Source organism: Lissotriton helveticus, chromosome 4_1 (genome assembly GCF_964261635.1).
Source record: "Lissotriton helveticus chromosome 4_1, aLisHel1.1, whole genome shotgun sequence".
In the NCBI taxonomy this organism is placed as follows: Eukaryota; Metazoa; Chordata; class Amphibia; order Caudata; family Salamandridae; genus Lissotriton; species Lissotriton helveticus.
In genome coordinates, this window is record NC_136063.1 from 1,641,352,307 (window position 1) to 1,641,640,664 (window position 288,358).

Sequence of the window (288,358 nt, forward strand, 5' to 3'; positions counted from 1 at the left end):
AGCTAAACATGCTGCTCAGACAGGAACACTAACCACCGAAGCCACCATTAGAACTATCTGTCCAGTTATCGATCCCACCAAAGATGTAGTGGACATCCAAAACCAAGCCACAGAGACCGAAAAGAGAAAATGGGAAGAGGAGGGAGGTTCACATACAGATCAAGGTTGGGTAACAAAGGACAAGTCCAAATGGTTTCTCCCTGACCTAATGGTTCCCATAATGATAGAAACTGCCCATGGTCCCACACATCTAGGAGAAGAGGGAATGTTAGACAGTCTGAATTTGATATGGCACAACAAGCATCTGCGTGCAGCAGCCAAACAAAAAGTACGAACCTGTATGATTTGCTGTCAGTTCAATCCAGGGAAAAGTGTCTCAGTTGAACAAGGAGGGTTCCATCCTCCTGATCACCCCTTCGAAGTCCTACAAATGGACTACATACAGATGGAGAGATGTCGGGGATATAAGTATGTCCTCGTAGTAGTCTGTACCTTAACCCGATGGACCGAAGCATACCCCGTCCCAGACTATGGTGCCCAGATGACCGCCAAGCAATTGGTAAGGGAATTTTTCCCTCGATATGGGTTGCCAAGAGTCATATACTCTGACAACGGACAACCATTCTCCTCTAAACTAATGGAGGCTGTCTCCCTACTGTTAGGATACACCTGGAAGTTTCACTGTGTCAGGCATCCCCAAGCAGCAAGCCTAGGTGAACGACATAACCAGACATTAAAAACAAAGTTGGCAAAGATATGTGCTGACAAGCAAATAGACTGGGTGACAGCCCTTCCGGTTGCCCTCTTCTATATGAGAATGGTGGCACATTCCCGGACGGGTCTATCCCCCTACGAGGTCACCTTTGGGAGACCTCCGAATATCTCGGGTGTCCCATCTCCTAAAAAGCTAATTGACATTGATGCAAATGTACTGACAGATTACTTGGCTTCTTTGATGTCTGCACTACGTTCTTGTCGTTCACAGGTGGCTGCAGCCTTTCCAGACAAGACCACGCCCGACGAGCACTCCCTTCAACCTGGTCAATGGGTGCTCATCAGGAATTTTGATCGAACCAGCCCTCTGGAAAGAAGGTGGACGTCCCCCAAGCTGGTGCTGCTGACGACGAGGACCGCCGTCAAGATCGAGGGACGGAAAGGGTGGTTACACGTGTCGCGCTGTAAACCCTTCTACGGACCAACTCCTTCGGACACTGTTGCTGATCCCGAGACCAGAGACACTAAAACATCAGACTTTAAAGACACTGAAACGACAGACTTTGTTTTACCCCTTCCAGAACTTTTACCCCAAGAAGAGTACAAATCGCGGCTGCGATCCTATCCCAAACAGACTTGAGAAATTTCATCTGACTCCGGCCTGCCAGTGGCTATTTAAGCCCAAGACAGACGCTTGGTGAAGCGGTTGCTGGGAAGAGTCCGGTCACTGGTGCATTTTTTTCTCAAAGACTAAGCAGCTGAAATCATGAAGATAAAGGCTCATTGTGCGAACTTGTTCCAGAACAATATCTCCTTTTTCCTTTCTATCCTGATCCTCATTTTCTGCATCATGGCTTGTCTAGGTTGGTTCCTTCATCTAGCTTTCCCACCATCTTCCCCCACACCTTTGAACAACACTGCTATGCATTCATACATAGATCTTCCTCCACACCTCAAGAGCAGGAGAAACGAATTCTTCAATAACACATTCATCTCCACACTCCATCAACATCAACTGGTAATTATCAAGACCAATTGTTGGGTCTGTGGCCTAATGCCACATTCCGTACACGGAGGAATGCCTTTTATTCCTCTCCCTTTCGGCTATGCTGGATCCACCTATGCACTCTCTATGATATTTTCCGCTTCTGTTAGAAACATTCCCGAGACCCAGATCCAGAACATTAGTACCTGGAACGAGATAAAAACAAAAAACGCACGAGCCGTAGGAAGAATGATAACGCTTACAACTACATGGGGACGAGCAGACAATAGTGAAAACACCAGTTATTCCCTCTTTAATGACACCATCGCCTTTAGGGAAACATTCTCAGTTCAGAAGAGACAAGCAGACCAGGGAGGATGGGCCGTGTCCCATAAGGGCCTATTTTGCGTAAGAGGAAAGGGCAAGGGCCAGAAAATGGGAGATAGTGAATGTAACAAGACGTACACCCTACCTGATCCAAATTTCCCAACGATGACCACTGCCCCCAACACATACTTTATCTATGGACCTCACGCACGCACTTGGCTACCTCAAGGCTGGTCCAGAAAATGCTACATTGCATTTCTCCTTCCCCCTACCTACACCGCCCCAGCAGATTACCATCTCAGTGACCCTCTGACCGTAATTAATAGACGGCGAAGGGGGGCCATAGATGCTGAAGATACAGCGGACCAAGAGGCCGGCGACTTCTTTAAAGGAGTCATCCCATTCTGGGGGCCTATGATCAACAGCCGCCACATAAGACAACTGACTCGTGTAATCCAGGGAGCCATAAACGTAACAGCTGGTGCATTAAGTAACATCACTGCTGAGATGGCTGCCGACAGACTCATGACGTTACAGAACCGTATGGTTTTAGATATCAAACTGGCTAACCGTGGTGGTGTATGTGAACTGATCGGGTCCAGCTGCTGTATATTTATTACAGATAACGCACCCTCGGTGTATTCCGCTATTTCCCGCCTTCATATACTTTCCAGAAAACTAGATGCAGACACAGGTGCCTGGTCCCTGACGGGTTGGCTCTGGGGCCTCCGGTCCTCATGGGGATGGAAGGCGCTTACAGTTGTAGGTCTCGCTCTAGCCATTCTCTTCACCTGCTGCCTCTGTATTCAGTGCGGTCCAGCACTCTGTAGTTCCTGTGCCACTACCTGTATTCCAAAAACCCAGTCCAGAAAGAAAGAGAAGGAAAGAATAATGTTACAGGAACAAGTAAACGGCCTAATGAGTATAGAGGTGGATTAGAAAAGGCAAAGAATTTTAGAAGGGTATATTATGGGACAAGGAGGGAATTTGGAAAATGATTATTTGTCGTAAAGTTATGTCCCATCATACACCCTCTTCAGTCACGTCCCCGAGCCCATCACGCGCACAATAGCACGAACCGATCACGCGCTGATCATGCGCCTCACGAAGTTGCACACGTACTCTCCTTCCCCGAAAAGTTAAAGATACACCCTTATGCTTAGGGCGATTCCGAGAACTAGCTTCCTCACTCAGAACCGTACATTTCTGTGGTCAAGCCGATGCCGAGAACAAGACCCCCCCATCTGTACCCATTTCCCTATAATCAGACCGATTCAGAGAAATAGCCCCGTCTGTTAAACCACAACAACCAATTCCGAGAAGAAGAGCCTCCGAATGCTGAAACACGGCAAACAGACATCCTGTCACGACCACCTCTCCTTTATCTAAGGAACCAGCCTAGTGTTATTTCTCCACACCTTTGCCTCTCTTGTGCTTCCTCATTCTAAATCATGACTCAGCCTTATCTCCTCTGCCATGTTTTCACTTTTCATGACGCTGCCTCCTTTTATGGTCATGACTTCTGTTTAATTTCAACATATGATCCGGGCATGCATTGAAGGGAAGCTCCTTCCTCTTTTCCTGTTATAAATACTGTGTATTCTAATGATAAAGTTAGAGATTCTTCCGATCCTCCTTAGGTGACGCAGCTCTCCCTTAACTCGAGTTACTGAATAAAGACCCTGAATTCTACCACCACGGACTCTGCTCTTCATACTTGAATTTATTATTTAAAGTCTACAAATTCCGATCAAGGTAAATTACTAAAATATTTACCACAACGGATAGAGGCAATGATGTCCGAAACCTTATTTGCGATCTTAGTGTGTTAATCGTGCGGGATATATTGTCATCTATCATATTCTCCATTTCTCTGTAAATCTAAATTCCTAAGTATTTAAAAGTATCTGTTGCTAGTTAAAATATCCATGGGCCAAAGTGCAATGGGACATGCAACTCGTGATCAGTGAATGAATATGCATACAACTTGTTGCATTAATAGAAAGCCCAGAAAGGAACTGGAACCTCTGGAATATATCCAAGAGAGGTGTGTGATCACCTCTGAGGTCTCCTAGGTATAATATTATGTCATCTGCATAAGCCGAAACAATGTGGCTTTCATGTCCTGTATGTATCCCTTGTTGTAGTGCCAGTGTATGAAGTTTGACCAGTAGCAGCTCTAAAGCTAGGATAAATATTAAGGGTGAGAGTGGACAACCTTGTCTCGTACCTCGTGCCACTGCATGTTGTGGGGAAATATGAGTCCCTGTACGAGCACGCGCAGTCGGAGTGGTATATAATAACGCTATTCATTTTGTATAATAATCTGGAAGGCCATACTTCGGCAGAGTACAAAACATATAGTTCCAGTGTAGAGAGTCAAACGCCTGCCTCAGATCTAGTGTATTTGTCTGTCTTAATTTTGCAACCTTTGCCTTGCTGGGATTTTCCTCCTTTGTCTGTCTTGTGTTGGGTTTTGCGAGGAGTGCGGAGTTAATGTTACTTCTGCCCATTTCATCGCATCTTCTGGGTTATCAAATAACAATGATTTTTGGCTATAGATGACCTCAAGCCTCGCCGGAAATAACATAGCGTGTTTTAAATTGTGGGTTTGGAGTGTCTTTTTAACCTCTCAGAACATGCTCCTTGCCTTCTGAACAGCCATCGTGAAATCTGGATAGATGGAGATGCGTTTATTCTCAAACTGTATAGGCGCATTTTCTCTGGCTGCACGTAGAATTATATCTCTGTCTTTGTAATTTAAAATCCTAGCTATAATCGGTCTGGGTGGTGCTTCCGGGCGTGGAGGTATGGGGGGCACTCTGTGAGCTCTTTCGACATTGTACATTGGCGATAATCCCTCTTTTGCTACATGATCATGCAGCCAATTTTCCACGGATTGTGTAAGGTTTGTCCTTTTGCTGCGTCTAACCCTAGTATTCTTACATTGTTGCGGCGGGATCTACCTTCCGCGCCATCCAACTTTTCTTGCAAGTCTTTCAACTGGCGATTTACTTTATCCAATTGAGAGGTAGTGGCCGTCTGTTGTGGTACCAGATCATCTAACTGTATTTTATGATTTTTAACTTTATCCGCTAGTTTGTCATGGTCGGCTTTCAGCAACGTGAAACTAGTGGACAATGTACCTATTTGTGATTCAATAGCAACCCGCGATTCTCTTATTTCTTTCAATATTAAATCCAGTTTGTCTCCTCCGGTTGCCGTGGGCGGTATCATGTCTTTTTCTGAATTTTGCAGTGTGTCTGTATGCATCGTAGTGTTCCCATCTCCTGTGGCTGGTGGGTCAAGTTGTTTGGTCTTCATTCTGCCCATTATAACTAATTAATAAAGGAGTAGTGGCAAGGGGAAATTGGGTTTGGCCACCTACGAAGATCTATAATAATGATCAAACTCTGCTCCAAATGTGTGTTTCTTTAACAAAAAATTGCCATATGTCTTAGAAATCAAGGTGGGGCATTTGTACAATATAAGCAATGGACTTTATCATGTAGTTTGGAACAGTCTATCTACACCCGAATACATTTTATAACACAGCACAAAGGGCACCTCTTTCCAAAAATACTGGTTTCACTCCTCTTCAAAGCAATAATGCATCGCTTAGTGCCACTGCCTCGCGTATCTTTTTTACTCTGCCAGTATAGCTCTTCTCTGTCAAAAGCGCCTAGAGACCTGACGGTGATTTGGCGCTATATAAGCTGTAGTTAACAATAACAATAACAATAATTAGTATTGTACATATGGTGTGTCCTATAACCAAGGCTAAACCCCTTATGCTTCTATGAGGAATTAAGTGGTGCAGTTTCTATGTATCCCGTTCGGTAGAACTGGTGAGTGCTGCACAGATATATCTGATTGCATCAGTTTAGAATCAACGCAGGGAGCGTCCGTGGCTGTCTGCGCATAAAGAAACCTGGATGCCAGTGTTTAGTTTTCTCCCCTCTCCCCCAGTGCAGCTTGCCTCTAGTATTGAGCCGTGCTCTTCGGTAATCGCCAGGATTACACAGGCGGGGTCACTGATCTAGGGGGCTTCGTCTTGTGCTCCTCCCTGCCCTTAGTGTGTGCCATACAGTGTCTGAAATAGCTTTTGATAATTAAGTGCATTCTTCAATTCCGTGAGAGGAGCACGTACCTGCAGCACAGCCGCACGCTCCCTCCTGGGGTCCTGACGCTGTGGTCTCGCCGCGCCGCATACTTCCATCGCGCGGCAGGCGGCTAGAGACTACAGCTCCCAGGGAGCCTTGCGACCACCTTCCTCACTTCCTGCTGCCTGACGCTCTACGCCCGGAGGCGCTACTTAAACTGGACGCTCCCTCCGCGTCGCGGGACGCGCACGGGCGACGCCGGGCTGAGCCCGGGCAGAGGGCGGGCCGTCTGTGGCCGTCAGTGGTCTGCAGTGGCCGGGCGGGCCACGTCCCTAAGTTGTACCTTTTTAAGGTGAGCACTGTACTTGGATAAGAAAATGGGCGACCATACGCCTGCTGTTAATAACAATGATGTTTCCACCCAGGGTGTTGATACCTCCGTCTCTCTCATCACATCTTTTGAGACATTGATAGATACAGCCTTCAATGAGATTGTGGAGACTGAGAGGAGGTTTTCTATGGGTCCATTCTCCACTAATTTTAATTCGAGTGTAACAATAAACAGTACAAGTAGTACTTATGTGAATACGCATATAACCCCTGCAGTTATTGTTGTTAAGCCGTCACATCTTCCTGTCGATGTGCCCACTGTCCTAGATGACGAAGATACCATCACTTATATAGCACAGGACTCTGCCTCTTCTTCACCGGCAGTTGTCGCCTTAAAACCGGCACATATATCTACACCTACTGTAGCCCCGCTAAATGAAAATGTTCCAACTATCACAATAGCTTCATCTGATGAGGTTCATACCTTGGACAGTTTAGAACTTAGTAGCAATAAACCGGGAGGTGAAAAACGCAAAAGAGGCACCACTAAGCAAAGTGCCAATAAAAGGAAACAACCGTCAACCCATAAGAATCAGCCCACACCCCAAAGTTTGTGGAATAAACAGAAATCCACAGGGACGCAAATTGTTCCTATGGAGGATGAAGATCAAGCAGATATGGGCAGTACTATCGTCGCATCTACTATTCACTCGAGTGAGAGTTCTAACACTGTCTGGACCCAAACAACACTAATGGGAGATAACTACAATCTTTCAAGACAGAATGTGAACCTTATAGAAACTATAGTGGATACTATTTTTAATCGGATAGAAAAGCAAATGATCAGTCAGTTTAATAATGTTTTTAAAAGACTTGATAGACTTGACAATTTGGTCAAAAACGGAGAAACAAAAAAGAAGGGGTCTGTTGTTTTGGACCAAATTAGGGCCGATCGTCTTATAAAAGAACTGGAATCTGTAAATAACACTCTGTCTGCAAAGAAACAGGAAACTTCTATTCTCCTGGGCGGGGTTCTGAGTAACCCCGGAACTTTACCGCTGCCTACTGTGTTACCTACAGTTCCACTAAGACCCATTGATGGAGGGCCACATTCAACAAAATCAGATTTGACTACTATGCCTACCCCTACACCTGCTCCCAGAAAAACTACAACCTCCCTCATTACCAACTATACCAACACTGCTCCGAATTGTAAGAATGGTTCTACCCAACCGGTGACAGCGTTGAGATCGACTGTTGTAAGTAATACTGAGGGTATTGGTAAACAAGGGTCAAACAAATCGATTAAGCATCAAGGGCCGGCATTACACCTGCCTCCAGATGCTTGTCCCTTTGTTTTGGTTCTTGCAGGTGTACCACAGCTGAGGGAGAGCCAGGGGGAATCTTGGGTGCAATTAAGAAACAAATGCATAGATTGGCTGACTAAACATAAAGGCGTTGGTTATGATATCTCTAGAGAGATTTTATCGGCACGTAGGGTGTCGTGGATTGGTCCCTTAACTAAAGATAAAGAAGGCGACTGCATAGTTCTTAATTTTCAGAACCCAGGGACTGTGAGAAACCTTCTTCATAGAAACAGTAATTGCTCTGCCATTTCTACTGTTGTAACCATGCTACCTCTGAGTTATTTCTACAGACAAATGGCAAGACACCCACGTCCTCCTCCTGTGCAATTTTTACCACAACCACTACCTCAACCAATGCACTTTCACCCTTCATCTATGTACTTTCAGCCACCGTCTATGCAATTTCAACCGGCCCCATTTCCTCTTAATATGTTCAATAGATTTGCACCTTTGTCGGACTTAGACTTGCAAGATTGACCATCTCTGCCTAACTCTGTTGTACCATCTCTGTCGCCAACTTCTGAATCTCAGGTTGTTCCCCAATATTTGCCTCAACCTTTGCCTCGACCGGTTACGAGTCAAAAAATTTTGATTTCAAAACGAAAGATCCTGGATTCCGAATTATCAGTTGTAAGTTGGAATATAGCAGGTCTAAAATCGAAATTAAAAATTCCAGAATGGCTAAATTGGGTTGACAATAATTGCGATATATTGATGCTGCAAGAAACTTGGTGTATAATGTCACCATCAATGGAGGGCTTCTGTTGTTACAATTTAAAAGCCACCCCCTCTCACATGGGTAGGCCTAGTGGGGGTCTATCCATTTGGTCCAAAATAAAACCTGGGGTCCAAACTAAATTGATCCCTACTTTAGGTAACTGTTTTATGGCTATTAAGTATTTTAATAGAATGAAATTGTGCATTATTAACTTTTATAATAATGATTTTGTAACTCATCCTAATGATAATTTTATTTCCTTGTTCGCATTCATTGATGACATTATGGAAGGGCATAAGTATGGGCCTTTTGATGGTATTTGCATCGGAGGGGATTTTAATGCCCATATATATCGCAGCAGCCCACCATGCAAAAACGGTGAAGAGTTGAAAAACCTTTTAGCCTCCCGTGACTTATTAAATGCAATGGAAATCGTGGGTTCAAGTATTGATAGCATAACAACCCCTACCTTTGTGGGTCATGGTTGTGCATCCACAATAGATTACATATTTACATGCCCATCATTAAGTGACATCATTTTAAAAGCAGAAGTCATCTGTTCCGCTTATAGCGACCACTATCCAATTAGAATATATTTACATAATCCGCAGACCATGAAGGTTGCAGCAAAATTAGAGAGTGGGCCAAAAAATCTGTCTTTATCTACCGATAGACTAAGACTAGTGTGGAAAGGGGTAGACAATAAAGATATTCTAGCTAGAGTAATTAGAAAACATCCTGTGGTAGTAGAGATTTGCTTGTCACACTCGAGCCCCTGTGATGTTGTGGTTGAGGCCTTTGGCAATTTATGTGGAGCCATTAAAAAAGAATCTTCTAAACCAGCTAGGCAGAATATAGTTCAAGGTCCACGCTGGTTTGACTCTTCCTGCTCCAAGGCCAATAGGGACCTGAGGGCTGCCCTAAAAACCAACCCTAGGGATGTCCCATTGGTAAGAGATTTAAGATCAAAATATAAAATTGCCCTACACACCAGATCTGAGGCTCTGGTGATTAACCATTGGGAATCTCTTACACGCACTGCCACGCTAAAGGATACAGCTGGCTTCTGGAGAGAAGTGAAGTCCCTAAGATCTTTTGGCTCTAGCTTCAACCCAATTAACTGCAACATAACCGGTGAGGCCTGGGTTGAGCACTTTTCTCAAATTTATGCTATATCAGCTACCTCTCTAGTTATTGCCCCCCTACCCAATAGTGCTGAACCTTTGACCTTTTCATTAACGGAGGTCGAGGAAGCTATAATTGATAGTGCAAGTAACAAAGCACCTGGCCCCGATGGTCTCTCTATCGACCAGATTAAATCAGAAATTAATTTCTGGGCCCCTCTTCTATGCAACCTATTTAATAACCTGTGTGAAAACTCAATTCCTGAATCCTGGTCGAACAGTGTTATCGTACCAATCTTTAAAAAAGGTGACAGGTCGGATCCTGCCTGCTACCGTCCGATCTCACTGATCGATAACACGTTAAAGGTCCTTGGTAGGGTAATCTTTAAACGGATAAGGAACTGGGCTGAGGACAACAATGTTCTTCATTGTAGTCAACTGGGATTTAGAAGCCACGTAGGCACAGTTGAACAGTGTCTAAATTTAAACCTGATTATGGCTAAATACATTATCGTTAAAAAATCCCCTCTTTATTTAGGTTTCATGGACCTGAGTTCCGCATTTGACTTTGTTAATCGTTCTAGGTTGTGGTCTCTTTTGCTTGATTATGGTTTGGATGACTCTCTGGTGTATTTTTTATCTGAGTTACATAGGGACTTAAAAGCAAGAGTACGGATAAATAATGACGGCGATCTGTCCAATGATGTTTTTATCAGCAGAGGAGTCAGACAGGGCTGCGTACTCGCCCCCCTGCTTTTTATTTTATATATCAATGGGTTGAGCAGCACTTTGAGTAAAATTATTAAGGACGTTCCAATCATAAATGGCGTCCCCATTACTACCCTACTTTATGCGGATGACGCAGTACTAATGGGGCGAACCCCGAATGCTTTACGCATTTTAATTTCGGGGTTTGTTGCGTTTATGTCCGATCTTGGTTTAAATACCAATTTTAAAAAATCCTTTATCATGAACTGCGGACCAAAAAAGTACAATATTACATCAATTAAATCTGGTAACAATATTTTAAAATGCACTAGCACTTTTCCCTATTTAGGGTTACTCTTCTCTAACTCAGGTTCTTGGCAGCCGCATGCCGCTTATGCGAGAAATAAAATTGGCAAGTCAATTAATTCAATCTTATCCCTCCGACAACCGAAACTGGCAGATGTGGTAACACCCCTACTTAACATATACCGCACTCAATGTCGACCAACTGGGACATATGGAGCAGAAGTGTGGGGATACTGCAAAAGCACGGGTCTTCAGTCTGAGGAAAATAGATTCTGTAGGAGGGTGCTGGGGGGAGTACCCTGCGCCTCTACACTTATTTGTCATAACGAACTGAGACTGTCTTATATTGTTGACTTCATTAGGTCTAGGCCTGCTCTCTTTTGGATCAAGGTATGGTTAAATCCAGCAGCGTCCTTAACGCGCAGTATAATATCTGACTGTTTGTTAAGTGATAGTTTTCACCACATACCTTGGTTTAATGCAGTCAAGGATAGCCTGCAGAGCGTGGGTCAGGGTTGCTTGTTCAGTTCCCCGAATTCTATTGTACCCGCCCATAAGCACAGTATTAAACGGGCTTTACTTGACTTATATAAAGAGGATCGCTTGAGATCTGAGTCTATTAAACCTGGTGTTATTAGATATCAGCTCATTATTGACCTAAGTTGTGATAATTTGATTAATCTGAATAATTTTTATAGATACTTGTCAATACCCATAGGAAAGTGGAATCGGAGCCTTTTGTTCAGGTTTCGGGATGGAAGCATAGTAAATTTGCTTAGCTTCCCCCTAGGCTACAATAAAAAATTGGAAGAATTGGACTGTCCCTGTTCTCAGGGCGGGAAACAAAGTCTATTGCACTATTTCTTCTTTTGTGGCTTCTATAAACTGTATACCTGTCAATATTTAAGGCCGACCCTTTGTAAATATAACCTCAGAGATTTTAATTTTGCTTTAAAATTTCTCCAAATGCTGCATACCGATGAAATTATATATACTGTAAGCTGCTTTATAAAAAGATGTGTGAAATCGAGGTCATGCATGGAGTTTGGATAATTGCTAACAGCACTATGGCATTGTTGCACTTTTTGCATTTAATTATTTTATCCTAATTGCCCATTGATTTAGTTGTATATCTATTTTGTTATAAATAATTATTTTGGGAGTACATAACCTGAATCTTATGTCTAAGTTGCTAATAGAATAATGTTTCTCCCTTTACTATCTTTTTTGTACTGTATACTATGCTCTCTGCACTTTATGATATATGCTGCTTAAATGCTATCTTGATAAATTAGCTTATTTATATATGTTTTAAACTGTCTTAATGCATTTTTACCTGTATGTACTTTTATGGATGTATTGATAATCCGAATAAAGATCATTTGACTTGACTTGTGTGTTTCTTTAACAAAAAATGGCCATATGTCTTAGAAATCAAGGTGGGGCATTTGTACAATATAAGCAATGGACTTTATCATGTAGTTTGGAACAGTCTATCTACACCCAATACATTTTATAACACAGCACAAAGGGCACCTCTTTCCAAAAATACTGGTTTCACTCCTCTTCAAAGCAATAATGCATCGCTTAGTGCCACTGCCTCGCGTATCTTTTTTACTCTGCCAGTATAGCTCTTCTCTGTCAAAAGCGCCTAGAGACCTGACGGTGATTTGGCGCTATATAAGCTGTAGTTAACAATAACAATAACAATAATTAGTATTGTACATATGGTGTGTCCTATAACCAAGGCTAAACCCCTTATGCTTCTATGAGGAATTAAGTGGTGCAGTTTCTATGTATCCCGTTCGGTAGAACTGGTGAGTGCTGCACAGATATATCTGGTTGCATCAGTTTAGAATCAACGCAGGGAGCGTCCGTGGCTGTCTGCGCATAAAGAAACCTAGATGCCAGTGTTTAGTTTTCTCCCCTCTCCCCCAGTGCAGCTTGCCTCTAGTATTGAGCCGTGCTCTTCGGTAATCGCCAGGATTACACAGGCGGGGTCACTGATCTAGGGGGCTTCGTCTTGTGCTCCTCCCTGCCCTTAGTGTGTGCCATACAGTGTCTGAAATAGATTTTGATAATTAAGTGCCCAGCATATTATGCCTTTGCACTATATCAGGCTGCTAGCTGGGATCCTGGTGCCTGCCTCGGTAGGAGGCCAAGGGATCCTCATAGCCCAGTCTCCTGAGCTGCTTGCGCCGTTCGCAGCTTGCACAGCAGCCTAAGACGCCACACCTCGCACTTGCCTGACTTCTAAGCATGGGCGTAAAATCCGCTCCGCTCGCGGATTTTTCGGATTTTCGGCAAATCCGCAATCCGCGAACGCTCGCGAATTTGTCGAAAATCCGTGAATCCGCTCGCGGCGGATTTTTTGCTTGGTTGCGGCGCGCGGCGTGGTGCACGGCGTTCACTTTCCGTCATATTAGCGTTTGCCGAGTTGTTTTTCTTTGCGAGTGACGCGCCATTTTAGATCTTGCTGCGTGTTCCCGCGGGAGTTTGTCGCCCGCGAATACGTACTCGCGGCTTGCCACCTTGCACAGCACACCTCGCGAGAGTTCGCAATTGCGAACACGTAGTTGCGGCGGAAAGGAACAATCTCGCACTTGCGAAATAGAGATTTTGCAATTTCGCACAAGAAAATCACCAGCAAACAGGATAAACCTTCAGAAAATTATGATTTTTATCAGAATCACTCCTCAGGTTGACATTTGCATGGCCTTTTTTTTTTGCAAGGAGTCCATTTTGGGGGGGGGGAGGAAGGAAGTGCCCCACAGTCTCCAACTTCCTGTTCCTGTCCAGCAAGCTCCTCCCAGTGCTTTGTCCATCTCCTGGTCACTTTCATTTGGATCTGGAGCTGGAAGGATTACTTTTTGTGGGTGCTGCTGGATATTTGGATTTGAGGCCTTTTTGACTGTCTTTGGATCACTTTTGGATTAGAAATCAACTTTCACAAGTAAGTTTGTTTGGGGCATTACAGTTGCTGCAAGTAAAAATTTGGAACTTTTTCAGAACATTAAATAAATTATATTGTGGGTAGCCACAGTATCCAGTAGGACCAGGGTTGGTTAGGGGTGCATGATACAACTGTTTTGTTGAATTTAAACACCATTTAGGCCATGGATGGGCTGGGATTGTGCTGATTTTTGTCTTTTTTTTGGGACTGCTGGTGGGGCCCTTTGCCCAGGGGTGGTGAGTGTTGCATGGGCCTAGTCTTTCTGTGGGGTGTCTTCTTAAATGTAAACATAATTGAGGCCATGGATGGGCTGGGATTGTGCTTATTTTATTGTTTTTTGTCTTTTTTGGGGGGCTGCTGGTGTGGCCTTTTGCCCAGGGGTGGTGGTGCATGGACTGAGTGTGCCTGTGGTGTGGTCTCACTCTCTTTAATGTAAACATCATGGATGGCATTGGATTGTGGTGATTTCTGGCTGTTTTTCTGTTTTTTGGGGGTGTACTGTTGATGTGGACTGGTCATGTGGGTGGTGGTGGTGGCCATCTTGAGTGCTGGCTGGTACAGGCAACATGTGCCTGGGGTGTAAGGGGCCATTTTGAGGAGAGGCAGTGTCTGAGGCCTGCACTTATTTTGCCTACTTTTCATCCATTATGCCCAGGGGTAGTGAGTGTTGCATGGGCCTAGTGTTTCTGAGGGGTGTCTTCTTGAATTTAAACACCATTGAGGCCATGGATGGGCTGGGATTGTGCTGATTTTATTGTTTTTTGTCGTTTTTTTGGGCCTGCTGGTGGGGCCCTTTGCCCAGGGGTGGTGAGTGTTGCATGGGCCTAGTCTTTCTGTGGGGTGTCTTCTTGAATTTAAACATAATTGAGGCCATGGATGGGCTGGGATTGGGCTTATTTTATTGTTTTTTGTCGTTTTTGGGGGGCTGCTGGTGTGGCCTTTTGCCCAGGGGTGGTGGGTGGTGCATGGACTGAGTGTGCCTGTGGTGTGGTCTCACTCTCTTTAATGTAAACATCATGGATGGCGTTGGATTGTGGTGATTTCTGGCTGTTTTTCTGTTTTTTGGGGGTGTACTGTTGATGTGGACTGGCCATGTGGGTGGTGGTGGTGGCCATCTTGAGTGCTGGCTGGTACAGGCAACATGTGCCTGGGGTGTAAGGGGCCATTTTGAGGAGAGGCAGTGTCTGAGGCCTGCACTTATTTTGCCTACTTTTCATCCATTATGCCCAGGGGTAGTGAGTGTTGCATGGGCCTAGTGTTTCTGAGGGGTGTCTTCTTGAATTTAAACACCATTGAGGCCATGGATGGGCTGGGATTGTGCTGATTTTATTGTTTTTTGTCGTTTTTTTGGGCCTGCTGGTGGGGCCCTTTGCCCAGGGGTGGTGAGTGTTGCATGGGCCTAGTCTTTCTGTGGGGTGTCTTCTTGAATTTAAACATAATTGAGGCCATGGATGGGCTGGGATTGGGCTTATTTTATTGTTTTTTGTCGTTTTTGGGGGGCTGCTGGTGTGGCCTTTTGCCCAGGGGTGGTGGATGGTGCATGGACTGAGTGTGCCTGTGGTGTGGTCTCACTCTCTTTAATGTAAACATCATGGATGGCGTTGGATTGTGGTGATTTCTGGCTGTTTTTCTGTTTTTTGGGGGTGTACTGTTGATGTGGACTGGCCATGTGGGTGGTGGTGGTGGCCATCTTGAGTGCTGGCTGGTACAGGCAACATGTGCCTGGGGTGTAAGGGGCCATTTTGAGGAGAGGCAGTGTCTGAGGCCTGCACTTATTTTGCCTACTTTTCATCCATTATGCCCAGGGGTAGTGAGTGTTGCATGGGCCTAGTGTTTCTGAGGGGTGTCTTCTTGAATTTAAACACCATTGAGGCCATGGATGGGCTGGGATTGTGCTGATTTTATTGTTTTTTGTCGTTTTTTTGGGCCTGCTGGTGGGGCCCTTTGCCCAGGGGTGGTGAGTGTTGCATGGGCCTAGTCTTTCTGTGGGGTGTCTTCTTGAATTTAAACATAATTGAGGCCATGGATGGGCTGGGATTGGGCTTTTTTTATTGTTTTTTGTCGTTTTGGGGGGGCTGCTGGTGTGGCCTTTTGCCCAGGGGTGGTGGGTGGTGCATGGACTGAGTGTGCCTGTGGTGTGGTCTCACTCTCTTTAATGTAAACATCATGGATGGCGTTGGATTGTGGTGATTTCTGGCTGTTTTTCTGTTTTTTGGGGGTGTACTGTTGATGTGGACTGGCCATGTGGGTGGTGGTGGTGGCCATCTTGAGTGCTGGCTGGTACAGGCAACATGTGCCTGGGGTGTAAGGGGCCATTTTGAGGAGAGGCAGTGTCTGAGGCCTGCACTTATTTTGCCTACTTTTCATCCATTATGCCCAGGGGTAGTGAGTGTTGCATGGGCCTAGTGTTTCTGAGGGGTGTCTTCTTGAATTTAAACACCATTGAGGCCATGGATGGGCTGGGATTGTGCTGATTTTATTGTTTTTTGTCGTTTTTTTGGGCCTGCTGGTGGGGCCCTTTGCCCAGGGGTGGTGAGTGTTGCATGGGCCTAGTCTTTCTGTGGGGTGTCTTCTTGAATTTAAACATAATTGAGGCCATGGATGGGCTGGGATTGGGCTTATTTTATTGTTTTTTGTCGTTTTTGGGGGGCTGCTGGTGTGGCCTTTTGCCCAGGGGTGGTGGGTGGTGCATGGACTGAGTGTGCCTGTGGTGTGGTCTCACTCTCTTTAATGTAAACATCATGGATGGCGTTGGATTGTGGTGATTTCTGGCTGTTTTTCTGTTTTTTGGGGGTGTACTGTTGATGTGGACTGGCCATGTGGGTGGTGGTGGTGGCCGCCATCTTGAGTGCTGGCTGGTACAGGCAACATGTGCCTGGGGTGTAAGGGGCCATTTTGAGGAGAGGCAGTGTCTGAGGCCTGCACTTATTTTGCCTACTTTTCATCCATTATGCCCAGGGGTAGTGAGTGTTGCATACTTGCATGTCCGTAGTCTTTCTGTGGGGTGTCTTCAATGTAAACATCAAGGATGGCATGGGATTGTGCTCATTTTTCTGTGTTTTGTCGAATTTTTGGGGTGTATAACTGAACTGATGTTCCTCTGTCTTCCATTGCTTTTAGGTGCACAAGAAGACTCAAGAGAACCACCAGTGCCAGGAAGAAGTCCTGCAGCGGTGTGTGCAGCATAACGTCACGCGACGTCACGTCTGGACACAGAACCCTCTGCAACTCGTGCAACTGCTGCCTGCTGACCTGCTCTGAAGAGGATGGCCCCAAAAAAAGTAACCCGTAGCTCCTCTAGCAAGAAAGGTGCCAGTAAGGAGCAGAAGAAGCAAGTTACCAAGGAGACTGGTGTGCCGCCCGCCCCTTTTTTTGGGAGTAAAAAAAAAAGTATGCCTGCAGCAGCAGCAGCGGGATCTGCTGGGGACCAAGCTGGCAGCAGCACCCCCGCTCCATTGGGCTCAGTGCCACCACCACCACCACGCCAACTTAAGTCCAAGCCCTTGAGTGCTGCAGAGGCAGCCAGTATAGTTGTTCAATCACCATCGACCAGTGATGTTGGCTCATCGCAAGAAAGCAGCAGCAATGTCCCTCAATCAACACAGGTTGTTGTAGCTCATCTGACGAGTGTTGAACAACCACAGCCGCAACAACAATCACATGTGCAAGTACAAGCCCAAGTACATGTGGAAGGAGAGGCAGCGCAAGGAGATGCGCAAGCAGAGGTGCATGGAGGGTCACAAGTGCCCACAATAGTTGTTCCTCCCGAAGTAGGGGCACATCAGGAAATCGACAATCAAGGCGAGGTATCATTTGAGGAAGCCACTCCTCCTGCTGATCCTTCATTGTCTTCCACAACCCTAGCAAGGAAGAGATCAAGGGTGGTGTCTACATCCTCTTCAAGCACACCTCCTTCTGATGATACGGATCAAACTTGGGAACCAGCACCACAGCCGTCTGAGAGTGAGGCACACCATGATCCAACAAAGGTACTTAAGCGTAAAAGGAAGCTCGTCCAAAGTCTCAGACTTATGGAGTGTGATGAGGCTCAACAAGAAGTGGCGGATACTGCTGCTGATGAAGACTCTGCCAACGACGACCCAGTCATCATAAAGGTCACTGCAGCCCCAGCGGGCATGCAGCAAACAGACATTTTGACCCTAGCCCGAAGAGCTGCTGCGCGTGATGATGATGATGATGATGTTGTCGATGAGGAGGCAGTGGAAACACCACAATCATTGGAGTTAAGTAGTACACCAACTCGTCCCGCTTCCATATTTCTTTCTGGCAAGAAGAGACCTGCGTCAACCTCGACCTTAATTAGTGGCGGTGAAAGTGGAAAACGTACAAAAGTTGGGCAATCCAGATCCTCCACTTCATCTGGCATTAGCTTCATGACCACCACCACCAGTATCGCCGCCTCCTCCAGGTCCCACAGACACTTCAAGTCCCCAGTTTGGGACTTCTTTACTGTTTGTCCCAAAAATCCAAAGTTTGCCATTTGTACCCTTTGTAAGCTTGCAGTTAGTCGTGGTAAGTCAGGTACCAACTATGGTACCGGCGGCCAGAGTGGTCATCTTGAGAGAAAGCACGCTGTCCAATGGTTTGCGCACCTAGCTGCGATCAAGAAAGGCCAAAATCAAGGAAACGTTGATGTTTCATCTGATGTTGACGAGCAGGAAGAAGACGTGTCAAACACTTCCCTTACACCCAGTACCCCTGTCAGCAGCACACCCAATGTGAGGCACACTAAGAGTGTTGGAGCGAGTGAGACACCAACGCACAAAAGTTCACCAGCGAGCAAAATTGGGTCAACAAAGTCATTATCAGCCCGTAAATGCTTGGTCCAGGCCAACATTAGAACAATGCTTACTTCAGACGTGCCATATGAACGCAACCACCCACTGACGCGTCTGTATAACACTAAGCTGGCTAAAATGCTAGCTGTGGACCTTCTACCTTTTTCTTTTGTAGAAGCGGTAGGTTTTCTTGAATTAGTTGCAACGCTCTGCCCTAAATGGAAGGTTCCGAGCCGGTTCTATTTTGCCCGAGTTGCGGTTCCAGCACTACATGAAGATGTGCTGCAGGCGATTGGGGCAGCTTTGCAGAAGAGTGCTGTTCACACAATACATCTGACAACAGACATGTGGACCAGTGGCCCAGGCGATGATTACATGTGCATCACTGCACACTGGGTCTCTTTTTCAGGTGTTATAGCAAAGCTAAACGCAGGTGTTGACCCGGACCAAGTTTTCAAAGCTGCTCGGAAACATGCAACACTAGCCATGTTTGGCTTGGAGAAAAGTCACACAGCAGAAAACCTTTTGGAAGAGTTTAACAAAAAGGTCTTGACAATGCTATCCCCCCTAAAACGCAAGATTGGTTATGTTTCCACGGATAATGGCGCCAATGTAGTTAAGGCCATGTCGAAGGGTGACCATGTTAGAGTGCCGTGTTTGGCGCACTGTATCAACCTGGTAGTTCAAAAATTCTTGAGTGATAAAGAGAGTCCAGCGTTCGAGGTAATGGCCACCTGCCGCAAAATGTGCAACCATTTCAGCCATTCTTTTAAGGCCCGGAAGCATCTGCGGAGACTGCTACTTGAACGTGGAATGCCAGTGAAAGCACTCATCCAGGAGGTGGCAACACGTTGGAACTCAACCTTCTACATGCTTGAGCGTCTGTATGAGCAGTATACGGTTCTCGATTACTATTTCTTGACAGAGGCTACATCTCAGAAGGAGGACCTGCGGATGAGTAAGGTGCAATGGGCCATAGTTAAAAGCCTGACAGACATGCTTCGTCCTTTTGAGTTCTTCACGCGTGCAGTCAGCCAGGAGGACTGTAATTTGGGAAAAGCTATCCCATTGTTGTGCATACTGGAGCACCAACTGATGGCGGTTTCTTCTGAGTTTCAAAAAGATGAAAAAAAAAAACCCATTTCATTTTGTCTGAGAAATTATTACATCGCCTACGTGGTGATGAACGTCTTAAAAACATCAACTCAGATCAGCATTACATTTGTGCTACTATTCTGGATCCACGCTACAAAAAGGCGCTGGCAGACAACGCATTCTTTCCTTTCGCTGATGCAGATGTTCAAAAGTACAAACATTGGTTAGCCTGGTCAGCCAAGAGGTTTGAAAAAGAACGGCAGGTTATTGAAGGAGAAGCCAGTACATCAGCATCAGCATCAGCAGGCCATCCGCAGTCACAAGAATCCACTTCTGCACCTGTGGCTGGGGCACAAGTGACCTCTCAGCCGTTAAAGACACCGGCAACTGGATCATCTGCACCACACACAATGACAACACTAACAGTGGCTGGGGAGGAGGATTGGCTAAGTTTGATGGGGTATGGTTCTCGAAAAAATGTCACACCCAGCACAGCAAAAAGTAAAAAAAGGGGAGGAACAGTTGATGACCTTGAGTCGATGGTGCAGGACTATCTGAATGACTCAACAGTGGTCTTTCTTAATGAGGAGCCATTGCAGTATTGGCATGGCAAAAAACAATTGTGGCCACAGCTCTACAACCTGGCTATAAACTATTCGTCTTGCCCACTCGCAAGTGTGTCTTCTGAACGTGTTTTCAGTGCTGCTGGTGGCATTGTAACTCCCAAACGGAGCCGCCTCTCGCCCAAAAATGTGGAGCGGCTGACAATGATCAAGATGAATCAGCACCTCATACCACCAGATTACAAAGTACGAGAAAGCACGCCGCATGAAGACGAGGAGGACAGCAACGTAGATGAGGGGATTTTTTCTCTGTTCGGTGCCACTGACCTCATCCAGCCTGAATTCGCAGAGTATGATGACGAAATCTTGTTCTTATTCCCTGACACCGAGCCCTGAAAATGAGACAATCAATCAAGAACTTTCTTTTTCGTCCTTATTCACTTTTATTCCTGTGTGCTTTGTGTCTCTCTTTCTTTGTTTTGCACAGTTAATTTAATTCAAACTTTAATCACCTAATCCCAAAAACAAGACCATCATCAGAACTGTCTTCACTTGTTTGCTTATTGATTTGAAGGTGCCGCAGTCTACATTCCTCAGGTTCACAAGTTCTGAAGAACATGCTCCTCTATCCTCCTCCTCCAGACTGCGATTTCCCTCCAAGCAGAGTGCTGGATTACGCACAATGAAGAAAGACTCAGCACTTGTGGGGGTGTTGTACTTCTTTGCGGGTGAGTTGACGGTTTTGGGCCCATTGCTGTGAAGCTCTAATAATGGACAAAAGTGTTTTGGACCAAATATGAGGTGGAAATTTCTTGCCGTTTTTGCTGACTTGCTTGCCTTTGAGGTGCTCTTTGGCGGGGTTCCGGGGGTTTGTGTGTAATTTTTGGTGTCTGTCGAAGCACTGCTGCGACAGTCTAATCTTGATTGCATTTGCTTTTCAGGAAATCCGTGGTGGAAAACAGGAGTTATGATGATTGATGATGATGACGACCTAGCTGCACAGCGCCGCGTTTGGACCGAAGGCCGAGAGACATTGTAAGTATGAGATTTAGCTTTTCCGCTGTTTGGGGGTGTTGTGTCGGGGGTTTTTTTGCGGGTGGGTTGGCGGGTCTTGCCTGGGGCATTCCTGGGAAGGTCTAATACCGGATACAAGTGTTTTGGACAAAATCCATAAGGAACAGCCTTTTTTTTGCCATTTCTTCAGACATCTTGCTCAATGTAGCGTTTTGGGGGGCTTCCTGCTGTTCGTGGGTGGGTTGCGGCCGGGGTCTCTGTCGAAGCACTGCTGCGACAGTCTAATCTTGATTGCATTTGCTTTTCAGGAAATCCGTGGTGGAAAACAGGAGTTATGATGATTGATGATGACCTAGCTGCACAGCGCGTTACTTTGGACCGAAGGCCGAGAGATATTGTAAGTATGAGATTTTAGCTTTTTCGCTGTTTGGGGGTGTTGCCGCATGTTTTTTTGCGGGTGGGTTGGCGGGTCTTGGCTGGGGCATTCCTGGGAAGGTCTAATGCCGGATAGAAGTGTTTTGGACAAAATCCTTAAGGAAAAGCCTTTTTTTTGCCATTTCTTCAGACATCTTGCTCAATGTAGCGTTTTGGGGGGCTTCCTGCTGTTCGTGGGTGGGTTGCGGCCGGGGTCTCTGTCGAAGCACTGCTGCGACAGTCTAATCTTGATTGCATTTGCTTTTCAGGAAATCCGTGGTGGAAAACAGGAGTTATGATGATTGATGATGACCTAGCTGCACAGCGCGTTACTTTGGACCGAAGGCCGAGAGATATTGTAAGTATGAGATTTAGCTTTTTCGCTGTTTGGGGGTGTTGCCGCGTGTTTTTTTGCGGGTGGGTTGGCGGGTCTTGGCTGGGGCATTCCTGGGAAGGTCTAATACCGGCTAGAAGTTTGTTGGACAAAATCCATAAGGAAACACCAGTTTTGGCACTTTTTGTAAGTTAGGGTTCGTTAGGGTTAGCCCTAGCAGCAGGATTGCATGTGTTTAGGGGGGTTCTATTGCAACGCGGTTCTGTTGTTGTAGAGCACTGTTGGAGCGATGCTGGCTATGGATACTTTTGCTTGCAGGCAAGTGGTTTGAATACAATCCACGGTCTGTATTTGGGTCTACTGTTACTTTCAAAGTACGTTTTGTAACCATTTTTCTGCTAGGCATCGTTTTTGGAGATATGATTGGGTTCTTCTACATTTTTGCGACTGGCTTTAGTAAGGGTCTTGGTGGGAGCATTGCTGGGAAGGTCAAATTTTGTTCTAAAACACAGTAGTACACCCACCTTGAGGGGAAAGATCCGCTATAATATTTTGGCCATACTTATTGATCCTTAAAAAGGTGACTCAGACAGAGCACGCAATTTCAAAAATATTGTACTGTCTATTAGGGAAATCAAAGTGTCACTTTTTGAACCACACAGCGTACATACCTTTTATTTATTTATCAGTGGTATTGTAATAGCACTTCCTGTTTTCCGTTCAATAATTACAGGCCGGGTTTCAGTCAACATCCGCCAGGCAGGCAGTGGACAGGGTGTCTCTTCTGTCAGTGGTCACCACCACATTGATGGACGAAGCGTCAGCTGGAATGGAGGAGTGCCGCCAATAAGAGGAATTGTTTGCTGCATGCAACTTACTTACCAATTTCAACAGGACAACTCCAACAACATACGCAATACAGATACAGTATCCATTGTTGTCTTTTATTCTATGAGTGTGACTGCATGTGCTTACCTTTAGTTTGTAACCAAAGATTGTCTGTAAACTCTGTATCTTCAATTATTGTTTGTCCATGCTCTGCTTTTTTTTTCTTCTCTCAACAAAACCTACCCAAAAAGAAACCCCCATTCCCATCCATTTTACAAACCCTAACCCTCTTCCCCCGGGCTGTGTTGTTTTGCTTGATGTCTGACTAAAATGACATCAATAATTCCACACACTTGCTGGGGAGGATAAGGTGATAGCAGCAACAGGCTGGTGAAGGAATACGAGGATATCTTCTAGACTTACTCAGCTTCAGTACTATATCTTCTAGTAGTAGTAGCCAATGTCAAATAAATTCAACGCAAGTACTAGTTATACTTGCAATACTTTACCATTTGTTAGGCTACATTATGGCACTGTTCTAGTGTACTGTCACCTGCTATTTTCTCGATCGTACCGTAACCGTTGTAATGCTACAGTAAGGAGTACAAACAAGGTTTCGTTTTCTTTTTTTCCATAGGCATGCAACTGCCACTGTGTCACACCACTAGTACCACCGCAATGAGGAAATGTCACCCGCCCAGGAATGACAACGTTAATCCCCATTTCACCTGGAGCCAGCCCTGGGCCTAGCCCTAATTTCTAACACAAATTACAGGTAAGATAAGCGTTTGGTGGGAGGTAGTATAATGGAGTATTATTTCGGAGTAGACAAGAGATTGACGGTTGTACTACTAAAGTCCTACGACTGTTCAGGAAAACAAAGTTACTGTTACACCCCCGCCCCCCACCCACCAGACTGAAAAGCAGTAAAAAACAGGTATGGTCAGATAAAGTTGAAAAATATATTTATTTATCCCTAACAAAATAATCTCCCTCACCCACCCTAACCCCAACGATTGTCTCTGAAACGTCCCAAAACGATCCCAACTCCCAAATCCCACCCCCCAAAAGTCTATAAAAAAAGGGCAAGGGACACTCCACTACTGGAGGGTGCTGGTGCTGGTGCATGATGCGGCATGGGCATCATACTCCTTGCGGAGGGTGGCAAGCTCGGAGCGGAGGCCCTTAACCAAGGTCTTATACCTCAGGACCTCCTGCTCCAGGTTGGACATGCGGACTCGTAGGCGGCGTTGGCGTTCCTTGCAGCTCCTGTGGGGGGCAGCTGGTATTTCGGTTGCTTGGCGGTGGCGGTCGGCTTTCTTAGCCCGGCTCGGTCCCGCTGGCTTAGTCACGGAGGAGGATGCAGTGGTCACAGTCGAAGATGTTGCCCCGCTCGACTGCGTGTCCTCCTCCTCCTCCAGGGCCACCAGCCGCCGATACTCGGCGACTGTGGCCTCCAGCCTCCGTTGCCGGGCCAATCTAGCCTGCTCCCTCCTTGTTGTTGATTTGGAAGGAGCAACTATATGAAGAAAGAAAGACATAGTCTGTAACCAATGCTCCTTATTAATAACACAAAGTGATTGAGCCGAAAGTTGGGTCACAGAGTACAAGTAGCAAATTGAAAGCACAGTACATAACTATTGAGGACAGTATCTATGTAACCTCCCACTTCTGCATCCTTGCTCTAACAGTAGTGGTAGTTTAATGAACTAATCCTACGACCACTATGGACTTCCATTACAGTCGACTATGACAGTACACCAGTCTTATTCTTCTTCTTCTCTCTTGTTTAGGGAAATGGGTACGTTATCTTATGCAAGCCGGCAGAATGACATGGACACAGCACAGTGAAGTTGCACCCGAGAAAAAAAGTTGCACACCATGATGATGGAGACAGACTTGCGTTACTGTACCGGTCCAGTACATGCAGGTGGTGAAGCTATTACTTTTCTATTACGGGTGGCACTGAGAATACTCTGTTACAAGGGCTACTGCTTAATTAATTTACCTTTCACCCTACAGTGCAAATGAGTACTAGAAAAGGAAACTGAAGAAGCTAACTAATTTGATTATCTATCACTTCACATGGGACGTATTTAATGACAGATGAGATGACTTTAGGTGCTTTGCTTAATATTGAGTGAACAGTGATACACCCACACATGAATGACGTACTACAAGTAAACTAAAGTTATTAAGAGAGGTACGGAGTGTCCACCGTAATAACCAGATATATGCTGTGAATGCAAACGCAATACAAAGTACTGCTACTATTCATGGTAGTATTGGACACATTTACAATTTCTTTTCCTTGCCTTCCCTGCACTGGGACGGACGTGCGGGTGCGGTGGTACATGCTCTTCAAGGTAACACTTACTTCACCTGGCGACCATCTACTCTCTCTAGATACACATGTGCTATGTAAGAGTCAGAGAATACCATGCTCCAGGCATCCATTCAGTCAAAGTATACGCACACATACAGTTTCTGTTTCACCCACCCAGGCTGCTGTCCTTCCACCCATCCTTGCTTCATCATTGACCCAGCCATGCACCATACCATATTCTTTCCTTCCCAGCCACCTCTGGGTCCAAGCAAACACATATCGTTCTTCTTTGCCAGCCATCATACAAGTTCGCGTCCCACTTACTTACACCCTTCTTTCGCTTTTCGTTCATCCCATCCATCACGTTCGTCTAAGAACTTATTGGGATTCTTCTCACCAAAAACTTCACAGCTAAGTCGAAGTACATTTCGAGGAGGCTACTACCTGGTTGATTTGTAATTGTAATACACCCGTGCAGAAAGCACACTATGCAGTCTTCAATCTCAATAAGTAAGGAATATATAGCTTACCTGTTTCCGCCACCACCGTTTGATCCCCCACAGGAACGGCCACCAGCTCTTCTAACGCCGCCTCCTCCCCAGAGGCCTCCGAGTCCAAGTCCAACACAGCCACCTCCGCGCTGGCCCCGTCACCAGATGTTACACCTACAAAGTACATTTAAGAAAGTTAGAATACACCACTCACTACTATATAATATTTGGTCTAGGAGAAATGTTAAAAAAACAGAATACAATGTAATAATTTGTGACTGTCTACTCCATAGTAAAAATGTCCCATTTTCCAGGGAAGGCTGTTGTCTTGCTGCACTTTTATGCACAACTGATGAATGCTTGCTTTTGATTTTTAACACGCACCACTTTTTCTCCTAACAGACAGAAGCTTGACTCCTGAGTCCTAAGAACACGACCAGGATCAAGTTCAAACTAGGTGAGAGTTCGGCTCGACCACAAGAAATGTGTCCAATTAATCGTCAGCACTAACCACTTTTCCGTTTACAGTTAAATAGTTTTATGACAAAGTAGATTTTAATAAATGTGTTTACTTTTAATAAAGCTTTTACACTTAAATAGACTCTGTGGTTTTTGTTCCTCTAGACTAGAGTGGATGAGCTAAAGGTTTTGGAATTTTTGCAAGCATGAGTGCCTCTGACACTTCTTGACTGTGCTGTGACTCCGTACTACTCTCTTGTCCTGCGTACGATAATCTAGAGATCATTGGGGATCTATAATCGGTGACTTCGGGAGCTGAATGACTCTGCCACACTATCTAGTCAGTAAGGAGACAGTGCATAGAGGTATTGCTGAATATAATGGGAGTCCAATGGAATTGCCAAATGTCCAATCTTAGTTAGCTACACAGACAGACTAATAAGAATAGTCTAGTAATACCACAGGGAGTCATATTCGAGGCAGGATAAGAATTTATATCCAGTCTACAAGAAGATCAAAGACGATTTAGAAAAAATCGAATGAGGAACGCTAGGAAAAAATAGGTACTGTTTATTAAAATGTAAACTTACTGGGGCCAGCAAAGGAGCCCTCGCCTGCCCGATCCTGGCCTGCATCCTCAGCACCCTCCTCCTGTGTCCTCTTGCCCTTGGGGGGAGCTGATGTACAACATGAAAGAAAGAAAAACCATAAAACATGGATGAGATTTTTCAACCAAATCAAACATTTCAAAAGAACAATAACAACATATTTTGGAAAAATAGCAAATAGATAGACAACTATTCCACGGGATCTATCTCATGTGGTATACTACGTTATTCGTATTGCCTGATTTGCGGAACGTTGACTTAGAAAGTTCCTATGTAACTCAATAAACAGACTACTAAAGAGGTTTGCCTAGGCCTGGCACTGCAGGCAGTAGTGCGCAACACGTGACAGACAAAGTCCATCCTGCTTGCAGATCAGTGAATACTCAAACTATCAATCCACCCGCCACCACCGCCACTATTTCTTCTGATAGCCATGTGACTGTCTAAAGGAAGGACTGGACTTCAGTCTGTTGGGGCTGATTTATAAGTCCCTTGCGGAAGTTGCGGCTGATTTTCCTCCATTGTTGCGTGCCTTTTCTGACGCAGCGGCAGAACAAAAGACTCGCCATGGTGTTGGTGCGGCGTATATATTAAAAAAAAAAACACATATGGGCATATGGGCGATGCATCACGTTGTAAAGCCCTGCGCCATCAGGGGGCGTTCCGGCGCAAGGGAGGGCGTACCTGCGCAGGAACGAATCCTAAAAGTGGCTGAGGGAAATCTACAAGATGTCAATCAGTCATTTTTAGGACAATGATGCATGACTCAAACCCTGCGCGCTTGAAGCCGACGTACGGCTTGATGCAGCATTGGGGAGATAGGGTACCCCAGAGCATTGCTGGAGCTGCGCCATCGTTGGCACGCAACTCCAGCAATGCGCTGCCTTTACGGCACAGATGCGTAAGGCTTCTGTGACGTTTTGGGCCAATGGGTGGTGGTGGCATGGCACACAATTACTGCCGCATCCCTGCTACTTTGCAGGGATGCGCTGGTAATTGAAAATATGACCCTTACTGTCTAGCATTACGCAGTTCTTTTCTTTACAGTACACTCATACATAATTTCTCAGGCCAATGAAATGCTTCTGAACACAACATACAAAACAAAGAAGCATAGTAGCAAGCAAGGCTACTGAGAAGGAGAGCAGTGCACCTGAAAATGAAATGCATAGAAGATTTTGAAATATAATTTACCTCAATGTAATCGGCAGCATTATTGCTCTTGGTAAAGAACAAAGATTTGCAAATAACAGAGCAGGATAAAACAGAGTAGTAAATGTACTACTACTACTACTCACCAAGCCCGGGGACCTCTACGCCGAGCGCGTCCAGCAAGTCCCGCTCCCGGTCCATGACATCGGTCCAGCGGTGGGTGGCCTGGTTATATGTGCGCCGGACCCCAGAGATCTTGTACATGGCCCGGCACACCTTCTCCCACCGCTGGCGGCGCTCCCGGATGCCATAGCCGGTCGCGATCTTGCCGCCTCCCAGGATCGTCTTGGGGAGGCGGCGCTGGACATGGAAGATCAGTGCCGCCACTTCCTCCGCGCTGAAGATCTCCCTCGGGACCACTTGCTCCCCCCTTAAACGCCCGCACGGGAGCCGGGCACGGGGTGCGGGACCCTTCCCCTTCTCAGGGTGCTTCCCGGCTCCCTTTACCATGGTCTGGGCAGAAATAAACTTAAATGATAAAGAAGAAATAGAATAGTGAAGAAGAAAAGAAAAGAGTTTAAAAAAGTAGTTTAAAAGTAAATAAAAGCTGCAGAAAACACAAAAATATAGAGCTAGAAAAATAGAGGGTTAGATAATAAGTAAAATTAGATCAAAAAAACTTCAAACAAGCAAAGGATGGCAGAGATTGAGAGAGGATACAGAAAGCATGCCCAGAACCATAGCAATGAATGAGAAACAAGATGGCCGCGCCCGTTCACGACCGCGTGGGTAAGTTCGCGCGAGATTTTCCTTGCGAGTACGCGCGAAATTGTACTAGCGAGCAGCACACTTTGCGAGATTACACATAGCGGGCGGAAACGGAATTACGTCACGCCAACAAGATGGCCGCGCCCGTGTACGACCGATAGGGTAACTTGGCAAACGAATAGCTAGAAGCGCCTCGCGAACACGCGCAAGATCACGCGAACATACACGTCGCAACAAAAACAATTTTGTATTCGCACGTATTCGCGGCTTCCGAAATCGATCTCGCACGGATTCGCGCCCCAAATAACGCGCGAAATTGCAAAAAAAACGATTTTAGCTAAAATGAAAGCAATGAGCAGGTGCAAAAGTTCAAACTTAACATTAGTAACATTCAAGGTAGTGCTTCCTGATGGGCCCCTCCAGAGTTTGCAACAATTCTATGACCCTGCTATGACCCAAACAGCAGGCTCATAGAATAGCACCATAAAGGTCCTGTAAAAAAAAAAATTCACTGCAACAAAAAGCAAATTACAGATAAGGAAGGAAGCAGGTGCCAGCCAGACTGGAACTTTCAAAATTACTGACACATTAATGAAACACAAATTAATTGATGGCAGTTGAAGAAGGGCAGGTGTGCTAGCTTTTTTCAACCACCATAATCTACAGTAATAAATAAACCTAATAGGTGCCTGTGAGGATGTACTAGAGGGTGGCATGGGTGTCCCAGAGGGTGGCAGTGGTGAAACAGAGGGTGCTGTGAACCTGTGATGATAAACCAGACGTAGAAACAACATAGTCGCGGCCGTTGCAAGCCGAAAAGTAAGTTCGCAATTGCGAACTTGTCCCAAAATCGGCGCGAACACGCGCCAACACAAAAAACGGAAAAATCCGCAAATCCGCTAGAGTTCGCGGATCTTCGCGGATTGCGAATCCGTAAATACGCAAGTTCGCGGATTGCCAATCCGCAAAATCCGCCCATGCTTACTGACTTCCACGATGTTGATGTGCCCACATAAGCCTTCACCAGCCTCACCTCCAGTGTACACCAGTACTGGCTTTTCGTCCGTCACATTATCACTTGGTGCACTCTCTATTCGAGGGGCTGTATGCTTGCCGAACAGTTTGTTTCACACGGCAACTCCGCACTCTGCAATATTTTTACAGTACGCCATCACTTTACAAGCCTCCGGAACAGGGGTCCTGCCCATTGAAGTCTTGTAATTCTCTGTGGATACGTCTGCAGCCTGTACAAAGTTCGTATCTGCATGTGTGTTTGTTGTACTGTTCCCAGTTTCCAGCTTTCGCAAGCCTGCTTCCTCGGGTTCAGTTATGGGCTCCACCTATGGTTCTGTGCCCACAGGTTCCGTGTCATTCATTTCCCATTCACCTCTCCGGCTTCACAGTTTTCCTAAAGTTCCTGACGTGTTGCTGGTGTTCCGCACCTCCGTTGCTGTATGGGCTAGTTTTTGTCCCCGCCACCCCATGTTTTCAGTGTGTCTTGCGGGACCCCGGGCAGAGCTCCGTCTTTACTCGTCCGCCATGCTCGGTGGTCGACCACGCCCCCAACTAGGTTTGGATTTTATTCATAGTATGAGGGGCTTATTTATGAAAACTGTCGCATCGCTGCAACAAAACAGCTATGCAACAGTTTTCACTGTGCCCTCCTTGCGATATGGTGGATGTACCGGATTTATTGTATGGTGCTCCATGTCACAAGAAAAGACAGATACGTCAGGAATCCTGACGTATCTGTCGGCGCAAAAGTCGCGCATTGCTGGAGTTGTGTGACAAACATGACGCAACTCCAGAAATGAGCGTTGGAGGCCTATCTTTCATGCACTGCTCCACCCTTATGACTGCCATGAGGCAGGCGTAAGATTTTGACAGAAAGACGTCATAGAAGTGATGCACTGAAAGCATATAGATTTCAATGCGCTGCTAGTACGAGGTTTGATACGGGGAACACCCACCCTGCATACAATATACCTAACGCAGGTATAATGTCGTGCAGGGTTTTACAAGGTGACGCATCTGCCTAGATGCCTCACCTTGTAAATATGGCGCAACGTGATGCATTTTTTACGCTGCCGATGCATCACAAAAAGTGATGCAACTGCAGCGTGAAAGTGTCGCAAGGGGCTCATAAATAAGCCCCTATATGTGATAACTCTCCTCCAGAGGAATGACAGCCAATAACATCTGGAAATAATATCACCAAATAGCACAATTCAAGGCACAGTTTTGCAAATTATATTGGTAAAAATCTGCAGTTTTTACAGGCATTTCTGAAGGGGAACTGTTAAAAGTTTCAAGTACTTCACTGTTTGCCTAGTACACATGAGCAACAATTATCGATAGCATCAAATAATACATGTCCTTCAGGACAATATTGTTTGTTTGAAAAAAGCTCTTCTCAACATTTACGTTTGTGTCACAGTGAAAATACATCTTTGACACAGTGTGCACACCTGAATCAAGCATTGACAAGGCTAATAATTCCAAGATGTGAAATCTTTTTGATTCACCACTATTTTTGAGTTTTTGTTGAAACATTACAAATGTATTCAAATATGGCCACAGTGATGTACACACATCCACGTTGACTTATTTTTTAACACAGTTAAAATAATGCTAACCATTTTCTATATGCCTGTCACACATGCAGGGCACATGAACACCGATACGTGGTCATCTTGAAATGAGTGAAAGAACATTAAGATGAATGCTCACCCATAGCTCAGCAGTTGCCAACAAGTAAAAAATAAATAAAAAATGAAGAGGGAGGGGCGCAGTAGAAGGAGGTGCTAAAAGGGGATGTAAGGGAGAACAATAATGGGCAGTGAAAGGGTAGTAATACTAGAAAAAAATAACAAAATGTTGAGGTGCGGGCGAAGCAATGGACATTCTTGGAGGGAAGGGAGGCAACATAGAGAGTGAGGGGGAAAGGAAAGGTGAAGTGGGAAGCAATACGTGGGAAGATTGCAAGAAAATACATGCACTCCCATGGAGTGCCTAAAGTAAAAGAAAAAGTAGTTTCCTGAATTTTAGAAACATCAGTATTGGAAGGATACAAGTCAATTAGTCAGAACACTGTGAGACCGAAACGGTCCTTGATGGGACAAGTACAAGAATACAGAGGAAAGTCATAAGATCAAAAGGAGATACTTAAATAGACTACAACACCATCTAATCATGAAGAAGTGGCTATCCCAAAGCTCATTTTATATTTATTGGAAACAATAGATCAAGAAAAGATACTAGCCGAGACCTAAAAAGAAACTACATCAGATTTATTAGTACAACAAAAACAAGAGATCAGCAAGCTTAAAAGTATTGCACTTCCCCTTGTCCCAAATGTAGTAAGTCTTTTAATAAAATCTTTAGAATGTGCACCCACTACAAGCAAATTATTGCCTCATTAACAGCAAACAAACAAATAGTGGTGCATCAAATAGCCAATGTTCTTGTAAAAAAGTCCAGTTCAAGACTTGACATATTCCAAATTTTCTTCATGTTGCATGTGTAAAAAAGGAGAGAAACTCTGGACGGGTGTGAGTTGTTGTGAAGGTCTCGATTATTAACTGAGAAAGAACATGGCATGGCGCCCATAAAGTTAGTAAAACTACTGGCTTGCAAGGTAAAATACAGTTTAAATTAGACAACCTAGCATAACTCCTTTTATCTAAGGCACAAATTATTGGGATTTTCTGTAGAGAAATGTACGTTAGCTATTTAAGCAGCAGTTTTGGAACCAATCAATACAATTCCTAAACCAACCTTCTAAAGGGAGGAACCATTTAATAAACGAACAAAACCAAAATAACATAATTTGGATTTCCTAGTACCCAGAGTAAAACTAGTCCAGTACATCAGGTATCTCAATAGCCAAAAACCATGGGAAACCACTCAAAAAGGTGAATTCCCAACAGTGGGTGAGCTAGTTTGGATATTGGTGAAACAAACCCCCTAATGATAAGAAGAAGTGATGTTAGAGACAGAGATTAAAAGCAAGGAACATGTTCTTCAGAGAGCTTACTCCAACTATCACAAAATGGTGGCTGGAAAGCCGTATGCATAATAGATGTTGGTGAGAGTTCCATATTGAGGTTCAGTCTGAGGCTACTTGGGGTAGTGTCTCTAGAAGTGAACACTATATACACTGTACAGCGAAGCTCAGTTGCATGACAAAACTACGAATGCAATATGATGGAAAAAATACTTCTATAAGAGTGACTATTCTATCTTAGTCAAGTATCTACCTACCTTCTGCAAGATTTTGAACATTGTTAAGTCCTCCATTTCAGTTTACCCAACTTAATTTTGGGCTAACATTGAGCTTAATGTTACTATTTCTATGTACTTATATATTGCTTGTGTTCCAGCTAATCAAATCAGATGATTTACTGACATAAATTTAGTAGACCTAACGTCCCCATAGTAAAAACCCAAGAAATTTGTTTGTCTTGAAACCTAAAATGCCTTTCCTTGAAACCTAGGTCACTGCTCCCCCTGCAACTGCCACGCTATATACCATGGCACGAGCTGTCACCTTCACCCATTTCTGGTTCACCTGCAGCAGTACTCCCACACATAGCCTTCAAGCACTGGCAACACCACCTACCTCGCACCCTAACAATGCTAAACATGCCAAATCCGCACCACAACAGCCCCTCACATGCATGCATCTCAATACATGATCTGTCAGCAAACACGCCACCGAGATCTGGGATCTCCTCAGCAACAATGTGCCAGGCCTACTTTTCTTCACCAAAACCAGTCTCAACTCTAAGTCAGCACCTAACATCGTCGTGGCTATCCCAGTGAGCTACAAGATCGCAAGAGAGAACTACTTCCACAAGCCAAGACAAAGACTCACCATCATCCACAAGGACACCATCAAATGCTTTTCTTCCACAGATAACAGCACCCCCTTCATGGAACACATGCACTTCAAATTTCAAATCTGCTACAGCTTTACTTTTAAAAGGAATCCTATGGACCACTTGAACTGTGTATCAACTTCAGCAGCCTCAACAAGGACTTCATCGACCTCTTCACCATCAATTCCAGGGACTTTGTACTACTCAGAAATCTCAATTTCCACTTAGAGGACTGAACGGACCCTTGCGCCGCACCCCTCTCTGAAAGCCTGGACAACAGCAGACTCACCCAGCTCACCAATGACCCTACACAAACACACACACTGGATCCAATCTTTGCCACCAGCGAAAGGATCACATAAAACTCCACTTTACCACTCACCTGGACAGACCATTCCATAAACCAGTTCAAAATCACCACAATGCAAGTCAAGGCACCCACCCACCAGGATCCGCTACCAATCTGCAGCTGTGTAAAAATCTCAAAAGCATACTATACTTGCTCAATGCTATCAACATGGAACAACCCAATATCACCACCAATCTCAATGAGGACATCGCAAACTTCAACAAATGGACAAGAACTGCACAGACTCCCTCGCACCCATTTAAACCACCAGACAAAGAAGAGCCAAAAAACCACCCAGCTGGTACACAGACATCAGAGAATCTAAATGCCACTGCAAACTGCTAGAAAGGAAACAGACAACCAAATATAATACCAACACCAGGATCATATACAAGGCTGTGCTCATACACTACCACCAACCACTCAGCAATACCAAAAAAGAGCACCAGCTGAACACATTGAGGCAAGCACCAACAGCTGCATCTTTTCAGTAGTGAGAGAATTCACCACCCCTGAGGCCATAGTTAGCAGCATCATTCCCACACAGGAACTCTGCGACAATTTATCTAACTTCTTCCACAGCAAAATAGCAAACATATATAGTAACTTCCATCCCCAACTGGACACCAGAGACCTGCAAAGTCCAACTCAATTGCAAAATTGACCTCAGCTGACTCTGTCCATGTTGAAGCATAGACATGTAATTGTGTATGAAATCAAATGTTGAAGAAACAAACTTATTCAATGAATAAATACGAGTTGAAAATGTGGTCATGCCATTAGCAACCAAAGCCAAAACTTTTTCCAAATTGTCTTCATCAATTTGCCTCAAACGTTCAGCTTCCTCTTGTTGTGAAATTTTCCAAATTTTGTTGTAACTGGCATATGTAAAACTTTTAGAATGAGGAGATCTGGGACACAACCAAAACTCTTGTAAATCCCTATCATGTGAAAGGAGGGATAAGTGGTGTTTAACTGCTGAAAATGTTGAATGTTCTAACCATTGCTAGCATAATTTGCCCACACTGTATGTAATGACAACCCCAAATGTAATGACTGAATATACCGGGGGTCTGGCCTGTTTGCTTTAACCCTGTTGAAACATTTAGAAAACGAGCAATACAGATTTTGTTATGAAATGGCCATAATAATCACTCAACTGAACTAGAAAGTGAAGAATTGTACGACCTATTCTGCACTATTAAATTAAGCTGTTCTTCTGATAAATTAACACATTGTTCTTGGTCAGGAAAGAATGCAACAGAGGGAATGCTTGGCATTTTAAAAGGTTTAACACTGCAAAGTTCAAGACAAATATTCTATTGTACTGTTTTGTTTAAAAACATTCAATTGTCAAGGGCTCTGACTTGCCTTAAATAAAGATTCAGTGCCCTGATCCGGCCAATTGCGTCTTCCCAAAACAGATTTGAGCTCAGTGTTATCTTTCCAATACTCATAGACCGGTAGAGAAAGGTGTGAAATAAATTAATCAGAATAAATCAATTTGTTTTGTGTGGGCATGTTTTTCCTCGGTGGGGAAGGAGTAAGGGGATACTATGAAACTGGGTCAGTAAGAACATCACTGGAAAAATAAGGGAACTTTTTCAAATAAGCATTGAAACTCCCTACATGTTGTGTCAAACTGTGTCTCTCTGCATATAGTTAAAAACAGCACATAGAGTACTAGCTCTGTGTAAATAGTGAAGTGCATAATGATGGTTCAAAACATTTCACCTTAATTTGTATACACTGTGTATGATTCTAATTCAGATAGCATATTATGTAATAGTCATAACATCCCATTAATCAGAAATGGAACCTGGGGTATTGATACACCCATAGCAATTTTAAACACATACAAAATTTGCAATCTCTTTGTAGGACCAAAAATGTCAAAGGGAACATAACTCATACAGTGTCATTATGGACAGGGAAAAAAGTAATTTTCACAAAGGACCAGTCTCTTCAGACCTCATATGATGAAGAATGGGGAGTAAGAACCTCAACTACCAGTTATGGAGAACTATGATATGGGAGATAATGTATATTCAGAAGTAGAAGGAAACCAGTAAAAAATTCAATCCAAAGAAGGAGAAAAAAGAGGTAAAGAAAGACCCAGTAATAGGAACTAGGAGGAATCAGATATGTCTGTTTCAGCCAAATGTATAGTCTATGCACACCACATGAGGCATGTGAAGAGTCTGATGGAAAATCATCAATGTTGACAAAATAACCAGAGGCAATCTGAAAAAAAACCAGGACCTCAGCATGTGAAGTAGACACGTCAGACGCCTCCATAGACCGTTGATAATAAACAACTTCAGTGCAAGGAGTAGCAGTAGACAATGTCAAACTCATGTCAGAAACACACCCTGACCATCATCAATTGGAAGAATTGAAAGTTCTGCATCAGGAGACTACAGTCAAGGAGTTGCAAAATTAGGACTACTTACTGCTTGTAGAAGGACCTCTTGCAGGGTAGGGGGAGGTGACAAGGAACTACCCGGAATCCCTCATGCCTACTTTGGGGGACTGGCCATATGGTGCAGCTTGATCAAATTAATTGAAACTTGTCATTTCTGTTTAAAACCAGCAAGCAGTGGTAAAATCTAAATTCGAGTAAGTTGTATGGCAATGAAAGGAACAGGTGCGTGATATGACTTGCCAAACTCTTTTTCATCTGCAATGTTCTCTAGGACTAGATCCCCCAACTTTAGGAATCTAACCAGGAACAGCTGGTTGCATCTACACTTTGTCAATGGCAGACCATTTCGAACTTAAATTCAAGTGCCCATCTTGGAAGTCCTGTAATTCCTGTAAGACAGTAAAATGATCGTTGATGACCAAGGACACATCATCTGTCACTACGCCAGAGTTATCAAGGTCCATAACAAACATAGAAACCTGGAAAAGGACTTCATGTGGAGTGATGGATCTCATAGCGACATGAACCTAATACCCTAGTTGTTAAGGATTGCCTTATGTCACGGTTTATCCGTTCTACCACTGAATTTCCCTTAGGATGACAGGGGGCGAAGTAATGCACAGCAAAACCCAGGGTGCTTATAGTGTCCCGGTATGCCTTTATTTGCAAAGGCTGGGTCCTGGACCGACTGGAATGCTGTCACTCCATATGTGTCAATGAAGACCTGAAAATTTATAATAACTGTTAGAGCATCAGCTGATTTCTGTGGCCACACCCATAGAAATCATGAACAAGAATCAACATTCACTAAGATATATTTGAAAGCACCATCTAAATAGAGTGGTCTGAGGTCGTCCAGATTAAAACAATGTAGTGGCTTATCTGAAATCAAAAGTGGAGTAACCAGGCACTCTAAAAATGAATTATTATTATTATTACTATTAGTATACGGTGGGCGAGCAATAGTGGATCCATTCATTTGTTGACAAATGTCAAAACAAAGTACAAACTGTTTGGTCTGTTTATAAAGACAGTCCCACCAGTATTGTTTCTGTAATAATGGAACTGTAGCTGACACACCTGCATAGGCAAACACTGCCAATACATTCCCTGCAACGTGTATATCAACAAATTGATGGCTCAATGTATGAATCACCTGAGCCATCGCAAAGCATCTTTTAGTGCCTCCACCTTTCCCCAAAGAAGTTTATGCTTTATAGAATTTCCTTTAAAATCTCAAAATTAATAAATAAGGAAAATTATCATTAAAGGTCTGGATGCAGTAATAGGAATCTCAAACAATAAGTGTGGGGAATTCTGAATCCATAATCTGCAAATCAAGATCCAAAGCTTTAAGTTCAGCCTTCTAAGCAGTACAGTCATCTAAAGTTTCTGTATATGTTTCATGACACCTTTTACTGTAGGACATGCAGCTGAGTACTTTTACTTAGTACGAACTGCGGGCTGGGCTGAACCATCAGTATATATTATAAATAAAGCTCCCTGTTTTCAGTTTTTACTGATTTGAACAGATGAATACAGACAGAAAACATTTATTTTCTTGTCTGTATTTATTTTTAAATGTAGATAAAAACAAAAATTGAGTTGCTTTTTGACTAATTCTAAATACTACCTGCCATGAATACCAGGCCAATAGCTGTGCAAATTGATAGGTAAGAGGATTAAAAAAGAAAGGAATTTCAGTAAAAAGACTTAAACACCAGTAGATATGCAAAAGGTTGATACTGAATTGTACATATTTTCATAATAGGGCACTGATTTATCTTCTGCGGGTGTTCACATAATTAAAACATGGCAGGGATTCAAGCATGAGTGCATATTAATTGGTTGAATAAGTGTCTAAATATACTAACTTCAGCTTAATTTTTCCACACAACTTAGAATAAATATGGATAAACACAGATAAAATTAACAAAAAAGTAAATATGCATAAATGCAGGCGGAAATGTCAAACAATGTTATACTATAAAACCAGGAGCCCTAATTATAAAAGCATGAAATAGAACTAACATAATCAATATCAGTAATTGTTAAGGAAGTGCTCACTGGATCTATCCAGGATGCAAGGTTTTCACTTTTGGGACTCTGGCCTTCGTAATGCCCTCTAATGCTGAAACAGGCGACACCACAATTATACGTCTCACTTGTGCCAATGGACGTTCCTTCAAGACAACTATTTGAACTGCAGTCAACATTTGGTATGTCGATTCATAACGCATTCCCGCATTGGAGTATAAATGCGATCTATGCAGTCAATACTGTTTCTCCTTCATTAAATAAAACATAAGTGTTACTTGTAGAATCCGAATTATGTGGATCACTAAATTAGTGGAGTTAACACAAGTATGTAAGTGTTTAGATTCAAGCATCTCTGCCTGCAAATTCTGGAGAATATTAGTGTGTTCAGAAGTCCAATGTATATTGGAAAAATCTTGACAAATTACATACAATGGTCTAACGTTTTATGCATCATCTGGTATGCATGTCGTGCCAAAATTTAGAAATCCTAAAAGTGATTGAAGCTTTTTTAAGGTATTCAGTTCTTATAATAAAGCACACATCTCTATGAAATGTCGTGCCAACCTTTGCCTTCATGTGATAATTTATATCTCAGGGACAGGGCAATGAGAAAGGCAATTTTATATTTTGGAATGTTCAATTTATAGGCATGAACAGTGAATACTAAAATAATACAATCCACTCTGGCCAATTGTGTGTTTAAATCATTGTCAGTGATGTTAATGTCATCAATATAAGACAATGCTTCTGAATCAATTTCCTGTAAAACTGACACCACTCAGGCTGCAACAGACAAATGCTGTTCCTTTAGCTTTGAGGGAGCCTACATAACCTTCTGGGGCTCCTATTGCTGAGAACATGGGCAAATGTTGCCTTTCAGGTGCTATATTTTGACAGAGAAAAACATTGGAAATGTCCAATTCAGTTTTGTATTTTCTATGAACAATATTATTTATTAAGCCATGTGTGTCTGTTCAAACAACTATACGATAAAATGATCTAGTATAACTGCAGGAAATAATGAATTATTTGTAAGGGGGACACAAGGCTTAATCACACCTTAATATTCTAATTCTAACTTTGCATTTAGCTTCATGTTTAATAGAAAAGTGTGCCTGAACCGCAGGCTGGACCTTATAGATATTACATTATAAGGTCAATCAATCAATCAATAAATCATATAATTTGTAAAGCACACTACTCACCCGTGTGGGTCTCAAGGCGCTGGGGTGGGGAATGCTGGCACTGCTCGAAAAGCCAGGTTTTGAGGAGTTTTCTGATGGTCAGCAGGTCTTGGGTCTGCTGTAGCTGGATGGTGAGGGTGTTCCAGGTCTTGGCGGCGAGGTGGGAGAATGATCTGCCACCGGAGGTTGCTCTTCGGAAGCAGGGGGCTGTGGCGAGGGCGAGGTCGGCGGAGCGGCGCTGGCGGGTGGGGGTGTAGAAGCTGAGTCATCTGTTGAGGTACGTTGGGCCAGTGATGTGGAGTGCCTTGTGTGCATGGGTGAGGAGCTTGAAGGTTATTCTCTTGTTGACTGGGAGCCAGTGCCGGTCTCTCAGGTGGAGTGTGATGTGGCTGTGGCAAGGGATGTCGAGGATCAGGAATGCAGAGGCATTCTGGATGCGTTGGAGCCGTCTCAGGAGTTTGGCCGAGGCTCCTGCTTAGAGGGCGTTTCCATAGTCCAACCTACTGCTGATGAGGGCCTTGGTGACCGTTTTTCTCGCTTCAGTTGGGATCCACTTGTAGATCAGCCAGGTCTCCGTCAGGAAGGCGACGTCTGGAGACGTTGAGTCGAGTAGGTCCCAGAGTTCAACCGCGTGTTTGAGGGTGGAGCGGGTTTTGAGAAGGATGCATCTGAGGAGATTGGGTTCTTTCCTGATCGGCAGCATGGAGGAGCGGATGCTTGTGAAGCTGTGCGCGGCCTCCATATGAAGGGGTGTGAGAGGGAGGAGTAGCTGGGAGGCGGGAGCGGGCGGCAAATGGGATTGCAGGAGGGCGGGGCCGCAGGGGCTCAGCAGCGGGGAAAACAGGTGGGGGGCGCGGGAGAACTGGGCACAGGAAGGAATAACAAGTTTAGGCAAGAAACCAAGTACAGGCACAGAGGAATAAAAACAAGTCTGGGCAAGAAAACAAGTACAGGCACAGAGGAATAAAAACAAGTCTGGGCAAGAAAGCAAGTCCAGGCACAGAGGAATAAAAACAAGTCTGGGCAAGAAAACAATTTAGGCACAGGGGAAAAATACAAAATTAGGCAAAACCAATGCAGACAGAGCCATGCAGCAGCTTCGGGAGCGACCTGCCTGCGAGCAGGGTCAGAGGTCATTATCTTTAAACGCTTTGTTGCAATATAACACTGGGGCCTGTATAAGAGCCCAAGCTGCAGCATATACTCCTTTAACTTCTTCAGGAATAAGAATGGGAAAGGAAGGTATATTTATATACTCCCCTTGTGCAACATTTCTAACAGACTCTGGTGTCCAATCAGGCTCTTCAAAGAGAATGTCATATTCAGTGGTCAGAGTCTGTTAGAATATTACTTTTTGGTTGTTGTTGTAATTTTCTTTATTGGCATTTAAAAAAACAACAGACAATACAAACAACTTAGCCAGTTGCTCATAGTACTATCACTATCCATGCACTTGCGAAATACAGTAATCTATATTGGAAAAGTCAAATACCCACAACATCCTGTAAAAAATAATAGACAACGTACAACAGTAAGGCGTGAGACATTTAAATTGCAGATTAGTCCACAACGCACCTGGTACCAACAGTTGGAGCAGGGCCTATGTGTGTTTACTAATATTGATATTTATTATGTGGTCAGTACAACCCCTAGTTTAGTATCTTACCTGTAGTGATTCTTGTAAATGCATCTCTATATATCATCGGGTGCCCACTCAAAAAATGGACCCCATATGTCCTTTGGCCTGGATGCCGACGGCATCAGCTCCCAAAAGGTAGTTAGTTGTGTGTGGCTGAAGGTTACATCTTGGCTCCAAGCCTTCATGGTGTGCGCTCCCCGTCTTCCCCAGGCATGGCTACCTGGTGCTTAGCAAATAGTAATAGCATAGTGTGTAGTTTACGGGTCCCAACTGGTTTGTCTCTAACATATCCCAGTAGCCCAAGCAAAGGGTTTGGGTCATCCGCCATGGCTATTATATTATGTATTGCAGTGGAGATTTTAGACCAGAATGAGGACAACCAGGGACAACTTCATGCCATGTGCAAAAATGTAGCTGGGTCAAAGCCACATCTCCAGCAGCCATTATCTGCCTTGATCCCCATGCAGTGTAACTGGAATCCGGGCCTGTAGAGGCTTATAAAATGAATCAAGCACAGCTTGTAATTAGCGGACAGAGCTGTGAGGTGGTTGCAATAAAAGACCCACTGGTCCTCTGTTATCGGATTTTGGAATTCGGCATTCCAAGACTGAAAGGCCTTGGGCATTAACAGGCAGGCAGAATTCTGCATATTATTATAAATGTGTGAAGAGTCTGCGAGGGGAGTCTGTCTTTAACACGTTTTCAAAGGCAAGCAGTGTAGGAGGAGGGTTGGGGAATGTGTCATGCAGAGCCCTGCATGTAGCTCTGACTTTATAGTATGGAAATAAGTCAGAAAAGGGCACTGTGCTCTCCTCTGTGGGTTCCAGGGGGACCTGAACACCTCCCTGGGGTATAGGTCAGCAAAGGTACATAAGCCCATCCTTTGTGCCAGCGCTCTGCTGGTGCGCTCCCACATGGAGGGTAACATAGGATTATGTGCCAGGGGAATAGACGGGGCATACAGAATTTTGAGATGAGCTCTTTCCCAGAGTCTATCCCATGCCCACCTCAGGGTTTCGACCATGTTGATGCCATTTTGCAGCTGTCTGTATGATATAGAGCCACCTGGAGAGGGACTGGCACCGCGACTTCCATCTCCACATTTGTGTGTGGTTGAAAAAGAGTGGGATGTGCCCAAAAAGGCAGGAACTGAGTCTGTGCACAAAAGGCATACAATTGGATGTCTGGGGCTCCCAGGCCCCTCTGGGACAATGGTAGAGTTAAAAGTTCTCACAAGATCCATGCCTGTCGACTTGCCCAAATCATAGAAATGAGTGAAGAGCAAATGGAATTAAAAAAGCCTTGTGTAAGAGGAATCAGAATTTTTATCAATAAATACAACAGTTTCGGTAGAACCACCATTTTAGCTACTGCAATTCTCCTAGGGAGAAATAGTGGACTTGGCCCACGTTATTGAAATGGCAGATAGGCCCCCGAATTTGATTAGTTCATGGAGGATATGGCCCATGTTTGGCAACGGGTCGCTAATATATAGGGTGACATCGTCGGCATACAGCGTAATCTGTTAGAATATTACTTTAGTAGTATGTGGTATGTCACCCACAATTCGAATGTCCAAATCAAAAATTCTATCTGGAGGACTCGGACGCTGATCTGGAATTTCAACCTGTACGTACTAATCAGTCGGTCTTGCCACCGGAAACTCTAGAAAAGTGTGATGAACTATTGTGACCTCGGCTGCGCTGTTCAGAAGAGTTGCCACCTAAGTCTTGGTCTGAAGAAAAGCTCTGACCATTCAGGGCATTTTTAGTAGAAAACCTGCCACTTTATTCTTTTTAAACTGTGCTTTTTGTTGTGGAAGTTTATCTTCTTTTTTTATAAGGACATCAGGGGAGCACTGTCAGTCGGTCTTCGGTTTCACATACACCTCCTGTCTGTGATCGCCTCAACCCCCTCTCTCTGACCTCTTGTCTGTAGTGTCCTGCAAGGAATGAGAACGATCTGTATCAGAATACTGATGCCTATCTGGCTGTTTAACTCCTTCCATTCTTATGATGAGCCCAGCTCATCATGAGGCACAGTGGAGCTGCGCTCATGACGAGTTGGGCTTGTCATAACGGTCAGGGCACTCCCACACGCAATTGATTGCCCGCCTGTGCGGGAGAATCAATCAGTGGCGAAGTCGTGACAAGCCCAGCTCATCATGAGCACAGCTCCACTGTGCCTCATGATGAGCTGGGCTCGTCACAAGCACTGCGGTGACGAAACCCCCACCCCCCGCGCCATGGGGGTATTACCTCCACGGCGAAGGGGTTAATGTTATCACTGTTACGTAAATTATAACTGTTTCCGGAAGACACCATTTGCTGAGATCTATTCCTGTCTTTGTTTTTTATCCCAGTATTTGTTAGAAGACTCTCTGCTTGTTGTTGTCAGATTCTGTCTCGCCTATAAGCTGTGGCTTATTAGGCCTGGTTCTTAAACTACCATGATCTGTAGAAGTATAGGTTTCAAAGTTTATTTTGGATAGCTTGTGTTCCTGATCCACAGTGGGACCCAAAGCAAGCAATTTGTGTATCGCCAGCGAAGACACCTCCCCTTAAATATTACTTAAAGTAGTTGGGGGCACTGTGGCAAAGTTACCAATGAGTTTCATCCCCAAATCTAGGGCACGGGCTGCTCCATATTAAGTTTGAATTTTTCTAAGCCCTTCAGGGAAAACAGCAATTGAAGGAGTACCGTTAGTAATATTGTACAGGGAAGCAAATGCAGCCCCCATGTTTTGCACTCCTCAATTGAGTGAACCATACCAAGTGGGAGACACATAGTGAGAATTCTAAATTTATCTTTGGGTCCATATGAGGGAAACACTGCTTCAATCTGGTGTGCTTTTTGTGCTTTCCACAATGCAATCATATATATTTTGGCTGGGATTTTACCCATAATAGCATTAATTGCGAATGGACTAATTGAAGGCACATCTAAAAGCATCTGTCCAGCTTGAGGATCCCTTGCTTGGGCAACAATTGATGTTCGCATAATATACTGCATCAGACATCGATACAGTCTAGTGAAATGATTTAAGAGATCAAGGGGCAGATTTATGAGGCCCTTGCGCCACGTTTACGCCGCTGTTGTGTCACGCAAGGCGGCGTAAACGTGGCGCATCCCTACGAACGATTTACAACGTGACGCATCTAGGCAGATGCGTCACGTTGTAAAGGCCTGCGCCGCTTGTGGGCGTTCCGGCGCAGGGTGGGCGTTCCGGGGCAGGTGCGCCTCGCAAAAGTGGCTGAGTGAAATCTATAAGATTTCACTCAGTCACTTTCAGGCCAATGCTGCGTCAAAAGCCTGCGCCTGCTTGAAGCAGGCGTAGGTCCTGACGCAGCATTGTTAAGATGGGGCACCCCCGAGCCTTGCTGGAGCTGCGTCGCGCTTGCGAAGCAACTCCAGCAATGCGCCACCTTAACGGCACAGTTGCGTCACGCATCTGTGCCGTTTTTGCCCCATGGTGCGCCGCATTGTAAATGCGGCGCACCATGGGTGGCGGAGCTGTGGCGCACATTAACTGGCGCATCCCTGGGGATGCGCCAGTTAACATAAATCTGCCCCCAAGTGTCTCTTTCTGTGAAAATGCAATTGTATCTGGAAAAGGCTTATAGCCTGCTAAGATTGGCCAGGTTGCTCCTTAATTACTGAGAGGGCACAGTCATACATTTTGAAGTGTATGTGGTGAGGTACCTTGGAACCAATTGTGATGTTCCTTGAAAGTAAAGGGTATTTCTAAATACTTAAAATATGTATATGCTGCTTGTACAGCAGCTTCATCATATGTGTGAAATGTTTGTGAATTTGCATCAACTGCCGGAAAAGTTGCCCAAGAATAAAACATATTGCATTTATACACTTCGTGAGGCTCAACCACAAAGCTAACATCTCCTCCTTCATTGGCGAGCCAATATCTAGTTAAATGTGTTTGCAATTAATAGGAATAACCATGGCTTGTACTACCATATTGATTAATGGAATTCAAAGAAAGGAAAGACTATGGGGAGCATCTTTTTAAAAGATGAAGCTTGATCAACCTACAGAAATAAATAGGTACTTTCTGTTAAACTGAGGAGGATAAACCCTTATCACTATGGAAGTCTCTGTATAAAGGCAATAAAGGAGCTTTGGCACACAAGAAAAACTACTCATAGGTACCAAACCTAGAAAGTTGGTGACACTATGTTATACAGTTCCTATGAATGTAGTAGCACTGTGTATTAGGTCAACACATCTTCACAATACAGAGACAAACAGGCACATGCATCATTGTAAGATTTTGCGATTCTTTATTTGCGAAATATAGCGAATCGCAAATAAAGAATCGCAAAACGCTATGCATCATTTTTTCGCATTTTTTTTGCGAATCGGTAAAAATCGAAATTTTTACCGAATCGCAAGAAAAATTCGAATTTTGAAGTGCGAATTAGCAATTTGCGATTTCGCAAATTGCGAATTCGCATTTTTATGCATTTCAATGAGGACACACCCAGGAAGCCAGGAGACTGATTACACACACCTGCAGCCTAGTTCAAACTGCAGGAGTGGCTTATGGCAGTTGGAGCTCTGCATGCAGCAAGAGGTGGAGTGTTTTTGGTGTGCTATTGCAGGAGAAATGGCTACTGAAAGTGCTGTAGAAGACCTGCATGCCAGAAAAAGGAAAATATAGTTTAGTGACCAGGAGCTGGAGATTTTAATAGAAGAGGTCACTTTGAGGCATGATCAGCTTTTTGGCAAAGATTCCCTTAAGGTCCCTGAAGGAGTGAAGAGAAGACTGTGGCTGGCTATACAATCAAAAGTCAATACTGTGGGGGTTGCCCACAGAGACATCACCAATCTCCCAAAACGCTGGTATGATTTACGCAGTCGTGCCAAAGAAAAAGTTGCTACCAGGATTAAAAGTGCAAAAAAAACTGGTGGTGGCACCCCAAAGGACAAACCAAATACCCCCCTGGAGGACATGGTTGAGGAGACCCTGGTCACTGAAGCAGTCATTGGAGTGATTGACATAGACTTAGACACCTCTGAGCATGCTGGCACATCGCAAGGTAAGTGTGTAATATTCATCATTTGTTCTAGGACATTTGTGTTAGAGTGTGTTGGAACTGGCCCTTCTTGCAGGGTCATCCCCAAACTTTTTGCTTCTTCCTCCATTATTTTTCCTGACCCGTGGATGTTGGCAGTAGGACTCTGCGCACTTTACCACTGCTGATCAGTGCTAAAGTGCATATGCTCTCTGTGTAAATTGTTATCATGATTGGATATACCTGATTGGCATATTTGTATCACCATGAAGTCCCTAGTAAAGTGCAGTGGGTGTGCCAGGGCTGGTGATGACAAATCCTACTAGTGGGCCTGCAGCACATATTGTGCCACCCACAGGAGTAGCTCTAAAATGGTGTCTCAGGCCTGCCACTGCAGTGCCTATGGGCAGTTTAGAACTGCCATGTCCTCCTGGTCAGTGTCCCCTCTGACCAGGCCTAACCCTTCCCTTTTCGTGCACATCAGCCACCCCTATGGAAGGCCCAAGGTACCCCCCTGGGCAGGGTGCAGTATATGTGAAAGGTAGAGCATGTACTGGTGCAGGTAACATGTTCTGGTAGTGAATTACAGCCATTTTCGTTTTTCACTATTGTAAGGCTATCTTGCTCCATAGATTAACATGGGGGATGCTGGCTACAGTGGTTAACAGCATTTTTTCCCATAGGAACAAGATAGGACATAAGTATCTAGTATCCCTGAACTCAGAATTTAATAACACATCTTTTAGGAAAGGTTGTTTTTAAATCCTGTGTTTGACCGGCCCCATTTCCTCTTAATATGTTCAATAGATTTGCACCTTTGTCGGACTTAGATTTGCAGGATTGACCATCTCTGCCTAATTCTGTTGTACCATCTATGTCGCCAATTTCTGAATCCCAGGTTGTTCCCCAATACTTGCCTCAACCTTTGACTCGACCGGTTACGAGTCAAAAAATTTTGATTCCAAAACGAAAGATCCTGGATTCCGAATTATTGGTTGTAAGTTGGAATATAGCAGGTCTAAAATCGAAATTAAAAATTCCAGAATGGCTAATTTGGGTTGACAATAATTGTGATATACTGATGTTGCAAGAAACTTTGTGTATAATGTCACCATCGATGGAGGGCTTCTGTTGTTACAATTTAAAAGCCACCCCCTCCCATATGGGTAGGCCCAGTGGGGGCTTATCCATCTGGTCCAAAATAAAACCTGGGGTCCAAACTACATTGATCCCTACTTTAGGTAACTGTTTTATGGCCATTAAGTATTTTAATAGAATGAAATTGTGCATTATTAACTTTTATAATAATGATTTCGTAACTCATCCTAACGATAATTTTATTTCTTTGTTTGCATTTATTGATGACATTATGGAAGGGCATAAGTATGGGCCTTTTGACGGTATCTGCATCGGAGGGGATTTCAATGCCCATATATATCGCAGCAGCCCACCATGTAAAAACGGTGAAGAGTTGAAAAATCTTTTAGCCTCCCGTGATTTATTAAATGCAATGGAAATCGTGGGTTCAAGTGTTAGCATAACAACCCCAACCTTTGTGGGTCATGGTTGTGCATCCACAATAGATTACATATTTATATGCCCATTATTAAGTGACATCATTTTAAAAGCAGAAGTCATCTGTTCCGCTTATAGCGACCACTATCCAATTAGAATATATTTACATAATCCTCAGACCAGGAAGGTTGCAGCAAAAGTAGAGAGTGGGCCAAAAAATCTGTCTCTATCGACCGACAGATTAAGACTAGTGTGGAAAGGGGTAGACAATAAAGACATTTTAGCTAGAGTAATTAGAAAACATCTTGTGGTAGTAGAGACTTGCTTATCATACTCGAGCCCCTGTGTTGTTGTGGTTGAGGCCTTTGGCAATTTATGCAGAGCCATTAAAAAAGAATCTTCTAAACCAGCTAGGCAGAATATAGCTCAAGGTCCACGCTGGTTTGACTCTGCCTGCTCCAAGGCCAATAGGGAATTGAGGGCTGCCCTAAAAACTAACCCTAGGGATGTGCCATTGGTACGAGATTTAAGATCAAAATATAAAATTGCCCTACACACCAGATCTGAGGCTCTGGTAATTAACCATTGGGAATCTCTCACACGCACTGCCATGCTAAAGGATACAGCTGGCTTCTGGAGAGAAGTGAAGTCCCTAAGATCCTTTGGCTCTAGTCTCAACCCAATTAACTGCAACATAACCGGTGAGGCTTGGGTTGAGCACTTTTCTCAAATTTATGCCATATCAGCCACCTCTCTAGTTATTGCCCCCCCATCCAATAGCGCTGAACCTTTGACCTTTTCATTAATGGAGGTCGAGGAAGCTATAATTGATAGTGCAAGTAACAAAGCACCTGGCCCCGATGGTCTCTCTATCGATCAGATTAAATCAGAAATTAATTTCTGGGCCCCTCTCCTATGCAACCTATTTAATAACCTGTGCGAAAACTCAATTCCTGAATCCTGGTCGAACAGTGTTATCGTACCAATCTTCAAAAAAGGTGACAGGTCGGATCCTGCCTGCTACCGTCCGATCTCACTGATCGACAACACGTTAAAGGTCCTCGGTAGGGTAATCTTTAAACGGATAAGGAACTGGGCTGAGGACAACAATGTTCTTCATTGTAGTCAACTGGGATTTAGAAGCCACGTAGGCACAGTTGAACAGTGTCTAAATTTAAACCTGATTATGGCTAAATACATTATTGTTAAAAAATCCCCCCTTTATTTAGGTTTCATGGATCTGAGTTCCGCATTCGATTTTGTTAATCGTTCTAGGTTGTGGTCTCTTTTGCTTGATTATGGTTTGGATGACTCTCTGGTGTATTTTTTGTCTGAGTTACATAGGGACTTAAAAGCAAGAGTACGGATAAATAATGATGGCGATCTGTCCAATGATGTTCTTATTAGCAGAGGAGTTAGACAGGGCTGCGTACTCGCCCCCCTGCTTTTTATTTTATATATCAATGGGTTGAGCAGCAGTTTAAATAAAATTACTAAGGACGTTCCAATTATAAATGGCGTCCCCATTACTACTCTACTTTATGCGGATGACGCAGTACTAATGGGGCGAACCCCGAATGCTCTACGCATCTTAATTTCGGGGTTTGTTGCGTTTATGTCTGATCTTGGTTTAAATACCAATTTTAAAAAATCCTTTATCATGAACTGCGGACCTAAAAAGTACAATATTACATCAATTAAATCCGGTAACAATATTTTAAAATGCACTAGCACTTTTCCCTATTTAGGGTTACTCTTTTCCAACTCTGGCTCTTGGCAGCCGCATGCCGCTTATGCGAGAAATAAAATTGGCAAGTCAATTAAATCAATCTTATCCCTCCGACAACCAAAACTGGCAGATGTGGTAACACCCCTACTTAATATATACCGCACTCAATGTCGACCAACTGGGACATATGGAGCTGAAGTGGGGGGATACTGCAAAAGCACGGGTCTTCAGTCTGAGGAAAATAGATTCTGTAGGAGGGTGCTGGGAGGAGTCCCTTGCGCCTCTACACTTATTTGTCATAACGAACTGAGATTGTCCTATATTGATGACTTCATTAGGTCTAGGCCTGCTCTCTTTTGGATCAAGGTATGGTTAAATCCAGCAGCGTCCTTAACGCGCAGTATAATATCTGACTGTTTGTTAAGTGATAGTTTTCACCACATACCTTGGTTTAATGCAGTCAAGGATAGTCTGCAGAGCGTGGGTCAGGGTTCTTTGTTTAGTTCCCCGAACTCTATTGTCCCCGCCCATAAGCACAGTATTAAACGGGCTTTACTTGACTTATACAAAGAGGATCGCTTGAGGTCTGAGTCTATTAAACCTGGTGTCATTAGATATCAGCTCATTATTGACCTAAGTTGTGATAATTTGATTAATTTGGAAAATTTTTATAGATACTTGTCAATACCCATAGGAAAGTGGAATAGGAGCCTTTTGTTCAGGTTTCGGGATGGAAGCATAGTAAATTTGCTCAGCTTCCCCCTTGGCTACAACAAAAAACTGGAAGAATTGGACTGTCCCTGTTCTCAGGGCGGGAAACAAAGTCTATTGCACTATTTCTTCTTCTGTGGCTTCTATAAATTGTATACCTGTCAATACTTAAGGCCGACCCTTAAATATAACCTCAGAGATTTTAATCTTGCTTTAAAATTTCTCCAAATGCTACATACTGATGAAGTTATATACACTGTAAACTGCTTTATAAAAAGATGTGTGAAATCGAGGTCATGCATGGAGTTTGGATAATTGCTAATAGCATTATGGTATTGTTGCACTTCTTGCACTTAATTATTTATTTTAATTGCCCGTTGATTTAGTTGTATATGTATTCTGTTGTAAAGGATCATTTTTGGGAGTACATAACTTGAATTTTATGTGTATGTTGCTAGTAGAATAATGTTCCTCCCTTTACTATCTTCTTTGCACTGTATACTATGCTTACCGCACTTTATGATATATGCTGCTTAAATGCTATCTTGATAAATCTGTTTATTTATATATGTTTTAAACTGTTCTTAATGCATTTTTATGTACTTTTATGGATGTATTGATAATCCGAATAAAGATCATTTGACTTTGACTTTGACAGCAATTTTAGAAAGTTGCTGTTCTCTTGTCTGACCCTTCTGTGTGCCTTGGTCTGTTTGTGTATTGACTGTCTGGTTTGAGAGTGACAGGGGCTGGGGAATTCCCCAGGAGGCTGGCTGAGTCAGCCCAAGGCTGAATGACTGCATTTGCAACTGGAGTGGTGGGAGGAGTTAGCACCTGGGCTGAATAGGGCTATGCCTGCCTTCCCCAATGCTGGCTCCACCCCCTGCTGGGCAGCTGAGGACCCTGCCCCTCACTCTGAAAGGAAAGAAGCAGCCAGAAAAACAAAGTGCTCAATAAACACCCAGAACTGGTTCAGACCGGGCTCAGGGCCCCCATGCACAGGGAGAACAAAGACTTTAGGGGTATAAGTACAGGACCCCTGACATCAGAAAATTAGATCATCCTGGAATCAAGAAGGAACCTCTGCCAAGGAGAAAGCTGAAACTGAAGAAGGAAGACTGTCCTGCTGTTGCTCTGCTAGACTGACCTGCTGTTGCTTTGCTGCCAAGGAGAGGGGAAGGACTTTGCTTGTGAGCTGTGTCCCCTGTCTTGAAGGAATCTCCAAGGGCCTGAGTAGAGCTGGCTCCCTGTTTTGAAGTCCCAGGAACAAAAGGACTTCACCCCCAGCTTCCCTGAACTCTGCTGAGAGAGTTCTGTCCTTCCTAGAGTCCTTGATCCAGTTGTGGGGCCTCTGGAAGTTGTACCTGTGCTGGGAAGCTTGAGACTAAAGCTTGAGAGACTTTTGAAACTGAAAAGTGTTGCATCGCTCGCTTGCGGAGCGCATCCCCGACAGTGCGAGAAGTTTCCCGCCGCTACGAAAGTCGAGATCATCGCAGCGCCTGACGCCGCTGCCAGAGCCGTCGCATCCTTCGTTTGCGGGACGCACCAGACTGGTGCGGGAGAATCGAACATCGCTGCGAGTATCGTCGCAGAGCCTGTCGTCGCTGGGTGAGATCGCCGCACCGCTTGCTTGCGGACTGCATCACGTCGCTGCGAGCATCGTCGCAGAACCATCGCATCGAGGAGCTGCGAGAGAGAGGATCACCACTGGACCACGCATCGTCGCCCCGGAGATCGTCGCAGCCCCCTTCGAGATCGTCGCATCGTGCCTTTGCGAGAACAGACTTCCTACGGAACCTACGCACCGGAATCCATACAAGTGGCTTTCCTCCCCATACAGACCGGATTCGTCGCAACACGCCCGCTGCTGCAGCGGGGCTGTCGCAAACGCCTCCCCAAGGTCTCAGGAGCAACGCATCGCTTGTTTTCCACCGCACCAGCTTCTGCTTTTGGAACTTTGTTGCAACTAAAAGGTACTGTGAGTAAACGTGACGCAACTGTGAACTTTTCACGCATCTGTAGAGAATTCTATCGCAACGTAAAGAATTTTAACGCAACCTTAAGAACTCTTTTGAAACCATATTCTTGAACTGTGTATGTTGGATTTTTGTCGTTTTGGTCTTGTGTAGTTCAGATTAAAAATACCTTTATTTTTCTAAACTGTCGTGGAGTCAGTTTGTGGTGTTTTCACTGTGTTACTGTGAGTGTTGGTACAAATACTTTACGCATTGCCTCTGGTTAGCCTAGACTGCTCGTGCCAAGCTACCTAGAGGGTGAGCAGGGGTTATCTCAGAGGGTTATCTCCTTGCCCTGACTAGAAGCAAGGGTCCCTATTTGGACAGTGGTACCTACCTCTGCCAACTAGAGACCCCCAGTTCTAACAGAGTGTAGCTGCCGTTTTAATCTTCAAAGAAGGATTTAAACATTCCCCAGCATGTAACCTTAAGTACATATGAAGCGGGTGGTCAAATACTCATTATATGGCAAGGAAGCAATGCATTATGGGAGATGTAGTTTTTTCAACATATGAATAGGTACATCCTGCGAAAAATGTTTTTCAAAAGCAAAATCAAACAACACAATTGTCAGTGTACGATTGGAAGCATAATGGAGGTTTATTTGAAAAGAAATGTAAATTTTCATAATAGACCAAAATTTGCTAAAATTGGAAAGTAAACATTACTTACATTGTTTTATTCATAGAAAAAGAAAATGTGGGTGAAACATTGATCTGGACAACACTATCAATAAGGATTTGGAGAACACAACAGCACAAAATGATATGCCTTCATCATCCACTGTTCTAATAAAAAAAACAAGGAAAAGAGTGCAGCAACTGCAAGACTCAGACACTGAAGAAGAGCCCAATGCACATGCACATAAGCAGCAAACTGTTGAAATAACTGCAAATGAAAAGACACAGAGAAGTCGTCGTTCTAGACTGCAACAATTTTATAGAAGAAGGGCACGTTCTGCAAACCAGAGGTCATCCTCACAAGATGAGTGCCATGCCAGTGTAGTAGAAATGAAGCTCCTCAAAGTCCAAAGGCTGAAAGGGAAAGATGTATGGGTAATGAAGGACAAACTCAATTGTATCAGTAAAGACATCAGTAACATGAGTAACAGTCTAACTAAATTGACAAATGTGATTGAAAGTGCACATATGGCGTCAACTAATAAACTGGACCGCATGGCAACAGCCATGGAAACCATGTGTGAAGCTATACAGGCACAGAACATTGCCAATTGCAATAGGCACTTGAGATTAATGTCGACCGTGCACACTTACACCAGAGCAATACATCGTTTGTGCAATAGCAATGCTAAAATAATGAAACATACAGTGTGCATGCAGAAGGAATTAAGTAATTGTTGTACTAAGCTTTTTGAAGGGATGATGTCCCTCAAAAAAACTGAGGATGTCATGCAACCACACAGAAGTGTGATTCAGTCAGTACAAGGGGGCAATAGTGATGACAGTGCTAAACCCAGTTGTAATTCAAAACCTACTCCATTAGTTGAACGCCTGCAGCTCTAGACATCTTGAACAAAAAACAAACACATCTACCGTTGTGAGCAATGTAATAAGCAAAGCTTTAGGTGTGAGAGGAAGAAAATAAAGTTTTTGGAAATGAATGGACAGCCGTTAGAAGGATTGACAAAATGAAAATGCTGCACAGAGACTGCGGAAAGTCAAAGCAACATATTTCCATCATTTAAACTCATGCATTAATGTGTCCTGTGTTTCTCATTAATTCAATGTATGTTAAAAAATAAAAATAAATGAGATTTGCTCTAAATTGACATGCTTCTTACCTCTTTTAAAAATATTGTTCAGTGATTTCTGCCCTCCTTCTCCTTCCTTCAGTTGCATCTGGTCCATGAAGTCTTGCATGTGGTTGTTGTGGCTGGTTGTCAAGGTTTGGTAGCATATCCTCAGAATGCAGTTCTAAGCCTCTCCTGGTGGCTATGTTGTGCAGAATGGCACATGTTGCAACTATTTTACAGCACACCTCAGGACGATATTGCAATGCTCAACCAGTTTTGTGCAGTATGCGAAACCTAGACTTCATGACATCAAAGGTCCTCTCTATCACATTGCGGGTGGATATATGGGCATGGTTGTAGTGCTGTTCTTTGCGGGTTGCTGGAGTAAGATATGGTGTGAGTATATATGATCTCACAGCATATGCACTATCACCTATGGGGTGGGAAAATGGTAGACATGCAGTTAACATATCATGCCACTGCATGGTACAAAATGAAAAGTTTTGCAAAAATAACAATATTTACCAAGCAAATATCCATCTCCAAATTCTCCTGACAGCAGTCGAGCATGGATGGCACTATGTTTGAAAATGTAGGAGTCATGGGCACTCCCAGGGTAACTTGCTACTAAATCTGTGATGAGTGATTTAGAGTTACAAATTGCTTGGATGTTTAAAGAATGATAACTCTTTCTGTTGCGAAAAATATACTCATTCACAGATGGGGGACAAATGGGAATATGTGTGCCATCTACACAGCCTATGACATGCGGAAAATTAGCCATGTTATAGAAGTCTAACTTTGTTTCCAGCAATTCCTGCTGTGTTTTTGGAAAAAAAAATGTGATGCAGTATCCTTTGCAGCATTGCATTTAGGAAATCATTAAAAAATCTAGATAGTGCACTCTGTGAAACCCCCCCAGCAACAGCTATGACTCCCTGGAAGGACCCTGAGGCTAGAAGGTGTAGAGAACATAACACCTGCACATGGGTGGGTATGGCTAGGGTCCTACGTGTTTGTCTATGCAAAATCGGGTCTAATTCAGCAATGAGATCTAAAATGGAGTCAGCCTGTGTCTGACCAAAGAAAGTGATGCGCAATCTGAATATTCTTTCACTAAGCATCCTCCTCCTCCTTCCTGCTGCTCTCAACCTCCACCTACGTGCCAGGACAATGACTGCTGCCACCCTCAAAGAGTTCAAGCTCAACCGTGGAACCCCTTAAGTACCCTCCAAATTGGTTTCACATGTTTTAGAAAAAAATAAAAAATTTACCACCTGCTCTCAGTACTTCTAAATTTAAGAATTCTTAAATGCGATTTCTTAGAGAATCGCAATTTGAGATTTTTGATGCATGCACTGTTTTTGATAAAATATAGCGATTCCTTAAATTTGCGAATTTTTAAGAAATCGCTAATCCAATTGCGAAATCTAAAATTGCGAAAAATGTATTTTTACATGATGCATCTCAAAAAAGGCAAATGCATTCGCAAACGGCTGAATTTTGCGATTCGCACCGTTTGCGAATGCAATTCTGTTTGATGCATGTGCCCAAAAGTCTACTCATGTCACAGTAAATGTTGGTTTGGCTAACACACAGTACCACATCTACACTTCTAGATTTATAGATGTTGTCAGTAACCTTGAACATGACCACTCTGAGTACCAAGAAATTCATGGAAACAGATCAAAACTTTTTGTTTGTCACTTTCACATGCCCAAAGTATTAGCAGTAAAAGACACGATAATGAATTTTCAAATATTTACTGAAAAGCTCTAATCCTTGTAAATAAAATGTGAACTGCAATTGTTATACAGATCAAACACATGATTGTTATAAACATTATTATATTGATGAAAAACACAAGCAATTCAACTATGTTAATTGTTCCTAATGTTACTCCTATGTATCAATTATCCTTCTACTTTAACAGGAGCATATTGGAAGGTCCAGTTGGAACGATCTAACCCCATACCTTAGTATTATGTAGCAGGAAGGCAGGCTCAATGTATCAATGAATGCACAATGGCTGAATGTGCAAGCCTGCACACAGCTCTGACTGCTTAGTTATCTAACTCCCTAGGCAGAATGTCGGGGTCTGCAGGGCTGAATCTCATGAACAGCTTTCTACAGCATTCATGATAACTCCAGTGTGAAGAGCCTCTCACCAACTTAACCCCTTCCGTGCTCCCGTCGGCCGTTGGCTGTCAAGAGCACTACCTGGCTGGTGCTGCGAACGGCCAACGGCTGACGCTGCCCCGCCCACTCCTTAGAATGCCCGCACTGCGCCTGAATAACGGCAGCGTTAAACGGGTTAAAACACCGACTTAAACACTGGTAAATAATAAAACACCAGTTTTATCACTTTCTGCTAGAGACACAGAATAACAATCATATTTAGTCTGAAGGGATAAAGTTGTCTCCTTCAAACAAAAAAATTAAAAAGGAAATCACGGACAGACTTTGATACAATGGCTACAACAAGAAATGCATGCATGGCACATTCTTGCGTTAATAGAAAAGGTGTGCATACCACCATCTCGAAAAGATGCTAAGCTAAAAACTAAAACAAAAAATGGAGACCACATATAATCCTTACAACATTATCACCAACTTGCCCACCACCAACAAAGAAGGACACTTGACAGAATGGAATATATTTGACAGAGAAGAAACAGCAACAGTCATCCGGACAGTCCACTCCAGGGACCAAACAGACCCATGCCCGACCACATATACAACATGGGAGGATTGCCAATCAGCAATACCCTCACCCACATCATCAACACCTCCATCAGATGTGACATTTTTCCAGAAGACTGAAAACATGCACCAGTCAACATCCTCCTCATGAAATCAGTGGCTGACCATAATGATCTGAACAGCCTCTGCCCCATATCTCTACTCCCCTCCCCAGCCAAAGTGATGGAGACATGGGGATAATATGAGTTTTGACCCAAGGTTGGAGGTTTGCAGGGTAATATGGGTGGGAGGCATTGTGGAATTGGCATGGGTCACAGATTCCTGGGCTCCAATGGGTGTCAAGTTTTCAGGGGTTTCTGGGTCTGGTGGGCTTTCCTGGTTACTGGTTGACCACGAGCCTGACAACCGTGACAATTTAGTGCAGCAAGTGAGATGAAATAAGGATTTACCCCCACTCATCTGGCCCATATGTACAAACTATGACTATAAGAATCAACATTTGGTGTAGGGGATGGATTAGTTCCGAAGGAAGTAGAAAGACTATTGGGACTTTACATGTGAGGTAAGGTGTGTCCAATGTTGGGATGGCCAGACCCCCCCAAAATGTACCCTGGCATCCAGTGACCAATTGAAGGCAAATTCCCAGTCTCCCCTGGGAAGCAGGGGCAGAAAGACTGTGTTTCCACTTTTGGGATAGGTATAAACTGAATGCCTTGTTGGGACACCAAACTCCTTTTTTGACCCACTGTAACATCTCTGATGTCTAGTGGGCTTTCCATTCACCCAGGAGAGATATTTAGGAAAAACCTCCTATCCACCTTCGGCCATGGTCAGCTAAACCTACCCTCTTTTAAAAAAAAGTATATCCCTGGTGTCTAGTGAATGTTCTACCCCTTAGGAGGCACACTGGGGGAATCACCCCCAATTCTCCTTCTTATTAGGACAGAAATACTATATTGCCTCCTTTAGGGTAAAGTCATGGCCCATCAATTCCCCCTTGTTTTTAATTTCCTGGTCTCTAGTGGGTTTTCTACCCCCCAGGTACCCTTTCAGGGGTGGGGGAGAGGAAAGACTGTATTGCCTCACCACATTGGGTGATGGCATGGCTATATGCCAGGGTTGGCCACAACTCCCTTTTAACAACAAATACTAGTGTCTAGTGGTCTTTCTATCCATCAAAAAGGCAGATTTGAGACACTCCCAACACTCTGCCTCTAAGGGGGCAGAAAGATCATATTACCCCCTTTGAGATGGGGGTAAAGACGTATGCCATGGTGCGCTGCCCCCACACTTTTATTTTATGTATATCACTAGGATTTACTGGTCCTTCTCCCTTCTTCTCCCTAGCCGGTGGTCAAAGAGACATTATTTCCTTAGGATTGAGAGGGGAGGAGCACAGAACTTTGCTAAACAGGCTGATCCACCTGGTAAAATCCCCTGTGGCTAGTCAGGGTGGATCCCAACATCCTCAAGCAGGGATCCACTAGGAAGAGATATAGCTGGAAAAGGACATTCTTCCATTCATTTCCAGTGTTTTGTCTCCCACATGCCCCCACCAGTACCAATCCGAAAGTATTACCAGCAGGCACTAGTGGACCTACTGGTTTCACTTTCCCATCTGTGACGTTTGTGACCTGCAATTCATGAGAGCATCAGTGATTAATGGGCCAATATTTGGCTGCCCAATGAACTGAGATTCCCTAGGGAAGAAATTAAAGATTGTGTTAGTCTGGATAGTGCCGTAACGATTGCGTGGATTCGATTTGTGAGAGATAAATTCCAAGATATAGGATTGGGGCACTTTTATTACAATCCAAAAAGTATTCCCACAAACGCAGATGCCCTAACTAAAGAGATTATATTCGTGCATGTTTTCATACTTTATATTTCATGTGGAGCCTACGAACGATTGGCCAACAAGGAACCAATAAGAATTAGGCAAGCCCCGGTACAAAAGAAAAGGAGTTGAAAGTGATTCCCCGTAATGGCATTAATAAAGACAAAGTGTTGTCGAAACGCATCTGCTGATCGAATAAATGGTATCTGTGACCCACTGAATGCTCCTAGTTCTTTTAGGACATTGGTGAGAAATACAATTCCGTGCAGGAGGCACATTTCGTCACCGTTCAGCACTTAAAATGTGGCTATGATGGACATAAATTGTATATTGCTGGAACCGCCATTGCCGTAATGGAGAGCCATGTCAGGTGACATTGAGTCAACATAAGAAAATGGGGAATGCACTTACAAAATATGCGCTTTCCTGGCAAGTGTATATCTTGATATGGCATGCACGGCAGAACGAGGGTAAGGACATTTGTGTTTGGAATCGCTTGAGGCAATGGAATGCATAAGATCATTCAGTATGCACCAACGGAAATGCATTGTAGCCCTGTGATCAAATGTGGCTGAAAACATCTACTTAAAGACTCACTATTGACACAATGATGGTCTCAGGGGTTTGGAGCATACACGTGGAGCCTGTAAATGATTGCCCAGCAAGGAACGAATAAGAATGAAACAAGCCCCGGTACTGTTGTGTTCGATTTTAGATTCCGTATGCATTTCCGGATACATGCCCTTATATAGGTATATTTCACATTGCATAGAAATCCAGTCCTTATTTAGGCATAGCCCATGCTGCCCAAATACAGGCATGGCTACTTCCATCTATTCATCTACGTCACAGCGATTTCTTGGAAAACCAGACTCTTAAGCCGTTAGGGACTTCCCCTTGCTTGAATATTGATTTTTCCAAGAACTCATTATTATGCGTGAACATCTATTCCTTAGGGGTTCATTCATGACGTTCATATGCCCGACTTTACGTCAAAGCTGGCATTCCTAAACACCTTCAAGGTATAAATATACCCTCACTTGCTATGGCAAGTGTGGTTCGGTGCAGTTCAATTACCTACTTGCACGCGCAGCTCGCTACACAGCAAGTACCGAAAGAAGCCAACTCTCCAGCTGACGCACTGACCAGAAGCAGTCATCATCCTGCCAAGAATCCAGTTCCCGTCTTTCTGACTCCCCTTGTGGGATGTTGGGAAATCGAGTCAGTGAAAGGGATACCAGCCTCTCACATTCTAGGGTATGGAGCTGATTGGAACCTAGAGAAACCTTTGGCAATTCTTGGCAAAATCTAAACCTATGCTAAAGACAGCACCTACTTCTTTCCTCGTAATAGACCTAGGTTAGGTACACTGGGGTAGGCGTATTTTAGAAGCACCAGTTGAGTATTTAAGCTTGTGTTATTTATGTATGTATTTTAAAATGCAATAGCAACAGACAATGTTATTACAGTATTATTTCATATTACTGTTTACACTGTACGCATTATACTTTGCATTCTGTCTAACGATTTTAGCAGTTCACCTCTCTTGCATGAGAAAGAAGACTGTTCAATAAACCCCTTTTTATTGAAATGCCCGTCTCTTTATTTCTGTGCAAACTCTGTAGAAAGAAAGCATGCACAATTGACTGGGTGAAATAGTTATCTATTATTTCCACGACGCTGAAGATATGATTCGATTCTAGGGAAACAAAGTTGTCATGTTATTGCATTTGTCAGAAACAAAACCCTTCTTGTTTACTCAAGAAAGTTTCTAGTGACCTCTGAGTTAGCTGGCACACACAATTAAGTTTAGTATACTCAATAGAGACATACTGATCTCAGTCCTATCTCAAATCTATAGTGTATATTATTCCAATGCGCAGAGCCTATTGGCAATATGGGAACTACACTACAGTACAAAAGAACACAGCTTGAAAGTGATTCCACATAATGGCATTGATAAAGACAAGGTGTTCTTGAAAGACGTCTGCGAATTGAATAAATGAAATCATTGACCCGCTGAGTGCTCCTAGTTAATTGGGGACATTGGTGAGAAATACAATTATGTACAGGCGCTTGCACATACAGGAGATACCCCATCGTCAGAGTTCAGTAATTAAATGTGGCTACTTTGGTCGAATATATATATATATATATATATATATATATATATATATATTCACTGAAAAAACCATAGGTTTCAGGTCATATATAGTTAGGTATTAGCATTTAAAAAACCATTGAAATTCACTCAAAAAACTATAAGTTTTAGTGGTGTTATAGTTAGCTAGACATTTTACTCATACAAAACCATTGAAATTGCTCCTATATAGTTAGTTGGACTAACTATATTTCGCGCACCCGCAATCCACTGCTGATGATGTCACATATTACATCATTCATGACATGGTCAGTGACATCACTGATGACATCACTGATGACATCATCCAGTGACTGTGTGTTTCTGTAAAGTTTAAATATGTTTTACATATTGAAGAATGAGTAGATGTATAAGTGTCTGGATGAAGGATTTAGTAGGTACGTGACTGACTGTATGAGTAAGTGAGTGATTAAATGTGTCTTACTGAATGCATGGGTTAGTGACTAAACTGTCTGAATGTGTGCATCAGTATGTCTGCTGTTGTGTAAGATGCTGTATGTGTTGATCAGTAGCTATATGAGTGGCTATATGGGTCATTGATTGGTTGCCCAAGTATTTGTATATGAGACTGTGTCTGTGTGTGGGTGACTGGGAGGTGTGGAAACAGCTGTATGGGCGGTTTACTGTGTGCATTGGTGTGTTGGTGAGTGAATGTGTATCTCAGTGCTACATGTCCAAGTAAGTACACATGTAAAACACAGTGCATGTGAGAGTTGGTATATATAAATTCCTATACATGAGAGCCAGTGATTATGCAAGTGGCTGTATGGATCAATGTGTACTTGTATCAGTGATTCTTTAAGAGAGTAAGTATGTGTTAGTATATGTTTGAATAAGTAAGGTGTTGTGTGTATAACTGTATAGATGAGGAAATGGGAGTGTGATTGATTCTTTGCATGACTGACTAGGTATGTGAGAAACTCCATGGATGAGTGAAAGTGTGTGAGTGTCTCTATAGGTGTATAAGTTCATATGATAGTATTGTATTGATGAGTGACTGTATGTATGAGTGAATGTATGGGTGAATGAGTGGATGTGTGTGTAGACCTAGGTTATATTAAGGTTATATTAGAGTGTGAGGAGGTGCATCGTATTATCGCATGAATGATATCATCAGTGATATGATCAGTGATGTCAAATGAGATGTCATCAGTGATGTCATCAGTGATGTCATTTGAGATGTCATCAGTGATGTCATCAGTGATGTCACTGACCATGTCATGAATGATGTAATATGTGACATCATCAGCAGTGGATTGCGGGTGCGCGAAATATAGTTAGTCCAACTAACTATATAGGAGCAATTTCAATGGTTTTGTATGAGTAAAATGTCCAGCTAACTATAACACCACTAAAACTTATAGTTTTTGGAGTGAATTTCAATGGTTTTTTAAATGCTAATACCTAACTATATATGACCTGAAACCTATGGTTTTTTCAGTGAATTTCCAAGGTTTTTTAAATGCTAATACCTAACTATATAAGGCCTGAAACCTATGTTTTTTTCAGTGAATTTCAAAGGTTTTTTAAATGCTAATTCCTAACTATATATGGCCTGAAACCTATGGTTTTTTCAGTGAATTTCAAAGGTTTTTTAAATGCTAATTCTATTAGCGGATAACGTTTAAATATATTAATATCCTAGTGGGACCACCTGAGCACCCTAAGGGGCCAGGGTGTTTCTACCCTGCCCCCTTTTTGTTTTCTGCTTTTTTGTGCCTCAGTCTATTAAGACCCAAGATGGATGCCAACACTTCCTGGTTAGAAGTGTTGACAGCCAATGAGCATGCAGCTTTCTCGGGAAGGCATGCTGATTGGCTGTCACTGTCTGTCAACACTAGCACAAGATAGATGCCAACACCTCCTGGTTAGAAGTGTTGACAGCCAATGACCATGCAGCTTTCTCGGGAAGGCATGCTGATTGGCTGCCACTGTCTGTCAACACTCAAAACCAGGAAGTGTTGGCAGCCATCTTGTGCCTTGTTAGAACCAAGGCACAAGAAAGCAGTGAAACAAAGGTTTGAAACTCGCAAAGGGGCCAGAGTAGAATCACCCCGACCCCCTAGGCCTGCTCAGGGGGTCCCACAAAGACCCCAAAGGCAAAAAAAACAACAAATTTATTTTTTATTTTTTTTGCCTTGGGGGTCCTTGTGGGACCCCCTGAGCAGGTCTAGGGGGTCGGGGTGCTTCTACCCTGCCCCTTTTTTGAGTTCTACACGTTTGTTTTTCTGCTTTCCTGTGCCTCAGTCTACCGAGGCACAAGATGGCTGCCAACAGTTTCTGTTTTGGAGTGTTGACAGACATTGGCAGCCAATCAGAATGCAGCTCGCGCTCTAGAGGTAAGTGTACCGGTAAGCTCACCGGTAAGCTGCTATAGATATATACATTTTTTTGAACCTAAATTACTCAAAATCCACTGGAGCACATATCTTGAGACATAGCAAAGGCACATCGGGCTACCAGTCCCTACAATTTTGCCAAGTTTGGTGAAAATCCATTCAGCCGTTCGAGCTAAAACTGCGACAGACCGCCCCATGGAAATTAACATGGGGAAAACACGTTTTGGGACCCCCCTTTTATCTCGGCCCCCGCTTGATGAATCCCCTTCAAACTTTCAGGGAAGGACCGGATCGCCCCGAGGCAAAGTTGCTGAAAAATTCAGGCAGATTCCTCAACCGGCGCCAAAGTTATTCCCAATAGAATGTTGCGATTTCCCTATGGAAATCAATCCTAACTATATATACCTACTGGTTATAGTTAGGAATTAGCATTTAAAAAACCTATGAAATTCACTGAAAAAACCATAGGTTTCACACCAGTTATAGTTAGCTAGAAATTTTACTCGCATAAAATCATTGAAATTCCCTCCTTATAGTTAGTTGGACTCACTATAACTTGCGCGTGCAATGCACTGCTGATGACGTCACATATTACATCACTCCTGACATGGTCAGTGACATCACTCATGACACCACTGATGACACCATCCAGTGAATGTGTGTATTTTTAAAACATAATTATGTTTTATATATGTATATGTAAAAGTTGATGGAAGAATACATGTTTAAATAAGTGTCTAAAGGGATGTTTTTTTTTAAAAAAATTGATTGGTTCACTGGCTTATTAAGTGTTTCTTAGTGTATACATATATTAGTGAGTAATGTTTAAATATTTAAATATAAGGATTAGTGTTTCACTTTGTGTATAAGTGGCTGCATGGGTTGGTGAGTAGCTACATGTGTATGTATATGGGTTATTAGATGTTTTTTTTTAATATCAATATGAGTGTCTATATGTTTGGTGGGGTTATTACTTAGAACATAGATGTATGAGTGACTGACTCTCTGTTTGTATGTGTTTTGAAGACAGCATATGTGCAGGACTGTATGAGTGGATGAGTGTGTATATGTGTGTGTTTACTGACTCAATGACTGTCTCACTAGTGTCTTTATCAGTAACTACATATGTTTTAATGTAGTATATGTGAATATTGATGTATATAAGTGAGTATATGTGAGAGTAAGGGATTGTAAGAGTTCCTGTTTAAATAAGTATGTGTTTCTATAAGTGATTGTTTAAGAGAGTAAGTATGTATAAGGTTCCTTAGAAGTAAGGTGGTAGTGTGTGTATAGCTGTATATGCAAATAAATGGATGTTCAATAGTTTATTTGCATGTGTGAGTATGTGTGAGAGTATCTTTTGGATGACTGTCGGTGTGTAACAGGATGTATAGGTGAATCACTACATATGATGAGTGAGTATACGTATGAGTGATTATATAGAACTGCTGGTGAATGAGTGGATGTGTATATAGATGGTGGAATTATTGAATTCGTTGTTGTAACTGGTATGGGTATCTCCATTTTTTTGAAAATTTTAGTTTCTATTTTTGAATATGTGTTTTAAGGGTTACATTACAGTGAAAGGAGGTGTGTCACTGTATCACAAGGATGGTGTCATCAGTGATGTCATGAGTGATGTCACTGACCATGTCATGAGTGATGTAATATGTGACGTCATCAGCAGTGCATTGCACGCGCAAGTTATAGTGAGTCCAACTAACTATAACGTGGGAATTTCAATGGTTTTATGCGAGTAAAATTTCCAGCTAACTATAACTGGTGTGAAACCTATGGTTTTTTCAGTGAATTTCATAGGTTTTTTAAATGCTAATTCCTAACTATAACTAGTGTGAAACCTATGGTTTTTTCAGTGAATTTCATAGGTTTTTTAATAGCAAATACCTATAGGTATGAAATGTAATATTTTTATAACGAATTTTATATTGTATAATTATGTATTTTTAAAAAAAAGTATTATTTTTTTTTTGCCCTGGAGCGCTCCCGGGGCGCGTACCGGTGAACGCACGGGTAAGCGCAATGTTACGGCGCGCCTCGGGGCGCGTACAGGTGAGCGTCCCGTTAGCGCTATTCTCGTGAACGAAAACAACATCGTGACGTTTTGCGTAACCGCGTGATGCGTCATATGACGCACTGCGTAAGCGCACCCGGAAGCACGCAAGCGTATACGATCGCACAACGTCCTGACGCGCCTACGCTACATGCCCTGAGGCGCGCCCCGGGGCGCGACTACGAGCGCGCCCCGGGGCGTGCCCCGGGGCGCGTGGCGTAAGCGCGTCAGGTCATGTGATCTGAAAATAACACTTTTCATTGGTGCGGATCAGTTTTGGTTTCCAAATGATGAAAGCCTGGATCATGTGACTTGAAAATAACACTTTTCATTGGTCCAGAACAGTTTTGTTTTCCAAATGATGAAAGCTCCCACCTTTTTTCTTATTCTGACTTTGTCCTTTGACTGAGGAAGACCTGTTTGGAGTTCTGTCTCTAATCTTTTCTACTTTAAAATGGCTACAGTAGCAGCAGCAGCTGGAGCATCTGCCCCACCACCACCACCATCAAAAAGACCACCAGAAGATTACATTGGTGGTCAAGAGGAAGAGGAGGAGGATGATGAAGAGGAGGAACAGACAAGGCATTTCCTGCCTGAAGATAAACAGCCCTACAAACCAAAAGAGCACTTTATATGGGAGTTCTTCAAAATCCCAAGGGGTTTTAAAAAAGTCAACGCTGCGAAGGTGACTTGTCTGATTTGTGGTGCTGAGCTGTCTAGGGGGAACCCTAACAAAAAATATTCCTTCGGGAATCATACCATGATTCGCCACATGATGCGTTTGCATCCAAACAACTACTCTAATGCAGAGTTAAGGGACCTCTGCAGTAAGCTACCCCCATCAACATCGAGACCCTCAACATCCAAACAACCCACTCCATCGGGTCCGGGGGCAAGAGACACAATGTCTACCATTCAACCCAAGTTTGCCGATTTTAAAATTGTGTGCAACTATTGTGGAAAGACACTTTGCTATGGTGAGTAAAGTATACAACTTATCATCGTTGCTGGGGATAACCATAAGTGCCCAAAAAAAACCTAATTTTTCCTGTTTTTCTTTTGCTCCAGTTGAGCCATTTACAATTCCCTGTTTTTTGTTTCTCCTCATAAAAAATACAAAAAAATATAAAACTGTTCAGAAAAGCCAAAAAAAGTAAAAAATGTTAAAAAAACAATAAAAAAATATAAAACAACAAAAAGAATAAAAAAGCAGTTCTTTTTAGAACTACCTTTAATTTATAAAAATAAACCTATATTTTTAAAGAATCTCTGTCAATCTTTTTTCTGCAGGGTACGCGTACCGGTACGTGCACTGGGGGGGGGGGGGGGGGGGGACCGAGGCTCGCACCCAAAAAAATAAATAAACAAAGAGTGAGCATGAGGGAAGAACACAGAAAGAGTAATGTTAAGAGAGAAAGAGCTAGAGGGAGCAACACAGAGGCATGATTTATTATATGGTAAAAAACAGAGAAGGTGTAATAGGGTGTAAGTGAAAAAAGGAAAATGAATAAGGGAGCAAAACAAGGGAAGAGAGAGGAAGAAAACTAAAGTACAGGTACTGGTAGAATGTGACTGGGTGTTAAAAGTAAAAGGAAGGACAGTAAAGAATGGGGAATGACAGGTAGTGACGAAACCAGAATAAATGAACAAGGGTGAGGGAGGGTGAGAAAAGAGCAGTGAGCGTAAGTAAAGAGAGGTGAAAGAGGGTGGATAAAAGTGAATAAGGGTAAGACATGGGGAGTGACAGAGATAAAAGAGAGAGAGTAAAGGAAGGAGTGACTGAAAGGGACTGAGTGAAGCATCAAAGAAAGGTAAGTGAGGGAATGTCGGTGAGTTATAGGGAGTCAGTGGGTGTAGGTGGGGGTGTGGGTGTGTAAGGTGTGTGTGTGGGTGTGGATGTGTGGGATGTTTGGGTGTGGGTGGAGGTGTGGGTGTGTGAGATATGTATGGGGGGTGTATGGGTATGGGGGGTAGGTGTGTGGAGTGTGTGTGTGTGTGTATGGGATGTGTGGGGGTGTGTGTGTGAGGAGTGTGTGTGTGGCTGTGTGTGTGTGTGAGGTGTGTGTGTGGTGTGTATGTCAGAGGTGTGTGTGTGTGTTGGGGGGAGGTGTGTGTGTAGGAGTGAAGTAAATAATTAAGGGAAAGAGAATGAGTGAGGGAGCAAAGGAAGGGAACAGAGGTTAAGGGAAGTAAAGAATGGGGACTGAAAGAAGTTGAATGTGGGAGGGGAAATAGGAAAAGGGTAGTAAACATGGAGAATATGAATAAGTGAGGGAAGCAGAGTGAGGTAGGTTGACAAAATAGTACTGAGGTTAAAGCAAATGGTCATGACAAACTACATTTTTTTGTCACACTTACCATATAATAAATGTAACTTTAATTACATGTTTTTACTACATTTTATATCTGTAAAGAGAGAAGAAAAAATAAGTTATAATTAGTAAAATATGTATTTTAAAATAAAAGATACAAATGAAGAGGTTAAAAATCATAACAGTGTATTTAGAAATAAAGTAAGGTAGAAGGACAAAAAGAGGGAAAAAGAAATAGAAGGAGAGCAAATTACTAAGAGTAAGGTATATAGATTCACTGACAGACAGGAAGAGAAGAAGAGAAAAATGAACTGAAGGTAAGAAAGATACTAAAAGAATGTGAGTCAGCAAAACTAAATCAGGAAACAGGAGTAAGTAAAAAGATAATGACTGAGAGGGAAAGGAGTCTAATTAAGGATGCTTTTAGAAGAATGAGGAATGGAAGATAACTGAGAGTAAGTGAAGGAGAGTCATACAGTAAAGGGATGAAGGGAGAGAGGATAATATAGAAGGATTGAGGGAAAAGGAGTGATGAAGTTAGTAGACAGAGAGACTAAGGGAAGGACTGAGCGAAGTGGAGTACAATGAGTAAGGAAAGAAAAATGAGTAATGGAGCAAAAGAAGGAAAGAGAGGAGAAGAGGACTAAAGCAGTGGTACTGAGAGAAAGTGATTCGGTGATGAAAGTAAAGAGAAGGACACTGAAAGATAGGAAATGAGGGGTAGTAATGGAACCGGACTAAAAGAAATGGGTTGAAGAACGATGAGAGAGGAGCAGTGAAGTTGTTGTAAGAGAAATGATAGAAGGTAGATAAACACAAGTGAACATAACACAAGGAGAGTGAGGGACTGAGGACATTGAGGTAGTGAACGGAAAATAGAGAGAAGAGGTCAAAAGAAAGGAGCAAACAAAGATAAGCGAGGGAGAGTGGGTGATTTATAGTGACAGAGTGCAACAATACTGCTGAGTGAGTAAAGATGAATTACTAAAAGAGCAAAGGAGGAAAAGACGGAAAAGGGAAGTAAAGCAGAGAGACTGAAAGCTGAATAGTTATGCAAGGGAGAGAGGGGATGCAGACAGTTGAAATGAGAATAAGGAGTTGTGAAAGAAGTGGAGTAAAAGAACGGGGGTGAAAGAGAGTGAGAGAAAGACATTATAAGTGAGTAAAAACAGCTGAAAGAGGGTGGAAAAAGGAAAGTGAGTGTGAGCCAATGGGAATACAATTTAAATTACAGAATACAAACTATAGAATAACTTGTACAACATGTTACATAGTTTATTTTTGCTGTTCTCAGAATATATTGAATTTCACTTAAAACAGTGAGTTCAAACTACTCATCATATGACAGCGGGAAAAAAAACACAATCTAAAAGATTGTGTTTTAAAAAAACCCTTAGAAACTTATAAAGCACAAATGTACACTAATCCTTCATTCACTTACTTTTCCTTTAGGCCAAATAGTATATCATGAAGGTCCTTTTCGTTGGAAAGTACTCTGCTGTTCATTAAAAAATCCATTTCATCGACTTTCTAGAAGAAAAGCTCCAAGAACATCTGAAATATTTTCATTATTTTCATATACTCCTTTTTTTCAGTCATGACTCTTTGCTCATTCCTTTACTTTTCCTTAAGGCCAAATAGTGTCAGATGTATGAGTATATTTTCAAATTAATTAAAAGAAACTGTGAATTTACCGTTTTTCCGATGTTCTGAAAGAAAGGCTTATACAACATATTCACAATATTTAAGTATTCGTAATTTCATCTCTGACTCACTCATGTTCATCATTTTGTATGATACTGATATCACTTACTATGAGATCCACTTACAGTAACTATATGACAAGTCAATTTTTTATATTATCTTGATCACTTTTACTCAGAATATAATTTTAAACAGCAAACTAACCTTTATTAACTGCTCCCATCTTCATAGGCCAGTTACCTTTACTTAAATTTTGGTTCTAAAAACACCAGGTATGAATTTTTTAAGTCAAAAGGCAAACGTTGTTTGAAAGTCAAATGAGTGTCATTACAGTGGGTCCAACCTTTACAACTTTTTAAATAGCATGTGTAATGCCCTGATGTTGTTGAAGGACCATCATGATAAATAATAGCTACAGTTGCAAAGGTTCTTCCTGAAATTGATAACTGAGAAGCCACAACATTTGTAATAGAAGTTGACAATTTACTTCCATCAGGTCTACATCATTGGAACATTAAAATCACATATTTACCATAAGTTTTTAAAAATAATGTGGACAGCATTGCAGACTTACATTGGGTACACACCATATTGTGATAAGCTGCTTTAACTAGATTATTAAAAGACACTGATTTGCAGTGTGGTAAAGTCAAATATATAAATCTTTCAGTGTCTATTGTAGTACTACTTGATAAACTACAGTTGTCGCAGTCATGCTGCCATTGATAAGAAAGGCTAAATCTACACCTTCATCTTCCAATACATCAAACATATACATTAAAAATTCCTGACAATCCTGCTGAATATTCTGTGAAAATTGATTTTGACCAGAACATATGTCTAGAAGATTTCGAATTTCTGAAACACTTTCTATGTTTGCTCTATCACTGCTACATTTCCCAAACACAGAATTCAATAAACAGCAGAATGTCTGATCCCGATTTTCAACAATCTGTTCTTGTAAATTTTGAAGAAAAAAAACAGCATTAACCACTACATTAGCATAGCAGTTGACACCAGAACTGTTTTCAAACTGAAATCCAACAGCATCTTCAACAGAATCCTTTTTCCTTCTGCTTACAATTACAGTTTCATCTACTTTTTGTCTTTTTGCTACTACCTCACTGCAATTATTCTCATTTCTTCTTTTTCGGCCTACCACACGTTTTTCAAACAGAGGATATTGAGGCAAATGTGGAGCATACTCTCTTCTTAACCTATTGTATTCTTTAACACAATCTAGATCTGCACAAATTTTTGTTTCATCACACTCAATCAAGTACAATCCTGATAAAGTTCTGACTCGTGATAATGCCACATATGCCATACCCTCTTTAAACACAGAACTTCCAATGTTCACCAAAGCACTATCTACACTTAAACCTTGAGATTTATGGATTGTCACCGCATATGCCAAACAAACAGGAAACTGTTTTGTACGAACATATAAGTCTTTCACAAGCAAAAATCTAGCTGAACAACGACAAATTTGTTCTATTTCGTCAATGCCATAAAATGTAATTTTTAAAATTTCAATTCCATCTCTATTTTTGTAATTCACAAAACCAACAACATGACCCATTGCTCCATTTACCAGACCTCTTTCAACATTTAAATTCCTTCTCAAAATCATACGACAATTTAAACACACATTCAGAGTCTTTTCAAAACCAGCAGTTTTAGATATAGTCTTCTCCAATGAATCCAATTTTGATTTCAAATTTTCAGACAAAATAATTGTTGCTCCCATATGCTCTATTTTATCTATAGCTTCCAGTTTCACTATCTCTTCATTTTCTAACTTTAACATTTTGTTGTTGAACATGGAACATTCTTTCAGAGTTGGCATCAAACATATCCAGATTTCTTCTCGTTAATTTTCTTAAAAATATTCTCTGGAAGAATGTTTTCATTTGCGTACAAATTTGAAATTAATCGTCCATGTAAAGCTTCTTTCCCATGCTGACTTTCTTTTCCGATTCTTACATCTTGTAGAATATTTTTATAATCTTCATCCTTTGCCTGCCGCATATTTTGAAGCAGTTCTGCATATTTGAAGTTTAACCATATATTAACGTTTCCAAAGCTTCCTAGGCACTTCCTGGTATCTTCATGCGTGAGCATTTTGAACACAGGTTGTCCTTTCACTGGAGTCAACTGCAGTAGATCTCCAAAAACAATAATGTGTTTTCCTCCAAATAAGACATCATAGTCTGTTATAAGAATTTCTTGCATTCTCAAATGCACAAAAGCAAGCATTATATTTGAGACCATGCTTACTTCATCAATGATAAGAAGTTTCATTTTCTTCAGGACTCTCAAAACTTCGGAACACGCATCTCCAGATAGCTTGTTGTATTGCAATTTGTTATCATGCTCCACTGGCAGCATCAGTAAACGATGTAAAGTAATCCCTTTAATATTATGTGCTGCCAGCCCAGTTGGAGCAGTAACAACACAAGATAGCAGTGATTCAGTCCTTTTCGGCAGATAAGTTGCAATTGCTTTAATCAGAAAACTTTTTCCAGTTCCCGCTTCTCCACTCACGTACAGTTGGACAGGCTTAAATGATGTACATGAGCGCTCTTTTTTCTCATGAGTGAATCCATGTTCAATCTGTTCTGTGACTTCATCATATATCTGCTTCTGTTCAAGGTTTAGTTGTTTCACCAAATCTTCTAAGTTAACTACATCATCTCGAGCTTGTTCCATAGCTCTTTCCACCTCATCCATGGCAGTGGCAGCTTCATTTTGGATGATTGGTCCTCCTAGTGGATCCTGACTCAATGAAGTAGAACTCTGACTGTCTTGAGAACTGTCTCTCGCAATCTCTGCAACAATTGTGGCTTCTTGCTCTATTTCTTCGTTCAACATTTGCAGATAATTTGGAAAAACAGGACATTCTATGGTATCCTTGGTTGCATTAAAAGAATCTTCGCAACAGAGAAAATCTTCAAGTAATTCCTCTTCTGTACGCCATGGTTTAAAGAGTTGCAAAAGAGCCAAATAGTAAAATTCCCTTTTGTCTGGATTTTCGCAACTCAATTTTCGATGATTAATCAAATGACCTTTTCTCTATTTCACTAGACATCCTTCACATCCAATGACAGCATATATTCCATTATTGATATCTTCTCTGATGTTCCTCTTATAAATATAGCTTTGCAGAACTTCATAGAGATAAGCGTTCTCAAGGTGAGGACTTCTATTTGGATAGTATGTATCCAACATGTTTGTCTTCAAAATATCTGTACTTTCTCGTTCTTTCTCCGCCAAATACTCTATTTCTTGAACAGATTTCAAAACTCGGTTTCGTGTTGCAGCAAGACCTAGACTCACCCAAATGATGGTTCTAGATTTGGCATAGAGACTTGCTGATGACAATCGATCAGAACATTCATATGCTCCAATTTCTCGATGCGACAACATCTTCAGACTGTAACTGTATAATTTCTTGCTTAGACTCTTTTCATGTGAAATGTCCTCCCACATTTCCTTCAGTTCTGTCTTTTCTTTTTTTGTGATATAAGACGTCACATATCGAGCCACAGCAATAGAGTTGTCAGCAACTAATTGAATATCCATGTTAGCATTCCACATGGACAAAATCACTGGGTTGTAGTCGTTGATGTACTTGGACTCTTCGTTTCTTTTTAAATTGTATGTATTTTTTGGTGATTTCCTCATCAAAGTATGTCGCAGAGAAGACATCAAATTATTTACTCTTCCTTTAGAAATCACTGGTCGTGGAAAGCCGAAACGACATTTTGTGTAGAACTTGTCCTTGTTTCTGAATTTTGGACGACAGTACTTTCCACAACGATGGGATTGAAAGCGTAAAACGTGTTCCCTTAAACTGTTTTCTTCGGTAGTTTTCGGAACAGCACATGTTGAATACTCTTCAATGAACCTCATCACTGTCTCATCCGAATCTGTTCCGAATTTGGGTGCCTCTTTAATCCACAACAACATATGAATGTGAGGAGCAACTCTCGCTTGCTACTCCTTTCTCCAGAAGAAATCCAAAACCTCTCCAAGGGGAGGATTTTTTTTGTTGGTAATGAAAGACATCATAGCTTCAAATCTATGATTGAAATATCTGCATACATTCACTGGATCCAAAGAACACAGTTCTCCAGGTGTTTTGAATTCTATATTTTGTATATTTGCATTTGCCTCTCGTAGAAATTGAAGTAAGTTGTCCCATGCATACTCGGCACAGCTAAGAGTGAGGAACCATGTAGGAGTTCCTAAGTTTCTTAGCATACATTTCAATTCCCCATGACGACGGTACCAATACTCATTTGTACCACGCTGACATGCCATGAGATTGATTAGATAAGATTCTGAAATATTATCTTGCAGATTCACTTTCTCCATAAAGTCCCTCGCCGAAACATTTTGCAGATGTGCTCCACTTTGCAGTATATGGTTTACTGCATAAGAAAGCCCAGACAAGTCACTTTCATACAGTAGATGAAACAAATAGGGAATGCATTGACGAAACCTTGGATCTTCAGCATATAATCTTACAGTTCGATATTCAGATGCAGGAATTTGAAGTGATCGATCGTCATATCGTCCACCTCGACCTGTTGGAAATAGCTGTGGAAAACAACGAGCTTCCAAACTTTCTTCCCATACACTAATGGGACTTCCTTTTGCTGCTTTCATTTGAAACAATTGAATTGCATTCCCCATTACTTCTTTGGAATGCAAAGGATGAACAGTATAATGTTCATATATTTCTTCACTTCTAGACACATCAACTTTTTTCAATTTGCCCAGCTGAACAATCACTGTCTTCTTCTGCAGCTATTTCCTCTGCTCCAACACATACATGTTTGTAATACTCATTGTTTTTGACTAAATACAACGTTGCCTTTTTGACTTTCCTAACATCCACTAAATCTTGCCAGATTTTCTTACTCTTTGTCGGAACCCCATTAACTAGAATAACTAAAGGTTCCTCTTCTACTTTTTCTATACCAATTGTATCAATATTTTTCTTGAAATCTAGAGGCAAATAAACAACTGTTCCTTTTAATCCTCTCTGCAAATCTGAAGGAGGCAATTTCCCTATCTTAGGCTCCATGCGAACAATAGCCTGAAAAGGATGGACACATTGAATCAAAATAGATTCATATGTATTTAAATCCATCAATTCAGGGGGAATGTCTACCAACTCCAGATTATTATGAACAGCTCTAGCAGGCATTCTGTTTTGATTTAATTTATCATAACAATATTTACAAATATGCTGATCAGAACTCAAATCAAAACAATTCTCCAGCCACAAATAAGTTGCAAAATCCTTCCACTCATAATTATTTATCTTTTCACTTTTTACGTATAAATCAACTAATCTAGTTTGATGCTTATAATGAGTTCGTCGACAACACACACAAGTAAAATTCATTGATTTCACTTTCCTGGTCAAACGTTTCTGTACTTGAAATCTGTACATTGTCTTCCACATTACCTTGAATTTCTGTGTCAATTTCTACACTGTCCTCTTTTTCACCAAAATAACAAATCTCAATTTCTTCACAAATCTTCTTCACATCTAATTCAGTTCCATGCAAAAGAGCACTGTTTAATTGTTTAAGCTTAAGTGCTGGACTTTTTGCATAATACAACATTCTCACTAATTTCCTCATTTTGTTATGATGCACTGCTAACATCCTAAAATGATGAAAAACACTCTGACAGACTTTTCTAGAGAGACAAACCAGTGAATGCCCTTGCAAACCTGTGTTTTCTCTCACTCTGCAAGGATCTAACTCTTGCAACATCTTCATTTTCTGTTTTAGACTTTTCTTACTATATGTACGTAAGAAATTACAAAACAAATCAATTGATTCCTGTCGCACACTACAAATACTACTACACTTCCAAGTGTACACTGGACCCCTAGTACGTCTCCCTAAAACTTCATCAGTTAACACCTCTACTGGTTCTCTAGGCACAAGTTTCTCTTTTTCAATCGGACAACCGTCTTTCACATCATATGCTCGACCACTGGTGTCAACTGCATGCACTAAATCATTCTCCTGGAAGTAACTTTCCTCATTAAAAAATGGCTCACAACTTGAACTGTGCATCCATTCTCCTGAAAAAACTTTACAAAAATTAGTCCGATTAATTACTCTTTTCCATCTACTGTTTGATTTGAAAACATCAATTGTCTTGTTAAGTGTTCTAATTCTATTGATTATTAAAATAAATAATGTTTTCTTAACTTCAAAAGCCTGATCAACAATCTTCTCTGCACTTTTCTTTTTCTTATAAAAAGCAGCTCTCTGTTTACCTTTCCTAATGTTTTTTAACAAATTTAAAACCACCCTATTGCGAAACATTCGTTTACGAATGTCTCTAAACTGATTCTGTCTTCTATTCCTATACATATTATTCTCTCCTGCTGCAGTAATAACATTTTTTAAGGGCCTCTCCTTCCTTTTCAAATTTCCTCTCTCCTTCTCTTTAGCCACATTTTCACCAACATTTTTTTTTTTATCTACATATGTTCCGTAAGAAAGACTTAGTTGTCTTACCAGGAGCTTTTTTCCTGTTTTTTGAAGTATTTGTTGTAGAGGAGTGCTGTAATTCCGTTGCTGTTTTTGTTTTTTGCCGCTTATCATCTTTCCTTCTTCTCTGCCTTGAGGGCATATTTCCTTACTCTTGAAATCTTGATTTCAATCTGTGATAAAGAAAAAAAGTAGCACATTATAGACCACTATTACCAAACAACAAAGCAATGACAAAAAGCAAACGGTCTATTCAGGGTTACAGATCAGGTAAGGATTGTCCAGGGGTGTAGAAAAGGTGAGGCCTGTATTGAAGAGTGTAGTGGAAGAGAGGTCTGTCCACGGGTACAAAGAAGGTGAGACCTGTGTCTAAGAGTGCAGTGGGGGATAGGCTTCATGAAGTCTAGTCCACTGCACTCTTACACACAGGCTTCACCACCTATGCTTCCCAGGAAAGGCCTCTCTCCCACTACAGTCTTGAACAAAGGCCTCACCTCCTCTGTACCTCTGGACATGCCTCACCTCATCTGCACAATCTACTTCCTAATCTAAGGTAACACAGGTGACATCATTGTGAAAGGGTCAAATGTATTTCTTTAAGCATGCAGACACTATTTATTCCTTCTCAAAAATGTAAAAGCCATTCATTTCCCCCAAAATCGTTTTTCACATCATATTTAAGAAACACAGCACAGGTCCTATGTACAAGCATTTCATATCACTACTGAAACTTCACAATTTTACAAAATACAATTCCTCTATGCAAAGAAACTCAATGTGCTTCCTACACTGAATTAACACAGGTAGCATCATTGTGAAAGGGTCAAATTTATTTCTTTAAGCATGCAAACACTATTTATTCCTTCTCAAAAATGTAAAAGCCATTCATTTTCCCCAAAATCGTTTTTGACATCACATTTAAGAAACACAGCACAGGTCCTATGTACAAGCATTCCATGTCACTACTGAAACTTCACAATTTTACAAAATACAATTCCTCAATGCAAAGAAACTCAATGTGCTTCCTACACTGAGTTAACACAGGTAACATCATTGTGAAAGGGTCAAATTTATTTCTTTAGGCATGCAGACACTATTTATTCCTTCTCAAAAATGTAAAAGCTTTAATTTTCCCCAAAATCATTTTTGACATCACATTTAAGAAACACAGCACAGGTCCTATGTACAAGCATTCCATGTCACTATTGAAACCTCACTATTTTACAAAATACAATTCCTCTATGCAAGGAAACTCAATGTGCTTCCTACACTGAGTAAACACAGGTAACATCATTGTGAAAGACTCAAATTTATTTCTTTAAGCATGCAGACATTATTTATTCCTTCTAAAAAATGTTAAAAGCCATTCATTTTCCCCAAAATCGTTTTTGACATCACATTTAGGAAACACAGCACAGGTCCTATGTACAAGCATTCAATTTCACTACTGAAATTCAACCATTATCAAAAAAAATGACACAAACCAACAGCAAAGAAACTCAATGTGCTTCCTACTCTGAGTTAACACAGGTAACATCATTGTGAAAGGGTCAACATTTTTTCTTTAAGCATGCAGACACTATTTATTCCTTCTCAAAAATGTAAAAGCCATTAATTTTCCCCAAAATCGTTTTTGACATCACATTTAAGAAACACAGCACAGGTCCTATGTACAAGCATTCCATGTCACTACTGAAAATTCACAATTTTACAAAATACAATTCCTCTATGCAAAGAAACTCAATGTGCTTCCTACACTGAGTTAACACAAGTAACATCATTGTGAAAGGGTCAAATGTATTTCTTTAAGCATGCAGACATTATTTATTCCTTCTAAAAAATGTAAAAGCCATTAATTTTCCCCAAAATCGTTTTTGACATCACATTTAAGAAACACAGCACAGGTCCTATGTACAAGCATTCCATGTCACTACTGAAACTTCACAATTTTACAAAATACAATTCCTCTATGCAAAGAACCTCAATGTGCTTCCTACACTGAGTTAACACAAGTAACATCATTGTGAAAGGGTCAAATGTATTTCTTTAAGCATGCAGACATTATTTATTCCTTCTAAAAATGTAAAAGCCATTCATTTCCCCCAAAATCGTTTTTGACATCACATTTAGGAAACACAGCACAGGTCCTATGTACAAGCATTCAATTTCACTACTGAAATTCAACCATTATCAAAAAAAATGACACAAACCAACAGCAAAGAAACTCAATGTGCTTCCTACTCTGAGTTAACACAGGTAACATCATTGTGAAAGGGTCAACATTTTTTCTTTAAGCATGCAGACACTATTTATTCCTTCTCAAAAATGTAAAAGCCATTAATTTTCCCCAAAATCGTTTTTGACATCACATTTAAGAAACACAGCACAGGTCCTATGTACAAGCATTCCATGTCACTACTGAAACTTCACAATTTTACAAAATACAATTCCTCTATGCAAAGAAACTCAATGTGCTTCCTACACTGAGTTAACACAAGTAACATCATTTTGAAAGGGTCAAATGTATTTCTTTAAGCATGCAGACATTATTTATTCCTTCTAAAAAATGTAAAAGCCATTAATTTTCCCCAAAATCGTTTTTGACATCACATTTAAGAAACACAGCACAGGTCCTATGTACAAGCATTCCATGTCACTACTGAAACTTCACAATTTTACAAAATACAATTCCTCTATGCAAAGAACCTCAATGTGCTTCCTACACTGAGTTAACACAAGTAACATCATTGTGAAAGGGTCAAATGTATTTCTTTAAGCATGCAGACATTATTTATTCCTTCTAAAAAATGTAAAAGCCATTCATTTTCCCCAAAATCGTTTTTGACATCACATTTAAGAAACACAGCACAGGTCCTATGTACAGGCATTCCATGTTACTACTGAAACTTCACAATTTTACAAAATACAATTCCTCTATGCAGTAAAAACTTTTTACCAAGCATTATCAAAAAGCATGACACAAAGCAACATTAAAAAACCACAATTTGCTTCCAAATCTTCTCCATAGAGTATACAAGTATTAAATGAATCATTACTCACCTTTACAAATGCTTTAGGAGATTGAGAACAGTGTCAGACACACACACCAATATTTCTTTAGCAGAGCAAAAGGTATGTACTCCAGGCACTGCAACCATGAATGGCACAGAGAACCTCTTATTCTACACACATATTCCTCATGGTAACCAATCAAAATTCTTCCCTCTCTATTTTCAAATCAACACCCTTCCCCCCCTCAGCCCTTTCCTACCTGTTACCATAGCAACTCCCTCCTCACTGAGCTCTCAGGTTTAACAGTTTATTCTACAATGTTGCAATTGAACTTAGCAAGGATATTTGACCTCTCAATACCCCAGCTTATCCAGTGCAATGTTTCTTTAAATGACTTTCTCTTAACCATTCAAATTGCTTCTTTCACAAAACAGAACCATGCACCCTAACTTTCAGTTTTCAACTATCTGAATCCACCAATCATTGCTTGTGATTCAAGAGCAGTGAAACTCCACAGTTTTTTTTTTGCAAACTCCTACTGTTCCAACTGCCATTTCATTCCCACACTTCATCGGACTGCACCAGAACCTCCTCTTACCATGTATTCTGTCGGGAATATTGGACATAGCTACATCCACTGGGCTCAAAGGTATGCAGCTACCAGAAATTTTCACAACCTTGATTTACCAAATGTGAACATTAAATGGATTGGCCAGAGAGGATTGAAATGTCATCAATTGATACCATTGATGAAAACCTTTTTGCATCTGCCACACCCTCACCTCATAATTCTGCACCGTGGTGGAAATGACTTAGGCACTTTGACTGGGGTAGGTCTGGAAATGCTTTTAAAGGACACCTTTGAACAATTGATGGCACTTTTTCCTCAAACTGCCTTGGTATTTTCCAATATATGCCAAAGACAGAAATGGAAGTGGTCCAACCAATTTTGTCCACAATTTGAGAAAGCACGGAAACATGTGAATAAATCTGTTTCTGCTTACATGAGAGACTATGGAATGGGTTCAATATACAACAATAACTTGCGTTACAACATGCAAGATATATACAGAGGAGATGGTGTGCACTTCTCAGATGAGGGGAATAGAATATTCCTCCTGAATATAAGACTGTGCATTGGAACCTACTTGTAGGTACCTAAATCAGCCACAGAACCCAAAAGCTCTTTTCAGGGCTACCCTACCTCTGATCACTCAAAATGATTATTTTTCTCTAACTTTTTTCACTGTTTTTCACCAAAGTACGCTCCCCGGTACGCTCCCCGGTACGCGTACCGGGCGCTCCCCCCGCGAAAATTAAAAAAATATATTTTTTTGGGGCCTACATGGGCCTCCTAAGCCCCCCTCAAAAAACCTAGGGGGTCAAGGAGTGTCTACCGAGCCCCCTTTACCCATTCCCAACGTTGTTTGTCCTCCATCTTGTGTCTCAAATCTACCGAAACACAAGATGGAGGACTCCCGTAGCGCTGCCGGTGCGCGTACCGGGGCGCGCACTGGTAAGCGCTCCCAAATTTTTTTTAAAGTTAATTTTCATAAAAACCTCTGTAGAGATGTTCACCAAATATAGAATAGGCCATACTACATACCAGTCCCTACCATTTTCCCAAATTTGGTGGAATTCCATTGAGCCATTTGGCCTGTAACCCTGTCTAAATATCCTGAGGTAAAGTACATGACAAAAACACATCTGAAGTGTTAGAATTCACAACCAATTAAAATGTTACTTTCAATTTCTAGTATTATTTCCTGACATTTGATTGGTTATGTACATGAATATAAGAGGGAAACACAGCCATTTTGACTACAACTACCTGAGGTACATCTTAAAAGGATTTTCACATTTTTTCTTCTTCACCTCTCTCAAAAGTAAGTTGTTAATTTGTAAGGAGCACTTTAAATTAATTAGTGAAAACGTTTTCCGATAGTTATTGTCCCTCTGTTATAGTTATAGCTTGAGATATGCTTCTCTATTATATTTATGGATTAAGTTAAGCTTCTCTAGTATAATTATGATTTTACTTACGCTTCATCACATGCACTTTTTAATAGTTCTACTTCCTGCCTGATACCATACACTGCCCAAAGATAACTTCACTGTTAAAAACTCAGAAGTACCTGTCTGAACTTAAACCTAACAGTGCCCTATCTCTACTGATATATTTATTTTTTATGCAATTTAAAGCAAGAAAATGGAAGGAGAACAAAAGAAATGTAATATTTCATTCGAAATTGTTCTCCAGAACAACCCAGAGGAAGAGATTGATGATTTAGACTTTTTGGATCAGTCTCTTGATCAAAAGTTCCTTAAATGTGTGGAAGAAATTGAATCATGGAATCCAAATGAGGACATTCCTGACGATGTAATGTTGGAAGTGTTATTAAATTTTGAAAAATCAGACCAATACATTTTTATTTAATAGTTAAAAATTGTTCCAGACATTATTCTTTTTTATATGTAATTCATTAAATAGTACCAAAATGAATTTAATATAAAGTGAGACTTATAGTATACTGTTCAACTTTTTTGTGTTACATAGTAATTTTGCTCATTGTTACTTCCTTTCTCCCACTATATTATCTCCAATGTGTATTTGACATCTCTTTTTCATCTCCTGCCTCCATGTTGTTTCTGCTTTCCTGAGAGACTATGGTATAGATTACATATACCACAATACCTTCTGTAACAACATGCAAGATATCTACAGAGGAGACGGTGTACATTGAATTTAAGACTCTATATTGGTACCTACATGCTGGTACTTAAATCACCCACACAACACAACAACTCTATTCAGAGCTACCCTACCTCTAAGCACTTTAAATTATTATTTTACTGTTTCACTGAGTTTTCCCCATGTGTGGGGGGGAGGTGTGTGTGGGGAATGTGTGGGCTGTGCCTGTGAGGTGTTTGTGTGTGTGTGTGGGGGGGTGAGGTGTGTGTGTGGGTGTGGGTGTGTGGTGTGTGTGGGTGTGGGTGGGGGTGTGGGTGTGTAAGGTGTGTGTGTGGGTGTGTGGGGTGTTTGGGTTTGTGTGGAGGTGTGGGTGTGTGAGGTGTGTGTGGGTGTGTATGTGGGGTGTGTGCGTGTGGATGTGTGTGGGATGTACTTGTAGGTACCTAAATCAGCCACAGAACCCAAAAGCTCTTTTCTCAGCTACCCTACGTCTGATCACTCAAAATGATTATTTTACACTAACTTTTTTCACTATTTTTCACCAAAGTACGCTCCCCGGTACGCTCCCCGGTGCGCGTACCGGGCGCTCCCCCCGCAAAAATTGAATTTTTTTTTTTTTTGCTTCGCGGGGACCTTTTATGGCCCCCACATCAAACCTAGGCGGTCAGCAGGGGTCTACCCTGCCCCCTTATGGTCATTTCCCCCTTTGTTTTTGCCACCTCTTGTGTCTCTATCCTATCGAGACACAAGATGGCAGCCGTTCCGGACTGTTTGGAATGTTGACAGACACCCGAGAGCCAATCAGCTTTCCGCGCGCGAACTCGCGGTACGTGCCTGGTGCGCTCCCCGGTGCGCATACCGGGGCGCGCTTATAGATATATATATTTTTTTGAAACTAAATTACTCTAAATCCACTGGAGCACAAATCTTGAGACATACCAATGGCACATCGGGCTACCAGTCCCTACAATTTTGCCAAGTTTGGTGAAAATCCATTCAGCCGTTAGAGCTAAAAGTGAGTCCAACCGCCCTATGGAAATTAACATGGGGAAAACACGTTTTGGGACCCCCCTTTATCTCGGCCCCCGCTTGACGAATCCCCCCAACCTTTCAGGGAAGGAGCGGAGCGCCGCGAGGCAAATTTGAGGAAAATTTCAGGCAGATTCCTCAACCGGCGCCAAAGTTATTCCCAATAGAATGTTGCGATTTCCCTATGGAAAACAATCCTAACTATAACTACATACTGGCGACCGCCAGTAGGTAATATATATGTATATATATATATATTCACTGAAAAAACCAAAGGTTTCACACCAGTTATAGTTAGGTGCAAATTTTACTCGCATAAAACCATTGAAATTCCCACGTTATAGTTAGTTGGACTCACTATAACTTGCGCGTGCAATGCACTGCTGATGACGTCACATATTACATCACTCATGACATGGTCAGTGACATCACTCATGACATCACTGATGACATATCAAATGACATCACTGATGACAACATCCTTGTGACAAAGTGGCAGACCTCCTATCAGCATAAAATAACCTTTGACACACACATTCAAAAATAGAAACTAACATTTTCTTAAAAAAGGAGAAACCAATACCAATTACAACAACTTATTAGGTAATTCAAACATCTACATACACATCCACTCATTCACCAACAGTTCAATATAGTCACTCATGCATGTACTTACTCATCATATGTACTCATACACCTATACATCCTGTTACACACTAATACTCATCCATATAGTTACTCACACACAAATTCACACATGCAAATAAACTATCAAAAAACCATGTACTTGATTATACTGCTATATACACACCACTACACATACTTCTACAGAAACGGAAACATATTTACTCTCTTAAACAATCAATTATAAAAACACATACTCACTAACCCACCCATACACACAATCATCCACCCAGACAGTCTTGCACACATGCTGTCTTCAAAATACATACAAATAGTGAGTCACTCATTCATGCATCTGTGCTCTAAGTAATATCCCCCACCGAACCATACAGACACTGATACTGATACTCAAAAAAACAACTAATAACCCATATACACACTCATGTAGCTACTCACCAACCCATGCAGCCACTTATACACAAAGTGAGACACAGATACAGATATTTAAATATTTAAACATTACTCGCTAATATATGCATTCACTAAGATACATTTATTATGTCAGTTAACCAATCAATTTTACACAAAAAAACATCCATTTAGACATTTATTTACCCATTTATTCTTCCATCAACCTTTAGATATACATATATAAAAAATATTTATTTTTCAGAAAGATACATATTCACTGGATGATGTCATCAGTGATGTCATTTGAGATGTCATGAGTGATGTCATGAGTGATGTCACTGACCATGTCATGAGTGATGTAATATGTGACGTCATCAGCAGTGCATTGCACACGCAAGTTATAGTGAGTCCAACTAACTATAACGTGGGAATTTCAATGGTTTTATGCGAGTAAAATTTCCACCTAACTATAACTGGTGTGAAACCTATGGTTTTTTCAGTGAATTTAATAGGTTTTTTAAATGCTAATTCCTAACTATAACTGGTGTGAAACCTATGGTTTTTCCAGTAAATATATATATATATATATATATATATATATATATATATATATATATATATATATATATATATATATATATTACCTACTGGCGGTCGCCAATAGGTATATATAGTTAGGATTTTTTCTCTATGGGATTTTTGAAAATTCTATGTCAAATAACTTTGGCGTTTGTGGACGGAATTGGCTGAAATTTTCAGGAAAATGGCACATTTTGTTTCTGAGCAGCCCCTGAAAATTGGGGGGGGGTTCGTCCACGGGGGGTCGAGAAAAAAGGGGGGTCCCAAAACGTGTTTTTAACATTGAGTTTTCCATAGGGCGGTTGGCCTCACTTTTAGCCCGAACGGCTGAATGGATTTGCACGAAACTTGGCAAAATTGTAGGGACTGGTAGCCCGATGTGCCTTTGCTAGGTCTCAATATATGTGCTCCAGTGGATTTTGAGAAATTAACATTCAAAAAAAGATATATATCTGTAACAGCGCTCCGGGCAGCGCTCCACTTCGCGTACTTTTCGCGTTACGGAGCTTTGTGAAGCGAAGCTGATTGGTTCTCCGGCGTCTGTAAACATTCCAAACAGTCCGTAGCGGCCGCCATCTTGTCTCTCGGTAGGATCGAGAGACAAGAGGAGGCCAAAGCGAAGGGGCAAATGACCATAAGGGGGCATAGTAGATCCTCCCTGACCCCATAGGTTTGATGTGGAGGCTTTAAAAGGGCTCCGCGGGGCAAAAAAAAAAAAAAAAAATCGTTTTTTTGGTGGGGTGCGCCCGGTTAGCGTAACGGGAAGCGGACTGGGGAGCGTACTACAAGGAAAGAAGAATGATTGACTTTTAACTTATTGTATGTTTATAGACTTTTTTTTAACTTTTTTTTCTGCTGAGTGACGTCTCGGCCTATCTCCAAGGGATGCAGTCCCTACCATCTCGGCGTTTAAGCCCAGGGGGACCGGTAGTGTGGGAGAGATAACGGGGCATATTATCAAGGGGGTTTATCTCCGCTTTTTTGGCTTTAAAAGCCAAGAAAGCGGAGATAAAATTATCTCCGTATTACCTAGCTGTCGCTAACACCAGTTAGCGACCGCTAGTAGGAGATAGCGACCATCTTGGGCCCCACTTTGCATGTCAGTGATATTTATCACTAATGACATGCAAAGTGGGCATGCCAAGATGTTAGCGACTGGAAACAGTCGCTAACATCGCTATCTCCTATTACCAACTTTTGGAGATATTCGCGCTAAGCGCGAATATCTCCAAAAAGTAACACCTGCCCTGAGCAGTTCTTAGCCATGTTATCCAATGGGAGGTGGATAACATGGCTAAGAGCATTAGCTCGGTAATGCATGAATATCGCTGACTTTTCAGCGATATTAATGCATTGCGGCCGTTTTTTATCGCATTTGCGATAAACCTTGATAATAGCAAGGTTTATCTGCGATAATTTCTGACGATGCTTAGCGGTAAAAAATTCGTTGCTAAGCATCGTTAGGGATAAATATCGCTTAACTTTGGTAATATGCCCCAACGTCTGTTAACGTTCGATTCGAAGGAAATCAGGAAGTGTTGAAAAACATTGTCTGCGCCATCTTGCCTTTTTTCAAATGCCACACTTTTGTCGTGCACGGCAGCCATTTTAGATGCCTTGACCAGACCCACTCTCTGCACGCTGTCGATCCTTAGCATGGCTCCCCACCCTCGCAAGCATCTCCCCCAGGCACTGGTCACCCCCGCTCTCTGTCTTATGCATGGGCAATAAACCTCCCCCCATCTGCGCTGCTCTTCCCTGAGAATCACACCCTGTGCCCGCCCGACACCTCCCTTTCGCCCTATTCACTACCGCACCCTCTGACACTCCTCTTCCTCTGTGTCCGATTGTCCAGGCCGGTCCCAGGCTATCAGCTAGCCTTGCAGATGTAGTTTATGGCCCCAGCTGTAAAGAATCACCCCTCTTCAAAGGAGTTATAGTAGATCAAGGCCCACACCCGATGAGATTCGTCACACCACACGCGTTCCTACTATCTGAAAACCATCCTGTATTGTGATTGGGGAGGGGACCGAGCCTGAAGCGGAAGATTCCAGGGATGACTCTTTGTACATCAAAGTTTTTACAATTATGTGTCACATTAAAAATATATAGCACTCCAACAAAGTAGTAGGATTATAAAACTTTAATAACTTATAAATATATACAACAAAACAAAAACAGTAAAAACATTTAAACATTTTTAGGGAAAAAGAAGGAACAATGGTCAGTAGCGGTCGGTTGTGCGAATAGTCCCAAGGCAGCACAACGTCCAGATTTCTGGACGGCACCCAGGTGATGTTGCCTGGGTGCCGCACTGATTTGGGTATCCGGCGTGGGGCGTCCCGGGGGGTGGGTCGTCAGTAGCGGTCTGTTGTGCGAATAGTTCCAAGGCAGCAGAACGCGCTGAAATGTGGATGGCACCAAGGTGATGTCCAGTAAGTTGCCGCCCTCCGAATAACGGCGTGGGGCGCCCCGGGGGGGGGGAGGCGGCGTGAACGGGCCTCCCCAGGTGGAGCCTCGTCTGCTGTAGTGGGGCGCCCCTTTACCGTTTCAGTTGCCATTCCGTCCGCTTTTGGTCCACTGTGTCAAAATCCGCAATTCAGCTGAGTTGCGCCCACTCTTGCGGTGCAGCGATAGGCGGCTGTCACAGGACTCTCAAAATGGCGGCAGGCTCTTTCCTTTTTGGGCCTGGTCCACTGAAATGGCCCTGGGACACCTTGGAAATCGGACGCTTGTCTGCTAGGTCTTGGACCCCATTCTCGAAAGCGTCCCCTCCGCCTTGAGGAATCTACAAAAGTCTTGGGGGCCCCCGACTCCTGCAGGCTTCCGGTGGGGAGCGGCTGCCATGATTGCTCGCGGAATGACCACGACGGAGCCACGAGATGGTGGTGCTTTCATGCTGACGCCAGCTTCAGTCTGAAACATCCAGAAACAAGGTGGGGCTTTCATCGTTTGGGAAAAAAAAAGTTTTCATCCAATGAAAAGTGTTATTTTTAGGTCATATGATCAAGCCTTCCATCATTAGGAAACCAAAAGTAAAATGAACCAATGAAAAGTTTTATAAACAAGTCACATGACCTGTTATGCGGCATAGGGTATAAAAAGCGTAGAAAATCCCTTGGCACGTGAGGCGGCGTCAGTAGCGGACCGATGTGCGAATAGGCCGAAGGCAGCACAACGCGCCAAGATCCGGATGGCACCGAGGTGGTGTCCAGCAAGTTGCCGCACTGGTGTGGCCATCCTACAATGCTGAAAGTCGGCGTGGGGCGCCCCGTTGGCCTGTGAGATGGCGGCAGTAGCGGACCGATGTGCGAATGGGGCCAAAGGCAGCGCAACAATATTTTCTGAATAGAAGACACCACAAGGCGCTGAGGTGCCAAGATCCGGATGGCACCGAGGTGGTGTCTAGCAAGTTGCCGCACTGGTGTGGCCATCCTACAATGCTGAAAGTCGGCGTGGGGCACCCCGTTGGCCTGTGAGATGGCGGCAGTAGCGGACCAATGTGCGAATGGGGCCAAAGGCAGCGCAACAATATTTTCTGAATAAAAGACACCACAAGGCGCTGAGATGGCAAGATCCGGATGGCACCGAGGTGGTGTCTAGCAAGTTGCCGCACTGGTGTGGCCATCCTACAATGCTGAAAGTAGGCGTGGGGCGCCCCGTTGGCCTGTGAGGTGGCGTCAGTAGCGGACCGATGTGCGAATAGGGCCAAAGGCAGCACAACAATGTTTTCTGAATAGAAGACACCACAAGGCGCTGAGATTCGGTTGGCACCGAGGTGGTGTCTAGCAAGTTGCCGCATTGGTGTGGCCATCCTACAATCCTGCTCCGAATAACGGCGTGGGGTGCCCGAAGGGGGGGGGGGAGGCGGCGTGAACGGGCCTTCCTAGGTGGAGGCTCGTCTGCTGTAGTGGGGCGCCCCTTTACCGTTTTAGTTGCCATTCAGCTGAGTTTCGGCCGCTCTTGATGCTACAGCGACAGGCGGCTGCAACAGGACTCTCAAAATGGCGGCCTGTTCTTTGGATTTGGGCCTGGTCCACTAAAATGGCCCTGGGACACCTTAGAACTCGGACGCTCGAATTTTTTTTCCTTTCCTCTACATGCAAAAAAAGGTAAATGCCCGGTACGTTACACGCTTCATCTGCCACGATGTACTCTCCAGAGGAACAGAAAAAAAATATAGTCATGGTAACTATACCATGCATCGTCATATGGAGAGGTGTCACCGATTAATTATAGTGCTGCATAAAAGAGAGATTTGGAGGAGAACCCCCGACCTGCCAGTACATTCATCAAAGAAGTGGCACTGACAGCATCAGAGGCAAGGGAAACGGTCCCAAATATTTAGAAGAACTTTGGAAAGATTAAAATGACATGTTTAGATTGTGGCAAATTAATTTCATGTGGACAGATGAGTGTTACTCTAATAAATACAGTATATGAACATCATCATAGTCGATGGTTGGTAGAGACATTTTGACTATATCCTGGACCTGCCTGTCCTCGCCCAAAATGGCGCCGGAATAAATGGGACTCGTAACTCCTTGTTGTGTACTGGTTGCACAACCTTGATATCACGAGATACGTATGCAGTTTTGAAGCACATGGCGGGCGGGGACGAGAATAGATTGAATATTTCGATATCCCTATTGATATTAAGTTCTGATGTGTTATTGATTACTGTACTATTGAAAGTTCAAATTAACGTCACCCATGGTACTTGCCCGCAAATGTATATCTAGATAATTTTATTGTAACTGGCCCTGTCGTATTTTAATTATAAAATGTACGTCCACCGATTCCGCAACTGTTAGACACCTTAGTTCTTGCAACCTAATGGCCCGCCCGTTACGTTCCTCTACAGTGTAAATGTCTACTCATCATATACGATTACAGTTTGCTCCGTGGCCGGCCCACGTGGTTATAGGCCCGTATTTGTATAATGACATTTTCACAATAAAGGTTTTTAAAAGAAAACATGGTAGTAGTATATACATTGGTAAAGTTTTTAATAATAGTCACTGTTTTAGAATCAGTAAAAGGCAAGTGAAATAAAGCAGACCAATTACATGAAGGGTAAAAGGTATAATACGCAGGAACGCAGTAAAGATAAATGGTCAAGGGCTGTTGTGTTTTCTACTCCTGCAACATAAAGTGATCAATAAGAATCTCCTATTCAGGCGTATCGGCGACTAAGACAGCAGGCCGACCCTCTTTTGCTCAACGGCTCCGTCATGGGACGAAGAAACGCCCTTTTTCTCGAAAAAGGAATATATTTTACTTGCAGGACAGTTGTAAATTTTCCGGGAAAGTACATTAGCCTGGAACATTATAACATATATTTAAGAAAAAATAATGTTCGAAAGTAATAAAAAGCGTAATTTTTAGGTCATATGACCAAGCCTTTCATCATTAGAATAAGAAAAGTAAAATGAACCAATGAAAAGTTTTATTAACAAGTCACATGACCTGTTATGCTTACGTTACGCGCTGCGCGTCGCGCCCCTGATCACTTCCGGATGCGCTAACGCGGCGCGTCATATGACGCAATACGCGACAACGCAGGTCCAGAATATAGTCAAAATGTCTCTACCAACCAGCGGTCGGAACACAACCCCTTTCAGCAGGCTAAATAGTTCTGTTAAATGACAACAGAAGGGACAGGCAACAAGAACCATCAGTCAAAGAGGGGAGGGCTAGTTCTTCTCTACCGGGTCACGTTGGGGCGCTACCGGAACTGATCGAATTGGTAGTCTACAGTGTTTCTGGATGTTTCAGACTGAAGCTGGCGTTAGCATGAGAGCACCACCATTTCGTAGCTCCGTCGTGGCCATTCCACGAGCAATAATGCTAGCCGCTCCCCACCAGAAGCCTGCGGGAGTCGGGGGCCCCCAAGACTTTTGTAGAATCTTCAAGGCTGAGGGGACGCTTTCGAGAATGGAGCCCAATCTGTAGCAGACAAGCGTCCGAGTTCCAAGGTGTCGCAGGGCAATTTTAGTGGACCACGCCCAAATCTGAAGAGCCGGCCGCCATTTTGAGAGTACTGTGGCAGCCGCCTATCGCTGCACCGCAAGAGCGGGAGCAACTCAACTACATGGTGAGCGAGACGCTGTAGTCGAAAGAGCGGGCGGTAAACAGCTGAATAGCGGAAGAGGCACAGTGTAGCAAAAGCGGGCGGAATGGCAACTGAAATGGTAAAGGGGCGCCCCACTACAGCGTGTCTTTAGGTGAAACGGATTGTGGGACAAGGTCAAGAATGGAAGAGTTACCAAAAGGCAAAAAGTTCCGCTTGATCCCGGGAGCCGGCCACCTATGTCGGGGGCGATCTCAGGCTACACCAGGAGAACACGACTTGGGGAGGGAGCCGGAGCCAAGCGCCCCCTCCGAGTCCGCGCCATCACACCGTCCCTCGGGGGCCTCCGTCAAGCGGTTCAGGGTGGCACCGCATCACATTGTTCACAAATGCAGTCACGTCCTCAAACAGCCCCCACTTTACTTTGAGAATAGTGAAGCTGAAGCAAGTGCAAATAGGCTTCAGACAGTGTTACAAGCACTCCTCAAAACTTTGAACCATCAGAGTGCATGAGTTTCATGCTCGATCGATTGAGCTAGCCGGATCGGGCAACAAAAAGTATAAAATAGTTATGTAAATAGTTGTTTAATAAAATGTTTTACCCTGTTACTTTGCTGGTGTGTTGTATATATTTGTAATATTTGCATAGAGTTTATCGTTATTTTGGGCGGGGTGGGTGGCGGAGCCGAGCTGTATTGCAGCCATCATGGTGTGGAGTTCAGTTCATCTCACTAGTTTCGTATTTGTCATGAGGGGTTGTTCCTAATGTTTCTATTTTAGCGAGGTCAAAAAGAGATCCCATTAGTGGCCTACTGATTTTGCTCGATTCCTTTTGTTTTTTTACACAATTTTTTGCTATCTGCAAAGACTAAACAGAGTATTGCGACTCTGTGCTTGTTTGTAAATAGAGAATGAACCAAAGAGAACCAATTCTAAAACAGTAAATGCTTGGATAACAATCAATCAAATGGAGAGAGAAGCAGGCACGACGGATTACAACGGGGGCAAAGGCCTGCGTTAACTACCTTTCACTATCTGCAAAGAGAGAGTACTCCTAATAGAAATGAGGGGGGGGGGGCAGCATTCAAAGCAGATCAGTGTGCATGAACACGAAAATGTTTTTTCTTACCACGTACTTGACATTCGACAGCTTATGATATTTGCTATTAAAAACCCATTGAAATTCACTGAAAAAAACATAGGTTATAGACCATATATAGTTAGGAATTAGCATTTACAAAACCTTGAAAATTCACTGAAAAAACCATAGGTTATAGACCATATATAGTTAGGAATTAGCATTTAAAAAACCTTATTTTACTCACACAAAACCATTGAAATTCCATATATAGTTAGTTGTACTAACTATATATCGCGCACCCGCAATCCACTGCTGATCATGTCACATATTACATCATTCATGACATGGTCAGTGACATCACTGATGACATCACTGATGACATCTCAAATGACATCACTGATGACATCACTAACGACATCACTGATGACATCTCAAATGACATTACTGATCACATCACTGATGACATCATTCATGTGATAATACGATGAACCTCTTCAGACTCTAATATAACCTTAGATACACTCAGTGTAAACACAGACTCACAGATTGTCACTCATCCATGAAGTTACACACACACCTAGTCAGTCATGCAAACAATCAATCACACCTCCATTTCCTCAACTATACAGTTATACACACCTTACTTATTCAAACATATACTAAAACATATTTACTCTCTTATACAATCCTGGATACAAGTTCACAATGATGCATACAGCCACTCACACATTCACTGGCTCTTCTGCACAGTTATTTATAAATGTCAAGTCTCACATGTACTGTGTTTTATATATGTACTTACTTTGACATGTAGCACTGAGATATCCATTCACTCACCAATACACTGATGCACACAGTCAACCGCCCATACAGCTGTTTCCACATGCACTTTTGAACCCATACATCTAGTGAATCAACTGCTCACACATCTATGCACAGAGTCATACACCTCCCAGCCACCCACACATACACTCAGTCTCCCATACAAATACTTGGGCAACCAATCAATAACCCATATAGTTACTCATATAGCTACTGAACAATACATGCAGCAGTTTTCAGAACAACAGACATAATGATGCACAAATTAAGACAGTTTAGTCACTAACCCATGCATTCAGTGAGACACATTTAATCACTCACTCATACAGTCAGTCATGCACCTACTAAATCCTTCATCCAGACACTTATACATCCACTGAAGACATATTTTAACTTTACAGAAAAAATACAGTCACTGGATGTTGTCATCAGTGATGTCATCAGTGATGTCATCAGTGATGTCATCACTGATGTCATCAGTGATGTCATTTGAGATGTCATCAGTGATGTCATCAGTGATGTCACTGACCATGTCATGAATGATGTAATATGTGACATGATCAGCAGTGGATTGCGGGTGCGCGATATATAGTTAGTACAACTAACTATATATGGAATTTCAATGGTTTTGTGTGAGTAAAATAAGGTTTTTTAAATGCTAATTCCTAACTATACATGGTCTATAACCTATGGTTTTTTCAGTGAATATATATATATATATACATATATATTACCTACTGGCGGTCGCCAGTAGGTATATATAGTTAGGATTTTTTCTCTATGGGTTTTTTGAAAATTCTATGTCTAATAACTTTGGCGTTTGTGGACGGAATTGGCTGAAATTTTCAGGAAAATGGCACATTTTGTTTCTGAGCAGCCCCTGAAAATTTTGGGGGGGTTCGTCAAGGGGGGGCCGAGAAAAAAGGGGGGTCCCAAAACGCGTTTTTCCCATGTTAATTTCCATAGGGCGGTTGGCCTCACTTTCAGCCCGAACGGCTGAATGGATTTGCACGAAACTTGGCAAAATTGTAGGGACTGGTAGCCCGATGTGCCTTTTGTAGGTCTCAATATATGTGCTCCAGTGGATTTTGAGAAATTAACGTTTAAAAAAAGATATATATCTGTAACAGCGGACTGGGCAGCGGCCCAGGACGCGGACTTTTCGCGCAACGGAGCTTTGTGAAGCGAAGCTGATTGGTTCTCCGGCGTCTGTCAACATTCCAAACAGTCCGTAGCGGCCGCCATCTTGTCTCTCGGTAGGATCGAGAGACAAGAGGAGGCGAAAGCGAAGGGGCAAATGACCATAAGGGGGAATAGTAGATCCTCGCTGACCCCCTAGGTTTGATGTGGAGGTTTTAAAAGGGCCCCGCGGGGCAAAAAAAAATAAATAATAATAATAATCGAACGGCTGAATGGATTTGCACGAAACTTGGTAAAATATTAGGGACTGGTAGCCCGATGTGCCTTTGCTAGGTCTCAATATATGTGCTCCAGTGGATTTTGAGAAATTAACGTTCAAAAAAATATATATATCTGTAACAGCGCTCCGCTTCGCGTACTTTTCGCGTTACGGAGCTTTGCGAAGCTGATTGGTTCTCCGGCGTCTGTCAACATTCCAAACAGTCCGTAGCGGCCGCCATCTTGTCTCTCGGTAGGATTGAGAGACAAGAGGAGGCCAAAGCGAAGGGGGAAATGACCATAAGGGGGCATAGTAGATCCTTCCTGACCTCTTAGGTTTGATGTACCATTTTGCCAAGTTTGGTGTAATTCCGTTCAGCCATTCAGGCTGTAGACGTATGTAAATGTCCTATGGGAAATTGCATGGGGAAAACACATTTGAAAGTGTTGAAATTTAGAACCAATTAAAATGTTACTTTGGTTTTGTATTTGTGTGTGATGAAAGTTAATTGGTTATGTATATATCTCAAATGAGAGGAAACCACAGCCATTTTGTGATACTACTGTCTGAGGTACATTTGTGAGGAATTTTTGGTCGTGAATTTCTGGTGTTTGATTTACACAGTACTAACACTTTTCCTACTTTTAAAAAGGTGAGTTGTTAATTTGTAAGGGGAACTATGTTGTACACTTGAAGATAATTTGAAAAATGTTTTCTGTTATTTATTTGCAGTCCTTCTGTTATACTAAATACTTGATAAAGTTAGTTTTATATTATGTATTACTAAAAACGATAAATGAAAGTGATTATTTTTTTCTGCAATTTACAGCAAGCAATTTCAAAATAAAATGGCTCACAATGAAGAGACCGTGGCAATTTCTTCTGAATTTTCCACTACATTGATTGAAATTGAGAGCACCAATAATGAAACATTGTCACAAGGAGGACATGACTTGTATGATTCCATTAGATTGATTGAAATGGACAGCACCAAGAATGAAATATTGTCACAAGGAGATGACTTGAATGATTCCACTACGTTGATTGAAATTGAGAGCAGCAATAATGAAATATTGTCACAAGGAGGAGATTACTTGTATGATTCCATTAGATTGATTGAAATGGACAGCACCAATAATGAAATATTGTCACAAGGAGGAGATGACTTGAATGATTCCACTACATTGATTGAAATTGAGAGCACCAATAATGAAATATTGTCACGAGGAGATGACTTGAATGATTCCACTACATTGATTGAAATTGACAGCACCAATAATGAAATATTGTCAGAAGGAGGAGATGACTTGAATGATTTTTTTGATCAATCTCTTGATGGCGAATTTATCGAGTGTTTGGAGACCATAGAGTTACAAGAATCATTATTGCAGACTTTTCATGAGGACATTGCTGATGAGGACATGTTAGTAGTTGTTTCAAATTTAGAAAATTCTGAAGAATAAATTTATATTTAGAAATCAAAAATTGTTTGAGACATTATTCATTTTTATTTTTAATTTATGAGGTTGTAGCGAAGTGATTGTAGTATAAAATGAGACTTATAGTATAGAGTGCAACATTTTTATGTTACATGGTAAGTTTACTCATATTTACTTCCCTTCTGCCACTATATTATCTCCAATGTGTATTTGACATCTCTTCTTCATCTCCGGCCTCCTTTCTCTCACTGTGTGTCTCCGATGCATCTTATCGCTGCTATTTTGTGTAATTACAGAAGAGAGTAAAATAAAATAGTTCGGAACGTGAAAAGGGGGCAAAGTAGAGTACTCCTCACCCCCTAGGCCTTTTTAGGCGGTCCCAAAAGGATCAGTTTCTGCTTTCCTGAGAGATTATGGTATGAGTTCCATATACCACAATAACTTGCATTACAACATGCAAGATATCTATCTCCTATTACCAACTTTTGGAGATATTCGCGCTAAGCGCGAATATCTCCAAAAAGTAACACCTGCCCTGAGCAGTTCTTAGCCATGTTATCCAAAGGGAGGTGGATAACATGGCTAAGAGCATTAGCTCGGTAATGTATGAATATCGCTGAGTTTTTAGCGATATTCATGCATTGCGGCCGTTTATTATCGCATTTGTGATAAACCTTGATAATAGCAAGGTTTATCTTCGATAATTTCTGACGATGCTTAGCGGTAAAAAATTGGTTGGTAAGCATCGTTAGCGATAAATATCGCTTAACTTTGGTAATATGCCCCAACGTCTGTTAACGTTCGATTCGAAGGAAATGAGGAAGTGTTGAAAAACATTGTCTGCGCCATCTTGCCTTTTTTGAAATGCCACACTTTTGTCGTGCACGGCAGCCATTTTAGATGTCTTGACCAGACCCACTCTCTGCACGCTGTCGATTCGTAGCATGGCTCCTCACCCTCGCAAGCATCTTCCCCAGGCACTGGTCACCCCCGCTCTCTGTCTTATGCATGGGCAATAAACCTCCCCCCATCTGCGCTGCGCTTCCCTGAGAATCACACTCTGTGCCCGCCCGACACCTCCCTTTCGCCCTATTCACTACCGCACCCTCTGACACTCCTCTTCCTCTGTGTCCGATTGTCCAGGCTATCAGCTAGCCCTGCAGATGTAGTTTATGGCCCCAGCTGTAAAGAATCACCCCTCTTCAAAGGAGTTATAGTAGATCAAGGCCCACACCCGATGAGATCCGTCACACCACACGTGTTCCTACTATCTGAAAACTATCCTGTATTGTGATTGGGGAGGGGACCGAGCCTGAAGCGGAAGATTCCAGGAATGACTCTTTGTACATCAAAGTTTTTACAATTATGTGTCACATTAAAAATATATAGCACTCCAACAAAGTAGTAGGAATATAAAACTTTAATAACATATAAATATATACAACAAAACAAAAACAGTAAAAACATTTAAACAACGAAGAGACCGTGGCAATTTCTTTTGAATTATCCAATAGATTTATTGAAATTGACAGCACCAATAATGAAATATTCTTGTCAGTAGCGGTCTGTTGTGCGAATAGTTCCAAGGCAGCAGAACGCGCTGAAATCTAGATGGCACGAAAGTGATGTCTAGCAAGTTGCCGCCCAGCACATAACGGCGTGGGGCGCCGCGGGGGTGAGTGAGTCCAGTAGGCACCACAGCTATTCTTACCGGCATTGCAGAATTACTGCTGGGGACAATGCCTGTGCTGTAGCAGGGTCACAGCAGAAACAAAAAGGATTCTGTTGAAGATGTTGTTGGTTTTCAATTTGAAAACAGTTCTGGTGTCAACTGCTATGCTAATGTAGTGGTTAATGTTTTGTTTTCTCTAGAAAATGTAAAAGAGGGGGAGGCAGTCCAAAGTTCAGTTAAAAGGGCAAAGGAAAGGATCGGTGGTTTGAACTATCAGTCAAAAAGGGGAGGGGGTGCAACAATTTTTCCTACCGGGTCACACTGTGCTTTCACCGGAAGTGAGGTCTGCAGGATTCTAGTAATTGAAAGTGAGGCTGGCGCCGACGTCCCGCGGATACAGTTTCGTCACTCCACGGGTGATCATGGCAGTCATTCCCCATCGGGGGTCGGAGACTCCCGCGGCTCCTCTAGAATCTTCAAGGTCGTGGAGGACTACGGTGGTGGAGTCAACCAGTGACCGGGCCATTTCTTTATGCTGGGCCCGCTCTTGCAAGGTCGACCGCCATTTTGAGAGTTCGGTAGCTACTGGCGATCGCGGGGTCAAATGAGCGGACGGGCTCCACCCTGCCGGGCGAGACGTTGCAGCATGGCCACAGTGGAAGAACTCTTTTCCGGGCGCCTGGAGCGCTGAGGGTGCAGCTGGGAAGCCTCCACTGGGGAGGCGGGAGAGGCCTGTTCGCACCGTCTCTCCCTCCCAGTGCACCCCACGGCGTCTCGCTTGATATTTGTTATGGCCGGACCAGGCGATGAGGACGAGGGGGGGGGGGGTCGGAGGCATGTGCAAGACATCCCCCCCCAGGGTTGTTGCAGCAATTATACAAGAAAGAAGAAGTGTCCCGTCCGTCTTCAGGCCGGGCTTCCGGTAGATGTCGGCCGGACGCCCCTGGCTCTGGCCCCATGAACGGGTTTCTTGGTTTATCGGCTGCAGCCGGATCCCGTCGGGCTCGGCCCCCCGACCGTTGGTGGCCGGACCGGAAGAGCATGTGGCGGGACTACCTGCAACTCTCAAGGGCCACCGCGGCCGGACTGGGAGAGAGAGGGGAGGGTCGAGGAGACATTCCCCCCCTGCAACTGTTCAGCATTGTAAAGGCAATCCCCTGGCCGGGTCCCGCTGGCCTCGGCCTCTCCTCCGGCTACACCCTACGTTAGGATCTCCTGGCCGAGGCGTGGCAGCAGGACCCGCCTTATATGGGCTGCTCCCGGCTGGGCGTAGCCGGAACCCTGCCCCACCTTGGAAGTTTCCAGAGTGGGGGCGGATGTTCTACTGACTTGCATTTTCCCTAGTCTATCGATTTTTTTGGCGTGGCAGGCGGTGGGACAGCGAGGGGTGATTTGGTTTCTCTTACTGTTTTTCTGGTCTCTCACCAATGGCATATTTTAACGTTTTCTTGTTTCTAGGACATTAATAGGTTTTATCATTACGTTATGTTATCGTTTCTTTGTTCGTTGTTTAATAAAAGTTCATGTTCATCAGTGGCCTACTGATTTTCGTTTTCCTATTCTTTTCTTTCCAGGTTGTTTCATGCTAAAGTTTCTGTTAACAGGATACAGTGATCACTTCGTTATTATTGCATATGTCCTTTTCACTAGGGGTGCTCTCTGGTCGGGCCAGATGACGTATGTCTAGTAAATGGTCCGGGTGAAACAGGTGCATCAATCAGTGGGGAGTAGATAGGCATGACAGATTACAACGGGGGAGAAAGGTCCGCATTACGTACCCTTTCACTACTTGCAAAGATTTTCCTACGTTTATTTGCAAACAGGGAATACCTCCAAAAAGAACTAATTCCCAAACAGTCAATGTTCGGACAATAAATCAATCAATGAGGAATGAAATAGGTACGACGTGTTAAAGGCTTGCGTTACCTACCCTTCACTATCTGCAAAGGGAGAGAGAATATTCCTATTCTTCATCGTTTGCAGGCAGAGAAGATCCTTAAGAGAACCAACTTCGAACAATTCAATGCTCGATTCAAACAATCAACAAGGGGTACTGTGAACACAAATGAACGCCGCTTATGTACATACGCATTGCTATTTTCAACAGGTTGTTCCTAATGTTTCTATTTTAGCGAGGTCAAAAAGAGATCCCATTAGTGGCCTACTGATTTTGCTCGATTCCTTTTGTTTTTTTACACGGTTTTTCGCTATCTGCAAAGACTAAACAGAGTATTGCGACTCTGTGCTTGTTTGTAAATAGAGAATGAACCAAAGAGAACAATCAATCAAATGGAGAGAGAAGCAGGCACGACGGATTACAAAGGGGGCAAAGGGCTGCGTTAACTACCCTTCACTATCTGCAAAGAGAGAGTACTCCTAATAGAAATGAGGGGTGGGGGGCAGCATTCAAAGCAGATCAGTGTGCATAAACACGAAAATGTTTTTACTTACCACGTACTTGACATTCGACAGCTTATGATATTTGCTATTAAAAAACCATTGAAATTCACTGAAAAAACCATAGGTTATAGACCATATATAGTTAGGAATTAGCATTTACAAAACCTTGAAAATTCACTGAAAAAACCATAGGTTATAGACCATATATAGTTAGGAATTAGCATTTAAAAAACCTTATTTTACTCACACAAAACCATTGAAATTCCATATATAGTTAGTTGCACTAACTATATATCGCGCACCCGCAATCCACTGCTGATGATGTCACATATTACATCATTCATGACATGGTCAGTGACATCACTGATGACATCACTGATGACATCTCAAATGACATCACTGATGACATCTCACTTGACATCAATGATCACATCACTGATGATATCATTCATGTGATAATACAATGCATCTCCTCACACTGTAATATAACCTCCGTTACACCCAGTGTTAAATAGAGAGTATCATTTTTTAAACCATTGACACACCAATACTAGTTACTACATACGCACTCACTGATTCCTATGTCTACACACACATTCACTCATACAATCATTCATACATACAATCACTCATCTTTACAACACTATCATATGCACTCATACACCTATACAGACACTCACACTCTGCCACTCATCCATGGAGTTACTCACACACCTAGTCAGTCCTGAAAAGAATCAATCACACTTCCATTTTCTCATCTATACAGTTAAACACAGAACACCTTACATTTTTGAAACATATACTAACACATAGTTACTCTCTTATAGAATCACTGATACAAGTACACATTGATCTGCACAGAGTCACACACCTCCCAGCCAGCCATACACACACTCAGTCTCCCATACAAATAGTTGTGCAACCAATCAATAACCCATATAGCTACTTATATAGCTACTGATCAACACATGCAGCAGCTTGCACAACAACAGACATACTGATGCACACTTTCAGACAGTTTAGTCACTAACCCGTGCATTCAGTAAGACGCATTTAATCACTCACTCATACAGTCAATCACGCACCTACTAAAACCTTCATTCAGACACTTATACATCCACTCATTCTTCAATATGTAAAACATATTTAAACTTTACAGAAACACATAATCACTGGATGTTGTCATCAGTGATGTCACTGACCATGTCATGAATGATGTAATATGTGACATCATCAGCAGTGGATTGCGGGTGCGCGATATATAGTTAGTGCAACTAACTATATATGGAATTTCAATGGTTTTGTGTGAGTAAAATAAGGTTTTTTAAATGCTAATTCCTAACTATATATGGTCTATAACCTATGGTTTTTTCAGTGAATTTTCAAGGTTTTGTAAATGCTAATTCCTAACTATATATGGTCTATAACCTATGGTTTTTTCAGTGAATATATATATATATATATATATATATATTCACTGAAAAAACCATAGGTTATAGACCATATATATATATATATATATATATATATATTCACTGAAAAAACCATAGGTTATAGACCATATATAGTTAGGAATTAGCATTTACAAAACCTTGAAAATTCACTGAAAAAACCATAGGTTATAGACCATATATAGTTAGGAATTAGCATTTAAAAAACCTTATTTTACTCACACAAAACCATTGAAATTCCATATATAGTTAGTTGTACTAACTATATATCGCGCACCCGCAATCCACTGCTGATCATGTCACATATTACATCATTCATGACATGGTCAGTGACATCACTGATGACATCACTGATGACATCTCAAATGACATCACTGATGACATCTCAAATGGCATCACTGATGACATCACTGATGACATCTCATTTGACATTACTGATCGCATCACTGATGACATCATTCATGTGATAATACGATGAACCTCTTCAGACTCTAATATAACCTTAGATACAATCAGTGTAAACAGACACTCATAGACTGTCACTCATCCATGGAGTTACTCAGACACTTAGTCAGTCATACAAAGAATCAATCACACCTCCATTTCCTCAACTATACAGTTATACACACCTTACTTATTCAAACATATACTAAAACATATTTACTCACTTATACAATCCTGGATACAAGTTCACAATGATCCATACAGCCACTCACACATTCACTGGCTCTTATGCACAGTTATTTATATATGTCAACTCTCACATGTACTGTATTTTACATATGTACTTACTTTAACATGTAGCACTGAGATATCCATTCACTCACCAATACACTCATGCACACAGTCAACTGCCCATACAGCTGTTTCCACATGCACTTTTGAACCCATACATCTAGTCAATCAACTGCTCACACATCTATGCAGAGAGTCATACACCTCCCAGCCACCCACACACACACTCAGTCTCCCATACAAATGCTTGGGCAACCAATCAATAACCCATATAGTTAATCATATAGCTACTGATCAACACATGCAGCAGTTTACAGAACAACAGACATAATGATGCACAAATTAAGACAGTTTAGTCACTAACCCATGCACTCAGTGAGACACATTTAATCAGTCACTCATACAGTCAGTCATGCCCCTACTAAATCCTTCATCCAGACACTTATACATCCACTCAAGACATATTTTAACTTTACAGAAAAATACAGTCACTGGATGTTGTCATCAGTGATGTCATCAGTGATGTCATTTGAGATGTCATCAGTGATGTCATCAGTGATGTCATTTGAAATGTCATCAGTGATGTCATCAGTGATGTCATTTGAGATGTCATCAGTGATGTCATCAGTGATGTCACTGACCATGTCATGAATGATGTAATATGTGACAGGATCAGCAGTGGATTGCGGGTGCGCGATATATAGTTAGTACAACTAACTATATATGGAATTTCAATGGTTTTGTGTGAGTAAAATAAGGTTTTTTAAATGCTAATTCCTAACTATATATGGTCTATAACCTATGGTTTTTTCAGTGAATTTTCAAGGTTTTGTAAATGCTAATTCCTAACTATATATGGTCTATAACCTATGGTTTTTTCAGTGAATTTTCAAGGTTTTGTAAATGCTAATTCCTAACTATATATGGTCTATAACCTATGGTTTTTTCAGTGAATTTCATTGTTTTTTTAAAAGCTAATATCTATAGCTGTAAAATGTATTCTTCTTTAAATCCAAAAATATATTTTATATGTTTATTAATAATTTTTTTAAAAATATTTTTTTTGTTTCGGTCCCGGTTCGCGAACCGGGAAGCTTTCCGTTAGCTCAATTTGATGCCGCGACCCGGTCCGCAAACCGGTAAACGTTCCGTTAGCGCAACTGCCGCGTTAGAAATCAACATCGTGACGCGTCGCGGAAGCGCGACATATCACGTTGTCGCGTAATGCGTCTTATGACGCGCTGCGTTAGCGCACCCGGAAGTGCTCCGGTACGCGAACCGAGGAGCGAAGCGCAGCGACCCGGAAGCGATCCGGGGCGCATTCCGCAGCGCGTAACATAAGCGTGAGAGGTCATGTGACTTGTTAATAAAACTTTTCATTGGTTTATTTAACTTTTGGTTTCATAATCATGTAAGGCTAGGTCAGGTGACCTAAAAATAACACTTTTCATTGGTTTAGAACTATTGTTTTTCCCAAATGATGAAAACCCCTCCTTCTTTCCTCACTCTGACTTTCATCTTTGTGAGAGGAAGACCTTATTTCATACTAGAGCAATGGCTTCAATGGTAGCTTCAGCTGGTGGACCCCCACCACCACCACCACCTCCTCATGGGAAGAGAGGACCACCTCCCCTGGTCATCACCAACACAGAGGAGGAAGAGGAAGAAATAGAGGAAGAGGAGAGAGAAGGACCACAGTTCTTGGAAGAGGTGCCCCGGGTTTCCCATAGGAAAGCCAGTTTCATTTGGCAGTTTTTTTCAATGCCTCCAGGCCAGAAGAAAGTGAATGCGAGGTATGTCACCTGCCTCATTTGCAAAGAAAAATTATCAAGAGGGACTGATAAAAAGTATAGCTATGGGAACTATACCATGCATAGGCACATGAGCAGGTGGCATCCACTCAATTACAGCCGGGCGGAAATACGAGACATGGAACAGAACCCAACAGCAACTCCTGTGGCCAGGTCAACTTCGTTGATTTCTTTGACAGCAGCAGAGGCACGGGAAACCGTGCCAAACATCCAGGATAATTTTGGGCATATGAAGTTTACTTGTCTGCACTGCGGTGCATTGATATCATGTGGCAACATGAGTATCAATTCAATAAACCTAGCTTACAACAATCATAATTGCCCTAACCGCCCCACACAGTAATTTTTTTTTTGCTCCTGTTGAGCCCTTTTCAATGCCTGTTTTTTGTTGTTCCCCCCCAAAAACCCCAAAAAAATATAAAATTGTTCAAAAAATACAAAAAAAAAAAAAAAAAAAAAAAAAAAAAAAAAAAAAATAAAACAACAAAAACATTAAAAAAAAAGTTCTTTTCAGAACTACCTCCCCTTTCAAAAAAAATTGCTAGAATGTTTAGCACTCTAGCAAGCTCTATTTCTTTTAGTTCGCTCCCAGTTCGCTTCCCGGTTCGCGAACCGGGAGCGAACCCAAAAATTATTTTTTTTAAAAAAAAGAAGAGTAAGTATAAGGAAAGTAAACAGAGAGTGATGTTAAAAGAAAGACAGCTATAGGGAGTAAACCAGAGATACTGTTTAATAGATATATTTACCGAAGAAAAGATGGAAGAGGGTATAATTGTGGAAAACAAAATAGATAAGGAAGTGAAAGAAAAAAAAGAGAGTAGAACAATAACAAAGAAGAGTTTCTTGGAGAATGTGAGTGAATGTTCAAAATAAGATTAAAACATGGGGAATAACAGAGAGAAAAAATAGAAAACAGAAAACAAAAAATAACAGAAAAAGATTAATTGAAACAGCAAAGAAATGTAAATAACATAGAGCCATATCATCAACATAGGCAATAAAAGTTTTGCAGCTTTTATCGGCAGAAATATGTCACCAAAGCCGCTTTTGCGGCAGAAAACTGCAGCTAAAACCACTTTTGCACCAGTTTTCTGCCAATAAAAACAGCAATAATTTTATTGGCTGTGTTCATAATATGCCCCTTAGTGTGCTTCAACTACACAGAGAAAGCATTATGAACAAGTAGTGAAAAAGTGATCAGTCAAAGACACTAAGAGTAATAGAGACGGAGTGAGTGAACAAGAGTGAGGAACTATGAGAAGAGAGGGACTGAGAAAAGGAGTGGAAGGAGTTGAGTAAGTAGGTAAAAGAGAAAGGAATGAGGAAAGTAGCAAAGGCAGGAAACTGAGGGTTAAAGAAATAAAGCTGTGGAACTAATAGTAGGTGAATGTGATAGAAATGTAACGAAAAGAATACAAAACATTTACCTTATAATTGTCGTTAAATTACTCACTTTTTGTTTTTATACTTTCAATCTGTGAAAGAGAGAACAGACATTTGAAAAATATTAAAACATGTATTTAAAAATTACAAAAGACAAGGGGAAAGATTGAAGGACAAACAGTTTTTCAACAACTTTGACACTGACAGAAGCTTCTGCTTCTCCAGGCCCCCTACACAGTCCTAAAGATATACATTTTAAACTAACAGTATCTTGATGCAGATGAAGTGAGGCCTATCTTAAAACATGGTGCATCTTTTGCACTGCTGTTGTCTCAGAAAAGTGTCGCAAGACACTAACATTTTAAATGATTGCTTCAGGATGCCAATAAGATGTGTCCTATCCAGAGGTTTGTTTGAGGTGAGACCTACTCAGGGTTCCAAATGAAATTTCGAGTTGTTTGAAGAGAACAGAGGACATAATACATGTGGAGGCCTACCAACGAAGTGATTAATGTCCACTGCACTCTTGAACAAATGTCAGACCTCCTCTGTCTCCAGGAACAGGCCTAAACCTCATCTACACAATGTGGTGTGTAATGTTAGGAAACACAGGTAATATAATTGAAAAACATGCACATTTTTTTGCTCATTCCACAATCATATGACCTGTGTTTCCTTTGCTTAGGTATCTCATTGTGGAAATGTAGTCTATCATATGAAAGACTACGTAGAATATGAGCACTGTATGCAAGAACTTTGACACTTACAGAAGCCTCTCCTTCTCCATCCCTCCTACACAGTTCTAAATGTACATCATAAATGGAAACAGTACAGAATTAATTATACATGTTAAATGGTTTATTTTTGCTGTTCTCAGAATGTATCAAATTTCACTAAAAACAGTGACTTGAAGGTATTCATCATATAACAGCGTGGAAAAAAAAACACAATCAAAATGATTGTGTTTAAAAAACCCATACAACATAACAAATCAGAATTCAGAACTCCTTAAAGTTAACTAACTTTCCATGACGTCAAAGGATGTCCTATGAACAGCTTACACTCTGTTGTGCTGTTATTACTTTCAGCCCGCCACTTTCTGAAAGAAAACCTCCATCGTTTTGAAAAACATGTTACATACAATAAATGACTTCTTGCTCTCTACCACAAGTTTCCACAAGGCCAAATCTTGTCAGAGCCATTTATAACTCTTGGATTTCTTGTAAGCCAATCCCGTCATTTGGCATTTCCGCAACTTTCAGAATTAAAATGTTGAAGATCATTTTCACAATCCTGGACTAGTAATATCTTCCCCTTCTTCCTCAGTCATGTTCTACATTTCCTATGACACTGATACTGCTTACTATGAAGCAGACTTACACTACCTCTATGACTACTACAATTATTTAATTCTCTACATCACTTTTAATCACAAAGCAATGTAAAACAGTAGACAGCATTGCATACTTACATTCCCTCTACCCTATGTTTTGATTGGATGCTTCAATTAGCTTATAAAAAGAAATAGTTTTTCTGAACTCATTCAAAGTGCACTTATTTCTCCATGACGTCCAGTCTTATGGTTAGAAGTTATGTCTCTGAACTACACTTATCCTCAAGGCCAAATTGTGTAGGAGCCATTAGAACTTCTTGAAATTCCTCAGAGCACATCCCGAGATTCTTTCCCTAAAATTTTGGTTTTAAAAACACCAGGTAAGAGTTTTTAAGGTCATACGGCAATTTTTTTTTGAAAATTAAAACAGAATCATTGCAGAATGACCAGCCATTTCTAGACTTTAAATAAGCTGTGTAATGTCCTGATGTTATTGAAGGACCGTCATGATATATAATTGCTGCAGTTACAAAAGTCCTTCCTGATATTGACAACTGCGAAGCCACAACATTTTTAATTAAAGTTGTCAATTTTGTTCCATCAGGCCTACATCGTTGGAACATTAAAATGACATACTGGCCATATGTTTGTATAAATAATGTGGACATCATTTCAGATTTACATTGGCTACACTCCATGTTGTGATCAGCTGCTTTTACTAGCTTATTAAAGGAGACTGATTTACTGTCTGGCAAAGTTAAATATATAAATCTTTCTGAGTCTACACTAGTAGTACTTGATACCATACAGTTCTCGCAGTCATGCTGCCATTGATAAGAAAGCCCAAACAGCTGATCTACATCTACACCTTCAGCATGCAATACATCAAGCATATACATTAAAAACTCCTGACAATCTTGCTGAATATTTTGAGAGAATTGTGTTTGGCCTGAACATCTGTCTAACAGATTTCGAATTTCAGACACACTTTCTATGTTTGTTCTATCAGTGCTACATTTTTCTAAGACAGAATTTAACAAACTGCAAAATCTTTGATCAGAATTGACCACAATCTCTTCTTTTACATTTTCTAGAGAAAACAAAACATTAACCACTACATTAGCATAGCAGTTGACAACAGAACTGTTTTCAAATTGAAAACCAACAACATCTTCAACAGAATCCTTTTTGTTTCTGCTTATAATTTCAGGTTCATCGACTTTTCGTCTTTTTGCTACAACCTCCCTAGTATTGGTCACATTTCTTCGTTTCCGGCCTACCACACGTTTCTCAAACAAAGGATATTGAGGCAAATGTGGCGCATACTCTCTTCTTAACCTATTGTATTCCTTAACACAATCTAGATCCGCACAAATGTTTGTGACATCACACTCAATCAAGTACAATCCCGATAAAGTTCTAACTCGTGACAATGCCACATATGCCATACTCTCCTTGAACACAGAACTGCCAATATTCACCAATGCACTGTCTACACTTAAACCTTGCGATTTATGGATTGTCACCGCATATGCCAAGCAAACAGGAAACTGCTTACGGCGAACATATAAGTCTTTTACAAGCAAAAATCTAGCAGAACAACGACCAATTAGCTGTACTTCCTCAATGCCATCAAATTTAATTTTTAAAAATTCAATTCCATCTCTATTTCTGTATTTCACAAAATCAACAACATTACCCATTGATCCATTTACCAGACCTCTTTCAACATGTAAATTCCTTCTTAAAATTATACGGCAGTTCAAGCACACATTCAGAGTCTTTTCAAAACCTGCAGTTTTAGATATACTCTTCTCTAATGAATCCAATTTTGTTTTCAGATTCTCAGACAAAATAATTGTTGATCCCATATGCTCTACTCTGTCAATAGCTTCCAGTTTCACAATCTCTTGCTTTTCTAAATGCAACATTTTGTTGTTGAATTTGGCACATTCTGCAAGAGTTGGCATCAAACATATTCCAGATTTCTTCTCAGTAATTTTCTGAAAAATATTCTCAGGCACAACATCTTGTTCTGGATATAAATTTGACAGTAATCGTGCATGTAAAGCTTCTTTCCCATGCTCGGTCACTTTTCCAATTCTAACATCTTGTAGAATAGTCTTGTAAACTTCATCCTTCGCCTGACGCATATTTTCATGCAGTTCAGCATAATTGAAGTTTAACCATATATTGACGTTGCCAATGCTGCCTAGGCACTTCCTGGTATCTTCATGCGTGAGCATTTTGAACACAGGTTGCCCTTTCACTGGTGTCAGCTGCAGAAGATCTCCGAAAACAATGATGTGTTTGCCACCAAATAACACATCATACTCTGTTTTGAGAACTTCTTGCATTCTCAAATGCACAAAGGCAAGCATGACATTGGAAACCATGCTTACTTCGTCAATGATAAGAAGTTTCATTTTCCTCAAGATTCTTGAAACTTCAAAACAAGCATCTCCAGATAGCTTGTGATATTGTAATTTGTTGTCATGCTTCACTGGCAGCATCAGTAAACGATGTAAAGTAATCCCTTTAATGTTATGTGCTGCCAGTCCAGTTGGAGCGGTGACAACACAAGACAGCGATGACTCTGTCCTTTCCTGCAAATAACATGAAATTACTTTAACAAGGAAACTTTTTCCAGTTCCCGCTTCTCCACTCACGTACAGTCGGACAGGCTTCAACGACGTACATGAGCACTCTTTCTTGTCATGACTTAATCCATGATCAATTTGCATGGTAACTTCGTCATATATTTTCCTCTGCTCAATGTTGAGTTGTCTTTCCAACTCTTCTAAGTTAACCGCATCCTCCTGAGCATGTGCCATGGCTCTTTCCACTTCATTCAAAGCAGTGGCAGCTTCATTTTCGATAACAGGTCCTCCTAGTGGATCCTGACTCAATGAAGCAGAACTCTGACTGTCCTGAGAACTGTCTCTGGCAATCTCGGCTGCAATCATTGCTTCCTGCTCAATTTCCGCATTCAACATTTCTACATATTTGGGAAAAGCAGGACATTCTATGGTCTCCTTGGCGGCATTGAAAGAGTCTTCGTAACAGAGAAAATCTCCAAGCAGTTCCTCTTCTGCACGCCAAGGCTTGAAAAGTTGCAAAAGTGCTAAATAGAAAAACTCCTTTTTTTCAGGAGATTCGCCACTCAATTTTCGATGGTTTACCAAGTGGCATTTTCTTTGCTTGACCAGACATCCCTCACTTCCTATTACAGCATACACTCCTTTCTCAGTATCTTCTTTGATGTTCCTCTTGAATATGTAATTTTGAAGAACATCATATAAACAAACATTCTCGAGGTGAATGCTTCGATTTGGATAATATGTATCCAACATGTTGGTCTTCAAAATGTCGGTACTGTTTGGCTCCTTTTCCGCCAAATACTCAATTTCCCGCACAGGTTTGAGAACTCGATTACGCGTTGCAGCAAGACCAAGACTCGCCCAAATGATACTCCTGGACTTGGCATAGAGACTTGCTGAAGACAACCGGTCAGAACATTTGTACGCTCCAATTTCTCGATGCGACAACATCTTCAGACTGAAACTGTACAACTTCTTGCTGAGGCTCTTTTCATGGGAAATGTCCTCCCACATATCCTTCAATTCTGTCTTCTCTTTTTTGGTGATGTAAGACGTCACATACCGAGCCACAGCCATACAGTTATCAGCCACAAACTGTATATCCATGTTAGCATTCCACATGGACAAAATCACCGGGTTGTAGTCGTTGATGTACTTGGACTCTTCGTTCCTCTTCAAATTGTATGTGTTTTTAGGTGATTTCTTCATCACATTATGTCGCAGCGAAGACATCAAACTGTTTACTCTTCCTTTAGAAATCACCGGTCGTGGAAAGCCGAAACGACATTTGGTGTAGAACTTGTCCTTGTTTCGGAATTTACGACGACAGTACTTTCCACATCGATGGCTTTGGAAACGCAGAACTTTTTCTCTTAGGCTTTTCTTCTCCTTTGCGTTTGGAACAGCACACGTAGAATACTCTTGTATAAAACTCATCACTGAGTCTTCTGGATCCGTTCCAAATTTAGGTGCATCCTTGATCCACAGCAACATATGTATATGAGGAGCACCTCTTGCTTGGTACTCCTTTCTCCAGAAGAAATCCAACACCTCTCCAAGAGGTGGATTCTTCTTATTCATGATGAAAGACATCATAGCTTCAAATCTATGATTGAAGTACCTACATACATTGACTGGATCCAAAGAGCACAGTTCTCCGGGTGTCTTGAATTCGATGTTTTCTACGTTAGCATTTGCCTCTCGTAGAAATTCAAGTAAGTCTTCCCAGCCATACTCGGCACAGCTCAGAGTGAGGAACCATGTGGGAGTTCCTAAGTTCCTCAGCATACATTTTAAATCACCATGACGACGGTACCAGTACTCATTAGTACCACGCTGACACGCCATGAGATTAATCAGGTGAGAATCCAAAATACTGTCTTGGACATTGACTTTATCCATAAAGTCACTTGCCGAGATGTTTTGCATGTGTGTACCACTTTTCAAGATGTGGTTCACTGCATATGACAGTCCAGACAGATCGCTTTCAAACAGGAGATGAAACAAATAGGGAATGCATTGACGAAACCTAGGATCTTCTGCATACAATCGTAAAGTCCGGTATTCAGAAGCAGGAATTTGATCAGGTCGCTCATCATATCTTCCTCCTTGACCTGTTGGAAATAGCTGTGAGAAAAGCCGAGCTTCCAAACTTTCCTCCCAAACACTAATGGGATTCCTTTGGCTTGTTTCATTTGAAACAACTCAATAGCATTCCCCATGACTTCCTTGGAATGCAAAGGATGAACACTATAATGTTCATATATTTCTTCACTTTTAGAGGGTTCTACTTTCTCAATTTGACCAGCACACAAATCGCTATCCTCTTCCTCACTTACTTCCTCTTCTGCAACATATACATTCTTATAGTATTTATTATTTTTTTTTCAAATACAATGTTGCCTTTTTAACTTTCCTAACATTCACTAAATCTTGCCATATTTTCTTATTCTTTGTCGGAACCCCATTAACTAAGATAACCAGAGGTTCCTCTTCCACTTTTTCTACTCCAATTGTGTTAATGTTTTTCTTCAAATCTAGAGGCAAATAAACAACTCTTCCCTTTAATCCTCTCTGTAAATCTGATGGAGGCAATTTCCCTGTCTTTGGCTCCATTCTTACAATAGCCTGAAAGGGATGGATACTTTGAATCAAAATAGATTCATAAGTATTTAAATCCTTCAATTCAGAAGGAATCTCAACCAATTCCAGATTATTATGAACTGCTCTAGCAGGCATCTGGTTTTGATTTAATTTGCAACAACAATAAGTACACACACGTTGATCCAATCCCAAATCAAAACAATTTTCTACCATCAAGTATGTTGTGAAATCCTTCCATTCACTATTATTTTCCCTGTCACTTTTTGCATATAAATCCACTAACTTAGTCTGATTCTTATAATAAGTGCGTCGACAACACACACAAGTGAAATTTGGCCTCTCACTTGATTTGACCTGAAACGTCGCAATTTCCCTCTGGAAATTATCTGTACTGGAAACCTGTACACTATCTTCCACATTACCCGCTTCTTCTTGGTCAATTTCAACATTCTCCTCTTTACTTCCAAAGTAACAAAACTCAATTTCTTCACATATATTCTTCACATCTATTTCAGAACCATGCAAAAGAGCAGCGCATAATTGTTTAAGCATAATTGCTGGACTCTTAGCATAATACAACATTCTAACTAATTTCCTCACTTTATTATGATGCACTGCTAGCATCCTGAAATGATGAAAAACACTCTGGCATACTCTCCTGGAAAGACAAGCCAGTGAATGACCATGCAAACCTGTCACTTCTCTCACTCTGCAAGGATCTAATTCTTGCAACAACCTCATTTTCTGCTTCAAACTTTTCTTATTAAATGACCGTACAAAATCACAAAGCAAATTGATGGAATCCTGTCGCACACTGCAAATACTACTACACTTCCAGGTGTACACAGGACCCTTAGCACGTCTTCCTAAAACCTCATTACCTAACACCTCTTCTGCCTCTGTTGTCACAAGTTTTTCTTTTTCAACTGGACAACCACCTTTCACTTCATAAGCACGACCACTGGTGTCAACTGCATGCACCAAATCATTATCCTGGAAATAACTCTCCTCATTAAAAAATGCCTCACAGCTTGAACTATGCATCCATTCTCCAGAAAAAACTTCACAAAAATTACTACGATTAACTATTCTCTTCCATCTACTATTTCTTTTGAAATCATTAAATGCCTTGTTTAGCTTCCTAATTCTATTGATTATCAAAATAAATAACTTACGTTTAATTTCAAATGCCTGATCAATAACTTTCTCAACTTTTTTTTTCTCTTATAAAAAAGCACTTTCTGTTGACCTTTCTTAATATTTTTTAACAAATTGCCAATTATCCTGTTGCGGAACATTCGTTTACGAATGTCCCTAAACTGTTATTTCCTTCTACTATCATGCACAGAGTTATCTCTTGCTCTAGCAGTAAAATTTTTGATTGGCCTTTCCTTTCCGTTTGAATTGCTTCTCTTTTTCTGGACTGAAACATTTTCTGTAGTAATATTGTTTTTACTACAAATATTTCTTATGAATGTTTTTGTACTCTTACCCGGTGCTTTCTTGGTGACTTGACGATTTTTTGTTTGTAGAGGACTGCTGCTGTAAATGATGGACCTGCTGTCTTTGACGTTTTGTAGCCTTTCTCATTCTCTCCTTAGTTGGCATTCTCAAAATTTGAAATTATCTGCAGTTGAATCTGTGGTAAAATATAATAAAAAATGTTATTAACCACTATTACCAAACAGTAAATCAATAACAGTCAACAAAAACTTAACACACTACTTAACATTTTTACATATAATATTTTTTAGTGCTTTGGCAAATTTAGAATACAGAAATAGCAGAAAAGAAATGGAATTCTTCTTCATTTACCTGTCCTGTTTTATATGTGAATCTGATCTAATTTTATGAGCATATTTTAATATTTTATTGAAGACACTACACATAACCTGTTTTTGAAGGTGTGTTTAATTTAAAATTAAACAGTTTACATTTTTACTTTTCATTTATTGTAAATTTTAAAAATAAATGTTTATAGTTCCATAGGCTCAAGCAGGTCAGCTTCCCACCCTATGTCATATAATTCGGACAAATCTGCATCCTCATCACGTTCTTCTTCATCCTCAGGATTTAAATCATCCAAGGGATCAACATCCACTGATGTTTCAATTACGAGTTCAATGATGAGGTCGAAATCAACTGATTGCTGATTGTCGCTCATGTTGATGTTGTCTTTATCTTTAAAGAAAGATAACAACAATGAGATGTTGCAGAGTAAGAGACAAATCTCAGAGATTATAATAGTAAAATTGTTTAACAAGAGTAACATTTTGCAGCTATTATTTAGCCATGTCCAGCGATGCTGAGCAGGTGAAGCCTATGTCTAATTTTTCAGTGAACAGGACTCATCTCTTCTTAACCTTGGATAAGCCTCACCGACTCTGTGTCCCCTGCACATACTTAAATGTAAAGGGGCAGATTTATGTTAAATGGCACATCCCCAGGCATGCACCAGTTAACGTGCACCACTGCTCTGCCACCCATGGTGTGCCGCATTTACAATCAGATAGGAAAAAGCTGCGTCAAAACCCTGCGCCTGCTTTAAGCAGGCATAGGTCTTGACACAACATTGTGGAGATGGGGCACCCCTGAGCCTTGCTGGAGCTGCATCGCACTTGCGATACAACTCCAGCAATGCGCCACCTTTACGGCACAGATGCGTCACGCATCTGTGCCATTTTTGCCCCATGCTGCGCCGCATTGTAAATGCAGCACACCATGGGTGGCGGAACAGTGGCGCAGGATGACTGGCACATCCCTGGTGATGCGCCAGTCATCATAAATCTATCCCTAAGCTTCTTATCTTGTTACAGATGAACCGCCATATGTATCATCAAACTATTTTGCATTTCCTAAATAGCGAATTTTAAGGGATAAATAGCGATTCTTTACCATTCCTAATTTGCGATGAGCAAATTGCTAATTGCAAATTACCCATTCATTTCCATGGGCAGGAGGCCCATAGGAATGAAGGTGCAATTTGCGATTAGCAATTAGCTCATCACAAATTAGGAATTTTTCCAAAGGTGCAGGGGTGTCTCAAGAACACCCTGCTGCACCCCTGAAAAAGAAATTTGGGGGCATATGGCGCACATACATGCCCTAAGGGCATGTATGGGCGTCATATGGCACCTTTTGTTTTTTGGAAAAAAAGCTTTTTGAAAAGAATTCGCAAATTACCACCAACTAGAAGTTGTTGGTTTTTTGCAAATCCTTAATGGCATTTTTTGCATATTTTTTGTTTGATACATTGCATTTAAGGAATCGCAAAATTTGCAAATCCTTCAATGCAATCGCAAAATAAGGAATAGCAAATTTTGAATTAAGGACATTTTAAGTCATTTCCCCATGTACAGTGTTTTCAAATTATGATTTGAAAATCGTTTTTAGGGAAAAGGAATGGTTTGTAAATTTATGACAAGGACATAATGGTGTATGCTTCTTTATAAGGCATTTCAGTGTCTCTGATGTCATTTTTCCCATATTACATTAAAAGACCTTTCCCCGTGGAGCACATTCCTTGTAAATATGCTCCCACCTGTGCATGGTAAATTTAGATTTTGACTGTTTGAGTTACATAGCCATGTTAAAAGTGACCCAAAAAAGTTGCAAAGGCTTAAAAAAAACACTTTCATGTGTCTTAAGGACATTTTAAGTCATTTCCCCGTGGGCAGTGTTTTGTAAGTGGCGCAAAAGAGGCATACACCTATCATAAATCTGTCCCTAGCATTTTAAATGATTAATTCAGGATGACGATAAGGTGTGGCCTATCCAGAGGTTTGTTTAAGGTGAGGCCTACTCAGGATTGCAGATTAAAGTTACGCTTGATGAAGAATACAGAGGAGATAATACATGTAAAGGCCTACCAATGAAGTAAGTAATGTCCACTTCATTGCGCCAGTCATCATAAATGTATCCCTAAGCTTCTTATCTTGTTACAGATGAACCGCCATATGTATCATCAAACTATTTTGCATTTCCTAAATAGCGAATTTTAAGGAATAAATAGCGATTCTTTACCATTCCTAATTTGCAATGAGCAAATTGCTAATTGCAAATTACCCATTCATTTCCATGGGCCAGGAGGCCCATAAGAATGAAGGTGCAATTTGCGATTAGCAATTAGCTCATCGCAAATTAGGAATTTTTCCAAGGGTGCAGGGGTGTCTCAAGAACACCCTACTGCACCCCTCAAAAAGAAATTTGGGGGCATATGGCGCACATACATGCCCTAAGGGCATGTATGGGCGTCATATGGCACCTTTTGTTTTTTGGAAAAAAGCTTTTTGAAAAGAATTCGCAAATTAACACCAACTAGAAGTTGGTGGTAATTTGCAAATCCTTAATGGCATTTTTTGCATATTTTTTGTTTGATACATTGCATTTAAAGAATCGCAAAATTTGCAAATCCTTCAGTGCAATCGCAAAATAAGGAATAGCAAATTTTGCTACTCCTTATTTTGCATCAAACTTGTTTGATACATACCATTTGTCTAATTAGCATTCGCAAAGGCTGAAATTCACAGAATTTAGGCCTTTGCGAATGCTAATTAGCTTGATACATATAGCCCCAAGTGAGGTCTGTCTTGCAACATGGTGCATCTTTTGCATCACTGCTGCATCGGTTTCATGTGGCACGGTTTTTTTACACCATGACACATCTGCCTAAATGCATCAATTTGTAATTTTGTCACCTCATAGGAAATCTTTTGCACCGCCGCTGCATCAGAAAAGTGACGCGCAGTGTCGCAAAAGAGGCATACACCTATCATAAATCTGTCCCTAGCATTTTAAATGATTAATTCAGGATGACGATAAGGTGTGGCCTATCCAGAGGTTTGTTTAAGGTGAGGCCTACTCAGGATTTCAGATCAAAGTTACACTTGATGAACAATACAGAGGAGATAATACATGTAAAGGCCTACCAATGAAGTAAGTAATGTCCACTTCATTGTGCCAGTCATCATAAATCTATCCCTATGCTTCTTATCTTGTTAGAGATGAACTGCCATATGTATCATCAAACTATTTTGAATTTCCTAAATAGCGAATTTTAAGGAATAAATAGCGATTCTTTACCATTCCTAATTTGCAATGAGCAAATTGCTAATTGCAAATTACTCATTCATTTCCATGGGCCAGGAGGCCCATAGGAATGAAGGTGCAATTTGCGATTAGCAATTAGCTCATCGCAAATTAGGAATTTTTCCAAGGTTGCATGGGTGTCTCAAGAACACCCTGCTGCACCCCCTGAAAAAGAAATTTGGGGGCATATGGCGCACATACATGCCCTAAGGGCATGTATGGGCGTCATATGGCACCTTTTGTTTTTTGGAAAAAAAGCTTTTTGAAAAGAATTCGCAAAATACCACCAACTAGAAGTTGGTGGTAATTTGCAAATCCTTAATGGCATTTTTTGCATATTTTTTGTTTGATACATTGCATTTAAGAAATCACAAAATTTGCAAATCCTTCAGTGCAATCGCAAAATAAAGAATAGCAAATTTTGCTATTCCTTATTTTGCATCAAACTTGTTTGATACATACCATTTGTCTAATTAGCATTCGCAAAGGCCAAAATTCACAGAACTTCGACCTTTGCAAATGCTAATTAGCTTCATACATATGGCCCCAAGTGAGGCCTGTCTTGCAACATGGTGCATCTTTTGCATCACTGCTGCATCAGTTTCATGTGGCACGGTGTTTTTTACACCATGACACATCTGCCTAAATGCATCAATTTGTAATTTTGTCGCCTCATAGCAAATCTTTTGCACCGCCGCTGCATCACAAAAGTGACGCACAGTGGCGCAAAAGAGGCATACACCTATCATAAATCTGTCCCTAGCATTTTAAATGATTAATTCAGGATGACGATAAGGTGTGCCCTATCCAGAGGTTTGTTTAAGGTGAGGCCTACTCAGGATTGCAGATAAAAGTTACGCTTGACGAAGAATACAGAGGAGATAATACATGTAAAGCTCTACCAATGAAGTAAGTGATGTCCACTTCATTGCGCCAGTCATCATAAATGTATCCCTAAGCTTCTTATCTTGTTAGAGATGAACCGCCATATGTATCATCAAACTATTTTGCATTTCCAAAATAGCGAATTTTAAGGAATAAATAGCGATTCTTTACCATTCCTAATTTGCAATGAGCAAATTGCTAATTGCAAATTACCCATTCATTTCTCTGGGCCAGGAGGCCCATAGGAATGAAGGTGCAATTTGCAATTAGCAATTAGCTCATCGCAAATTAGGAATTTTTCCTCTACAGGCTAAATGGTTAAATGGAATTTCAATCAAATTTGTGAAAATGGTAGGCATTGGTATGTAGTATGAGCTAATCTATATTTGGTGAAATTGTCTCCAGTCGCTTTTCTGTAAACTACTTTCCCACCTTTTTTGATGGTGCGCTTCCCAAGGAGCGACCCGGTACGCAAACTGGTGAGCGCCCCGGTTCGCGAACCTTAAGCGTTACGGGAGTCCACCATTTTGTGTTTCGGTCGAATTAAGATACAAGATGGAGGGCAAATAATGTTCAGAATGGGTAGAAGGGGGCACGGTAGACTTATCTTGACCCCCTAGGTTTTCTGAGGGTGGCTGAGGAGGCCCATATGTTCGAAAAAAAAACAAAATTTTTTTAAAAATTTAGCGAGGTTAGCTCCCGGTTCGCGTACCGGGTAGCGCCCCAGGGAGCGTACTTTGTTGAAAATTAGTGAAAAATGTTAGAGTAAAATAATAATTGTGAGTGATCAGATGTAGGGTAGCTCTGAGAAGAGCTTTTGGGTTTATGGTACATTTAGGTACTTATAAGTAGGTACCAATGCACAGTCTTAAATTCAGAATGAAAATTCTGTTGCCCTCATCTGAGAAGTGAACTCCATCTCCTCTGTAGATATCTTGCATGTAGTAACGCAAGTTATTGTTGTACAGGGAGCCCATTCCATGGTCTCTCATGTAAGCTGAAACAGATTTGTTTACATGCTTCCTCGACTTCTCAATTTGTGGACAAAATTGGTTTGACCACCTCCATTTCTGTCTTTGGCATATATTTGAATATACCAAGGCAGTCTGAGGAAAAAGTGCCATCAATTGCTCAAAGGTGTCCTTTAAAAGCATTTCCAGACCTACCCCAGTCAAAGTGCCCAAATCATTACCTCCACAGTGCACAATTAACAGGTCAGGTTTTGGCAAATGCATAAAGGTTTTCACCAATGGTATCAATTGGTGACATTTTAATCCTCTGTGGCCAAACCACTTAATTTCCACATCTTGTAGATTGAGGTTAGGTAAATTCCTGTTCTCAGCATACCTCTGAGCCCAATAGATGTAACTATGTCCAACAATCCAGACAGAAAACATGGTGAGAGAAGCTTCTCCTGCAGTCAGATGAAGTGTGGCAATGAAATGGCAGTTGAAAAAATAAGAGTTTAAAATGAAAAAAACTGTGGAGTTTCTGTGTTAATGAAGCAGTAACAGTGATTGGTGGATTTTGATTGCTGGAAACAGAAAGTTAGGGTGCATGGATGAGTTCTTTGAAAGATGTAATTTGAATGATCAAGAAAAAATCATTTTATGAAAGATTGCACTGGATACGCAGGTGTACTGAGAGTTCAGAGTTCAATTGAAACATTGTTGTGTGAACTTGCAAACATGAGAGGTCTTTCAGGAGGTGGTTGCTATGGAAAAAAGGCAGAAAGGGCAGAGGGGGGAAGGGTGTTGATTTGAAAAAAGTGAGGGAAGAGTTTTGATTGGGTGACATGAGAGATATGTGTGAAGAATTACAGCATTTCTGTGCCATTGTTGGTTGCAGCCTCTGGAGTGCATACCCTTTGCTGTGCTACAGAAAAGTTGGTGTGTGTCTGAGACTGTTTTGAAACAAAAGTATTTGCTAAGGTGAGAAAAGATTCTTTTAATTTAGATAGAGAATAGTATGCTTTAGGGATAAATTTATGAAGAAAGTTGTGTATTTAAAATGTTGCTTTGTGTCAAGTGATTTACAAATAGATTTAGTTTCTTTGAGTTTCATAGCCATGTTAAAAGTGACGCAAAAGTGGTGGAAGGGCCTTAAAAATACGCTTTCATGTGTGTTAGGACATTTTAAGTCACTTCCCCATGAATGTGGGTAAATAAGTGATTTACTTGATGTGTTTAAAAACGTTTTTTGAAATCAATTAGGTTTCTTGATATGTACTGCTAGAGTTTCATAGGCTGCTTGAGGCATATTTACAAGGCCTTTGAGTCAATTTGATGTTATTTTCCCCATTTTAATTTAAGACATTTCCCCGTGGTGCAAGGTCCTTGTAAATACGCCCGCATGTGTGCCTGGCAAATTTAAGTACTGACAGGGTGTGCTTCTACATAGGAACTGTGTTGTGTTTTCAAATTATGACCAGAAAATCGTTTTTTTTTAAAAAGAAATGCTTTATTGTGAGTAATGTACATTGCTCTGTTGCATACCGTCCTCTTCTTCTGCGTACTCTTGGATATGCTAGACTACATCTGCACAATGAGATACCTAAGCTGAGGAAACACAGGTGATGTGATTGTGAATTGAGCATAAATATTTGCACGTTTTTCAATTACATCACCTGTGTTTTCTAACATTACGAATCACATTGTGCAGATGAGGTTTAGGTCTGTCCAGGGAGACAGAGGAGGTCTGGCCTTTGTTCAAGAGTGCAGTGGATATGTCTCACTTCATTGGTAGGCCTGCACATGTATTATCTCCTCTGTACTCTTCAACAAGCCTACATTTCATCTGTAACCCTGAGTAGGCCTCACGTCAAACAAACCCCTGGATAGGCCACACCTTATCGGCATCCTGAACCAATTATTTAAAATGTTAGGGGCAGATTTATGATGGCCATGTACACTTCTTGAAGTCAATTAGGTTTCTTGATATGTACTGCTAGAGTTTCATAGGCTGCTTGGGGTATATTTACAAGGCCTTTGAGTCACTTTGATGTTATTTTCCCCATTTTAATTTAAGTCATTTCCCCGTGGTGCAAGGTCCTTGTAAATACGCACCCATGTGTGCTTGGCAAATTTAAGTACTGACAGGGTGTGCTTCTACATAGGAGCTGTGTTGTGTTTTCAAATTATGAGCAGAAAATCGTTTTTAAAAAAAAAGAAATGCTTTATTGTGAGTAATGTACATTGCTCTGTTGCATACAGTCCTCATCTTCTGCGTACTCTTGGATATGCTAGACTACATCTGCACAATGAGATACCTAAGCTGAGGAAACACAGGTGATGTGATTGTGAATTGAGCATAAATATTTGCACGTTTTTCAATGACATCACCTGTGTTTTCTAACATTACGAATCACATTGTGCAGATGAGGTTTAGGTCTGTCCAGGGAGACAGAGGAGGTCTGGCCTTTGTTCAAGGGTGCAGTGGACATGACTCACTTCATTGGTAGGCCTGCACATGTGTTATCTCCTCTATACTCTTCAACAAGCCTAAATTTGATCTGCAACCCTGAGTAGGCCTCACCTCAAACAAACCTCTGGATAGGCCACACCTTATCGTCATCCTGAATCAATCATTTAAAATGTTAGGGGCAAATTTATGATGGCCGTGCGCCTCTTTTGCGCCGCTGTTGCATCACTTTTGTGACGCAGCAGTGGTGCAAAAGATGCACCATGTTGCAAGATAGGCCTCACTTCATCTGCAACAAAATACCGTCACTTTAAACTGTATACATTTAGGACTGTGTAGGGGGTATGGAGAAGCTGAATCTTCTGTAAGTGTCAAAATTGTTGCATACAGTGCTCACCTTCTGCGTACTCTTTGTTATGCTAGACTACATCTGCACAATGAGATACCTAAGCAAAGAAACACAAGTGATGGGTTTCTTGAAATGTACTGCTAGAGTTTCATAGGCTGCTTAGGGCATATTTACAAGGCCTTTGAGTCACTTTGACGTTATTTTCCCCATTTTAATTTAAGTCATTTCCCCGTGGCGCAAGGTCTTTGTAAATACGCCCCCATGTGTGCTTGGCAAATTTAAGTACTGACAGGGTGTGCTTCTACATAGGAACTGTGTTGTGTTTTCAAATTATGACCAGAAAATCGTTTTTTAAAAAAAAGAAATGCTTTATTGTGAGTAATGTACATTGCTCTGTTGCATACAGTCCTCCTCTTCTGCGTACTCTTGGATATGCTAGACTACATCTGCACAATGAGATACCTAAGCTGAGGAAACACAGGTGATGTGATTGTGAATTGAGCATAAATATTTGCACGTTGTTCAATTACATCACCTGTGTTTTCTAACATTACGAATCACATTGTGCAGATGAGGTTTAGGTCTGTCCAGGGAGACAGAGGAGGTCTGGCCTTTGTTCAAGAGTGCAGTGGATATGCCTCACTTCATTGGTAGGCCTGCACATGTATTATCTCCTCTGTACTCTTCAACAAGCCTAAATTTCATCTGTTACCCTGAGTAGGCCTCACGTCAAACAAACCCCTGGATAGGCCACACCTTATCGGCATCCTGAACCAATCATTTAAAATGTTAGGGGCAGATTTATGATGGCCGTGTACACTTCTTAAAGTCAATTAGGTTTCTTGATATGTACTGCTAGAGTTTCATAGGCTGCTTGGGGCATATTTACAAGGCCTTTGAGTCACTTTGATGTTCTTTTCCCTATTTTAATTTAAGTCATTTCCCCGTGGTGCAAGGTCCTTGTAAATACGCACCCATGTGTGCTTGGCAAATTTAAGTACTGACAGGGTGTGCTTCTACATAGGAGCTGTTTTGTGTTTTCAAATTATGAGCAGAAAATCATTTAAAAAAAAAAAAGAAATGCTTTATTGTGAGTAATGTACATTGCTCTGTTGCATACAGTCCTCATCTTCTGCGTACTCTTGGATATGCTAGACTACATCTGCACAATGAGATACCTAAGCTGAGGAAACACAGGTGATGTGATTGTGAATTGAGCATAAATATTTGCACGTTTTTCAATTACATCACCTGTGTTTTCTAACATTACGAATCACATTGTGCAGATGAGGTTTAGGTCTGTCCAGGGAGACAGAGGAGGTCTGGCCTTTGTTCAAGAGTGCAGTGGACATGATTTACTTCATTGGTAGGCCTGCACATGTGTTATCTCCTCTGTACTCTTCAACAAGCCTAAATTTCATCTGCAACCCTGAGTAGGCCTCACCTCAAACAAACCTCTGGATAGGCCACACCTTATCGTCATCCTGAATCAATCATTTAAAATGTTAGGGGCAAATTTATGATGGCCGTGCGCCTCTTTTGCGCTGCTGTTGCGTCACTTTTGTGACACAGCAGTGGTGCAAAAGATGCACCATGTTGCAAGATAGGCCTCACTTCATCTGCAACAAAATACCGTCACTTTAAACTGTATACATTTAGGACTGTGTAGGGGGCATGGAGAAGCTGAATCTTCTGTAAGTGTCAAAATTGTTGCATACAGTGCTCACCTTCTGCGTACTCTTAGATATGCTAGACTACATCTGCACAATGAGATACCTAAGCAAAGGAAACAGAAGTGATGTGATTGTGAAATGAGCAAAAAAAATTGCACGTTTTTCAATTACATCATCCTTTGTTTCCTAACATTACGAATCACATTGTGGAGATCAGGTTTAGGCCTGTCCAGGGAGACAGAGGAGGTCTGGCCTTTGTTAAAGAATGCAGTAGACATGACTCACTTCATTGGTAGGCCTGCACATGTATTATCTCCTCTGTACTCTTCAACAAGCCTAAATTTAATCTGTAACCCTGAGTAGGCCTAAACCTCGGCATCCTGAAACACTCATTTAAAATGTTAGGGGCAGTTTTATGATGGCCGTGCGCCTCTTTTGCGCCTCCGTTGCGTCACTTTTGTGACGCAGCGGCGGAGCAAAAGATGCGCTATGTTGCGACATATTTACAACTTGATGCATCTAGGCAGATGTGTTACGCTGTAAAATCTTGCCCCACATGAAACCTGCATCAGGTTTCATGTGGGCGTTTTGTTGCAGGGTGGGCGTTCACTTGCATGAAATCCCTGTAAAACTAACACAGTGAAATTTACAAGATTTCACTGAGTCAGCTTTATGGCATTGCTGAATCAAATCCTTACGCCTGTTTGAAACAGGCATAAGGAGTGACGCACCATGCAATGTGTGGCTTGCCCATGTGCATTGCAGTAGACATGTCGCGCTTACGACGTGATTCCTGCAATGCGCCGCTTTTGTGGCACAGATGCGTGACGCATCTGTGCTGTTTTTGCTCCATGGTGCACCGCATTGTAAATGCGGCACACCATGGGTGGCAGAGCAGCGGCGCACGTTAACTGGTGCATCCCTGGGGATGCACCAGTTAACATAATTCTGCCCCTTTACATTAAAGTATGAGCAGGGGACACAGAGTCGGTGAGGCTTATCCAAGGTTAAGAAGAGATGAGTCCTGTTCACTGAAAACTTGGACATAGGCCTCACCTCCTCAGCATCGCTGGACATGGTTAAATAATATCTGCAAAATGTTACTCTTGTTAAACAATTTTACTATTATAGTCTCTGAGATTTGTCTCTTACTCTGCAACATCTCATTGTTGTTCTCTTTTTTTAAAGATAATGACAACATCAAGCATGAGTGATAATGAGCAAACTGTTAAACTCGATACTATCATTGAATTTGTCATTGAAACATCAGTGGAAGTAGATCCTTTGGATGATTTAAATCCTGAGGATGATGAAGAACATGATGAGGATGCCGATTTGTCAGAATTGTATGACATAGGGTGGGAAGCTGACCTGCTCGAGCCTATGGAACTATAAAGAGTTATTTTTAAAAGTTACTGGAAATGAAAAGTAACCATGTTAACCATTTCATTTAAAATTAAACACAACTTTAAAAACAGCTTGTGTGAAGTGTGTTTAATAAAATAGTAAAATATGCTAATAAAATTAGTTCAGATTCACATATAAAAGAGCACAGGTCAAATGTAGAAGCATTCTATTTCTTTGCTACTATTTGTGATTTTTAAATTTGCCAATGCACTAAAAATTATTGTATGTAGAATTTACAAGTAGTGTGTTAATTTTTTGACGACTGTTATTGATTTACTGTTTGGTAATTGTGGTTAATAACATTTTTTATTATATTTTACCACAGATTCAACTGCAGATCATTTCAAAACTACACTATGCCATCAAAGCAAAGAAGCCGAAAGGCTACAAAACGTCAAAGACAGCAGCCTACTACATGCTTGCAGCAGTCCTCTACAATAAAAACTCGTCAAGTCACCAAGAAACCTCCGGGTAAGACAACAAAATCATTCCTAAGAAACATTTGCAGAAAAAAAGTATCACTGCAGAACATGTTTTAGTCCAGAAAAAGAGAGCCAATTTAAACGGAAAGGAAAGGTCAATCAAAAATGTTACTGCTAGAGCAGGAGATAACTCTGTGCATGGTAGTAGAAGGAAAAATCAGTTTAGGGACATTCGTAGACGAATGTTCCGCAACAGGATAATTGGCAATTTGTTAAAAAATGTTAAGAAACGTCAACAGAAAGTGGTTTTTTATAAGAGAAAAAGAAACATTGAGAAAATTATTGATCAGGCATTTGAAATTAAGCGAAAGTTATTTATTTTGATAATCAATAGAATTAGGAAACTAAACAAGGTAATTTATGATTTCAAAACAAATAGTAGATGGAAGAGAACAGTTAATCGTAGTCATTTTTGTGAAGTTTTTTCAGGAGAATGGATGCATAGTTCAAGTTGTGAGGCATTTTTTAATGAGGAGAGTTATTTCCAGGATAATGATTTGGTGCATGGAGTTGACACCAGCGGTCGAGCATATGAGATGAAAGATGGTTGTCCGGTTGAAAAAGAAAAACTTGTGTCAACAGAGTCAGAAGAGGTGTTAAGTAATGAGGTTTTAGGAAGACGTCCTAAGGGACCAGTGTACACCTGGAAGTGTAGTAGTATTTGCAGTGTGCGACAGGATTCCATCAATTTGCTTTGTGATTTTGTACGGACATTTAATAAGAAAACTTTAAAACAGAAAATTAAGTTGTTGCAAGAATTAGATCCTTGCAGAGTGAGAGAAATGACAGGTTTGCATGGTCATTCACTGGCTTGTCTTTCCAGGAGAGTATGCCAGAGTGTTTTTCATCATTTCAGGATGCTAGCAGTGCATCATAATAAAGTGAGGAAATTAGTTAGAATGTTGTATTATGCTAAGAGTCCAGCAATTATGCTTAAACAATTATGCACTGCTCTTTTGCATGGTTCTGAAGTAGATGTGAAGAATATTTGTGAAGAAATTGAGTTTTGTTATTTTGCAAGTAAAGAGAAGAATGTTGAAATTGACCCAGAAGAAGGTAATGTGGAAGAGAGTGTACAGGTTTCCACTACAGATAATTTTCAGAAGGAAATTGCCACGTTTCAGGTGAAATCAAGTGAGGATTGGATCAACGTGTGTGTACTTATTGTTGTAACAAATTAAATCAAAACCAGATGCCTGCTAGAGCGGTTCATAATAATCTGGAATTGGTTGAGATTCCTTCTGAATTGAAGGATTTAAATACTTATGAATCTATTTTGATTCAAAGTGTCCATCCCTTTCAGGCTATTGTACGAATGGAGCCAAAGACAGGGAAATTGCCTCCATCAGATTTAGAGAGAGGATTAAAGGGAAGAGTTGTTTATTTGCCTCTAGATTTGAAGAAAAACATTAATACAATTGGAGTAGAGAAAGTGGAAGAGGAACCTCTGGTTATCCTAGTTAATGGGGTTCCGACAAAGAGTAAGAAAATCTGGCAAGATTTAGTGGATGTTAGGAAAGTCAAAAAGGCAACATTGTATTTGAAGAAAAACAATAAGTACTACAAGAATGTATATGTTGCAGAAGAGGACAGCGATTTGTGTGCTGGACAAATTGAGAAAGTAGAAGCCTCTAAAAATGAAGAAATATATGAACATTACAGTGTTCATCTTTTGCATTCCAAGGAAGTCATGGGGAATGCTATTGAGTTGTTTCAAATGAAACAAGCCAAAGGGAGTCCCATTAGTGTTTGGGAGGAAAGTTTGGAAGCTCGGTGTTTCCCACAACTATTTCCAACAGGTCAAGGAGGAAGATATGATGAGCGACCTGATCAAATTCCTGCTTCTGAATACCGGACTTTACGATTGTATGCAGAAGATCCTAGGTTTCATCAATGCATTCCCTATTTGTTTCATCTACTGTTTGAAAGCGATCTGTCTGGACTGTCATATGCAGTGAATCACATCTTGAAAAGTGGTATACAGATGCAAAATATCTCAGCAAGGGACTTTATGGATAAAGTCGATGTGCAAGACAGTATTTTGGATTCTCACCTGATTAATCTCATGGCATGTCAGCGTGGTACTAATGAGTACTGGTACCGTCGACATGGAGATTTAAAATGTATGCTGAGGAACTTAGGAACTCCCACATGGTTCCTCACTCTCAGTTGTGCCGAGTATGGCTGGGAAGACTTACTTGAATTTCTACGAGAGGCAAATGGAAACATTGAAAATATCGAATTCAAGACACCCGGAGAACTGTGCTCTTTGGATCCAGTGAATGTATGCAGGTACTTCAATCATAGATTTGAAGCTATGATGTCTTTCATCATGAACAAGAAAAATCCACCTCTTGGAGAGGTGTTGGATTTCTTCTGGAGAAAGGAGTACCAAGCAAGAGGTGCTCCTTATATACATATGCTGCTATGGATCAAAGATGCACCCAAATTTGGAACAGATCCGGATGACTTAGTGATGAGTTTCATTGAACAGTATTCTACATGTGCTGTTCCAAACACAAAGGGAGACAAAAGCCTAAGAGAACAAGTTTTACGCTTCCAAAGCCATCGTTGTGGAAAGTACTGTCGTCGTAAATTCAGAAACAAGGACAAGGATAAATTCAAGGACAAATTCTACACAAAATGTCGTTTCGCCTTTCCACGACCGGTGATTTCTAAAGGAAGAGTGAACAGTTTGATGTCTTCGCTGCGACATAATGTGACGAGGAAATCACCAAAAAATACATACAATTTGAAAAGGAACGAAGAGTCCAAGTACATCAACGACTACAACCCAGTGATTTTGTCCATGTGGAATGCTAACATGGATATACAGTTTGTGGCTGATAACTGTATGGCTGTGGCTCGGTATGTGACATCTTACATCACCAAAAAAGAAAAGACAGAATTGAAGGATATGTGGGAAGACATTTCCCATGAAAAGAGCCTCAGTAACAAGTTGTACAGTTTCAGTCTGAAGATGTTGTCGCATCGAGAAATCGGAGCTTACGAATGTTCTGACCGGTTGTCTTCAGCAAGTCTCTATGCCAAATCTAGGAGTATCATTTGAGCGAGTCTTGGTCTTGCTGCAACGCGTAATCGAGTTCTGAAACCTGTGCGGGAAATTGAGTATTTGGCGGAATAGGAGCCAAACAGTACCGATATTTTGAAGACCAACATGTTGGATACATATTATCCAAATGAAAGCAGTCACCTTGAGAATGTTTGTCTGTATGAGGTTCTACAAAATTACATATTCAAGAGGAACATCAAAGAAGATATTGATAAAGGAGTGTATGCTGTAATTGGAAGTGAGGGATGTCTGGTCAAGCAAAGAAAATGCCACTTGGTAAACCATCGAAAATTGAGTGGCGAATCTCCTGAAAGAAAAGAGTTTTTCTATTTAGCACTTTTGCAACTTTTCAAGCCTTGGCGTGCAGAAGAGGAACTGCTTGGAGATTTCCTCTGTTACGAGGACTCTTTCAATGCCGCCAAGGAGACCATAGATTGTCCTGTTTTTCCTAAATATCTAGAAATGTTGAATGCGGAAATCGAGCAGGAAGCAACGATTGCAGCCGAGATTGCTAGAGACAGTTCTCAGGACAGTCAGAGTTCTGTTTCATTGAGTCAGGATCCACTAGGAGGACCAGTTATCGAAAATGAAGCTGCCACTGCCATGATTGAAGTGGAAAGAGCCATGGCACATGCTCAGGAGGATGGGGTTAACTTAGAAGACTTGGAAAGACAACTCAACGTTGAGCAGAGGAAAATATATGACGAAGTTACCAACCAAATTGATCATGGATTAAGTCATGAGAAGAAAGAGTGCTCATGTACGTCGTTGAAGCCTGTCCGACTGTACGTGAGTGGAGAAGCGGGAACTGGAAAAAGTTTCCTCATTAAAGCAATTTCATGTTATTTGCAGAAAAGGACTGAGTATCGCTGTCTTGTGTTGTCACCGCTCCAACTGGACTGGCAGCACATAACATTAAAGGTATTACTTTGCATCGTCTACTGATGCTGCCAGTGGAGCATGATAACAAATTACAATACCACAAGTTATCTGTAGATGCTTGTTGTGAAGTTTCCAGAGTATTGAGGAAAATTAAACTTCTTATCATTGACGAAGTAAGCATGGTTTCCAATGTCATGCTTGCCTTTGTGCATTTGAGAATGCAAGAAGTTCTCAAAACAGAGTATGATGTGTTATTTGGTGGCAAACACATCATTGTTTTTGGTGATCTTCTGCAGCTGACACCAGTGAAAGGACAACCTGTGTTCAAAATGCTCACGCATGAAGATACCAGGAAGTGCCTAGGGAGCATTGGCAAAGTCAATATATGGTTAAACTTCAATTATGCTGAACTGCGTGAAAATATGCGTCAAGCGAAGGATGAAGATTATAAGAATATTCTACAAGATGTTAGAATCGGAAAAGTGACCGAGCATGGGAAAGAAGCTTTACATGCACGATTACTGTCAAATTTGTCCCCAGAAGAAGACGTTCTGCCAGAGAATATTTTTCGGAATATTACTGAGAAGAAATCTGGAATATGTTTGATGGCAACTCTTGCAGAATGTGCCATCTTCAACAATAAAATGTTGAATTTAGAAAACCAAGAGATTGTGAAACTGGAAGCTATTGACAGAATAGAGCATATGGGAGCAACAATTATTTTGTCTGAGAATTTGAAATCTAAATTGGATTCATTAGAGAAGACTATATCTAAAACTGCTGGTTTTGAAAAGACTCTGAATGCGTGCTTAAATTGCCGTATAATTTTAAGAAGGAATTTACATGTTGAAAGAGGTCTGGTAAATGGATCAATGGGTAATGTTGTTGATTTTGAGAAATACAGAAATAGAGATGTAATTGAATTTTTAAAAATTAAATTTGATGGCATTGAGGAAGTACAGCTAATTGGTCGTTGCTCTGCTAGGTTTTTGCTTGTAAAAGACTTATATGTTCGCCGTAAGCAGTTTCCTGTTTGCTTGGCATATGCGGTGACAATCCATAAATCGCAAGGTTTAAGTGTAGACAGTGCATTGGTGAATATTGGCAGTTCTGTGTTCAAGGAGGGTATGGCATATGTGGCATTGTCACGAGTCAGAACTTTATCGGGATTGTACTTGATTGAGTGTGATGTCACAAACATTTGTGCGGATCTAGATTGTGTTAAGGAATACAATAGGTTAAGAAGAGAGTATGCGCCACATTTGCCTCAATATCCTTTGTTTGAGAAACGTGTTGTAGGCCGGAAACGAAGAAATGTGACAAATAGTAGGGAGGTTGTAGCAAAAAGACGAAAAGTAGATGTACTCAAAATTATAAGCAGAAAGAAAATGGATTCTGTTGAAGATGTTGTTGGTTTTCAATTTGAAAATAGTTCTGGTGTCAACTGCTATGCTAATGTAGTGGTTAATGTTGTCTTTTCTCTAGAACTTTAAAACAACAGATTGTGATCAATTTGGATCAAAGTTTTTGCTGTTTACTGAACTCTGTGTTAGAGAAATGTAGCACTGATAGAACAAAAATCGAAAGTGTGTCTGAAATTCGAAATCTGTTAGACAAATGTTCAGGTGAAACTCAATTCTCTCAAAATATTCAGCAAGATTGTCAGGAGTTTTTAATGTATATTCTTGATGTATTGCAAGATGAAGGTGTAGATGTAGATCATATGTTTGGCCTTTCTTATCAATGGCAGCATGACTGCGAGAACTGTAGGGTATCAAGTACTACTAGTGTAGAGTCTGAAAGATTTATATATTTAACTTTGCCAGACAGTAAATCAGTGTCCTTTAGTAAGCTAGTAAAAGCAGCTGATCACAAAATGGAGTGTAGCCAATGTAAGTCTGCAATGTTCTCCACATTATTTATACGAACATATGGCCAGTATGTCATTTTAATGTTCCAACGATGTAGGCCTGATGGAACAAAATTGACAACTTTAATTAAAATTTTTGTGGCTTCGCAGTTGTCAATATCAGGAAGGACTTTTGTAACTGCAGCAATTATATATCATGACGGTCCTTCAACAACATCAGGACATTACACAGCTTATTTGAAGTCTAGAAACGACTGGTCATTCTGCAATGATTCTGTTTTAACTTTCAAAACAAAATTGCCTTTTGACCTTAAAAATTCTTACCTGGTGTTTTTACAACCAAAATTTTAGAGAAAGAATCTCGGGATTTGCTCTGAGGAATTTCAAAAGGTTCTAATGGCTCCTACACTATTTGGCCTTGAGGATCAGTGTAGTACAGAGTAAAAAGTTATTTTTGAGTTTTAAGTAGTTCCTGAAAAAAAAAAGGTTTTCTTACAGAAAGTGGTGGGCACGGATTAGTTAAAGGACAACAGAGTATTTCCCAAAGCAAACGGTATTCTTACCATAACACTTGACGTCATGGAAAAATAACTGCACTTTGAATGAGTTCAGAAAAACTGTTTCTTTTAATAAGCTAATTCAAGCAGGCAATCAAAACATAGAGTAGAGGTAATGTAAGTCTGCAACGCTGTCTACATTTTTTGAACAAACTTTTGGTTATAATGTCATTTAAAAATTCCAACTATATAAACCTGATGAAAGTAAGTTTTCAACTTTAATTACACAATTTTGATTTTAGGAAGAACATTTCTAACTACAGCTATTATATGACATGATGGTCCTTTGACAACATCCACTTATTACACACCTTATTGAAAATGTAAAAAAAGCTGGTGTTTCGGAAATAATTCACATTTGACTATGAAACAATGTTGCCTTTTGACTTAAAAATATTCTTACTTTCTGTTTTCAGAAGAAAGAATTTTGGGTAGGTAACTGGCCTATAATGATTCTAGGAGTTGATATAATTTTATGTACTGTTTTAAATTGCTTTGTGCTTAAAAGTGATGTGGAGAATTAAATAATTGTAGTCGTCATAGAGGTAGTATAAGTGTGCCTCATAGTAAGCAGTATCAGTGCCATAGGAAATGTGGAACATGAGTGAGCAAGAAGGGTAAAATATTACTAGTACAGGATTGTGAAAGTGATCTTGAACGTTTTCTTTCTGAAAGTTACGGAAAAAGAAAATGACGGGATTTGCTTAGAAGAATTCCAAGAGTTATAAATGGCTCTTACACGATTTGGCCTTGAGGAGAAGTGCGGTAGAGAGCGAGAAATCATTTATTGTATGTAACATATTTGTCAAAACGATGGAGCTTTTCTTTCAGAAAGTGGCGGGCTGAAAATATTAACAGCACAACAGAGTATAAGCTGTTCATAGGACATCCTTCGACGTCATGGAAAGTAAGTTACTTTTAAGGAGTTCTGATTTCTGATTGGTTATGTTATATGGGTTTTTTAAACACAATCATTTTGATTGTGTTTTTTTTCCCCGCTGTTATATGATGAATACCTTCAAGTCACTGTTTTAAGTGAAATTTTATATATTCTGAGAACAGCAAAAATAAACCATTTAATATGTATAATTAATTCTGTACTTTTTGTATTTATGATATACATTTAGAACTGTGTAGGAGACATGGAGAAACTGAGGCTTCTGTAAGTGTCAAGGGAGGTGAGTAATGTACATTGCTCTGTTGCATACAGTCCTCACCTTCTGCGTACTCTTGGATATGCTAGACTACATCTGTACAATGAGATACCTAAGCTGAGGAAATACAGGTGATGTGATTGTTAAATGAGCAAAAATATTTGCACGTTTTTCAATTATATCACCTGTGTTTCCTAACATTACGAATCACATTGTGCAGATGAGGTTTAGGTCTGTCCAGGGAGACAGAGGAGGTCTGGCCTTTGTTCAAGAGTGCAGTGGACATGACTCACTTCGTTGGTAGGCCTGCACATGTATTATCTCCTCTGTACTCTTCAACAAGCCTAAATATAATCTGTAACTCTGAGTAGGCCTCACCTCAAACAAATCTCTGGATAGGCCACACCTTATCGGCATCCTGAAACAATCATTTAAAATGTTAGGGGCAGATTTATGATGGCCGTGCGCCTCTTTTGCGCCGCCGTTGCCTCACTTTTGTGACGCAGCAGCAGTGCAAAAGATGCACCATGTTGCAAGATACGCCTCACTTCATCTGCAACAAGATACCGTCAGTTTAAACTGTATATATTTAGGACTGTGTAGGGGGCATGGAGAAGCTGAGGCTTCTGTAAGTGTCAAAGTTGTTGCATACAGTGCTCACCTTCTGCGTACTCTTTCATATGCTAGACTACTTCTGCACAATGAGATACCTATGCAAAGGAAACACAAGTGATGTGATTGTGGAATGAGCAAAAAAAATTGCACGTTTTTCAATTACATTACCTGTGTTTCCTAACATTACGAATCAAATTGTGTAGATGCCTCACTCAGTCTGTATCTGACACTCTTTCCTTCACTTCCTCTGTCTCCTCTCTCCCTCACTCTGTTTTCCTTATTCACCCTTTCCTTATATAGTTTACCTTACTCACTTTCTTTTACTAGCTTACACAACTTCAATTTAGTTTTCTCTTCTATCCTTCTTTTCTGTCACTGAAAGTATCTTCCTTTTTTTTCTCTCAGTAATTTACTCTATTTCATTTTCTTTTTGTCTCTGACTGTCTATCACCGTTTCTTTCTCTTTTTTTCTGCATGTTTATCTCTAACTTTATTTCTTTGTAAAATTGGATGATTGTCAATCTTTTCCCTTGTCTTTTCTAATTTTTAAATACATGTTTTAATATTTTTCAAATTTTTGTTGTTTCTTTCACAGATTGAAAGTATAAAAATAACAAGTGACTAAGTTAACGACAATTATAAGGTAAGTGTTTTGTACTCTTTTCGTTACATTTCTATCACATTTAACTTCTATTAGTTCCACTGCTTCATTTCTTTAACCGTCAGTTTCCTGCCTTTGCTACTTCCCTCATTCCTTTTTCTATTACTTACTTACTCTACTCCTTCCACTCCTTTTCTCAGTCCCTCTGTTCTCATAGTTCCTCACTCCTGTTCACTCACTCCGTCTCTGTTACTCTCACTATCTCTGACTCATCACTCTTTCACTACTTGTTCATTATGCTTTCTCCCTGTAGTTCAAACACACTGTAACTCAATTCAATCTTTATTATGTTTTGGAACTCCATAGAGGTCCACATAAAAGAGACACACAATACAAAACTCCATTCAATGCAGAAAGACAATTTACAACAATTACCAGGACACAGAGCAATTCATAGATACATACATCATAGGCGATCCTTCAATAAATATCTAAAAAGCATTTTAAAAAATTCAAAATATAAAAACAGAATCTCTCATTTGGGGGGTTATATAAAGCAAACATAAAAGAGTTAGCATTTAAGATACCCATTTGCAAGCACATTTGCCTTAGCCATTTACGACGAAATGGACGTAACACTGGACATATACAAAAGTACATGCATTCGATCTTGAGTGGACAGTTGACAAAAGTCGCAGATTGCAGGGACTCCGTACCATTTAGACAAAAGATTATTTAGAGGTAGCAAGTCCTGCCTCAGGAGTAACCAGAATCTCCGGATGCCGTGGGGCAGATTCCAAGTGACATAAGGTTGCACACATTTTCTTGCAAATGAGTCAGTAAGGGGATTAGCACCTTTCTTAACAAGGATTGAGGCACTGTCCAGTTTATAGCTAAGGTCCCTGGAGGCCTCTTTCAAGACAGACTTTAACTGGGTTGCAGATAAGGAAAAGAGGGTGCTCTCTTCCAACTGTAGAAGCGATACAGCCTTTCTAAAGTTATTGACAATTAGGAAATGTTCTCTTAAGCTTCCTAATAATTCTGCCTTTAAGAGGAATCTCATAGTCCCCTCTTCTCCTCTGGCTATGCTTGCGACCCAACGTACTACAGCTGCCAGACCCTGCACCCAACTGCTGCGCAGGGCAAACTCAAGTCTGCAAGCAGCCACTGAGCAGGCGGAATTAATGGAGGTTACGCTTCTTAACAATTTTCCTTCAACCACATTTAAAAAGTCCCAATACTTTAGGTCGACCAGTTCCAAACCATATAAAAGGGTAGAGGAAATTTTTGCCCTGAAGACCTCCAATAAATAAGAAAAATGCCTTCTTCCCATTGGAGTATACAATGCACTTAAGCTTTTCCGTTGAGATAAGGCTTTCCGAGCATTGTTATCGATATGGGGTTTATCACTTAAAGTGTCTGAGATTAATTTTCCTAAGAAGACATAACTCTTTACCATCTCAAGTTTGTCACCTCCCACAGACCAGACAAAGCTCTTAAACTTATGTTTTATCCGGCCTGAAATACACATAATTTTACTCTTTGATGCATTGATTTTTAGGTAATGGGTTTCAGCATACAGATGTAAAGCATGGAGGCGTTTGGCAAGACCTTTAGGCATAAGATCCATTATTAAAATATCATCCGCGTATAACAGACATGAAATATGCTTTCCGCCCAAGACTGGGGCTATACCATCACAAGAGGAAAGCGAGGCGTGTAAATCTTCAATATATAGTGAAAAAAGCAGTGGAGCAAGGAGGCAACCTTGCTTAAGGCCATTAATTGAAGGAATAATCTTAGATAATCCCGTATCTCCTCCTTGCAGAACCTGACACCACGTATCTGTATGTAACACCTGGATCATATCTAGCAAATGAAGGGGCATACCCAAAGCGGATAGCTTTCTCCACAGCAAAGGGCGATCAACCTTATCGAATGCCGTGGAGAAGTCCATAAAGGCCACATACGCTCTTCCGCCACGTACCCTTATATATTTTTCAGTGATAATCTAAAGGGCGGAAAGGTTATCCAGGGTTCCATGCCCCTTACGAAAGCCTGCTTGTTCTAGTGGCAGAATTTGATTTAGAACCACCCAATCAATAATTAAGGACAATAAGCATTTAGAGAAAACTTTCCCAATAGCGTCTAAGAGGGCTATTTGGCGATAGTTATTGGGAAGGTTTCTATCCCCCTTTTTAAACATGGGCACCAAAATGCTCCCCTTCCAAGAAGACGGAATAGTTTTTTTAATGTAACAGACCCTGAATAGAGGGAATAGAATTTTACTCCAGGATACTGGATCTTGTTTCAGGACTGATATCGGGAGTTAATCCGGTCCCATAGCTCCTGATGGACGCATATCCCTAATAGCCAGTTCTATGGATGATTCAGAAGGGGACTCAATTGTAGAGTTAGTATCTTCGCCAATTCCCCTAAGTTCCACTCGCAGGTCATTCTTGGCATACAAATTTGAGATATAATCTACCCAGGTTTGTTCCGAGATAGGAATTGGAAGGGGACTCACTCCTGTGCCGCAACCCTCCCCAATGAGAGTCCAGAACTGTCTAGATTTCCCTTGGACAGCAGCCTCCCGCAAACCAATCCATAGAGAGTCCTCTTTTTCTTTTTTCATTTTTTTCTTTACCCTACTTCTCCTTCTTTTGAGGAGAGATATTTTCTGTGGTCTCTCTACTGATCCACTTATATATTGCTCCCTCACCAGCTTATTTATTTCCTTATTGAGGGTAATAACTGCTTTAGGGAAGGAGATTTTTCTTCTGATTAAATTCGATTTTTTTACTGCAGAAATAATCCCCTTCATAAGAGCCTCAAAAGAGGACAATTCCAACCCCTGCCAATTATCTAGATTAGTTAAAGTTTTTTCAAGGATAGGTTCCAAACCCTAAGGGGCATATTATCAACACAGGCGATAAAATTATCACTGCTTTTATCGGCAGAAAACTGCCGCAAAAGCGGCTTTAGCTGCAGTTTTCTTCCGCAAAAGCGGCTTTAGCTGCAGTTTTCTGCCGATAAAAGCAGCGGTAATTTTATCGCCTGTGTTGATAATATGCCCCTATGTTATTTACAATTCTTTGCTGTTTTAATCATTCCTTTTATGTCACTTCTTCTTTTCTGCTTTCTGTTTTTTCTTTCTGTTATTCCACATGTTTTAACCTTAGTCACTGTCATACATCTTGTTTTATTCCTATTTACTTTTGCTCACTGTTTTCTTAATACTTTCCCTCAGGGTTGTTCTTTTAGTCCGGTTCTATGCCTCATTCCACATCCTTTACTGTTTTTCTTCTTAATTTAAACATTCACTCACATTCTCTAAGAAACTCTTGTTTATTATTCTTCTACTCTCCTTTTTTTCTTTCACTTCCTTATCTATTTTGTTTTTCACAATTATACCCTCTTACATCTTTTCTTCGGTAAATAGATCTATTAAACAGTATCTCTGTGTTACTCCCTCTAGCTGTCTTTCTTTTAATATTACTCTCTGTTTCCTTCCCTTATACTTTCTTTTCTTTAAATTTTTTTCTGGTTCGCTACCCGTTGGCGTACCGGCGCGTGAACCGGGAAGCGAATCAAAAGAAATAGAGGTTGCCAGAGTGCTAAACATTCTAGCAATTTTTTATAAAGGGGAGGTAGTTCTGAAAAGAACTTTTTTTAAAATTATTTTTGTTGTTTTATATTTTTTTTATTATTTTTCTGAACATTTTTTTACTTTTTTTGTATTTTTTGAACGGTTTTATATTTTTTTAGTTTTTTTTTGGGGGGGGAGAAACGAAAATGATTCATTATAAAGGGCTCAACAGGAGTAACAAAAAAAAAAGATAATTTATTGTCTGGGGCGTTTTGGACAATTATGATTGTCAATAGCAGCATTGATTAAATTTATGCTACTCTCCCTGTAGCAAATCAATTGTCCGCAATAAATGCATACATGTTTCACTTCCCCAAACTTCAGCTGAATATTTGGGACCGTCTCCCTCGCCTCTGGTCCCGTCAGTGCCTCTTGATATGATGTACTGGCCACAGGACGGGGGTTATCCTGCAGGTCACGTACCTGTGCAGCACTATAATTGATAGGGTGCCACCTGTCCATATGGCGATGCATGGTATAATTGCCATAACTATATTTTTTATCTGTCCCTCTGGACAGATCTTTTTTGCAAATAAGGCAAGTTACATAGCGGGCATTCACTTTTTTTTGGCCCCGGGGATATTTGAAAAATTGCCAAATGAAACTCTCTTTGACACGGGACCTCCTAGGCTCTTCAGGCAAAAACTCTCTCTCCTCCTCTTCCTCTTCTTCCTCTTCTTCCTCCTCTTGCTGAACGATAACCTGAGGAGGTGGTCCTCTCTTCCTAGGAGGTGGTGGTGGTGGTGGGGGTGCACCAGCTGCAGCTACAACACTTGCCATTGCTAAGTAATGAAAAAAGGTCTTCCTCTCACAAAGATGAAAGTCAGAGTGAGGAAACAAGGAGGGGTTTTCATCATTTGGGAAAAAAATAGTTCTAAACCAATGAAAAGTGTTATTTATAGGTCACATGACTTAGCCTTACATCATTAAGAAACCAAAAGTGAAATGAACCAATGAAAAGTGTTATTAACAAGTCACATGACCTGTTATGCTTACGTTACACGCTCCGCGCCGCGCCCCGGATCGCTTCCGGGAAGCTGTGCTTCGTGCCTCGCTTCGCGTACCGGAGCACTTCTGGGTGCGCTAACGCGGCGCGTCATATGACGCATTACGCGACAACGCGATACGTCGCGCTTACGCGACGCGTCACAATGTTGTTTTCTAACGCGGCAGTTGCGCAAACGGAACGTTTACCGGTTCGCGGACCGAGTCGCGGCAACAAATTGAGCTAACGGGGAGCTACACGGTTCGCGGACCGGGAGCGAAACAAAAAAAATAATTAAAAAAAATACATAAAAAAATTGTATTAAAAACATATAAAATATATTTTTCGATTTAATGAAGAATATTTTTTTTAATCTTTTGATATTTGCTATTAAAAAACCATTGAAATTCACTGAAAAAACCATAGGTTATAGACCATATATAGTTAGGAATTAGCATTTACAAAACCTTGAAAATTCACTGAAAAAACCATAGGTTATAGACCCTATATAGTTAGGAATTAGCATTTACAAAACCTTATTTTACTCACACAAAACCATTGAAATTCGCATATATAGTTAGCTGCACTAACTATATATCGCGCACCCGCAATCCACTGCTGATCATGTCACATATTACATCATTCACGACATGGTCAGTGACATCACTGATGACATCACTGATGACATCTCAAATGACATCACTGATGACAACTCAAATGACATCACTGATGACATCACTGATGACATCTCAAATGACATCACTGATGACATCACTGATGACATCTCATTTGACATTACTGATCACATCACTGATGACATCATTCATGTGATAATACGATGAACCTCTTCAGACTCTAATATAACCTTAGATATACTCAGTGTAAACACAGACTCACAGATTGTCACTCATCTATGAAGTTACACACACACCTAGTCAGTCATGCAAACAATCAATCACACCTCCATTTTCTCAACTATACAGTTATACACACCTTACTTATTCAAACATATACTAAAACATATTTACTCTCTTATACAATCCTGGATACAAGTTCACAATGATCCATACAGCCACTCACACATTCACTGGCTCTTATGCACAGTTATTTATATATGTCAAGTCTCACATGTACTGTGTTTTACATATGTACTTACTTTGACATGTAGCACTGAGATATCCATTCACTCACCAATACACTCATGCACACAGTCAACCGCCCATACAGCTGTTTCCACATGCACTTTTGAACCCATACATCTAGTCAATCAACTGCTCACACATCTATGCACAGAGTCATACACCTCCCAGCCACCCACACACACACTCAGTCTCCCATACAAATACTTGGGCAACCAATCAATAACCCATATAGTTACTCATATAGCTACTGAACAACACATGCAGCAGTTTTCAGAACAATAGACATAATGATGCACAAATTAAGACAGTTTAGTCACTAACCCATGCACTCAGTGAGACACATTTAATCACTCACTCATACAGTCAGTCATGCACCTACTAAATCCTTCATCCAGACACTTATACATCCACTCATTCTTCAATATGTAAGACATATTTAAATTTTACAGAAAAATACAGTCACTGGATGTAGTCATCAGTGATGTCATCAGTGATGTCATTTGAGATGTCATCAGTGATGTCATCAGTGATGTCACTGACCATGTCATGAATGATGTAATATGTGACATGATCAGCAGTGTATTGCGGGTGCGCGATATATAGTTAGTGCAGCTAACTATATATGCGAATTTCAATGGTTTTGTGTGAGTAAAATAAGGTTTTGTAAATGCTAATTCCTAACTATATATGGTCTATAACCTATGGTTTTTTCAGTGAATTTTCAAGGTTTTGTAAATGCTAATTCCTAACTATATATGGTCTATAACCTATGGTTTTTTCAGTGAATATATATATATATATATAGATATATAAAATTTCTTTGGCAAAATGAAACCCCTCATTTTGTTCCTTTTCAAATTAAATGTATTAAGTGTTACCACTTTATTCCAATCAAGATGACTTCAGGTGTGCCATAAGTAAGACTGTTAGCGTTCTAGTTGTTCTTTAGAACACTCTGGGACATTCTGTCATTTGGGCTATAGTTGGGCTACATCTGGCTGATATTTGGGCTACATTTGGGCTCTTTTGTCTCTGGTGGCCATCTTGGGAGACTCCATATCAGAATTTTTTTCATGAAATATAAGAGGATTTGAGTAGTCACTCAAAATGTGCCCTAATTTTTCTTTCTTCAGCACTAATCATAATTTCTATGGCAAAATGAACCCCCTCATTTTGTTCCTTTGCAAATTAAATGTTTTAAGTGTTAACACTTTATTCCAATCAAGATGACTTCAGGTGTGCCATACTTTTGTCATAAGTAAGACTGTTAGCGCTCTAGTTGTTCTTTAGAACACTCTGGGACATTCTGTCATTGGGCTGTAGTTGGGCTACATCTGGCTGATATTTGGGCTACATTTGTTTTTTTTTTGTCTCTGGTGGCCATCTTTGGGCTACATTGGGCTACATTGGGCTACATTTGGGCTCTAACATATATATAACCCAATGTAGCCCAATATATATTTTTTCAAAGTTAATTTTCGTAAAAAACACTGGAGCATATATCTTGAGACATAGCAAAGGCACATCGGGGTACCAGTCCCTACAATTTTGCCAAGTTTGGTGGAAATCCATTTGGCCGTTCGGGCTAAAAGTGAGTCCAACCGCCCTATGGAAATTAACATGGGGAAAACACGTTTTGGGACCCCCCTTTTATCTCTGCCCCCGCTTGACGGATATCCCCGAAACTTTCAGGGAAGGAGCGGAGCGCAGCGAGGCAAAGTTAAGGATAAATTACAGGCGGATCCCTCATTTGGCGCCAAAGTTATTCCCGATAGAATGTTGCGAATTTCCTATGGAAAACGATCCTAACTATAACTACCTACTGGCGACCGCCAGTAGGTAATATACATACATATATAAACATATATATAAAATGCATATCTATATAAATACAAATATAAATGCATGCATACATATACATATACGCATACAAATGCACGTTATGTACATGAAAGTTTGAAAAACACTAATACAAGCAAAGCTTTAAAGCCACCTAATTACAAACAGAATTGCTTTAACTTAAATGAGGGCAAAACCTATTGCATTTTCAATGCTTGCTTACTTTGGTACCATCAAGAAGGCATTCAGATGTGTCACACCTTTGCCATGAATTCGGAATGTTAGCACTCTAGTTGCTCATTAGATCACTGTAGTAGAGATACTGCTCACCAGGGAAGTCAGCTGTTGGTATTCAAAGTGCATGCTTCAGTCTGCCTGTCAGAATTTTTTTATGAAATAGAAGAGGATTTGAGAAGTCAAAATGTGCCCTAATTTTTCTTTCTGCAGCACTAATCATAATTTCTGTGGCAAAATGAACCCCCTCATTTTGTTCCTTTGCAAATTAAATGTTTTAAGAATGTATTCACTGAAAATAACATAGGTTTCACACGTGTTATAGTTAGCTGGACATTTCACTCATGCAAACCATAGACATTCCCCCGTTATAGTTAGTTCAGCTAACTATAACTCGTGCGCATGCAATGCACTGCTGATGACGTCACATATTACATCACTCATGACATGGTCAGTGACATCACTCATGACATCACTGATGACATCTCAAATGACATCACTGATGACAACATCCAGTGAATGTGTGTCTTCCTGAAAAATAAATATATATTTGTTATATATGTATATAGGTCGACGGAAGAATAAATGGGTAAATAAGTGTCTAAATGGAAGGGTTTTTAAAAACAATTGATTGGTTAACTGACTTAATAAGTGTATCTTAGTGAATACATGTATTAACGAGGGGAAACATCCTTTACAATGCAACTTTTACCACGCAGTGCCTTTACGACGCAACTTTTACAACGCAAACCATTACAACGCATTGCGCTGGGGGGCACTCTAGGTTAGGGAATAGGTTTAATTTGCTATCCAACACCTTCCCTACTATCCACGGGGACTGGAGTTGGAATAGTAAATTAAACTATTCACTATCCAGCGCCCCAAAGCACTATACGTTGTAAAGGCATGCGTTGTAAAAACCACGTTGTAAAGGCATGTGTGGTAAAAGCATGCGTTGTAATGTCATACATCCATTAACGAGTAATGTTTAAATATTTAAATATCTGTATCAGTGTCTCACTTTGTATATAAGTAGCTGCATGGGTTGATGAGTAGCTACATGAGTGTGTTTATGGGTTATTACTTGGTTTATTGAGTATCCGTATGAGTGTGTGTATGGTTTGGTGGGGGTATTACTTAACACATAGATGCATGAATGAGTAACTCACTGATTGTATGTTTTTTGAAGACAGCATGTGTGCAGGACTGTATAGGTGAATGAGTGTGTGTATGGGTGTGTTAGTGAGTGGATGAGTGTCTCAATAGTGTCTTTATGAGTAACTACATATGTTTTAAACTAGTATATGTGAGTATTGATGTATATAATTGAGTATATGTGAGAGTGAGAGTTTGGAAGAGTTCCTGTATAAATAAGTATGTGTTTCTATAAGTGATTATTTAAGAGAGTAAATAAGTGTGCGTTTCTGTAGAAGTAAGTGAAGTGGTGTGTATATAGCAGTATAATCAAGTAAATGGATTTTACTGTGTGAGTAACTATATGAATGAGTAGTAGTTTGTAACAGGATGTATAGGTGTATGAGTACATATGTTGAGTGAGTATATGTATGAGTGACTATATAGAACTGTTGGTGAATGAGTGGATGTGTTTGTAGATTTTAAAATTACTGAATAGGTTGTTCTAACTGGTATTGTTATCTCCATTATTTTGAAAATGTTAGTTTCTATTTTTGAATGTGTGTATCAAAGGTTATATTAGGGTAAAAGGAGGTGTGCCACTCTTTCACAAGGATGATATCATCAGTGATGTCATTTGAGATGTCATCAGTGATGTCATGAGTGATGTCACTGACCATGTTATAACTGATGTAATATGTGACGTCATCAGCAGTGCATTGCGGGTGCGCGAGTTATAGTTAGCTGAACTAACTTAACAGGGGAATATCTATGGTTTTGTATGAGTGAAATGTCCAGCTAACTATACCATGTGTGAAATCTATGTTTTTTTCAGTGAATTTGCAAGGTTTTTTAAATGCTAATTCCTAACTATAACGTGTGTGAAACCTATGGTTTTTTCAGTGAATTTGCAAGGTTTTTTTAAATGCTAATTCCTAACTATAACATGTGTGAAACCTATGAATTTTTAAGTGAATTTCAAATGTTTTTAAAATGCTAATTTCTGTATCAATTATTATATTTTTTATAAATGTATTTTTCAACAAACTACCTTTATATATAGCAATACATTGACTGTATCCTGTAATATGCAATGGCTCAGCTATTTTTTTGGGTTTGGATAAAGTTGAACATTATAGTCGACATCTTCAATCAACAAATAAACAGTAAAATATGTGAATTTTTTTTTCAACGTGCGCACAACGTGCGCACACCTCGCAATTTAAAAAAAAATAATCATTGTTTTTCTTCTTCGGGGTCCTTTAGAGACCCGCTGAGAAGGCCTAGGGGGTTAGGAAGTCTCTACCCTGCCCCCTTTTCACGTTACCAACTTTTGTTTTTCACTCACTTCTGCCTCAAGGGTGCGAGCATCGTGCGCGCACCTCGCGGGGTTTTAAAAAAAAAATGTATTTTTTTGCCTCCAGGGACCCCCTGAGAAGGCCTATGGGGTCTGGAAGTCTCTAACCTGCCCCCTTTTCACGTTCTCTACTTTTGTTCTTAATTAATTTCTGTCTCGAGGGTGCGTGCACCGAGCGCGCACCTCGTGATTTTTTGGAAAAAAATATTTTTTTTTTCACCTTCAGGGTCCTTTAGGGACCCCCTGAGAAGGCCTAGGGGGTCAGGGAGTATCTTCCCTGCCTCCTTTTCATGGTTTTAAAAGCATTTACGAAAATCAGGTAAAATATCATTCATTTGCGACGCGTGCGTGCACCGTGCGCGCATGAGTGTGCGCACTTTGCGCGCGCGTAAAGTCATGTGACTTGAAAACAACACTTTTAATTGGTTCATAGTAGTTTCTGTTCCAGAATCTTCAAACACCCCACCCACTTCCCTCACTATCTCTTTTACTTTGTTGGGAGAAGGACCTGAAGACACATCGTGCCCCAATCCATTTTCAACATGGCAGAACAGCAGTCTTCTTCAGACAGTGAGGTGGAGACCTTTGTTGTGGAACCTCCAAAGGAGAAAAAGAAAGACTCTTTTATTTGGCAATTTTTTTCTTTTTCAGAGGGGCAAAAAAAAGTTAATGCCCCCAAGGTCACATGTAACAATTGTGGCTCTGTTTTATCTAGAGGGGATCCTAAAAAACATTACTCTTTTAGTATCCATACCATGGTACGACATGTAAAGAATGTCCATCCAATGAACTATGCTCGGGCATCTACTCGAGCCCTTGCAGACAACACTGCACCTGCTGGGCCCAGAACATATTCGGCAGGAGCTTCTCCGACACCAAGAGCTTTGAATATCCGGCCACTGTGCAACGAGATACTGTGTTATGGTGAACACAGTGTTAATTTAATTGAAAAGAAGATTGAGCAGCACACATGCTCCAGGAGATAATTTTTTTCTTTTATTATTTTTGTTCCAGTTGAACAATTTTTTGTTACCTGTTTTTTCTTTTTGTTCAAAAATATAAAATTGTTAAATAACTACAAAACACTACAAAAGCAAAAAGACAAAAAAACTGTTCTTTTCAGAACTAACTTCACTTTTTCAAGAAGAACTATATTTCTAATATACTGTGTCATAATGTTTTTTGAATGAGTGTGTAGTGTATAAATGAATGACTGAAATGACTGAGTGAAGAGGAGGAAAGGACTGAGAGAATGAGTGAGAAAAGGGGAGTATGATGAGTGAGGAAAGGGGAGTCAAAGAGTGACTGAAACAAGAGGACAAAGGGTAGTGGATAGAGGTAAGTGTAGTGAAGGAGTAAGGGAATGGCAATAAGTAAAGGAGAGTGAGGGAGGGGGAGTGAGAAAAGGAGAGCAGGGGACAGAGACAGGAAAGGGGAGTAAGAGACGAAGAGGAAGAAGTAGAGCAGGGTAAAAGGAGTAAAAGTAAAAGAACTGGAGTGATGGTGAGAGAAGGAGTATGAGGATAAGTAAAGGGGGGTAAGGGAAAGTGAGAGATGGGGAGTGAGAGAGAGAGAAGTGTAGTGAGGGGATGGAGGGAGTTAGGAAACTGGAGTGAGAGAAGGGGAGTCAGGATTTCAATGAGGGAAGGAGAGTGAGGGAGAGTGAGGGAAAGAATGCGAAAAAGAGAAGGGGTGTGAGATACAGACAGGAGGAAGTGAAGTCGGGGAAGGGGAGTGACTATGAGTAAAGGATAGTGACAGTTAGGGAAGGGGTATGAAGGTGAGGGAAGGGGAATGACGGAGAAGGTAAAAAATTAACACAGAGGGAAAGTGAATGATGGAGAGAGGAGGAGTGGTAGAAACAGAGAGGTTAAGGAGATCAAGGGTAAGGGAGACAGAGGGAGAGAGTGAGAGAGACAGAGAGCAAGGAACTGAGAAGGAGTGAGACAGTTAGAATGAGTGAGACATAAGGAGACAGGGAGAGAAACATGGATGAAAAAATAGTGAGGGAGGGAGTGAACGTAGGGGAATAACAGAGAAGGAGTGACGGAGTGACGAAAGAGGAGTAAAGGAAGAAGAGTGAGGGAAGGGGAGTGAGAGAAGCAGAGCGAGGGGGAGTGAGGAAAAGGGAGCAGGAAAGTGAAGGGGTGAGAAATACAGATAGGATAAAGTGCAGAGGGGGAAGGGATAAACAAAGGGGAGTAAGTGAGATGGAGTGAGGGAGTGAGGAAAGAGGAGTGAAGGAAGAGGAGGGAGGGAAGGTGAGTGAAGAAAAAGTACTGAGGGTGAGTGGAAAGCAGTAACAGTGAGAGAATGGGTATGAGGGTGACGAAAGGGGAATGAGAGAGAAGGAAGGAGATTAAGAGAGAGGAAAGGGGACTGAGGTATGAAGTAGAAGTGAAGGAAACAGAAAGAGAAAGCCAGGAAGGGTGAGGGAGAGAAAGAGAGAGAGAGAGTGAGAGAGAAAGAGAGGGAGAGCAAGTGACTGAGAGGGAGTGAGGCGGTTAGACTGAGTGAGATAAAGGGAGAGAGGGAGAGAGAAATGGAGTGAAGGGGCGTGTGGGACTAAAGGAATGGGAGTTAGCAAAAGTGAATGAGGAAAGAGGAGTAAGGGAAAGGGACTGACGGATGGAGTGAGGGAAAGACAGTGAGGGGGAGTGAGAGAAGTGAGGGATGATATGAAGGAACAAAAGTAAGGGGAGAGTGAGAAGAGACTGAGCGATACAGCAAGACAAGGGTAGTGATGGAGGAAGATAGGAAAGAGAAGTGAGGGACAGAGAGGGAAAAGACAGAGTTGGACAAGGTGAGTGAGGGTGAAGGAAGAGTACTGGTAGTGTGAGAAGGAGTGTAAAGGTAAATGAAGGGGACTAAGGAGAATGAGGAAAGGGGAGTAAGATGAAGGAAAGGAAGGTGAGTAAAATAGAGAGTGAAGAAAGGGAATGAGAGATAGAGAAATAATAGAGTGATGAAAAGGTATTATTTGTTTGTCATCCTTACCTTATAAATAATGACACGTTATTAGTACTTTTTATTATAAATATAGTATCTGTGGAAGACAAGAGAAAATTGAATTGTAATATATAATTCACAATACAAAAGAAAGTAGAAGTGAAAGAAACAGAAAGGGAAAGAAAGGAAGGGTGAGGGAGAGAGAGAGAGGGAAAGAGTGAGAGAGAAAGAGAGGGAGAGCAAGTGAGTGACAGGGAGTGAAGTGGTTAGACTGAGTGAGACAGAGGGAGAGAGAAAAGGAGTGAAGGGGAGTGAGAGACTAAAGAAATGAGAGTTAGCAAAAGGAAATGAGGAAAGGTGATTAAGGAAAGAGTATTGTCAGATGGTGTAAGTGAAAGAGAGTGAGCAGAGTTGGCATCAAGCATATCACAGATTTTTTTTCAGCAATTTTTCTATATATATTCCCTGGGAGAATATTTTCGTTTGGAAACAAATTTGAAAGTAATCGTGCCTGTAAAGCTTCTTTGCCATGTTCACTTTTCCAATTCTTATATCTTGAAGAATTATTTTATAATCAGCATCCTTGGCCTGTCGCATATTTTGAATGAGTTCTGTATATTAACATTTCCAATGCTTCCCAGGCCCTTCCTGGTATCTTCATGTGTGAGGGTTTTAAACACTGGTTGTCCTTTCACAGGAGTTAGCTGTAGTAGACCTCCAAATCAATGATGTGTTTGCCTCCAAAGAACACATCATATTCTGTTTTAAGGATTTGTTGCATTCTTAAATGCACAAAAGCAAGCATTAAATTTGATACCATGCTTACCTCATCAATATTAAGAAGTTTCATTTTTTTCAGGACTCTGGAAACTTCACAACAAGCTTCTCCAGATAGCTTGTGGTATTCTAATTTATTTTCGTGCTCTACTGGCAGCATCAATAAACGATGTAAAGTAATCCTTTAATGTTATGTGCTACCAACCCAGTTGGAGCGGTAACAACAAAAGAGAGTGACGACTCAGTTCTTTTCTGTAGATAAGTTGCAATTCCTTTCATTAGAAAACTTTTTCCAGTTCCTGCTTCTCCACTCACGGACAGTCGGACAGGTTTAAATGAGGTACATGAGCACTCTTTTTTCTCATGACATAAACCATGCTCAATCTGCTCTGTCACTTCATCATATATTTGTTTTTGCTCAACATTTAGTTGTTTTTCCAATTCTTCTAAGTTTATTACATCCTCCTGAGCTTGTTCCATTGCTCTTTCCACCTCATCCATGGCAGTGGCTGTTTCATTTTGGATAATTTGTCCTGCTAGTGGATCCTGACTCAACGAAGCAGAACTTTGACTATCTTGAGAACTGTCTCTAGCAATCTCTGCTGCAATTGTAGCTTCTTGCTCTATTTCATCGTTCAACATTTGTAGATAATTAGTAAAAACAGGACATTCTATAGTATTTTATGGCTGCGTTGAATGAATCTTCATGACTGAGAAAATCTCCAAGTAGTTCCTCTTCTGTACGCCATGGCTTAAAGAGTTGCAAAAGAGCTAAATAGTAAAATTCCCCTTTGTCAGGAGTTTCGCAACTCAGTTTTCGATGATTAATTAAATGTCCTTTTCTTTGTTTCACCAGACATCCTTCAGATCCAATCACAGCATATATACCTTTATTCGTCTGTAATATTCCTCTTAAAAGTATAGCTTTGCAGTACTTCATAAAGACAAACATTTTCAAGATGATTACTTCTATTTGGATAGTATGTATCCAACATATTTGTCTTCAAAATATCTGTACTGTTTGGTTCTCTCTCTGCTAAATATTCAATTTCTTGTACAGATTTCAAAACTCGGTTTCGTGTTCTTGCAAGACCTAAACTCACCCAAATGATTGTTCTAGATTTGGCATATAGACTTGCAGATGATAAGCGATCTGAACATTCATATGCTCCAATTTCTCGATGAGACAACATCTTCAAACTGTAGCTCTACAATTTCATACTTAGGCATTTTTCATGAGAAATGTCCTCCCACATTTCCTTTAGTTCTGTCTTTTCAGATTTCGTAATGTAAGACGTTACATATCGAGCCACAGCAATGGAGTTGTCTGCAACCTATTGAATATCCATGTTAGCATTCCACATGGACAAAATGACTGGGTTATGGTCATTTATGTATTTTAACTCTTGGGGGGGCGTGGCTTGCGCCCGAGGAAGATGGCGGCATTCCTGTGGCTCCCTTGAGGTGACGGGGCTTTCTGAGGGATTTTCTGGCTTCACCCGAGTCTTGGAGGTCGTCAAAACTGCATAAATCAAGGTCGGAATGTGAGAGCTTCTAAATGGAAGTATTTCCGTGTTCTTTCTGGCAAGCTTTGACCTTTTATTAACCTTTCTGCTCACAGCTGAAGTATCTGTGACAGATGCCTAACTGCCGCGCGCTGAGGAAGCCAGCTTTCCTTTCAGTTCGGAATTTCTCTGGCAGCGCAGATATATGCAGGTTAACAAACTGAACTAAAGTGAGAAGAACTCTTCATTTAAACTTTGCAGTGATTAATTGCCTCACTTTGCATCGCATTGCTCACTCTGTGAAACATATCGCTTCCTGACTAACTGAATGAAAATTGTGGCTTCAAAGCAGCCTGCGCACTGAGGAGATTATTTCCATTGTGCCTGAATTTCTTCAAAAGGAGCAATGTTTTATTCATTTACTGACCGTACTTCACTGATTATGAATGTTTCACACTAGAAGTCATGTAGAAAACTGAATTTGGACATTACTCCCATGCACTTGTATTAACAGGCTTTACATGGGCATTTCAGTAACCTTGTTTTTGTGTTGCTAATATGTGTATGTGCAAATATCTGCATTTCTTAATTGTGATTCTCTCAGATCCTTCAATGTTACATGAGTGTGCTACGAGATTCTTTATTTAAGGTGGCTCTCTTTGATATGGTATTAAGCTAAGTAGATGGTATGGTTTACTTGGGCATAGACACACTCTTGTAATGCATTGTGGTGACTTACATTTCATACATATATTTTCTTCCATTTAAGCAAACAGATATCACTTTTATATTTCACTTCATGCTTCTTGGTAAATGTATGTTTTGATATTCTGTCATGCGCCAAATGCCTGCAAATTCTGTTACAGTGTGCCTTGCCCACTATTATTAGGTGTAATTCGCACTAACGTTATACCTTGCAGCTTTACATAACCTTTTCTCTATAGGTTTTAACTCTTCCTATTGCATGCGTAGGTTAAACATGCTATATTTCTACAGGATCTTTTTTGCTATTATTGTATTAATATTGTTACGCTTACAGTGATAAGGCAGTTTACCCCAATGTTGGGTTCACGTTATTTTTGCTCCTAAGACGGAATTTCTTCTTCTACGCATTGCTATTCTTTGCCTTTGGACTGTTTTTCTCAATTCTATGGGCAGGACATCTAAAAATGTACAGATATCTACACCTTCTCCTCGAAAATCTTTAATTCATCTCAGCTCACGCTATAATTGTTTATCCATGGAGGATTCAGTTGCTTCATCGCCCAAAGGTGCATTGCCTACACAGATTGCCTCAGTCTCTACTGTTTCCAAAGCCTCTACAAAAAGACTGAAAAAAGATCCTCCCTCTCCACCTAAACAGACTGCTTCTGTCACAATGGATCTAATACTACAGGAGATTAGAGCTCTACGTCCGTTTATGGAAGAGACCAAATCCTCGCTTCAGATGCTCTCTGACAAATGGTCAGCAATGGATCAACGAGTCAATACGCTAGAGCAGAACTTTGGCTCTTTATCTTCATCTACTTCTAAAGTAGAATCTCTTAGTTCACAGGACTCCAAACTTCACAAACAAGTTGAGCAGTTGGAAAACAGAAATAGACGGAATAACCTTCAAATTTATGGTCTTCCTGAAGAGACAGAAGGTTCGGATCCACCCACCTTCTTTAAATCATTTCTTCCAACGCTCCTTAAGCTACCTGAGGGCACCATGTTGAATATACAGAGAGCTCACAGATTAGGTCCACCGATGCGTCAAACATCTTCTTCGTCGCCACACAAATCGAGAGGAGTGATCTTGTACTTTTTGGAATATACTGACCTCTTAAAGATTCTATCAGAAGTTAGGGCAATGAATCGTATAACTTGGTCAGGAAATTCTCTGTTCTTTTCCCAGGATTACTCCAAATCAACGGCTGATCGGCGCAAAGCATTTTTAGCATTGCGGCCGCAATTATGCTCATTAGGTGCAAGATATGGTCTTTTTCACCCTTGCTTGTTTAAAGTGACATTTAATAATAAAACTACCACCTATGAGGATCCAATTAAGATGAAGAGCTTCCTGTACTCTCACCACACTGATGCAGTGGAGACTACTTCATCATTTAGTTCCAGCTAGATTACGTTCAGACTCTGTTTCTGGTTACAGTATTCTCATGTTTTATCTTCTGGTTTTTGATCCATTTGTTTTTTCTTAAAATGTAGGCAGCAGTTAACTTACGTTGTTATTGTTTGTACTATATCTAATCATTTTTTCTTCCCCCACAGGTTTCAGGTGTGTGTCTTCTCCTACCTATGTTCAAGTATGTTCGTTATGCCCTTCCCTCCGCCTCCCCTTGTGGGTCCTGGACACATCATTGTTCCGTGTGGCCTTCCATCCATCCACCCTTCGTATGTCTTGGATTGTATGTAAGTTTTCTTTCTTCATTATTCATTACTCTATTCATGCTCTCTTTCTTCTTTCTCTTTTCTTTCTCTTTTTGCATATTTTCTTCTCTCTTTGGTCTTCCTCATTTCCTTTTTATATCCTGCAATCTTCCTTTCTCTTACAGAGGTTGCATTTTCGCTTTGATTCCTTTCTTTCTTGCTTCTCCTTTCTAGTTCAGTTCTCTTACTTTTTGTGCAGTTGGTTTGATATTGCTTGTATTTTTATTGATTTCACATGTAATTCTTATTGGAATTTTTTGTACTTCTACAACCTTAATTCATGCCTTTAAAACGTATTTCTTGGAATGTCAGAGGTTTACATTCACCTATTAAGCGTCAGAGGGTACTGACACATTTGACTAAACTGAGAGCAGATGTTGCTTGCTTACAAGAATCTCATTTGTCTAACGATGAATCTGCAAAACTCAAAAGGGCATGGGTAGGTGATGTTCTCTTTTCTCCAGGTGATGGCAAACGTAATGGAGTTATCATTCTTTTCCGCAAGTTCCTTTCCATTAAGATCCTATCTCACTGTACTGATCTGGCGGGCAGGTGGGTTTTTGTTAAATTCCTAATTGATAATGTCCCGGTCTCCTTATTGAATATATATGCACCCACAATTGGTGACCCTTCTTTTTGGACTTCATTAGCTCAGCAAATTACACAATGTTATGATGACAATTTTATCCTTGCTGGTGATTGTAATGAAATCCTGGACCCTTTTTTAGATCGAAATTCTCCAGCTCCTTTCACACCTCATAGATAGCACAAATCATTCCTACATACCATTAAACAACACAATCTCATAGATGCTTGGAGACTCTGCAACCCTACCCTACGAGAATACTCCTTTTACTCACCTGTACATCATACTCAATCCCGCTTAGATTACATCTTTGTCTCTCACAACATTTCTCAGTCATTGATAAAGGCGGATATTGGTTCTATATTGATCTCTGATCATGCCCCTGTAATCATACACCTTGATATTTTGAACAAGCCAAATCTACCTCGCAAATGGCGTTTCAATAATGCCCTTCTTCTGGACCCAATATTCACATCATCTTTTACTTCTTTTTTTCATGAATATTTCGCCATTAATCAAACAGATGGTATGTCCTTTCAGGTAATCTGGGATGCTTTCAAAGCTTCAGCTAGGGACTTTATTATTCGTTTTGTCGCCAACAAACGTAAGAAAGCTCAGCAGGTCACAAATGCTTTATTAGCTAAGCTCAAAAAATTGGAACACTCCTATTACTCCTCCAAATCTAAAGATTGCTTATCCAAGCTCCTAAAGATTAAATTTCAATTTAATAAAGACACCACTAACAATGCTTCAAATTATCTACTTAAATCTAGTGCAAAATTTTACGGTGGCCAAAATAAAGCTGGAAAATTGTTAGCTAATTATTTAAAAGTTGAACAAAACAAGCTTAACATAGAGTCTATTTTTGGTACTGACAACTCATTAAAGTTCAAGGATAATGAGATCTTAAATGAATTCCTTCAATTTTATAAAACACTATACACATCTGAAACCCTTTCTTCTCATCACTCTACATCCCAGTTCTTATCCAAAATTCATTATCCACCGGAAGCACGTCCAGATCTTTCCTGTTTAGAATTGGATATTACACAAAAGGAACTTCCCGCTGCCCTAAAAATCCTCAAAATGGATAAAGCTCCTGGTCCAGACGGTCTCACTGTAGAATTATCTTCTCACTTTGCGTCCTTATTGATCCGCAAATTGCATACCCTTATACTTTCTTTTTTGCAGTCTGGTGCTTCTGCTGGTTCTTTTTCTGACGCTATTATTTGCCTTATTCCTAAAGATGGTAAAGATCCCCAATATTGTAAGAATTATCGACCCATATCCCTAGTTAACATTGATTGGTGGCAATAAAAAATAAATCAAAGGAGGATGTTAGAGCGGCTAGGGAACTCTATAAGTCTACCCAAAATAGCTCAAAAAGAAGATGGGAGGAGTCGACCTGGGCAGAGATGCTGACTGCAGCAAAAGTGAAAGATAATGTTGGGTTTTGGAGGTTAGTGGCCAATGGGTCCCATGCAGGTAGAGTTGTGAAGGATGTTTTTTTAGATGAGTTGACTTGGGTAAATCACTTCACATCCCTCTACAAACAATATGACAATGGGTCTGATGTCACCCCCTGGTCCTCCCCACCAATTGAGTGTATGAATTTCACTATTGACGAGACAGAAAGAGCAATTGCTGAATTAAAGAGTAGCAAAGCCCCAGGCCCCGACAAAATACCAGGTGACCTGTATAAACATGAAGTCGAAGTTTGGGCCCCTTATATAAATCATCTGTTTAATGCCCTGTCTAGTAAATGCTAATTCCCAGACAGTTGGCGTGCTGTGGAGGTTGTTCTTATATTTAAAAAGGGCAGCAGGTTTGTTCCGTCGAACTATAGACTGATTAGTCTGATGGACATCCTGCAAAAACTTTATTCTAAACACCTATTGTTTCGGATGAAGGACTGGATTGAGGAAAAAGCCATACTTACCAAATTACAAGCCGGTTTTAGGGGCAAGATCAGTACCATAGACCAGGTTTTTAGATTCTGTTGTATACATTGGAAGTATGTGAATATCAGGAAGGGTCGTCTGTATGTCGCCTTCGTGGATTTGAGGGCGGCTTTCGACCTTGTTCCTCGTAACCTGCTCTGGAGGTCACTTAGTGAAGCTGGTCTTCCTGGATGTCTCCTGGCCCAAATAATCCACCTACATGATAGGAATCATGCCAACATTAGGTGGGGACCAAACGGAGAACTGACACGCGATATCCCCATAGAGCGTGGAGTACGCCAAGGATGCGTTCTGGCACCCACTTTATTTTCGCTTTTTGTTAATGATATCCCTGATTACTTGAGCAGTTGTGCCAGCGATTCACCTAAACTTAATGGGGAGTTGGTGCCTGCGTTACTTTTCGCGGACGACACCATCTTGGTATCGCAAACAAAGAAGGGTCTTCAAGTCCTCTTGAATTCCTTCAGCACATACTGTTCGAAGAAGGGCCTAGAGATAAACGTTAATAAAACCAAATGTATGGCTCTAAACCCACCCAAGCCTGATAGGGGGACCTTAAGTTTGGACGGCCAAACCCTGGAAACAGTGGATAATTTCTCCTATTTGGGGGTTGTGTTAGATTCGAACCTAACCTGGAAAGACCAAATTGAGAAAAGCAAGATGTCGTATGCCCATAATGTTAGACCTATTATCAGTAAACTAAAAAACTGCTCAAGCAAAAGCATAACACCTGCACTTGAGCTATTTAAATTTAAAACACAGTCTGCTGCCCTTTATGGGGCTGAGATATGGGGGCCTTGGTCTAAGGATAGTTTCTATGGACCGGATAATAGATTCATGGGATCAATCGTAAGGATGCCCACAAGTACACCCTTGATACCACTCCAAATGGATTTGAATTTCAAAAGAACTGATAATTATGTAACTTTAAGACCACTAATGTTTTGGGTACGTCTATGGTCTACCCCCGAACTAATTGATTATAGGAAAGCACTCCAGGTGATATTGGGTCTTGATTCTCTGCACTCCATTGTATGGCTTAAGCATATTAAAAAATGATTTCTTATCCTGGGCCTATCACAGTTTTGGGAATGCCCGGAAGGGTTACCACTTAATGCAAAATTTATGGTGAAACAAATATTCTGGTCCTTTATCTGCACTCGCCTAGTAAATGGTAACAGTATTTGATCCCTTACCCAAAACTTCTTAAACTTCAAGGAAGAGCCTTTTTTCGAGACTTTTTTGAATGAGATTGAGCCCCCGCTCGCGAAGTCTTTATTCTTGAAGTTCAGGTATGGGAACCTCATGACGAGCTGTAACGTTGAACGCTGGTCTAAGAGAAATGGGGATGGGGTTGACCCTATACAGGGGAAGTGTGCAATGTGCCCAGGCTCTTATATGGAAGACGAGAGACATATCCTTTTCTTCTGCTCAGCGTACGATAAAGCAAGAAAAAAATGGGTTAAACCCGTGTGCAACATCCTAGGAATAAGAACATGCTCACAGGCCTATAGGATTGCAAAGACAAACACCCTACAAATTGTTGTATTTAGTATTAGCAGATTTCTCCTATCTGTTTATTTTTCCAGAAGTAAGGTTGGACAACCGTTATGAGTAGTTAAACTATGTACATACTCCTCCATCTAATATGGTGTATGATTCTGTCCCTCATTAACATATACAAATGGTGACAAAACTTTCTTACTATGTATCCATGTATTTTTATCTTGTATTGGAAATGGTTTTTAGTATTTTTTTTTTTTAAAGACAAAGATGTATTTTAAACTGAAATATGTAACAAATGTGTTGTGTGATAGGCTGTATGTTTTACATGTATCTTTTATGGCTGAATCAGTCGAAATAAAGATCAAATTGATATTCAAAAATATTCGAAAGCTCTAGCATTGCGATTAGAAACTCTCATGCCTGATTTGCTGGGCGCTGAGGAATCTGGTTTTGTTAAAGGAAGGCTTCTTACAGACAACACACGCCTATTCTTTGATATTTTATCCAAAGCCTCACACATGTCTCATCCTCTAGCAGCCATCGCTTTGGATGCTGAAAAAGCGTTTGATAGAGTTGAATGGCCATACCTTTTTCGTACACTTCAGTGGTTTGGCTTCGGTCCAAAAATGTTGGCTCTCATTTCTATCCTATATTCCAATCCTAGAGCAGCTGTCACAGCGAATGGTGGTTTTTCCTCTTACTTCGATCTTGCTAGAGGTGTTAGACAGGGATGTCCCCTCTCTCCTTTTCTTTTTAATATTGCCCTGGAGCCTTTCCTACTCCGGATTCGTCAAAACGATAACATCCATGGTTTTACTTTTAATTATTCCAACATTAAAATGGCAGCTTATGCTGACGATGTGCTTTTATTTTTGTCGCTGCCCCAAACTTCTCTTCCTGCCTTTTTAGAAGAGGTACAATCCTTTGCGTTTGTCTCTGGCTATAAGCTGAATAAAGACACTTGTGAAATTCTGCCCTTGACAAAATATACTTTTAGCGCTGATTTTGCTATTTCAGGCTTTTCATGGAGTCCTCAATTTATCAAATATCTAGGTCTGCATTTTACCTCAACCGTAGCGGGGACAGTATCGCGTTGCATGGATAATTGTGTACAATGATTATCTTCTTTAACGTCAAAGTGGCATCCACTTTACTTATCCTGGTGGGGTCGTTTGGATACCATAAAAATGATGCTCTCTCCCATAGTCTTATATACAATTTCAAATATTCCATTGTCTATCCCTCTCAAGCATATTAGGAAAATTAACTCTATCCTATCCTCTTTTTTATGGGGACATAAGAAGTCCCGCATGTCTATTCGTAAATTAAATCGTCCAAAATCGGAAGGTGGGACGAACTTCCCAGATTTCTCTCTTTATCATAAATCTTTCATGCTAACTCAATCGTCACAATTGCTCTCTGACCCTTCTGCACCTTGCCCTCTCTGGACTAAATTAGAACAGTCTTTCATTTCTCCTTTCTCCTTTCAGGAATACCTATCTTTTACATGCAAACCACAATCCATTTCTACTCCTATACATAAACTTACTTCTAAACTTATCCCATCTATACCTTCGTCATCTTTTCTTAATTCTCCCATATGGCACAATTTACACATCCTAATTAACAATAAACCTTTCTATTGGAAAACCTGGAGGCAACGTGGACTGATTTGGGTCAATCAATTATATAATCGGGATTTAATTCTGTCCTTTGCACAAGCGCGTGTTGTTTTTGATTTCCCTTCATCTTTTTGCTCTAAATACTCCATCCTAACACAAGCTATATCAATCTGCTTCCTTGACTTTTGGACCACCTCCTTTAAACAGCTCTATCAATTCTACTCATACTGCTAAACTGCATTCACTGTTGCTTGCTCATTCTAAAGCTTCTACCATTTACAGTTTTTTACATACCTCATCCACACCAAGAGACAAAACTCAGACAGAATTATTATGGGAAAAGGACTTTGACACGTCTTGGAATGTTGACGTCTGGGATAAAATTTGGCTTAAACTTAGGAAATCCTCCAGGGCTGCAAACACAACGCAAACACTCTTCTTTATCTATAATAGACTTCTATTCTCCCCTCTTATCCTCCACTCATTCCACTCCGATGTTTCACATGAATGTTGGTCCTGCTCGGCCCAACATGCTGATTTACTCCATTTACTCTTTAATTGTAAATTTGTTCGCCCTTTTTGGGAAAAGGTATGGACTCAACTAAACTTGATTTTTCAGTCCACTCATCCCTTTTCTACATTGCATATTTTTTTAGGTAGCTTATCTTCCATCTGGGCCCATTCTGAGTTTAACGTCAAAATAATTGACCTCCTAATAGCAGTAGCCTTCCAGCAAATAACGAGAAACTGGAAGGATTTCACTAAGCTTTCATATCAAGCATGGTGGTATGTGGTGTGTTATAATCATAGGCTAGACACTACATTTGTATATCCATCACATTTGGCATCCAAGCGTTCTGATTTATGGGCTCCAGTCATTTTATTCATTGACGCTAGTGCTAAATGCTCTACTACCCCTAGACCTCTGCATCAAGAAGTTACTAAACCTCCATGACTTCCTTGGTGTTTATATTTCTATTTATACCTTCTTTTGTACAATATAGCTTAAGTTATCATTATTTTTGACTGTATTTGCATTTCTTATTTGTTATATTCATATTCTGTTTATTTTCTAAACCCACTTGATACATTGTATATGAGCCTACTGCCTTCATTGTTTTTTATATTCTGCACATTGTTGTAATTCTGTTGTCCTAATAAACTTCTTCTGAACTGAAAAATGTATTTTGACTCTTCATTTCTTCTTAAGTTGTAGGTATTTTTCGGAGATTTTCTTGTGACAGTATGTCGCAAAGATGACATAACATTGTTCACTCTTCCTTTTGATATTACTGGTCGTGGAAATTCAAAACAACATTTTATGTAGAACTTGTCCTTAGATTTGAACTTTCGATGACTGTATTTTCCACAATGATGGGTTTGAAACCGTAAGACTGGATGTCTTAAATTGTTTTGTTCTGTACTTTTTGGTCCAGCACATGTAGAATATTGTTCAATAAAACTCATCACTGTGTCTTCCGAATCTGTTCCAAATTTGGGGGAATCTTTGATCCATAGCAGCATATGTATGTGAGGAGCACCTCTTGCTTGATACTCCTTTCTCCAAAAGAAATCCAGAACCTCTCCAAGAGGAGGATGTTTTTTGTTTGTGATAAAAGACATCATAGCTTCAAATCTATGATTGAAATACCTGCATACATTAACTGGATCCAAAGAGCACAGTTCTACAGGTGTCTTGTATTCTATATTTTCTGTTTGCATTTGCCTCTCGAAGAAATTGAAGTAAATCTTCCCAAGCATACTCAGCACAGCTTACAGTAAGGAACCATGTAGGAGTTCCTAAGTTTGTTAGCATACATTTCAATTCCCCATGACGACGGTACCAATACTCGTTAGTACCACGCTGACATGCCATGAGATTACTTAGCTGAGATTCCAAAACAGTGTCTTTCTGTTGGACTTTATCCATAAAGTCCCTTGCCGAAACATTTTGCAGATGTACTCTACTTTTTAGTATATGGTTCAATGCATAAGAAAGTCCAGACAAGTCACTCTCAAACAGAAGATGAAACAAATATGGAATACATTGGGGAAAGCTTGGATCTTCTGCATATAATCTTGATGTCCGGTATTCAGATGCAGGAATCTGCACAGGTCGGTCATCATATCGTCCACCTTGACCTGTTGGAAATAACTGAGGAAAACAACGAGCTTCCAAGCTTTCTTCCCATACACTAATGGGACTTCCTTTTGCTTCTTTCATTTGGAATAACTCGATAGCATTCCCCATTACTTCTTTGGAATGCAGTGGATGAACACTATAATGTTCATAAATTTGTTCATTTCTGGACACATCCACTTTTTTAATTTGCCCAGCTGACAAATCACTGTCCTCTTCTACAGTTGTTTCCTCTTCTCCTACATATACATTTTTGTAGTATTGATTGTTTTTTACCAAATACAACGTTGCCTTTTTCACTTTCCTAACATCCACTAATTCTTGCCAGATTTTCTTACTCTTTGTAGGAACACCATTAACTAGAATAACTAGAGGTTCCTCATCCACTTTTTCTACACCAATTGTTTCAATATTTTTCTTTAAATCTAGAGACAAATAGACAACTCTTCCCTTTAATCCTCTCTGTAAATCTGAAGGAGGCAATTTCCCTGTCTTAGGCTCCATGCGAACAATAGCCTGAAATGCATGCACACAATGAATCAGAATAGACTCATAGCAGCACACATGCTCCATGAGATAATTTTTTTCTTTTATTATTTTTGTTCCAGTTGAACAATTTTTTGTTACCTGTTTTTTCTTTTTGTTCAAAAATATAAAATTGTTAAATAACTACAAAACCAAAAAGACAAAAAAAGTTCTTTTCAGAACTAACTTCACTTCTCCAAGAAGAGCTATATTTCTAATATAGCGTGTCATAATGTTTTTTGAATGAGTGTGTAGTGTATAAATGAATGACTGAAATGACTGAGTGAAGAGGAGGAAAGGACTGAGAGAATGAGTGAGAAAAGGGGAGTATGATGAGTGAGGAAAGGGGAGTCAAAAAGTGACTGAAACAAGAGGACTAAGGGTAGTGGATAGAGGTAAGTGTAGTGAAGGAGTAAGGGAATGGCAGTAAGTAAAGGAGAGTGAGGGAGGGGGAGTGAGAAAAGGAGAGCAGGGGACGGAGACAGGAAAGGGGAGTAAGAGACGAAGAGGAAGAAGTAGAGCAGGGTAAAGGGAGTAAAAGTAAAAGAACTGGAGTGATGGTGAGAGAAGAAGTATGAGGATAAGAAAAGGGGGGTAAGGGAAAGTGAGATATGGTAAGTGAGGGAGAGAGAAGTGGAGTGAGGGGATGGAGGGAGTTAGGAAACTGGAGTGAGAGAAGGGGAGTCAGGATTAAAATGAGGGAAGGAGAGTGAGGGAGAGTGAGGGAAAGAATGCGAAAAAGAGAAGGGGTGTGAGATACAGACAGGAGGAAGTGAAGTGGGGGAAGAGGAGTGACTATGAGTAAAGGATAATGACAGTTAGGGAGGGGGTATGAAGGTGAGGGAAGGGGAATGATGGAGAAGGTAAAAAATTAACACAGAGGGCAAGTGAATGATGGAGAGAGGAGGAGTGGTAGAAACAGAGAGGTTAAGGAGATCAAGGGTACGTGAGACAGAGGGAGAGAGTGAGAGAGACAGAGAGGAAGGAACTGAGAAGGAGTGAGACAGTTAGAATGAATGAGACATAAGGAGACAGGGAGAGCAACATGGATGAAAAAATAGTGAGGGAGGGAGTGAACGTAGGGGAATAACAGAGAAGGAGTGACGGAGTGATAAAAGAGGAGTAAAGGAAGAAGAGTGAGGGAAGAGGAGTGAGAGAAGCAGAGCGAGGGGGAGTGAGGAAAAGGGAGCAGGAAAGTGAAGGGGTGAGAAATACAGATAGGATAAAGTGCAGAGGGGGAAGGGATAAACAAAGGGGAGTAAGTGAGATGGAGTGAGGGAGTGAGGAAAGAGGAGTGAAGGAAGAGGAGGGAGGGAAGGTGAGTGAGGAAAAAGTACTGAGGGCGAGTGGAAGGCAGTAACAGTGAGAGAATGGGTATGAGGGTGACGAAAGGGGAATGAGAGAGAAGGAAGGAGATTAAGAGAGAGGAAAGGGGACTTAGGTATAAAGTAGGAGTGAAGGAAACAGAAAGAGAAAGACAGGAAGGGTGAGGGAGAGAAAGAGAGAGAGAGAGTGAGAGAGAAAGAGAGGGAGAGCAAGTGACTGAGAGGGAGTGAGGCGGTTAGACTGAGTGAGATAAAGGGAGAGAGGGAGAGAGAAATGGAGTGAAAGGGCCTGAAGGAATGGGAGTTAGCAAAAGTGAATGAGGAAAGAGGAGTAAGGGAAAGGGACTGACGGATGGAGTGAGGGAAAGACAGTGAGGGGGAGTGAGAGAAGTGGAGTGAGTGAAAGAGAGTGAGGGATGTTATGATGGAAAAAAAGTAAGGGGAGAGTGAGAAGAAACTGAGCGATACAGCAAGACAAGGGTAGTGATGGAGGAAGATAGGAAAGAGAAGTGAGGGACAGAGAGGGAAAAGACAGAGTTGGACAAGGTGAGTGAGGGTGACGGAAGAGTACTGATAGTGTGAGAAGGAGTGTAAAGGTGAATGAAGGGGAGTAAGGAGAATGAGGAAAGGGGAGTAAGATGAAGGAAAGGAAGGTGAGTATAATAGAGAGTGAAGAAAGGGAATGAGAGATATAGAAATAATAGAGTGATGAAAAGGTATTGTTTGTTTGTCATACTTACCTTATAAATAATGACAAGTTATTAGTACTTTTTATTATAAATATAGTATCTGTGGAAGACAAGAGAAAATTGAGTTGTAATATATAATTCAAAATACAAAAGAAAGTAGAAGTGAAAGAAACAGAAAGGGAAAGAAAGGAAGGGTGAGGGAGAGAGAGAGAGGGAAAGAGTGAGAGAGAAAGAGAGGGAGAACAAGTGAGTGACAGGGAGTGAAGTGGTTAGACTGAGTGAGACAGAGGGAGAGAGAAAAGTAGTGAAGGGGAGTGAGAGACTAAAGAAATGAGAGTTAGCAAAAGGAAATGAGGAAAGGGGATTAAGGAAAGAGTATTGTCAGATGGAGTAAGTGAAAGAGAGTGAGCAGAGTTGGCATCAAGCATATCACTGATTTTTTTTCAGCAATTTTTCCATATATATTCTCTGGGAGAATATTTTCATTTGGAAACAAATTTGAAAGTAATTGTGCCTGTATAGCTTCTTTGCCATGTTCACTTTTCCAATTCTTATATCTTGAAGAATTCTTTTATAATCAGCATCCTTTGCGTGTCGCATATTTTGAATGAGTTCTGTATATTTGAAATGTAACCATATATTAACATTTCCAATGCTTCCCAGGCCCTTCCTGGTATCTTCATGTGTGAGCGTTTTAAACACTGGTTGTCCTTTCACAGGAGTTAGCTGTAGTAGACCTCCAAAAACAATTATGTGTTTGCCTCCAAATAACACATCATATTCTGTTTTAAGGATTTGTTGCATTCTTAAATGCACAAAATCAAGCATTAAATTTGATACCATGCTTACCTCATCAATAATGAGAAGTTTCATTTTTTTCAGTAGTGCATACTGACCACGAGAGAGCAGCACTGAGCAGAGAGAGCTGCAGTCGCCACAAGCTGCCGACCTCAAGCCACGAGAGGAGCCACGAGAGGGAAGGATTTCTTTCCGGTACCGACGGTCTGTCAGTGAATCCCTGGAGCTTCGTGCCCTGACCCGCTGCAGGGTGTCGGTGCCGGAGTCAAGTAACTGCAGCTGGGAAGTGCTCGGTTTCAGTTTGGTTTCAGCTCCGAGCTCCGAGCACCGCCGACAGCGTCCCGGGCGATCTGAGGACCTGGAGAGTCCCAGGCTGGAGGGATAACTGCCTGTTGTGTGCTCCTGTTGTGTGCTCCTCGGCGGTCACTAGCTGATCTGGGGTCCGAAGAAGCTGCTGTAAAAGCCCGCAGGAACCCGCAGCAGAGCAGCGTTCGCTGTAAGGAACTAGAGGGGCAAGCAGAGGCTGTCAGAGCGGCGGCTTTGGCAGGGCGAAGTGAGAGACGCGGCACGAAAGGTGAGCCACCCCCGACCCCTGAACCATGGCCACGGTGACGCTGCAGCAGTAGAGCCCCAGCAGCCGAGCCCCCACCAGACTCTCCAGATACCCCAGAGTGACACCAGAGCGGAGTGGAGGGTGGTAGAGGGGCGGCGAGTCTCCCCCCGCTTGTGACCAGAGTGATAGAGTGACCGAAGTGACGAACGTGACGAACCAAAACGCTGGCTACCACCAGCAAAGCTTAACCATTGGACCAAAGGCTGCTCCCAGCCCCTCAACGCATCACTGCTGTACCACTCCCCTCTTGCCTGCTAAAAGTCAATGGCTAACTGCCACAAGAGCTACAACAGCCATAATTGATGGAGTAGCACAGTTTGGTGGTTCTTGAGAGCAGACTGAGGAGAGTGAGCAGAGTGCAGACTGCAGAGTGCAGAGCGCAGCCAGAAACTCGCTTTGAAAGTCGCTTCACAATTGCATCACCCAATCGGCTCCACCCCAGCATCACAGCTCTGCTGTTCAGTAAGTGTCACGCAACGCAACGCAATGCAGCGCAGCGCAGTGCTTAAAGCATAAAAGGCACAAAAAGCAAAATTGACGCTCTTTAAAAGACACGAAATCACAGTCGCGAATAACTGGCATTTACACATCAGGTGAGGGGCATTGAAGGGATGGTTTCTACTGAAAGAACAGTACAGGATCTACTGGACCCCCTCCCCCCTCTCAGCTGACATCAGCTTTTTAGCCATCATGAGATCAGGCAAAGAAAGAAGAAGCATTTCCACAGTAGTGAGTAACCGGAGGAAAAAAAACAAGTTACTTAATGCCTCCTCCGACAGACACGACAAATTAACAAAGCCAACAAAATCTGGCACAAGCACAGAGGACAATACTTTAGTTACCCTTGCGCATGAAGCGGAGGGTTTAGTTCTAGGTCAAACAGATCAACAAATTCATAACCGACAAAAATCAAAAAAACCTCTTGTACAACCAAAAATGTTCTCTAAGTTTGCCTTTGTAAAAGATGCTGGGGCCGTGCTAAACCATATGAGCCCCACTCAGAAGAGCCTTCCATCCGTTTTGCTTCCAGAAATAATCATCTTAACAAACCACGACGTCGCAGACGCGGCAAGAGACCTAGAACTGGCATCGGTATCGGCGAGTCATTTGGTCAATGAAAGCCCACCTAAACCTTACAAAGTCTCAACGCCCATCTCAACTACAGTAGCAAACAGTTTTCAAAGTTTTGAAACCAATGGAAATAATCCCAGGTGTCAAAATGAAAGTTTTGAAGCGACCAAGGACGCACGCGTGTTAAGAGAACATAGAACAGATGAACCAGCATATGAGCCCGACGATCAAGCCAAAGAACCTTCTCTTAATGATTACTTAGAACATCCATCATCTCCAAACTATTCATTCCACTCCACCTCAGCAAAAATGTCACAGTGGGAGTCCTCTGATCTGGCTTTGGATTGAAACAGCTTACACCAAACGAACCATCATGGTCCAAATACGACCCAGCATGTGCCAGCAAGACCTGCACACCCCGCAGCTTTGGAGTCAAACACCTTACCTCAAGTGAGACCATCAGTTTCAACTATTACCCAGCACTCGGGGTTGGGACTAGTAAACAGCGCATTACCCTCGACAACAGAAGAACGGGAAAAATAGCCAGACACACCCGCCCAGGGAAAAGGTGTCACGCTTCCTCATGACACAGAAATCAAAACGGCTGATTCCACAAAGACTCTAAACACAGACGAGAGCAGTCTCTGGGCATCACTGTTAAACACCATGAACCTCACGACAAAAGCAATGGAATACCACTCGGACAAGATGGACATCCAATTAAATCTGCTAACCTGCTTAACGACCCATGTCATTAACATCGACACCAAGCTATTAGATTTGAACGACCTGATCAAAAATGCTCAATCAAAAACCACAATCAACCCACCAAGCTGCACTTGTTACTCAATCATTGACAAATTATCATCTTTACCAGAGGTAATGAGTGACCTCCTAACTGATATAAAATCAAAAAATAACTCCCACAGACCAGCATGGGCAATAGCAAGCAAGGAAAGAAAAAACCCAGATTGCGAGACAACGGAAAAAATCCAATCAGTGGTTATTCCTAACGTCATAACGGCCTCAAACAACTCATCCAATCACCCTAAGGAAACGAATGAACAGAACTTGCAACAAACGGGAGGGGCACCCATGGTCCGGTATGACGAAAACCAGCAGAGTTCAACCAGAGTGCCGTCTGCCATTGCAGAAAGCGTGGAATATACATGCAACAAACAACAGTCTGCTAAACAAAGAAGGAAAATGGAGAGAAAAGGGAGAAACAAGATGGGCACTATAAGGACATACTATACACAAGCAAACAAATTGCTGCCGGAATTAGAGAAAGAACAAAGAGGCACTAAGGACGACATAAGCAAAAGGTCAAGGGAAACCCCTCCAACCTCCCCTGCTTATATAAACCCAGAGGCAATGTCAGTCAAGAATAAAGCAACAGATGGCGATTATATAATAGGAACAGCTGAAGAAGCTCGTGAACAAGATGACATAGGGGCGATAAGCAAGTGTACAAAAAACCCCTTCCACATCAACTCAATGAGACTACAAACAGCGGACAACCTGGTGGAACAAACGACCGGAGAAATCAATCCTTGGAATTCCGCCATTTGCATCCGATCATTAGCAAAGAAAAACAAACCTAACATAATTTTGGACAAGGAACCCCTGATCCAGAGAGAGCAAAACCCAGGATCAACCCAAAGCACAGCCCTAGAATTAACACCGGGCCAAAGGCAGGCCAATAACAAGCACAAACCCCGCGACCCAACAGCCAACTTGGGTCAGCTGGCGCAAAAAGAGCAAGCGCCTTTAGTCTACAACAATTGCAAGAATACAGCACGGGCATCAACAGCTAACTCGGGTCCGCCGACCCTAAGAGAGCTAAACCATCTAGAAATCTCTCAAGAACACAGTAACTGCAAGAGCATAGAATGGGCATCAAATCTAGAACAGCGGCAGGAGGCCACCAACCACGAAGAGCCCAAAACAATACTCTTCATTCCTGACGATAGATCCAAAGGCCGCGAAGATATTTTAAATCGAAGGAATATCCTACGAGTTCTGAACTCTATTACATCTTTAGCTACGCTAACTACTCAAGACCTGGAGGCTGTCGAATTCATCACTCTCAATCATCTATCAGAGCAGGAAATAACAAAAACAGTCTGGATCTCTGGAGAATCTGCGAAAAAAATCTTAAGAGAGCAAAACCAACTAAAAGCATGGGGGATTCGAATCAAACCATTCTTCAACCCAGGCTATCCAGCTCCACTACTCCGCAATACCCAAGAAAATACTAACTTGACCTTGAGCAAACGTCGCCCAGACATTCCCATAAAATCTATACTGAGAGGAGCACGAGGAAGCTCAATCGAACGAAAGGTTGGTGCACCCTCTCTGCAAAAAATCAATGGTCTTCCGACCCAAAATCAAGAATGGGACTGGATCGCAAAAACAATTAACTTCAGACAGTGCAGCCAATGACAATCTGCAGAGCGACTCGGTACCCTCTCAAATATAAATCGGCTGCTTAAATTGTGTTCTTGGAACATAAATGTCTAAGAGCAAAAATTACCAACAAGGATCTATTGCTATATTTTCAGCAGTATGATTTAATCCTGCTACAAGAAACCTGGTCAGCAGAACCGCTCCATCTTCAGGGCTTTAAAACATTCCACCTCCCAGCAAGGAAAACCTCAAAATTTGGTCATGAGAAAGGTGGTTTAACGATATACACCTCGATTCAAACAATAAATCACGTAAATGAACTGTTAAATAAAAACATTTCAGGAACTGAAAATGGGATCACTGCAGTCCAGCTGGAAATATCAACACCGGGTTCCAATAGGCAAGCACTTATTCTGGTCAATACCTATCTGCACCCAAAGGGGAAAAAAACGGCACCACTGCCCTGGTGACAGAACTGAACAAACTAATAACGGAACTAGACAATCCGAACCTTATTGTGACAGGAGATTTTAATATGTTCCTCTCGAAATCATCAGGGAAGAACTATCCAATGGAAGATTACCTGCATGTCAGGGGGATCCCACCTCTGGAAGGGTGCCCCTGGGGCAAACAAACAAACTTATCAAAAAGCTTAACAGAAGACCTAACTAATCTGGGTCTGATTTCGGTAAATGGGCGATCGCCGGGGGATCGTCCACAAGCAGCAACCTTCCACAACTCAATCACATCGTCAGCGATCGACTACACCTTCTTGTCTTTTTCTCTGTTCGTATTAGTACAAGATTTCAAAATCGGAATATTTGACTGCAGCGACCACCTACCGCAAGAACTGACACTGAGGGCACAAGGGACTGCGCCAACTTTCCCAGCAAATGCCCCAAAGCTGACGACCTCAGCAAAAAGCAATAGAATTAAGTGCAACACCAGTGACCCAGTTCGATTAATGCAAGAAGCAAAGTTGTGCTGGGAAAGTGCCGCTGAGTTGAACGATAACAAAATACTTGCCTGGGAGTCCTTCTTGAAATCCTTTGGCCTAAAGAACACCAAACTTAACGTCGCCAAAGAAACCGACATACGGATTTGCCAAAATAAAACATCGCTTAGCTCGCCATGCAACCCACAAAATTACCCTCACTCCTCGCTAACGCCTAATTTAAGGGCAGTAAAAACAGCCATCAACAGAACACTTCGGGAGCTGCGGAAAGACGGGAGCGACGATGACTCAGTGTCTAAATTGAGATCACTAAAGTGCAAAAGGAATAAAATCCTGTGGCGAATCAAACCAGAAGCCGCCGAAAAAACTTGGTCAAAACTTCTCTATGATTCAAAAAATAATAACAGTGCAAGATTTTGGAAAACCGTTAATAAAATAGATAACCCGAATGCCCCTGGAGTAAACTCCCACATTACAGAGGCATCCTGGGTAAACTATCTGCTCAAACACTTTAATGATGAAATACCAAGCATGGGCCATCGAAATCCGGAACTCTGTATGCCGATCGCGACGGCCCTAAAGCCCCTAGCTGTGGACACCGACTTCCCAAGTTCGATTGAACAACTGAAGGGACGAATTGCGAAAGGACGGAAGGAGGGAGCCCCGGGTCCAAATGGAATCCCTCCCATTGTCTACAAACAAGATCCAACCTATTGGGCTGAACAACTCCTCCCGCTCTTTGCAGAAACATGGAAGGCTGAACAATTTCCGTCCTCCTGGAGGGGTTCAATAATAGCTCCTATCTATAAAAAAGGCAACAAGAACGAAGCCAAGAACTACAGACTCATAGCCCATATAGATATTGATGCAAAATATTTTTCTGGGCTAGTCTTAGAAGAACTAACCTCCTGGGCATCAAATAAAAAATTAATCCCTATCAACCAGACTGGATTTCAAAAAAATCTAGGAACCTCGACAAACATTCTAGCCCTCTCCCTGCTGATAGATGCTGCCATTAAACATAAAAAACCACTATATGCGTGCTACATCGACTTCACAGCCGCTTTTCATAGCATTGACAGAGGGAAACTGTGGTCAAAACTCTCAAAGTGGGAGGTGGACTCCAAACTGCTCAATTTATTGATCTTATTACATTCAGACACCTGGATCCGAATAAAACTGGGGGCCTGCAATTGTTTATCAAAAGAAATCCCGACCACAAAAGGACTGAAACAGGGGTGCGTTCTCGCACCGACCCTGTTCAACCTTTTTATGTCTGACCTTTCTAAAGATCTCGACAACTGCAACCATCACGCCCCAAAGTTAGGGGGTCTTACACTGTCGAACTTACTATATGCAGACGATCTGATATTATTCAGTCACACCCCAGTAGGCCTGCAACATCTTATCAACTCAACAAGCACATTCTCCGACAAAAACGGCCTGACCATCAACATGGAAAAATCGAAGGTGATGGTTTTTAATCACAAATCAAAAAAGCAAACATTTCAATGGTCTCTGCATGACCTCAAAATGGATACAGTTAAATAATATAAATATCTGGGGATAATTTTTGATTCCAACGGCTCATTCCAGCGACATGCTACAACAATAAAAAACAGAGGGATTTCACTGGCCATCGCTTTAAAAAATATCAAGAACAAAATAGCGGGCCCAAACTTAATCCCCTTGCTGGACGTATTTCGTGCAAAACTGTTACCATCAATAACATATGGCAGTGAATGTATGAGAGGGGGAGACGGGGTCATTCTAGACAATGTGGTCAGTAAAACACTCCGAATACTCTTCTCACTCCCCCCCTACACCTCCCCAGCACAGTTAAGGCTGGAGTTTGGACTACAGAAGCAGTAAATTGCACGTAAAGGCGCATATGCAAAATGCTGGCACAAAATAAAGAACGCTGAACCAGACTCCTTGAACGTCCACCTTTGGAAAGAGCAGGAGACAAACAAGGGATCCCCCGCCGCGGCCTACCTTCAGGCAGCTATAAAATCTCTTGCATCAAAAGACCTCTGGCACTCGAGCTGCTCACACAAGTGCTTCAAGCGCCTTGTCAACAAGACAGTGAAAACTCTTTCCATGGAAGAAGACAAAGCAGCATTAACCAGGAGATCACATGGGTGGTTCGTGATTCAAGGCTACACTAGCCCCCTACCTCAGCCATACCTCAGTACCAGCTTCTCAAGGAAGGTGAAGGAAGATTTCCTGCGGCTGAGGATGGGGGTAATTCCGTCAAAAGTACATCTACCCCCATGGAAACGCCAGGAATTGAACACCAATTGCAGGCTTTGCGACAACCCTATGGATGACGTTCTGCACTTGTTATGCAGCTGCAAAGCTCTAGACAGAGCCCGAAGGGGCCAACTAACGCAGCTCTGGAACCAAAACAGTGTGCGAACCCGCAGACAAGCCCTGTTGATCAGCTTCAAGGGAGATGATATCCAATTAGCCTGCAGTCTAGTGCGCTTCATGAAAACAGTTAACACGATCCAAACTCCAGAACCCAGCGATTGAACTTGACTCAAAAAGACCTGCTTTTGCATCTTAAGAAAACTCTTTTTTGATTAACAAAGACTAAGCAAATCTTGAACTGCTCTTTCTTACAATCACAATGTATTGCAACAGTTTGCACGGGTCTCTTGTCCACATTTTTAACTCTCTTTTATTGTTTTTAACTGTTGATCATGTATTTACTCCAATGTTTTTTCTAAAGAGTCATTGCAAAGATTTTTATTAATCACGCAATAAAGTTATTATTATTATCATTTTTTTCAGGACTCTGGAAACTTCACAACAAGCTTCTCCAGATAGCTTGTGGTATTCTAATTTATTTTCGTGCTCTACTGGCAGCATCAATAAACGATGTAAAGTAATCCTTTTAAAGTTATGTGCTGCCAACCCAGTTGGAGTTGTAACAACACAAGAGAGTGACGACTCAGTTCTTTTCTGTAGATAAGTTGCAATTCCTTTCATTAGAAAACTTTTTCCAGTTCCTGCTTCTCCACTCACGGACAGTCGGACAGGTTTAAAAGAGGTACATGAGCACTCTTTTTTCTCATGACATAAACCATGCTCAATCTGCTCTGTCACTTCATCATATATTTGTTTTTGATCAACATTTAGTTGTTTTTCCAATTCTTCTAAGTTTATTATATCCTCCTGAGCTTGTTCCATTGCTCTTTCCACCTCATCCATTGCAGAGGTTGCTTCATTTTGGATAATTTGTCCTGCTAGTGGATCCTGACTCAACGAAGCAGAACTTTGACTATCTCGAGAACTGTCTCTAGCAATCTCTGCTGCAATTGTAGCTTCTTGCTCTATTTCATCGTTCAACATTTGTAGATAATTAGTAAAAACAGGACATTCTATAGTATTTTTAGCTGCGTTGAATGAATCTTCATAACTGAGAAAATCTCCAAGTAGTTCCTCTTCTGTACGCCATGGCTTAAAGAGTTGCAAAAGAGCTAAATAGTAAAATTCCCCTTTGTCAGGAGTTTCGCAACTCCGTTTTCGATGATTAATCAAATGTCCTTTTCTTTGTTTCACCAGGCATCCTTCAGATCCAATCACAGCATATACACCTTTATTGATATCTTCTGTAATATTCCTCTTAAAAGTATAGCTTTGCAGTACTTCATAAAGTTAAACATTTTCAAGATGATTACTTCTATTTGGATAGTATGTATCCAACATATTTGTCTTCAAAATATCTGTACTGTTTGGTTCTCTCTCTGCTAAATATTCAATTTCTTGTACAGATTTCAAAACTCGGTTTTGTGTTCTTGCAAGACCTAAACTCACCCAAATGATTGTTCTAGATTTGGCATATAGACTTGCAGATGATAAGCAATCTGAACATTCATATGCTCCAATTTCTCGATGAGACAACATCTTCAAACTGTAGCTGTACAATTTCTTACTTAGGCTCTTTTCATGAGAAATGTCCTCCCACATTTCCTTTAGTTCTGTCTTTTCAGATTTTGTAATGTAAGACGTTACATATCGAGCCACAGCAATGGAGTTGTCTGCAACATATTGAATATCCATGTTAGCATTCCACATGGACAAAATGACTGGGTTATAGTCATTTTTGTATTTTGACTCTTCATTTCTTCTTAAGTTGTAGGTATTTTTCGGAGACTTTCTTGTGACAGTATGTTGCAAAAATGACATAAAATTGTTCACTCTTCCTTTTGATATTACTGGTCGTGGAAATCCAAAACGACATTTTGTGTAGAACTTGTCCTTAGATTTGAACTTTCAACGACAGTATTTTCCACAACAATGGGTTTGAAACCGTAAGACCGGATATCTTAAATTCTTTTGTTCTGTACTTTTTGGTCCAGCACATGTAGAATATTGTTCAATAAAACTCATCACTGTGTCATCCGAATCTGTTCCAAATTTGGGGGAATCTTTGATCCATAGCAGCATATGTATGTGAGGAGCACCTCTTGCTTGATACTCCTTTCTCCAAAAGAAATCCAGAACCTCTCCAAGAGGAGGATGTTTTTTGTTGGTGATAAAAGACATCATAGCTTCAAATCTATGATTGAAATACCTGCATACATTAACTGGATCCAAAGAGCACAGTTCTACAGGTGTCTTGTATTCTATATTTTCTGTTTGCATTTGCCTCTCGAAGAAATTGAAGTAAATCTTCCCAAGCATACTCAGCACAGCTTAGAGTAAGGAACCATGTAGGAGTTCCTAAGTTTGTTAGCATACATTTCAATTCCCCATGACGACGGTACCAATACTCGTTAGTACCACGCTGACATGCCATGAGAATAATTAGCTGAGATTCCAAAACAGTGTCTTTCTGTTGGACTTTATCCATAAAGTCCCTTGCCGAAACATTTTGCAGATGTACTCTACTTTTTAGTATATGGTTCAATGCATAAGAAAGTCCAGACAAGTCACTCTCAAACAGAAGATGAAACAAATATGGAATACATTGGGGAAAGCTTGGATCTTCTGCATATAACCTTGATGTCCGGTATTCAGATGCAGGAATCTGCACAGGTCGGTCATCATATCGTCCACCTTGACCTGTTGGAAATCACTGAGGAAAACAACGAGCTTCCAAGCTTTCTTCCCATACACTAATGGGACTTCCTTTGGCTTCTTTCATTTGGAATAACTCAATAGCATTCCCCATTACTTCTTTGGAATGCAGTGGATGAACACTATAATGTTCATAAATGTGTTCATTTCTGGACACATCCACTTTTTTAATTTGCCCAGCTGACAAATCACTGTCCTCTTCTACAGTTGTTTCCTCTTCTCCTACATATACATTTGTGTAGTATTTATTGTTTTTTACCAAATACAAAGTTGCCTTTTTCACTTTCCTAACATCCACTAATTCTTGCCAGATTTTCTTACTCTTTGTAGGAACACCATTAACTAGAATAACTAGAGGTTCCTCATCCACTTTTTCTACACCAATTGTTTCAATATTTTTCTTTAAATCTAGAGGCAAATAGACAACTCTTCCCTTTGATCCTCTCTGTAAGTCTGAGGGAGGCAATTTCCCTGTCTTAGGCTCCATGCGAACAAAAGCCTGAAATGGATGCACACAATGAATCAGAATAGACTCATAGCAGCACACATGCTCCATGAGATAATTTTTTTCTTTTATTATTTTTGTTCCAGTTGAACAATTTTTTGTTACCTGTTTTTTCTTTTTGTTCAAAAATATAAAATTGTTAAATAACTACAAAAAACTACAAAACCAAAAAGACAAAAAAACAGTTCTTTTCAGAACTAACTTCACTTCTCCAAGAAGAACTATATTTCTAATATACCGTGTCATAATGTTTTTTGAATGAGTGTGTAGTGTATAAATGAATGACTGAAATGACTGAGTGAAGAGGAGGAAAGGACTGAGAGAATGAGTGAGAAAAGGGGAGTATGATGAGTGAGGAAAGGGGAGTCAAAGAGTGACTGAAACAAGAGGACTAAGGGTAGTGGATAGAGGTAAGTGGAGTGAAAGAGTAAGGGAATGGCAGTAAGCTAAGGAGAGTGAGGGAGGGGGAGTGAGAAAAGGAGAGCAGGGGACGGAGACAGGAAAGGGGAGTAAGAGACGAAGAGGAAGAAGTAGAGCAGGGTAAAGGGAGTAAAAGTAAAAGAACTGGAGTGATGGTGAGAGAAGAAGTATGAGGATAAGAAAAGGGGGGTAAGGGAAAGTGAGATATGGTGAGTGAGGGAGAGAGAAGTGGAGTGAGGGGATGGAGGGAGTTAGGAAACTGGAGTGAGAGAAGGGGAGTCAGGATTTCAATGAGGGAAGGAGAGTGAGGGAGAGTGAGGGAAAGAATGCGAGAAAGAGAAGGGGTGTGAGATACAGACAGGAGAAAGTGAAGTGGGGGAAGAGGAGTGACTATGAGTAAAGGATAATGACAGTTAGGGAGAGGGTATGAAGGTGAGGGAAGGAGAATGATGGAGAAGGTAAAAAATTAACACAGAGGGCAAGTGAATGATGGAGAGAGGAGGAGTGGTAGAAACAGAGAGGTTAAGAAGATCAAGGGTAAGTGAGACAGAGGGAGAGAGTGAGAGAGACAGAGAGCAAGGAACTGAGAAGAAGTGAGACAGTTAGAATGAATGAGACATAAGGAGACAGGGAGAGAAACATGGATGAAAAAATAGTGAGGGAGGGAGTGATTGTAGGGAATAACAGAGAAAGAGTGACGGAGTGATGAAAGAGGAGTAAAGGAAGAAGAGTGAGGGAAGGGGAGTGAGAGAAGCAGAGCAAGGGGGAGTGAGGAAAAGGGAGCAGGAAAGTGAAGGGGTGAGAAATACATATAGGATAAAGTGCAGAGGGGGAAGGGATAAACAAAGCGGAGTAAGTGAGATGGAGTGAGGGAGTGAGGAAAGAGGAGTGAAGGAAGAGGAGGGAGGGTAGGTGAGTGAGTGAGGAAAAAGTACTGAAGGCGAGTGGAAGGCAGTAACAGTGAGAGAATGGGTATGAGGGTGACGAAAGGGGAATGAGAGAGAAGGAAGGAGATTAAGAGAGAGGAAAGGGGACTGAGGTATAAAGTAGGAGTGAAGGAAACAGAAAGAGAAAGACAGGAAGGGTGAGGGAGAGAAAGAGAGAGAGAAAGTGAGAGAGAAAAAGAGGGAGAGCAAGTGACTGAGAGGGAGTGAGGCGGTTAGACTGAGTGAGATAAAGGGAGAGAGGGAGAGAGAAATGGAGTGAAAGGGCCTGAAGGAATGGGAGTTAGCAAAAGTGAATGAGGAAAGAGGAGTAAGGGACAGGGACTGACGGATGGAGTGAGGGAAAGACAGTGAGGGGCAGTGAGAGAAGTGGAGTGAGTGAAAGAGAGTGAGGGATGTTATGAAGGAAAAAAAGTAAGGGGAGAGTGAGAAGAGACTGAGCGATACAGCAAGACAAGGGTAGTGATGGAGGAATATAGGAAAGAGAAGTGAGGGACAGAGTGGGAAAAGACAGAGTTGGACAAGGTGAGTGAGGTTGACAGAAGAGTACTGATAGTGTGAGAAGGAGTGTAAAGGTGAATGAAGGGGAGTAAGGAGAATGAGGAAAGGGGAGTGAGATGAAGGAAAGGAAGATGAGTAAAATAGAGAGTGAAGAAAGGGAATGAGAGATAGAGAAATAATAGAGTGATGAAAAGGTATTGTTTGTTTGTCATACTTACCTTATAAATAATGACAAGTTATTAGTACTTTTGATTATAAATATAGTATCTGTGGAAGACAAGAGAAAATTGAGTTGTAATATATAATTCAAAATACAAAAGAAAGTAGAAGTGAAAGAAACAGAAAGGGAAAGAAAGGAAGGGTGAGGGAGAGAGAGAGAGGGAAAGAGTGAGAGAGAAAGAGAGGCAGAGCAAGTGAGTGACAGGGAGTGAAGTGGTTAGACTGAGTGAGACAGAGGGAGAGAGAAAAGTAGTGAAGGGGAGTGAGAGACTAAAGAAATGAGAGTTAGCAAAAGGAAATGAGGGAAGGGGATTAAGGAAATAGTATTGTCAGATGGAGTAAGTGAAAGAGAGTGAGCAGAGTTGGCATCAAGCATATCACTGATGTTTTTTTCAGCAATTTTTCTATATATATTCTCTGGGAGAATATTTTCGTTTGGAAACAAATTTGAAAGTAATCGTGCCTGTAAAGTTTCTTTGCCATGTTCACTTTTCCAATTCTTATATCTTGAAGAATTCTTTTATAATCAGCATCTTTTGCGTGTTGCATATTTTGAATGAGTTCTGTATATTTGAAATATAACCATATATTAACATTTCCAATGCTCCCCAGGCCCTTCCTGGTATCTTCATGTGTGAGGGTTTTAAACACTGGTTGTCCTTTCACAGGAGTTAGCTGTAGTAGACCTCCAAAAACAATGATGTGTTTTCCTCCAAATAACACATCATATTCTGTTTTAAGGATTTGTTGCATTCTTAAATGCACAAAATCAAGCATTAAATTTGATACCATGCTTACCTCATCAATAATGAGAAGTTTCATTTTTTTCAGGACTCTGGAAACTTCACAACAAGCTTCTCCAGATAGCTTGTGGTATTCTAATTTATTTTCGTGCTCTACTGGCATTATCAATAAACGATGTAAAATAATCCCTTTAAAGTTATGTGCTGCCAACCCAGTTGGAGCGGTAACAACACAAGAGAGTGTAGACTCAGTTCTTTTCTGTAGATAAATTGCATTTCCTTTCATTAGAAAACTTTTTCCAGTTCCTGCTTCTCCACTGACGGACAGTCGGACAGGTTTAAATGAGGTACATGAGCACTCTTTTTTCTCATGACATAAACCATGCTCAATCTGCTCTGTCACTTCATCATATATTTGTTTTTGCACAACATTTAGATGTTTTTCCAATTCTTCTAAGTTTATTATATCCTCCTGAGCTTGTTCCATTGCTCTTTCCACCTCATCCATGGCAGAGGTTGCTTCATTTTGGATAATTGGTCCTGCTAGTGGATCCTGACTCAACGAAGCAGAACTTTGACTATCTTGAGAACTGTCTCTAGCAATCTCTGCTGCAATTGTAGCTTCTTGCTTGTATTTTGTCGTTCAACATTTGTAGATAATTAGTAAAAACAGTACATTCTATAGTATTTTTGGCTGCGTTGAATGAATCTTCATACCTGAGAAAATCTCCAAGTAGTTCCTCTTCTGTACGCCATGGCTTAAAGAGTTGCAAAAGAGCTAAATAGTAAAATTCCCCTTTGTCAGGAGTTTCGCAACTCAGTTTTCGATGATTAATCAAATGTCCTTTTCTTTGTTTCACCAGACATCCTTCAGACACAATCACAGCATATACACCTTTATTGATATCTTCTGTAATATTCCTCTTAAAAGTATAGCTTTGCAGTACTTCATAAAGTCAAACATTTTCAAGATGATTACTTCTATTTGGATAGTATGTATCCAACATATTTGTCTTCAAAATATCTGTACTGTTTGGTTCTCTCTCTGCTAAATATTCAATTTCTTGTACAGATTTCAAAACTCGGTTTTGTGTTCTTGCAAGACCTAAACTCTCCCAAATGATTGTTCTAGACTTGGCATATAGACTTGCAGATGATAAGCGATCTGAACATTCATATGCTCCAATTTCTCGATGAGACAACATCTTCAAACTGTAGCTGTACAATTTCTTACTTAGGCTCTTTTCATGAGAAATGTCCTCCCACATTTCCTTTAGTTCTGTCTTTTCAGATTTCGTAATGTAAGACGTTACATATCGAGCCACAGCAATGGAGTTGTCTGCAACATATTGAATATCCATGTTAGCATTCCACATGGACAAAATGACTGGGTTATAGTCATTTATGTATTTTGACTCTTCATTTCTTCTTAAGTTGTTGGTATTTTTCGGAGATTTTCTTGTGACAGTATGTCGCAAAGATGACATAAAATTGTTCACTCTTCCTTTTGATATTACTGGTCGTGGAAATCCAAAACGACATTTTGTGTAGAACTTGTCCTTAGATTTGAACATTCGACGACAGTATTTTCCACAACGATGGGTTTGAAACCGTAAGACTTGATATCTTAAATTGTTTTGTTCTGTACTTTTTGGTCCAGCACATGTAGAATATTGTTCAATAAAACTCATCACTGTGTCATCCGAATCTGTTCCAAATTTGGGGGAATCTTTGATCCATAGCAGCATATGTATGTGAGGAGCACCTCTTGCTTGATACTCTTTTCTCCAAAAGAAATCCAGAACCTCTCCAAGAGGAGGATGTTTTTTGTTTGTGATAAAATACATCATAGCTTCAAATCTATGATTGAAATACCTGCATACATTAACTGGATCCAAAGAGCAAAGTTCTCCAGGTGTCTTGTATTCTATATTTTCTGTTTGCATTTGCCTCTCGAAGAAATTGAAGTAAATCTTCTCAAGCATACTCAGCACAGCTTAGAGTAAGGAACCATGTAGGAGTTCCTAAGTTTCTTAGCATACATTTCAATTCCCCATGACGACGGTACCAATACTTGTTAGTACCACGCTGACATGCCATGAGATTAATTAGCTGAGATTCCAAAACAGTGTAGTTCTGTTGGACTTTATCCATAAAGTCCCTTGCCGAAACATTTTGCAGATATACTCTACGTTTTAGTATATGGCTCACTGCATAAGAAAGTCCAGACGTCACTCTCAAACAGAAGATGAAACAAATATGGAATACATTAGGGAAAGCTTGGATCTTCTGCATATAATCTTGATGTCCGGTATTCAGATGCATGAATCTGCACAGGTCGGTCATCATATCGTCCACCTTGACCTGTTGGAAATAACTGAGGAAAACAACGAGCTTCCAAGCTTTCTTCCCATACACTAATGGGACTTCCTTTTGCTTCTTTCATTTGGAATAACTCGATAGCATTCCCCATTACTTCTTTGGAATGCAGTGGATGAACACTATAATGTTCATAAATTTGTTCATTTCTGGACACATCCACTTTTTTAATTTGCCCAGCTGACAAATCACTGTCCTCTTCTACAGTTGTTTCCTCTTCTCCTACATATACATTTTTGTAGTATTGATTGTTTTTTACCAAATACAACGTTGCCTTTTTCACTTTCCTAACATCCACTAATTCTTGCCAGATTTTCTTACTCTTTGTAGGAACACCATTAACTAGAATAACTAGAGGTTCCTCATCCACTTTTTCTACACCAATTGTTTCAATATTTTTCTTTAAATCTAGAGGCAAATAGACAACTCTTCCCTTTAATCCTCTCTGTAAATCTGAAGGAGGCAATTTTCCTGTCTTAGGCTCCATGCGAACAATAGCCTGAAATGGATGCACACATTGAATCAGAATAGACTCATAGGTATTTAAATCCATCAGTTCAGAAGGAATATTTACCAACTCAAGATTATTATGTACAGCTCTAGCAGGCATTTTGTTATCATTTAATTTATTATAACAATATTTACAAATACGTTGATTATAACCCAAATCAAAACAATTCTCTACCAACAAATAAGTTGCAAAATCCTTCCACTGATTATTATTTTCCTTTTCACTTTTTACATATAAATCAACTAACCCACTCTGATTCTTATAATGAGTTTGACGACAACACACACAAGAAAAGTTTGGCCTTTCACCTGAAATGACCTTAAACCTTGTAATTTCTTGGTCAACATTTTCTGTACTAAAATTCTGTACATTTTCTTCCACATTTCCTTCAATTACTGTATCAGTTTCTGCACTGCCCTCTTTTTCACAAAAGTAACTAACCTCAATTTCATCACAAATTTTCTTTACATCTAATACAGATCCATGCAAAAGAACACTGTTTAACTGTTTTAGCTTAAGTGCTGAACTTTTTGCATAATACTACCTTTTCACTAATTTCCTCACTTCAGTATGATGCACTGCTAACATCCTAAAATGGTGAAAAACACTCTGGCATACTTTTCTAGAAAGACAAGCCAGAGAATGCCCTTGCAAACCCGTTTTTTCTCTCAGTCTGCAAGGGTCTGATTCTTGCAACATCTTAATCTTTTGTTTAGGACTTTTCTTAGTATACTTACGTAAGAAATTGCGAAACAAATCAAGTGTACACTGGAGCCTTAGGACGTCTTCCTAAAAGTTCATCAGCTAACACCTCTTCTGCAATTCTCTCAACATTTTTCTTTTTCATATAAAAAGCTGTTTTCCTTTTACAATTCTTCACATTTTTTAATAAATTTAAAATGACTCTATTATAAAACATTCTCTTGCGAATTTGAACAAACTGGTTTTTTCGTCTATTACTATAGACAATTTGATCGCCACATACTTTTCCAACATTTTTTTGGGGGGTCTGGTTTTTCTTTGTAGTTACAGATAATTTTTTTTTCTTTTACACATTATCCACACTTTTTTTACTTTGGGTTAATTTCGTTATAAAATCCTTTGTTGTCTTACCAGGAGTATTCTTCTTTTTTTCCGTACATTGTTGTTCAGATAAATCTTGTAATTGTGTTTTCTTGGAAAAGTAAGTATGTTTATATTTCTTTCTTTTCGCATTCTTAATAGGCATGTTGGTTTTTCTTTCTGTAGATAATTACAATCTGTTGTGAAGAAAAAAGAACATGTTATAGACCACTACTAACATACTACATAGCAATTAGAACCACTAAATGATATAAACACTGGTTTACTTCATAACTAAGTTTAAGGCACAGCAACTGTCTCTGAGCAGAGTAGGAAATCATGCAGTGAGTGCTGTTTCTGAGTTTATGGCAGTGCAGTGGTGTTTCAACATTATAGGGGCATTTGCTGAGAATGGTGTTTCAGGGTTCAGAACAGTGCAGTGGTGTTCAGGCAGTGTAGGGGGTCGTGGTGGATTTATAATTCTGAGTTTAGAGCAATACAGTTGTGTGTAGGCAGTGTATGGTATCATGCAAGGGCTATGAGTAAAAATCACTGAATGTCCTGAAGCCTAACTCACTCCGTGAGTACATGTATTCCCATGTCTTAAAACAGATACACCTAGCAAGTGATTCTGTCACAATATTTAAAAAAAGACACTGACTCGCATTCTGAATGAAAACAGATAGAAATATGCCTTGCAATTCACTGAAATGATTACTACATGTTACAGAGAGAGTTAGTATGGCATTTCTACAGCACAGGATCTTCAGTACACAGCATGGAGACTATTTGCGAATTAAGAAGCCTGGCAGACGTACTGTATAGCAGTTTCTAGCACTACATATCCTAAAACTTGAGTCACTTCATCAGAATATGTATTCCCATATTTTTAAACACATCAACTAAGCAAATTATTACAATTGTACAAAAAGACTCTCTCCAATCATTTTTAATTCAAAATCATAAACTTATTCTTCAAACATTTCATACTATAATAAAACATCCAGCATGATTTCATCTGGAATTTCGTTTGCATTGTCCTCAACTTCAAAATGTGCAACTTAAAAGTCAATGTCTTCTACTGCTTCCATCAAGTCATTGTCCAAACTTTGATCAGAAAAATCATTGCTTAAATCTCCTTCTCCATTATCTTGTTTATCAATGTTATCCTCAAAAGGTACATTTAAGTCCTCTATGACATCGATGGAAATTTCAAAATTGACTTGAAAGTTGTCCCGATTTTGATCCATTATATATAGTACAATGTTGCTGGACCTTGCAAAAAATATAAACACTTAATTATATCATTTTCACTAATAGATAATACAAAAGTAGCTTTATCAACTTCATAAGTACATGTATTCCCATATTTTTAAACACATCAACTAAGCAAATTATTCTGCCACATTCTTCTGAAATGAAAACTGACTCACACTGTGATCTTAGACACATACCACTATCCCTTGCAATTCAGTAACATGATTACTACAGTAAAAGGGGGTCTTGCTGGGAGTATTCTTTCAGGGTTTACAGCACTGCAGTAGTGTTGAAAGAGTTTAGAATATTTTTCTAGGGATGGAGTTTCAGGGTTTAGGACAAGGAAGTGGTGTTCAAGCAGTGTAGAGAGTCAAGGTGAGACTGAGAATGTACTAATGAAAATTCACTGAAATGATTACTACATGCTACAGAGACAGTTGCTTTTGCATTTCAACAGCACACCCAGTATCTAAATTGCACAGCATAAACACAATTTGGGAATTAAGAGGCCTGAGACACATACTGCATAGGACTTTCTACAACTACATCTCCTAATTCATGACTCACTTCATGATTTAGGTGATTTAGCACACAGAGGGAGAGAAAGTACAAACAGAGACAAAATGATACAGGCAGAGGTTGCGAGACTACAGACAGAGAGAGGAAAGATTTAACATGATAGCGCTGTCTAATACACACCACCAGCCATATCATAATAGGCCTCTGCAGATGTAAATGAGAGGGTGCAGGCAGAGGGAGAAGGATGGTACCGACAGAAAATAGGATAATGCAGGCAGAGACTAAACTAGTAGTGAGATGGTTCAAGCAGAGACACAGATAGTACAAGCAGACACAGAAATGCTACACACAGATGATAAAATGGTACAACACAGAAGAAATGCTGGAAACAGTGAGACAAATGCTACATGCAGAGGCAAATTGGAGCACACAGAGGGGGAGATAGTGAAGACAGAGATAAAATGGTACACGCAGCGGGTGTGAGACTACAGGCAGAGAAGGAAAAAATTTAACATGGTAGCGCTGTCTAATACACACCAGCAGCCATATCATAATAGGCCTCTGCAGATGCACATGAGAGGGTGCAGGCAGAGGGTGCAGGCAGAGGGAGAGGGATGGTACAGACAGAAAATAAGATAATGCAGGCAGAGACTAAACTGGTACAGGCAGAGGATAGATGGTGCAGGGCTGCAGGCAGAGGGACAGATGGTGCAGTCAGAGAAAAGATGGTGCACACAGAGAGTGAGATGGTTCAAGCAGAGACACAGATAGTGCAAACAGACACAGACATGGTACACACAGAGGACAAAATGGTACAACACAGAAGAAATGCTGGAAACAGTGAGACAAATCCTACATGCAGAATCAATTTGGAGCACACAGAGGGGGAGATAGTAAAGACAGAGATAAAATGGTACACGCAGAGGGTGCGAGACTACAGGCAGAGAAGGAAAAGATTTAACATGGTAGCGCTGTCTAATACACACCAGCAGCCATATCATATTAGGCCTCTGCAGATGTACATGAGAGGGTGCAGGCAGAGAGTGCAGGCAGAGGGAGAGGGATGGTACAGACAGAAAATGAGATAATGCACGCAGAGACTAAATTGGTACAGGCAGAGGAATGATGGTGCAGGGCTGCAGGTAGAGGGACAGATGGTGCAGTCAGAGAAAAGATGATGCAGAGAGAGGGTGAAATGGTTCGAACAGAGACACAGACAGTGCAAGCAGACACAGACATGGTACACACAGAGGATAAAATGGTACAACAGAGAAGAAATGCTGGAAACAGTGAGACAAATGCTACATGCAGAGGCTAATTGGAGCACACAGAGGGGGAGAGAGTGAAGACAGAGGTAAAATGGTACACGCAGAGGGTGCGAGACTACAGGCAGAGAAGTAAAAGATTTAACATGGAAGCGCTGTGTAATACACACCAGCAGCCATATTAAAATAGGCCTCTGCAGATGCACATGAGAGGGTGCAGGCAGAGGGAGAGGGTTGTTGCAGACAGAAAATGAGATAATGCAGGCAGAGAATAAACTGGTACAGACAGAGGATAGATGGTGCAGGGCTGCAGGCAGAGGGACAGATTGTGCAGTCAGCGAAAACATGGCGCACACAGAGAGTGAGATGGTTCAAGCAGAGACAGAGATAGTGCAAGCAGACACAGACATGGTACACACAGAGGATAAAATGGTACAACAGAGAAGAAATGCTGGAAACAGTGAGACAAATGTTACTTGCAGAGGCTAATTGGAGCACACAGAGGGGGAGATAGTGAAGACAGAGATAAAATGGTACACGCAGAGGGTGCGAGACTACAGGCAGAGAAGGAAAAGATTTAACATGGTAGCGCTGTCTAATACACACCAGCAGCCATATCATATTAGGCCTCTGCAGATGTACATGAGAGAGTGCAGGCAGAGAGTGCAGGCAGAGGGAGAGGGATGGTACAGACAGAAAATGAGATAATGCACGCAGAGACAAAATTGGTACAGGCAGAGGAATGATGGTGCAGGGCTGCAGGTAGAGGGACAGATGGTGCAGTCAGAGAAAAGATGATGCAGAGAGAGGGTGAAATGGTTCGAACAGAGACACAGACAGTGCAAGCAGACACAGACATGGTACACACAGAGGATAAAATGGTACAACAGAGAAGAAATGCTGGAAACAGTGAGACAAATGCTACATGCAGAGGCTAATTGGAGCACACAGAGGGGGAGAGAGTGAAGACAGAGGTAAAATGGTACACGCAGAGGGTGCGAGACTACAGGCAGAGAAGTAAAAGATTTAACATGGAAGCGCTGTGTAATACACACCAGCAGCCATATTAAAATAGGCCTCTGCAGATGCACATGAGAGGGTGCAGGCAGAGGGAGAGGGTTGTTGCAGACAGAAAATGAGATAATGCAGGCAGAGAATAAACTGGTACAGACAGAGGATAGATGGTGCAGGGCTGCAGGCAGAGGGACAGATTGTGCAGTCAGCGAAAACATGGCGCACACAGAGAGTGAGATGGTTCAAGCAGAGACAGAGATAGTGCAAGCAGACACAGACATGGTACACACAGAGGATAAAATGGTACAACAGAGAAGAAATGCTGGAAACAGTGAGACAAATGTTACTTGCAGAGGCTAATTGGAGCACACAGAGGGGGAGATAGTGAAGACAGAGATAAAATGGTGCACGCAGAGGGTGCAAGACTACAGGCAGAGAAGGAAAAGATTTAACATGGTAGCGCTGTCTAATACACACCAGCAGCCATATCATAATAGGCCTCTGCAGATGTACATGAGAGAGTGCAGGCAGATGGTGCAGGCAGAGGAAGAGGGATGGTACAGACAGAAAATGAGATAATGCAGGCAGAGACCAAACTGGTACAGGCAGAGGATAGATGGTGCAGGGCTGCAGGTAGAGGGACAGATGGTGCAGTCAGAGAAAATATGATGCAGAGAGGGGGTGACATGGGTAAAGCAGAGACACAGATAGTGCAAGCAGACACAGACATGGTACACACAGAGGATATAATGGTACAACAGAGAAGAAATGCTGCAAACAGTGAGACAAATGCTACATGCAGAGGCAAATTGGAGCACACAGAGGGGGAGATAGTGAAGACAGAGATAAAATGGTACACGCAGAGGGTGCGAGACTACAGGCAGAGAAGGAAAAGATTTAACATGGTAGCGCTGTCTAATACACACCAGCAGCCATATCATAATAGGCCTCGGCAGATGTACATGAGAGAGTTCAGGCAGAGGGTGCCGGCAGTAGAAGACGAATGGTACAGACAGAAAATCAGATAATGCAGGCAGAGACTAATCTTGTACAGGCAGAGGATAGATGGTGCAGGGCTGCAGGTAGAGGGACAGATGGTGCAGACAGAGAAAAGATGATGCAGAGAGAGGGTGAGATGGTTCAAGCAAAGATACAGATCGTGCAAGCAGAGTTAGCAGAGACAGGCATGGTACACACAGAGGATAAAATGGTACAACAGAGAAGAAATGCTAGAAACTGTGAGACAAATGCTACATACAGAGGCTAATTGGAGCACACAGAGGGGGAGAAAGTGAAGACAGAGATAAAATGGTACACACAGAGGGTGCGAGACTACAGGCAGAGAAGTAAAAGATTTAACATGGTAGCGCTGTGTAATACACACCAGCAGCCATATTACAATAGGCCTCTGCAGATGCACATGAGAGGGTGCAGGCAGAGGGAGAGGGTTGTTGCAGACAGAAAATGAGATAATGCAGGCAGAGACTAAACTGGTACAGACAGAGGATAGATGGTGTAGGGCTGCAGGCAGAGGGACAGATGGTGCAGTCAGAGAAAACATGGCGCACACAGAGAGTGAGATGGTTCAAGCAGAGACAGAGATCGTGCAAGCAGAGTTAGCAGAGACAGACATGGTACACACAGAGGATAAAATGGTACAACACAGAAGAAATGCTAGAAACTGTGAGAAAAATGCTACATACAGAGCCTAATTGGAGCACACAGAGGGGGAGATAGTGAAGACAGAGATAAAATGGTACACGCAGAGGGTGCGAGACTACAGGCAGAGAAGGAAAAGATTTAACATGGTAGCGCTGTCTAATACACACCAGCAGCCATATCATAATAGGCCTCTGCAGATGCACATGAGAGGGTGCAGGAAGAGGGTGCAGGCAGAGGGAGAGGGATGGTACAGACAGAAAATAAGATAATGCAGGCAGAGACTAAACTGGTACAGGCAGAGGATAGATGGTGCAGTCAGAGAAAGGATGGTGCACACAGAGAGTGAGATGGTTCAAGCAGAGACACAGATAGTGCAAGCAGACACAGACATGGTACACACAGAGGACAAAATGGTACAACACAGAAGAAATGCTGGAAACAGTGAGACAAATCCTACATGCAGAATCAATTTGGAGCACACAGAGGGGGAGATAGTAAAGACAGAGATAAAATGGTACACGCAGAGGGTGCGAGACTACAGGCAGAGAAGGAAAAGATTTAACATGGTAGCGCTGTCTAATACACACCAGCAGCCATATCATATTAGGCCTCTGCAGATGTACATGAGAGGGTGCAGGCAGAGAGTGCAGGCAGAGGGAGAGGGATGGTACAGACAGAAAATGAGATAATGCACGCAGAGACTAAATTGGTACAGGCAGAGGAATGATGGTGCAGGGCTGCAGGTAGAGGGACAGATGGTGCAGTCAGAGAAAAGATGATGCAGGGAGAGGGTGAAATGGTTCGAACAGAGACATAGACAGAGCAAGCAGACACAGACATGGTACACACAGAGGATAAAATGGTACAACAGAGAAGAAATGCTGGAAACAGTGAGACAAATGCTACATGCAGAGGCTAATTGGAGCACACAGAGGGGGAGAGAGTGAAGACAGAGGTAAAATGGTACACGCAGAGGGTGCGAGACTACAGGCAGAGAAGTAAAAGATTTAACATGGAAGCGCTGTGTAATACACACCAGCAGCCATATTAAAATAGGCCTCTGCAGATGCACATGAGAGGGTGCAGGCAGAGGGAGAGGGTTGTTGCAGACAGAAAATGAGATAATGCAGGCAGAGAATAAACTGGTACAGACAGAGGATAGATGGTGCAGGGCTGCAGGCAGAGGGACAGATTGTGCAGTCAGCGAAAACATGGCACACACGGAGAGTGAGATGGTTCAAGCAGAGACAGAGATAGTGCAAGCAGACACAGACATGGTACACACAGAGGATAAAATGGTACAACAGAGAAGAAATGCTGGAAACAGTGAGACAAATGTTACTTGCAGAGGCTAATTGGAGCACACAGAGGGGGAGATAGTGAAGACAGAGATAAAATGGTGCACGCAGAGGGTGCAAGACTACAGGCAGAGAAGGAAAAGATTTAACATGGTAGCGCTGTCTAATACACACCAACAGCCATATCATAATAGGCCTCTGCAGATGTACATGAGAGAGTGCAGGCAGATGGTGCAGGCAGAGGAAGAGGGATGGTACAGACAGAAAATGAGATAATGCAGGCAGAGACCAAACTGGTACAGGCAGAGGATAGATGGTGCAGGGCTGCAGGTAGAGGGACAGATGGTGCAGTCAGAGAAAATATGATGCAGAGAGGGGGTGACATGGGTAAAGCAGAGACACAGATAGTGCAAGCAGACACAGACATGGTACACACAGAGGATACAATGGTACAACAGAGAAGAAATGCTGCAAACAGTGAGACAAATGCTACATGCAGAGGCAAATTGGAGCACACAGAGGGGGAGATAGTGAAGACAGAGATAAAATGGTACACGCAGAGGGTGCGAGACTACAGGCAGAGAAGGAAAAGATTTAACATGGTAGCGCTGTCTAATACACACCAGCAGCCATATCATATTAGGGCTCTGCAGATGTACATGAGAGAGTGCAGGCAGAGGGTGCAGGCAGTAGAAGAGGAATGGTACAGACAGAAAATGAGATAATGCAGGCAGAGACTAATATTGTACAGGCAGAGGATAGATGGTGCAGGGCTGCAGGTAGAGGGACAGATGGTGCAGACAGAAAAAAGATGATGCAGAGAGAGGGTGAGATGGTTCAAGCAAAGACACAGATCGTGCAAGCAGAGTTAGCAGAGACAGACATGGTACACACAGAGGATAAAATGGTACAACAGAGAAGAAATGCTAGAAACTGTGAGACAAATGCTACATACAGAGGCTAATTGGAGCACACAGAGGGGGAGATAGTGAAGACAGAGATAAAATGGTACACACAGAGGGTGCGAGACTACAGGCAGAGAAAGAAAAGATTTAACATGGTAGCGCTGTCTAATACACACCAACAGCCATATCATAATAGGCCTCTGCAGATGTACATGAAAAGGTGCAGGCAGAGGAAGAGGGATGGTACAGACAGAAAATGAGATAAAGCAGACAGACACTAAACTGGTACAGGCAGAGGATAGATGGTGCAGGGCTGCAGGAAGAGGGACTGATGGTGCGGTCAGAGAAAGGATGGTGCAGAGAGAGGGTGAGATGGTTCAAGCAGAGACACAGATAGTGCAAGCAGACACAGACATGGTACACACAGAGGATAAAATGGTACAACAGAGAAGAAATGCTAGAAACAGTGAGACAAATGCTACATACAGAGGCTAATTGGAGCACACAGAGGGGGAGATAGTGAAGACAGAGATAAAATGGTACACGCAGAGGGTGCGAGACTACAGGCAGAGAAGGAAAAGATTTAACATGGTAGCACTGTCTAATACACACCAGCAGCCATATCATAATAGGCCTCTGCAGATGCACATGAGAGGGTGCATGCAGAGGGTGCAGGCAGAGGGAGAGGGATGGTACAGACAGAAAATAAGATAATGCAGGCAGAGACTAAACTGGTACAGGCAGAGGATAGATGGTGCAGGGCTGCAGGCAGAGGGGCAGATGGTGCAGTCAGAGAAAACATGGTGCAGAGAGAGGGTGAGATGGTTCAAGCAGAGACACAGATAGAGCAAGCAGACACAGACATGGTACACAAAGAGGATAAAATTGTACAACAGAGAAGAAATGCTGAAAACAGTGAGAGAAATGCTACGTGCAGAGGCTAATTGGAGCACACAGAGGAGGAGATAGTGAAGACAGAGATAAAATGGTAAAAGCAGAAGGTGCGAGACTGCAGGCAGAGAAGGAAAAGATTTAACATGCTAGCGCTGTCTAATACACACCAGCAGCCATATCATAATAGGACTCTAAAGATGCACAGACAGAAAATACATTTCCAATTTACACCACTATTTCTATACCAGCATTTAATCAAAACATGAGACATAATATCAAAATAAAGAGTACCCTATAAGCAGAGAGATGCAAACTGTAAGAAGACAAAGGTGACATTATAGAAAAAGGTGCAAAAATAAATCTTTAATTTACACTGACACTCAGTGTGATCCTAGCCAAAAATCTTAAAACCATACATTTTACCAAAACACATATACCACAGTAAATCGTTTAAGAGACAGAACACAGCCCATGTAAATGAGCACTACATTACAGTGCAGAAACCTGACTCATTTCCAAAATACATTTCCAATATGCACCATTAGTTTTTTGCCAAAATTACTTCCAAACATGAGACACAATAGAAGAAGAAAGAGGCCCAATATGCTTCTAAATCTGCCCAAGAGTGTATACAGCACTCTATATTAAGTGGGTCATTGCTAAGAGGAGGTCTAATAAAACCGAGAGTATTATGAAGAAAGCAGAGGAGGGAGTATAAAAAGAAAGGGGAACATTAGGGGACAGTAAAGACAACCACAACAGAGGGAACACAAGAAACAGTTAAAAAAAAATTAGCACTCTCAGGAAAGACAAGACAAAATAAGGAAAGAGTAGAACTTTCAGAAAACAAAGGACAGTATAAGCAGAGAGAAGTAGACTGTGAGGACAGACAGGGGAGATTGTAGAAAAAGATCAAAATGTAATTCTTTCATGTAGACAGACACTCAGTGTGATCCTGGACCTAAAATTTAAAACCATACATTTTACAAAAACACATTTCCCATCCTAAAACATTTAACTGACTAAAAACATTCAATGTATATTACCACTACATTTCAATTAACAATCCTAAGTTATTTTTCAAATATATTCTAAATTTACTGCAATATTACAACCAAAAACAATACATGGTGCAGGGCTGCAGGCAGAGGAGAGTTACTGCATACAGAGGGCAGATAAAACAGAGACAGGGTAATATGGTTCACACAGAGAGACACATGGTACACACAGACACAGAGATAATGCACACAAAGGGATAACATGGTACATCAAGAAAGAAATGCTGCAAACAGAGAAAGAAATGTTACATGCAGAGGGGAGATGAAAGACAGAGAGTGAGATAAAACATACAGAGAGACAATGGTACAGAAAGAGGGTGAAAAGCTACAGGCAGAAAGAGAAAAGAAAATTATTCTGCCAGAATCTTCTTAAATGAATACTGACCCACACTGTGACCTTAGACACATAACAGAAATCCTTGACATTCAATCAAATGATTACTACAGTGAAGGGGGGGTCTTGCTAGTAGTGTTGTATGAAGAGAGCAAGGGTGAGGGAGAGAGAGAAATAGGGAGACAATGAGAGGGGAGGACTAAACAAAAGGAAGTAAGTCAGATGGGGAGAGGGAGTTAGAAAAGAGGAGTAAAGGAAAGGGATAATGACAGTGAGGAAAGAGATATGAGGGTGAGGAAAGGAGAGTGAGAGAAAAAGAAGCATATATATATATTTTGTTTAAGTTCTCATTTACCACCATAGTTTCAGGTGAAGTCGCAGGTGAAATTACGACATGCTGTCACAGTTTTATGAACTGGCAGGGATTAAACAGGATGGGAAACCGACATCCCTCAGCAATGACGCCTACTCCTGGGACAGACACCAAAAGAAACCATTGAAAAATAACCATCAGGTGGAAGTTGCAGCCATTTGGGACCGGGCTTGGAACCGGAGACCAGCTCTACAAGTAGCGTAGACCACAGTAGCTTAATCATCAGACCTGGGGGAAAAAAAAACCCCCGGATATCTCAATGTTCCCAGATCAGCAGATGCCAGAATGTCCTTTTACTTGGACTGCCGGCCCTAACCAGATCTAGTCTGGAGACCTGCAAGACTGAGGCATATCAATCATTAAGAGAGGTCAGACAACACAAGCTGAGGCGTGGGGAAAACATGGCGGCCGGCTAGCAGCGGGCCGCGGGTGATGTAAGAAGTGGTGGTGCATGTAGCGGTGCTGGCTGAGCAAATGCTTTTTTTTTCCGCTCATTTCGCTTTATTTGTTTCTTTTGGATCTGAATGCAGCTGCGGGAGTAAGTTTTATGAAGTGCAGCGATTGTGGCACGGCGGCTTGGAGGCTCGGTTTTTTGGTTGGGTGTCCCGGTACTGTATGGCGGCTAAGAAGCTGGGAAGACCTCGGTGTGAGGTAGCAGAGGAGACGAAGGCGGAGGCGGAGCTTGAGGTAGCAACGGCAGTAGCGGTAGGCAAAGGTGATCCAGGCTGCTGGGGGAGAGCGGCATATGAGCTGGGGAGAGGGCATCGAGAGGCAGCAAGAGTTGGATACAAGGGAACTAGGGGGCTTGGAAGAGGAGCGGATGCTGCCCCAGGGAGGAGGAATTCGCTGGAAGACAAAAGTAGCTAGGGTACTGCTGCTGCTTGTGATTTAGAGGGCTCAGCTGAGCAGAACACCTTTGTTGAGGCTGTGAGTTTGGATGCCTCTGGCTATACACTGAGAAGTGCTGGGAGAACAGTGGGGGTGGCTTATAAGGCATTAGAAAAATTCAGTGGTCCCCCCAAGTCTAAAAATAAAAACCTGCAGGAGATAAACTTAAAACAAGCACAAAAAAAGAGGAACTGTTCTAAGCAGACCAGCAAAACAGGAACATTTAGCATTTTGGAGCAGAAACCTAATACTTCCTTCCCTTAATTCATTCTTTAAAACTATCCCCAAGACTTTGATATTAAAACCTAACCTTGTGAAACCTAGTGAGAGTACAAATTCTGAAGACAAGGGGAGTGGGGTGGTTTTGACGACCAAAAGTATATTAGACTGGTCCTGCCACCTGAGTCCCAACCGGTATCAAGCTCTCATGTTAGAAATGAAGGGGAAGGTCCAGTCGAGGTCGTGGATGAGTTGGTCCTGACAGACCAGTCGACATCTAAAATGGTTCAGCCCGAGGTGTTAGGAGGGGCGATAGGTGGGTCAGAGAAGGCCGATGTTTGTGCCATTGAGAAAAATCCCTTAGAGAATAATGAGCAAGAGTTAGGTAATCCAGATATGCCAGTAATTGCGCTACTAAAAAATCTAAACTTGGATATGCATAAGGGGTGCGAGATTTCTAAACTAAATCAAGGAGGCATTCGAGCCTCATGCAGCATATTACAGGCCAAATTTAATGAATTAAGCTCTCGCACAGAAGTGTTAGAGGTCGAGGCAAAGAAGCTCCGTGAGTCTGTTGTGGATAATCGTAGAGAGATTGAAGAAATTAAGTTCAGAGAGAGGGCGCAGGAAGAGAGAGTGGAGAGGCTTGAGAATATGCAAAGACGCAATAACCTAAAAATGTTGAAACTGCCAGAAGGGAAAGAGGGGTCAGATATCAAGAAATATGTGGCACATATCTTAAAATGTGAATTGGAATTGGAAGAGGACGAGGAGGTGATCTTAGCAGACATTCAGAGAGTTCACCGGGATCCCTTCAGGTTAAATCCGAACCGCACTAAACCTAGAAAGATCTTAGTAAATTTTCTGACATATGATTTAAAAGAGAAAATTCTATCAGCCGCTCTAAAGAAGAAAAATATTTTAGTTGACGGGGTGAAAATTGAAGTAAGATCTGACCTGTCTCCTGTTACAGCGAACAGACAGTGGGAGCTAGGTAAACGCATTGAGCCTCTCAGAGCACTGGGAGTCACGGTTCAACTCAAATTTCCAGCTTTTTTTAAAGTAATGTGGCGAAACAAGATGTATAATTTTCGAGTGGTTGAAGAAGTAGATATATTTATTGAACAGTGTCAGGAGATGGCTCAGCAGGCAGTTGGGAAGATATAGTATTGTGTTAAGACTCAAAATGGGCGAAATCTATTATTTATTTTTCTAGTAGGAGGCATGCATATAATGTGTTAATTATTGTAGTTGAGTTATTTTGCACCACCACGGTAGGCACCCTCAGGGCCGAGGCCATGGGGAGGTCGGTTGGGGTTTCCACGGGAGGGGGGGTGTAGTAGTAGCAGGGGGGTATGTGAGGGGTGGCGGGGGGGAGGGTATGGGTGGGGGAAAAAAAGTAAAAAATTTCCTCAGAAGCTTAGTTGTCACCAGGACTTATGGGATATTTTGTACTGAATATACTGAGTGGGGCTAGCATAATGGAATTGAAATTTCTGTCATGGAATGTCAACGGTTTACGTGTTAGATCCAGGAGGCGGGCAATATTAAAATATTTAGAGGACTAACAAGCTCATATTATTATTTTACAAGAAACGCATTTAACTGCCACAGAGTGTAAGGAAATTTTGTTGGATCAAAGGTGGGTTGCTTATTCGTTTTACACCCCGCAAACTATAGTTACAAAAGGGGTGGCACTTTTGGTTAGACGGGGTATATTTGTGTGTAGAATCAACGGTGGCAGACCCAAAAGGTAGATGGCTGATTTGAAAGTAAAAGTGGAAGGTGAACCACTAGTTATAATTGGTTAATACGGTCCAAATTTGGATGATGAAGGACCCCTGGATATTGTGGCTAGGGAGCTGCTAGGACTTACGGGGAAAATAATCATGGCCGGAGATTTTAATGCAGTATTGGATTACAATTTAGATCGGTCAGCAAAATCGCGAGGGCTGATGATTTCCAAAATGTCCAATAAAGTTAGGCTACTGATGACTCAGTTTGAGTTGTGTGACATTTGGAGGATAAAACAAGGTCAACAGCTAGGATACACGTACTATAATAAAAAATATAAGCACAGATCCCGAATTGACTATTTTCTGGTGGATTCTAGAATAAAGGACTTGGTGACGGCGGTAGGACAAGTAGGTGTTCATATTTCAGATCATTCGGCTATTTCACTAGACATGAAGTTAAAATCGAGCGGATCAGATTCAATCTGGAGGTTAGACCGTACAGTCCTTTTAGGTAAAATTGCTTAGAAGCGGTTAGTGAAGAGCTAGAGGTTTTATTGGATAAACATATTGGCACGGCAACAATTGAGATAGTTTGGGAGACCTGCAAAGCTTTTTTGAGAGATAGATTGGGAGCGCAGGGAGCGGAAAAGCAAAGATCCTACTATATTAAAGTCACGGAATTGGAAGAAAAGATTCGTTTGTGTGAGGCTCAGATTACTAATTCTGGTGAATCAACAATAGATATGCAGGTCTTGCATAATTTGGAAGAGTTGAAATCGGATTTAATGGCAGTCCTCACCTATAGAATTAAGGAAAAATGGGAAGCCAGTCAGCTGGCTCACTTTAGTTATGGTGAGGGACGCGGTAAACTTTTAGCGTGGAAGGCGAAGAAAGACCAGGTCCGCAATTTCATTAAGGAAGTGAAGCGGGCAGGGACAAATACTACCATCATAGAGAGTAAAGGAATAGCGGATGCTTTCTTTGATTATTTTTCAAAAGTTTATAAGGAAGATTTAAATCCGGAATTTTCAGCAATAAGGGGAAGGCTACAGTTGGTAAACCCACTCCCAAATGAGTTTAAGCAGGTTTTAAATGGGGAAATATCTTTAACTGAAGTTGAAAATGCTATTAAGTCGGGAAAGAGAGGCAAGGCCCCTTGGCCAGATGGCCTGCCGGCTGAGGTGTATAAAGTGTTGAGTGGGAGTATTGCGCCTATAATTTTTCAACTATTTAATCGCATTTTACGGGGAGAGGCGGCTTTACCGAACTCATGGAATGAAGCGACTATTGTTTTCATTCCAAAACCAGGGAAATCACCGAAATATTTAGATTCCTATAGACCCATCTCGCTATTAAATTGCGATTATAAACTTTTTGCTAAAATAATGGCTGATAGGCTAAGTCTGGTCATTTCCAAATTAGTACATGAAGATCAAAGGGGATTCATTAAGGGTAGGTTCCTAAAGGAACTCACTTTTTCCCTAATAGGTGCAATAGATTTGGCTACGGCCCATAAACTTCCCTTGGTGGTCATAGCGCTGGACGCCGCCAAGGCTTTTGACCGGGTAAATTGGTCTTTTTTAAAGGCCCTGTTGGGACATCTTGAGTTAGGGTCATATTTCACTAATTCACTATTAGCATTGTATAATTCTCCTACATCTAAGGTATTGATTAATGGGATTCTAACCCAGTCCATCAAGGTGATGCGGGGTACACGGCAGGGATGCCCACTATCCCCTTTATTGTTTGATTTGTACATAGAGCCCCTGGCCTGTAGGATTAGGAATGCTGATAATATCCCCCCTTTTGTTGTAGAAGGGTGGTCCAAGAAAATAAGACTGTATGCTGATGATATAATCATTTATACCCCTAATTTGCAACAAGCAATGCAAGGTCTGTTAGAAATAACCAAAGAGTATGGACTTGTCTCAGGATATGAGATAAATGAAGATAAGACCGAGATAATGGCGTGGAATTTGGATACAGGACTAATTAATTGTAAAGCTGAGATGAGATATTTAGGGGTAAGGATCACACAGAATCTTGACGATTTAACGAAAACAAACTTTTTAAGGAATAAAAGAGAAATAGGAGCTATGCTGCGAGGTTGGGGACATTTATCGCTTAACCTGTATGGCCGTACTAATCTAGTAAAGATGATGGTTCTGCCAAAATTGACTTTTTTAACTATCCCCATAGGATTTAAAAAGGAAGGGTTTAAGAGGCTGCAGAGTGAGATTTGTTCATTCATTTGGACCTCGAAAGGATCTCGTCTATCCTGGAACAAGATAAGACGCAAATTGGTTAAAGACATTCCCATAAAATCTATACTGAGAGGAGCACGAGGAAGCTCAATCGAACGAAAGGTTGGTGCACCCTCTCTGCAAAAAATCAATGGTCTTCCCACCCAAAATCAAGAATGGGACTGGATCGCAAAAACAATTAACTTCAGACAGTGCAGCCAATGACAATCTGCAGAGCAACTCGGTACCCTCTCAAATATAAATCGGCTGCTTAAATTGTGTTCTTGGAACATAAACGGTCTAAGAGCAAAAATTACCAACAAGGATCTATTGCTATATTTTAAGCAGTATGATTTAATCCTGCTACAAGAAACCTGGTCAGCAGAACTGCTCCATCTTCAGGGCTTTAAAACATTCCACCTCCCAGCAAGGAAAACCTCAAAATTCGGTCATGAGAAAGGTGGTTTAACGATATACACCCCGATTCAAACAATAAATCACGTAAAAGAACTGTTAAATAAAAACATTTCAGGAACTGAAAACGGGATCACTGCAGTCCAGCTGGAAATATCAACACCGGGTTCCAATAGGCAAGCACTTATTCTGGTCAATACCTATCTGCACCCAAAGGGGAAAAAAACGGCGCCACTGCCCTGGTGACAGAACTGAACAAACTAATAACAGAACTAGACAATCCGAACCTTATTGTGACAGGAGATTTTAATATGTTCCTCTCGAAATCATCAGGGAAGAACTATCCAATGGAAGATTACCTGCATGTCAGGGGGATCCCACCTCTGGAAGTGTGCCCCTGGGGCAAACAAACAAACTTATCAAAAAGCTTAACAGAAGACCTAACTAATCTGGGTCTGATTTCGGTAAATGGGCGATCGCCGGGGGATCGTCCACAAGCAGCAACCTTCCACAACTCAATCACATCGTCAGCGATCGACTACACCTTCTTGTCTTTTTTTCTGTTCGTATTAGTACAAGATTTCAAAATCGGAATATTTGACTGCAGCGACCACCTACCGCAAGAACTGACACTGAGGGCACAAGGGACTGCGCCAACTTTCCCAGCAAATGCCCCAAAGCTAACGACCTCAGCAAAAAGCAATAGAATTAAGTGCAACACTAGCGACCTATTTCGATTAATGCAAGAAGCAAAGTTGTGCTGGGAAAGTGCCGCTGAGTTGAACGATAACAAAATACTTGCCTGGGAGTCCTTCTTGAAATCCTTTGGCCTAAAGAACACCAAACCTAACGTCGCCAAAGAAACCGACGTACGGATTTGCCAAAATAAAACATCGCTTAGCCCGACATGCAACCCACAAAATTACCCTCACTCCTCTCTAACGCTTAATTTAAGGGCAGTAAAAACAGCCATCAACAGAACACTTCGTGAGCTGCGGAAAGACGGGAGCGACGATGACTCAGTGTCTAAATTGAGATCACTAAAGTGCAAAAAGAATAAAATCCTGTGGCGAATCAAACAAGAAGCCGCTGAAAAAACTTGGTCAAAACTTCTCTATGATTCAAAAAATAATAACAGTGCAAGATTTTGGAAAACCGTTAATAAAATAGATAACCCGAATGCCCCTGGAGTAAACTCCCACATTACAGAGGCATCCTGGGTAAACTATCTGCTCAAACACTTTAATGATGAAATACCAAGCATGGGCCATCGAAATCCGGAACTCTGTATGCCGATCGCGACGGCCCTAAAGCCCCTAGCTGTGGACACAGACTTCCCAAGTTTGATTGAACAACTGAAGGGACGAATTGAGAAAGGACGGAAGGAGGGAGCCCCGGGTCCAAATGGAATCCCTCCCATTGTCTACAAACAAGATCCAACCTATTGGGCTGAACAACTCCTCCCGCTCTTTGCAGAAACATGGAAGGCTGAACAATTTCCGTCCTCCTGGAGGGGTTCAATAATAGCAACTATCTATAAAAAAGGCAACAAGAACGAGGCCAAGAACTACAGACTCATAGCCCTTATAGATATTGATGCAAAATATTTTTCTGGGCTAGTCTTGGAAGAACTAACCTCCTGGGCATCAAATAAAAAATTAATCCCTATCAACCAGACTGGATTTAAAAAAAATCTAGGAACCTCGACAAACATTCTAGCCCTCTCCCTGCTGATAGATGCTGCCATTAAACATAAAAAACCACTATATGCGTGCTACATCGACTTCACAGCCGCTTTTGATAGCATTGACAGAGGGAAACTGTGGTCAAAACTCTCAAAGTGGGAGGTGGACTCCAAACTGCTCAATTTATTGATCTTATTACATTCAGACACCTGGATCCGAATAAAACTGGGGGCCGGCAATTGTTTATCAAAAGAAATCCCGACCACAAAAGGACTGAAACAGGGGTGCGTTCTCGCACCGACCCTGTTCAACCTTTTTATGTCTGACCTTTCTAAAGATCTGGACAACTGCAACCATCACGCCCCAAAGTTAGGGGGTCTTACACTGTCGAACTTACTATATGCAGACGATCTGATATTAATCAGTCACACCCCAGTAGGCCTGCAACATCTTATCAACTCAACAAGCACATTCTCCGACAAAAACAGCCTGACCATCAACAAGGAAAAATCGAAGATGATGGTTTTTAATCACAAACCAAAAAAGCAAACATTTCAATGGTCTCTGCATGACCTCAAAATGGATACAGTTAAAGAATATATATATCTGGGGATAATTTTTGATTCCAACGGCTCATTCCAGCGACATGCTACAACAATAAAAAACAGAGGGATTTCACTGGCCATCGCTTTAAAAAATATCAAGAACAAAATAGCGGGCCCAAACTTAATCCCCTTGCTGGACGTATTTCGTGCAAAACTGTTACCATCAATAACATATGGCAGTGAATGTATGAGAGGGGGAGACGAGGCCATTCTAGACAATGTGGTCAGTAAAACACTCCGAATACTCTTCTCACTCCCCCCTACACCTCCCCAGCACAGTTAAGGCTGGAGTTTGGACTACAGAAGCAGCAAATTGCACGTAATGGCGCATATGCAAAATGCTGGCACAAAATAAAGAACGCTGAACCAGACTCCTTGAACGTCCACCTTTGGAAAGAGCAGGAGACAAACAAGGGATCCCCCGCCGCGGCCTACCTTCAGGCAGCTATAAAATCTCTTGCATTAAAAGACCTCTGGCACTCGAGCTGCTCACACAAGTGCTTCAAGCGCCTTGTCAACAAGACAGTGAAAACTCTTTCCATGGAAGAAGACAAAGCAGCATTAACCAGGAGATCACATGGGTGGTTCGTGATTCAAGGCTACACTAGCCCCTACCTCAGCCATACCTCAGTACCAGCTTCTCAAGGAAGGTGAAGGAAGATTTCCTGCGGCTGAGGATGGGGGTAATTCCGTCAAAAGTACATCTACCCCCATGGAAACGCCAGGAATTGAACACCAATTGCAGGCTTTGCGACAACCCTATGGAGGACGTTCTGCACTTGTTATGCAGCTGCAAAGCTCTAGACAGAACCCAAAGGGGCCAACTAACGAACCAAAACGGTGTGCGAACCCGCAGACAAGCCCTGTTGATCAGCTTCAAGGGAGATGATATCCAATTAGCCTGCAGTCTAGTGCGCTTCATGAAAACAGTTAACACGATCCAAAATCCAGAACCCAGCGATTGAACTTGACTCAAAAAGACCTGCTTTTGCATATTAAGAAAACTCTTTTTTGATTAACAAAGACTCAGCAAATCTTGAACTGCTCTTTCTTACAATCACAATGTATTGCAACAGTTTGCACGGGTCTCTTGTCCACATTTTTAACTCTCTTTTATTGTTTTTAACTGTTGATCATGTATTTACTCCAATGTTTTTTCTAAAGAGTCATTGCAAAGATTTTTATTAATCACGCAATAAAGTTATTATTATTATCATTTTTTTCAGGACTCTGGAAACTTCACAACAAGCTTCTCCAGATAGCTTGTGGTATCCTAATTTATTTTCGTGCTCTACTGGCAGCATCAATAAACGATGTAAAGTAATCCCTTTAAAGTTATGTGCTGCCAACCCAGTTGGAGCGGTAACAACACAAGAGAGTGACGACTCAGTTCTTTTCTGTAGATAAGTTGCAATTCCTTTCATTAGAAAACTTTTTCCAGTTCCTGCTTCTCCACTCACGGACAGTCGGACAGGTTTAAATGAGGTACATGAGCACTCTTTTTTCTCATGACATAAACCATGCTCAATCTGCTCTGTCACTTCATCATATATTTGTTTTTGCTCAACATTTAGTTGTTTTTCCAATTTTTCTAAGTTTATTATATCCTCCTGAGCTTGTTCCATTGCTCTTTCCACCTCATCCATGGCAGAGGTTGCTTCATTTTGGATAATTGTTCCCGCTAGTGGATCCTGACTCAACGAAGCAGAACTTTGACTATCTTGAGAACTGTTTCTAGCAATCTCTGCTGCAATTGTAGCTTCTTGCTGTATTTTGTCGTTCAACATTTGTAGATAATTAGTAAAAACAGGACATTTTATAGTATTTTTGGCTGCGTTGAATGAATCTTCATAACTGAGAAAATCTCCAAGTAGTTCCTCTTCTGTACGCCATGGCTTAAAGAGTTGCAAAAGAGCTAAATAGTAAAATTCCCCTTTGTCAGGAGTTTCGCAACTCAGTTTTCGATGATTAATCAAATGTCCTTTTCTTTGTTTCACCAGACATCCTTCAGATCCAATCACAGCATATACACCTTTATTGATATCTTCTGTAATATTCCTCTTAAAAGTATAGCTTTGCAGTACTTCATAAAGTCAAACATTTTCAAGATGATTACTTCTATTTGGGTAGTATGTATCTGTTGGACTTGGCCTTTTCCCCCCAAAATTTTCGCTTTTGACCCCCTTATTTGAAATGTCTCCCCCATGGGATTAAACCTGTATAGGCCATGAGTGGTGTGAGACACCTTGTTGTTTCCCCATTTTAAAAACGCACCTGACTAAAATGTACTGTGTTTAAAATGGATGCCATGGCCATGGGTTTTGCCACTGTACTGCCATAGGTCAGCAGTCTAGCTATTATTACCCAGCTACCCCTAGCATTTGGAAGGAAAGCCTGGCACCCAGGGTGCTCACCCCCTCCCCTTGAGCCAGTTTAGGCTAGTTTGCCAACATTCTAGAAGGTTCTGGCACTGCCAGGGAGGAGGGTATAAATAAGGGGGATGTGCCACCAGAGAGTCAGTCAGAGCTGGGACAGGGAGGTGAGGGGACCTGCTGCAAGGTGTCACCGCCACATGGGCCTGTGAGCTGGGCCCTGCATCCATTCTATCCCCCCTCCACTGTCTCCCAGGGCCCTTGACAATAGGGGAGCCCCCCCCCCCTAGGTCCCTGATGCTGTGGGACCTTGAACTACGCCAGCACTGAGGGAAAGAGGTGCCCAGAAGAGGAGGAATGCTGAGGGCTTGAACCCCCCAGGAGGTGAGGAGTGTGCCCCTGGGGCTGGCTGTGGAGCTATTCGCCCCCCCCTCCGTGAGGTGCGCCTGTCAGACGCTGTTTGGGGAGGTTGGTGCCCCCAGGAAGCTGTGGCCCTTTTGGAAGTGCTGCTGCTTCATTGCCCTTAAGCGCTGGACTGGGAGGAGCTGCGTGTCCCTAGAAGCCCTGGACTGCCTACCCAGCGTTGTGGGAAGAAAAGCGCTGTGTTCTGAGGGCCTGCTGTGCTCCCCCTAGGAAGCGCTATAATTAGGAAGCGCTGTTCTGCCCCAGAACTGCTGTGTGGGCGCAAGGAGCAAAAGACTGAATAGCGCTGAGGAAGCCTAACCCTCATTGTGGCGCGCGTCCCGCGTGAGGAGTAACTGACCAGAAGGGAGCCTACCCCTTATTGCTGCCCCGCGCAGTTGCGCCGGCCCCGTGAAGAAAATAATTAAATAAAGGGAGCCTACCCCTAATTGTTGCCGTCGTCACCCACGCGGCCCGGCGTCACCAAGGAGACCCCCGCCGTGTTCGGCATCGTCGTGGCGGCCCCCGGTGCCAGGAGAGGGCCGCCGAAGTAAGGAGTGGGCCGCGCTAGGCCCTGAAGTCAGCCCCGCCCTCGCCGCGTAGGGATTGGCTGCCGGCCGGGCAGCCGGAAGAGGCTGGGAGAAGTGCCGGCGAAGGCTGCCTTAATATCCCGGGCCCCCGTGAGGAGAGAGGGGCCCGGCTTTCGTGAGGAGGGGGGGCCTCGAGGCACGGGTTCGGTGCCTGCCCCGCCTCCGCCTCCGAGACCCCGGAAGAGCGAGTGCAGCCCGGAGAAGCCGGCGAGCCTCGTGGAGGCTGCCATCGAGTGAATGCCGAGGGACGCTGTCGGTGCGTGCCCCTCCGTGATGACCAGCCCGGCTGCCTATTGAAGGCCTTGTCCCGCCAGCGCAGGCCCCCGGAAGGTCGGGGCCACGTTGAAGCTGAAGGGAGGCCCGAGGGAGCGTCGGAGTAGCGCGGGGCTCCCCTGACTGGCCCTTAATACACCGAAGAGACAGGTAACACCCGGGGAGGCGGGCGGGAACCTCCGTGTGCGCCCCCCCCGGGAAAGACTGTGGTGGAGCCTCGTTGACCCGGTGTGACCTGGAACTGGGGCCAGAGCCCCGTGGAACGAAATTGGGGCCTGAATCAGTTTATACTTTTAACCCCACGTTGGGGGGACTGAGTGTTTTTACTTGCCCCTAGGCGGGTCCTCCAGGTAGCAATGTTTTGGGCTGATTCATTGGTCCCCTGACCCAGAGTTTTATATGCTTCACCTGTGCTTGATGCCCTGTGTATTCATGGGTAATGAAATGTTAATGCTCACTAATTAGAGCCTCATGGAATGGTTAGCATTTAGCTCTCGCCAAAGGGAATTGAGGAACGGTACTTTTACCAACTGAAATGTTGTTGCTCACTCAGGAACCTTTTCCCCCTCGGATGGAAGGCATATGTTTGCCACTAGGTGGTGTAGGCCAGAAGTCCCTCTACTGAAGTGCCAGGCCAGATAAAGAAGTTGTGCCTATTTAAATGCCACCCCCCTGTGAATGCTGAAGAACTAACTGATGCTTTTGTTGCAGGTTGTGGGCTAAGGAGACATATGCCCCAGGGGCTCCTGTTGAGACCTCTTGTGGATGCCTAGGCCTCCCCCTGGAAATATTGCTTAACTTTGTGATGCCGAGGTTATAATTCCCCACGGTATTGCCTCTTTTGTAGTGGTGTAGAGGGGATTATCACTGGAAATGTTGTGACCTGAGCCTACGGTCACTATTGGCGTTACCGCAGCCAAGGTATACTGATGTTTACCCCTGAAGGTGGATTGTATGCTTTTGTGCCCTTTTATTGCAGGTGGGCCCCTATGCTGGCCTGATGAGTTATTCCAGGCCCCTGTTTATGCCCCTTGTTAATGAGCCTGCCGTACTGATTTCTTACAGGTGCTCCTGTCTAGTATGTGCTGTGATGCTCTGTTGTTTTCTTTCCCTTACAGAGGTGGGGATTGGTGTTATAACGCATGAGATGTATGTGCGCTAATGTGGGATTTTGAAATTACAGCCACCCCATAAGGAAGAGAGCCTGAGTTGGCCCCGCCAGATTGGCCCCAGGTCTACTGTTAACTTAATCACATTCTTCTTTATTTCAGCTATGGACTTATGGACTCAACCCTTTCGACACATGTAAATAATCCCCCCTGATGTACTTGGCTCTGGTGCCAGTTTGCGCCTTGTTGCGATTACTAGTGTATTTTTCCTTTTTACCTTGTAGGTTGGAGATATCACTAAACTTATTCTTTTTCCAACCAAAGGTGGTGTTGTGACTCTTTTGTGGTGTGCCTGGTGTGTCGTTTGTGGGTACTGCGTGAGTGCTTCACATGTCCTCGAAGTTTGGCCTGCCCACTTGGTCCGTGCTACCCCCCCCTTGGAGATTTGGGTAACCCCCATTTCTTACAGTATCCAACATATTTGTCTTCAAAATATCTGTACTGTTTGGTTCTCTCTCTGCTAAATATTCAATTTCTTGTACAGATTTCAAAACTCGGTTTTGTGTTCTTGCAAGACCTAAACTCACCCAAATGATTGTTCTAGATTTGGCATATAGACTTGCAGATGATAAGCGATCTGAACATTCATATGCTCCAATTTCTCGATGGGACAACATCTTCAAACTGTAGCTGTACAATTTCTTACTTAGGCTCTTTTCATGAGAAATGTCTTCCCACATTTCCTTTAGTTTTGTCTTTTCAGATTTCGTAATGTAAGACGTTACATATCGAGCCACAGCAATGGAGTTGTCTGCAACATATTGAATATCCATGTTAGCATTCCACATGGACAAAATGACTGGGTAATAGTCATTTATGTATTTTGACTCTTCATTTCTTCTTAAGTTGTAGGTATTTTTCGGAGATTTTCTTGTGACAGTATGTCGCAAAGATGACATCAAATTGTTCACTCTTCCTTTTGATATTACTGGTCGTGGAAATCAAAAACGACATTTTGTGTAGAACTTGTCCTTAGATTTGAACTTTCGACTACAGTATTTTCCACAACGATGGGTTTGAAACCGTAAGACCTGATATCTTAAATTGTTTTGTTCCGTACTTTTTGGTCCAGCACATGTAGAATATTGTTCAATAAAACTCATCACTGTGTCATCCGAATCTGTTCCAAATTTGGGGGAATCTTTGATCCATAGCAGCATATGTATGTGAGGAGCACCTCTTGCTTGATACTCCTTTCTCCAAAAGAAATCCAGAACCTCTCCAAGAGGAGGATGTTTTTTGTTTGTGATAAAAGACATCATAGCTTCAAATCTATGATTGAAATACCTGCATACATTAACTGGATCCAAAGAGCTCAGTTCTACAGGTGTCTTGTATTCTATATTTTCTGTTTGCATTTGCCTCCCGAAGAAATTGAAGTAAATCTTCCCAAGCATACTCAGCACAGCTTGGAGTAAGGAACCATGTAGGAGTTCCTAAGTTTGTTAGCATACATTTCAATTCCCCATGACGACGGTGCCAATACTCGTTAGTACCACGCTGACATGCCATGAGATTAATTAGCTGAGATTCCAAAACAGTGTCTTTCTGTTGGACTTTATCCATAAAGTCCCTTGCCGAAACATTTTGCAGATGTACTCTACTTTTTAGTATATGGTTCAATGCATAGGAAAGTCCAGACAAGTCACTCTCAAACAGAAGATGAAACAAATATGGAATACATTGGGGAAAGCTTGGATCGTCTGCATATAATCTTGATGTCCGGTATTCAGATGCATGAATCTGCACAGGTCGGTCATCATATCGTCCACCTTGACCTGTTGGAAATAACTGAGGAAAACAACGAGCTTCCAAGCTTTCTTCCCATACACTAATGGGACTTCCTTTTGCTTCTTTCATTTGGAATAACTCGATAGCATTCCCCATTACTTCTTTGGAATGCAGTGGATGAACACTATAATGTTCATAAATTTGTTCATTTCTGGACACATCCAGTTTTTTAATTTGCCCAGCTGACAAATCACTGTCCTCTTCTACAGTTGTTTCCTCTTCTCCTACATATACATTTGTGTAGTATTGATTGTTTTTTTACCAAATACAACGTTGCCTTTTTCACTTTCCTAACATCCACTAATTCTTGCCAGATTTTCTTACTCTTTGTGGGAACACCATTAACTAGAATAACTAGAGGTTCCTCATCCACTTTTTCTACACCAATTGTTTCAATATTTTTCTTTAAATCTAGAGGCAAATAGACAACTCTTCCCTTTAATCCTCTCTGTAAATCTGAAGGAGGCAATTTCCCTGTCTTAGGCTCCATGCGCACAATAGCCTGAAATGGATGCACACATTGAATCAAAATAGACTCATGGGTATTTAAATCCATCAGTTCAGAAGGAATATTTACAAACTCAAGATTATTATGTACAGCTCTAGCAGGCATTTTGTTATCATTTAATTTATTATACCAATATTTACAAATACGTTGATCAGAACCCAAATCAAAACAATTCTCTACCAACAAATAAGTTGCAAAATCCTTCCACTGATTATTATTTTCCTTTTCACTCTTTACATATAAATCAACTAACCTAGTCTGATTCTTATAATGAGTTTGACGAGAACACACACAAGAAAAGTTTGGCCTTTCACCTGAAATGACCTTAAACCTTGTAATTTCTTGGTCAACATTTTCTGTACTAAAATTCTGTACATTTTCTACCACATTTCCTTCAATTACTGTATCAGTTTCTGCACTGTCCTCTTTTTCACAAAAGTAACTAACCTCAATTTCATCACAAATTTTCTGTACATCTAATACAGATCCATGCAAAAGAACACTGTTTAACTGTTTTAGCTTAAGTGCTGGACTTTTTGCATAATACTACCTTTTCACTAATTTCCTCACTTCAGTATGATGCATTGCTAACATCCTAAAATGGTGAAAAACACTCTGGCATACTTTTCTAGAAAGACAAGCCAGAGAATGCCCTTGCAAACCCGTTTTTTCTCTCAGTCTGCAAGGGTCTGATTCTTGCATCATCTTAATCTTTTGTTTAAGACTTTTCTTAGTATACTTACGTAAGAAATTGCGAAACAAATCAAGTGTACACTGGAGCCTTAGGACGTCTCCCTAAAAGTTCACCAGCTAACACCTCTTCTGCAATTCTCTCAACATTTTTCTTTTTCTTATAAAAAGCTGTTTTCCTTTTACAATTCTTCCCATTTTTTAATAAATTTAAAATGACTCTATTATAAAACATTCTCTAGCGAATTTGAACAAACTGGTTTTTTCGTCTATTACTATAGACAATTTGATCGCCGCATACTTTTCCAACATTTTTTTGGGGGGTCTGGTTTTTCTTTGTAGTTACAGATAATTCTTTTTCCTTTTACACATTATCCACACTTTGTTTACTTTGGGTTAATTTCGTTATAAAATCCTTTGTTGTCTTACCAGGAGTATTCTTCTTTTTTTCCGTACATTGTTGTTTAGATAAATCTTGTAATTGTGTTTTCTTGGAAAAGTAAGTATGTTTATATTTCTTTCTTTTCGCATTCTTAGTAGGCATGTTGGTTTTTCTTTCTGTAGATAATTACAATCTGTTGTGAAGAAAAAAGAACATGTTATAGACCACTACTAACATACTTCATAGCAATTAGAACCACTAAATGATATAAACACTGGTTTACTTCATAACTAAGTTTAAGGCACAGCAACTGTGTCTGAGCAGAGTAGGAAATCATGCAGTGAGTGCTGTTTCTGAGTTTATGGCAGTGCAGTGGTGTTTCAACATTATAGGGGCATTTGCTGAGAATGGTGTTTCAGGGTTCAGAACAGTGCAGTCGTGTTCAGGCAGTGTAGGGGGTCGTGGTGGATTGATATTTCTGAGTTTAGAGCAATACAGTTGTGTGTAGGCAGTGTATGGTATCATGCAAGGGCTATGAGTAAAAATCACTGGATGTCCTGAAGCCTAACTCACTCCGTGAGTACATGTATTCCCATGTCTTAAAACAGATACACCTAGCAAGTGATTCTGTCACAATATTTAAAAAAAGACACTGACTCGCATTCTGAATGAAAACAGATAGAAATATGCCTTGCAATTCACTGAAATCATTACTACATGTTACAGAGAGAGTTAGTATGGCATTTCTACAGCACAGCCAGGATCTTCAGTACACAGCATGGAGACTATTTGCGAATTAAGAAGCCTGACAGACGTACTGTATAGCAGTTTCTAGCACTACATATCCTAAAACCTGACTCACTTCATCAGAATATGTATTCCCATATTTTTAAACACATCAACTAAGCAAATTATTACAACTGTACAAAAAGACTCTCTCCAATCATTTTTAATTCAAAATCATAAACTTATTCTTCAAACATTTCATACTATAATAACACATCTAGCATGATTTCATCTGGAATTTCGTTTGCATTGTCCTCAACTTCAAAATTTGCAACTTGAAAGTCAATGTCTTCTACTGCTTCCATCAAGTCATTGTCCAAACTTTGATCAGAAAAATCATTGCTTAAATCTCCTTCTCCATTATCTTGTTTATCAATGTTATCCTCAAAAGGTACATTTAAGTCCTCTATGACATCGATGGAAATTTCAAAATTGACTTGAAAGTTGTCCTGATTTTGATCCATTATATATAGTACAATGTTGCTGGACCTTGCAAAAAATATAAACACTTAATGATATCATTTTCACTAATAGATAATACAAAACTAGCTTTATCAACTTCATAAGTACATGTATTCCCATATTTTTAAACACATCAACTAAGCAAATTATTCTGCCACATTCTTCTGAAATGAAAACTGACTCACACTGTGATCTTAGACACATAACACTATCCCTTGCAATTCAGTAAAATGATTACTACAGTAAAAGGGGGTCTTGCTGAGAGTATTCTTTCAGGGTTTACAGCACTGCAGTAGTGTTGAAAGAGTTTAGAATATTTTTCTAGGGATGGAGTTTCAGGGTTTAGGACAAGGAAGTGGTGTTCAAGCAGTGTAGAGAGTCAAGGTGAGACTGAGAATGTACTAATGAAAATTCACTGAAATGATTACTGCATGCTACAGAGACAGTTGCTTTTGCATTTCAACAGCACACCCAGTATCTAAATTGCACAGCATAAACACAATATGGGAATTAAGAGGCCTGAGACACATACTGCATAGGACTTTCTACAACTACATCTCCTAATTCATGACTCACTTCATGATTTAGGTGATTTAGTACACAGAGGGAGAGAAAGTACAAACAGAGACAAAATGATACAGGCAGAGGGTGCGAGACTACAGGCAGAGAGAGGAAAGATTTAACATAATAGCGCTGTCTAATACACACCACCAGCCATATCATAATAGGTCTCTGCAGATGTAAATGAGAGGGTGCAGGCAGAGGGAGAAGGATGGTACCGACAGAAAATAGGATCATGCAGGCAGAGACTAAACTGGTAGTGAGATGGTTCAAGCAGAGACACAGATAGTGCAAGCAGACACAGAAATGCTAGACACAGATGAAAAAATGGTAGAACAGAGAAGAAATGCTGGAAACAGTGAGACAAATGCTACATGCAGAGGCAAATTGGAGCACACAGAGGGGGAGATAGTGAAGACAGAGATAAAATGGTACACGCAGCGGGTGTGAGACTACAGGCAGAGAAGGAAAAGATTTAACATGGTAGCGCTGTCTAATACACACCAGCAGCCATATCATAATAGGCCTCTGCAGATGCACATGAGAGGGTGCAGGCAGAGGGTGCAGGCAGAGGGAGAGGGATGGTACAGACAGAAAATAAGATAATGCAGGCAGAGACTAACCTGGTACAGGCAGAGGATAGATGGTGCAGGGCTGCAGGCAGAGGGACAGATGGTGCAGTCAGAGAAAAGATGGTGCACACAGAGAGTGAGATGGTTCAAGCAGAGACACAGATAGTGCAAACAGACACAGACATGGTACACACAGAGGACAAAATGGTACAACACAGAAGAAATGCTGGAAACAGTGAGACAAATGCTACATGCAGAGGCAATTTGGAGCACACAGAGGGGGAGATAGTAAAGACAGAGATAAAATGGTACACGCAGAGGGTGCGAGACTACAGGCAGAGAAGGAAAATATATAACATGGTAGCGCTGTCTAATACACACCAGCAGCCATATCATATTAGGCCTCTGCAGATGTACATGAGAGGGTGCAGGCAGAGAGTGCAGGCAGAGGGAGAGGGATGGTACAGACAGAAAATGAGATAATGCACGCAGAGACTAAACTGGTACAGGCAGAGGTAGATGGTGCAGGGCTGCAGGTAGAGGGACAGATGGTGCAGTCAGAGAAAAGATGATGCAGAGAGAGGGTGATATGGTTCGAACAGAGACACAGATAGCGCAAGCAGACACAGACATGGTACATACAGAGGATAAAATGGTACAACAGAGAAGAAATGCTGGAAACAGTGAGACAAATGCTACATGCAGAGGCTAATTGGAGCACACAGAGGGGGAGGTAGTGAAGACAGAGGTAAAATGGTACACGCAGAGGGTGCAAGACTGCAGGCATAGAAGGAAAAGATTTAACATGGTGGCGCTGTCTAATACACACCAGCAGCCATATTATAATAGGCCTCTGCAGATGCACATGAGAGGGTGCAGGCAGAGGGAGAGGGTTGTTGCAGACAGAAAATGAGATAATGCAGGCAGTGACTAAACTGGTACAGACAGAGGATAGATGGTGCAGGGCTGCAGGCAGAGGAACAGATGGTGCAGTCAGAGAAAACATGGCTCACACAGAGAGTGAGATGGTTCAAGCAGAGACAGAGATAGTGCAAGCAGACACAGACATGGTACACACAGAGGAAAAATGGTACAACAGAGAAGAAATGCTGGAAACAGTGAGACAAATGTTACATGCAGAGGCTAATTGGAGCACACAGAGGGGGAGATAGTGAAGACAGAGATAAAATGGTGCACGTAGAGGGTGCAAGACTACAGGCAGAGAAGGAAAAGATTTAACATGGTAGCGCTGTCTAATACACACCAGCAGCCATATCATAATAGGCCTCTGCAGATGTACATGAGAGAGTGCAGGCAGATGGTGCAGGCAGAGGAAGAGGGATGGTACAGACAGAAAATGAGATAATGCAGGCAGAGACCAAACTGGTACAGGCAGAGGATAGATGGTGCAGGGCTGCAGGTAGAGGGACAGATGGTGCAGTCAGAGAAAAGATGATGCAGAGAGAGGGTGAATGGGTCAAGCAGAGACACAGATAGTGCAAGCAGACACAGACATGGTACACACAGAGGATAAAATGGTACAACAGAGAAGAAATGCTGCAAACAGTGGGACAAATGCTACATGCAGAGGCAAATTGGAGCACACAGAGTGGGAGATAGTGAAGACAGAGAAAAAATGGTACACGCAGAGGGTGTGAGACTACAGGCAGAGAAGGAAAAGATTTAACATGGTAGCGCTGTCTAATACACACCAGCAGCCATATCATAATAGGCCTCGGCAGATGTACATGAGAGAGTGCAGGCAGAGGGTGCCGGCAGTAGAAGAGGAATGGTACAGACAGAAAATGAGATAATGCAGGCAGAGACTAATCTTGTACAGGCAGAGGATAGATGGTGCAGGGCTGCAGGTAGAGGGACAGATGGTGCAGACAGAGAAAAGATGATGCAGAGAGAGGGTGATATGGTTCAAGCAAAGATACAGATCGTGCAAGCAGAGTTAGCAGAGACAGGCATGGTGCACACAGAGGATAAAATGGTACAACAGAGAAGAAATGCTAGAAACTGTGAGACAAATGCTACATACAGAGGCTAATTGGAGCACACAGAGGGGGAGAAAGTGAAGACAGAGATAAAATGGTACACACAGAGGGTGCGAGACTACAGGCAGAGAAGTAAAAGATTTAACATGGTAGCGCTGTGTAATACACACCAGCAGCCATATTATAATAGGCCTCTGCAGATGCACATGAGAAGGTGCAGGCAGAGGGAGAGGGTTGTTGCAGACAGAAAATGAGATAATGCACGCAGAGACTAAACTGGTACAGACAGAGGATAGATGGTGTAGGGCTGCAGGCAGAGGGACAGATGGTGCAGTCAGAGAAAACATGGCGCACACAGAGAGTGAGATGGTTCAAGCAGAGACAGAGATAGTGCAAGCAGAAACAGACATGGTACACACAGAGGATAAAATGGTACAACAGAGAAGAAATGCTGGAAACAGTGAGACAAATGTTACTTGCAGAGGCTAATTGGAGCACACAGAGGGGGAGATAGTGAGGACAAAGATAAAATGGTGCACGCAGAGGGTGCAAGACTACAGGCAGAGAAGGAAAAAATTTAACATGGTAGCGATGTCTAATACACACCAGCAGCCATATCATAATAGGCCTCTGCAGATGTACATGAGAGAGTGCAGGCAGAGGGTGCAGGCAGTAGAAGAGGAATGGTACAGACAGAAAATGAGATAATGCAGGCAGAGACCAAACTGGTACAGGCAGAGGATAGATGGTGCAGGGCTGCAGGTAGAGGGACAGATGGTGCAGTCAGAGAAAATATGATGCAGAGAGAGGGTGACATGGGTAAAGCAGAGACACAGATAGTGCAAGCAGACACAGACATGGTACACACAGAGGATAAAATGGTACAACAGAGAAGAAATGCTGCGAACAGTGAGACAAATGCTACATGCAGAGGCAAATTGGAGCACACAGAGGGGGAGATAGTGAAGACAGAGATAAAATGGTACACGCAGAGGGTGCAAGACTACAGGCAGAGAAGGAAAAAATTTAACATGGTAGCGATGTCTAATACACACCAGCAGCCATATCATAATAGGCCTCTGCAGATGTACATGAGAGAGTGCAGGCAGAGGGTGCAGGCAGTAGAAGAGGAATGGTACAGACAGAAAATGAGATAATGCAGGCAGAGACTAATCTTGTACAGGCAGAGGATAGATGGTGCAGGGCTGCAGGTAGAGGGACAGATGGTGCAGACAGAGAAAAGATGATGCAGAGAGAGGGTGAGATGGTTCAAGCAAAGACACAGATCGTGCAAGCAGAGTTAGCAGAGACAGACATGGTACACACAGAGGATAAAATGGTACAACAGAGACGAAATGCTAGAAACTGTGAGACAAATGCTACATACAGAGGCAAATTGGAGCACACAGAGGGGGAGATAGTGAAGACAGAGATAAAATGGTACACACAGAGGGTGCGAGACTACAGGCAGAGAAGGAAAAGATTTAACATGGTAGCGCTGTCTAATACACACCAGCAGCCATATCATAATAGGCCTCTGCAGATGCACATGAGAGGGTGCAGGCAGAGGGTGCAGGCAGAGGGAGAGGGATGGTACAGACAGAAAATAAGATAATGCAGGCAGAGACTAAACTGGTACAGGCAGAGTATAGATGGTGCAGGGCTGCAGGCAGAGGGGCAGATGGTGCAGTCAGAGAAAACATGGTGCAGAGAGAGGGTGAGATGGTTCAAGCAGAGACACAGATAGTGCAAGCAGACACAGACATGGTACACACAGAGGATAAAATGGTACAACAGAGAAGAAATGCTAGAAACAGTGAGACAAATGCTACATACAGAGGCTAATTGGAGCACACAGAGGGGGAGATAGTGAAGACAGAGATAAAATGGTACACGCAGAGGGTGCGAGACTACAGGCAGAGAAGGAAAAGATTTAACATGGTAGCGCTGTCTAATACACACCAGCAGCCATATTATAATAGGCCTCTGCAGATGCACATGAGAGGGTGCAGGCAGAGGGAGAGGGTTGTTGCAGACAGAAAATGAGATAATGCAGGCAGTGACTAAACTGGTACAGACAGAGGATAGATGGTGCAGGGCTGCAGGCAGAGGAACAGATGGTGCAGTCAGAGAAAACATGGCTCACACAGAGAGTGAGATGGTTCAAGCAGAGACAGAGATAGTGCAAGCAGACAGAGACATGGTACACACAGAGGAAAAATGGTACAACAGAGAAGAAATGCTGGAAACATTGAGACAAATGTTACATGCAGAGGCTAATTGGAGCACACAGCGGGGGAGATAGTGAAGACAGAGATAAAATGGTGCACGCAGAGGGTGCAAGACTACAGGCAGAGAAGGAAAAGATTTAACATGGTAGCGCTGTCTAATACACACCAGCAGCCATATCATAATAGGCCTCTGCAGATGTACATGAGAGAGTGCAGGCAGATGGTGCAGGCAGAGGAAGAGGGATGGTACAGACAGAAAATGAGATAATGCAGGCAGAGACCAAACTGGTACAGGCAGAGGATAGATGGTGCAGGGCTGCAGGTAGAGGGACAGATGGTGCAGTCAGAGAAAATATGATGCAGAGAGAGGGTGACATGGGTAAAGCAGAGACACAGATAGTGCAAGCAGACACAGACATGGTACACACAGAGGATAAAATGGTACAACAGAGAAGAAATGCTGCAAACAGTGAGACAAATGCTACATGCAGAGGCAAATTGGAGCACACAGAGGGGGAGATAGTGAAGACAGAGAAAAAATGGTACACGCAGAGGGTGTGAGACTACAGGCAGAGAAGGAAAAGATTTAACATGGTAGCGCTGTCTAATACACACCAGCAGCCATATCATAATAGGCCTCGGCAGATGTACATGAGAGAGTGCAGGCAGAGGGTGCCGGCAGTAGAAGAGGAATGGTACAGACAGAAAATGAGATAATGCAGGCAGAGACTAATCTTGTACAGGCAGAGGATAGATGGTGCAGGGCTGCAGGTAGAGGGACAGATGGTGCAGACAGAGAAAAGATGATGCAGAGAGAGGGTGAGATGGTTCAAGCAAAGATACAGATCGTGCAAGCAGAGTTAGCAGAGACAGGCATGGTACACACAGAGGATAAAATGGTACAACAGAGAAGAAATGCTAGAAACTGTGAGACAAATGCTACATACAGAGGCTAATTGGAGCACACAGAGGGGGAGAAAGTGAAGACAGAGATAAAATGGTACACACAGAGGGTGCGAGACTACAGGCAGAGAAGTAAAAGATTTAACATGGTAGCGCTGTGTAATACACACCAGCAGCCATATTATAATAGGCCTCTGCAGATGCACATGAGAAGGTGCAGGCAGAGGGAGAGGGTTGTTGCAGACAGAAAATGAGATAATGCACGCAGAGACTAAACTGGTACAGACAGAGGATAGATGGTGTAGGGCTGCAGGCAGAGGGACAGATGGTGCAGTCAGAGAAAACATGGCGCACACAGAGAGTGAGATGGTTCAAGCAGAGACAGAGATAGTGCAAGCAGAAACAGACATGGTACACACAGAGGATAAAATGGTACAACAGAGAAGAAATGCTGGAAACAGTGAGACAAATGTTACTTGCAGAGGCTAATTGGAGCACACAGAGGGGGAGATAGTGAGGACAAAGATAAAATGGTGCACGCAGAGGGTGCAAGACTACAGGTAGAGAAGGAAAAGATTTAACATGGTAGCGCGGTCTAATACACACCAGCAGCCATATCATAATAGGCCTCTGCAGATGTACATGAGAGGGTGCAGGCAGAGGGTGCAGGCAGAGGAAGAGGGATGGTACAGACAGAAAATGAGATAATGCAGGCAGAGACCAAACTGGTACAGGCAGAGGATAGATGGTGCAGGGCTGCAGGTAGAGGGACAGATTGTGCAGTCAGAGAAAATATGATGCAGAGAGAGGGTGACATGGGTAAAGCAAAGACACAGATAGTGCAAGCAGACACAGACATGGTACACACAGAGGATAAAATGGTACAACAGAGAAGAAATGCTGCGAACAGTGAGACAAATGCTACATGCAGAGGCAAATTGGAGCACACAGAGGGGGAAATAGTGAAGACAGAGATAAAATGGTACACGCAGAGGGTGCAAGACTACAGGCAGAGAAGGAAAAGATTTAACATGGTAGCGCTGTCTAATACACACCAGCAGCCATATCATAATAGGCCTCTGCAGATGCACATGAGAGGGTGCAGGCAGAGGGTGCAGGCAGTAGAAGAGGAATGGTACAGACAGAAAATGAGATAATGCAGGCAGAGACTAATCTTGTACAGGCAGAGGATAGATGGTGCAGGGCTGCAGGTAGAGGGACAGATGGTGCAGACAGAGAAAAGATGATGCAGAGAGAGGGTGTGATGGTTCAAGCAAAGACACAGATCGTGCAAGCAGAGTTAGCAGAGACAGGCATGGTACACACAGAGGATAAAATGGTACAACAGAGAAGAAATGCTGGAAACTGTGAGACAAATGCTACATACAGAGGCTAATTGGAGCACACAGAGGGGGAGATAGTGAAGACAGAGATAAAATGGTACACACAGAGGGTGCGAGACTACAGGCAGAGAAGGAAAAGATTTAACATGGTAGCGCTGTCTAATACACACCAGCAGCCATATCATAATAGGCCTCTGCAGATGTACATGAAAAGGTGCAGGCAGAGGGTGCAGGCAGAGGAAGAGGGATGGTACAGACAGAAAATGAGATAAAGCAGACAGACACTAAACTAGTACAGGCAGAGGATAGATGGTGCAGGGCTGCAGGTAGAGGGACAGATGGTGCAGTCAGAGAAAAGATGATGCAGAGAGAGGGTGAGATGGTTCAAGCAGAGACACAGATAGTGCAAGCAGACACAGACATGGTACACACAGAGGATAAAATGGTACAACAGAGAAGAAATGCTAGAAACAGTGAGACAAATGCTACATACAGAGGCTAATTGGAGCACACAGAGGGGGAGATAGTGAAGACAGAGATAAAATGGTACACGCAGAGGGTGCGAGACTACAGGCAGAGAAGGAAAAGATTTAACATGGTAGCGCTGTCTAATACACACCAGCAGCCATATCATAATAGGCCTCTGCAGATGCACATGAGAGGGTGCAGGCAGAGGGTGCTGGCAGAGGGAGAGGGATGGTACAGACAGAAAATAAGATAATGCAGGCAGAGACTAAACTGGTACAGGCAGAGTATAGATGGTGCAGGGCTGCAGGCAGAGGGGCAGATGGTGCAGTCAGAGAAAACATGGTGCAGAGAGAGGGTGAGATGGTTCAAGCAGAGACACAGATAGAGCAAGCAGACACAGACATGGTACACAAAGAGGATAAAATGGTACAACAGAGACGAAATGCTGAAAACAGTGAGAGAAATGCTACATGCAGAGGCTAATTGGAGCACACAGAGGAGGAGATAGTGAAGACAGAGATAAAATGGTAAAAGCTGAAGGTGCGAGACTGCAGGCAGAGAAGGAAAAGATTTAACATGGTAGCGCTGTCTAATACACACCAGCAGCCATATCATAATAGGACTCTAAAGATGCACATGAGAGGGTGCAGGCAGAGGGTGCAGGCAGAGGGAGAGGGATAGTGCAGACAGAAAATACATTTCCAATTTACACCACTATTTCTATACCAGCATTTAATCAAAACATGAAACATAATATCAAAATAAAGAGTACCCTATAAGCAGAGAGATGCAAACTGTAAGGAGACAAAGGTGACATTATAGAAAAAGGTGCAAAAATAAATCTTTAATTTACACTGACACTCAGTGTGATCCTAGCCAAAAATGTTAAAACCATACATTTTACCAAAACACATATACCACAGTAAATCGTTTAAGAGACAGAACACAGCCCATGTAAATGAGCACTACATTACAGTGCAGAAACCTGACTCATTTCCAAAATACATTTCCAATATGCACCATTAGTTTTTTGCCAAAATTACATCCAAACATGAGACACAATAGAAGAAGAAAGAGGCCCAATATGCTTCTAAATCTGCCCAAGAGTGTATACAGCACTCTATATTAACTGGGTCATTGCTAAGAGGAGGTCTAATAAAACCGAGAGTATTATGAAGAAAGCAGAGGAGGGTGTATAAAAAGAAAGGGGAACATTAGGGGACAGTAAAGACAACCACAACAGATAAGCAGAGAGAAGTAGACTGTGAGGACAGACAGGGGAGATTGTAGAAAAAGATCAACATGTAATTCTTTCATGTAGACAGACACTCAGTGTGATCCTGGACCTAAAATTTAAAACCATACATTTTACAAAAACACATTTCCCATCCTAAAACAATTAACTGACTAAAAACATTCAATGTATATTACCACTACATTTCAATTAACAATCCTAAGTTATTTTTTAAATATATTCTACATTTACTGCAATATTACAACCAAAAACAATACATGGTGCAGGGCTGCAGGCAGAGGAGAGTTACTGCATACAGAGGGCAGATAAAACAGAGACAGGGTAATATGGTTCACACAGAGAGACACATGGTACACACAGACACAGAGATAATACACACAAAGGGATAACATGGTACATCAAGAAAGAAATGCTGCAAACAGAGAAAGAAATGTTACATGAAGAGGGGAGATGAAACACAGAGAGGGAGATAATACATACAGAGAGAAAATGGTACAGAAAGAGGGTGAAAAGCTACAGGCAGAAAGAGAAAAGAAAATTATTCTGCCAGAATCTTCTTAAATGAATACTGACTCACACTGTGACCTTAGACACATAACAGAAATCCTTGAAATTCAATCAAATGATTACTACAGTGAAGGGGGGGTCTTGCTAGTAGTGTTGTATGAAGAGAGCAAGGGTGAGGGAGAGAGAGAAATAGGGAGACAATGAGAGGGGAGGACTAAACAAAAGGAAGTAAGTCAGATGGGGAGAGGCAGTTAGAAAAGAGGAGTAAAGGAAAGGGATAATGACAGTGAGGAAAGAGATATGAGGGTGAGGAAAGGAGAGTGAGAGAAAAAGAAGCATATATATATATATTTTGTTTAAGTTCTCATTTACCACCATAGTTTCAGGTGAAGTCGCAGGTGAAAATACGACATGCTGTCACAGTTTTATGAACTGGCAGGGATTAAACAGGATGGGAAACCGACATCCCTCAGCAATGACGCCTACTCCTGGGACAGACACCAAAAGAAACCATTGAAAAATAACAATCAGGTGGAAGTTGCAGCCATTTGGGACCGGGCTTGGAACCGGAGACCAGCTCTACAAGTAGCGTAGACCACAGTAGCTTAATCATCAAACCCGGGGGAAACCCCCCCCCCCCGGATATCTCAATGTTCCCAGATCAGCAGATGCCAGAATGTCCTTTTACTTGGACTGCCGGCCCTAACCAGATCTAGTCTGGAGACCTGCAAGACTGAGGCATATCAATCATTAAGAGAGGTCAGACAACACAGGCTGAGGCGTGGGGAAAACATGGCGGCCGGTTAGCAGCGGGCCGCGGGTGATGTAAGAAGTGGTGGTGTATGTAGCGGTGCTGGCTGAGCAAATGCGTTTTTTTTTCCGCTCGTTTCGCTTGATTTGTTTCTTTTGGATCTGAATGCAGCTGCCGGAGTAAGTTTAATGAAGTGCAGCGATTGTGGCACGGCGGCTTGGAGGCTCGGTTTTATGGTTGTGTGTCCCGGTACTGTATGGTGGCTAAGGAGCTGGGAAGACCTCGGTGTGAGGTAGCAGAGGAGACGAAGGCGGAGGCGGAGCTTGAGGTAGCAACGGCAGTAGCGGTAGACAAAGGTGATCCAGGCTGCTGGGGGAGAGCGGCACACGAGCTGGGGAGAGGGCATCGAGCGGCAGCAAGAGTTGGATACAAGGGAACTAGGGGGCTTGGAAGAGGAGCGGATGCTGCCCCAGGGAGGAGGAATTCGCTGGAAGACAAAAGTCGCTAAGGTACTGCTGCTGCTTGTGATTTAGAGGGCTCAGCTGAGCAGAACACCTTTGTTGAGGCTGTGAGTTTGGGGGCCTCCGGCTATACACTGAGAAGTGCTGGGAAAACAGTGGGGGTGGCTGATAAGGCATTGGAAAAATTCAGTGGTCCCCCCCAAGTCTAAAAATAAAAACCTGCAGGAGATAAACTTAAAACAAGCACAAAAAAAGAGGAACTGTTCTAAGCAGACCAGCAAAACAGGAACATTTAGCATTTTGGAGCATAAACTTAAGACTACTCCTTCCCTTAATTCATTCTTTAAAACTATCCCCAAGACTTTGATATTAAAACCTAACCTTGTGAAACCTAGTGAGAGTACAAATTCTGAAGACAAGGGGAGTAGGGTGGTTTTGACGACCAAAAGTATATTAGACTGGTCCTGCCACCTGAGTCCCAACCGGTATCAAGCTCTCATGTTAGAAATGAAGGGGGAAGGTCCAGTCGAGGTCGTTGATGAGTTGGTCCTGACAGACCAGTCGACATCTAAAATGGTTCAGCCCGAGGTGTTAGGAGGGGCGATAGGTGGGTCAGAGAAGGCCGACGTTTGTGCCATTGAGACAAGTCCCTTAGAGAATAATGAGCAAGAGTTAGGTAATCCATATATGCCAGTAATTGCGCTACTAAAAAAGCTAGACTTGGATATGCATAAGGGGTTCGAGATTTCTAAACTAAATCAAGGAGGCATTCGAGCCTCATGCAGCATATTACAGGCCAAATTTAATGAATTAAGCTCTCGCACAGAAGTGTTAGAGGTCGAGGCAAAGAAGCTCCGTGAGTCTGTTGTGTATAATCGTAGAGAGATTGAAGAAATTAAGTTCAGAGAGAGGGCGCAGGAAGAGAGAGTGGAGAGGCTTGAGAATATGCAAAGACGCAATAACCTAAAAATTTTGAAACTGCCAGAAGGGAAAGAGGGGTCAGATATCAAGAAATGTGTGGCACATATCTTAAAATGTGAATTGGAATTGGATGAGGACGAGGAGGTGATCTTAGCAGACATTCAGAGAGTTCACCGGGATCCCTTCAGGTTAAATCCGAACCGCACTAAACCTAGAAAGATCTTAGTAAATTTTCTGACATATGATTTAAAAGAGAAAATTCTATCAGCCGCTCTAAAGAAGAAAAATATTTTAGTTGACGGGGTGAAAATTGAAGTAAGATCTGACCTGTCTCCTGTTACAGCGAACAGACAGTGGGAGCTAGGTAAACGCATTGAGCCTCTCAGAGCCCTGGGAGTCACGGTTCAACTCAAATTTCCAGCTTTTTTTAAAGTAATGTGGCGAAACAAGATGTATAATTTTCGAGTGGTTGAAGAAGTAGATATATTTATTGAACAGTGTCAGGAGATGGCTCAGCAGGCAGGTGGGAAGATATAGTATTGTGTTAAGACTCAAAATGGGCGAAATCTATTATTTATTTTTCTAGTAGGAGGCATGCATATAATGTGTTAATTATTGTACTTGAGTTATTTTGCACCACCACGGTAGGCACCCTCAGGGCAGAGGCCATGGGGAGGTCGGTTGGGGTTTCCACGGGAGGAGGGGTGTAGTAGTAGCAGGGGGGTAGGTGAGGGGTGGCGGGGGGGAGGGTATGGGTGGGGGAAAAAAGTAAAACATTTCCTCAGAAGCTTAGTTGTCACCAGGACTTATGGAATATTTTGTACTGAATATACTGAGTGGGGCTAACATAATGGAATTGAAATTTCTGTCATGGAATGTCAACGGTTTACGTGTTAGATCCAGGACGCGGGCAATATTAAAATATTTAGAGGACTCACAAGCTCATATTATTATTTTACAAGAAACGCATTTAACTGCCACAGAGTGTAAGGAAATTTTGTTGGACCAAAGGTGGGTTGCTTATTTGTTTTACACCCCGCAAACTATAGTTACAAAAGGGGTGGCAGTTTTGGTTAGACAGGGGGTATATTTGTGTGTAGAATCAACGGTGGCAGACCCAAAAGGTAGATGGCTGATTTGAAAGTAAAAGTGGAAGGTGAACCACTAGTTATAATTGGTTAATACGGTCCAAATTTGGATGATGAAGGACCCCTGGATATTGTGGCTAGGGAGCTGCTAGGACTTACGGGGAAAATAATCATGGCCGGAGATTTTAATGCAGTATTGGATTACAATTTAGATCGGTCAGCAAAATCGCGAGGGCTGATGATTTCCAAAATGTCCAATAAAGTTAGGCTACTGATGACTCAGTTTGAGTTGTGTGACATTTGGAGGATAAAACAAGGTCAACAGCTAGGATACACGTACTATAATAAAAAATATAAGCACAGATCCCGAATTGACTATTTTCTGGTGGATTCTAGAATAAAGGACTTGGTGACGGCGGTAGGACAAGTAGGTGTTCATATTTCAGATCATTCGGCTATTTCACTAGACATGAAGTTAAAATCGAGCGGATCAGATTCAATCTGGAGGTTAGACCGTACAGTCCTTTTAGGTAAAATTGCTTAGAAGCGGTTAGTGAAGAGCTAGAGGTTTTATTGGATAAACATATTGGCACGGCAACGATTGAGATAGTTTGGGAGACCTGCAAAGCTTTTTTGAGAGATAGATTGGGAGTGCAGGGAGCGAAAAAGCAAAGATCCTACTATATTAAAGTCACTGAATTGGAAGAAAAGATTCGTTTGTGTGAGGCTCAGATTACTAATTCTGGTGAATCAACAATAGATATGCAGGTCTTGCATAATTTGGAAGAGTTGAAATCGGATTTAATGGCAGTCCTCGCCTATAGAATTAAGGAAAAATGGGAAGCCAGTCAGCTGGCTCACTTTAGTTATGGTGAGGGACGCGGTAAACTTTTAGCGTGGAAGGCGAAGAAAGACCAGGTCCGCAATTTCATTAAGGAAGTGAAGCCGGCAGGGACAAATACTACCATCATAGAGAGTAAAGGAATAGCGGATGCTTTCTTTGATTATTTTTCAAAAGTTTATAAGGAAGATTTAAATCCGGAATTTTCAGCAATAAGGGGAAGGCTACAGTTGGTAAACCCACTCCCAAATGAGTTTAAGCAGGTTTTAAATGGGGAAATATCTTTAACTGAAGTTGAAAATGCTATTAAGTCGGGAAAGAGAGGCAAGGCCCTGGGGCCAGATGGCCTGCCGGCTGAGGTGTATAAAGTGTTGAGTGGGAGTATTGCGCCTATAATTTTTCAACTATTTAATCGCATTTTACGGGGAGAGGCGGCTTTACCGAACTCATGGAATGAAGCGACTATTGTTTTCATTCCAAAACCAGGGAAATCACCGAAATATTTAGATTCCTATAGACCCATCTCGCTATTAAATTGCGATTATAAACTTTTTGCTAAAATAATGGCTGATAGGCTAAGTCTGGTCATTTCCAAATTAGTACATGAAGATCAAAGGGGATTCATTAAGGGTAGGTTCCTAAAGGAACTCACTTTTTCCCTAATAGGTGCAATAGATTTGGCTACGGCCCATAAACTTCCCTTGGTGGTCATAGCGCTGGACGCCGCCAAGGCTTTTGACCGGGTAAATTGGTCTTTTTTAAAGGCCCTGTTGGGACATCTTGAGTTAGGGTCATATTTCACTAATTCACTATTAGCATTGTATAATTCCCCTACATCTAAGGTATTTATTAATGGGATTCTAACCCAGTCCATCAAGGTGATGCGGGGTACACGGCAGGGATGCCCACTATCCCCTTTATTGTTTGATTTGTACATAGAGCCCCTGGCCTGTAGGATTAGGAATGCTGAAAATATCCCCCCTTTTGTTGTAGAAGGGTGGCCCAAGAAAATAAGACTGTATGCTGATGATATAATCATTTATACCCCTAATTTGCAACAAGCAATGCAAGGTCTGTTAGAAATAACCAAAGAGTATGGACTTGTCTCAGGATATGAGATAAATGAAGATAAGACCGAGATAATGGCGTGGAATTTGGATACAGGACTAATTAATTGTAAAGCTGAGATGAGATATTTAGGGGTAAGGATTACACAGAATCTTGACGATTTAACGAAAACAAACTTTTTAAGGATTAAAAGAGAAATAGGAGCTATGCTGCGAGGTTGGGGACAATTATCGCTTAACCTGTATGGCCGTACTAATCTAGGAAAGATGATGGTTCTGCCCAGATTGACTTTTTTTTAACTATCCCCCTAGCATTTAAAAAGGAATGGTTTAAGAGGCTGCAGAGTGAGATACGTTCATTCATTTGGACCTCGAAAGGATCTCGTCTATCCTGGAACAAGATAAGACGCAAATTGGTTAAAGCGGGATTGTCGGCTCCTGATTTTCAGTTGTATTTTTGGGCTTTTCAGTTAAAAAACTTTAGAATACTGTTGAACATTCCAACGGCCACAAATATTGGAACATTGTTTGCTGCAATGCTGAAGATGTGTATATATAACGAATATGGGTTCTTGTGTAAATTCTCTGATCCAAGGTTTTTCAAAAAAGTAAGGCTCAAGATATTGCATGATGCTGCGGAGCTTTGGTATAGGATAGGGAGAGTATTAAGGATTCCCTACTATGGGCACATGGCCCCAATATGGGATAGTCCAGGGGCACCTCTCTGGTCTAAGGATGCACTGGCTACTCCTTTGAGAGCGTTGGGCTTGGAACGATGGGGCGACCTTTTTCTAGATGGAAAGCTGATTGGGTGGGGTCAAGGTGAGGCCATTTGGGGTCGGGGCTTCTCAAAATTTAAGTATCTGCAAATTCACAGCTGGGCATGCAAAGCGGAAAATACTGTTGGACTTCAGAACGAGCTAGAAGAAAAGATCTATTCAACCCAAATGTATAAAAAGGAAGTGGCTCTATGGTATTGGTCGATATTCGAGATGGAGGACGGCGTGTTTGCACTTCCTGTGGCCCTTTGGGGGGATTGCTTGCCGGACGTCGCAACAGACACTCAATGGCAAGTAACTATGGCTATGCTATATAAAATAGTCAAAACTGCAAATTTAAGGCGAAACCATTTGTTTACAATTCACAGGGCATACTGGTCTCCTCGTAGACTTTCGAAATTTAAGGCTGGCGGGTTGGTGGAATGCCCTAAATGCAGGAGCCCTAACGAGGATGACTTGCACATGTTTGTGGATTGTCCGAACATCAGGGAGTTCTGGGAGGCCGTAAGTAATTGTTTATCACAAGCTTCTGATCAAAAGATTGAGGTAAGCCCTGAGATAATCATAACTGGAAGGTATAATTTGCAGAGTAAAGATATGGATGATATAGCTAAACTGGTCTTTTATGGGATTCTCCTAGCCCGGAGGGAGATTTGTAAATTATGGGTGTCTCCCCTATCTCCAACGATTTTGGATTGGGTACGAGCCATGAGATATACTGCTAAAATAGATACACTGGATCAGATTAAGAAGAAGCGTACATTTTGGACACTATTTTTGACACACTTTGGGTGAGGGAGGGAATTTAGGGTAGGGTGAAGGTGACATACCAATAATAATCCAATGATTAAGGTCTTGGCCTATCTCACCGGCGGTTTCTTTTTCCTCGTTGTCAGGAAATGGAATTGACAAGGCAGTAATGTCTACTTTTGAACTTGGGCCGGTGTGCACAAAAGAATCTATGTTCAAAGTAGCATTGCATGTGCCATTGTTTACAAAGCTGGTATATGAGATAAAAGCCCATGGGCGGTATCGTATGGTTAGAAATGGGTGGCGAAAAGGCTAATGAGGATAAATTAAAAAGAAATAAAACAAAAGTACCATTTTTTGCAGATCTCCCTTCTGGCCAGTAAGTCGGAATAAAACAACAGGCTTTTTGCCGAGCATTGGACCCCATCTAAAATCCCAAAAATCACGAGAGGGAGGTCAAGGGCTACCTGAAAGCCGAATGAATTAGTAAGAATGTTACTGATCGCATCCCAAAATGGAGCCAGGTGGGGACATTCAAAGAACATATGGGCATCCGAGGCCGCTACCAAGCCACACTTAGCACAAGCTACTGACTTCCCTTCAGAGAATTTTGACAGTCTAAGGGGGGAGTAATACGCTCTATGCAGGGTATAAATATGGTTTCTACGTATCCATGCAGGTTTTACGATATCCCATAGAAGCTTACATGAAGAGATCCAAAGGTCTTGTATGTAGTAGCTGATAAAGAGGGAACCCCACAACAGGTCAGGTAGCCGAAACACCCCATCCACTTCTTCCAGGATCAGATTATACCACAAGGAGATTTCCTTCTTGGCAGGTGGATTGTCTACTAGGCGGGATATTAGCTGACTGTGGCCGCCAAGTGGGAACTTGTTTTATCGGGAAGATGAAGAGATATATGAATGGGTCCAGCTTGCAATTTGCATGTATTTAAACCTAGCAAAATTCGGGCCAATTTTATTCTTGAGCTGATCCCATGAAAGCAAATCACCTTCCATAAAAAGGTCACCCCAGACTTCCAGCCCTGCTTCCTTTAATTGAACTGCCAGACTATCTCCCAACCAAACAGGGCTATCAGGAAGGTCCCAAGGTGGTGTCCTACTGCCATAGTACCGCAACTTTATAGCTTTCGTTAGGTCCGACAAAATTTTGTCCATCCCCTTCAAGACCTTCAGTTTAATCTTCTTAAGAAATTTGGGATTCCCGAATTTAAACAAAAAGGCTGATTGACTAACTCCTTCCCATTTAAGCAAGGCTGAATACAAGGTCAAAAGGCATCTTTAACAGCATAAGAGCATGGGACAATTGAAACGCCCATGCATACATTTGTAGGTCAGGGGCTGCCAACCCACACTTCTCCCTTCGATCCTTGGAAGATGCTTGTCCCAAATAAAAGATGCAATTTCCGCCTGTAATTTTACTAACAAAGATGAATCAAAATATAACGGGATGGTATTAAATAAGAAAAAAACTTTAGGTAAAATAGACATTTTAATCAAATTAACTCTCCCTATTAAAGATAGAGGGAGTTGAGCCCATGCTTGCATAAGTTTACGGCAATCTTTTGCAATAGCAGAGAAGTTTAATGTGGCAATTTGATCAATGTCTTTCACAATGTTAAGACCAAGGTAACACATGCTGTAGCCAGGCTGTATACTAGTAACCCTCTCACCATCATTCCAGACAATCATATCGGTTTTTGCTGCATTAATCTCGTAGCCCGAGACACCCTCAAATTCCAAAGCAGCCTTTAAAACTGCTGGAAGTGCAGTATGGACCTCAGATGAAAAAATGAGGACATCGTCCGCATACAGGGCCACTTTCCTCTCCCATCCCCTATAGAGAAAAGGTTTAATAATAACATCCTCCCTCAATCATTGAGCTAAGGGTTCGATATAAAGATTGAATAGGAGAGGGGAGAGTGGGCAACCCTGCCTTGTCACCCTTGAGATGTTAAAGGGGTCCGATAAATCACCATTAACCAGGACACGAGCAGTGGGGCTCTGATATAAAAGACTGACAGCTCGACGAAAGCCCACCCCCAAGTTAAACTTGTCCAAGGTCCCCGACAAGTACAACCAATTTACCCTGTCAAAGGCCTTGGTTGCGTCCAACGTGAGAGCGGCAAAAGGAAGGGTCTCGGCCGATGCCATATCGATGGCCCCTATCAGGTCGTATGTCAGCTTGTGTAGTTGACGTCCCCTTACAAAGCCCTTCTGGTCATGATGTAAAAGATCGGGGGCCACCAACGCCAGCCTTTTTGCGAGAACTGTAGCAAAGATTTTATAGTCTACGTTCAATATTGAAATAGGCCTATAAGACCCACAAGCTGCAGCTGGCTTCCCTGGTTTCAAAATCAGGGTGATAGAGGCACTATCCCAAGATGCAGGGGGACGCTGACCACCCAGTAAGATTTGATTGAACAAGATGGTGAGGAAGGACACAATTTCTTGTTCCAAAGCTCTATAGATTTCAGCTGGGAGCCCATCAGGCCCTACGGCCTTCCCCTTCTTACCAATTTGGATGGCTATCCTGACCTCTTCCTCAGAGATATCACCATCTAGAAATAATCACTGTACGAGCGAGAGTGCCGAGAGTGAAATTCCACTCAACCAACCCTCAATGAGCTCTTGATCGATTTTAATATCCTCATGGTAGATGGTTTGAAAGAACTGCCTACAAGCCCGTCTGATATCTTCGTCTGAAGAGAATGAAGTGTTGTCAACAGTGATTGAGTCTATATTATTGCGGACCTGATCTGTTTTGGTCTTCCAAGCCAATAATTTTCCTGCCCCCTCACCAAACTGAAAGTGGGCTAATTTACTAGCCTCCCACTTCTGTTGAATTCTTTGATTCAGGACTGAGGCCAATTGACCTTTCAAAGCTAATAGCTGGTTATGAAGTGGGTTTAACACGGAGTCAGGCGAGGAAAGATTGGTGTCTATGTCGAGTTGTATTTTAGCTATGTCTGCTTCAATAGAAACAACTTCCTTTTTATGTTAATTCTTACGATATGACACCTTACCAGTAATAAGGTCCCTCAAAAAGGCCTTGAAGGAGTCCCAAACAACTCCAGAAGCTGCCGAACCGATATTAACACACATACAGTTATGGGCTTCAGTTTTAAGAAACAAAATGTCATCTGGGTGTGAGAGTAAAGCGCGATTAAATGACCAGCTCCTTGGGATAATCTTGGGAGGCCCCACAAGATCCATAGAGACCGCTTAGGGGTCAGATAGGTGAAAAGGGAGATAGATAATGCTCTTGACGGAATCTACCAATCTCTGACTAATTAATATGTAGTCTATTTTAGACTGGTGGTGATATTTGTAATTCCGAAAGGAGATACCCTGTTGCTGTCCTGACCTTACTCTCCAGATATCTACATATCCATATTGCTTCATTGAGCTGAGCAAAAATGTCCTAGTTTTAGAATGAACTAAGGGACGACTACTAGGAGATTTGTCTAGAGCAGGGTACAATACTATATTAAAATCCCCCGTCAAGATGGTTGGTTCAGGAAAGGAGAGTAGATGTGAAAAAATAGACTCTAAAGCTGTGGGATCATCTTGATTGGGCCCATAATAACCAAGGATTGTAAATTGTGCTCCAGCTATGATGACCGAAGCAATGACTCATCTGCCACCTGGGTCAACCACATGAGACACTAATCTAGCTTTTAAATGTTTCTTAAAAATAATAGACACTCCTCTAATATGCCCTCCACATGGGAAACTCTTGCTATATCTAACCGGATGAATCCAGTAGATAGCGCCCCTCTTCGAGCTCCCCCCGAAGCACCCCGTCTCTATCACAAATTACTGTGTTTTTAGTCCTTATATGTAGCTAGTAGCTAGTATCGCTCAACACCACTTACATGGAAAGGTTGAAAAGAGTAAAGGGAAGTATCCCAAAAAATTACCCTAAAATGAGATAGTTAGACAAGGATATATTTAGAAGGGAACAGCATTTCCTCCTAGATTCCACCCCCCTTTTTCTTTTTTTTAATGTTTTTGGTGATTTTTGTTTTTTATTTAAGTCCCTCCCTTTTTTTCAACCCATTATTCTTTGTTTCTTTTTTTTTTAATTTAACAACAAGCTTTTTTCAAACCTGCTTAAATAGAATGACACAACCTACAGAATGTAAATATTTTATTCAAGGATAAAGTACTAGAACGGTGATAACTTTCCGAAATGTACGATAAAGACTAGCTTAAAATGTCTGCCTTTATCACTTTGGTTGTGGAACCTAGTCCTATTTCAATTTCTATGTTATTGTATGTAAATAGCACCTTCACGATAACTGCTTCACCATGACCAAGCCGTAACTGGCGAAACACGTCGGTAGGCAGTTGCCACTTTTGCCTTAATAAACATCTTTCAGCATCCAGAAGTATCCTGCGTTGTTTTCTTCCTACGAGGGGAAACTTTGTAAGTAAATATATATATATATATATATATATATATATATATATATATATATATATATATTCACTGTAAAAACATAGGTTTTACAGACGTTATAGTTAGGAATCAGCATTTAAAAAACCTTTGAAATTCACTGAAAAAACCACAGGTTTCAAGGATGTTATAGTTAGTTGGACATTTGACTCATATAAAACTAAGGGTGGGCGTAGTTCGTGAAGTAGCGCTACGCGAAGCTACGCAAAGTGCACTTCGCACTGTGCAAGATGCATTTTCAATGATTGCACAGTGCGAACAAGCATCCGGCATTGTGCAATCATTGAAAACGGCATCTTGCACAGTGCGAGCTGTTGTTTTCTGCCGCTCGGGTAGATTTTTACGCGAGCGGCAGCTTTCTCAACGCGAACTGGTAGTTTCTCGTCGCGAGCGGTCGCGAGCATGCACGACCACTCGCAATGAGAAACCTGACCTCCTCGCGTTGAGAGTCTCGCCAGGATGTCATTTTGCTTGCTCGCGGTCGCGAACAAGCAAAAAATGACCGCTGCACTACGCTACGCGCGTTCGCACTGTGCTACGTGCAGCTCGCGTAGTGCGAAGTTGCACAAACTTCGCAAACTACGCGAGCGTAGCGTAGTGCTTCGCCCAGGGTTATATAAAACCAGAGAAATTCACCTGTATAGTTAGTTGAGCTAACTATACCTCGCGTGCCCGCAATGTACTGTTGATGATGTCACATATTACATCACTCATGACATGGTCAGTAACATCACTGAAGACATCACTCTTGACATCATCCAGTTAAATATGTTTTATGTATATAGGCCAAGGTGTATTGAAGAATGAATGCATTTACAAGTGACTAAAGGAATTATTTCATATGTGTGTGTGACTGACTGTATAAGTGAGTGATCGAACGTGTCTTACTGAATGCAAGGGTTAGTAACCAAACTGTGTAAAAGTCTATATTAGTCTTTCCGTTGGTGTGTAAGCAACTGCATGGGTTGCTGAATACCCATGTCATGAGTGATGTAATATGTGACACCACGGACGCACAAGTTATAGTTAGCACAACTACTATAACAGGCGAATTTCGCTGGTCTTATATGAGTCAAATGTCCAACCAACTATAACATCCCTGAAACCTGTGTTTTTTTTGTCAGTGAATTTCAAAGGTTTTTTAAATGCTAATTCCTAACAATAACGTCTGTAAAACCTATGTTTTTTCAGTGAATTTCGAAGGTTTTTTAAATGTTAATTTCATATTTTAAAGTTTATAAAGCCTATATTTTTTTCTATAACTTTCTTTAATGTTTAGGAAATCTATTTAACTTTCAAAATATGTAATGTTTTATATCTTTCCCCAAAAATATGTATATATATTTTTTGAGGGAGAAAAAACTGCACTCCCCTACCGGTAGTGTACCAATCTCCATAAGCTCGCGAATCCGATCCATTATATTGCTAAACTCGTAAATTATGCACATTTCGTATCTGCCGAGTTTGTGGCACCGTGTCCGGCATAACATCATGTATGCATGAAGTTGCCCCAGCTGCTACTTTGGTATCTGATGGGTACGCAGTACCAAGCCACGCGTTACATCATGTACCTATGGGGTCGCGGCCGCTGCCCGTTGCGTATGTGACTAGTACACACAGCCAGGCCCTGTGTTACGTCACACACGTATAGAGTCACGCCGGGTACCCCATTCCCTCATTTTGTTTTTATTTGTCTCAAAAGTATATCTAAATAACTTTAAAGTGTATATGAGAGCAAGCGATAATCTAAAATATTATAAACATTTATATATTTCTACTGTAATATACTTATATTATGATAAATATATTTTGTCAAAATCGCGTTGAATCCTGTCGAATGCGCGATTGCCATGTTTCCTTAAAATAAGGCATTTGATTTGTTAATAACATTCCCCATTCCCCATTGTAACAGTTAGAAGACCGCACCCATTTTAGTCATTCTCTCTACAGCATTTGATGAGAGACACCTCTTCTGCTTCAAGAGCTTTTTTGAAAAGTTTTTACTGTATACACATATCTTATACTACACACAACATGCAACAATCAATTTTGATCAATATTCATGGTCTGTACATTAGCCTTCCACGTGTGATGGCGATGCATCTCAAACGTTACATCAAAAAACAAAAATGTGTGTTACACGATGCCCCTGGTGTGTGTGTGTGTGCACATTATTGTGCTCCCTTTCGGCCGGGGTATTGGTGGCTCTAAGAAGTATCAGAAGCCATAGGCAGAGTGCACATTCTAGATCAAATGTGACAAACAGTAAACAGCAATGTGTAGATTTCTTTTGCTGTACGCTCTGTTGTCAAGCTTTACCAGTATAGTAGTGTGTGATATGTGAGACTTTCAGATTCACATTTGACATGCATTGCTTGACTGTAATGAGCGTTATTACTGTGTATGACGTAGCCTCACTGCTGATCCTCCCTCCATCCGAGCACATTCACATGTGTACGCTTCGCGATACCAACACTTTCAATAATACTGCACGCCATTGACGTTCTTGCCTGCGCATATCCAAAACCTTGACAACAACATGAGATTTTCGAATAGAATCTCATTAGCGATACTTGCCGCCCTCTCGACACATGCTACATTAATGTAAATTGTACATTCTGCGACGTCAAAACTACAAAAGAAACACACATAAGTACACTTCCTGGCCAGGCAGGAACTGAACAACGCCCATGTCACCGGAATAATTATTCACACGCCTGCACTAGCCTGGCGTATGCAAGCCCAGCCCACTTTATGTATGTATAAATAGAATAACGACAACGCCACATGTCCCACTTCTTCCACACTGCCTCATGTGATATGGCCACATCTACCTCGCATATCATAATGTGCAATGAAAAAAGGGATCCATGAGTTGTACACCATCCTGGCAAACAACACTTGCTTTAAATTGTGAGCCCTACTGCCCGTTGTCTTCTAAACCGATCCATGAGGTGTACACCATCCTGCAATCAACACTCCATCTGAATTGTGAGCACTGCTGCCCGTAGTGTTTGCTCACACAACAATTACAGCAGGTGAGCAGTGGGGCCTGGGGGCACAGGGGCTTCAATTGAGCGCAGTGCAGCGGGAGGGGTGGGGGGAATCACCCTGGCTGCGCAGGTGCGAACAAGCGATGTTACCGTCTTAATGATGTGATCTCTGACCAGATTCAGTCTCATCTCTGTCTCGTTTTAAAGACCTGCTGGACCATACTGAAGGCCTGAGCCAGAGGGCAGCGCTGCCCTACAGACGCGTGTTGGTCGCAGTGCTGCGAGAGGGGTGGGATGCATCAGCCTGAGTGCCCATGTGAGAATAAGCAATGTTGCCGTGCTTAATGATGTGATCACTGACCTCATTCAGTCACATATCTGTCTCATTTTAAGGACCTTCTAGACCGTACTGTAGGCCTGACACAGCGGGCAGTGCTGCCTTACAGAGACGTGGAGTTGGCTTTTAGGATACTATAGCGAGCTCATTACTAAGTGTAAATGCACACAGCACTCTGCCACTGCATTACACGCGCACATTATGCTTCTACCATGCGCTATGTTCCTTGATATGTGAACCTTTGAATAACATATTATTATTTAACCTTGTCTATTCTTGTGCATTCTAACTCCTCTTTGAACCTTGATTACCACTAACAGTTGGTAGATCGTACTTCAAAAATGAAGGATGCACTCAACTGCTGTTTTCTATTAAGATTGAAATAAACCTTCATTTACCTCCAGACGTTTCCAACATTAAATTATTTTTCCCTTTTCAGACACTGCATTGATGGCCCCAAAATGGGCGGAGCGGGAGCTCACCCCGCGATGATGCCCTGGGCATTCCGATCCCTTCCATCATGGTATCAAGACACCATCCCCTACCGGAGACCTGCGGTATCAACCTTACAGAGGCACCGTGGACTTGGAGATTGCACCGGGACGTCGTTGGACACACCGGTGGTGGCTGGTGAGCAGTGAAGCCTCGGTGCACAGGACATACAATTGAGCACAGTGCGGGGAAGGGCCTGGGGTGCAGCACCCTGGGGCACAGGTGCAGGCAAGCGATTCTCCCGTACCTAATAATGTAATCTCATCATTCATATGTTTCATTTTAAGGACTTGCTGGACCACACTCTTTGTCGCAGACCCCAGCGTCCTAGACAAACAGGTGATTGAAGGGTAAATACTGAGGGCTGGGTACAGTAGGTCGATGCTCTGTCTCCTCCTCCCTCTGTTCTTTTGGCTCTCCCTCCCCTTGTCCCTTCCACCCACTCCCTCTCCCTCCCATTCTCAGTATCGTCCTTTCATTGGAACTTCCTTTCATTTTTCTCTTCCACATGGCACACATGCTTATATTTCATTTTTGTCTTGCAGGTTTTGAACGCTGCTTCCACAGGAGTCCAACCCATGTTTTTTATTTATAGTGTTGTTTGTTCCAATAAACTTACATTTCCATTTATTTGTGTTTTAATAAAGGTTATTTTTTTCCAATAAATATCTGAGTGTATAGGTCTTATTTTTCTGAGAACACTTTGTAGTAACTTCATCGTTGCTTTTCACTACACACTTGTCTATAGTTTAATGTGAAAATCATCTGTTTATAGGAGATTATGAGGGCAAACACTTGTAATTTAGCTGTGCACCTACCAAACATAATCCATCTGACTAATACACAAATGAAGCATGGGTAATTCTATAACTGCAAGAGTTCTATGAGTGTATCACTTTATAACACAATGAGTACTGCCCGTGTGATTACAGAACCAATAAGGCACTGCCTAGGACCACCAAGGCTTCAGGGACTGCAGAGTCCCACCCTGCATATTTAAGTAAAGCCCCGGAGCATGGCGATCCACGGACTTCCGTTGGCCTCCAACCCCCCGAACAACTACAAAACAATTCCCTGGAAGGTGACGGTCCCATAAGCTGCGAAACGTCTCTGTGCCCTCCCGCACCTAAATTACATGTGACATTAGGATCCCCAGTCCTACAGAGACCCCACAATATTATAATAAGATTGGCATGGAACATTACCCACCAGGGGCCTCATTTAAATGAACAGGTGAGACTCAGCTTTTTTTTTTCTTCTCTCCCATTTTTACCATCCGGATCCGCTCTATTAAAGTGATACGAGGTTTTCTTCCCCTCGCTTCAACTAGTCAAACAAGGATTTGCTATCACAGGTTTGAAGCCATGCACCCGCCCTCTAATAGCAAATACACATTTCCCACGGATGCACACCCCGGGGCATGGTATGAGCTGTGCCTGGGAGGTGGTGCTCCCTAGGTCCATGATGCATTGTTTACTGCATACCTACAGAATTAGTATAAACACATACACTACTTGCTCATGTGTAGACCAGCGAGCAGAGTGTGGGGAAGAGGCAGAGGAAGTGCAAATTCCAAAAATATAAATCCTACCAGAGGTCGGATGACATATTTCAATGAGCTGATGACCCTGGGATGAGTAGAAACAGTTACACAAATAAAACGGGTCTTCAGCACAACAGAAGCAACTTTGAAATATTGGTGAGTGCTGCCTTCTTTTGACTTTCTCCTGCTCGTCACCAAATTTATGTAGTGAAGAGGCAGACAGCAGTGGATCCAATAAGTAGATTTATTGCATGAAAACAATACACCTTAAACAGCCACCAACAGGAGCACACAGCAAGGCAACCGTCTTCTCCAGCACCATGTACAAACTCCCTAAGGTTCCCCTCATGACAGCCCTTTATTGCAACATTACATACTTACATTCTAGTAGAATTACATACTAACATTCTACTATGACTTACATTGGAATACTACACAGAGCACATGACTTTACAGCAATGAGCTCATGGTTTCATCCAGGAGTCTCGAGAACGGTAGGGGTGAGTAGTTCCCTTCTAATTCCCTGTATTGTATAAGTGCAAACTAACACTACTTCCACAGGTATGCTACAGCGCCCAGAGCACATCACTTTACAGCAATGATTACACGATTTAGGCTCACAGTTTAACCCCTGAGTCTTCAGACCAGTAGGGGTGACTACTTTGCTTCCCACCCGCTATATATTATAAACGCATACTAACACTACTTACACAGTTATACTACAGCGGCTAGTATCCTACAGGTCCCAGAGACCATCACTTTACAACAGTCATCTCGGTTTCATCCCGACTCCTCACACCGGTAGTCGTGTGTACTTCACTACCTGCTATCGGTATACTATAAACGCACGATAGCGGTCAGTAGTTCACTTCCCACTCCCTGTATGGTATAAATGCCTACTAACACTACTTGCATATATATACTACAGCGCCCAGATCCCATCCCTTAACAGCAATCACCTTGCTTTCATCCCCAAGTCTTCACACCGGTAGGCGTTACGACTTCGCTTCCCACTTCCGGCATAGTATAAACACACAATAGCGTTCAGTAGATGGCTTCCCACTCCCTCCATGGTATAAACGCCTACTAACACTACTTGCACACGTATGCTACAAAGACCAGACCAATTCACTTTATAGCAATAACCTCAGGGTTTAGGCTCTCGGTTTCATACCCGAGTGTAGCAGAATATCAGCTCAGCACCTTGTCACTCTGAGCAGCACCGCACTTTCAGACCGGTAAGAGTGACTACTTTACTTCGCACTCCCCCACAGACATCACAGTGCTCCTACCCTCCTTTCCAACTTTTTTCGCCCTTTTTTCTCCTTACTCGCTTCAACGGAATCACAAAATGGTGGCCAACTACTTCTCTTCCTGCTTCCGGTAAAGAATAAACGCACAATAGCGGTCAGTAGTTCGCTTCCCACTCCCTGTATGGTATAAACGCCTACTAACACTACTTGCATACATATTCTACAGCACCCAGAGCCCATCCCTTTACAGCAATCACCTCGCTTTCATCCCTAAGTCTTCACACCGGTAGGCATGAGTACTTTGCTTCCCGCTTCCGGTAAAGTATAAACGCACGATAGCGGTCAGTAGTTCGCTTCCCACTCCCTGTATGGTATAAACGCCTACTAACACTACTTGCACACGTATGCTACAAAGACCAGACAACATCACTTTACAGCAATGAGCTCACGGTTTAGGCTCTCGGTTTCATACCAGAGTGTAGCACCATATCATATCAGCACCATGTCACTCTTAGCAACACCGCACTTTCAGACCGGTAAGAGTGACTACTCCGCTTCACACTCTCCCTCAGAGGTTACAGTGCTCCTACCCTCCTCTTTCCCACTGTTTCCACCCTTTTTTTCCATTACTCGCTTCAACTGATTCACAAAATGGCAGCCAACACTTCCTAGTTGCAACCTCTCGCAGCTCTCGCAGCCAATCAGCAGCAAGTTCGTGCTTGTATGCCTCAGCCAATCAGATGGCACAATTCCCAAATATCGTTATCTGTAAATTTAGATATTTCTCAAAAACAACTGAACAAATTTACACCAAATAAACAAAAGTGTGCTTTCTAGATCAAAACCCTTCTCCGTGCCAAATTTGGGGTCATTCAGTTCACCCGTTCGACCTGTAGCCTTGTCTAAAGTTTCCAATGGAAATTAACATGGAGAAAACATTTTTTGAGTGCCCCCTTTTTTCTCGGCCTCTCCTTGACAAATCACCCCCAAACTTTAAACATTGGAGCTGATATGAACAAAGAATTAGTTTTGACAATTTCATAAAGATTCGTTAAACTACACCAAAGTTATAAGCAAAACAAAAAATGCTCTTCCTATGGAAACTAGGTCCTAACTATAACTACCTACTGGCAACTGCCAGTAGGTAATATATGTATATATATTATATATACACCCGTCTGGTGTGGATGTGACTGGGCTGCTGCAAGAGAGATGCTTATATATATATATATATATATATATACATATATATATATCTATATATATTCCACAAAGAGTTGCCCCCAAGAAGATGCCTCTCAAGTAGGGGTTACAGCGCAAACCATCTCAGGCAGCATGCCTTCTAGCAGGAAGCCAGTCTCTCCTCGGCCAAACGCGTTTCGAGCTCCCTCGAGCTCTTGTTCACTGGCAAAAATGAGGCAGGAAATGAACATTTAGAACAACTGCTTTATTTAAATATGGAATCCCGCCCCAGTGGGTGTTGCAAGGAATGGCCTGCTGGTCATGGTAGTCCAAGAGTAACGGCCAAACACAAATTCCTATGTTCTTTCACCAAGTGGGTTCAAGTCCTGCCCCAAAGTTCTCTTAATAATCCATGTACCCGGTTAGGTGAGAGAACTGCACCTCGCACTGTGAGGCATGCTGATAATAACCTGAGACTGACGCCCCCTACTTTCCAGTGAGCGCCTTGGATTCACGGCACTCGGGATCCGCCCTGAAGGAACGGCGGGGCATCTTCGCGACCGGGCCGGCCGCAATTGTATTCCACAAAGAGTTGCCCCCAAGAAGATGCCTCTCAAGTAGGGGTTACAGCGCAAACCATCTCAGGCAGCATGCCTTCTAGCAGGAAGCCAGTCACTCCTTGGCCAAACGCATCATATGTGACATCATCAGCAGTGGATTGCGGGTGCGCGAATTATAGTTAGTACAACTAACTATATAGGAGCAATTTCAATGGTTTTTTAAATGCTAATTCCTAACTATATAAGGCCTGAAACCTATGGTTTTTTCAGTGAATTTCAAAGGTTTTTTATATGCTAATTCCTAACTATATAAGGCCTGAAACCTATGGTTTTTTCAGTGAATTTGCAAGGTTTTTTTAATGCTAATTCCTAACTATTAAAGGCCTGAAACCTATGGTTTTTTCAGTGAATTCGCATGGTTTGTTAAATGCTAATTCTATTAGTGGATAACGTTTAAATATGTTAATATCCTTGTGGGACCACCTGAGCAGCCCTAGGGGGACAGGTTGTTTCTACCCTGCTCCCTTTTTGCATTCTACACGTTTGTTTTTCTGCTTCTTTTATGCCTCGGTCTACCTAGCACAAAATGAATGCCAACACTTCCTGCTTAGAAATATTGACAGCCAATGAGCATGCTGCTTTCCTTTGAAAGGCATGCTGATTGGCTGCCACTGTCTGTCAACACTCCAAACCAGGAAGTGTTGGCAGCCATCTTGTGCCTCGGTAGAACCAAGGCACAATAAAGCAGTGAAACAAAGGCGCAAAACACGCAAAGGGGACAGGGTAGAAGCCCCCTGACCCCCTAGGCCTGCTCAGGGAGTCCCACAAGGACCCCCCAGGCCCAAAAATATTTTACCTAGGGGGTCAGGGGGTCTCTACCCTGCCCCCTTTTAGAGTTTTTCCCTTTTGTTTTTCACCTCTTGTGTCTCTTTTCTACCGAGACACAAGATGGCAGACTCTCTGGACCATTTGGAATGTTGACAGACACCCGAGAGCCAATCAGCTTTCCGCTTGCGATCTTCCGTGGCGCGCTGGGTGCGCTCCCCAGTACGCGTACCGGTAAGCGCTCGAAGCACGCATATAGATATATATGTCTTTTTGAAGTTAATTTTCATAAAAACCACTGGAGCAATTTTCACCAAATATAGAAAAGGCACTTCTGCGTACCAGTCCCTACAATTTTGCAAAGTTTGGTGTAATAACATTCAGCCGTTCGGGTTGTAGCCGTGTCTGAACGTCCTATGGAAATTAACATGGGGAAAAAATGTTTTGGGACCCCCCTTTTTTCTCGGCCCCCGCTTGACGAATCCCCACAAAACTTTCAAGGAAGGAGCAGAACTGAGCTGGCCAAAATTTGGGAAAATTGCACGCAATTTCCTCAATCGACGCCAAAGTTATTCCCAATAGAATGTTGCGGATTTCCTATGGTAACTAGGTCCTAACTATATATACCTACTGGCTACCGCCAGTAGGTAATATATATATAGACCCGGTACCTCAACGGCACACAGTGGAACGTCTCTGGTCGAGGCTGCCAGTGGAAAGTTGGGCAGCCGAGTTGGCAAGAACCTGTCTCCCCCCTGCTACTGACCCCACTATGGCGGACCAGCAGGTGGGCAACTGGCTCACTAATACTTTGGACTCGCTGATCCCGAAAAAGAGGAGGCCTCTCAGAGAAAGAAGAGTTGGCTCCGCCCCATGGTACACGCCCGAACTCAGGGTTCTCAGAACCTCATGCAAAAGATTAGAACGTGCATGGAGAAGAGAGCGGACTGACGAAAATCGGAATGATTATAAGGCAGGGATGAGGAAGTACAAAGTGGCTCTGAAAGAGGCTAAAAAGAACTTTTTTAGTGATAAGATTGAGAAGGCAAGCAATTCTCCAGGGGAATCCTTTAAGATCTTTAAAGAGCTGTTGAAGGCTCCGGTTCCCCCAGTGGTTCATGACAACCCGCAGGAGAAATGTGAGGAGCTGGCCGACTTCTTTCACTTGAAAATCGAGAAGATTTTGTCCTCATTGCCAGCGATGTCGCCGAGCGTGGAAATGGACGTCAGCTCAACAATAAGTCCCGTTGAGCTGCTCTCGTTCGGCCCCTTCTCAGAGGAGGAGGTCGAAAAAGTCCTGGAAAGGATGAAGAGTGGGTCTCCAAGTGACCCGGCGCCCATGAAATTCCTTAAACAGGTGGCAAAGGTTCTTTCCACTCCGCTTGCGGATCTTATTAATCTTTCGCTTGCCCAGGGCACAGTGCCCCTAAGGTGGAAATCCGCTGTTGTCAAAGCTTTATTGAAGAAACCGGGACTAGATCCATCAAATCTGACTAATTTCAGGCCCATTTCACTCTTGCCCGGTTTCTCTAAAGTTGCAGAGAAGCTGGTCAACTATCAGCTTTCTCGCCATCTTGAAGACCACCATCTGCTAGGGGACTCCCAGACGGGTTTTCGCCCTGGTCAGGGGACAGATACAGCCTTACTGGCAGTGGTGGAGGAAGCAAGAAGCATTCTTGATTCAGGGGGGTCAGTGGCAGTGATCCTCCTGGACTTGAGTGCGGCCTTTGACACCGTCAATCATCAGGTGCTCCTCCAACGGCTGGCAGAGGTGGGTGTCAAAGGGATGGCCCTGAAATGGCTGAAATCTTTCCTCTCAGACCGGTCTTATAAAGTATGGAAAGGGGGAGAGCAGTCCACCGTGTTCCCTCTTCAATGTGGAGTCCCGCAGGGCTCATCCTTGAGCCCTACTTTATTTAACACCTACATGGCTCCACTTGAAAGAGTGGTCTCCCCTTCAGGAGTGAAGATCATCAGTTATGCTGATGATACTCAGCTGGTTGTAGGCCTTACCCAGTTGGAGGAACAACCTGAAGTCCTTCATGACTGTCTCTCTAGCGTTCACCGCTGGATGTCCCAATCCACCTTGAAGCTCAACGGGGACAAGACTGAGCTGATGGTGTTGGGCAAGGCCAGTCCCTCTCTCATCACCAGCTGTTGGCCTCGGTCCCTGGGTGACCCGCCATCCCCCAAGAAGGAAATCAAGAGCATGGGGGTTTGGTTAGAGGAAGATTTATCCTTCAGGACACATGCTAGGAAAACCGCGGGGGTATGCTTTGGCCTGCTGCGTTCTGCTCGCAAGGTACTACCTTTGCTCCCGAATCCATCTAGGAAGCTTTTGATTCATGGTCTAATTCTGTCGCGGCTCGACTTCGGGAATGCGCTTTTTCTGGGCGCACCAGAAGCGACGTTTAAAACTCTTCAGCAGGTGCAGAACGCAGCTGCGAGGGTTTTGATGGAAGTGCCGCGAAGACAATCAGCTGCCCCCGCCCTGAGAAGCGCTTCACTGGCTCCCTGTTAAGGAGCGGGTGAAATTTAAGGCGCTATGTACGGCCCATACAATTTTGTACGGTAGGGGTCCTGCTATTCTGTCCTCTATGGCACGCCCCTACAAGCCCACACGCCCATTGCGCTCGGATCAAGGACATCTGATGCAGACTACAATAGTGAAAGGAGCCCGCTCTGGGGGCCGACGTTTTTCGGTGCAAGTGACGACACACTGGAACTCTTTGCCCCTTAAGATCCGCGCTGAGCCCAACATCCTGCACTTTAGGAAACTATTGAAAACACACTTGTTTCCGGTGTAGGACTGAGTGAGAGCCTTTCTTTTCTGTGTTCACAGCGCCGGGATGCCCCTGGGTAACTGCGCGCGTTACAAATTTTATATAATAATAATATATATATATATACATACACATACATATATATTCACTGAAAAAACATAGGTTTCAGCCACATTATAGTTAGGAATTAGCATTTAAAAAACTTAGAAATTCACTGAAAAAACCATAGGTTTCATACATGTTATAGTTAGCTAGACATTTCACTCATACAAAACCATTGAAATTCCCCGTTATAGTTAGTTCAGCTATCTAAAGCTTGCGCGCCCGCAATCCACTGCTGATGATGTCAAATATTTCATCACTCATGGCATGGTCATTGACATCACTCATGACATCTCTGATGATATCTCAAATGACATCACTCATGACATCCCTGATGACATCATCCAGTGAATGTGTGTCTTTCTGAAAAATAACTATTTTTTATATATGTATATCTAAAGGTCGATGGAAGAATAAATGGGTAAATAAGTGTCTAAATGGATGTTTTTTTTGTTGTAAAATTGATCGTATAACTGACTTATTAAGTGTATCTTAGTGAATACATGTATTACCGAGTAATGTTTAAATATTTAAATATCTGTATCAGTGACTCACTTTGTGTATAAATGGCTGCATGGGTTGGTGAGTAGCAACATGAGTGTGTATATGGGTTATTAGTTAGTTTTTTGAGTATCAGTATGAGTGTCTGTATGGTTCGGTGGGGGATATTACTTATCGCATAGATGCATGAATGACTGACTCACTGTCTGTATGTCTTTTGAAGACAGCATCTGTGCAGGACTGTATGGGTGGATGAGTGTGTGTATGGGTGTGTGAGAAAGTGAATGTCTGTCTTAATAGTTTCTTTATGAGTAAGTACATATGTTTTAAACTAGTATATGTGAGTATTGATGTATATAAGAGAGGATATATGAGAGTGAGAGATTGGAAGAGTTCCTGTATAAACAAGTATATGTTTCTATAAGTAATTATTTAAGAGAGTAAGTATGTGTACGTTTCTGTACAAGTAAGTGTAGTGGTCTGTGTATAGCAAGTAAATGGATGTTTGATACTTTATTTGCATGTGTGAGTATGTGTGTGAGTAACTCTTTGTATGATTGTAGGTGTGTAACAGGATGTATAGGTGTATGAGTACATATGATGAGTGAGTACATGTATGAGTGACTATATAGAACTGTTGGTGAATGAATGGATGTGTATGTAGATTTTGGAATTACTGAATAGGTTGTTCTAGCTTGTATTGGTATCTCCATTGTTTTCAAAATTTTAGTTTCTATTTTTCAATGTGTGTATCAAAGGTTATATTAGGGTGAGAGGAGGTCTGCTACTCTTTCACAAGGATGATGTCATCAGTGATGTAATCAGTGATGTCATTTGAGATGTCATCAGTGATGTCATGAGTGATGTCACTGACCATTTCATGAGTGATGTGTTATGTAACGTCATCAGCAGTGGATTGCGGGCGCGCGAGTTATAGTTAGCTGAACTAACTAAAACGGGGGAATTTCAATGGTTTTGTATGAGTGAAACGTCTAGCTAACTAACTATAACATGTGTGAAACCTATGGTTTTTTTCAGTGAACTTTTACGATTTTTAAAGTGCTAATTTCTAACTATAACGTGCCTAAAACCTATCATGAAAACAATACACAGTGAAATTCATAGGTTTTGTAAATGCCATTTTTTAAATGTATTAATTGTTATATATTTTTTCTTTAATATTTATTTTTAGCTTATTTATTTTTTTAATTGCATTACATATTTTTAATGTAAAATAATTCAAAAAAATCCAAAACGATTTTTTTTTATTTTATATATTTTTTCAATATATTAAAATTAATTTCTATATATTTTTTTGCATTTTTTTGTGGTAAAGAACAAATGTAGGGTACCTGTACCGTCCTCGCACCCTCCTGCGCATCTCTAATCGTACTGTACGCGTACCCGTGCATGCGTTAGAAATAAATTTTGACGTTACGCGGCGCATCGGCGCTTCCGCTTGAAGTCATGTACGTTTGTACGGTGCATGGTACGCGTATCCCGCGATTTTTTTTTACTGTTTAAAAAGATATATGTATGTATTTAATGTAAATATTAAGGCCAGACATTATCTGAGGTATTTATTTCGTTTTAATAAGCGTATATTACTTTTAAAAGCAATTACGCGAATCTCGGGGTATGTCGTACGTACGCGCATCATAAGAGCAGCCTACGCGTACCCCATGTGACTTCAAAACAACAGATTTGATTGGTTCATAATACTTCCTATTCTAACTGTTGAAGGACCCCACCCATTTTAATCATTCTTCTTTGACCTTCACTGAAGAAACATCTTTTTGTGAAGGAGCTCTTTCTTTAATAGATCTTCATTATGGCAGCACAGCAAGGTGAAGATATCTCAGAACACTCTTCTGAAGAAGAATTTGTTGCAGAAGACAAGCCCCCAAAAGGAAAGAGGCACTATTTTTTTCCGTTCTGGATGGAGAAAAAAAATTCAACACAGCAAGTTACCTGCAAGGTATGTTCAACAGTGCTGTCTCGAGGGAATCCTAACAAACACTACTCCTTTGGAACTGCCAGCATGGTGAAGCATGTGAAAACTCTACATCCACGCAACTATGCTCGTGCTGCATGCAGCAGACTTTGAGAGGAGACTCCAGCAGCGGAACCCAGCACATCTGCAGGACCATCAAGTGCTCATGCAGACATCCGTCCAGATTTTGCAGACTTAATTATTTTATGCAAATTTTGCAAAAAAACTCTGTTTATTTGTTCCAGTTTCAGACTGTTTTGTTTGTGCAGTTCCCTTTTTTCCTTAGAAAAAACTAAAAAAAAAAATGGTTCCGAAAATCCCCAAAAAATACAAAACAATAAAAAAGACAAAAAAGGGTTCTTTTAAGAACTAACTTCACTGGTCAAAAAGAGAGCTATATTAGTATGATAGTGTGTAAACGTTTTTTTGAATGAATGTGTTGTCCATAATTGAATGAAAGAAAACATTGGTAGTGTATGGTGAATGTGAAAGTGCAGAACTATAAGGAGGTGCTACAGCATAACTCTATAAGGTGTTTACTTGCAGTATACTGTAGTACTTCCAAAGCACATGAATGTAACATATGTACATAAATTAGTTACAAGTCTATGCTTCCCTCTGCACTGCTGGTGAAACTACCTGGGTGAATTTATAAGTGCTTGACTTTTATCACAGTGAATGAATTAGTACATACTGCTGAATGGATCACTACAACAGTGCAAGGGCAGTGACAGAGTGTTTGGTGGAAGTGTAAGGATTCACACTAGGGAATTGAAGATGTGAAACACAAGTGTACAGGTGGATATAACACTGCATGCATAGTGGTTTGAAGCAGTCCATGCACTAAGGCCTACTTCGCTGCATGAGTACTTGGGTACTGATTGAATGATTATAGTTCTGCAAGGAGAGTGCCTGACTGCTGAATGGATCACCACAACAGTGCAAAAGTGACGCAATAGAACCACAAAGAGGCGCAAGGGGCTTGTAAATCTGCCCCAGGTATATTAAGGGCTTACAGTAGTGCAGTGGTGTTTGGGTAGTGTAGGGAATCATACTGGGGGTAGTGTCACTGCAAGACTACATGTATTTATTTGTCTGCAGAAACATCAAGCATGCATTCCATATATTTAAGAACTCAAGTCAAGTCAAAAATTATGTTTATTATTACCATAGTCTTTAAACAAGAGCAAGAGGCAGTATTACAAGTTTAAAATATTCACATAAAACCCAAAAAACTGTGTAAAATAGTCCAATATCAAATAAAACTCTTACACACCTTTTTACGTTTATCAACTTCACTAAAATTTGCATCTTGAGATAAAACTTATTCTTACATTTAAAACACATTTCTTTCCTTTAGTTCTAGTATCATTTCCTTCATATAAAAGTTCATGCAGTGCTACAGATTATTCCAGATTTCTTAATGCACTTAGTATTACCTTTGTATATTTCCCCAGGGCAATTGCAATGTCAATAGTTGGCATTTCAAATAGTAGATTTGTTGCCTGCGCCCATGTTCTTATATCGTGTTTTATAAACACAGGTCGCAGCCACATTTTCTGCTGTTCTAAAAATGACAGACAATCAAGTAGAATGTGTACCAGGTCTCCTTTGCATCCTAGACTACACCTGCAACACCCTGCCTGATCCAGCATTTTTGCTTTCAGGTCTTTATTCATTAACCATGGGTGGATCCCAATCCGCAGCCTTAATATCTCTTGCCTGTAGCCACGGTTGGGAAGAATGTCTAGATAGGGAAACCAATTTTCATTTGACCAGGCATTCATCATGTGTGTTACTGATTTCTTCTTCACTAAGTATCCCATATCAGTGGTTCTGGATGCTTCCTTCCCATTTAATTTCAACTCACTCTTAGTACATGATACTTGGAGCGTTTCCTGGGACACCTCCACTTTTAACCTTTTACAGATTTGCATCAGTCTTTCCCTACATGCTTTTGCCCATTTTAGGTCACTCTTTTGGATTTCTCTCCTGCACCATTGTGCAACTTTTTGCCCTTCTGAATCTTCGAATCGATTCCAAAGTCTAATTAGTGCCATTTGTGTTTGTATATCCCAAGACTTTGTGCCTATTTCAATTCTTATGGCTTGAATTATAGACGATTGTGGGAGAGATAGAAGGCTTTTTAGACATTTCCCCTCCACCAAGTCCCAGGCTCCCTTACCGCTCAAATAAAGGATTTCCGCTCCATATAGGACTTGGGGGGGGATCATTGCCTCAAAAGCTCTTAGCATGGGTCGATGTGACATTTCTCCGTAGTCCCTATTAAACATTTTTAGTCCACAAATAGAAGCATGTGCTTTTGCTTTTTTGTGATTCCAAATGGGTGCACCAGTTCAATGTCTTATCAAACCATATACCTAGGTATCGGTATTCATTTACCATCTCTAGTTTAGGCTCCCCTAGGTACCAGTTAAACCTGCTTGTCTTTTTCCCAAAGCATAGTATTTTTGTTTTATCTAGGTTAACTGTTAGGAATTTACTGGCACAGTATGCACTGAAAGCATTAAGCTTTCTTTGGAGGCCTCTCTCGGTCTGGTCCACTATTACCAGGTCGTCTGCATAGAGTAAACAGGGCACCTTGTTACCATCCATTCTCGGACTTGCACTACCTTCGACCTCTAAATAGGCCGGGAGATCTGACAGGAATATAGAGAATAGCTGTGGGGCCAAGACGCAACCCTGTCTTAGACCATTGTCAATGGGTATTTTTTTCGTCAGAGACCCCTTGGTATCCCTAATAACTTGTGCCCAGTTTCCTCTATGTAATTCCTTTATTATGGTCAAAAGGTCTTTGGGGATATTTACCTTCATTAAGGTTTCCCATAAGCAGACCCGATCAACTGAATCAAAGGCTGCTCGGAAGTCGACGAAACAACAGCATAACTTGCCATTTTGTTCCGTCGACTTCTTGGCCATAGCCCATAGAGCAAATCCGTGATCAATCGTGGAGTGCCCCTCCCTAAATCCTCTGTGTTCTATGGGTACAATTTGGAACTCCTTTACCCATGTGTTAAGTTGGTTCAATACAATTTTTGAGAAGACTTTCTCTCCTATGTCAAGGAGGTTAATCAATCGGTAATTTTGTGGTGCCTCCATACTCCCTTTTTTATGGATTGGCCTGATTATTGCGCCCTTCCAGTTAGCTGGCATTATGCCTTCAGTAAGAATTATATGAAACTTCTGTGTGAAAAATCTTGCCCACCAATTTACTTCCGATTTTATTATTATTGCAGGAAGGTTGTCGGGTCCTGCCGCACGGGTTAACTTCAGTTCTCTTATTGAATGCTCTACCTGTTTTTCTTTAAACTTTGCTTTGAGATCTTCTGAAATGTCATGCCATTTTTCGTTATCTTCGTGATCTCTAGGAGCTCTTAGCCCGTACAATTTCCTTATGTAATCCTCCCATACTGCCTCGCTAACTACACATTTTAGTTCACCATCTATTGGGCCAATTGCTGCCTTTACCAATTTCCAAAATTGTCTAAGGTTTTTTTCTTCAATTGCTTCTAACAGGTTTAACCAACATTTCTCTTTATATGTCCTTTTCGCATTGTCTGCCATGTTTTTTAAATTCTCTTTTCAACTTGTTTATATGTACCTGTCTCTCATGTGTGAAGCTCTTTTTTTGCCTTCTATGTGCTGCACGTATCTCCCTTTTTTTAGATTGGCACTCAGCGGAGAACCATTTTACTCGGCTGTGCGGTTTTACCCTAGAATGTTTGTCCCTTTTTAATTCTATTCTTAGGCACTGGACCACTTCATCTAACTTTTCAACGAACCATTCCAGGTTTTCATTCTCTAAGTTTCCGGGCTCAACCTTAATTTGCATGGCCTTTAGTTTTTCTTGATATTCCTCCGTCAGTCGTGTCGACACCCGTTTGGGGTACTCGACCTCCTGGGGGATCACTTTGTCTCTAAGCGTTTTGCTTCCCCCAGATAATGTTAGGTGTAGTAGATTGTGATCACTAACATCTTTTTGTTCTATCCTAAATTCTCGGACTAGGGGGAAGTTCCAGGCTAGTAGAAACATGTAGTCTATTGGGCAGTTCTGTGAGCCTAATTTAAAGGTCTTCCCTGCTGGGCAATCTGTCTTCAATCTACCATTCACACATTGGAACCCCCTACCTCCTAGGACATGTACTAGTTCTGTTTCCTGTTTTGAAATCTCTCCTACTGGGAAGGTAGCGGGTTAATTCCATACACCGCTAACAGTTCTCTATTCCAGAGGTCAGCCTTCTTTGGATATAATTTGTGGTTAAAATCCCCCATTATTATCAGTATGTCCAATGCATATTTTTGTAGTATAGTATCAACATCCTCCTTAAAAAAACTCAACTCGTTTTCATACTCTGCTCTATTATCCCACTGCATGTATACATTTATCACAGTCAACATTTTATACTTCATTTCCACTGTTAGTAGTTCTATTCTGCATGCTTGGACCCATTTACATTTCGTTTTCATCGGTGTAACTTCTCTCAGCACTTTTGTTGAAACCAGTGTCATCAGTCCCCCCGAAGGGCGGCCTAAGCTTTTTTTCGTGGCCGGGCGACTTACTTGTAGATATCCCTCAAAGATTGGGGTTTCGTCGCATGTCCAGGTCTCTAGTAGGCAGGCAATGTCCACATTATTTACTGTTTCCTTTATATATTCTCTCTTTAGTTCATTGCCTAGCCCATTCACATTCCAGGTTATGAGACCTAGACTTTGTGGCACCCCCCCATCCTATCCGACCTCGCTCAAGCCACCCTCTTGTACTTCTTCCTCCGTATAGCTCGCGTTATCGTCTCCCACAGGGCTACTGCCGAGGGACCAGTTATCCCAGGAAGCATCATTTCCTGTGTTATCTATTACTATGTTCAGGCAACTACGGTTTCCTTCATTTTCTCTGTATAGTTTCACTTGCCTCCTCCCTAGACCTGCATGATGTTTTAGAAATGTGTTATCAATAGGGGCCATTACTTCTCTCTCTGGGATTATCTTTATTTCCTGTTGGTTTATCTCACTTGTGGCTTTCAGGATTGCCTTTTTTACCAGGTCTGAGTGAAGTGACATTTTTGTTATTTCTTTCCCATTTCTATTCTCTACAAAACCGATTTGCCGAAGATCGTTTGTACTGATCCCACTCAAGCTACTGCATTTGGCAAAACTGCATTTTACTATTAATACTAAACTCATTTTGGAAACACATAACCATTCTACCAAAATGTGAGAACACAATACCTTTTTAACCAATTACATGTCGGGAAAAACATGAACTCCCAAAATGCTTCTCTCAGAGTGATTCCTAAATACACAGAAGACTCTAGACAAAAAAATATTAAACCTTGCATTTTACAAAAACACATTTACTAGTCTAGAAATGGTAAGGTGACTAAACACATTCTATATATATGACTGCTGCATTTTACTATACAATCCTGACTCATTTTTCAAATACATAAGCAATTTGCTGCATTATTGGCGCCAACATTACATCAAAAAAGTGACGCAATAGAACAACAAAGAGGCGCAAGAGGCTTGTAAATCTGCCCCAGAGTGTATGCAGCAGTGTATATATGCTGACTGGGGAATTGTAGATTTGAAACAGAAGTCTGATTCTAGGCAAGCAACACTATTAATTACTCTTGAAGGGCTAATATGACTGCACACGTTCCAGAAATATAAATACTTAATTTTAGTGTACAACCAATTCTATCAAAACTTGAAAAAAGGATAGGTTTTTAAGCAGTTATGTGTCTGCAAACACAAAACGTTCAAAAATGCTTCTCTCAGAATGATTCCTAAATGCACAGACTCACAGTGTGATTCTAGACAAAAAATATTAAACCTTGCATTTTAAAACAACACATTTACTAGTCTAGAAACGGTAAGGTGACTAAACACATTCTATATATCTAACTACTGCATTTTAGTGTACAACCCTGACTCATTTTGCAAATATATAAGCAATATCCTGCATTATTTGCGCCAACATCGCTTAAAAAAAGTGACGTAATAGCAGCACAAAGAGGCGCAAGGGGCTTGTAAATCTGCCCCAGAGAGTTTGCAGTAGTGTATGTATACTGACTGGAAACTTGTACATTTGATACACAAGTCTAATTCTAAACAAGCAACACTATTAACTACTCTAGAACTGGAAAAGTGACTGCACACATTCTACATTTAGTACTGCACGTTTCTGTACAAAGCTGACTCACCAAACACATTAACTTACCAAATGATTTTATCACAATGGTTATTCATATGCAGACAAACTCAGAATGGGATTCTACACAACTAAACTACTCCTTGCCTTTAGCAGGAGAAACACATTACTCTTATTAAAAACAAAATGCACCACATACATCCCCTTACAAGTTAACAACTCACCTTTCAAATTGATTTGTAGATTAAGAAGAATGTCAGTCACACGCAAAATGTTCTTATACAGAATCTCCGTACTTCACTGTTCTTAGCAAAACCAAAAAATGGCACACTTTCCCTCTCAATTTACACATATATACATGTAAATAACAAATCAAATTGCTTCCCACATTAATTCAAAAGCAAACACACATTTCTATTGGTTAAACATTTGAACCCTTTCCAACTGACATAACTTTGAACCCTACCCCCAATTTGCTTTCTGCTGTTACCATGGTAACAGATCATGCAAAGCGCAACTGACCACAGAGGTCAAAAGTTCAGCACACTGTAAAACACTCCTCCTCAACAACTTTAGACTCCGCATAGGTACTTACTTATAGGTACCAATAAACACAAAGCCTCTTTTTACAACCAACCAACATCTAAACACATAAGCTTGATAGATATCTGAAAAATATATTTTTGTACATTTTTTTTCTTGCTTGGATACGCGTACCAGACACCTTAGAAATCGGGCAGCATACGTGGTACGATACGCGTACCCAACGCGTGCACACCAGAGGTCACGCTGAGCGCCGCGCTCGGTACACGCACCCTAGGTTTACCGTAAAAAAAAACCAGCCCCGGGTAGGTGGTGATCACTGGGGGGCCGTCACTGACCCCTTTATTTGAAAATTTAGTGCCCCGCGGAGGTGGCGGTCCCCGAGGAGTGTGGGGGGTGCTCAAATCCCCCACACAGGTTTTTTATTTTATAAAAAAAAGAAGCCCTGGGGGATGGTCCCCAGGGCTGGGGGGCCCCTCTGGCCTCCCACTACAATAAACACTTTGCCCCCGGGAATGGGCCCCCCCAGGAGATAATTACAACTAAAGCGAGCAAACTTTCCCTCTCAAACTACACACTCAATCTACACACATATACATGTAAATAACAATTCATATTTCTTCCCATATTAATTCAAAGCAAACACACATTTTTATTGCTTGAACATTTGAAACCTTTCCAACTGACATAACTTTGAACTCTACACCCAATCTATCTTCTGCCTGTTACCATAGAAACAGTTCATGGAACACTGAACTGAACACACAGGTCAAAGTTCATCACACAATGTTTCTAATAAAAACAGCAAGTGTGCTTGACTTTTCAACATATCAGCTTATCTTAAGTATCGTTCCTTTCTATCAGTTTTTCTTAACCAATAAGAATTATGCTTTTAAAAAACAGAAACATACACCCTAGTTTTCAGTGTAGAATGTTGTCAAACAACCAATCATTTCTTTTCTTTTTTCAAAACTGCATCTTATCCACCATTTTAGAAAAATCTTAGTTTTCAAACTGCCATTTCATTTACAGAGACAATCTGAGTGTATCCAGACCTTTCTTCAAGATGCTTAGAGTGTGAATTGTGGGACACAGCTATATTTTCTGGAGCCAAAGGTACGCAGAACAGAAAGGAATTCACAAAGACCTAAGTTTACCAAATGTAGACTTTAAATGGATTGGACAGAGAGGGTTAAAGTGGCACCAATTGATGACATTGGTTAAATCCTTTTTACATCTCCAACACCCTGACCTCATAATTGTGCACTGTGGTGGCAACGACTTAGGCACTTTAACTGGGGTAGGTCTGGAAATGCCTATGAAGGACACCTTTGGAGAATTGATGTCACTTTTCCCCCAAACTGCCTTTGTCTATTCTAACATATGCCAAAGGCAGAAATGGAACTGGTCCAACCAATATTGTCCACAGATTGAGAAAGCTAAGAAACATGTGAATAAATCTGTTTCTGCTTTTCTCCGAGAATATAGAATGGGGTCCATTTAACACAACAATCTGCGTTTCAATATGCATGGCATCTATAGGAGAGATGGTGTACATTTTACAGATGAGGGGAACAGAGTCTTCCTCTTGAACTTTAGACTCTGCATCGGTACTTACTTGTAGGTACTAAAATCTCTCAATAAACAAGGAGCTCTTTTTAGAGCCACCCAACATCTAAAAACATAAACTTCATAAATATCGTAAAAATATTTTTCTTTTTCTTGCTTGGATACGCGTACCGGATGTTTTAGAAATTGGGCAGCATACATGGTACGATACCCGTACCCAACGCGTGCACAACAGAGGTCGCGCTGAATGCCGCGCTCAGCACGCGTATCCTAATTTGACCATAAAAAAATAATAATCTGCCCTTAATTTAAATATTTAGTGCCCCACAGAGGTGTTGGACCCCTGGGCTTGGGGGGGGGGGCCTTTCACCCCTCCAGCGGGACCCGGCATTGCTTTTTTACATGGGGAGCAGCTAACATGCTGCTCCCCATGTAGAAAAGCAATTGTCTTTGGTTTTTGGAAAAGAGAGAGCAGGTTTTGTGCTCTATCTTCCAAAAACCAAAGCAGTTTGCTCCCGCCCTAATATATCAAAGTACAGTGTCCCAGGGGTAGGCACCCCGGGACACTGCAGGAGCCGGCCCTGGGGGGTGGCGGTACCCAGGACCACCACAAGGCTCCAGGAGGGGTGCCGCACGGCCCCCTTCCAACATTTTAAACCCCCGAGGGGTGGTGGTCCCCGGGGCTGGGAGGTCCGTCACGGACCCCCCAATTTAAAAATGTAGTGTCCCGGGGAGCCCCCCCACACAGGTTTTTTCATTTGAGTCCCCCTGCATACATAATGTGAAAGCTCTGGGGGGTGGCGGTCCCCGGGGCTGGGGTGCCCCTCTTGGCCCCATTATTATAAAAATAAAGAAGCCCCGGGGTGGCGGTTCCCTGGGCTGCGGGGGGCTGTGAGCCCCCCACATATATAACGTTAAAGTCCCGGGGGTGGCGTTCTCTGGGGCTGGGGGCCCCTCTGGGCCCCCCTTATAATTAAATAAATTTGGCCCCCCCGGGGGCTAATTTAAATAAAAGCAGCCTTCTGTTTGTTTTCCACTTAATACGCGTATCCTACATGCATCCCTCGATTTAAAAAAAGATATATATTTTGGGGCCTTGGGGGTCCTTGTGGGACCCCCTGAGCAGGCCTAGGGGGTCGGGTGTTTCTACCCTGCCCCCTTTGCATCTTTTGCACACTTGTTTTTCAGTTTTCTTGTGCCTCGGTTTTACCGAGCCAATTAGCATGCAGCTCGTAATGGTCCCCCCAAAACTTTCAGCTTAGGAGCGGAGCGGAGCAGTCCATCTTCTTGGAGAATTTCGCAAAGATTCATCAACCAGCGCCAAAGTTATTTCAAATAGAATGCTGCGGATTTCCTATGGAAACTAGGTCCTAACTATAACTATATAGTTATATCACAAGTCTGAACAATGCATTTGTGACCAAAGTGTGTTGGTAATTGAGGCAAATACAATATATAATGGTTTGAAATTTAGGGATTGTTTCGTAAAAGGCAGCATTGCTATTCGATGATGGCAAGATATAAATTGATCGATCTATAATGTTTTAAGAGTAATTCAGTATTGCCTGCCATTGGGTATAATTCACCCTTGGATACTCTGGATAAACCCGAATAATAGTATTTTCATTTTCTTTTTGAATTGGCGAGAATGCCATTAATGAGCTATAATGCTATATGATCAAGTACGTGAGTGCAAATTAGACTAGGATAATGTAAATCGAACTTTGCAAATGTATTTGATTATTCCAAGTCTAATATAAAATTTTGTGTAAAATTGAGGGTATTGAAAAATCACACAATACTGTTTTGTAATTGACTAATGACTGCATATGCAGTAGTGCTGAATATCATTCTCGTCTTTACTATTCTAAGATGGCCGACAAGAATGTTGCAAATAGTCCACTTTCTTTGTTTATTTCATGTTGTTTACTTTTCACGTAATGACAAATTTCAGTTTAAATGTCCGTATGCCATTAATTAATTCACCTGTGACCAAGGCGTTCCCCGCCGAAACGCAGTGGGTTTGGTTTGGCTTGATGAGCAAATAAACCTTTCAAGCTTCTGGGATTGTGTGAATTCATTGTGAGGAGTGCATTGTGTACTTGGTTGTACGAAGAAAGCAGATATATAGACTGGAAATTGCTCGCCTTCTGAGCTCTTGAAACAGTACCCCCAAGTGAAAGAGGGGGGAACCGTGAAAAGAAACTGAGACAGAGGCAGTCCAGACAAATCCTCAATTTTAGGACACTAACTCCGTTTGGCCTCAACCAAAGTGAGGAACTGTATGTACACTTATGATTGTAATGAAGTGTTTCCTTTCCCTTTTCTTTTTTTGATTTATGAATTCAAGTTGGGAGAAAAAGATATGCCAATCTAATAAATAATACAAAAACTTTGGGCACCAATATATTCACATTGCCAACATGACATAGCAACATAAGCCTTAACAGGAGAATTTACAGTATTATTAAAACAATAACATCAATCTTTACAAGAAAGGGTGCAAGCCCACTGGAGGGCAAAATTATAAAATTAACATATGAACAACCCAGAGATAGGGGATCAATAACAATTGGCACTGATCAAACGTAGGAGCGACTTAACAACTAATTATTCACCCGTAAAACTTAACAGTGCGCACTGTCTTAAAACGGCCATAATATATAACAAATATATATCTTAATAAATGACTGCTGTTAATGTAAATCATTGTAGAAGTCAAAGGTTATATTATCGTTTGGTTTCATATCAATGTGGGTTAGGCAATCTTCAATAAACAATGTGCCTCTAAATAACACATATAACATCATAAAATTATATTAAAAAAATTTAATAACATTATACCTTAACTGAACCAATTATAATATTGATGAAATCTCCCAAACCTGAGTGATTGAATGAAAGTCACTACAGATCCCAAAATGCATCTCAAAGGAAATTGTTTGGTTAAGTGATCACATGATGTTTAAAATTTGTTTTTATTGGTTAATTTGTAAGCAAACAACGAACCGTGATCAAGCTATTGACATAGTGAAACGCGTTGGTTGTCTCCGGTTTTCTTTGTGTACTGAAATTAAATAAAATTGAAAAACTGAGAATTTTTACAACCCGTGAGTGCGTCTTCAATTCTATCTCCAACCGTAGATTTTTTGGGTAATATTTTTATATATATATATATAAAATATATATATCAATCAATCAATTAATCAAAACATTTGTATAGCGCGCTACTCACCCGGAGGGTCTCAAGGCGCTTGGGGAGGGGGGTCCGCTGCTGCTCGAACAGCCAGGTCTTGAGTTGCTTCCTGAAGGCGAGGTGGTCTTGGGTCAGGCGGAGGTGGGTTGGGAGGGAGTTCCACGTCTTGGCGGCCAGGTAGGAGAAGGATCTTCCTCCCGTTGTGGCTCTTTGGATGCGGGGGACGGCTGCGAGGGCGTGGGTGGTCGATCATAGCTGGCGGGTGGGAGTGTAGAAGTTCAGGCGGTCGTTGAGGTATATTGGGCATTGGTTGAGGAGAGCTTTGTGTGCGTGGGCGAGGAGTCGGAACGTGATGTATATATATATATATATTGTGTAAGTCTCAATATCAGCAGCAGTGAGAGAGATCTAGTAATCAAAAAGACACTAACATGTAACACTATGTATTGTGTGTATGCACTGATATGTCCTTGTAATAAGGCAAATATTGGAAGTGCCGTCCACTGGGCAAAAAAAAAAAGGCACTTGAGCATATTAGAGCCATTCGTCAGAATAATATACAATATCCAGTAACCCAACACTTTTTTGACAATCATATGCAAAAGGAAATGTTGTTGAGAATGGTGGTAATTGACTCAGTAGGGGAAAATTTTTCGAGGTGGAAACAGATTATTGACCCTACGAAAGTTAGAGCCCAGGTATATCATAGACTTGGAGACTTGTCACATATGGGGCCGAATTCCAACGAAGAATTGTCTGTACATTTACATAATTGAAAAGGTGCAATGAACTGTGTTGTTTGCTGGCCATTTTGTAAATTATCTGTTTTTAACTTGTTTTAATGTCTTTCACTTCTAGTTTTTTATGCACTTATTCACATGGGGCTATCAAAATTAGTGATTCATGCCCACTTGAGAGATATTGCTGTTATTATTTTTGGCAAGCCAAGAACCAAAAGACTTATTCAATCCAAAGCTGGGACTTACTGCACTTTGCAAAACAATGTTTTTAGACAAATTGGGTATTGAAAGTTGCCCACTAGGGTAAATGTCCACTGTGCAATTTATGACTAAGTGAACTTGGTTTGCCCACTGGGGCATATGTGAGGCAAATCAAAACAATATTTATGAATAGAATGAATGAGATCAATATAATTGTATATCTCCCAGAACAATTGTGGAATTCTCATGACACTTCCCCTTAGTTGCAAAAATGACGTAAAGCATAAGAATGAACTCTAGCTTTTACTTATAATTGGCTTGGGAAACTTTCCCGTTTTCTATCAACAATGATTGTGTTGTTGGCACTTTATTAAAAAAACATAAAAAGTGTGAAAAAACGCCTGTCACCTAGCGTGAACAAGGCGTAAGCTGAAACTTGTTGCTTTGTAGTTGCAAAATAAACATTTCAGCAATGAATTCCCATTGGTGTCCGTGAATTCTTTAAGAATACTGAAGGCTTTCTAAGAAATATATATATATCTCTCTCTATATATATATATATTTATATATATATATATATATATATATATTCACTCCAAATCACCTCTCGTTGTAAGAAGTAAACCAGGACACTCAGAGCTTGCTTGCAATAATTTATTTCTGCAAGTGAAAAATCACGAAGCGTTTCACCATTACGGTTTGTTCACGCTCATATATATGTATGTATGTATGCATGTATATATATATATATATATTCTAAGGATATCCGAATCTTGTGCAGAGTTTCAATCAATAGCAGCTTTTGCAGCAGCAGCCCGGTCACATCCACACCTGACGGGACTGGTGAGTTCACAGGTGCAGGGCCCGTATGAATGTCCACAAAAGCCGGAATTCAAAAATCATAGATTTCGGAAAAGACTCACATGCCACAATTCCAATTCCATAAAGTTTTATTCAGCTATGCATTTCGCCCCTTCATTGGTTCATCACGTCCTGGTTACATATATATAACATTATATTTTACCTACTGGCAGTTGCACCAAATTTGGCAGAAAGCTAGGTCTTGGTCCAGAAAGCAGGCTTTTTGTGATTTGGTGTAAATCCGTTCAGTAGTTTTTGAGATAATAAAAGAGAAGCAATTTATATATTTACACGTTGTTCGCTGAGGTTCGCCAATCCACACTGAAACAGCAATGAGTAGAAAGTCGCGGCTGCCATTTTAGAAATCAGAGAATGGTCCCCAGCTACAAAAATTGTGATAAAATGAAGTAGAAGGGGGCAGAGTAGAAGTACCCTGACCTCATATGAGCAATTTAGGGGTCTGTGAGGAACCCTTAAGGGGTTCAAAAGCCCCCAAATAATTTTTCCCCACATGCTCAACTTTGTGGTGCCATGACACACAGCCACCATTTTATATTTATTGGGTAATGTTCCTGGCTTGTGAAATTATGAGAGAAATATCATAGAGGGGCTCAAGGGATGCATTTAAACATCTATATGACAGGAAACTTCAAATAGAAATGCAGTCAAACTTTGTATAATCAACTCTTGTGATGAGAAGTGAATTGGATGGGAGTCATCTGAGTTTACAGGAATGAGGAGCCGGGTCTCTGTAGTCCGCTCTCCAGCTTTTTCGAGTGCAAAACGTTCTTCATAATCTGGCACTCTAGGTATTGGAAGAGACAATATGAGGTCAGTTTCGGAGTTGTCAGATTTGTTCAGTTTAACACTCTCAAGCATGAGAGCTGAATGTATCTTTCGATTTACAAATTTAAAGGCAGAGAAGTCATGTTTCCCATACACTGAGCCCATGTTTATCAAAATTTTGCATCACCCTTGCCCCACTCTTTCATTCAAAATACTTTATTCGGTTTTACACAAATTAAAACCATAAAAGCAACATAACAGCATGGGCATAAAAGTTTAAAAAGATAAAAAACAAGATCAATTCCTCAATTTAAACTCAGTTCATTTCATTTACACAGGTATATAAAAGATATCGATAAAATACAGATTTGATAACAAGTTGGTAAACTGTTAGGGTTCTCTGGCATTTCTTGATTTTAGTGCTGATTTAAGAAAACCAACCGTATATAAACTTTCAGGTTTTAACATTTGCAGGTAACACAGTGCGGGGCGGACCTGTTTGAATTTTAGTTTTTTTAACAAGGGTTTCAAGTAAAACCTCCGTGGGGAGTTGTAGAAAGGACAAATAAATAAAAAATGCATCAAATGCTGTGGAGACAGATTGTTGCAGCCGCAGGAGGGTAACATCTGGTCTCTATATAATCCGCTGGGTATAGCTAATAAAAGATGATAATATCCCAGCCGGAACCTTGTTAAAAGAAACCGCTTGTGATTTGTAATGGGCCATGATAGATAAGGCTCCATTAGAGATGTGGTTTTGAGCATTACAAATTTGCGTATGCTAGGTTTTACCAATTCTACCTCATCTCTGGCTAGTTGTTTCATTAGCAAAAAGTTTATTTTTTTACAAACTCTACATCAGCGGCGACAATCAGTTCAGGATTTAAAAATAGATCTGGGCACCCCAGCCCAGTAAAACAGCATTTTAGATATTTAAGCCATGGTACGTTAGGCATATGTTCTTGAGACAACACGTCACTTAACAGCTGATGATTAAGGACCAGGACTTTGTTTAACCAGCACTTAAGCCAGAACAGTAGAGGCCGTAGTGCTATGGTATCGCCGATATAGGGTGTTCCGGTTTCCTCGTGAACTATTAGATTGGCTGTTCCCTTGGGTACCCCCAGTAACTGTTTCAGGAAGATGTTCTCTGCCACCTCAATACATACAACTGGGGCGTACCCCCATTGTTCACTAACATAACAACCCAGGGTGACACTTTTTGCCTGGTATATCTTCAATAACGTGGCTACTGGGCGTTTGCCCATTTTGGCCGCGAAATTGAATACTGCTGAGTTTGCCCGTATTATCTCGCCTCTTTTCCTTTGTACCAGCGGGCCCCATTTTAACTGATCATCGAACAGGACACCCAGGTATGAGAATGATTTGGATACGGGTACTTTTTCTGCGTTTACCAAAAATGGGTACTGTTTTTTTGAACGCACTCCTATTTGCATAATATATGATTTGGTGTTATTTATGGCAAGGTCACGATCCCCCATAAATTCATAAAAAGCATTCAGTAAAGTTCCGAGGCCTCTGGGGGTTCTTGCTAATAATACTGCATCGTCTGCATATAGCAAGACGGGCTGACCCCTGAGCCTAACATAAGGAAAGTCAGCATTTGTTTTTACCAGAAATGCATCCAGCTCGTTAATATATAAATTAAAAAGAAAGGGGGCCACAATGCAGCCCTGCCTTACTCCTCTCTCAACGTCAAAGTCCCTGGATATACTAAGATCTAGCAAATATCTTACATTTGCCTTGGTGTCCTTGTGAAGGTCCCTTATGAAATTAACCAGAGAGGGTTCCACCCCCATGGCGCCCATGAGATCCCATAATTTCCCCCGGTTTACACAATCGAACGCGGAGGAGAGATCCATGAACACCATGTAGATGGCGCCCCGACGGGCCATGGTGTACTTTCCAAGGACCATATATAGATTTAGGCATTGCACTAGTGTGGAATGACCGGGGCGAAACCCATATTGAATATCTGATATAATCCTGTTTTCCCCCGCCCATGTTGACAGTCTATTCAAGACCACCCCTCCCACGACTTGGACCACAGAATCAATCAAAGAGATCGGTCTGTAGCAGGTTGTGCTATTCCGGTCCCCCTTCTTGAGGACTGGTACAATCGTGGATATTCCCCAAGACCCAGGGCAACCTAGGGTTGCTGCTGCGATAAGTACTGATGTGAGAACCGGCGCCCATAATGCCATGTTTGACTTATATAGATCCGGGGGCATTGCATCAGGGCCCGGTGCTTTATTACTTGTCAGCCCTGTAATTCCTCTCTTAATTTCCTTTGGGGAAAATTGCGGTCGTGTTGCCCCCTGCCCGTCCTCATACAGGACCAGTTGTGCGTCGTTGGCCTTAAATATGGAGCTAAAGTGTTGTACCCATTAATGTTCGGGAATGTTAGTTCCAATTTCAGGTACCCCCTTCTATATCAAATGGTGATCTGTTAACGATGCCCCCAAATTTCTCGCTATTGTTCAGGGTACTGGGATCTAAGAGATCCTTCCAGATCGTTTCTTTGAGTTTGCCCTTACGTTTTACTAGTTCTTTTTTATATAATAAACGTAATGAGCGAATCTGTATGCGGTTTCTCGGGGTACTTTCAGTGCTAGCTTTAACTCCCTGGCAATCTTAGAGCAGTTATGATCAAACTATCTTGGGACCATAAGTTTTGGAGCAGTTATAGGGGTGGATAACATCAAGCCCACTTTGGCTGAAATTATCTCAAAGGCCCTTAGGATGTCGGTGGGGATTCTAGTTCCCGAGCACATGTCTTGTGAATTCCATTACAAAGTGCATCCGGGTCTACTTTTGGCCATTTAGGACGGTGTCTTCCATCTGTGGGTTTTAGCACCCCCACAGGCATGGACTTTTCCGGTAAAGACAGTAAATTCCCTGCCAGATGGATACAGACAGGGTTGTGGTCACTGTATATACTATCTAAAATTTCAAAACCCAATAAACGGGTTTGTATACCCTCTGTAATTAGAATATGATCTATAAAAGTCCCCCCTGAATGGCCCTTAAATGTAGGAACAGCCAATTTGCTAGCAGCATCCACCACAGACATTGCACTTATCAGGCCGTATTCATTCATTAAAAGGTAAAGTGCATCGCCCTGAATAGAGTGTTCAAAATGTATGCCCCCCATTCTGCTGCAACCCAGTTCACACATGATGCTTTTTGTTGGGTTACCGCATGGATGGATGTTAACATCCCCCATTAGTATCATGCAATATGGGGCTTTTCTCCGATGATGTTCTATAAAGGCACCCAACTGGTCAGTTTGACATGTCCCTGATATATTTGCCGCATTATAGAAATTTATCAGAAGCACCTTCGCATTCCCTCGCTTCAAAGTGACTGCTTGGATATTATTGTTGGTGCTGCTTATGGGGGTGATTATGCAATTCAGGGCTAAATGAAGTATATATAACCAAACTGCTTTTTGCTCTGCCACTATGTGAGCATTCGGCTGGAACAAAAAAAGCCTTACAACCCTCTATAAAAAGTTTGCAATCCACCAACCAGGTCTCTTGTAAACATATCACAGGGAATGTCCTGATTAACTCTAACCATTTTGGATCCTGGAATTTCCCTGCCAGTCCAGCGACATTCCAGGAAATAATATTATAGGTAACTATGTGCCCCACGGCTGCGGCAGGAGCAATTGTCGTGCTCGCAACCTGGGGAATAATGTGATCTCCACCCCTAAATTCACCAGGGCCGCCCTCGCTTGAGCGCTGAGAATCAGCAGGCTTTGTTAACACTTCATATATTTTGGGACTATGTAGTCAGTCACAATCCTCTAAAGAAGAGAGGGCTGCGAATCTATTACCTAGACTAGGTAAGGTATTCGAGTTCCCCTTGTGAGCATAGTTAGCTACCTGCAGTGTTTGATGTATAGGTATGATGGATGTAGGTAGATCAATTGGCTGCCAGTTGGTATATGAGGGCCGGTTGTTTTTGAATGGGTGCTCTGGATGGTTAAAAAAAACCAGGGGGAAGATCTGGATTCCGGTGTTAGTGTTCGGGATCCCAGCACTGTTACCTCTAAGTAAACTTTCGACGAGCCTACGGTCATTGAAATTTACAACAATACAGCCCCCCCCCTCCCGGTTTACATAAGTTTTCCACCCAATCTACCCGACGAACCATTATGATGTTACGAACTATAGTAGGGCTTACTGGCGCATTATTACAGAGCCAGTGAATCACTTTGTTCTTAAGTTGTGAGTAAGCTTCCGTGGCACTGTGGAGAAGGGGTGGTACATTACTCAAGATCACCACCAGGGGTGTGGATTAGGGGGTAGGTCTAGTACTATGGGGTTTGGGACATTAATGGGCCTATCACACTCGGGCCTGCTACTGATGGTTCTTGGTCCTTGAGGTATAAGGTTAGGATTTAATGTTGGCAGGGGCCTTTTGGGTGACAGATATTCGGTGTTACCCCCCATTTGCTCTATTGGGGCCTCGACTCCTGGTTCCCCCTCCTTATTAGCCTAGAGTTGGATGAATCGGAGGTTAGATGTTTCTCTAATGTACTTAACCTAGCTTCAATTGCATCGAGCTTCACCAGCACGGGGTTGATTATAGCAGATAGCCTCTCTTCCATGTGTTTCAGGATATCCATAGACCCCTGGGAACAATTGTGGCATAACACTCCTGTTGTCAAACTAGTGCTGACCCCATCCCATTATGAGTATCTGGGTTGGGTAGTATAGCTGCAGGCCCTCCCTGGTCGTGCGTAGCATTCCTCTTTTTTAGCCTGTTTGGTAATCTGTTTTTGGAGCGCTACGAGCTTTTCTTTTTTTTGGCAGGTCTTTTCCTTTGGGCACTGGCAGGATTTGTGATTGCCTGGTCCGGGTGAGAGGGGGAGAGGGAGAAGGTGATAATGTTAGACAAGTTGAATTATCCGGTTTTGGTGGTGCGGTGATGACCCGTGGCTGGGACGGAGCGGGACTCTGTGGTGTTCGTTGTCTATTAACTATGACAATATTGGGCTCTAACAGGGGAACCTGGGGTATGGGTAAATGCAGGGGTTCCAATGATAACCGCCGCTCAGTGAGCTGGATCTCATGCATTAGCACAGACTCAGCCCTGTTAAGGAATGCATCCAAGGTCCGCACAACTCTTCCCTCATTCCCTCCTTTGCTTTTTGGTTTACTCATGATCTAATTTATCACTTTATTAGACGTACACCAGTCACCAATCAACAAAAAAAAGTTACTATCTGGCCAGCTTGTTGCCAAAGTGGTTATGGCACAGTTAGCTTGATGTTTGTGCTAGTGAAAAAGTCTCAACAATGTTCTACTGGGTACCAAAGATGAAGTTATTGAACTGCTTACTTCAGATCCTGGTGGCAACTTTAGGGGGGTGGCCCAGCCCGGCCTCTGTCGGCCGCTGACGGGTGCGGACGGGCCCGCTATCGCCAGGGCACGCCCGCGTGCGTCCCGCACTGCGTGAGGGCCGGCTATGAAGGCCTCTGGCGCCCTCCGATGACGCGGTGCCAGAGCGCCTCGCGCAGCCCCCTGGGAGATGTAGGCACGGGGGATGTGGGTGCGTTTCAGGTGATGGCCGTTCCCCTCATGGCAGCCGAGAAAGAAAGCAAACAGGCAGCCAGCAATAAAAGGTGAGCAAGGGCCGTTCCCCTCACGGCCTGGACACAGGTATCATGGGTCTCTGGAGTCTCAGCGCATCCCCACTCAAGGAGAGGCATGGGTGACGCAAAACCTAAATGAAATTTACCATGCAAGGCCACCATGCATGGCTGTGTGTTACTTGATAAATCTAGAATAACGCAAGGAAGTGAAAATCACAGCCTTGGGTTACTCTGCGTCAGGGAGGTGTGCCATGGGTGGAGCATGGGTGTTCCCAAAGATTCACCCATGCATTATGACACATTTTCAAAATTACCAACACTAGTGGACCTGGAATGCGTCATAATTGTACCCCTCCCCACCACCAACATTGTTTGCTCTTTTTAAGTGTGCCGCATTCTACAGAACACTCAGAAAGAGAAAAATGCCTCTTAGGATTGTTTTTGTGCAGCAAAGTGCCCTTTCGTTCATGAAAACCATCCTGCCTACAATGCAGGCAGGCACCCTTGCACCATGGAGTTGCCTGGTGTTTCTGTATTGAAAATGTCTGGGATGTGGGGAACACTAAATCTAGTTTTAAGGGTGCAGAGCCACAACAGGTAAAATTTCTGCCAGTATAGGGCAAGAAGTGTGAGTAATAGCACAACACTACTAAACACCCTCCGACACCATGTGATAAAACTGCCCCAGGCGATTGCCCAGAACAGGTAGTGAGTAAGAACACAAAAGGGACAGGAATTGAGATTTACATGTAGATATTGACCTGATAATATAGAGTCCGCAAATTATTTCCTGTCGAAAAATGTCTGAAGTTTGGAGGGAGATAACAAGAGGAACTGGTAACTCCGCCCCAGAATATCCCTGTTCAATGTTCCGGTATCTCTTTATGAGGCCCTAAATGATTACACAACTGGTCCACTTCTACTTTAGCAGCAATTTGTGATACAATGAACGCTATGATTTATTTATTTATTTATGGACATATTTGAGAACTTTGAAAACCAGACAGGTAATAAAACATAAGAGCAATTTATGAATTGCGTATGAAGAACAAGTAGAAAATGTTATCGTTTGTAAGACATGAAGTGAAGCCATCCAATTTTAAAGATTCAGCTAATTCACGAACTTGCCTATTATTTTTAGGGTGCATTTTATTTTTCAATTACAGTAAACAATAATCATGTGAAGATGAAAAGAATACATTATTTATATTAAACCATGATAAGAAAATGCCATGCTAACGCAAACAAAATCTAAAAAATGTCTTGAATGAAGTAGAAAATCTGCTGCTGCAAAGCAGTTGTTATTTATGCTTGAAACTAAAGGGCAAACCTTCCTTATGGGATACTTCTAGCTTCCTTCTGGCACTAAGCAAAATTTAGCAGTTGAAAGCAGAGGCAATCGATACTGTTTAGAATTCATTGTTTGTAGGCTATATAAACGTAAAGATAATAAAACTAATGTTCTCCACACAGAGAGAACTAACAAGTATTTAATCTTTTTTTCCAACAGTTTCTTGAGAGAGCACGAGTTTGAAAAAAATGTATAAGTACGCCATATTTACAAGCACGTAGTTAGTTTAAACATGTTTTGCACACGAGTGTTTTATATTCAGGAGTGAAATATACAGAGTGTTTTATATTCAATAGCGAAATGTATAGAATGTTAAGTAGAGTAACCATAATTATAACGGTGTGAGATTAAATGTAGAAATGTTGGAGTATATGTGAAAACCTCATGTTCTCATGTTAAAAAGAGTCATGTCCGAATTAAATGTAACTTTGAAAATCCAGTATTATGTGTAGGCCTTAGGGCAATTCACAGCAAACCTGAACGTGCTGCTAAAATAATGTGAAATAAGGTTGACATGGTTCTTTCCAAATGTACTGTTGAACTTAGGGTGAAAAGTATATGCTTTATAGATGTGTTATTTTAGAAACGTATGCTAGTTAAGAATGTTTGCTGTTTAAATCAAGTTAACGTTTTAAGAGTGCAGGAACCTGCTGCATGTAAATCAAGTAGACCAGAGCAGATAATGTCATGTAGTTTAAATTGCCATGTGCTCGTTAGAGGAGAGGTCGTGAGGTGTCCAGCATGAGAGTGTTTTATGACCAAAGATATGGTGGAGTCTGGAATTTGAGGCCCACTGCAGGATGAGTTGTATGCAGGTGCAAGGGTCCTAATCAGCTCGAATGAAAGGGACTTTGTTCAGTGGCGCCTTGCGCAGGCCTGTAGGAGTTTCCAGGAATTTCAGGGGGTATCAGCGCACTGAAGAAGCCGCCTGGGAACCAAGGCCAACTTTAACGAGGGTCTTCAAGAGTACCATCATGGAGTTTGCCGCGCAAAGATGCACCACGTGAGGGGCGTCCCAAGGGGCGTTTCTATTGAAAATGTGATTTGGTATTAGGGAAAGGGACCCGGGAGGAGAGCAGAGCAGATGATTTTGGGAGCCTAAGGAAGCGGATGGGTAGGCAGATAGGCTGATCAGGAGAGACCCATTATCAGAGAAGAGACAAAGAGAAGTGCGTGATCTTCTTAGGAAGTCACCACGGCTGACACCTAGAGGGTTAAGATCTTGCTAAGTAGGGATGTCATTTAGTGTAGTGTAGGGACAGACTAACCTTAATTTTTCTTTTCTGTAATGACTTTGAGGTTGCAACTTGTATCCATTTTAGCAACCCTGATGGTTTTCGAGCTTGTACTTATTATTTTGTTCTTCAGACTCAGACTATTCAAAAGTTTATGTTCATAGTGATACCGATTTACCTTCTTAATCTCATTTTGAGAAGTTTGTATCTTCAGTTATCTTTGACTTTATATTAAATATTTAAAACTTAATTTTGGTCAGTGGTCATTTAGAGTGGTGTAAGTTCTTAAATTGATTGCTTTATTGCGAGATTACCTTTTACTCAAGACAGGTACCAACGATTCAGTCGACAGGAAATGGGATTTGGTAAGATAATTAGTAACCAGTAATCCCGCGTTAACAGTTGGTAGCAGAGGATGGTTATCTTCTTGAGGAAGGTAATCTAGAGAGGTTAGTTTACCCCAAGGCCCGAGACGCCGAGAGACGAGCAGCGGAAGAATCGTGTGCCGAAAGGTGCAGACGGTGCGAGAAAAGCAGCAGTATCGGAGAGTGAGTATAAAAAGGGTCATGCGTGAACAGATTGCGGTTTTGTGTTGTATTTGTATTGTAATGTCTTGCGGAGTTGAATACCTGTAGTGTGAATGAGAGACGGTTGTGAGCGCGCGCAACCTGGTAAACTGGTAACCTGGTAAACGGGTGAACTGGTGAAATCTTAAGTTCAGGCCAGAGCTTAAGTGGTTTTGGGTGTATCGAACATCCAGGGTAGTTGTCGACCATAGTACGGAGGTCACGAGGTACCATTGACCGCCGTGGATCCAAGATAGGGGGAGTGTAAGAGTGAGTGTATGAGTAACGGACGCTGGTCGAAAGTTACTGTGTGTGAGTAACCTATCGGAGAAGGCGATTGTCTGGAAGTAATCGGAAAGACATTTCGCCAAGTTAGGGTGACAACTACAGAAAGACTGTGGGCGTACAGTCAAAGAAAGGTGATCGCTTGGACGGAAGTAATCATTTTTCAGAGTATGAATGGGATGCGTGCATGACCGAGGAGACGAGCTGAGAAAGGAGGGGAACTGCTGCGAAGGGGGACGGGTGACGTCGGCTAGAGCCGCGCTGTGATTGAGCGGTTGGTGTGACGTTAGCTAGAGCCGCGCTCTGGTTGGGCGGCTAGAGTGACGTCGGAGGAAAGTCGCGTACGGATAGGCCAGTTAGTGAGGACAGCGCTGAGATTGGTGGAGTGTCATCAGGAAGTAAACAAACGCGGAGAAAAGAGAAATCATGAAGTGTTTTAAGTGTTTGAAAGGGATTTTTAAACGTAAACGAAGTGAACATTATTACGGGGAGGAGGCTCCCCCAGAGGGTACGCCAGCTCATTATATGGCAACGAATGTTGGGCTGCATACGATATTGTGGATTGGGGCTTGGAATAAGCTTACGGAAGGGAATGAGGAAATGCAGTTCCCGAAGTACGGGACGTTTAAATTAGAGGTGTTACATCGGCTGAAAACAACCATGTCCTCATTGAAACCCTCGCCCAGACCAACACAGTTTGAGGCTCTTAATGCATGGATTAAGGCTGCACACGACCGAAATTTGAACAGGCGTCAACAAAGGCTGACGCGATCGGTAAGGGCAGTGCGAGATTCCAAATGGGATGAGGAGGAAAAGCGTTGGAGAGTACAGACTATTGAGGTGGAGAAAATGTATCCGATGAGGGAGGTGTCAGGAGGAGGAAACCTCATGGAAGAAGACGAGGAAAGCGAGTCGGAGGACAATCTGATAAACAGATTGTTAATGGATAGACCACCTCCGAGAGTGGAGTTGATAGAAGATAGAGGGCTCGCAAGGGAGGATGGGAATGAGATAGAGGGATATACACCACTCCCTATATCGGAATGGACACCTAGCAAAGGCGGAGAAACACCTCCAAACAACACTGTACAGAGTGTAGTGGGAAGGTTTGTGGTGCAGAAAACGCCAACCACAGAAAGGGTTGAGTCTGTGGGATTGCCAGACGCTCTTCAAGTGCCTGTTACCATAGGACCCATAGTTTCGATCTATAATTCTGAGAGAGATAGAGGGGAACAACAAAGGCAATTGGATAGGGAAAGGATTGAGATGGAAAGGAGGAATAATGTGACGAATGCATGGAAACAATTGCCAGGTTCGGTAACGTGGAACACCCCATTAGACACAACTGTCGGTCCCAATTCAGAACAGGGAGGTCCGAGAGGACCAATGGATCTAAGGGGACCGCGGCCAAGATCTTTTTCAGAGTTAAGAGCTGATTTGAGGGAATGGGACGGGTCCATAGTATCTCCGAGTAACAGGACAAGAACGGAACCAGAGTGGGAAAGCAGGGGTAACGGGACAGTATCTCATTGTGGGGCCAGCGAAAGCAGTCAGGGCCGGGAAGGCCAAAGTCAAGAGAATAGAGGGGATGCATGTCCTACAAATCAGAGAGAACAGCCGGAACAAAATACTAGGATTGTAGAGTGTGAGGAAATGTCCCGTCTCTGGGGGAAGGGAGGAGATGAGGCGGTACGGGCTTTTCAGAATAGGTTTAGGTGCCTTCATCATACACTCGGGGAAGACGTTCAACATTGGAGAAAGGAGAACAGCGATAGGTCCCGCCACGCCTCGAATAATCAGGAATCACAGGGAAGTAGGGAAGAAAGAGGGAGTAATGGAACATCTTACCCTGCATCCCGTGAAACTAGCCCAGAGGGGGAGAGAGGGGCTATGAGGCATGAAGGAGTGTTCCACCACCCACCCCGAGAAGACGGAAAGGCATGGGATCTAGAGAGATGGGAACAGGGGAGGACTCCTTATAATTCACCCATACCTAAACGTAGATCTCGGAGCTGGGATGGGAGAGATGCGGATGGAGGAGCTAAATTGAGTGTCTTGAAAGCTGAAATTAAGGCAAAAAGGCTTGATGTTACCAGTTTAAAATCAGATGTTGATGAGATAATAGATGGAACATTGCCTTTGGAAAGGATAGAATTGTACGAACAGGATGAGTTATTGTTCATGGCAAAGGATATTACTAGGAAAGCTAGAGCGTTTCATGAAAAACTGACTGATTTGGCAGACAAGTATGCCGTGGATTTGTCTAGGACAAGGGCATTACAGAGTAACCACAGATTACAGTACGCAGACCAGGATCTAGATGAGAAGAGAACTACTGGATTAAAAACACACATAAGAGAGCTGGTAACAGGGATAAGAGTGTGGAGAGAACTGGATAAATGGGAAGAAAGGTGGTCGAAAAAGGGCACAGTTAGGCGAAGTACAAATGTGATGACCCCTGAGGGAAGGGTAATGCAGATGGAGGCATTCCCTTTGCGAGAAATATCAAATGGAAATTATGTACATGTGCCCTGGAGTAGAGGAGACTTAGCCGCATTTACCAACTCATTTCCGAAGTTGCGGGACAATCCAGTCGAATGGTATAAGCAGGTAGAGAGGTTCGTTAAAATCTCGAAAGTACTGTGGATAGATTTGAACACGTTGTTTGACATCGTGGTCCCATCTGATTTGTGGACCCCGTGCAAGACTAGTGTCGAATGGCCAAATGCTGAACCATTGAGGGATGCTCGAACAAATGGACCATCTGAGATTGTCATGCGAAAGTATGAAAGGGTAATAGCATGGCTGAAAGATAAGGTACCACCACAGGACATAGATTGGGTAAAAATAGACCGAACAAGGCAGGAACCCAAGGAGACAGTTCACGAGTTTTATGAAAGATTGTTGAAAACATTCAAGCAATACAGTGGACTAGATGTAATGGATCCCAAAGACATAGGGCAGTTCGTGTCAAAGTTTGTCTTGGGGTTGAGACCTGATATTTGTTTGATGATACAGCAACATTTAATCTGTTGGCAGAACAAACCACTAGATGAGATTTTACGATATGCGAGGTACTGCAGTGACGAGATAGATTCTAAAGCCAAGAATCTAAAGGAGAAATTGATGGTGGTGCAAATGCAGTCCGCTGGGAAGGGTGGCCAGCAGAAGCAGGGGATGGGACGAAAACCAAATGGTCAGAGCAAAGATAATGAAGAAGGGCAGAGACCTAGGATAGACTTTGCCACTTTAAAGAAAACGACAAAGTGTCATCAGTGTCACCAGGTGGGGCATTGGCGACGCGAGTGTCCCTTTAACCCTGAAAATGGAGAGCTAGAAGTAGAAGAGCAGGTCCAAGAAGACCCAGTGCAAAAAGTGACAGTCCCAAGCAGTAAGGTGGCCAAAGGGGGGACTTCGGCTCCACGGGCCCAATTCCCACAGCCACCGAAGATAACAGCTGGAGGAAAGGTCTTTAAACAAATGCCTCTGTTTATCGAGGAAGAAAAGTGTTATTACATTGACCCATTGACAGGACAACGGGTGAGCAGTGAAGAGGACTGTACCCTCGGGGCAGTTCTAGAAGTGGATCAGAGAGGGCCATTTGTTGAGGCAGAAGTGGCAGGGTGTCCCACTACGTTCTTAATGGATACTGGGGCTACTCGTTCGACTCTGAGATCAGCGGTGGTTCCAGACTTGCCGATGTCAGGGGAAACAATTCAGGTGGTAGGAGTCGCAAATAAGAGAATGACTAGTCCGTTGACAGAACCAGTATCTGTGAAAATAGGAAATCATATGAACGAACATCAGTTTGTGGTTTGTGACTCGAGTCCGGTATGTCTGTTAGGAAGGGATTTGTTGTGCAAACTGAATTGCACCATATACTGCACCCCGCAAGGAGTGGAGGTACAGACTACCGACGAAGATGCTACTTTTAAGGTGGCTAATTCAAAATCTTGTGTAGAACTATATCCTACTCTGACAATAGAAGATCTTCCTCAAGACCTACGAGATGCAGTGGCGTCAGAGGTATGGGATTTCACAGGAGAAGAAATAGGATTGATTAAGGGGGTAGAGCCGGTAAAAATATTGGTAAAACCAAATGTTGAGTTTCCAAGAACGCCTCAATACAAATTGTCCCAAGAAACGATTGCGGGAATAAAACCTGTGATCGAGTCAATGATACAGCAGGGAATACTGAAAGAAATCGTGGGCAGTCCTTGTAACTCCCCGATTATGGGTTTGCAGAAACCTAGTGGGAAGTTTAGGATAGTTCAGGATTTACGAAAGATTAACAACATAGTCGTTTCATGTTGTCCCGTGGTACCGAATCCATCAGTGATATTGTTTCAAATACCATGTCAAGCAGAATGGTTTACAGTGATAGATCTTTGTCAGGCTTTCTTTTCAATCCCATTGGATGAAGAGAGCAGGTACCTTTTTGCGTTTAAAATGGAAGATCGCGTTTTAACATGGTGTCGAATCCCACAAGGATTCACAGACAGTCCATCCATCTTTAATCAGTTGTTGAAGAAGAATCTTGAGAATCTAGTGCTGCCACAGAACTCGGTTCTGGTACAGTACATAGATGACCTACTTGTTGCGTCAGAGACAGAGGAAGCTTGCAAAGCAGATTCAATTGCCTTACTGAACCATTTAGCTGAAAATGGACATAAGGTATCTCCGTGCAAGTTACAGTATTGTCTGACAGAAGTACAGTATTTAGGGCACAGGTTAGAAAAAGGGAAACGTAAGGTGTCCCCAGAGAGGATTGAGGCGATAATGAAAATGAATGCACCTACAACACAGAGAGAAGTTAGAATGTTCCTAGGAATGGTGGGTTACTGCCGACAGTGGATAGTTAACTTCTCACTGAAAGCAAAGCCCTTACAGAAACTGACGCACAAGGAGGTGAGTGATCCGGTACCATGGGATGAAGAATGTCTGGTGGCGTTTTTACAGCTGAGAGACGATTTATGTCGTGCTCCGGCTCTGGGAATGCCAGATTACGAAAGGTCATTTTCACTCTATTGCTGTGAGAGAGAGGGATGTGCTTTGTCAGTCTTGGCACAGACCCACGGAAATGCCCGTAGACCAGTTGCATATTTTTCGGCTACATTAGATCCAGTAGCCGCAGCGTTGCCCGGATGTCTCAAATCCGTTGCTGCAACGGGTGTCAGCATTGAAAGGAGCGAGAGTATTGTGATGGGACATCCAGTGGTGGTGTATGTACCACATTCAGTTGAATTGCTAATGACCAGGACGAAGACGCAGCATCTGACCAATAGTAGGCTCACGCGCTACGAGCAAGTTATACTTGCCGCAGAGAACGTGACTCTCAGGAGATGCTCTGTCTTGAATCCTGCTACTTTGATGCCATTACCTACTGTAATAGAAGGCGAAGGATGTGAAGACCACGATTGCCTTGATGTGACTGAACTATGCACGAAACCCAGACCAGATATTGTGGATGAGCCATTGTCTGACCCCGATGAAATTTACTTTGTTGATGGCTCATGTTTAAGAGACGATACTGGTCGGTTGAGAGCAGCTTATGCTGTTTGTACCATTACTGGAGTTGTGGAAGCCGCTTGCCTGGAAGGAGTACATTCCGCACAGGTAGCAGAGATTATTGCCCTAACTCGTGCCTGCATAGCAGGAAATGGAAAGAGAGTCACCATCTACACGGACAGCCAATATGGTTTCGGTGTGGTTCATGATTTCGGGCAGTTGTGGTCTCAGAGGGGTTACATGACCTCCTCTGGTTCGCCCATTCGAAATGGAGAATTTGTGCGATTGCTGATAGAAGCATTACAAGGTCCTGTTGACATTGCAGTGGTGAAGTGTGTAGCTCATACTAAGAATACAGATTTTGTGTCACAAGGTAATAGATATGCTGATGAAGTCGCACGCTATTGTGCGGAACAAAGTTATTCTTTCTCAAAGGTGGAAATAGAAGGTGCAGAAGAAAAGACTGAATTAAGTATGATGTTAGAAACTGTAGACACTTGGGAGGATTTAAGAATAATGCAGGAGAACGCACCTGAAACAGAGAAAAAGGCATGGGAAATAGCAGGTTGTGTGCGAAGTGAAATGGATTTTTGGGTTTCAGCAGATGGGAGAGCTGTGTTACCTGAAGAATTAGCTAATCCCATGGCGAGAGAAATACATGGTCCAGTACATCTAGGAAGGGATGCTATGATGAGAGTGTTTAGGCAAACTTGGTATTGCCCTAAATTTAGAATAGCAGCAGAATCAGTATGTAAGCGATGTGTTACCTGCCAACAACTGAATGTAGGCAAACGAACACCAGTCACACTGAGTCACATTGGGAGGTCGGGGGGGCCTTTCAATAGAATGCAACTAGATTTTATCGAAATGCCAAGAGTCAATCGCCTTCGGTATGTGTTGGTGATTGTATGCGTATTTTCCAGATGGGTTGAAGCGTACCCTACACGTAGGTGCGATACACTCACAGTGGCTAAATTGTTGCTCAGGGAGTTGATACCGCGCTTCGGGGTGCCTGCCTCTTTGGAATCGGACAGAGGAAAACATTTTAACAGCGAAATAGTGAAGATGTTGTGCTCCACACTGAATATCGATCAAAAGCTGCATTGTAGTTATCGACCGGAAGCTTCAGGAATTGTGGAACAAGTGAATGGCACTTTGAAGAATAGATTGGCTAAAGTAGTGGCATCCACATCTTTGAGTTGGCCAGATGCTCTTCCTTTAGTGCTCATGAGCATGCGCAGCACACCTGATAGGAGGACGGGTCTCTCTCCCCACGAGATCCTGATGGGGAGGGCCATGAGACTTCCTACAGTTCCAACTACTGCTCTATTGAATATTACAGATGATCTGATCTTGGATTATTGTAAAGGACTGTCTGACGCCATCCATTCTGTGTCCCTTCAGGTGCATGCGGCTGAAGTTCCAGCAGCGAGGAACCTGTGTCATGACCTGAACCCAGGGGACTGGGTCTTAGTTAAAAAGCACGTCCGGAAGAACTGCCTAGATGTTCGCTGGCGTGGGCCCTTTCAGGTAATCCTGATAACGAACACCGCGGTGAAGTGCGGGGGGCTGCCAAATTGGATCCATGCATCCCATACTAGAAGAGTTCCAGCACCTCTAGAAGGAACAGCTCCCATCCCAGACGAAAGCCCGGAAGTGGAAGAGGAGTCGCAAGAAGGGATTGGGGCAGCTGAGGGGGTGTCGGAAGAAGTTGGGAACGCATCGGATTCAGAAGAAGAGCGAAGGCAGGACGGCAGTGAGACAGAAGACGCAACTGAAGGAGAGAGCAGAAGTGAATACGACTCAGACTCAGATCCATATCGGAGCGACCAAGAACCAAGTGAGAGGACAAGGAATAGGAGAATAAGGCTTGGAGCTGCCACTTGGCCAACAAGGAGAAGAAGGCTAAGTTTGAGGTCGGCCCAGGAAGAAACGCTTACTCCTATATCCGAAGACTCAGATCCAGAAGAAGATATCCAGGATCAAGCCGAGGAGGGTCTTAGAAGATCGAGTAGGGTGCGAGTGCCTAGCAGAAGATACTCTACTCCCGATTGGACCTACCTTGTTGCAGATGTCTGGGAGACACAGAACAGGGAGGATCAGGGAAGTGGAACTGATCAGAACTGATCCGATCATCACAGTGCAAATAAAGTTTCTACTGCCAGGAGCGGAGACCGAAAGGTTGCTGACACTCAACATCGTTCATCCTGCTCTCCTGAGTGGAATAAGAAAGTTGATTTTAGAAACAGTTGAGTTTCCAGTTTGCTGTTCACGATATCCAATATTGGAGGGAACTCTTCTTCGTTTGGAAATGCTTGAACGAGTAGTAGAATTGCTAGGAGTGCTTATTGTTGTGGATTAAGACCATATTGTGAATGTCCTCAAAGGGGCGCAGAACTGGAAAGGTGAAGAAAGTGATCTTGATTAGAACGGACCCCTTTGTAATTGTGGATGTAGAACTGATAGTACCAGGACTAGAAATTGAAAAAACGCTAACTCTCAATTTTGTCCGTCCACTTGTCTTGAGCGAAATAAGGAGAATAATCCTAGAAAAAGTTGACTTTCCATGGTGTGGTACGAACTGTCCAGAACCTGAGGGAATGATACTTCGAATGGACATTTATGAAGACGTAGTATCACTCCTTGAGTCATACATAACTTCAGACGAAAACAAGACTTTTGAAAAGAAATTGTAAAATTGTTGCAAGATAACCTAGCGCCGAGTGGAAGAAGAAAATGGTAGGGGTTTCCTTTTAGCGGATGGAGAAGGGCTAGGGTTGTCTAATTTCTACTGGACTTTGAACTGTTTTGCGGAAATAAATTGTCAAGCTTCCAAGTGTTCAAAGAAAGACATTGCAAGAGAGAAAGACTTTGTTTGCAAAGAAGAGGAAGTGAATGCTGGAAGAAAGTCAAAAACTACACTGTTTGAGAACATGGAGGCTGGCAACCCGAACCGCAGGGCGAAATGTATAGCTGTTACACTTTTAGGAGTAGTGGTTTCTCTTATAATTTTAGTGGTAACTGTTTCACTCCTAGTGGGACACGAGGGGGATGAAACCGCAGTCAAGGAGGATACGGGAGTGTCAACACCGAAAACTACCATTATTAAGGAGAAGGGAAACATCAATGAGAAAGACAAAGCGTTGTTAGATGCAGAAGTAAAAAGGTTACACATGGATGAGTCACAGGGAAATTACAAGTCAAATGCTTATGCTAAATTGCTTTATGAATATGTTGATGCCATGGAAGTAAAGGATTGTTATGTTTGTATGCAATTACCAGCTTCAGTGGAGGAGGGTATCAGATACCATCATCTCCCGTTGACATATGGAATAACGTGCAGTTTATTGTTGAGCATGTTTTATGGACGGGACGGATTTGAGTATTACTTCTCGAATTTCGACTCGACATTGCCAGAGGTTCCGAATTTCAAGCACTTGAATAAATGGGACTACTACAAAAGCGAAGATAGATTACACAAATGGTTTATTCCATGGAGAACGTTAGATACTTCACATGCTCGAATCAACAATCTGACTTGTCAAATATCAGAAGTTGAGAAAAAGTTTATAGCTCAGGTAGATACTAGATACAGGAAGCAGAAGGTATTGAAGGCATCAGGACAAGGGGAAACAGATTGGACCAAGGAGGAAAGGGCACAACAACGAAAAGGTAGTATTGGTCCAATTGCTTTGGATAAGGAGAAACGGGGGAAACTGTGCATTCACAGGAGTTACTCCTATTATGAAAACGTTTATGTAGGACAAGTCAACTGTGAACATGCCTTTCAATTGGAGTACTACTCTAAGAACTTCATGAAAGGGATGCAAGCAATACCAAATGTATATTTTGTATGTGGAAGATATGCCTATGTGAAGTTACCAGATAATTGGTACGGATCATGCTATCTGGCTGTTGTCTTCCCTAAAATATATCATGTTGAGAATTTAGACACGCCTAAGAAAGAAATATCAACTAGATGGAAGCGAGGGCTGGGTGCAGCAGAAGTAGTTGGAGATGTAATAGGTGCTGCATTTCCTTTCTTAGGATTGATAATGAATGACATTAAGATCAGGAGGTTAGCTACAGTCGTAGATAGGCTATCTGCCAGTACTGCAAGATCCTTGATGCTGATAGAAGGGGAGATGCAATCGATTAGGGCAATGGTTCTTCAGAACCGACTTGCTTTAGATGTTCTGTTAGCAAAAGAGGGAGGAGTCTGTAGGGCCTTGAAGGTCCAGGAATGCTGTACTTACATTCCAGACAATTCAAAGCCTCTAGAGAAGTATATACAAAACATCACTGCCATACACTACGAAATTGAGGACCTGGCAAAGGTAAATGTGTGGGAAAAAGTAGGTCATGGAATGGGTAAAGTTGGAAGTTGGTTTGCAAACTTAGGAAAGGGTATCGTTTGGTACATACTGGAACCCATCATCATAACTGTGATTTGTGTAATCACTTTGTGGGGATTGGTGCGTTTGTATCAATGGTATAGAGCAAATAGGTTACAGAGAGCTATGAAGAAACAGGAAGAAGAGTTGACAGCGATGCAGGACACTCAATATAAGAGTCTGAAGGCATTGGAGAGTATGAAAAGAGGTGGAACTACCCTGTCTTCACTTTAAAAGGTTCTACATTTTTAGTGTCTTGATGGTGATGACCCCTGAAGGTCATCAAAGGGGGGACTGAGAGAGCACGAGTTTGAAAAAAATGTATAAGTACGCCATATTTACAAGCACGTAGTTAGTTTAAACATGTTTTGCACACGAGTGTTTTATATTCAGGAGTGAAATATACAGAGTGTTTTATATTCAATAGCGAAATGTATAGAATGTTAAGTAGAGTAACCATAATTATAACGGTGTGAGATTAAATGTAGAAATGTTGGAGTATATGTGAAAACCTCATGTTCTCATGTTAAAAAGAGTCATGTCCGAATTAAATGTAACTTTGAAAATCCAGTATTATGTGTAGGCCTTAGGGCAATTCACAGCAAACCTGAACGTGCTGCTAAAATAATGTGAAATAAGGTTGACATGGTTCTTTCCAAATGTACTGTTGAACTTAGGGTTAAAAGTATATGCTTTATAGATGTGTTATTTTAGAAACGTATGCTAGTTAAGAATGTTTGCTGTTTAAATCAAGTTAACGTTTTAAGAGTGCAGGAACCTGCTGCATGTAAATCAAGTAGACCAGAGCAGATAATGTCATGTAGTTTAAATTGCCATGTGCTCGTTAGAGGAGAGGTCGTGAGGTGTCCAGCATGAGAGTGTTTTATGACCAAAGATATGGTGGAGTCTGGAATTTGAGGCCCACTGCAGGATGAGTTGTATGCAGGTGCAAGGGTCCTAATCAGCTCGAATGAAAGGGACTTTGTTCAGTGGCGCCTTGCGCAGGCCTGTAGGAGTTTCCAGGAATTTCAGGGAGTATCAGCGCACTGAAGAAGCCGCCTGGGAACCAAGGCCAACTTTAACGAGGGTCTTCAAGAGTACCATCATGGAGTTTGCCGCGCAAAGATGCACCACGTGAGGGGCGTCCCAAGGGGCGTTTCTATTGAAAATGTGATTTGGTATTAGGGAAAGGGACCCGGGAGGAGAGCAGAGCAGATGATTTTGGGAGCCTAAGGAAGCGGATGGGTAGGCAGATAGGCTGATCAGGAGAGACCCATTATCAGAGAAGAGACAAAGAGAAGTGCGTGATCTTCTTAGGAAGTCACCACGGCTGACACCTAGAGGGTTAAGATCTTGCTAAGTAGGGATGTCATTTAGTGTAGTGTAGGGACAGACTAACCTTAATTTTTCTTTTCTGTAATGACTTTGAGGTTGCAACTTGTATCCATTTTAGCAACCCTGATGGTTTTCGAGCTTGTACTTATTATTTTGTTCTTCAGACTCAGACTATTCAAAAAGTTTATGTTCATAGTGATACCGATTTACCTTCTTAATCTCATTTTGAGAAGTTTGTATCTTCAGTTATCTTTGACTTTATATTAAATATTTAAAACTTAATTTTGGTCAGTGGTCATTTAGAGTGGTGTAAGTTCTTAAATTGATTGCTTTATTGCGAGATTACCTTTTACTCAAGACAGGTACCAACGATTCAGTCGACAGGAAATGGGATTTGGTAAGATAATTAGTAACCAGTAATCCCGCGTTAACATTCTCATTCCTGAGAATAGGATTTTATCTTGAGTGCAAAATATAAAAACAAACTAAAAAACACAGTATGTTTGTAATGTTTAATATGCTTTTAAAAACTCTTCGTCAGCATGGAATGAACTGAGTTCCATTCATGAAATGAAGGGAACGATTACAAAGAGTACGTAAAAAGCTGCATGTGTAGCTATACAGCCATTTTTGTACTTTAAACACTATTTTATTTCAGATAGAAAACTAAACACTTCATATACACTATGAAGGAAGGTCATGTGAAACGACCATCATAGTGGCATATAGTAGCATATAAAGATTTAAATGTAAGTCAATACTGGCTATACATCTATTTAAAAGTGTACAATATACATGTAAATCAGCAAGCACATGCAAAAAAACTAGTTTTATGATGGTTGAGGGTAAAAGAGATTGAATTTTAGGCTGTAGACGAACAGTTACCTAAGCAAGCATACATTGGATTTATTGGGGGGGTTTACCCCTATCTTCAACTCACATATAATACCAATTTTTCCAGTTGTCTGTGACATTCTTCAAGAACAGGGCATTAAAAATGTTTATCACAGACTTTCAGGTATCCTGATTTCTGAGTAGAGAAATGTGCAAAGCAGCAGTAATCCACAGTTCAAATGACGTTGGATGCAAAACGCACCTTGTCATTAATTGGTAAGGTGCCAGAGTTCTGGTGAACATTAGACAGAAGCAAACCATCTTTCAGTAGATGATCCTAGGGTATGAAGAATGTAGACCTAGAATTACAAGTGAGTAAGTGATTCTTTTTTGACCTTCACAGGAACTGAAAAGTCTCTTATCGATTACTCTGCACATCTGAGATCCATGTTCATTAGCAGTGCACTAGATGTCATTGGTCCACTAGAGAACAAGAACTGAATAACAAGGCAATTGAAAAGACTGCTTCAAAATGGAGCCTTCAATTTTCTATGTACATCAGATCCTGAAAAAAAATGGTGACCCCGACCTTTTTTTGCCATCATCATAAGCATCCTGAAGTTATTAAAGCCCCTTAACTGGACATTATGTCTACTCTACCAGTGTCTTTTAAGTGTGCGTTAACAGTGGAATGACCAATGGAACCATTTTGTCAAGAGCTTTTTGTAGTATTCTTGGCTCATGCTGCCTGGATACATTGTGGGCCTGATTTGGATGTCAGTCGGAAAGCCACCAACTGCAGGTCGGAGGCTTTCTGACCAACATCCAAGGTTTAAACTCCAATCATGGTGAGTCCCGCTGACTCGTAGCCGCAGGTGCTGCCCCTCCCCCTCTGATGGAGTCTGAGTTGGCGTGGTGAGCGTGGAGAGTGGAGCAGACCAGAAGAGAACTGCGGCTGAAACTCATGTGGTTTCTCATCCACTTTTCAGCATGGCGGCGATCTGGTTTTAATCAGGAAGTGGATGAATGAATGCGACCATGGAATTTTGGCCGGCCGGTTTTTGATATGCGTGGTGGTTGCAGCCATAACTGTTTTTAGCCGGCTTGCTGGAGTTCGCTTCTGCCAACTTTGCCGATGCCTATGATTGCTGCCTAATGCTCGAGGTCGAGGATGTGGGATCCTGTTCTGAGCATGGGGATCTGACTTGTTGGTGAGTGTTGTAGGGTTGAGGTTATTAAACAGCATTTTATCGTAATCCTTACACCTCCCTTGCTCAGTAAGGTTTATTTTGCACCTGAGGTTTTCCTCGGACTCCTGATTTTTCAAATAGCCGAGCTGGAACAAGGAACTGTGCAGAGCTGAGTAGATTGAGATCGTCGTTGCTTCACTACCGAAAACTGAAGAACATGTTGTAAGACTCTTTTCAGGAAGAAAAACGAGGTGAGAGGAGGGAAGGTTGTGCCAAGGATGTGAGAGCTAACTGGGTGCAGTGGCTCAGTCGTAATAGTGGAGTGGTTGAAAGAAGTATTTTTAGTTTGTAGAGACTTGGACTTGTTTGTATAGCACCAGCTAATTTCCGCTTCAATTGTGTGAAACAGAGGGAAATCTATAAGATAGGGAGACAGTTAAAGCTTGCAGCAGCTTCTCCTAAAACAGACTCAGCAAGTACAGCAAAAGCCAAAAAACGCTCAGCCAAAGCTAAACTGAATCAGACCTCAGCGAGCGCTGTTAGTAAAATGAATCAAGATGAGTCATCCTCTAGTACTCAAAGTTTGGAGATTGATGATCCGTTATTGAACTAGATAAACCTGATGGAGGCAACGGAACTCACTGGGAAGGATAAAATCCTGGCTAGATCACCAGGAACTGTTGTAGCTCTAAACAATCAATAGCTGAAGAGTTCCAGAGATTTTCCTCTTTTCGTTAAGAAGAATTTACTCCCTTTCACCACCCCAGTGCTTGAAAAGCCTAGACAAGACTCTGTAGGGCAATCTACATTTGTGTCAATAGGAGATATGACTGCGCTTTCTGCCACTCAATCTTTATCTTCTGTGGTAGTTTCACCTCTTGTATCTGCACCCCTCTCCTCCTAGAAGTTTCAGCTCCAGCGTTGCAAGTAGTAGAGTTGCAGTCCGAACAGCCTTGTCTGATCATCTTCAAACAGCTGCTTTGGCCGGAGTCCCAGCGAGAAGGATATACAACATTAGGTTAATACTACGTGCAAGTTCAGCAAATGTGATCAGCTTCGTTGAAGGCTCAATCCCAAGAGCAGGACTGTTCCAATATACTGAAGTCCTCGGTGTTAAAAGACAACAATGAGTCGCTGCCAAGATCTGCTGAATTCGAGCACGCAACTCAAAATGAGAACTCCAAAAATGTTCACGCTGTTCAAATCTGCGGATAGTGGCGGTCCCGGAGAGGACCGAATGAGCGAATACACTTCAATGGGTGAAATCTTTGCTTAAGAAAGGGGTGATTCCTGAATTCTCTAGCGATTTAACACTGAATGGGCTCATCGGGTTCCAGCCCATCTTCCACCTAATATTAAGTCACCTTGCACTATACTAGTCCACTTTGCGGACTATCGAATAAAGGAAAAAATCTTGTCAAAGGCAATTCAGATGAGACAGTTCGATATTAATGATGGAGCTAAATGTAGAATTTTCTCTAATAAGTCTGTAGCGACTGCAAGAAGGTGTTAATAGTTCGTAAAACTATTGTACCTTTTTAAAGCTCAAGCGGCGCAAGCCTCTATTGCTCAACAATCGAAACTAAAAGTTCTTGTGCAGGGGAAGTTTCATTTGTTTACGCGAATTGAAGATGCCCAGGTGTTGCTTAAGGCAATTTCAGCTGGGAAATAATCTGATTTAGCTGCTTTTTGTATTTACAGGAATAATGTTCTTTTACTGTTTATTGGTTTGTTTCACTTTAAGGAGGGAAGGGGTAGGCCACCCATGGTGCAGCACTAGGGCACCAGTAGTCTAGAAGGGGGTCGAAATGTGGTTAGCGGGGAAGGTCACATTTCTTCGGGGTGGGTCAGCCTTTTGGGCGGGCACCTTTGGGGTGGGGGGAAGGAGAAAGTGGACTTTAAATAAAAAAATGAGCAGGAGTAATCAGGATAGAGAAATACAGAATTGGAAATAGAATGTCAAGATTTTTTGTTTTTGGGATTATGAATTCAAACAGTAGATGTTGCATTATATCACTCAATGTTAATGGCATTCTAAACAGGCAAAAATATGGCGTGTTAATTAGGTGGTTGGTTACATTGAAACTCCAAGTCCTTTTCTTGCAGGAAACCCACTTGAAAATGAATTTACCAAAATTATTTATCAATCAATCAATAAGCTTTATTCGATTTTCACCATTTAGAAAAATCATAAAAGCAAGTACATACAAAACTACATCCATACAATTAAACAACAATAAATAACATTTTAGTTTAAAAATGTATTAAATCATTACAGTGAGTCTATCGAATAAATTGAAATTCATAATAAGTTCCGTTATTTTAAAACGCTTTTTAGAAACATGGTCATAGTCATTATACATAAAGGATTCCCCAGTTGCTGCAGATTCAAATACGCAGGCCTACATTGCCGCCAGGCACCATCTCTCAAGTATTGTTTGATCCATCTACAGCGTTCATTTTTGTACAGCTTGCAAAACAAGACCAGATGGAATGTGGTTTGAGGTGACATATTGTCACATGGGCATGCAGACAGAATTCTATGCCAGTCATTCTTGGCTGGAAATGTCACTAAGTGATGGAACAGGTTGAACCTAAATCTGGTCAAAATAAAACGATCTAACCCTAGGGTCACAAGGTTTAGGTAAGGCTGTATTTTGTGGGAGATCAACAACGATTGGTGCTCCAGCACAGTTTTCTTTGTGACCTCCCCTCCCAGTCTTTTTATATTAAAGTGCTCCAGACACAATTGTTTTAGAACTTTCTTTGGGATTTCCCCAATTAATTTAGGGTTGCTATACCATTCGGGCCTTTGCATGTCATTTAAAACCCTCCTGACGTACTCAAGCCATTTAATACGCTTTGCGTTTTCAAGGGCCATAACGTCTCTAATAATTTCTTGGTTTAGGGCGAGTTCTTGTGTCGCCCAAACTCTGCGCCATAGCAAAATTGGTTGAATTCTAATCAGATCAGTTAGATGGTCCATACCTAATTCCGCGTGGCAATTGTAGACAGATATACCCTTCGGCAGGGACAGAAGGGATCTAAAAAATTTATTTTCTACAATTTGAAGTGATGTTACATCATGATACCCCCAAACCCCTGCACCATACAGAGCAATGCTTCTGCATTTTGCTATGTAGATACTGAGCATGATTTCGGGTTGTCGCTTACCCAGTTTACTTGAGAAATTTAGTACAGCCGCGACTGATCGCTTGAAGGCTAGGGTCCTATTTTTCACTTCTGGCCCCCAGGTGCCAGATCTTTCGATTACAACCCCCAAATATGGGAATGTTTTAGTGTGTTCAACCTGGAGGCCTGCCACTTTAAGCTGTTTACACCTGGCACTCCCTTTGCCACTGCACATCACAAAGGACTTTTTGGCGTTAACTCTAAGTCCTCTGGCCTCCATAAAATCTACATATTTGGTTAAGGCCTTTTGTGCACCCACCTTAGTCCTAGCCATTAGGACTGCGTCGTCCGCGTACAATAGGGAAACTATCTCCCTGTTGCCGTACCTCGGAGAATCTATATGATTTGCCCTCAGTTCTTTCTCCAGACTGTTCGTATATAGTGAGAAAAGGAGTGGGGCCAGCACACAGCCTTGTCTCACCCCCTTCTGTATACGGAAAGACCCTGTGCACTCCCCTCCCAATCCAAACCTTACTTTGGCAGTTGAATTAGAGTATAGTTGTCTTAAAAAGAGAACTATAGCTGGGTCAAGCTTCATCTCCTCCAGTATTTCCCACAGTTTTGTATGTAGTACACAATCAAAGGCTGAGGAGAGGTCGACGAATATTGCATATAAACAACCATCTTTGGCCCTGGTGTACTTCCCCTGTAGTAATACAAAGTTTAAAATCGGCTCAACCGTACCCATCCCTGGGCGAAACCCATATTGTACGGGAGTTAAAATATCATGTTCCTCAGCCCACGTCTGTATTTTAGACAAGACCACTCTCCCTTGGATTTTCATTAATGAATCTAAGAGAGATATGGGTCTATAGTTTGATGGGCTTTCCCTATCGCACTTTTTATATAAATGGGAATTATCACTGATTCTGCCCACGTTTTAATGAAGCCTTCGGCACAACAAGCGCCCAAGACACGCGAGCACAGTGGGGCCCATAAATCTGTGTTCATCTTATAAAGAACGCTAGGGATCCCATCTGGTCCAGGGGCTTTATTATTCTGAGTTTGGCTTATAGCTATTTGTACCTCTTCAAGGGTGAACTCAATAGGTATGGGAACAAAATTACTCACTACTTGCGGCTCATCTTGGCTACTACTATAAACATTTGAGAAGAATTCTATCCAGGCTTTTTCGTCAATAGCTATTTCCATTCTGGCCGTATCTTTATTATTGAGGAAAGGAGTATTAACCACTTGCCAAAATAATTTAACATCTTTACTCTCTGCTGCCTTCATTAAATCCTGCCAGGCTTTGTCTTTAATTGTTTTCTTGCGTTGGTGCCTAGCTAAATTATATGCCTTCCTATATACCCTTATTGCCTCGTGGTCCCTTGGTTTATTGCTCAGAGCTGAGTTAAGGGCCTTATGAGTCTTAGTACATTCCGAATCGAACCATCCCTTAGCTTTGTTACTTTTTTTAGGGCGGGTCCGGGTTAACAGACTCTGTGTGATAGTGGTGATATTATTAAAAGCCTCCAAAATTTCGCCATTTGATGACTTTTCCTCTATACATATCATAATTGGCTGCGAGGCTTTTTCCACTATTTTCTTAAAGATTTTCATTGGGTCTGCCGAGCTCCATTTCAAGGCAATACCATTCTGCCGTGCAATTACAAGATCTTGTGACCATGCCAGGGTCTCGATAGTGAGGGAGTTTTTTCTTCCCGGGGCACTAACAACCACCTTCAGGGGTAGGTGGTCACTCAGACCAATATTATTGATTTCAAAGTTGACCACCCGGCCCGCAAACCTATTTGGCATAATGATGTAATCGATGACCGAATGGAACCCCCTTGCTAAAAAGGTGGAGGTGAACTCCATCTTGGGGGAGCACAGCCTGTTTGCAAAACCCAGGTCGAGGTTGGCCATTATACTATTTAATATTTCTCCTTTCTCATTGTGTTGAAAGTGACTCCTGTCCACAGTTTCCCCCTCCCCATATTCCTGGAACCCGCATGTTTTACTGTGACATAGGTTTAAATTAAAATCACCTACCCATATCCATATTAGATCTTTTCCCTTTACACTTTTTGTGGTCCTTAGTGCACATATCAAATTTGGTATTACTTCCTGGAAATCCGAACTCTTAATGTTATTATAAAAGTTCACCACTACAAGCATATTCAATGAATTTACTGATATAGTGACCAATTGGAAGTAGTGCGAATTTGTGCTACTGGTGACAATGCTAGCGTTCAAGAGATTCGAAACGTAAACACATAAACCACCCTTATGCCTACCGTGACTAGAACGTACCGCTGGGACATGGAAAGTTCTGAAACCATCTAAATGTAATTCAGTTAAGACCCAAGTTTCCTGTAAGCACAATATATCGATATTTTTAATAAACTCTGCCCACACTGTACCTTATTTACGAATCCACACACGTTCCAGGACACTACGCTAACTTCATGATCTTGTGTGCTGGTGCGTTTAGGGATAGTGGGGTGTTTTTCTTTAATTTTTCCACCCATCAACTTCACTTCTTCATTATGATTTAGTTTAACCTCAGTAATTGCATGTCCCTCATCTAATATGGGTACACTGAAATCCCCCCCTTTATCTAGTGGGTGCTCAGGTAATCTACTCAGAGGAATAGAAGGGATAAGAAGTAGTTCCTCTGCTATCCCGCAGTTTTTCAAGGTGTGGCGCATGCTTCCTTTTTTTCTTTTTTGAGGATTAGTTAAAATAAGTCAGTCGTTGGCTTCTAGGCCTCCAAGAGGTTCAAATAGGTTATGTAACGGAATATTCCATAACTCATTTGGGTTTGTGGAATGGTAACCACTGCCCGTATGACGGGAGAACATATCTGGGCACTGTTGTGGGGGCAGAGACGTAAAGTTGCTGGAGTACTGTCTTGGAGTAATATGCTGCTGGTTTCCATAAAGGAATAGCAAGGGGTCAAAATTACTTGTATGCTGTCTAGGGGCGATATGATGGTGGTTTCCATATGGGAATTGCAAGGTATCATAATTCCTTGTATGCTGTCTTGGAGCAATATAATGCTGATTTCCATAGGAAAATTGCAGGGGATCAGGGAGGCCCGATGTTCGTGGGTTGGCAGAAGGCTTCATCAGTGTCTCAGGGTAAAAGTAACTCAGGTTGCGGGTGGATACCGTTCCCTCCTTGCTTCCTGGATACCAATCTCTGATATACGTAACAACTCTGTGATCCCTGAAATTTACTATCACCACCTCCCCCTCAATATCCTTTGGTCGTATACCCACCCAGCTACACCTTCTTACAGATATAATGTCACCATTAAGATGTGGTGGCAAGGGTCTATTTTTCCTTAACCAGTGGATTGTTTTATTTTTAAGACTGATATTGGATTCAATACTTCCAACTGGAACTAGGGGAACTCCAGTCAGAATAATAGCGTAGTTTGATGAATCTGGTGGTAATTGTACATTCTTTTGGGAGTTTGATTTATCCAAGTTCTTAATTGGGACCTTCGTTAGAGAAGGATTAGTAACCTGGGGTTTCGGGGGGCCTGGTTTAGCATTCTTTTTGTGTGGATCTAAAGTGACCACCGGTCTGGTCTGGTGATTGTATGGGGTCTTTTTTGCTGGTATCGGATTGCCCGCTTGTAGATTAGATGTCTTCTGTTTTGGGAGTTTAATAATCGGGTATTTTCTTTTGGGGCTTTATTTGCATCTAAGGCTTTTGAGATACGGTCCATGTTTTCTCCCAACCTTTTTACTCTCTCTAATAGTGGCGACAGGAGCGATTTTATAAGGTGTTCAATATCCTCCTATAACCCTTTAGGCGGCGGGACTGCTGAAAACATGCTACTTTGTGTTTTGGGCCCTCTCAGTGCATCTTTCTCAACCACTTTGGGTGTGTTATGTGTTATAATCAATGATGTCGAGGATGTGTTTGGGATTTTCCCCCCTGCCTTTCTCCTTCTTTTTCTAGGTGGAGAACGGTATAGTCCCTGATATTTTTTAGGTGATGCCTTTTCTTTGGGTACACTAACTACTATCGGTAGCTGTGTCTCCATTGATACCACCACCTCCGCCCCAGAACTGGGTACAGGAGATGAGGTATTTATTGTAGGTTTAGGGAGTGCATCTAGCCCTATTGGGGAGTTCAGGTCTATTAAACAGTTTGATGTCCCATTGATGATATTGTCATCATTAATTTCAATAGTAGAAAAAGGGGGTAACCCGTCCTGGAAAATCAGAGGGATATTTTCAGTATTAAATAACTCTGCATCTATATCCTCATCTGGTAAGGTGTTATTTTGTGGTTGTGGAATTGATACCGCTATCGGGGCCAGGAGTAAGGGCTTATTTTTAAGAAGTTCGACAGAAAGGCGGCGCTCCGCGCGTTTCTCAGCCAGCGCGATCTCTCTGTCTATTTCTTTGTTGGCCCTCGCAAAATACTTGTCCAGGGGCCCAAGTATTGAGACCCCTATGGTGGAAGGTAATGAGTTCGATGAAAAAATAGACATCCTGGTACCTCAAATTGATAACAATATGGGAACAGACTGAGGAAACCAAGTCAGATACAAGTTTTGCAAGACAAAATCCTGACCCTATAAGATGTGGGGCACACAGCAGCAGCAGGGACAACTTACTATATGAAATTACCCAGTGGCATAAACGAAAACAGGTACAAGATGTTAGGGGGCTGGCCCAGCCCAGCCTCCTGCAGCCCCTGACGGCTACAGACGGTCCCGCCCTTGTCCCGGGTTTCTCCCGGGACGCTCCCGCGCAGCGGAGGGGGGACTTGGTTTTATTGGATATGGACCGCTCAGGGGGCGGGGTTAGCAGGGAGAGCAGGCCAGGTGTTTCAAATTGGCCACTGCAGGGACTCCTGGGAAATGGAGGTCCCGCGCTGTTGCTCGCTGCCCTACACTGGCCCCAATCACCCTAGCAAGTCCACAAGCCTCAGCAGAGCAACCTCCGCGATGCGGGACCCGCAAAGCGGGTACCACGAGTCGTAGTTCCAAGGGGTGCAAAGGGTCCAGATGGTGCACAGATTAGCCCAGCAGGAAGGTCCACAGCACGGCACAAAACAGAGAGTTTATTTCAGGATGGTTTTCAAGTGTCTTTTTTTCATCAGCTGGGTTCGCCATGAGAGGGGTCGCAATTTATTTTTCTAGAGATATTGATTGACAATTTCTACAAATAATTTGTGATACTCAAGGTCGATGGATTTGTATTAAAGCATACATTTAATGGTAATATTATAAATTTCATTACCTACTTTGGGCCTATTTCAGATGATGCATTAATATTATTACAATACACACATTTCTTATTGGTGTGGCAGGGTAAATTATTTTAGGGGGTGATTTTAATTATATACAAAACCTGACAATCGATACATCAAATAAGAAAAAAAAACAGTTAAAACCCCAGACAAAGATAGCTTTTGATGGTCTGATGCAGGACTTGTATTTGATTGATGCTTGGTGCTCGGTTAATCAGACAGCCTGGGAATACACTTGTTATTCTCGTCAGTTTCGTACTGCCTTATGTATCGATTTTTTTCTTTGTTCATGATCTATGGTACTTGCTGCCTCTAAAATCGGTTTTAATGCTTTTTCTGACTATTCCTCTGTTCAACTGGATCTCGAGCTTGGGTATGAAAGGAGGAGGAGGTCCAGGTGGCAGATGGGCCGCCTCCTTATTCTGGATCCTCATTGGCTGGAAAGTTTTAGGGTTTGGATTATGAATTACTTTAATCGGAACGAAGGTACCGCTGAAATTTGTTTGGTTTGGGCTGACTTTAAAGCAGCAGCTAGGGCCCAAATGATTGCAGTATCTGTAGGTAAGGGCGAAAAAACATTTGGAAGAAATCGCAGAACTTCAGCTTTCTCTCCAAAACACTTCTAGTTTTCGTAATTCTCCAGCACAGGGTCAGTGGGAGGAAGCCAGGAAGAATTTGAGAGAATTTTTTATTCTCAAGGAAATTAATAGCTCTCAGTCTTATATGCAAAAAGTTTATGAAGAAAGTCAAATGATGGGGAAAATGTTAGCCTGGGCATCAAAAGTTCGTCAGGAGTTTGCTTGTGAAATAATAGATCCTAAGACGAATTTAGTAGTTCCGGATAGGCTAGAGATTGCCCAGGTGTTTTCAGAATATTACCAACAACTTTATACCACAAAATACACTATAAGGCCTGAAGGGATTCAGGAATATTTTGCAGGAGTAGAACTTCCCAGATTATCTTTAAACTCTGTAAAACAACTTCAAAGCGAAATAGTCATATTTGAAGTTCTGGAAGTTATAAATT